Source organism: Schistocerca cancellata, unplaced genomic scaffold (genome assembly GCF_023864275.1).
Source record: "Schistocerca cancellata isolate TAMUIC-IGC-003103 unplaced genomic scaffold, iqSchCanc2.1 HiC_scaffold_1106, whole genome shotgun sequence".
In the NCBI taxonomy this organism is placed as follows: Eukaryota; Metazoa; Arthropoda; class Insecta; order Orthoptera; family Acrididae; genus Schistocerca; species Schistocerca cancellata.
Window position 1 is genome coordinate 7623204 of NW_026047105.1, and position 288358 is coordinate 7911561.

Here is a 288358-nt window from a genome sequence, read left to right on the forward strand (position 1 = left end):
AATTGTTACACACGTCAGAGTCGCTCTGCTCGCACTCCGTGCGTGCCTGCACCTGTCTGGAGGGACCATTTATCCTCGACAAGTTGCTCATTCCCAACGACGACACAACAACGCACGTTGCCCGAACATCTTTCCGAGCGTGCTACTCCTGTGGTTGTTGTTAGTTCCTTCAGGCTGAAGACTAATTTGATTCATCAAATTACCTTCCATTAGGAATGTGGAATGCGCTCAATGACTGCGATATGACTTTCAAAGTGGAAGAGAGCAGTAACAGTCGTTACCGTTCAAACTTTATTGTAGCGTGATCCCGATTTCGGGTAGTAACTAACCATTATCAATGGAACTTTTTTTTTAATTCAGACATTATCGCACCACGTGTGCTAAAAGAACGCAGGTGACCGGTTTCGCTCATATCACATGAACATCATCAGACTTGTAATTTAATTTAGAAAACAATAGAAACCTTATTACATTGAAAATAAAATATGACAAAATGCTTATAAGGGTAAAATGAAATAAGACTTCTTGTACCCATGGCATCCTTCGACGAAGATAGGTGGAGCACTCTTCTCAGTTACTGTGATGTCAATTGGTGCCAGCAAGCGACGGGCATACGCTTAAATACGAAGATTCTCCGTCTACCTCTTCTCCCTCTATCTCACGTCAACGAATCAGTGTAAAACGGATTCACATAATAGTCAAAACGTGAAAAAACCAAGTACAATGTTGACATAAAATAGTTATGTATAAAATATCTCTTTACGACAATGGAACTACTTACATATTGTATAAAATATTAATTAAAAGCTTTAAAATAACTGTACAGACGATGCACACTCAGTGTGCCTTTTATAGGCTAAGGTGCTACTACCACAATGGTTTCAAAGTCAACGATGTTGTGAAGGTATTTGGCACTGAAGAATCATGTCGATATGTGAGTTGCGACTCGACTGCAAGAATACACCTATGCTAGATTCACTCAGTCTTATATTCAGTTTAATTGCCACAGGTGATATACAGGGTGTTTCAAAAATGACCGGTATATTTGAAACGGCAATAAAAACTAAACGAGCAGAGATAGAAATACACCGTTTGTTGCAATATGCTTGGGACAACAGTACATTTTCAGGCAGACAAACTTTCGAAATTTAAGTAGTTACAATTTTCAACAACAGATGGCGCTGCGGTCTGGGAAACTCTATAGTACGATATTTTCCACATATCCACCATGCATAGCAATAATATGGCGTAGTCTCTGAATGAAATTACCCGAAACCTTTGACAACGTGTCTGGCGGAATGGCTTCACATGCAGATGAGATGTACTGCTTCAGCTGTTCAATTGTTTCTGGATTCTGGCGGTACACCTGGTCTTTCAAGTGTCCCCACAGAAAGAAGTCACAGGGGTTCATGTCTGGCGAATAGGGAGGCCCATCCACGCCGCCTCCTGTATGTTTCGGATAGCCCAAAGCAATCACACGATCATCGAAATATTCATTCAGGTAATTAAAGACGTCGACCGTGCAATGTGGCCGGGCACCATCTTGCATAAACCACGAGGTGTTCGCAGTGTCGTCTGAGGCAGTTTGTACCGCCACAAATTCACGAAGAATGTCCAGATAGCGTGATGCAGTAATCGTTTCGGATCTGAAAAATGGGCCAATGATTCCTTTGGAAGAAATGGCGACCCAGACCAGTACTTTTTGAGGATGCAGGGACGATGGGACTGCAACATGGGGCTTTTCGGTTCCCCATATGCGCCAGTTCTGTTTATTGACGAAGCCGTCCAGGTAAAAATAAGCTTCGTCAGTAAACCTAATACTGCCCACATGCATATCGCCGTCATCAATCCTGTGCACTATATCGTTAGCGAATATCTCTCGTGCAGCAATGGTAGCGGCGCTGAGGGGTTGCCGCGTTTGAATTTTGTATGGATATAGGTGTAAACTCTGGCGCATGAGACTATACGTGGACGTTGGCGTAATTTGGACCGCAGCTGCAACACGGCGAACGGAAACCCGAGGCCGCTGTCGGATCACCTGCTGCACTAGCTGCGCGTTGCCCTCTGTGGTTGCCGTACGCGGTCGCCCTACCTTTCCAGCACGTTCATCCGTCACGTTCCCAGTCCATTGAAATTTTCCAAACAGATCCTTTATTGTATCGCTTTTCGGTCCTTTGGTTACATTAAACCTCCGTTGAAAACTTCGTCTTGTTGCAACAACACTGTGTTCTAGGCGGTGGAATTCCCACACCAGAAAAATTCTCTGTTCTAAGGAATAAACCATGTTGTCTACAGCACACTTGCACGTTGTGAACAGCACACGCTTACAGCAGAAAGACGACGTACAGAATGGCGCACCCACAGACTGCGTTGTCTTCTATATCTTTCACATCACTTGCAGTGCCATCTGTTGTTGAAAATTGTAACTACTGTAATTTCGAAAGTTTGTCCGCCTGAAAATGTACTGTTGTCCCAAGCATATTGCAACCAACAGTGTATTTCTATCGCTGCTCGTTTAGTTTTTATTGCCGTTTCAAATATACCGGTCATTTTTGAAACACCCTGTATGTAACAATGGAATGATCAGCTGCAGAGCGCTGTGACGTTACATATACTTTTTAGCATGTCATATAACTGATTTATTAAAAATGGAGTCATATGTCGTAATATTTCTAGTTGGAAGTTTAAGATTGTGGTATAAATATTAACGTACTGTTCTAAGGTACATTTCTGCCATGGATACAACTGGGCCGCCGGCAATATCTCGTGCAACGTATAGTACCATAGTATAAACCAGCGGAAAATGCTCTTGCAAGACCACATTAAAGGCGTGTATATTCCTCTTTAAAAGAATGACAGAAAAGTCGGGAACTAGCTGCCTCAATCTGAATTCCACCTTCCTCACCAAAAATTTTGGCGTGCGAACATATTCCCGCTCTTTTAAGATATAATACAGGGTGTATCAAAAAGAGTCAATAATTTTTTTTTAAATCTTAAGTGTTATGTTATCTGAGATACGTGCATGACTAACGTACTTCTGGAAAAGAACTGAGACATAGCAGCTGTGGAAGATGTAACTCAAGACATGATCGCTGCAGTGTCGAAACAATATAAATACCACATTGATATGTGCCTTCCATCTCAAGGGGGCATATTGAATGCCTATGAGAAGGTACGAAAGAAATTCTTTTTGAGGTTCCCGTTTTTCAAAAACTAAAATTCAGTGTATGTGTTTATTACTATCGAAAATATTCACGTGCCAAATCGGATGATTCTTTTTGATAGACCCTGTATTGTAGACCCTTTGTAGTTAACCCTTCATACTCAGCATCCCTCTTCACTGTCATTGTCTGTGAGTCTCAGTCTCACCAGCTGCCTCCCGTTTCATCCAATGATTTACAGTAAATTCCATTGCCACTCTATCCTCTCTCACTTAGACTGTCTCCTTTTACCTTTCTTTGCAACTGCCACTGTCTCCACAATACCTCAGCAGCCCAAAAATTCTGGGGCGTCCAAGTATTTTTTTCCCCTACATCTAGTATTTTAAGATTGCGGTCCAAAATGAGACATCTCCTACACATACATATTAAAGTTAGCTGATCTAGCAGGGTCCAGACCCGCACCTGGGTATGATGTCCACTCGTCTCTTCTTTTTGTCTACAATGTCTCCTATCTCATTTCCTCATACAGGATCACCGAGCCCTCTGCCAGGCTCCTTATTGTGAATTGTAGAGTAATCAAGTAGATGTAGATGTGGATGTAGACTGCTTCTGTCTCCATGCATATCATCAATGCCTCCTTTTTCTAAGAAATTTCTTCTATTTGACTGTTAGTTGTCCATTTGGCGTACACAGTCATGATCTCTGCCTTATAGCCACTCTCAGGTTCCGACTGAAATGTTAAAATATCTCTGACCTGTCGGTGACTTATCATCGCGGAGAAAACATATTTCTTGACTTATAAGACGAACTGTTGTATTAGAGGATAGGAGTACATATCGAAGGTACATAATATGGCTGACATTATACTCAGTGAAAAACCACAAATGGTTTTTGAGACCAGAAATATATCTTTCCGACGAATACGCAGCACAGGCAGGTAACACATATTTTAATATTTCAACATGCCCTTTAGACTAGCTATAAGGCCGAAATCATTATTGTGTTAAATAAATGAACAATTAACAGTCAAATGACGTAAATTTGTTTCAAAATATCCTACATGACTTTGACCCCCCAAAAAGGGAAGATCATCAATATTTCCTCTCTCTTTGGTGCCCATTACTATTATTGTCTTCACCGTTCTCTCTTTCTCCTTCAATGACACTTTCTCTCTCCCACCACCACTGCCTCCTCTCTCTTTCCCAACCCACTGGCACTGTCCCCTTTCTTTCCAACCGTCACTGTCTCTATACCACTCTCTTTCAGCTCAAGGAAGGAATCCTATAGATCAGCAAGATTTAGCAGTTTATTTATATACTTCAACACTTTTATGTGCTTTCATACATATAAACAACAAATACGTACTGAGAATTTAAGATTAATAAACGATCGTTTGTTTTATGTTTTTTCTTAGTACTTTGCTCATCGATTGCAGTTCATCGAAAACGCCCAGCTCGTGATTTGTATCACAGACGAATAAGAATGTTGTTGGAAATCTTTTATGGAATTTCCAGCCTTTCCAGTTTTAGATAATTTTTGGCTATCAGTTGCTTTCCAGATATATTAAGACCCTTTTCATCCCATTTTGTCGTATTATCTAGACGCGAAATGTCCAATAAATAGAGACAGTGCGTCATAAAGCTTTATTGCCGGCCGTGGTGGCCAAGCAGTTAAAGACGCTACAGTCTGGAACCGCGCGGCCGCTACGGTCGCAGGTTCGAATCCTGCCTCGGGCATGGATGTGTGTGATGTCCTTAGGTTAGTTAGGTTTAAGTAGTTCTAAGTTCTAGGGGACTGATGACCTTAGAAGTTAAGTCCCATAGTACTCAGAGCCATTTCAACCATTTTTGAAAGCTTTATTGGTAAAGAAATGCTGATTAAAAACATGATTTGGCTACCTCACAACCCTTAGATAACCTTTGACCTACTTTCATATGTCCAAAACGTCAGTAGAAACTTCATTTACTGATATTACGTGGATTTTTTACAGCATACGTCATAAATTTGAACTCCTGAATCTTGGATGGATGATGATATCGATAAAATTTTCGATGTTGCCAGTGAATAATTTCTTAAGAATATATGGTAAAATTTTCGAGCGTCAGACATGAACAGAAACTACAGGAGTGACAATCCCCAGAATTCATACTTTTCGTATCCAAAAATCGTAGTTTTTTTGGTTTTCTCAGGAATCGAATGTGAACAGGTCGTGGTTTTATAATCCGGTTGAATTCTTCTGTAGACCACACCTAATGGAAAGGAACCAACTGATTTGAAATGGATCTAAGTAGCATGGGACTTAACATCTGACGTCATCAGTCCCCTAGACTTAGAGCTACTTAAACCTAACTAACCTAATTTTCGTACATCTGTATTTAAATTGGATGAAGGTGGGACACAGCTGGTATAATTTTTGTTAAAAATGAAACTCCTCCAGCCGCACTTAAGATTTTATATTTATTGGGCTACTAGTTTCGACGTTGCGTGAACACCGTCTTCAAGCCCGTACACTTTGGTGAAATCAATTGTGTGTGGTTCAGTACTACGAGAAGAAGTCCGCGGTGAGACCAACACTTTCTCCACATGGATGGCGTGCATTAACTAGTTACTGCCCGCCATCCATGTGGAGCACGTGTTGGTCTCACCACGTACTTCTTCTCGTAGTAATGAGCTACACACAGTTGATTTCATCAGTGTACGGACCTGAAGATGGCGTTGACGCAACGTCGAAACTAGTAGCTAAATAAAAATAAAATCTTAAATACAGCTGGAGGAGTTTCATTTTTAACAAAAATAACTAACCTAAGGACATCACACACATCCATGCACGAGGCAGGATTCGAAACTGCGACCGAAGCTGCAGCGCTGTTCCAGTCTTAAGCGCCTAGAACCGCTCGGTCACAAGAGCCGGCCCAACTGATTTGCTCAGTCAGCATGGGCTGGAGAAAATGTGTACTGTTTAAATTTTGATCTTACACTGTAGGGTAGCTGCAGTGTGATAGGTCTTCTGATAGGTATACAAATGGTCACTAGGTCGTGGATTATCCAAAACTGTTGATCTCTTATTTCTGTGACCAATTTTCCCCCAAAGATGACCCTCCGAGAAACAGCCTTTTCGTGCGTGTTTTTGAAACATGTAGCTACCGCACATATTGACAGATTGTATTTGTAAGGATTTGTTTAGCGTTTAACAATAGATTATGTTCATTGTATAGTCTATCTCAATTCGTACTCTTTGTGTATCTCCAACATTGCCCGGAATTTTATGTCCAAATAATGTAAAACTTTCTTTACTATAACAACAAAGATAGGTTGCTTTATTTGGAGATGGAGCGCAGTCAGACATCTTGTCCCAGCCAATTTCTGGCTCTCAGTAGCCCTGTACAAACCTAAGGGCTATGATATTTGTGGGTTTAAACTAATGTCAGTGTCTGAAGCAGACTTACTTCATCTTCACGTAAGATGACAAAAGATCATAAGTTTCAACAATGAGGACCATAGCTGACTAGTACGAAGATCAAGAAAACGTACTTTCTGAGAAAGTAAAAAGTGAATGGTCACATTAACTAGAAAATATCTACTTGAACGTTGCGTGTGTGTATAGAGTATGCAACTTTAAGCGCATATAAACTGCAAAGAAAACACAATAATGCACTGTTACTAATCGATGTGGTGAAGTTTTGTAATTGCAATCTGGTTTTCATACGAGATCACTGCCGCGTCGCTTCGTAAATAAATTAAAATATTCCTTCGGGCTGCGTTCGAACCAGACAACTTAGCTCGTCATCTTATATAATTTGAAGGTCTACCGTTCTGTTATTGGCACGATGCTGCAGTAATGAAAAGGGGTACTTTACGCACTTTCGTCAAAGGGTTAAGTAAATAATTTTCTGCAGTAATCCAGATTTCGGTACAGTACGATATATTTAAAAACAAAGATATGAACTACCGAATTATATGTGTCAACAAGGGTAAAATAGTTGTCACTAAGAATTTAATTGTGTTGAATGACGCTGTCCTTCCTTGCAACAGTGGGAATGCGTATCTCGGACGTAAATTTATGTTGACTTCAGAATGCAAGGCACTGTTAAGTTAGAGAACTTGTGCAGTGAGATAGTTGCAGTTTGCCGGTACAGTGTAACCACATTTTACACATCTTCTCATTCTTTGTAGACGTATTTACACAGTGCTGTACTGCACGTCATTTCTAACCTACTTTCCGAAACGTAAATTCCAAAACAAGACGGCATTTTGAAGGAGGTTTACGACAGTAGGAGCAGCGAGTTAGCCAATGACGTCACAGGAATCACATGACTGAGTCGGAGCGTTTCAGTGGGCTTTCAAGTTAATTGGATTTCATTTCCTTTTTCATCAAAGACTACTGAAACTCAAAAGTAAGAAACATGTTACCAGCATAAAATGAAATAATTAACCATTTAAGAGGATTTTCAGAAAACATTTAAATACCATGTTGCTAATCTTAGAAATAAACGGATCAGGATCCTGACATTTTGCATATTTACAATCAATAATATTTTATGGAATCATTTTCTGGCTAACTCTTTACTTATAAAGAAAGCACTGACTGCACAAAAGTGTACAGCAGGAATAGCGCACGGTGTACACCCACAGATAATATGTAGCTACCTCTTCAAAGAGCTAATGATTTTACCTGCGCCGTCACAGTACATATATTCACTAATGAAGTCCGCAGTAAATAATTTACTACCATTTGAGAAGAACTGTAATGTCAACGGCTACAATGCTAGAGGAAAAAATCGTTTATTACTTATTACTGAAGCTGTCGGAGTCTCAGAAAAATTTTCAGTATGCATCTATAAAACTCTTTCCCCATTTGCCGTGTAACATAAAATGCCTGACGGGTTCTTGGACAACTCCTCATATACCATTAACAAATTGATTTTTAAGGACTCGTACAGAATTAAAAATTGTTTTCAAGAATAGTTACATGAGTAGGACTAAACTAATAGTGCGTAATGTCAACACTGATCTTATTACACATCCTGTAAACTAACTCGTTCTACATCATTTCAATAAATGAATGGTTCAGATGTTAAAGGGAATGCATCTGTCAAACTAAATAACTGGTCAATAACGCTCGGCCCAGCCTCATCCGTAAAAGAGTAAAGCAGTACCGGGAAATTGATCTACTGTTGTCGAGGAGCAATACTGTAATAGCCATAGCGACCGCAATATGCTTTTCCCTTGCAAGGAGCAAGAAAAATGTGAAGTGGTTAAAGTCAGTCATCGTATTGTGTTCATTCTGGACTGACCTATTTACGCCGAGGCTGCTATGGTAGGTATTGTATTTTTTTAAGGGTATTACAAAGTAATTACTAAGAGGACGCAGTACCTCGTAGTAATATGTCACGTTTTTCAGTGAAATGATGATTTACTTTACAAAGTGAATATATGAAAGTGCGCATTTTTATTTTCTACAGCATTACGTAGTGTGGAATTTTTTGAAGTGCTGCGTTAAGCTAACAGAGGCATTTGTTCTTTTTTTTTACATTTGATGTTCAGTTGTTTTGTTAGCAGCAGCTACAGTGGCGGAATATATATTAATGCCGCCATATGCTCATGGAGGGGTATCTGTTGAGAGGCCAGACAAACATGTGGTTCCTGAAGAGGGGCAGCAGCCTTTTCAGTAGTTGCAGGGGCAACAGTCTGGATGATTGACTGATCTGGCCTTGTAACATTAACCAAAACGACCTTGCTGTGCTGGTACTGCGAACGGCTGAAAGCATGGGGAAACTACAGCCGTAATTTTTCCCGAGGACATGCAGCTCTACTGTATGATTAAATGATGATGGCGTCCTCTTGGATAAAATATTCCGGAGGTAAAATAGTCCCCCATTCTGATCTCCGGGCGGGGACTACTCAAGAGGACGTCGTTATCAGGAGAAAGAAAACTGGCGTTCTACGGATCGGAGCGTGGAATGTCAGATCACTTAATCGGGCAGGTAGGTTAGAAAATTTAAAAAGGGAAATGGATAGGTTAAAGTTAGATATAGTGGCGATTAGTGAAGTTCGGTGGCAGGAGGAACAAGACTTTTGGTCAGAAGATTACAGGGTTATAAATACAAAATCAAATAGGGGTAATGCAGGAGTAGGTTTAATAATGAATAAAAAAATAGGAGTGCGGGTTAGCTACTACAAACAGCATAGTGAACGCATTATTGTGGCCAAGATAGACACAAAGCCCATGCCTACTACAGTAGTACAAGTTTATATGCCAACTAGCTCTGCAGATGATGAAGAAATAGATGAAATGTATGACGAGATAAAAGAAATTATTCAGGTAGTGAAGGGAGACGAAAATTTAATAGTGATGGGTGATTGGAATTCGTCAGTAGGAAAAGGGAGAGAAGGAAACATAGTAGGTGAATATGGATTGGGGGGAAGGAATGAAAGAGGAAGCCGCCTTGTAGAATTTTGCACAGAGCATAACTTAATCATAGCTAACACTTGGTTCAAGAATCATGAAAGGTGGCTGTATACATGGAAGAAGCCTGGAGATACTGACAGGTTTCAGATAGATTATATAATGGTAAGACAGAGATTTAGGAACCAGGTATTAAATTGTAAGACATTTCCTGGGGTAGATGTAGATTCTGACCACAATCTATTGGTTATGAACTGCAGATTGAAACTGAAGAAACTGCAAAAAGGTGGGAATTTAAGGAGATGGGACCTGGATAAACTGAAAGAACCAGAGGTTGTAGAGAGTTTCAGGGAGAGCATTAGGGAACAATTGACAGCAATGGGGGAAAGAAATACAGTAGAAGAAGAATGGGTAGCTCTGAGGGATGTAGTGTGAATGCAGCAGACGATGAAGCAGGTAAAAAGACGCGGGCTAATAGAAATCCTTGGGTAACAGAAGAAATATTGAATTTAATTGATGAAAGGAGAAAATACAAAAATACAGTAAATGAAGCAGGCAAAAAGGAATATAAACGTCTCAAAAATGAAATCGACAGGAAGTGCAAAATGGCTAAGCAGGGATGGCTAGAGGACAAATGTAAGGATGTAGAGGCTTGTCTCACTAGGGGTAAGATAGATACTGCCTACAGGAAAATTAAAGAGACCTTTGGAGAGAAGAGAACCACTTGTATGATTATCAAGAGCTCAGATGGCAACCTAGTTCTAAGCAAAGAAGGGAAAGCAGAAAGGTGGAAGGAGTATATAGAGGGTTTATACAAGGGCGATGTACTTGAGGACAATATTATGGAAATGGAAGAGGATGTAGCTGAAGATGAAATGGGAGATAAGATACTGCGTGAAGAGTTTGACAGAGCACTGAAAGACCTGAGTCAAAACAAGGCCCGGGAGTAGACAACATTCCATTAGAACTAGTGATGGCCTCAGGAGATCCAGTCATGACAAAACTCTACCATCTGGTGAGCAAGATGTATGAGACAGGCGAAATACCCTCAGACTTTAAGAAGAATATAATAATTCCAATCCCAAAGAAAGCAGGTGTTGACAGATGTGAAAGTTACCGAACTATCAGTTTAATAAGTCACAGCTGCAAAATACTAACGCGAATTCTTTACAGACGAATGGAAAAACTGGTAGAAGCCGACCTCGGGGAAGATCAGTTTGGATTCCGTAGAAATGTTGGAACACGTGAGGCAATACTGTCCTTACGACTTATCTTGGAAGAAAGATTAAGAAAAGGCAAACCTACGTTTCTAGCATTTGTAGACTTAGAGAAAGCTTTTGACAATGTTGACTGGAATACTCTCTTTCAAATTCTAAAGGTGTCAGGGGTAAAATACAGGGAGCGAAAGGCTATTAACAATTTGTACAGAAACCAGATGACAGTTATAAGAGTCGAGGGGCATGAAATGGAAGCAGTGGTTGGGAAAGGAGTGAGACAGAGTTGTAGCCCCTCCCCGATGTTATTCAATCTGTATATTGAGCAAGCAGTAAAGGAAACAAAAGAAAAATTCGGAGTAGGTATTAAAATTCATGGAGAAGAAGTAAAAACTTTGAGGTTCGCCAATGACATTGTAATTCTGTCAGAGACAGCAAAGGACTTGGAAGAGCAGTTGAACGGAATGGACAGTGTCTTGAAAGGAGGATATAAGATGAACATCAACAAAAGCAAAACGAGGATAATGGAATGTAGTCAAATTAAGTCGGGTGATGCTGAGGGAATTAGATTAGGAAATGAGACACTTAAAGTAGTAAAGGAGTTTTGCTATTTAGGGAGTAAAATAACCGATGATGGTCGAAGTAGAGAGGATATAAAATGTAGACTGGCAATGGCAAGGAAAGCGTTTCTCAAGAAGAGAAATTTGTTAACATCGAATATAGATTTAGGTGTCAGGAAGTCGTTTCTGAAAATATTTGTATGGAGTGTAGCCATGTATGGAAGTGAGACATGGACGATAACTAGTTTGGACAAGAATAGAATAGATGCTTTCGAAATGTGGTGCTACAGAAGAATGCTGAAGATAAGGTGGGTAGATCACGTAACTAATGAGGAGGTATTGAATAGGGTTGGGGAGAAGAGAAGTTTGTGGCACAACTTGACTAGAAGAAGGGATCGGTTGGTAGGACATGTTCTGAGGCATCGAGGGATCACAAATTTAGCATTGGAGGGCAGCGTGGAGGGTAAAAATCGTAGAGGGAGACCAAGAGATCAATACACTAAGCAGATTTAGAAGGATGTAGGTTGCAGTAGGTACTGGGAGATGAAGAAGCTTGCACAGGATAGAGTAGCATGGAGAGCAGCATCAAACCAGTCTCAGGACTGAAGACCACAACAACAACAACATGCTCATTCTAGGGTCCTAGTTACGATTTTAGTACTGCCATCTGACTTTTTCCAGGGAATTTTTATTTAAGCCCATTGCTGAGTTTGTTCACCGGGAACAAACTGCGAGCAAGCAAAATTTAACGCTATTGGAAGGGAATCTTAAACTATATTTAAATAAATCTATTTCTCAAACTAAAATAAGGGAGCCAACACTAATTATTTAGTGGGGCAGTTGCCAGCAACATTTTTCTGTGCGCTTGATAAGACTCAAAACAGACGTAGACTCCGATTTACCGATCGGAATCTTGAATTCCTTTACATTTAATCAATTATGTTACTGAAGCATAACTTAGAGTATTAGCGGTATATGTTACTACCCTATAATTTTTACTTGATTTTCAACAAACACAAGATTCAGAATGAAATAATCAAAATTTATAACACCAGCAAATCGAAGTTGCAAAGGGTCCATACTGCTTTTGGACTGGAATGATCAGCAAATTCCTTTTTGCCTGGTTCATTTACTGCATTTTTATGTTTTCTTCTGTTACCCAAGGATTTACACTAGCCCTCGTCTTTTTACTTACTTGATCCCCTGCTGCCTTCACTACTTCATCTCTCAAAGCTACCCATTCTTCTTCTACTGTATTTCTTTCCCCCATTCCTATCAATTGTTCCCTTATGCTCTCCCTGAAACTCTGTACAATCTCTAGTTTAGTTAGCTTATCTAGGTCCCATCTCCTTAAATTCGCACCTTAAGTAGTTTCTTCAGTTTTAATCTACAGTTCATAGCCAATAGAGTGTGGTCAGAGTCCACATCTGCCCCTGGAAATGTCTTACAATGTAAAACCTGGTTCCTAAATCTCTGTCTTACAATTATATAAACTATCTGAAACCTGTCAGTATATCCTGGCTTCTTTCATGAATACCACCTTCTTTCATGATTCTTGAACCAAGTGTTAGCTATGATTAAGTTACGGTCTGTGCAAAATTCTACCAGGCGGCTTCCTATTTCATTTCTTAGCCCCATTACATATTCACCTACTACGTTTCCGTCTCTCCATTTTACTACTACCGAATTCCAGTCACACATGACTATTAAATTTTCGTCTCCCTTCACTATATGAATAATTTCTTTTATTTCATCATGGATATCTTCAATTACTTCGTCATCTGCAGAGCTAGTTGTCATATAAACTTGTCCCACTGTAATAGGCGTGGGCTTCGTGTCTATATCGGCCAAAATAAGGCATTCACTATGCTGTTTGTAGTAGCTCACTCGCACTCCTATTTTTTTATTCGTTATTAAACCGACTCCTGCATTACCCAGTTTGATTTTTTATTTATAACCCTGTATTCACCTGACCAAATGTCTTGTTCCTCCTGCCACCGAACTTCACTAATTCCGACTATATCTAACTGTAACCTATCCATTTCCCTTTTTAAATTTTCTAACCTACCTGCTGGATTAAGGGATCTGACATTCCACGCTGCGATCCGTAGAACGCCAGTTTTCTTTCTCCTGATAATTACGTCCTCATGAGTAGTCCCCGCCAGGAGATCCGAATGGGGGACTATTTTACCTCCGGAATATTTTACCCAAGAGGACGCCATCATCATTTAACCATACAGTAAAGCTGCATGCTCTCGGGAAAAATTACGGCTGTAGTTTCCCCTTCCTTTCAGCCGTTCGCAGTACCAGTACAGCAAGGCCGTTTTGGTTAGTGTTACAAGGCCAGATCAGTCAAACATCCAGACTGCTGCCCCTGCAACTACTGGAAAGGCTGCTGCCCCTCTTCAGGAACCACACGTATGTCTGGCCTCTCAACAGATACCCCTCCGTTGTGGTTGCACCTACGGTACGGCTATCTGTATCGCTGAGGTACGCAAGCCTCCTCACCAACGGCAAGGTCCATGGTTCTTGAGGGGGTGGGGTGGGGAGGGGACAGTGGGTGTACCTTTGATTTATATTTCATTTTGTAGAGATTATACGTCGTTAGACACGTAGGTATCTGGGCGACATTGACCACTAATCGAAACGCCGTTGGTCCCGTGCTCAAACTCGAGCAATGCCCTCTTAAATAAAAACCCATGAAATGCAGTCTTACAAAAATGTACAAACATGCTCTACATTACGCATATACCGCCTCTCAAGATGATAGGCAACATAAAAACATATTTCAGGAATTGGGCCTTTAAACCTTAAGCAATAAATTCCTTAACACCGAATCCGACAAACATGATAGAGGTGCTTACTAACGTAACGCAGACCGACAGACAGACATATTGACATTAACTACCTAAGAAATTCGGACGAAAGACAGGCGAGTAGGCTGGGGACGAGAGACTGACCAATAAAACAAGTAGAATTTAACAAGTAAATGAAACAACAAATCAGCAATCACTTAACTTCTAATAAAGTGCGATATCCCGAGAAGACCTGGCGCAGCACCCCCAAAACGCTCTCCCAAACCGTCCGCTGCCAGCCGCATCACCGGACGCCGGAAGGAGCGACCATCTCCCGTCTCACGGCGTCGCAGCTCGCACCGGCCAGACCGATGTCGTGGGTTGACTCCTGTTGCTCCCGTGTCAGCTACGAAGCCACTACTCCTCGCTATACGGCGCGCCCACTGGCTGCCTCGTGGCGACCTCGCATGCGCCGACGCTCAAGACGGACAAGGCATCTTGTGTCTAAGTGCGCGACAGACCAACCGATCAAACCAACCGACCTTATAGGTCGATCCGAAGGACAGACGTCCTAGCACTTCAGAGCGCGTAGTGTAAAGCAGTCGCCTTCCGTTTCTGGCGGTGGAGCCGCTGTGGCAATCGCAACTCTGGTGTCTCCCTCTGTCCCTCTGGTGGGAAAGGGGAAAGGATGCTGTTCACGTGCATTTAAGGGGCGCTATGAGCTCGGTATTTGGTCAGTCTGAGTCGGTGAGTCGGAGTGAATAGCTCAGCGTGTCAGTCTCGGCGAACCTAGTCAGTTCGTCAGCCGGGTCAGTGTGGGGCAGTGTCTGTCTGTCTTCCGGAGTGCTAGTATGTGTTAAGCCGCCAGTCTGCTCGAGTTTGTTCAGACATCACCGACATTGACTAAGCTATACACTCGGTCGGGCCCATCCTTCCAGAGGAAAAATTCCCTCAGGCTACCCGAAATCCCCGCCCAGGGAAGTGACCGACCTACCGATCAATCCAACGGCCAATGTCCGTTGCCTGAACAAACTCGAGCAGACTGGCGGCCTAACACATACTAGCACTCCGGACGACAGACAGACACTGACTGCCCCACACTGACCCGGCTGACGAACTGACCAGATTCGCCGAGACTGACACACTGAACTATTCACTCCGACTCACCGACTCAGACTGACCAAATACCGAGCTCATAGCGCCCCTTAAATGCACGTGAACAGCATCCTTTCCCCTTTCCCACCAGAGGGACAGAGGGAGACACCAGAGTTGCGAATGCCACAGCGGCTCCACCGCCAGAAACGGAAGGCGACTGCTTTACACTACGCGCTCTTCAAAACAGCTAATTTTACCAAGGCCCAATGACCTCAGAACTTAAGTCCCATAGTGCTCAGAGCTATTTGAACCATTTTATTCCCGAATTATCGTTACTCTACGTTAATTAGTTTTTGGTACTGCGAGCTTTTTCGTTAGTGTACTTCCCGCAGAGGTTAATATTAATCAGACAATACATAGAATTTATCCTTAGGTGACACTGTATTTTGATCCACGAGCAATACTTCAAGATACCGGCGTGTCACTTCCGCGTTTAGGAAACTACCCGGAGTAGCGTAGCCTATTCTGTCAGTTTATCTGGTACTAGACGGGCTGGTTGTAATAGCCTGTTCCCAGCTAAGCAGCCTCATTTGAATGGGTGTTTCTGGGAGCACTATAGGATGTTACCTCCAATTTAGCAACCGGGGCGGCGACTAACCGTCGCTAAACACAGTGCACCTCAGGTAAACGACCTCGGGAGAGGCCCTGGAGCCTCCAGACGACCGGCAGACGAGGAGTAACGCTCCAGCAGCGGCGGCAGGTACCGCACTTTGCACGAGCTGGCCGGCTTACGGCTGGATTTAAGTGGGCGCGCGGCGCGAGCCCGCTGCCCATTAGACGGCCCTAAGCGCCGCCATCAATTACGAGCCCCTATAACGAGCCAGAGGCAGTCCGGCCCACACCAGAGGCACCCACTGCTCCGCTAATTAGAGCGTTGCAGCCTCCGCCACGCGCCGAAAACGGCTGCCAGTTCCACCGCAGCGGTCGGACGGCGCCCTCTCAAAGGTGCGTGAGGTCTTGCCCCTGCCATTGATGTGTACAGCACACACCTTTTGCGATTGCGGGAGAAAGACGCCGCAAGTTTAATTAGAATGTAGATCCCCGTGGTTAATAGCACGCCGCTGCCGAAATCGGACTTGTAGTGTCAAGCAGCTTCAGCGATACACAAATTACATCAAAACACTTCTTTTATACCTCTACTTAGCTGTGCACAGCCTATAAATTGTAAATTGACTTTTTATCTGTGTATGTATTCATCCTCTGAGAATTCAGTGACTTTCTGAATATCATAACTTCAAACATGTCAGATACCTGGGATATAGCTAATTTTTGTCTGATTTATTCACACACGAGCTCTGAACGTGTGCTCCATTTCTACTGGGAAATTTGAGTGTCTTTCTGTCTAAACATCATTAACATGTAAACCTGTAGATGCACATGATTGTGCAAGGGGGAGATAAAGTAAAATATTGATTGTCAACTGGACGTACTCGGCCTCGCTTTGGCTCAGTCTGCTTAAATAAAACGGACGGAAAGACAAAGCACTCATCTTAATAAGTACGTGAATCGGATATACCTACTAATCTCCTTCTCTCCCCTGTCTCTGTTCATCTCGCCCTCCGCCTTTCTATGTCCATCTGCACTTTGTTCCCTCACTGTTCGACCATACCCTCCTCCCCCTCTCTCGGTCCATATTCTCATCGCTCCCTCTCTTTCTATCTCCTCTTTGCCCCTTTCTCCCCCACTTTCACTTAGACAATTAGCTGTTCCCCTTTTATCTGTCCACCTTCTTCTCCTCCACTGTCACTCTCCATCTCCCCGTGCACCCAATCTCTGTTCGTCTCATTAGTGCCCTTTCCTTTGTCCTTACATCGTGCCCCACTGTCCATCTCTTATTCCCCCCTCTCTCTGACCTCGAGCCTTGTTTATTGTTCATGCAAATTTTGATTCTGCAGTAGTATTCTAATCAGAACCCAATAGGCCATAAACGCTGGTTACACTAGTTTTCTGTTTGCTAACAACGTTTCACTGCTATAGGCTTTATATAAACATTTATTTCTTGAAAAGTATATAGTCTATACGTGTCTATACGTTTATTACAGTAACATGCAAAAGCCGGCCGCGGTGGTCTAGCGGTTCTGGCGCTGCAGTCCGGAACCGCGGGACTGCTACGGTCGCAGGTTCGAATCCTGCCTCGGGCTTGGGTGTGTGTGATGTCCTTAGGTTAGTTAGGTTTAAGTAGTTCTAAGTTCTAGGGGACTTATGACCTAAGATGTTGAGTCCCATAGTGCTCAAGAGCCATTTTCAACATGCAAAATTTGAAGTAAATATCGAAGGTCCTTTTTGAGGTTTTTCAAAGATACCACATGGCTTTGCAGCAGGCGTTAAAAACACGTGAATATTTGAAAGCAGCGTTACGTCGAAATTTCAAAATTTCAGACAATCCGTAGAGAACTTTCTGAAGTCTGAGATTTTGAAGAAACGAACATTTACGTTTGTACTTGCCTAGAAACTAATCGCTAATCTCTGAACGTTCTGAGCGAACCTGTCTCTCACTCTGTATAGAATCTCCCCCCCCCCCCCCCTATCTCTACTGTAGATAGTCACATATTTAAATTCTAATATGATAATTACTTCATGTTCGAGAGAATTTCATGAACGGTTTCCTTCATGATTAAACCGAGCTAACAGAACTCAGCTCCTGCCTGTGCTGTGTTCGGATTATATCTTGTCCGAGACGCATCTTCCAGTGAGAGACAAACAAGATAGACGCTTACTAGTAAATCTTTAAAGGATTTCTTGATGCATTCAGCTGACATTCTCTTTATTTCATGTACGATCGTACAGTTTAGGCTTTAGGCCATTTCCAAGTATTCTACGGACGATTTTTAGTAGTAAATTATGTGATGTACGTCGTTCCTCCCATGTCACCATGTAAGGCTCATAAAATAGAGATGTTCACGCTATTTTAAGAGTATAACTTGGTTAGTTTTCGGATACATGGTGATGTTGTTCCCCCCCATTCCATGGGTGAGGTGGCCTGCGTGCCTCAGCGATACAGATAGCCTTACCATAGGTGCAACCACAACGGAGGGGTATCTGTTGAGAGGCCAGACAAACGTGTCGTTCCTGAACAGGCGCAGTACCCTTTTCAAATAGCTGCTGGGCAAGAGTCTGGATGAATGACTGATGCGGGCCGGCCGGTGTGGCCGAGCGGTTCTAGGCGCTTCAGTCTTGAACCGCGAGACCGGTACTCTAGCAGGTTCGAATCCTGCCTCGTTCATGGATGTGTGTGATATCCTTAGGTGTTAGGTATAAGTATTTCTACGTCCTAGGGTATTGATGACCTCAGATGTTAAGTCCCATAGCGCTCAGAGCCATTTGAACCATGTTTGAGTGATCTGGCAACATGAACCATAAACGGCCTTGGTGTGCTGTTACTGCAAACAGCTGAAAGCAAGAGGAGTCTACAGCCGTAATTTGTCCTGAAGACATACAGCTCTACTGTATGGTTAAACAATGATGTCATTTTCAGTAAAATATGCCAGTTGTAAAATAGTCCATCGGAGGGCGGGGATTACTCCGGAGGACGTCGTTATGAGGAGAAACAAAACTTGCATTATACGGATCGGAACGTGGGAGTACACTATGTGATCAAAATGATCCGGACACCCCCATAAACATACGTCTTTCGTATTAGATCCATTGTGCTGCCAGTTACTCCATATCAGTGACTTCAGTAGTCATTATTAATCGTGAGGGAGCTGCATATGGCGCTCCGCGGAATTCACGGGCTTCGAATGTAATCAGGCGATTGTGTGGTGTCACCGCCAGACACCACACTTGCTTGGTGGTAGCCTTTAAATCGGCCACAGTCCGTTAGTATACGTCGGACCCGCGTGCCACCACTATCAGTGATTGCAGACTGAGCGCCGCCACACGGCAGGTCTAGAGAGACTTCCTAGCACTCGCCCCAGTTGTAGAGCCGACTTTGCCAGCGATGGTTCACTGACAAAATACGCTCTCATTTGCCGAGACGATATTTAGCATAGCCTTCAGCTACATCATTTGCTACGACCTAGCAAGGCGCCATTACCAGTTACTATTGATGCTGTAAAACATGTACCGTCAAGAGCGATGTTCACCATTTATGTATTAATGTTAAGTATTCCACCAGCTACGTCCTTTTTTGCTAGTCTAGTTCCTTGACCTGTTCCAGACCCCACGAGAGCCTGCGTGAGCTAAAACGCGTGCCTTTCGGCTTCCTCTCATAGTGGGTTGGCTGTCTTGCCAATCCACAACATTTGGTGACGAGGCCACACCTCGTTCGTAACTATACTGCCCTGATTTACTTGTGTCATGGCTTCGCCACAATCTCCAGATGTACGGTCCGAATTTTATCGCTTACAGAATCAGCAGACGCAGGCCTTACTGGATGCCCTTGGACAGCTCGTCCAGGGTCAATGTGCAATGCAAAACGATGCGGCAGCCGCCTCTCCCCCACTCACGCAGCCACAACACGCAGTTGCACTACCTTTTCGTCCTTTTGATGCTGGAAAGCTGGACGGAGTGGTCATGCCAATTTGGATTCCATCTCGAAGCCTACAGAATTCAAGGTAACGAGCGGCAGACTTTCTTATTATCTTCCATCGGAGTGACCACGTACCGTGTGATTGTCAAATTATTTCCCCGACGCGACATAGCAACTCTGTCCTACGAAGAAATTTTGTCTGCATTAGATGCATATTTCAAAGAATCAGTCAATGTAGTTGCGAAAAGGTATACCTTCTTTCGTACAAAATGTATGGCAGGTCAGACTAATAGGGAGTGTGTATCAACCTTGGAAGGCCTTACTAGGGATTGTGCTTTTGAGTTTGAATGTGGACTCCCTTATTCAGATACTATGGTGCGTGATGCAATTGCACAGAACGTTTCTGATGTTCGTATACGGGAACAGATTTTGAAACTCGTCAATCCCTCCCTTCAACAAGTGATGGATATATTGGATCGGCAGGACACACTTGACTTTGCTCAGGCATCATTTGAAACTTCGCCACCTGTGTGTCAGGCTAACCGGCCCGCCGGGCGAGCTGCACGGAGCAGTAAACTGTCCGCGCCAAAGCCGCCTGGCTCTCAGCCACATGTACCGCGCCGGCAAGCAAATGCAGTGAAATCATGCCCGCGGTGTGCTACTAGACATTCGCGTGAGAATTGCCCGTCACGCCAGGCTATTTGCTTTTTCTGTAATAAAAAAGGCCATGTTCAGAGTGTGTGCCAGAAAAAGCTCAGATCGGATACTCACAACCCTTTCAGGCCCTTTGCTTCGCGCCGAAATCGAACCAAGGATACTCCGGCTCGTGAAACTTCGCCTATGGAAATTCATGTAGTTCATTCCACTCCGCCCAGTGCTACTCTCTCTAACAGTGACTGTGTTCGTCCCACACATAGTGTGCGTCAACATCGCCGGCACACCCGTCAAGTCACAAGTGATTCTGTACCAGTGTCAGTTCACGTTGCACGAGACAGTCGCTCTTGTCGTCAGCAGAACAATAAACTTTTTGTGGACTTGGACATTATCAGCAAAGTGATACTGTTCCAGCTCGATACGGGGGCTGCAGTTTCACTGATCAATCAAGACACGTACAAACAGCTGGGCGCACCTCCATTGCGTGCCGCCAATGGCCCGCATCTCGTGGTCGTGCGGTAGCGTTCTCGCTTCCCACGCCCGGGTTCCCGGGTTCGATTCCCGGCGGGGTCAGGGATTTTCTCTGCCTCGTGATGGCTGGGTGTTGTGTGCTGTCCTTAGGTTAGTTAGGTTTAAGTCGTTCCAAGTTCTAGGGGACTTATGACCACAGCAGTTGGGTGCCATAGTGCTCAGAGCCATTTGAACCATTTGAGCCGCCAATGTTAAGTACCTATTTAGGTCAGTATATCCCTGTGTTAGGACAGTGCAGCCTTCTTTCAACAAACAAGGGATAAACAAAACTTGTGTCATTTTACGTCCTTCGTTCTTCTGTTGCAGTGAACTTGTTTGGTTTCGATTTATTTCAGTTGTTTAACTTGTCTATAGTAAATCAGGTCCTATCAGTAAACCAGACTGTGCCTTCAGACGGTGTTTCTCGTCTCTGTGAAGAATTTGCAGACATTTTTGCACCGGGCCTCGGTTGCGCTAAGAACTATTAAGCACATTTGGAACTGAAAGTAAACGCGCAACCGAAATTTTTCAGAGTGCGCAATGTTACCCACACATTGCGTGATGAGGTCGCAAAAACATTACACGATTTGGAAGCACAAGGTGTCATTGAACGTGTGCGGTCTTCTCCCTGGGCATCACCCTTAGTAATTTGGCCAAAACCGTCCGGAAAATTGAGACTTTGTGTGGACTTCAAGGCAACAGTGAATCCACAACTAGTGACTGCAACTTTTCCTTTACCCAGCCCAGAAGATCTTTTTGACAAACTGTGCCCGGGTAAATATTTTTCGAAGTTGGACCTAGCAGATGCGTACTTGCAAATACCGGTGTGGACGAAGAATCCCAGCGCGTTTTGGTGGTTAACACGCATCTTGGTTTGTACCGATTCAAACGACTGCCATTTGGGTGTGCATCCGCCCCTGTATTGTTTCAGCAATATCTACAAACTGTTTGTGCGTCGGTCCCTACAGCAGCAAACTATTTGGACGATTTTTTGATCTCCGGAAAGACGGAAGAAGAACATTTAGCCAATCACAGAACATTATTTCAGGTCTTGCGACAAAATGGTCTTCGCTTGCGGAAGGACAAATGTGTCATTTTTGCTCGTGATTTGCCATATCTGGGACATGTACTCAATGTCCAAGGCATACATTCCAGTCCAGGGTACATCCGTGCCATACAAGACTTGCCTTCGCCGCAGAATTTGAAGCAGCTACAGAGTGTGCTGGAAAAAATAAATTACTATAACAGATATGTGCCACATGACTCTTCCATTTCAGCTCCGCTTCATCGCTTACGGCGTAAGTGTGTTCCGTTCGCCTGGACGACGGAATGCGAACGCGCCTTTCGCCAGTTGAAATCGGCGTTGCTTTCCCATACTTGCCTTACGAGATTCGATCCCCGGAAGCCCCTTCTGTTGATGGTGGATGCATCGGATTTCGGGATCGGTGCTGTGCTTGCGCACAAAGATGGCTCGCACGAACGCCCTATTGCCTTTGCGTCCAAATTGCTCTCGTGTGCGCAAAGAAATGATTCACAGATCGAAAAAGATGCATTGGCTCTCGTATTTGGTGCTAAAAAGTTTCATGATTATTTGTATGGTCGTCACTTTACCATCATCACAGACCACAAATCTTTGACATCGCTTTTTTATCCGACCAAGCCTGTACCTCTACGTACAGCGCAGAAATTCATTCGCTGGTCTATTTTCCTCTCGCAGTACCGCTACGATATCTTGTATCGGTCCACTGCTACGCAAGGAAACGCCGATGCGTTGTCCAGTTTGCCTGTTGCTGAGTATAGAGCATTCGATTCCTCCGAACTTGATTGCATGTTCATTGATTCGGAAACCGATGACGTGGTCGAATCGTTTCCGATTGATTTTCGTCGTGTAGCTACAGCCACAGCAGCCGACCCTGTCTTTGATACCGTTCTGCGTTTCGTTGCTACGCAATGGCCCTTGTCAAAGTCACTGATCGGGGATCCGTTGGTTCACCGATTTTTTGCTCACAAGGAGAGACTTTTTGTACGACGTGGTGTTTTGCTGTTGCGTTCTGATAATGATCAGTCCAGGGTCGTGGTCCCACGTTCGTTACAGTCCTCTGTCTTACAGCTTCTCCACGAAGGACGTTGGGGTATAGTGCGAACGAAACAACTTGCTCGTCAGCACTGTACTTGGTTCGGAATCGATGCCGCGATTACGAATATGTGCTCTTCTTGCATGGTGTGTGCCGAACAACAATCAGCACCACCGAGGAAATTCTTTGCATGGCCAAAAGCCACATCCGCTTGGCAACGCTTACACATCGATTTTGCTGGTCCATTCTGGAATGCTCGATGGTTGGTTGAGGTAGATTCATTCAGTAATTTTCCTTTTTTTGTCCGGATGTCTTCCACGACGTCATCTGCCAGCATCCGAGCGTTATCTGCTATCTTTTGCATTGAAGGTCTTCCACAGACTATTGTTTCCGACAGTGGCCCACAATTCGTGTCCGCAGAATTTCAGTCATTCTGCAAGGCCAATCGTATTCAACATCTGACGTCCGCGTCGTTTTCGCCACCGTCAAACGGTGCCGCTGAACGGTTGGTCAGGACTTTCAAGTCACAGATGTTGATGTTAACAGAGTCTCAGTCTCGGGAGGACGCGTTACTGCTCTTTTTGTCCTCGTATCGCTCTCAGCCTCGAGATGGTCGCTCGCCGGCTGAGTTGCTCCACGCTCGCCCTCATCGAACCTTGATGTCTTTGTTACATCCGCCGCATCAGGTTCCTGTGCAGCGGCAGACACCTGCTTTTGCCCCAGGCGACGTTGTCTACTACCGCAACTATCCAGGTTCACGGCGTTGGCTCGCAGGGCGCATTCTTCGCTGCCTCGGCCGCGCTTTGTATCTGGTTTTGGGGGCCTCTGGTGAGGTGTGTCGGCATCTCAATCAGCTGCGCCTCTGTCGTCGCACGGGATCTGCCGCTCCCCGTCTGCTTTCAGCGACGGAGCCGTCCGGTCAGCGCCCTGGGGACCCATCTACTGGCTCGCCTCAGCCCCAGGTGTTACCGACGCTGCCTTCCATTTTGCCCCATGGCAACGCGCCGCCACCACCACCGCCGCCTGTTCTCCCGCCGGCGACGCCCGCAGTGGACGCGTCACTGCGACCGCCGGGCGCCTCCCTGGGTCACGCGCCGCCGATCGTTTCCCGTGACCAGTTGTCCTCCGACATGGAACTCTTGCCCGCTCCGGACCACATGTCGTCTTCACCCGTCGGGTGCCCCGGCCCGATGGAGGTCGGCCCTTCGGCACCTCCTGTCTCTCTACGGGCGCACCCTGGAGCTGGTTTTCAGGCGTTTCCTCGCTCCCCTCGGTCCGACTGGCAGGGTGCGGGTGGTACAACCTCGCCTGTTGTTAGGCTCCCCACCTCGTCGCATACACCAACATGGGGTCGTCCCCACGGCAGGCAGAAGCCCTATGCCACAACCGTGTGCCGATTTGCGGGGGAGGAATGTGGTGTCACCGCCAGACAGCACACTTGCTAGGTGGTAGCCTTTAAATCGGCCGCAGTCCGTTAGTATACGTCGGACCCGCGTGTCGCCACTATCAGTGATTGCAGACCGAGCGCCGCCACACGGCAGGTCTAGGGAGACTCCCTAGCGCTCGCCCCAGTTGTACAGCCGACTTTGCTAGCGATGGTTCACTGACAAAATACGCTCTCATTTGCGGAGACGATATTTAGCATAGCCTTCAGCTACGTCATTTGCTACGACCTAGCAAGGCGCCATTACCAGTTACTATTGATGCTGTAAAACATGTACCGTCAAGAGCGATGTTCACCATTTATGGTTTAAAGTTATGAATTTCACAGCTACGTCCTTTTTTCCTAGTCTAATTCCTTGACCTGTTCCAGACCTTACGAGAGCCTGCGTGAGCTAAAACGCGTGCCTTTCAGCCTCCTCTCATAGTGGGTTGGCTGTCTTGCCAGTCCACAACAGATTGGGTGTCACGTGTGTCATAAACCTGTAAGCAAGATTTCCATTCTCCTAAACATCCCTAGCTCCACTGTTTCCGATGTGATAGTGAAGCGACACGTACAGCACAAAAGCATACAGGCCGACGTAGTCTGTTGACTGAAAGAGAAGACCGACAGTTGAAGACGTTCGTAACGTGTAATAGGCAGACATCTATCCATACCATCACAAAGGAATTCCAAACTATATCGAGATTCACAGGAAATAGTATGACACTTGGGTCGGAGGGGATAAAACTTGGATTACATGGTCAAGCAGCTCCTCATTAGCTACACAGCACGCTGGTAAATGTTACACGATGTCTCGCTTGACATAAAAATTTTCTTTGTGTGGTACCGCGTCATAATGTAAAAACTACTGCTGCTTGGTGTAAGGAGCGTGAACATTGGACGATTGAACAGTAGAAAAACGCTGTATGAAGTGACGAATCACGGTACAAAATGTGGCGATCCGATGACAGTACGTTGGTATGGCGAATGTCTGGTAAACGTCATCTGCCACCACGTGTAGCACCCACAATAAAGTTCGTAGTCTGTGGTTTTATGGCGTGCTCGTGTTTTTCATAGAGGGTGTTGTACAGCTTGTTGTTTCGCGTGGCACTATCACAGTACAGGCTTACGTTGATCTTTTAAGCACCTTCTTGCTTGAAACTTTTGAAGAGCAATTCGGGGATGGCGACTGCATCTTTCAACACGATCGAGCACCATTTCAAAATGCACGGCCTATGGCGGAGTGGTTATAGTACAATAACATCTCTCTAATGGACTGGCCTGCACATAGTCCTGGCTTGAATCCTATAGAACACCTTTGGGATGTTTTGGAATGCCGACTTCGTGCCAAGCCCCACTGACTGACATCGATACCTCTCCTCAGTGCAGCACTCGGTGCAGAATGGGCTGCCATTCCCCAAGAAACCTTCCAGCACCTGTTTGAAGGTTTGCCTGCGAGATTGGAAGTTGTCGTCAAGGCTAACGGTGGGCCAACACCATACTGAATTCCAGCACTACCGACGGAGAGGCGCCACGAAGTTGTATGTACCTTTCAGCCAGGTGTCCGGATACTTTTTATCATATAGTGTAGATCCCTTATCAGGCCGGTAAGTTAGAAAATTTAAAAAGGGAAATAGATAGATTGAAGTTAGATATTATGGGAATTAGTGAATTTCGGTGGCAGGAGTAACTGGTCTTCCTGTCACGTGAATACAGGTTTATAAATACCAAATCATATAGGGACAATGTAGGAGTAGGTTTAATAACGAATAAGAAAATAGGAATGCGGGTAAGCTGTATGAACAGCATAATGAACGCTTTACCGTATCCAAGATGGACACGAAGTAGCACCGACACCACAGGCTGAATCTGATGAGCGGCTCAGCATCTCCAGGGTACCTTCGACCAACCACATTGGGACTGCTGCACTTCTTCTGCTGGGTAGGTAGGGATGTTTGTCGACTTTTCATCAACAAACTCTAAGTTCGGTAGCAACTGTGTTCAGCTGAAAGCTAAGCGTCATTGCCCTTCCTCATATGGCCAGAAACAACACAACTGTACGTCGTTCGATCTCGCTAAGAGGGTTTTCGTGACTGGGGTCATCTGGTGTAGTACTCTTACCAGTGTAACGCCACTGACGTGGCCGTTCTCAAGTGAATGTCTCAATCTTGTTGCTTCTGCTAAGACGTGTCTTTTTGTTACCATCTTGTAATGTGATACAACAGCGTCTAGGCCGTGGACAGAGTTACCAATTAATTCTCTCAAGTGTATCTTCTCTCCTGGCTCAGTTTCCCAAAGCGTCTGCAATTAGCAAGGCTCTAGCGTTACCATTGAGTTCCAGTAACCTATAAGCTACCACTTTTACCCGCTCTCTGTGATGCGTCGCTGATTTCCTACGTTGGAGTGCCCTTGCTGGCTGACTGCAGCCTTAAGCTTAACAATGCACAAGTGATTTCATCGTCAGTGTATCACAACAGGTCAACAGCTTTGCCAGTCCACACTTTTCTTAATCGAAGAAGAGATATTGTCCCCGTTGCCTGAAACGAATAATCTTTTTTTGCAATACGAGTATTGGTAATTTCATGTGAACTGTGTACTTACATCTGTACAGAATGGAGAAAATCAAAACCAGAGTTGGTGACGGCGGCAATAATTTCCAAATTACCATACTTCGAAAATGTGCCGCTGTGTGAAATGACTGCCAACCAGCGATGAGCACCTGGAAGTGTGTACGATAAGTGAATGTGTTCTGGTGGGTCCAACAGAGCAACTTTATTTATGTTGACTCTGCTGCTACTGCTGCTGCTGTCTTATGGTGTAGTTCTTGTAATTACGGCATATTTGTCTTACAAGAGATGTAAGTGCGTATGGCGCTGTTGGCTAGGGTATCTCACTGGGGGGATTCAGTCTTCTGCCTACGAGGATACTCTTCCACCGTTCACGTATTCCCGTCCCTTGCAGATGTGTCAAAGTGATTTCGTGACTGTACCAGTACAGTGCAGATGAGTGTAACTGATGCACGTATATTGTAGTGTTTTGCTATGATCGTGAGAGTAGGGACAGGGAGAAGAAAGTCGCTGCCGACATGTAGCCTACTCCGCTCAACGGGTACCGAGGACAGGCAGACGGGATACCATCAATAGCATGACCGGCTGTCTCTCAGTCAGACACAGTGGAGAGGCTTGGAATTTAATCCAGAACGCTGGCGGAGAGTCTGGTAGTAAGGAACATTACGCCACAACCTCTCTTCCTCTGCCAGCCAAATACTGGAAGCGAAAAGTTTCATGCATCGCGATTCGAACTGGCACATGGGTGCGTTAGGAGTCTCGGCTGTGTAGCCAAGTTACCACGGTTGCCTGGTTATACGTTCGCCTCAATATTCCAAGGAGCATCTACCTGAAGGAAGAAGCAGCATCTGATGGGGTGGGTTACATTCTTGCAAGTGCGGTCAGAGATTCTGTTCGAAGGAGGAAGGAATGGTAGTGACTTGTGACCTGAGTATGAATGTAATAACGGACATAGTTCAATGGATACGTATAGTTTCAGCTATGGAAACGGTTATTTCAATCTCACGATAGTCTCATTAGTTCAAAAGTAATCGCTGAGGTTGTGTTCTCCCAAGAATTTCCGTTTTCCGGGATGAGAATTGCTCTGGAGGAATCTAAACTTAGGTAGTTTTGTACAAACAATGAGTAGAGTCATACGAATGTGAAAGTCGTAGGAACTAGTAAAACATGACTATATAGTGACTGTTCATTATTGTGGCATTTAATTACGTTACGCAATGTATCTGCGTTGTTTAGTTTCACCTTGGTCTACTTTTTTGCTGTTCTTAGCAGCAGCTGTGTAACATTATTTTTCTCGTGCTTTTATATCGTATTCTCAGAATTCCCCAATTATCCTCTGTGGTCCGATTTTCAGTTCAGTAGAATATTGCTCTCGAAAGTAAAATTTTGAAAAGTTTATTCATAAATTCTGTGTCGTTAGTTAAAGTTGAGTGACCGTTTTATTTGAATGTTTTTTCTTCTGCTACTGTTTATCCTGGTTTTATGTTTTACTCGTTTCGTTCATCTTGCGGAATTTCTTTTCCGATACAATAAATTCTTTCTGTATTTCATTGTATCATACCATTCTGTGTATCTGCGAAATCAGTGTTCTCGTTTCTAAGTATAAGTTAGCGGAATGGACAACACAATGTAATTGTGTAAACGACCGTGTTCTCAACTGGTAACTAAATCTTACATTGGTACACATAGTAAAGGTAAGTATACCAACTAATAGTGGTTTATTTTACATATGAAATTCTGAAGAAAGGAAAATGAAATCATATCTACGGTATAACTACAGATCAATAATGCGGTGCTCATACATACTCCCCTAATTTTCAATGAGTGATGCACAATCGGGATAAATGTGAAGTAAATGTCACCGAATGGCGTTAAACATAGTTCTCACAAGGGAACAGTACCAACCAGTTGATGAAGAAGTTTGTATGAATCCAGAAATGCACTGAGTCACACAAAATAAGCTGATGCGCCGAACCCATGCTTGTAGCAATAAATTGTAAACAAATAAGCCCCAGACACGTGTACACCAGGAATGAGAGTTGAAATGCAGCGCCCAGCGCCTGCTGTAGTTGTCCACCAAACACAACAAAGCACTTTTACGACAGGTTCGTGAGCCGTGTGGTGGCGATTTGCACATGTTTCCACATGACAGTTTAAATTATTTATTAAGTTAGGTATTGAAATTTGACAAGTTCAGCGAATGTATGGGAGCGCATGTCACGGCTAATTTGCAAATTAACAGAAAAATTGGAGCGAAGAGAGTTGGTACTGTTACGGCAATTCTTTATAATACTGACGACCGAAAACAATTTTACAAGTTGAAAAATTTTTATTTTGAAGAGAAAAGCCACGTCAAACAAAGTCACAGTTCAGTGTTCTATACTACGAGGGGAGTTCAGTAAGTAAAGCAACAAATTATTTTTCTTGACTAATTTTGGTTCGGCGGGCCGTTGTGACCGAGCTGTTCTAGACGCTTCAGTCACGAACAGCGCGACCGCTACCGTCGCAGGTTCTAATCCTGCCTCGGGCTCTGATGTGTGTGATGTCCTTAGGTTAGTTAGGTTTAAGTAGTTCTAACAAGGGAACCTCCCCATCGCAACACCCTCAGATTTTGTTATAAGTTGGCACAGTGGATAGGCCTTGAAAAACTGAACACAGATCAATCGAGAAAACAGGAAGAAGTTGTGTGGAACTATGAAGAAAATAAGCAAAATATACAAACTGAGTAGTCCATGGGAAGATAGGCAACATCAAGGACAATGTGAGCTCAAGAGCGCCGTGGTCCTGTGGTTAGCGTGTGCAGCTGCGGAACGAGAGGTTCTTGCTTCAAGTCTTCCCTCGAGTAAAAAGTTTAATTTTTTATTTTCAGACAATTATTATCTGACAAACTCTTATGTTTTCATCACTTTTTGGGACTGATTATCACATCCATCCAAATCTAAATCGGGCAAGGCAGAAGATTCCTTTTACCCATTCGCCAAGTGTACAAGTTAGGTGGGTCGAAAACATATTCATGTCATCTGACGCACATGCCGTCACCAGTGTCGTATAGAATATATCAAACGTGTTTACCTGTGGAGGAATCGGTTGACCTATGACCTAGCATCAAATGTTTTCGGTTCCCATTAGAGAGGCACGTCCTTTCGTCTACTAATCGCACGGTTTTGCGTTGCAGTCGCAAAACACAGACACTAAACTCATTACAGTGAACAGAGACGTCAATGAACGAACGGACAGATCATAACTTTGCGAAAATAAAAAATTAAACTTTCCACTCAAGGGAAGACTTGAACCAAGGACCTCCCGTTCCGCAGCTGCTCACGCTAACCATGGAACCACGGCGCTCAAGAGCTCAGATTATCCATGATGTTGCCTATCTTACGCATGGACTACTCAGTTCGTATATTCTGCTTATTTTTTTCGAAGTTCCACACAACCTCTTCCTGTTTTCTCGATTGATCAGTGTTCAGTTTTTCAAGGCCTATCCACTGTACCAACTTATAACTAAATCTGAGGGGGGGGGGGGGGGGAGGTGCGATGGGGAGGTTCCCTTGTAAGTTATAGGGGACTGATGACCTCAGATGTTAAGTCCCGTAGTACTCAGAGCCATTTGAACCATTTGAACCAATTTCGGTTCAAAGAATGCGGAGCTAGCTGTGGTACATCATGGAGTATTCTCGGTAAAGCTAATAGAGTTGCATGAAGTTCGTATTCGTGGCGACGCTGTACGTAGTCTTGGTAGTGGCGTCTACAACGGTGGTGCGTTCTAAGCAAATACACTACTGGAAATTGAAATAAGAACACCGTGAATTCATTGTCCCAGGAAGGGGAAACTTTATTGACACATTCCTGGGGTCAGATACATCACATGATCACACTGACAGAACCACAGGCACATAGACACAGGCAACAGAGCATGCACAATGTCGGCACTAGTACAGTGTATATCCACCTTTCGCAGCAATGCAGGCTGCTATTCTCCCATGGAGACGATGGTAGAGATGCTGGATGTAGTCCTGTGGAACGGCTTGCCATGCCATTTCCACCTGGCACCTCAGTTGGACCAGCGTTCGTGCTGCACGTGCAGACCGCGTGAGACGACGCGTCATCCAGTCCCAAACATGCTCAATGGGGGACAGATCCGGAGATCTTGCTGGCCAGGGTAGTTGTCTTACACCTTCTAGAGCACGTTGGGTGGCACGGGATACATGCGGACGTGCATTGCCCTGTTGGAACAGCAAGTTCCCTTGCCGGTCTAGGAATGGTAGAACGATGGGTTCGATGACGGTTTGGATGTACCGTGCACTATTCAGTGTCCCCTCGACGATCACCAGTGGTGTACGGCCAGTGTAGGAGATCGCTCCCCACACCATGATGCCGGGTGTTGGCCCTGTGTGCCTCGGTCGTATGCAGTCCTGATTGTGGCGCTCACCTGCACGGCGCCAAACACGCATATGACCATCATTGGCACCAAGGCAGAAGCGACTCTCATCGCTGAAGACGACACGTCTTCATTCGTCCCTCCATTCACGCCTGTCACGACACCACTGGAGGCGGGCTGCACGATGTTGGGGCGTGAGCGGAAGACGGCCTAACGGTGTGCGGGACCGTAGCCCAGCTTCATGGAGACGGTTGCGAATGGTCCTCGCCGATACCCCAGGAGCAACAGTGTCCCTAACTTGCTGGGAAGTGGCGGTGCGGTCCCCTACGGCACTGCGTAGGATCCTACGGTCTTGGCGTGCATCCGTGCGTCGCTGCGGTCCGGTCCCAGGCCGACGGGCACGCGCACCTTCCGCCGACCACTGGCGACAACATCGATGTACTGTGGAGACCTCACGCCCCACGTGTTGAGCAATTCGGCGGTACGTCCACCCGGCCTCCCGGATGCCCACTATACGCCCTCGCTCAAAGTCCGTCAACTGCACATACGGTTCACGTCCACGCTGTCGCGGCATGCTACCAGTGTTAAAGACTGCGATGGAGCTCCGTATGCCACGGCAAACTGGCTGACACTGATGGCGGCGGTGCACAAATGCTGCGCAGCTAGCGCCATTCGACGGCCAACACCGCGGTTCCTGGTGTGTCCGCTGTGCCGTGCGTGTGATCATTGCTTGTACAGCCCTCTCGCAGTGTCCGTAGCAAGTATGGTGGGTCTGACACACCGGTGTCAATGTGTTCTTTTTTCCATTTCCAGGAGTGTAGCTGTCATTGAGTTTCTTTTGGCGGAAAACCAGAGCATCGGAGATATTCATAGGCGCTTGCCGAGTGTCTACGGAGTCCTGGCAGTAAACAAAAGCACAGTGAGTCGTTAGGCGAGGCGCCTGCCATTAACGCAACAACCTCGCGGAAACGTCTCCGATCTCCCACGTGTCGGCCGGCCGCAAACACCTGCCATACCTGCAATGTTGAAACGAGCGGACACTCTTGATTCGAGGTGATCGACGGATCAAAATCACCTCGCTGCTCAACTGGTCGTCTGCTGGTAGTTCTCACAGAACTGCTCTTTTGCATGCACTTTTCGGCCGGTTCTCGCACCTTCCGACTTCCACCTGTCTGGCCCAGTGAAGGAGACGCTCCACGGTAAGCTCTTAATGCGTCATGATTGTCCACGAGGAGAAAGCAGTAGGCACCCGTTGAAGTGAAGAATAAAACATATTTTAAACTTTATGAAGTTTTAATGCCGTAAAAAAATGGCAGGCCTGGAGAAGCCGGCGAGACTGAATGGGCAGCCGCCCAAGAGAGCAGGTGAGGGGGGCGTCTGATCGGTTTGGAAGCTGCCACCAGAAGAGGGCGAACGGCGTGTCCGCTCCCGGCAGCTGGCCGCGGTTCCACCCCCACTTGACCACCTCCAAGACTCCCTGTTGGTCGGTCAGGTCGTAAGACGTGCAGTTCGGTAGCGTTACCTCGTTAGCAACACGTGCGTTTAGCTGCAGATGTTTCAATACATGAGTTTGAATGGTTCTATCCAGTTCTGCGCAGCATGACTGACACAGTGCAACTTACCGCCAGGCAGAAAGCTCTGAGGAACATTAAGTGAAAAATAAAAATAAAACTTTATACTAATATATCCACTCAGTATCGCCCCCCTCTCTACAAAGCAGATGCAATAAGACGTTTGCTTCGACGTCGATGAATAGAGTAGTTCATGCGGGTATACAGGCCAGCAAAATAAGGTGGCGTAAGGCCGTCGCCTTAAACAGTGATAAAGTTGAAAAACAGTATCCTTTAGCTAAAAGAGCGGGGAATAAGATGACGTATGGGACCAACCAGTTAACAGAAAAAAATGTGGTACATTACTGACTAAATACTCCTCGTGTTTACCAGTCCGTTTCAAAATAATCTGCTTTGAATGCACCGCAACTCGTTGCAGTATTCCAAGGTAGGATGCCGATGATGACATCCGACAATCTGTCCGCTGTGGCTGAGCGGTTCTAGGCGCTTCAGTCCGGAACCGCGCTGCTGCTACGGTCGCAGGTTCGAATCATGCCTCAGTCTTGGATGTGTGTGATTTCCTTCGGTTAGTTAGGTGCTTAGAGCCATTTGAACCATTTTTGAACATCCGACAACTGTCCACGACGATTCGTCGTTTAAAGTAACATCTCTGGATTAGCTATATGTCCTGTCCTATTCTAGCTAATGGCACATCTCTCATTATGCCCCGTCGGTCGCTGGAAATTTGACAACGTGGGATTGCAGTTGCAGGGTGTATACAGCTTGAGACGCACAGTAGTGTGCTTACGGAGTGTAATCGCTTAAGCGCTGACACTCTCTGTAGCATCCTCGAACCACGACACAGTTCGAGAATTCTTCATCTGAAAGTACAGTGTTCGTATTACTCAAATTTGACATCGTTCACACGCATTCTTTCATCAGCAATCCACTGAAATCCCGAAAACTACACTCCTGGAAATTGAAATAAGAACACCGTGAATTCATTGTCCCAAGAAGGGGAAACTTTATTGACACACTCCTGGGGTCAGATACATCACATGATCACACTGACAGAACCACAGGTACACAGACACAGGCAACAGATCATGCACAATGTCGGCGCTAGTACAGTGTATATCCACCTTTCGCAGCAATGCAGGCTGCTATTCTCCCATGGAGACGATCGTAGAGATGCTGGATGTAGTCCTGTGGTACGGCTTGCCATGCCATTTCCACCTGGCGCCTCAGTTGGACCAGCGTTCGTGCTGGACGTGCAGACCACGTGAGACGACGCTTCATCCAGTCCCAAACATGCTCAATGGGGGACAGATCCGGAGATCTTGCTGGCCAGGGTAGTTGACTTACACCTTCTAGAGCACGTTGGGTGGCACGGGATACATGCGGACGTGCAATGTCCTGTTGGAACAGCAAGTTCCCTTGCCGGTCTAGGAATGGTAGAACGATGGGTTCGATGACGGTTTGGATGTACCGTGCACTATTCAGTGTCCCCTCGACGATCACCAGTGGTGTACGGCCAGTGTAGGAGATCGCTCCCCACACCATGATGCCGGGTGTTGGCCCTGTGTGCCTCGGTCGTATGCAGTCCTGATTGTGGCGCTCACCTGCACAGCGCCAAACATGCATACGACCATCATTGGCACCAAGGCAGAAGCGACTCTCATCGCTGAAGACGACACGTCTCCATTCTTCCCTCCATTCACGCCTGTCGCGACACCACTGGAGGCGGGCTGCACGATGTTGGGGCGTGAGCGGAAGACGGCCTAACGGAGTGCGGGACCGTAGCCCAGCTCCATGGAGACGGTTGCGAATGGTCCTCGCCGATACCCCAGGAGCAACAGTGTCCCTAATTTGCTGGGAAGTGGCGGTGCGGTCCCCTACGGCACTGCGTAGGATCCTACGGTCTTGGCGTGCATCCGTGCGTCGCTGCGGTCCGGTCCCAGGTCGACGGGCACGTGCACCTTCCGCCGACCACTGGCGACAACATCGATGTACTGTGGAGACCTCACGCCCCACGTGTTGAGCAATTCGGCGGTACGTCCACCCGGCCTCCCGCATGCCCACTATACGCCCTCGCTCAAAGTCAGTCAACTGCACATACGGTTCACGTCCACGCTGTCGCGGCATGCTACCAGTGTTAAAGACTGCGATGGAGCTCCGTATGCCACGGCAAACTGGCTGACACTGACGGCGGCGGTGCACAAATGCTGCGCAGCTAGCGCCATTCGACGGCCAACACCGCGGTTCCTGGTGTGTCCGCTGTGCCGTGCGTGTGATCATTGCTTGTACAGCCCTATCGCAGTGTCCGTAGCAAGTATGGTGGGTCTGACACACCGGTGTCAATGTGTTCTTTTTTCCATTTCCAGGAGTGTAGCTGTCATTGAGTTTCTTTTGGCGGAAAACCAGAGCATCGGAGATATTCATAGGCGCTTGCCGAGTGTCTACGGAGTCCTGGCAGTAAACAAAAGCACAGTGAGTCGTTAGGCGAGGCGCCTGCCATTAACGCAACAACCTCGCGGAAACGTCTCCGATCTCCCACGTGTCGGCCGGCCGCAAACACCTGCCATACCTGCAATGTTGAAACGAGCGGACACTCTTGATTCGAGGTGATCGACGGATCAAAATCACCTCGCTGCTCAACTGGTCGTCTGCTGGTAGTTCTCACAGAACTGCTCTTTTGCATGCACTTTTCGGCCGGTTCTCGCACCTTCCGACTTCCACCTGTCTGGCCCAGTGAAGGAGACGCTCCACGGTAAGCTCTTAATGCGTCATGATTGTCCACGAGGAGAAAGCAGTAGGCACCCGTTGAAGTGAAGAATAAAACATATTTTAAACTTTATGAAGTTTTAATGCCGTAAAAAAATGGCAGGCCTGGAGAAGCCGGCGAGACTGAATGGGCAGCCGCCCAAGAGAGCAGGTGAGGGGGGCGTCTGATCGGTTTGGAAGCTGCCACCAGAAGAGGGCGAACGGCGTGTCCGCTCCCGGCAGCTGGCCGCGGTTCCACCCCCACTTGACCACCTCCAAGACTCCCTGTTGGTCGGTCAGGTCGTAAGACGTGCAGTTCGGTAGCGTTACCTCGTTAGCAACACGTGCGTTTAGCTGCAGATGTTTCAATACATGAGTTTGAATGGTTCTATCCAGTTCTGCGCAGCATGACTGACACAGTGCAACTTACCGCCAGGCAGAAAGCTCTGAGGAACATTAAGTGAAAAATAAAAATAAAACTTTATACTAATATATCCACTCAGTATCGCCCCCCTCTCTACAAAGCAGATGCAATAAGACGTTTGCTTCGACGTCGATGAATAGAGTAGTTCATGCGGGTATACAGGCCAGCAAAATAAGGTGGCGTAAGGCCGTCGCCTTAAACAGTGATAAAGTTGAAAAACAGTATCCTTTAGCTAAAAGAGCGGGGAATAAGATGACGTATGGGACCAACCAGTTAACAGAAAAAAATGTGGTACATTACTGACTAAATACTCCTCGTGTTTACCAGTCCGTTTCAAAATAATCTGCTTTGAATGCACCGCAACTCGTTGCAGTATTCCAAGGTAGGATGCCGATGATGACATCCGACAATCTGTCCGCTGTGGCTGAGCGGTTCTAGGCGCTTCAGTCCGGAACCGCGCTGCTGCTACGGTCGCAGGTTCGAATCATGCCTCAGTCTTGGATGTGTGTGATTTCCTTCGGTTAGTTAGGTGCTTAGAGCCATTTGAACCATTTTTGAACATCCGACAACTGTCCACGACGATTCGTCGTTTAAAGTAACATCTCTGGATTAGCTATATGTCCTGTCCTATTCTAGCTAATGGCACATCTCTCATTATGCCCCGTCGGTCGCTGGAAATTTGACAACGTGGGATTGCAGTTGCAGGGTGTATACAGCTTGAGACGCACAGTAGTGTGCTTACGGAGTGTAATCGCTTAAGCGCTGACACTCTCTGTAGCATCCTCGAACCACGACACAGTTCGAGAATTCTTCATCTGAAAGTACAGTGTTCGTATTACTCAAATTTGACATCGTTCACACGCATTCTTTCATCAGCAATCCACTGAAATCCCGAAAACTACACTCCTGGAAATTGAAATAAGAACACCGTGAATTCATTGTCCCAAGAAGGGGAAACTTTATTGACACACTCCTGGGGTCAGATACATCACATGATCACACTGACAGAACCACAGGTACACAGACACAGGCAACAGAGCATGCACAATGTCGGCGCTAGTACAGTGTATATCCACCTTTCGCAGCAATGCAGGCTGCTATTCTCCCATGGAGACGATCGTAGAGATGCTGGATGTAGTCCTGTGGTACGGCTTGCCATGCCATTTCCACCTGGCGCCTCAGTTGGACCAGCGTTCGTGCTGGACGTGCAGACCACGTGAGACGACGCTTCATCCAGTCCCAAACATGCTCAATGGGGGACAGATCCGGAGATCTTGCTGGCCAGGGTAGTTGACTTACACCTTCTAGAGCACGTTGGGTGGCACGGGATACATGCGGACGTGCAATGTCCTGTTGGAACAGCAAGTTCCCTTGCCGGTCTAGGAATGGTAGAACGATGGGTTCGATGACGGTTTGGATGTACCGTGCACTATTCAGTGTCCCCTCGACGATCACCAGTGGTGTACGGCCAGTGTAGGAGATCGCTCCCCACACCATGATGCCGGGTGTTGGCCCTGTGTGCCTCGGTCGTATGCAGTCCTGATTGTGGCGCTCACCTGCACAGCGCCAAACATGCATACGACCATCATTGGCACCAAGGCAGAAGCGACTCTCATCGCTGAAGACGACACGTCTCCATTCTTCCCTCCATTCACGCCTGTCGCGACACCACTGGAGGCGGGCTGCACGATGTTGGGGCGTGAGCGGAAGACGGCCTAACGGAGTGCGGGACCGTAGCCCAGCTTCATGGAGACGGTTGCGAATGGTCCTCGCCGATACCCCAGGAGCAACAGTGTCCCTAATTTGCTGGGAAGTGGCGGTGCGGTCCCCTACGGCACTGCGTAGGATCCTACGGTCTTGGCGTGCATCCGTGCGTCGCTGCGGTCCGGTCCCAGGTCGACGGGCACGTGCACCTTCCGCCGACCACTGGCGACAACATCGATGTACTGTGGAGACCTCACGCCCCACGTGTTGAGCAATTCGGCGGTACGTCCACCCGGCCTCCCGCATGCCCACTATACGCCCTCGCTCAAAGTCAGTCAACTGCACATACGGTTCACGTCCACGCTGTCGCGGCATGCTACCAGTGTTAAAGACTGCGATGGAGCTCCGTATGCCACGGCAAACTGGCTGACACTGACGGCGGCGGTGCACAAATGCTGCGCAGCTAGCGCCATTCGACGGCCAACACCGCGGTTCCTGGTGTGTCCGCTGTGCCGTGCGTGTGATCATTGCTTGTACAGCCCTATCGCAGTGTCCGTAGCAAGTATGGTGGGTCTGACACACCGGTGTCAATGTGTTCTTTTTTCCATTTCCAGGAGTGTATTTGGTTATATCATCGCTAGTATCACTGAACTCTTGTGAACATGTCATGTGTGGTCTGGCGTCTCCTTACCAGCAACAGTTCCCAGGTTATAACTAGTCAATTCCTCAAAAAACAAGCTCAGAGCGTCGTTGCGCGAAAGTGATAGGGAGACACGACATAGAACAACAGACACCACGCAGAATGTTAAAAGGCACTTGAGCCGTTCCCTCGCTTGATGCACTTCAGCCGAATCCACCGCTGACAGGCCAGCAAACAACGGAATTTCTTCTGGGAGAGAATCAACATCGTAGACCAAAAAATCGGATACCTACGAAATCATCACAAAATTCACAGCATTAAAACCTTGCTCCAGTAGTGCCTTCCACAGCATAAATTTACCGTAATTCACTATAATCGCCCACAACACAAAAAATCTAGGAAAGGTCATCCCTTCCAGTTTTCGCCAACGGTGTAGCTTAACTGTTACTAAAAAAATAAAAAAAACTCGTTCCCAACAGTTCCCGGAAGACCATAACGGTACTGACGGACCGGCTGAGCGGTTCTAGGCCCTACAGTCCGGAATCGCGCGACCGCTTCGGTCGCAGGTTCGAATCCTGCCTCGGTCATGGATGTGTGTAATGTCCTTAGGTTGGTTAGGCTTAAGTAGTTCTAAGTTCTAGGAGACTCATGACCACAGAAGTCCCGTAGTGCTCAGAGATATTTCAACCATTTTACTGACGGACCCCCGTGTTACCTCCAGCTTGTAGGCGTCAGTGGATGAGGATACTGCGAGGCGTGATGTCGGCACATCGCTCTCCAGGCCGTTGTCAGTTTTAGTGAGCGAAACCGTTACTTCCCAGTCAAGTAGATCCTCAATTTGCCTCACAATGAACGAGTGCAACCCGTCTGCGAACAGCGCTCGGCAGACCTAGTGGTAAAAATTCTAGTTTTAGCCAAGACCGACAGCGTTATCTTCGGTGATCTTACGGGAACCGGTGTTACCACTGCGGCAAAGCCGTTGGCTTAGCTATTACTATGAAGACTGTTAACCCCTCGCTGCTGTGGGCTTGTACAGACATCCTATTACGACGTTCCCGCAGGTGCTGTGGACGTGTATTCGATCGCCGCTTGGATTTTCCTTAAGTACTATGGACGGCTGAATGCGTTCTGAGCCCTCGACCTTATTACCACATCTCGGTGAAAAAAAGTTTGGGTTATATATCATACAAAATATAAATATCATTGCTTGCTATAATTTGCAGAAGTCCTCATTCTGATATCTTCGGTAGTTTTAGATTATGACGGAAGGTATGACCACGTGATTGACGATCCAGAAGCATGTCGATGGACACTTCCATCGACCGTCCCTTGGATCTAAGACCAATAACTCGAGAAAGAAAAGATATACCCTTCTGATCTCAATATTAAATAAAATTTCGGTATCTTATCTGCGTTACATCTATGGCAACGTATGAGCTAAAACCAACTATAAGCAAAATTTACGCAATACGTTTTCACCTCTGCAATATCTTTAACATTTCGCGTAATGTTTTACTTAATTCGATTCGGCGGAGTAATTATGGCACAAAATGAAATTGAATTCAGTCGTTTATGAAGTGAAGATATTAGACAGTAGGACGTGCAAAAATCAAACGCAAAGTTATGCAACGCGTTTTTTCCTCTGCAAAGTCATTAAAACTTTTTGAAATATTTAATTTAATTTCATGCAGCGCAGTATGATGGATAACGAGAATAAATTCAGTTCTTTAGCGTATGAAGATGTCAGACTTTAAGCTGTGCGAAAACAGATTTTTTTTTCACCCACAATTTTTGAAAAATCTCACGTTAAGTATTTCATATCGGCCGCAACGCCGTTTCAGAAATCAGAATTTGGGGTGCAGTACAGCCATAAAAATACCACCTGAGCATGGAATACAAAGTGCTCGCCTGTAACAGGGAAACGGATAAGAACTTACCACTTGAATGTTCCGAGAAGATAGACCTACAGGCTTTGAGGGTTGCGAGTGGTAGGATTGTGATGTGTGTGTGTGTGGGGGGGGGGGGCGCAACTCTCGGAGCTACGATAATTCACGGTAGTCTCTTCTCAAAAATCTTGCAGTACCCGTAAGGCTTCTATACAGAATGTCTGGTCACGCCAGACAGTTACTCCATCCACCCCCAAACCCTGCTAAACCCGATGGCCTTGCAACAATAGAACTCGCGCTATGTCTGGAGGTAGATAGGCTAAGACTGACATGTGGACTGTCTGAGGGCTATACGTAAACCATCCCTCTTATGAGAATCATGTAGGAAACATTAAAGGCGAACGACCTTCTGACGCCATATCGACTTTTGACAATTATTGCATCATCGGCAGCGGCCTTAGGTAAACTCGAGTGGCACCCAGGTGCTTCGCAGCGCTGCCGTGTCAACGCTGAATTTTGCGATAACGACTGGTTGCTTCGCAGCTACAACATACGCCTGTCTTTGTCATCTTGACGTGTACCGTTAATCTACAACATTGTTTTCACATTTCGCCTTAGATAACATATTCACCAAATTGCACCCTTTCATTTGGTTTTAATATACACATGCATTTGGATGGCGAGCAACAATAAAGGCGAATGTACACCGTGCGTCTGACAAAGCACAACCACTTCCCACCATACAGTGGGACACCTCGCAACAAAATCTGGACAGAATAGGAACAAAAAAAGGTTCACACTCTGACCTTAGTTCCACGAGATTCTCCGTGTATTTACTGGTGCACACTTGACCACTGCTGCGGTGACATTTCAGTCACAAGTTGTTATGATATGAGCCGATACAGATACCGGTAGACAGTGAATACTGCAGTGAAATATTTTTCAGATGTTATTCATGTGGCCGATTTAATATACGACGAAAATCCTGCCGTGTTTTCAAAATAAAATAAGATGCATGGCATTCCAGGAGATATACTTATGACATGAAACTTCCTGGCAGATTAAAACTGTGTGCCGGACCGAGACCCGAAGTCGGGACCTTTGCCTTTCGCGGGCAAGTGCTCTACCAACTGAGCTACCCAAGCATGACTCACTCCCGGTCCTCAAAGCTGTAATTCCACCAGTACCTCGTCTCCTACCTTCCAAAATTCACAGGAGCGCTTTCCCGCGAAAGTCAAAGTTCCCGAGTTCGAGTCTCGGTCCGGCACATAATTCTAATCGGCCAGGAAGTTTCATATCAGCGCACACTCCGCTGTAGAGTGAAAATTTCATTCTAGAAAAACCCCGAAGGCTGTGGCTAAGCCATGTGTCCACAATATCCTTTCTTCCAGGAGTGATAGTTCTGCAAGGTTCGCAGGAGAGCTTCTGTGAAGCTTGGAAAGTAGCAGACAAGGTACTGGTGGAATTGAAGTTATGAGGACGGGACGTGAGTCGTGCTTGGGTAGCTCAGTTGATCACGGGCGTTATTCGTCAGTACGATTTTACGACAGTGGCGCGGTCAGTTTCACAATATCTCGGGTGCGTTGGTCGACGTACTAGCGCCCACTTCAATGCTGCCCCCCAGTCAATGAGAGCCTTAGCTATTGCAGAGAACTCTTCCCAACAACACTATCGTCGACGCGAGATGTATACCAACTCTTACTCACCGGTGCCCCAGGAATACCCTGGAAAAGAAGTGCCCAGACAAGAACTGGCGACTGATATGGCGCGTTGTACGGAACGTTTAGCTCCTAACGTCGGGATACTCAACATTGTATGTAGTGGTAAATTGGAAGTTCGCAACGAATCAACGACGGCACGCGATTCTCTTGGCAGACACTCCACTATGTTTAGGCTGCGCCACAGTGGACACTGATGAACGTCGTTTAGCATGTAGGGGGACGGCTCTGATGTGGCGCTTGGCACGACAGATATTGGCGTTCCTGTTACGCTCTACCCTTCACACAATTTCATCAAACACACCCTTTTTCCCCAATAAATTTTCCGGTCCAAAAAACCAATGCAGTGACATGGGTACGCGGAATGGTTGTGGGCTACGTTTATAACGAATCGGAAAAGGACAAAATGGATTTTTGGCATTTTCTCCTGGATGGACACACGAAGCTGCAACAGCATAAGAAACATGGGCAAGACTTCGCTAATTACTTGCGACTTACATTTACCGACCCGCCGGCCAGATGGGGTGCGACGGGTGAGAGATGAGATAGACGAAGGAGCCGAGATAGACATCGACCACACTTTACGGACCCTTAGTTAATTTCGAGAAGACGACCCAGTCTTACACCAACGTCTGGAGAACGGGTCGATAGATGGCTCTATTGCTCTATCGAACGTCGGGTCGTGAGCAGTTGTCACCCCCGCCACGACTTTCATTTCATTGCTAGAGGTGCATGTTTCTGTTGTATTTGTACTATCCGCAAAGTCTTCATGTCTTTTTCATTTGGTCATTTTCAGTTTTATTCATTTCCTTACTTAATTAATTTTCTAATTAGCCACTATTTGTCAACATTTGGACATTGTAGGCATTATTTATGCGCTAGTATAGCAAAATGTATGTCAGCAAAGGTTGTAAGTCTGACATTGGGAAAAATAAGGTATTAGAGCACTTGCCCGCGATTGGCAAAAGTCCCGAGATCGAGTCTCGGTCAAGCACATAGTTTTAATCTGCCAGGAAGTTTTATTGCAGTTCACACTCCGCTGAAGAGATAAAATTTCACTCTACTTATGACATCCTTAACAGCTTTAATGATGTGTATCGATTAAAAAGTAAACTACTACCGAATTATTCGATATCGTTAGCCAGGAAATTCCCTCTGCGTGGCTACACTTCCGTAAATGGCTCTCCTGCTACCTTCATTGTATAGTTTCCGCGCTTGTAGTGGACGATTTCCTGCTTTGCGGCTGTACTGTTGTGTATTAATGCACAACAATCTCCATTAATGCTATATGCTGACATCAGTCCACATAGTTTTGATGCACGGATAAACCATAACAGAAGTTGCCCCGTTGCTGATTGGTCACCTGTCTAAAGATACGCAAGAATCTCGGAATAAGGATTTTAGCCGTTTCAGAGAAGACCTCCGCGCAAATATTCCCGTGAGAATGCGATGCACGGCATATTTTTCCATCGGCTTCTGGCATCTTTGTATCCCCTCATCTAGACGTACCAGAAAATGCCAAATAAAATAGGTAAAAGGTGCGATATGAGGTAAAACGTCTGCTTTTGGAAACATCTCACAGTAAAAACAACGGCTGCGACTCTTCTGATAGAGAAATAATACAACCAGAGAATGAGGCAACCATATCAACTGTAAAATGTAAGATATGGAATAAAAAGTTTCAGTGCGGCGGTTTCAACTTCAAATCCATTATCAACCGCCTTAATGTGCTAAATTCGTAGTATTTTACCCGAAAAATTTTGAATTTTGTAATTTCGACCTCGAATTCGTAATCAGTGTGCCCAAAACCCAAACTTAGTTTTATTCTGTCCAGGTTTTGATGCGGCGTGGACCACCATGGTCCACCAGGAGGAAAGATTCGACAAATGTTTGCCGTATTATACCCAACATAAGCACACACGTAGGTGTGGTTCTTGTGTTTACCTGTGCGCCTAAATCCCATCAGTCCTTCTTTTGATGTTGAAGCATATAGATAAGTTGCTCGTAAAGCTGTTAAGGCAATCGCAATTTTTACGACAATCGTAAAAGTGAGTATCGTTTACTGCGAATTTCGCCAAACTATTAGAGTAGAGACACAGTTGCTTGCAGATCACGTCAAGAACTCGTGATCTGTCTTTGCGGTCGCTATAAAACCAAGTTCTACAAACTGAAAGCGTGCAGAAAAAAATACGCCAAGGAAAAGGAAAAGAAAATGACGAAAGAAATGAAATCAACGTTTTAGCAGCAGTGACACAATGGAGATGTCACTAAGAGGCATCTCAGGGGTACTAGAGGGCGCAACGAAACTTATGCGAACACGAACTCTGCATTCCATCGCATTTCATCCTCTTCACATTTCGATGCGGTACAGCTGCTTCATGGTAATGGCTTCTAAAATTGGTTACTGTTCTCCAGATGTTGTCTGTGGAAAGTACAAAGTGATGCGGTGTGTAGGTGAAATATTTTCTTTAAGGACGAAGCATCGTATACAACTCATGGGCAAGATCAGTCTTCATAATATGCACTAATGTGCGTTTGAAACTCAACGCTGACTCAAAGAAGACAACGCTCATGGTCTATCACAGTTTGGAGAATTTTCTTCAAGACCCACCATCATTGACCCGTGTTTTATTAATGGGGACATAGATACACTCAAGTATCTCCACTTACTAAGTATACTATTTCCGCAGTTATCGGAAGACATCACACTCGACATAAGGGAATTCACGTGGTACCAACGTAAGGGATGTTCCTCCCATTCCGCACATCTAATGACTGACCCTCTTAAGAGAACTTTTGGAGGGCATTGGAAGCGTTGTACAGAAAACACAAAATGCTCTGCTCGTTCACCACATTTATCACTTCCACATATATGTCCTTGCAGTTCTCTTGGGAGCTTCTTTGAAATAGCACAGAAAATATTGTATAGTTTTATTAGAAAAGAAACAATTTAAGAGTCATTATTCAGCCAGTATAAATGATAAAAATTATTTGTGAACGTCAGAAAATTAGCCGTACAATCCGCTAGAGGATGTCGAAAATCGATGTATTTATTCTTTCTGCATATATTTGGTGTGGCCTCTCATAACTCCCTTAGCCTACATAAGCAGGGCGTTAGGAGTGGAGGCATAGATATTGTACCCACTGCAGTGTGTTCCTCCTGCAAACACATCACATAATTTACCACCTGATGATTCCTGCGTGGCCATTACTGCACCACGAACTGTACTACGCCCGTCTTTATAGACTCCGAATTTTGCTTGAACATATCTACACGTCAGCAACAGACTTGCTGCCCAGCGGATAATAAATATTAATGGCTTGTTTGTGCAATTCATACATGGAGGTACTAAACAGCTTAGAAACACACTACTTATAATACCCTAATTATTAATCTGCAAATTAAGTAAACACTGACGTAATGTTGTTTAGTACACTTTCCTAAACCATTAGCAGAAATATCTGCACATATACACTTTACACCCAAGAGTGATATGCACGTACACAGAACGCAGTACACAAGGTATGAAAGGGCAGTGGACTGGTGGAGCTGTCATTAGCACTCCGGCGATCCACGTGAAAAATCTCTGCCGTCATTACAGCTGCACGATGGGAGTTATCAAACTTTGTAAGCGGAGTGGTAATTGAAGCTAAACGCATGTGACATTCCATTTCGGAAATCGTTAGGGAATTCAGTATTAGGAGATTAGCAGTTTCAAGACTATGCCGAGAATACAAAATTTCAGGTATTACTTCTCACCACGGACAACACAGTGGCCTAGGGCCATCATGTAACCACTGAGACCAACGACTTCTGTTTTGAGATGTCTGAGCTAACAAAAAACACGATGTGCAATAACCGCAGAAATCAATTTGGGACGCATAAATAAAGTATCCACTACGGCAGTTAGCGAAAACTGGGGCTAATGCGCAATGACAGCAGACTTCAGACGAGAGTGTCTTTGCTAACAGCATAGTATCGTCCCTAATGTCTTTCCCAGGCTAGTGACCATATTGGGTGGACCCTAGGCTAACGGCAAACCGTGGCCGTGGTCAGATTAGTCTCGATTTCATTTGGTAACAGCTGAAGGTAGTGTTCGAGCGTGACATAGACCTCACGATGCCATGGCCCCAAACTGCCAACAACGCAGTGTACAAGGAGGTGGTGGCTCCATAATGGTGTGGACTGTGTCCAACTGTACTGATAATTGACTGGAAACTATTATGTTCGGCTACTTGTAGACCATTTGCCGCTATACAAGGGCGATGTACTTGAGGACAATATTATGGAAATAAAAGAGGATGTAGATGAAGATGAAATGGGAGATATGATACTGCGTGAAGAGTTTGACAGAGCACTGAAAGACCTGAGTCGAAACAAGGCCCCCGGAGTAGACAACATTCCATTGAAACTACTGATAGCCTTGGGAGAGCCAGTTCTGACAAAACTCTACCATCTAGTGAGCAAGATGTATGAAACAGGCGAAATACCCTCAGACTTCAAGAAGATTATAATAATTCCAATCCCAAAGAAAGCAGGTGTTGACAGATGTGAAAATTACCGAACAATCAGTTTAATAAGCCACAGCTGCAAGATACTAACACGTATTCTTTACAGACGAATGGAAAAAATAGCAGAAGCCGATCTCGGGGAAGATCAGTTTGGATTCCGTAGAAATACTGGAACACGTGAGGCAATACTGACCTTACGACTAATCTTAGAAGAAGATTAAGGAAAGGCAAACCTACGTTTCTAGCATTTGTAGACTTAGAGAAAGCTTTTGACAATGTTGACTGGAATACTCTCTTTCAAATTCTGAAGGTGACAGGGGTAAAATACAGGGAGCGAAAGGCTATTTACAATTTGTACAGAAACCAGATGGCAGTTATAAGAGTCGAGGGACATGAAAGGGAAGCAGTGGTTCGGAAGGGAGTAAGACAGGGTTGTAGCGCTCCCCGATGTTATTCAACCTCTATATATTGAGCAAGCAGTAAAGGAAACAAAAGAAAAGTTCGGAGTAGGCATTAAAATCCATGGAGAAGAAATAAAAACTTTGAGGTTCGCCGATGACATTGTAATTCTGTCAGAGACAGCAAAGGACTTGGAAGAGCAGTTGAACGGAGTGGATGGTGTCTTGAAGGGAGGATATAAGATGAACATCAACAAAAGCAAAACGAGGATAATGGAATGTAGTCGAATTAAGTCGGGTGATGTTGAGGGTATTAGATTAATGAGACACTTAAAGTAGTAAAGGAGTTTTGCTATTTGGGGAGCAAAATAACTGATGATGGTCGAAGTAGAGAGGATATAAAATGTACACTGGCAATGGCAAGGAAAGCGTTTCTGAAGAAGAGAAATTTGTTAACATCGGGTATAGATTTAAGTGTCAGGAAGTCATTTCTGAAAGTATTTGTATGGAGTGTAGCCATGTATGGAAGTGAAACATGGACGGTAAATAGTTTGCACAAGAAGAGAATAGAAGCTTTCGAAATGTGGTGCTACAGAAGAATGCTGAAGATTAGATGGGTAGATCACATAACTAATGAGGAAGTATTGAATAGGATTGGGGAGAAGAGAAGTTTGTGGCACAACTTGACCAGAAGAAGGGATCGGATTGTAGGACATGTTCTGAGGCATCAAGGGATCACCAACTTGTATTAGAGGGCAGCGTGGAGGGTAAAAACCGTAGGGGGAGAGCAAGAGATGAATACACTAAGCAGATTCAGAAGGATGTAGGTTGCAGTAGGTACTGGGAGATGAGTCTCAGGGCTGAAGACCGCAACAACAACAACATATTCCCAAACACCGATGGAAATTTTCTAGATGACAATGCGCTATGCCACTGGGCCACAATTGTTTGCGATTGGTTTGAAGAACAGTCTGGACATTTCGAGCGCATGATTTGGCCACTCAGATCACACTACATCAGTCCTATCGAAAATTTATGGGACGCAATCCACAGATCAGTGCGTGCACAAAATCCTGCGCCGGCAACACTACCGAAATTATGGGTGGCTATAGAGACAAGATTGCTCAATATTTCTGCAGGGGACGTCCAAAAACATGTTGAGTCAATGCCACGTCGAGTTGCGGCATTGCATCAGGCAAAAGGGCTTCCAGCCCGATATTAGGAGGTATCCGATGACTCATGTCATACAGGCATTGTCGCCCACTACCTTGCGTCTACATTTCAACAGGATGGGGCGAGCTGTCACTTCACGTGAATCAATGTCACGAAATCATGAAAGTTTCACGGACGAAAGGACTGTCAGCAAATGTTTGTGGCCGCTGCATTCGGCAGACCTGACGACTTGTGAAATTTATTTGCGAGGCAGTCTAAAGGAAAAAGTGTACCTAAATAACACAGTACGGTCAGGAGACTTGGACAATATTTGTAATGAAATTTTGAGAACTGATGCGGCAGAATTTCGTGAAGTGTATATTAACGATTTAGGCTGCTCGCAGAAGTGCAATGAAGCTCAACGAAACGATTTTCAGCACCTAATACGTATAACGTACCGTAAAATAAAAGATCAGTCAGTGAATATTGATATTTGCATTAGTTTATTTGTTACTTCTTTATTATCTAGTTATTACATGTCCATATATCTGTTATTGTATCTAATCCCAGCGGGCAATAATTCGTGCGTAATTGGCGAGCAGTCCATACTCGGACCGGTTTTTCGTGCGCAACCGTGTATTTGTTGTGTAGTGAAATAGCAATTTCACGGAACGCTTGAACTCTCACAAAAAAAATGGTTCAAATGGCTCTGAGCATTATGGGACTCAACATCTTAGGTCATAAGTCCCCTAGAACTTAGAACTACTTAAACCTAACTAACCTAAGGACATCACACACACCCATGCCCGAGGCAGGATTCGAACCTGCGACCGTAGCAGTCCCGGAACTCTCACACTGTGTAACAGTTGCACTAGCACTGTTCATGCGTACACGAGCCACACGGGGGTCCACATATGTGCCAGTCTCTGGGTACAGCACCACTGCGACGCCAGAAGCAGTGTTCTGACAGAGTGCGTAACATGCTGGCTTACAGAACTTAAGCAGCAAATTTACCTCGAATAGCTCGCCTTGGTGATATGGGCAGTCAGTGGCAGGACTTTGGCACATCCTTGGAGGCACGCATGCCGTGATGGACGAGTTTGAGTGTCGGCGTCATTCATTCAGCAAGTGCCAATTTAGCCGGTTTCCGTGTGGAAGGAGGATGACCTTTTGCTGTCGCCATGGGGTTGAGCAAAATTGGAGCAGCCTCTGAAAATGAAGACAACTAGCGAGCTCGAGCTTGAGCAGTCTTCTTCGAGACAGATTTGGAAGCATGGCGGACCGGGAAGGCTGCGGGGCGGACGTTCGGCTGCGGCTGCATGTGTCTTGCTGTCTACATGGGGCATTGTTTCAGCTGGAGCAGCGGACGCTGATTTTGGATCTCCAGGCATACGGCGTAGGTGGAAGCGATTTAGTACTCGCTAAAGGGTGTTTTCTGCTACGAAGGCCTGCTGAAAACTAATGCCTCTGAATTTTTCACGTGAAAACTGTTATGGTTTTTAAATATCACAAAAGTTAATATCATTCGACACTTAATTCTTCTTGTCCATATTTATGTCTCAATATAGTCACCCTGGCGATGAACAGAATATTTCCAATGAGAAACCGATTTGTTCGTACAGTCGTTGTAGAATGTTTGACTTTCTTGACGGAGCCAGAACCCACGTCTGGTTGTACCGCTCCGTCACTATCACAGTGAAGTCCTCGAAGATGTCATTTTTAAGTCCTGGAAACAGATGAAAATTGGATGCGACCGAGTCAGGGTGAAACATCCCCTTAGAACAATTATACAAGATTTTCCTTAAACTGACACACAATATTTTTTAGCGCAACGCAATCTGACTTTCAGGAATCCCTACAAAGGAATAGCCCTGACTAACATTAACCTGTACCTTTCACAAACCATTTACCTCACCAAAAATCTTCGTTACTCGAACTACTGCAATACAGCGAGCGCCACTACTGTCAGCTAAATAAAAGATTCAAACTACTGAAGGCACTAACTACTGATAGGCATAGTTAGCAAATGAAAGATTTTAATAGAGAACAAACAATGTATTTACCTTAATAATCATAATATATATGCCATCCAGTCTTACAAATTTCAAATCTCCGCCATTTCTCTCCCCACATCCACCACTGCTGGCGGCTCACCTCCTACTGCGCAACGCTACGCGCTGTTAACATCCAGCTGCCGCTGCCCAACAGTACAATGGCAGACAACAATGCAAACTAGCCAAAGACTGCACACAGCACAGCCAGTGTTTTTCATACAGAGCGCAACGTAACGTTGCCAATAAGAAAACATAAACAGCCTACTTACATAGCCCCCATGCTCTCCACAAAAAATTTTACAAATTGTTTTGGGCGCTGGCCAATTCAGATTTGAAAAATTTTTTCATAATTACAGTAAGAAAGATATCAAATGCACACTCTTATTAACACAATGTTGGTCAAAAGCTAAAATTTTTTCACAGTCCATAAAGACAGTCCAGATTGTTCATCACTGTAAAATTGCAGTGTTTTTCTCAAAGTCTGAGCAGTAAAAGAAAATGCACACAGAATTAGGGGATTTCCATGCAGTCTTGAAGAAGTAGTGTTGTCCTTCCAACGGAAAGACAGTGCTGACTCTTGACATGCTGATAGGTAATGGGCCACAACAGAGCAAACCCACAGCAGAGTCATTCGAACTTTTGAAGAATATTGGTAGGTAGGTCATCACAGAGTAGACCCACTGTAGTCCTGGTAGAGATTGTGGTATTGGTGGGCCACCAGAGGTGCAGACCCACTGCAGTCCTTGTAGAAATAATGGTATTGGTGGGTCATCAAAGGTGTAGACCCACTGTAGTCCTTGTAGAAATAATGGTATTGGTGGGTCATCAAAGGTGTAGATCCACTGTAGTCCTTGTAGAAATAATGGCATTGGTGGGCCATCAAAGATGCAGACCCACTGTAGTCCTTGTAGAGATGGCCAGCAGCCATCTGTTGTGACTGTGCAGGTGCACAATCACCATTGAAGAGTCCTGCAGATAATATAGCAAGTCCATAACCACCACTTGTGCACTCACAAAGTTTTTGGAATTGTCTATAGAACCAGCAATGCTGTTATCCAGTCCCTTGCTGAACTATTAACACACGTGCAAACACTAACAGTCCCTACTTCTCAGATATTCTCCATATACTATGACCAACAGAAACGGGTGCAGTGAAATGTAACTTACAAGTTAATAATACGATGAACTGGTGACAATTACAATTTTACAACATGAGAATACAATTACAAAGATACAGAAAACATCATTAAAAACATAATAATACAGATAACATTTGTAGTAATACAGGCTTTACAAAAGAATCGAAGTAACATATACATCAGTGTTACAGGAATTATAAGTACCTACATAAAAGATCAGAATAAGTTTTGAAACAACAACTTCACACATGAGCAACAAAACAGAACAGATAAATAATGTCTAAACATCTTTACAAAGAAAATAACATATTATTAATGCAAATTATATTTAAGGCTAACAGTATTCCTCATCATAGTGAATGTAGCTGAGTATTAGAAAAATTCTACAACATAAATCGTATCAGATAAACACATAAAGACAGGAAGAACACAAATACACAAGGGTACACAAACATACAGCGGAATAATACAAAAGGAAATGACAGGGTTTGTTTTAGTGCAGTATTTTGCAAACCAAACTTTCTTTACTTCTTGGAGATCTCCCTTCATTCATCATTATACCCAAAAAGTCCTACCTATACCTCCTTCCTGTATTCTTGTCATATTTCTTTCAAAATAATTATTTTGGATTGTACAATACTCATTTTGGCCAAAATCTTTTTCATATAACTTCGCAATGCATTCTTTACCTATTCTCCATAGTCAGTTTCTTATATAGTCTACCCCTCTTAAGCTAACTTAAATCTACTGAGCTCAGATGCTAAACTAAGGGACAAGGCAATGCAGCAGCACAAAACAATTAATGCAAACAGCAATGAGAAAAAATGCAGATTTGCGAAGCAAGCAGCATTATAGAAATTAGCAAAGCAATTGCAATATTACAACTAATATAAGGCACTGTGCAGCAAACAAGAAAAATATATCAGTAGTAAACTGGCTTAGAAGAGTGACACAAAGTCAAATTCAGTAACACTATGCCTGGCAAACAGCAGCAGCCAATGAAATAACTTATATCTAAACATGACACAGCTGAAGCAGAAAAAAACATTACACTAAAGACAATATAATGCAGACAAGGGAAATGTATATTCACATCTCAATGTCTATGTAATTAAAGTGGTGCACCACAAGAAGTTATTCTACCAAAAAAAATACCAGGTAGTTGAAAAGAAAATTCCGTATGCAATTCCTGTGAAGGGAAATGTCTTTGTGCTACCCCATTTTTGGGAAATGTATTACAAAATTAGTATTTACTGGATCTGTAGACAGAAAATATAAAATTCTATTTTAACCAATGCTGCAGTGCAGCTAGAAACTAGATATTAAAAAAATGAAAATATGTACAAAGGAAGGCATGAAACATCATTCATTAGCCATATGGCATTTCATAAGGTAGTAAAAAAATCTCTCAACTATAAAGACAGTAGTCATAATCAGGTGTATAGACATAAAATATTTCTTGTCATTTCATTAGGCATTTCAGTAAATCATAAATTAAGAGCTCTACAGTGTAAGCATATGTTTTCAAGTTTGAGTGCGTCCTATTTGGGATGCTTTCTACAAAGGAATGTCAATAGCGAGGATAAGGGCCTCCCTTTTTTTTTTCTACCTGTGCCTCTGAAAACGCACACACTAATGGCTTTTTCTCCAGGTGTCTGATGCAGCTGGGTGCCCACGATGCATTACGTGGAGGTGGTCACTTAGCTTTCTTACGGAAATATGAAATATTTATGACAGCAGTTTCCGCTACAGTGACAGTCTCGTATACAAAATTTCACGGGTCGAGAATTTGCGTTGCAAATGTGTAGAAGCAAATACTTATGAATTTAACAGTGTGCAAAAAATTTTCGCCTGCATTATGATACATTCACGCATTTACACACATTTCATAACTCTTAAAGTACGATTCTTGGTTTCCAACATCCTTTTTCACAAGTCAGAGTCCCTAACCACTACTCCTTATTCCTTACCTTATTACACATATACATATTCATCAACACGTCTTCAACACTTCATCATAATAAATACATATCATAATAAACATTCCTCAACAGCATAATACACATCGTCGTCGTAATAATAACATCATAACACCTCAGTCAAATCTCAAAAACGTTGTAGCTTCCTGCAATAATTTCAAAACCTAAAAAAATTCTCTGCTCATTTAAATTTCGTCATCTACCTCAAACGTACTTCAAAAATCGTGATCCCATACCAAATATATCATTCAAAGATCTCATAATATCACAATGGGTCCGAAAAAATATGAACAGTTCACAAAGTACAGACAAAATACAATTTCGTAAGTGTGAAGTTACCCAACTGTGTAATTGCGTAAACATGTGTCACTGATGTAGTAAAAAAAATGTTAGTTTCTCTGTTAAATAATCAGGTGGCTGTGTAATTCTGTGTTGGAGAAATATGGTACCGATGTGTAAAGTTATATAAGCAAATACCATATTAGCTAGGGCTCCTTGTGCTTGCCAAACACATGATACACAAAGTAAGCGTGTGCCCCTCTGAGGATTAATGTAATTATACCCTCAGGTGTTACAGATTACAGCAATGGAATGAAATGTATCACGGAAAACCTTTGTACGATTGTACTTCAAATACCTTTAAAAATAAACGTTTTAAGTACAAAATTAATCACTCAAATACGTGTACTGTAGCGTTAAACTATGCTTCTTGTTTTAAGATAATCTCTGTGGAAGTGTCGTAGTTATCGTCCTCCAAAAGCTAAGTTCTGCAGAAGCCAATGTACTTACCACATGATAAACAAAAGTGAAATGCTTTGCGTATAGATATCTTAGTTATTACACTTATTGTTGTGATGATGAAAGTACTGTGCTGTAACATATTGTTGTGCTACGGAAAAGGCTGTCTCCTTGTAGCTATACCACAAAAGTTACTACTAAATCATGTTTTACTTTACAGAAGAATTCAGAAAAACTGTGCAGATATAAAACAGATACACCGCAAAAGCAACATTGTAAACTGTCACTCATTAGTAACATCATGATATAATCGTGTAGCTGTCACAAAAAAATGGTTCAAATGGCTCTGAGCACTATGGGACTCAACTTCTGAGGTCATTAGTCCCCTAGAACTTAGAACTAGTTAAACCTAACTAACCTAAGGACATCACACACATCCATGCCCGAGGCAGGATTCGAACCTGCGACCGCAGCGGCCTCGCGGTTCCAGACTGCAGCGCCTAGAACTGCATGGCCACATCGGCCGGCTAGCTGTCACATAAACTAACCACTGTGTCATCTGGTATCTCTCAGAAAGTACTTTAATTCAGAATGTATTTTCATGTAATCCAAAATGTTGCATTAAAATCTCATTAGCAGTGCTGGAAAATGTTCTAAGTATGTGAGCCTTATAGTCGTTACGTAATCGTGCAACTAACAAGCAAGAATGCACCCACACAATAACACTGTGTCGTCTGTTTGCAATAACAATGCATTCGCAATTACTTGTCTAAGTTACCTATGTTCTTGACTGGATAGTTTGTTGTGAGATGTGGTGTAACCCTTTGCTCTTCTCAGTACGCAGAGTTTCAACTTGAATGCAATTATCATGCGGTATTCGTCTGTAAAGAATACTGGAATTTTGCTCAAGGTTAGCGTCAATGTTATTTTTCCCTGAGACAGCGGGCGCAAGTGGCTGCCTGCGGTGCGAGCCATTGTCTGTTTCTTTGTTGGCGCGTGTTGTTATTGGGATTAGGAGACCTAACTTCTAAAAATTCACCGTGATGAGAGGGCCCTGCCCTGTCTAAATCCCGCCAGTTCTGATGCAGTTCAGGTCTGTCGTTACGATCATATCGTCTGTCGTTATGTCGGTAGTTACCATAGTTTCTTTCTTGTTGGTCACGTGGTGGAAAATTTCTCCCTGAGTCGTAACTGCGCGCTGGACCGTTGCGTCTAAAGTTATTCTGTCTCCCTTGATAATAACTATTTTGGTTCCCATATTGTCTGTTTCTCTGATTGTCTCTGTGATGGTGATCTTTCCCTGTAATTATTACTACTCTGCCAACGGTTGTCATATGGGTGGTGTCTGTTTTGGTCACGATTTACATTGAAAGAATAGCCTTGTCGTATATTATTTCTGTCATCGCGGAATTGTGACGGATGTGATCTCTAATTGCTGTGCTCCTGTTTTCGCGTTCCGCGATTGTCAGTGTCACTTTCCAGTTCTTGTAACAGTCCCTGAAATGCTTCAGTGTCGTCTTTGCAACGTCCTGCTAAAACAATATGTCGTAAATGTTCAGGCAATTTGAGTAAGCAAATGCGGATGAGTTCTGAGGGGCTGTATGGGTTTGACAGGTACTGATTCATGTGCAACATGTCTTCAAAATATTTCACAAGACTGGAAAATTCAGATTGTTCGAAATGTTTCATCATTATGATGCTATGTTTTACTTGGTCTTGTGTAGCTTGAGACCAATATGCTGAGAGGAACGCATGGTAAAATTCTTCTTCACTGTGACAATCGTGAATGACCGATCGCATTCTTACAGCTGGTTCATTCTCCAAGCAGACACACATAAATTCTAACCTGTGCTCCAATGACCAGTTGGGAGGAAAACAATGAGAGAATTGATGGAGCCACGCTTGTGGATGAATGTCGTTGGCAGAATTCTTAAACGTTTTGAATTTACGTGTAGTAATGAACAGCTTATAGTCAAAATCATCGTGTCGGCGAGTAGCATATCGGTCATTGTTACGTCGTGTCGGCGGTTCCATCTCAAAATTCGGTGTACCTTGCCAATTTCTTTCATAATTTCCGAAGTGTCCTGTGTTATTATTTTCTGGTTGTTCCGTATTTCTATGTCCCTCTTCCCGTACTGGAGTGAGAGTGGCCTCTGAAATATGTAAGTTTTGTATTACCTGTGTCAGCTGATCTTGTACTTCCCGGATTTCTCTTTGGTGTTGCGTATTAATTTGATTCTGCTTTTGTTTCAATTTCCTAATTTGTTCGCACTCTTCTGTGTCTGTGATGGCTACAGGTCTTGTGTCATTCAGATCATCATCTACCTTTGCAGATAAGTTAGTGAACTGTTCCGAAAGTTCGGCTACTTTCTCCGATAGTGTACTTATTTCCTCAGTGTGTTTTTCTGAACAAAGTTTCAGAGTGTCCATTTGTGTTGAAATCGTATCTACTGTGTCCTTTAAGTTTTCTTGAGTTTTTGCAAGTTCCATAACCGAATCGTCAGATGCAACAGAGTCAATTTTAGCTTGCAAGGTGTCGTGATTTTCATGAACAATAGTTTGGAGTTCTTTTATGGCTGCTTCGTGATTCGGTAATGCATTTTCATGCCGCGAAAAAATAGGTTGAAAATGCTCACAAATTTGTGTTTTTACATCATTACAGACTTTTTGACATTTCCATTCCATGTTATCTAACTCAGTAGTTAAATCTTCATGTGTTTGTTCAAGCTTATGTTCCACTGAGTCTAACTTTTGAAGCTTTTGTTCCATTGTGTCTAACTTTTGAAGATTTTCTTCCATTGTCTCTAACTTTTGATGATTTTGTTCCATTCTGTCTAACTGTTGCTGTGTTTGTCTCTGATTTTGTTCCATTTGTTGCAATAGCTGTAATAACAATGCATTAGTGTCTGGAATCTGTTCCTCTACGCTTTTCGGCAGTGCATTTGCACCGGCAACATTCACATTTTGACAAGCAGAAAATGTGTCTTGACTTATTTGAGAAAACGGTGAGGACGCAAAACCTGAATCTACAGTATTTGCAAAATTGTGGCCTGTCATTTCGGATTCCTGAGGCGAGCTGTTGCCAAGCGATCGATCGATAATGCTTCCCTGTTCACTAATTGTTTCACTGCATACGCCATTGCTTGCCACCCGCTCCATTTCCCTATGCACAATTACCCAATTAGTACTTCGAATGTCTGTTAATTCGCTACACAGTGGTGTTGATAAGCTATGCTCGTTGTCACTATTATTTCTCAGTTTACTTTGGAGCCTAGTGTTACGTTTTCCACACGCCATTATTGTCACAATATTTCACACAACAACACAGAAAAACACAATTTGAAGAGCAAAAATAGAGGAACACATTAACATAGCACTGAAATTAATATCTAGTTAATTGCAAGCGCAGCTGCGAAATACTTGGTGCAAATCTACATGCATGCCACAACTGTTTTACTGTACAACAATGAAAGACTGCAACTACAAAGGAGATTATCTCTAAAATTATGCACTAGCAATAAACAAAATCTACACTAATTACACAAAAAACAAGAAAAAATCAGAAGATTCCAGTGAGGTATCCTGGCAGGGTCGCCATATGAAACGTCCCCTTAGAACAATTATACAAGATTGTCCTTAAACTGACACACAATATTTTTTAGCGCAACACAATCTGACTTTCAGAAATCCCTACAAAGGAATGGCCCTGACTAACATTAACCTGTACCTTTCACAAACCACTTACCTCACCAAAAATCTTCTTTACTCGCACTACTGCAATACAGCGAGTGCCACTACTGCCAGCTAAATAAAAGATTCAAACTACTGAAGGCACTAACTACTGATAGGCATAGTTAGCAAATGAAAGATGTTAATAGAGAACAAACAATGTATTTACCTTAATAATCATAATATATATGCCATCCTGTCTTACAAATTTCAAATCTCCGCCATTTCTCTCCCCACATCCACCACTGCTGGCGGCTCACCTCCTACTGCGCAACGCTACGCGCTGTTAACATCCAGCTGCCGCTGCCCAACAGTACAATGGCAGACAACAATGCAAACTAGCCAAAGACTGCACACAGCACAGCCAGTGATTTTCATACAGAGCGCTACGTAACGTTGCCGATAAGAAAACATAAACAGCCTACTTACAAGGGCTGCATGGAGGATGGTAGTGAACCCAGCTTATTGTATTGTTACAAACATCTCAGATCTCGTGTATGGTCCGGAAATGTCGTGGTGAGTGAGAGTATGCTCTCTGTGGACGAAGTCTTCGATTTCGTAAGTCGATTAGAACACGCTGTTTCTCATGCACGGACGTTGTTACGCTACACACCTCCACATTGCACGCTACATTTCGGATCTTTCTAGTGGCAGAGGGCTAAAAGTATGCAGATATGAAGGATAAAGATGTAGAAAGTTAATTACGTCTGTGTTATTTAAAATGTTTTAAGAGTTTTCACATAAAAAATTCCGAGGTATTACTTTTCTTCACCTCCTCATACGATAGCTGGAAGACAATTTGTTGTGGTGACACGTAGAATGATAGTTACGTCTGTTTTATGGTGACATGTCGAACTATAGTTATGTCTGTTTTATTTAAAAAGTTTTAGGAGGTTTCACAGAAAAATTTTGTAGGCATTACTTTTCGTCACCTCCTCGTGTGGTAGTTGGAGGACAGTGTGCTATGGTGACTTATGCTATCTTTTCGTGCAAACGGTTGTGTATGCTGGCCCATGTATGTTTCCATGGATTCGCATTGCCGAAGCACAACGAGACCGCTGTTAAGCCTGGAATCGGAGACCAGTGCTCTACTTAAACCAGCTGTGTTCAAAGCAAAATGTTGCCTATGACTGCTGTTGCTTTCGTTTTCCTTCTAGGTACAGGGTGTGCATGTGATTAACGTCTTTTATTGATTATGTCTGTCTGTTTGTGTTGCTTGTCTAATGTTAGCCTGAGGTGTGGGCCTTAATTGAGTGTATTGTATGAATAGTTTTTCTTGTGTTGTCCTGTTAAAAGGTAAGGTATTATTACATTATGATAATTCCTGCTCTCTTTACTGTAAACGTATGTTTAAGAATAATTGATTCCTACATGGTTCAGATTCGGCTCCTATGCAAACCTTCAGCCACTTTCCTGCACCACTATATGAAACAATGCATATGGAAGATAAGTAAGTAAAATGTTTATTATTTCAGAATTTATGACAGGGTGTCTACGTGGACAAGAAAAAAAATTCCCGGATTTTTCCCGGATTTCCCGGTTAAAAACAATTTCTCCCGGATAAAATTGCGTATAAAGCGGGTGAAAATACATCCGGGTTAAGTAACAGTATACTTTCCCTCGGAGCTACAAAACGTATCAGTCCTTTGAATCGTAAAGGTCTTATACCGGCGGAGGACGTCCCACCACTTTAGGAAACGAAATCCTGGAAAAACAATGCGTTTGGAAAGTTGTTTGATGCGAGACAATTATTTTCGTATTGCGAAAGTATTTACACAAATTCCACAAATTACAGCACGGTAGCTTCCGAAACTCTAAAATAGAGATTGCGTTGAGCGATGCACTTTTGTCAGCGAGTCATAGCTCATGTAACGTGACCTCGCTAGCGAATGACGGCAGTTATTCAGAGCACGAGGACTACGAGAAAGACAGGCCGCGGCGCGTACGTTACGAAGTTACGCCGAGCCTGCTCAACTCAGCTAAGTGCATTTCTACACCGGTTAATTCGTAAGCAGATGTGTATGTATGAACGAGAATTGCATCGTCTATTCGCATCCACTGTTATTAGTCCTACAATGATAGGAAGTCCGTAGGCCTACTAACAGGCTCTAATTTGGCAATTAAAATCGTGCCAAAATGATTATCAGTTGCGTAGAAAAGTCGAAGTGTTCTGGCATGAAGAGACTTGTGACATTGCTCAGTAAGACATTATGCACATTTTTTTGAAGGTCAATTACACTTTTTGGCATCGATTGCATAATTTTTTATCTATGAAAGAACAACATTAAATATGAAAACTAACCTGAAGCTCGGTCTTTTTTTAGCGTGTGTTACATGTTAAGTCATATCAAATACAAATGTGCCGGTAAAATTTTAAATAGTGGCATAAATGACTTATCTTCTGGGGCCCGACATTTTTCAAATAGCTGATCCTCAAAGTGTTACGTTTTGAATGAGAGTTATAAAGCCCTGTGATTTAAGAAATTCACTGCACATTCTCACACGTAACATAAATCATGTTGCATGGAAATTTACTTTGAAAGTAACGCATCTCAAGCCACTATTCGTAATATTTTCGGTTGATCTGTTAGAAATTTAAACAGTTGTGACGTCACGCACATCGAATGCACGTTAGTTGTTACGGACGTACTGCATAATCTTCGACCTAAAGCCTTTGACACTTTTCGGTGTCGGCAAACTGGTCTGTGCATTGTGTAAATTACCCATTTTCTATGCAACTAAACTTTTATTTTGGTGTTATTCTCTGATTTATGTTTCATTGCTGCAGTATTATTCAGCAGTAGTGGACTGAAGTTCTTTGTCAGCGTATCTGATCTTACACGTCAAACCTACAAAACTGAAATCTAAAACAATGAAAAATCCCGGAATTCTAAAAAATTCCCGGGTTTTTCCCGGATTTGTCCCGGATGAAAAAATTCCCGGGTTTTTCCCGGATCTCCCGGATGTCCCGGGCCGTATACACCCTGTATGACCATAACTGTTAATATATCTACTACATTGTGAGACATTACCTTCATGGAAAAGTATTTGCTGTTGTTTGCCGAATAATGGTACCGAGGTGCGCACCTCTTCGTCTGAAGCAAGTCGATGGCCACGAACGTCTTCCTTCAGGGCACACAAAATATGGAGATCGCTTTAGATGAGACCTTGTCTGTATGGAGGAATTGTAAGTGCTTTCCGGCAAAATTTCTGCGCCGTAAGCGAAACATTGTTGCAACCAACACGTGGGCGGGCTTTTGGGCTCCAACACAATGATACAGCCACTAAACATTCGTGAGCGCTTTTACTTGATGGCGCACTTCAGTTTTTGCAAAGTGTCCACGTACCGCTGTGTGTCAATTGTTTCATCGTGTCCCGGAAACTCAAAAAGCAGCGATCACTAGCAGTCAAAGAAAGAGGTCATCATGTCTCTCTCGGAACGACACTGAGAAGCTCAAATACATCTTCCATGCCGTCACTGAGATATCCACATTTTTCAAGCCTTTAGGAAAGACAATTGTGGCGGTCGATTTCCTTCGAACGAAGAGATAATTCTCTCGGTAGAATCACTATTCCGTATGTAAGCCCAGACATTTGTCTAAGACTAATGACCGTCTTCTGTCACAGTGGAATAAACATATCATCTATTATAGCGATAACTTACAATAAACGGTTTACTTACTTTTTCCCCGTCTGCCTCCTTTTCGCGGACCGCGGTGACCGAGCGGTTCTAGGCGCTGCAGTCCGGAACCGTACGACTGCTACGGTTGCAGGTTCGAATCCTGCCTCGGGTATGGATTTGTGTGATGTCCTTAGGTTAGTTAGGTTTAAGTAGTTCTAAGTTCTAGGGGACTGATGACCTCAGATGTAAAGTGCTCAGAGCCATTTGAACCATTTGAGTCTCCTTTTCTTTTGACAGCTCCTTATATATTCAGAGCCTCATTTTCTGATCGGTCGACCTTCAAAACACTTGCTTTTCGCACGGTTTTGATTGAATGATACGACAAACCTTTTCAATACAAATGTAACTGCCACAAATGATGCGTGGCCATATTGTTGTACTTGAGACATTTATGTGATTATTTTATGCCATATGTGAAAACTGTAGAAATTACTAAAATTTACGGGAGTGGTGGTTGTTATAGTGAAGAGGCAAGAGAGTTTCACTATTACCCACATTATTTATATACTCCGTAACCACTTCCTGCATACGTTCAGTGATAAAAAAACAATCATTTCCCAATACTTGTGTAGTTCTCCGTGTCATGTAATGACGTAGCTTATTAGCTTCCACACTTTTGAGTTCCAAGTGCTCCTTAGTCGAATCTCCTATTAACCACCTCAGTGGGTGGCTTCAACTGATCAGTTTAATAATGGCAAAAATTATGTGACCTTTTCGACTGTCGCAAATGAGATGAACTGACCTCTCTGTCAGAGCTAACCCTTACAGACCTGGACTTACTGTGCTCATTTTAATACAATAAAGTATCGTATCGATGTTCAAGACGTATCATTGTGAGCATTCAGACTACACAGGTCATTGCATAATTACCAAACGTACTTAGCGAAAAAGCCACTGCCTGGAAATGTGACAAAGGGCTAAACATTATGAAAATAAAAGAAAATAGCTTTCAAGAAGCAGACGGTACGGAATGTACTTGATGTAGGGTGGAGAAAATTATCTTCTTGCTTTCGGCTTTCCAGCTCTAGAGGAATACAGAACACAGTAGCGAAACAAATTTACGCCCCTCCGTAACTGTGGCTGCCCTCATCGTGCCCTCACTTTGGCAATATTTATCTTACGCTCGCTCTCCGGAAATTCGGCGCGGTGCTGTTTACGTCGGTCCAGTGACCGTGCTACAGAGTTGACTTTTCTGGTCTAACACCGATTTTTCCCAAAGTTAATCCTACAGAAAAGTTTGTATTTATTTTATCGGCTCGTGAACGTAGCGGCGCTGTTTAAACAAGCCATAATTCCTTTGCATAAAACTGACGGTCTTTTAGCCTTTCTAACACATTAAAGGCTTAAACTTGTAAATGCGAGTACTCAAAGTGACTTTTCTACGAGCATGACGCGTAAAGAAGAATCCAGTAACAATGTGAGAAGTAACCCAACACTTAAAAATGGTGTGCATTTTCAACTTCTCGCGGCGTAATGAATAATCCATTAAATTTCGGGCATGCAGCCGCGCAAATAAAATTTTCTTTTTATTTGCGCGGCTGCATGCCCGAAATTTAATGGACTTAAAAATGGTGTTCGTAATGTTAAATGTGCATCACAGTACTTGCTTACTCTGAACTTAACACCACAGTTGTAATTTCATTTCCCCCCAAAACCATTGACGCTCCACATATCTTACACTTAAATACAAAAAAACTTAATAATTGCACGCAGCACACTAGAGAGGTACATTTACACTCACAAACCACAATTATTATTTCATTTCTTCCAAAATCATTGATGATCCATATACCTTTGACTTAATACAAAAAAAATAATAATTAGCTGCAGCCAGCACACACGAGAAGTACATTTCCACTTACAGGACATAGCGTAAAACATTTTTTTTTACCAAGTACTGTGACGAAGTGATCGAGTATCGTGTTAACGGGCTCTGTATGATGATTTCATAAATATGCACCCTCACCATTTAAAGCCTTTGGTATTTTATTGTTTGATTATTTTGTATCGAGAGCCGCTACTGTGGTGCATGAAATCTTTTAATATCCTTGATGACAGTTTGCTTCATAGGTTTCTCAATATTAACAGAATCTTCCGTTGGTTCTTGGTAGAACAACATTATAATAACTGAAAAGCACCAGTTTGCTTTGTTCTACAATATTACTTTTATTGTTATCCGGTTTTCGGCTTACAAGGCCATCTTCAGACATTTACTGTGCATTATTACCAAAGAAATTAAATGTTAACAAACGACATTGGAAGAGAAGTAACACATCTAGACTGAAGTAGAAACATACAGTAAGTAACATCTTTGCAATGAAAAAGTAAAAACTGAACAGTACATAAATAACAATGGAGTAGACATGAAAACATTTAGCACAAAATAGGAATAGCATGCCTACATAACAGTTTCTATTAATAAACAAAACTAATAAAATAAAATAAAATTAGTACTAGACAAGGCTGCGTCAGGAGGTATGAAATATGGAGAGTGATACACAACCAATTAAAAGAAGAGACAGTTATCAATGAAAATACAGAATATGTAAGGAACTTAAGCAATATCAGTAAGATAAACAGAAATACATAAATGCAGGATAATTAAGGTGTTTGAGGGAACCTAGAGTTTGTGAGTGTGGTGGTACTGCAGCTTCTGTGAAGTTTGGAAAGGAGGAGACGAGGTACTGGCAGAATTGAAGCTGTGAGGACGGGGAGTGAGTCGTGCTTGGGTTGCTCAGATGGCAGAGCACTTGCCCGCGAAAGGCAAAGGTCCCGAGTTCGAGTCTCGGTCCGGCACAAAGTTTCAATCTGCCAATAAGTTTCATATCTGCGCACACTCCACTGCAGACTGAAAATCTCATTCTGTAACTGAAACGTCATCTATTTTTCCCTTAGTTTGGTGTCGAGCTATGAGGCTATCACCGGTACATTACATACATATCTTCACTTTACTCCTACGAATGGAAGCATGCTGGCTTGATTGTGAAGAGTAAATACTGAATATATTTACGTTCAAGCGAAATGTGTTCCTGTCATAACGCCGCCTAGCTCAATATATATTCTTATTTCAGTATTATCTCGCGTTCCCTTCTAGTCATTTTCATTCAGAATGTAGTTTCTACAAATATATCGCCATGTTCAGTGAATGGAACCTTCTACATGGCCGGTGTCTATATCTAAACGATAGAATTCATGTAAGAGCTTCTAGTTTTGGTGAATGCATATCATCAAAGGAAAGCTAATAAATTTTCCGTGTAATGCTCATTTATATTATCGTGTGATGTCTATCGTACCATCTACGCACTCATTAATATCACCTGTGCAGGGCTTCTATTCGTTGATGCTTCTGTTGAAAAGTGAATAATGACTGGCCAACGTAATTGGTGTCGGGTTTCAATTTTGTGAGTAGAATCTTATCAGGAACTAATGGCTTTCAGTAGCTCAGTGGAATAAAACTCTGCTAGATAAATGTACAGGAGTGACATGATAACGTAACATAGTACAAATTCAGTTATGCCAATCTTGTTTGAATGAGTCTCTAGATTTTAATCTTTTGCTGCAGCATCTATCAACAATTTCACTCCTGATAAGCTCGCTGTAATCTGTGAATTGTTTTGCGTAAACGTAGTTCGTCTCATATAACGCGATTCCATTACATAATGTTTCTTTTATACTATGCTTCAAATACTAATGCCTCTTCTTCATTTGTTTTTACACACATGATATACCAGTTTTGTACATTATAATGTTCATTGATAACCAGTCTATTTATTTCTTCAGTCTGTGTTTAGTTTTACGTTGCTATTAACTGAACTGCTCGACTACTTCTGACACATTGTAAAGTGCTGTATTTATTTTTAAGCTGTGCCTGTTTTGTGCAGATTACTCATCAGTAACCTACAGTATATCATCAGTTACGAATATTGTAGGACTGGATACACGCTAGGTTTCTTTGACGCAATAATTTTTCGGTAGATAATGCTTAAAACGATCTTCTCATACATTATCATCAGTGTTGGTTAGCGAGAGTTGCAGAATACACGACGTCACATATGAGTTATTTTTTCATTTCCTGGTGTTACAGTCCATAGCGTTGATGATACATTCCTGATTAATATTAATTAATGTTTCCCACGTAGCTGAACGAGATGGACAAGTATTTGAGATGTTAGAGGCGTACATGACCGGGCCAGGATCGAAGACCCATTTGATTAGTATAATTTAGGTTTCCCATAAAGCTCTGTGGCTGCGTTCCGATTTGATAACGAATTCTGGTCGTATGTAGAATCACGAAGCGGGTGCAAGGCTTCCATTCAGTCCCTTGTTGCCCAGTCAGGTGTGAAAGCTGAAGACAACAAAACAGAGCTGAAGTTTTAATTTAACGTTGAAGAAATCGTATACACAGGAGAATCGTACAATCATAGAGTGGTTTGACCATCGGACACACTACCGTGTAGACGACATAGTACTAAGCATTCCTGGCGTAGAGAAATAACTGAAGGATTTGAAGAATATAAATCAGCAGGTCCGGATAGGAAGCCCGGCTCGATTTTACAAGGAGTACTCTACGGCACTGGCCCCTTAACTAGCTTGCATTCATCGTGAATATCTCGCCCAGCGCAAAGTCCCAAGCGACTGGAAAAAAGCGCAAGTGACTCCGGTGTATAAGAAAGGTAAAAGAACCGATCCGCATAGTTACAGACCAATATCCCTAAATTCTGTTTGCTGCAGAATCCTTGAACATATCCTCACTTCAAATAAAACTAATTTCTTGAGGCTGAGGAACTTATGTGCTCGAATCAGCGTGGTTCCAGAAAGCTTCGCTCGATCGAAACTCGACCTTTTCTTACACGATATACTGCGAGCTATGAATGAAGGGCAATAGGCAGATTCCACATTTCTAAATTTCCGGATTTGACAGGGCGCCCATTGCAGGCTGTTAACGAAGGTACGAGCGTATGGAATAGGTTCACAGCTACATGAATTACTCGAAGGCTTCTCAAATAATAGAAACCGGTAATTTGTCATCGACGGCAAGTGTTCATCAGAAACATGAGTTTCGTGAGTAGTGCCATAGGAAAGTGTGATACGACCGCTGTTATTCTGTATATACGTAAAAGATTGGGCGGACAGTGTGGGCAGCAATCTGCGTTTGTTTTCTCACGGTTCCGCAGTATACTGCAAGGTGTCGAAGTTGAGTGCCTGTTGGAAGGTACAATATGATTTAGACAAAATTTCCAGTTGGTGTGGCAAAATATAAGTTAATGAGGATAAGTAGGAAGATAAAACCTGTAATATTCGGATACAGTGTTACAAGTGTCCGGCTTGACACCGTTAAGTCCCTTAAATATTTTGGTATCACGTTACAAAGCGATATGGGGCGAAACGAGCATTTGAGAACTGTTGTAGAGAAGGCGAATGGTCGACTTCGGTCTATTGAGGGAATTTTAGGAAAGAGTGGCTCGCCTGTAAACGAGACCGCATATAGAAGCTTGTGCAACCTATTGTTGATTACTGCTCGAATGTTTGGTATCCGTGCCAGGTCGGAAGACATCTAAGCAATTCAGAGGTGGGTTGCTAGATTTGTTACCGGTAGGTTCAGCAGCAGCTGTGCCGCAAAACATCAGCGACCTCGGGATCAGATGAGGGCTTTAGAAACTCTGGGCCAACGGAAAGGAGCCTTGTTTGTGTTTACATCTAAGGGTTACCACTTCTTGCTTCTTCTGACGACCCGGTAATCAATGAACTGTGCACCGTCAATGGACAACTTTCTGTCACATAGTAGTGTAAGACATATTTCCTACGAACTCATGAACTATTTTTACACTTTTCTGACAACAGTGAACAGCTGCATAACAGTCCGGCACCCAACAATTGTGGCGTACAGTGCTGGCCAATGTAAAAGTATATTACGCCAAATTAAACGCATTCTTACAAATTCATCACTTTCTAGGAACTCTTTTATATATTTGCAGTTCAGCTAAAACCACTGTTTGCAGCGTCTATTCATAAAATGTTTGTCCCGTGATGACACTCTTTCTCACATAGACATTAACATAGATCCACATTGAAACACACTCATACAATTACTTCACAATGATTGATGTAGCACTTATTATGTTCTGGTCACCATAGGATGAAGGAATTTCAGGGTATGTCCTTTAGCCATTCCGTAACGATATACGACTGAGAAGCGTGGAAGTGGGAAGTTTTGAAAATTTTAACCAGTATTGATGCCCTGTTTCGTGTCGTCGACGATCCGACATTCGAACGCAACTTTTTGGCAGACATGTATGTTTCGTGGCAGATTTCCCTACTGATGTGGTGCGCGAGGATTGATACGTTTAAGTTAAACGGTTTGCGAAGGCAGGTAACAGTGTAGAAGGCCGATAACAGTGTAGAGATAGTAGGCAGAGTATCACAACGCACTTTCCGAGTCACATAATCCCAGTGTGGGTTGAGACGTGGAGATGCGAAGCTGCGTCTTCCGCCGTCACCAGACCACAGACAATTGAAAATTGGTATAGAGCCAAGTTAGAGTTGAATACTGAATGTCATTCTGTGATGTTTAGTGGTTAGTGTCCCTTGAACTGGTGCTAGTCGTATGGAAACTACAGTGTCCATAAGCGATCTTGTGAGTGGTCATATGGAGCAATGATTATCGAGATCGGTACCGCTCTGAAGTCGTGGTGTGGGGCGCGAGAATAATCCAAAATCTCACAAAAAACGCCTTTACGAGTGTGTGGATCCATCACTGGCTTCTCCGGTCCCCTAAAGTTTCGCAATGAAGTATGTCTGATACGCGATAGAAAAATATACTTATATCAGTATCCGTGAAACGTCACAGAATGTTTTTAAGCAAGGCTAGAAATAATTCAAGACAATTTTCGGTGGATATTTTCTTCAATACTGCAACGAATATAAGGGTTTATTGTTGTCCATGTAAACCATCCCACATGCGAATGTTGGTAATGTAAGTCATCTCCGAATGGAATGGAGATTTAATCGTGTAATACTAGTAATGTGATGAAAGTACCCACAGAGTTTCGTAAATGCAGTCTGACGCTACAAACAGTATTACTTTCCATTTTTAGTGTAAAATACGTTGATTTAAACCATGACCTACACTATCACCGCACATTGTACAGTCTTCCTGCAGAAGCAGAAAGTTATACATCACCGGACCTCGCTGTGATGGAAGCGAGTTAAATGCAGAAGTGAGAGCGGATGGATCGAAAAAGCACACTGAGAGGCTTTACGAAGCGAATGAACCTTCTCACAATGGTAAATAATAGTCGTATCGAGATCGAACGACTATTGAGTATTATTTTTGTGTCTGTGGCACTCACGCGGTGTAATTAACAGAAGTGGTAGAGAAAATTTCACAGAGAGTGGCATATTGTATCATTTGTTCGTTTTGTCGCCATGAGAGGGTTACTCTAGTGGCAAACTACACGAGAGAGGCGTTATGCATCACGGAACCATAGAGCGTTAAACATGTAGCGTAACGGAGAGATTAGAGTACATCCCACGTATAATTTACGAGTCTGAGCGTAGGTTCAGGGGAAGAAATCGTGTTGGACAGCAGCAAACTATTTACAATTACTGACGACAAGAAATAAAGTTTAAGAAAAATCTTAGCTCCTCTTCTAAATAACCAGCACTTTGATCTCAGTTGCTTCACTCCATGTCGGTTACTGTACTACCATCTACTTCTGGAATTGTAGCCTCTAAAACAGGAAAGAACGAAGTCCAATGAACGATAATCAGCTACTTTATTTACATCAAAATCAGTACTAAATGTTCTTAAGCAAGTCAGTAACATAGAAAAACTTAATCAGTTTTCTTGATGGGCTATTGTTTCCCTAATTAATTTATTTAGTTAACTGTATTTGTCTATTATGAAACTAAACCTGTTTACAGAGAGGCGTACCATAATTATTGTTACATCTAACCTAGTGTCCGCCCCAGTAGCTGAGTGGTCAGCGTGACGGATTGCCGTCCTCCGGGCCCGGGTTCGATTCCCGGCTGGGTCGGAGATTTTCTCCGCTCCGGGACTGGGTGTTGTGTTGTGTTCATCATCATTTCATCCCCATCCGGCGTGCAGGTCGCCCAATGTGGCGCCGAATGTAATAAGACCTGCGCCAAGGCGGCCGGACCTGCCCCGCGAGGGGCCTCCCGGCCAATGACGCCAAACGCTCATCATCATCATCATCTAACCTAGTAATGCAACTTCACAATGGAGTCCAGCACCTCACCATTTTAATTCCACACCTGCTCATTTCTTTTATTTCCATCATTGCTTCTTCGACGTACAGATTGAACAGTAGGGGCGAAAGATTACATCCCTGTCTTACACCTTTTTTAATCCGGGCACATCGTGATGGTCGCCCACTGTTATTGCTGTCTCTTGGCTTTTGTACATATTGGATATTATCCGTCTCTCACTATGGTTACCCCTATTTTCCTCAGAATTTTGAACATATGGCACCATTTTATGTTGTCGAATGCTTTTTCCATGTCGACCAATCCTATGAACGTGTCTTGATTTTTCTTCAGTCTTGCTTCCATTATCAACCGCAACGTCAGAATTCTCTTACTGGTGCTTTTACCTTTCCGAAATCCAAACTTGTTATCAACTAACACATCTTCAGTTTTCTTTTCCATTGTTTTGTACGTTATTCTTGTCTGCAATTTTAGATGCATGAGCTTTTCAGCTGATTGTCTGGTAATTCTCGCACTTGTCAGCTCTTCCAGTCGTCGGGATTGTGTGGATAATATTTTGCCGGAAGTTAGAAGGTGTGTCGCCAGACTCGTACATTCTACATACGAACGCGAATAGTCGTTTTGTTGCGACTCCTTCCATGATTTTAGATATTCCAGTGGAATGCTATCCATCCCTGGTGCCTTATCGGATATTAAGCCCTCCACATCTCTCTGAAATTCTGGTTTTAATACTCGATTCCCTATTTCTTCTACATCGACTCTTGTTTCTCCTTCTGTCGCATCAGACAAATCTTCCACCTCATAGAGGCTTTCAGTGTATTCTTTGTACCTATCCGCTCCCTCCACTGCATTTAACAGTGGAATTTCGTTGCACTTTTAATTTTACCACCATTGCTTTTAATTTCACGAAAGATTATTTTGACTTTCCTATATGCTGAATCAGTCCTTCCGGCAATCACTTCCTTTTTGATTTCTTCACATTTTTGATGCACCAAGCATCTACACCGGTTGAATGACACGAACAACTGTCGATGCGGAAATTTCTCCAAATACGATATCTCGTAAACGACTCGCACTAGAATCCCGTAAAAAACAACAGTGACTTTCTAATTTAGCTTATGTTTAGTCTGTTACTGTCAATAGGCATTGTTTCATTTAAAAAGCGTACATTTGCACAAAAAATACGTTTCATAGGTATTACTGCAAAGTGTTTATTTGCAGACACTACGAGCCCCTGACTACGAATCGATTCTGTGAAAATCTCCCATCAATAAGATCTTCCGTTTCCGCTATATTTGCGGTGCAAGTTTTACGTGATTCACCCTGTACAATAACATCATTAACAGTTTATAAGTGTGCAACCGACTTATGTAAAATATCTCTGCGGACCCTAGGTATCATGTTCCTTTAGAACGAAATAACATTTCACCTTCACTACGATTATAAACACATCTCAGATTCTGACACAATTTCGCTGTAGTTTCATATCGCCGGACGCTTTACGCAGGTCAGCTTATTCTGTGCAACATCCTGACACATCTCTTAATTTAATACATTTTGAAGGCATGAGTACTTTGATATAATGCGTGTGATTCTTGGGTTATTGTGGAGTCTCGTTTCCGCCGCTTAGCGTACTCAATACTGCGCCTCCCTTCTGCTGGCGCAGAGGATTTCCGCAATATTGACGTCGCCTTACGCCATTGTGATTTTACGGCTTCACTCATGCCACCCCCTTTTTACGACATGGCTACTGAATGAAAATCAATGAGTCTCACGGCGGCCGTAATGCCCCTTCAAACTCGGTTTTATGTTTGGAGCACGTGATAAAGAGGCAGACGTATTCCATAATCCAGAATCTCAGGCAGCACGTGAGGATCAAAACTCAGCATTAACTCTCAACGGTCGAACCGTGAGGAGATACTGACGCGTACTTTCAGCACCTCTGGGACACTGATAACAGCAACCAATACATAAATAAAAATAAATGTACACTAATATCCCAAAGTTAAGCGTAATCAAGTGAACACGAAAATGAAAGGAAAAAAGATGAGAAATCACCAAACGTCACCCTACATATTTAGCTAACAACCTTATACCTTCACTCTGTTTATGAAAGGAGTGCTCTATACTGTGAATAGCGGTGTAACTGAGAGGTAAACAAACAGTACTTGAAACGACTCATGTCTCATTCTTGCTGGTCCTTGTTTTTTGGTAAAGTTGACAACGTAATGCCACAAAGACGTCAACCGGACGTTTGCACGTTTGCATATTTGGCCACCTATAAGCAGTCCAGTCACAGACATGAAGTATCGTTTCGTGCTTTGTCGACTGATTCGAGACACAGATCGTTGTCGTACGCGAGTACAAGGTCAACCAACAACAATCACCTCACAGCAGGAACGCCATAACTGCTATACGAAATCGGAGCAAGGACTAGGACTACGCACCTAGGGGTTTGGTATCGAAACAAGGTAAAATAAGAAATATACGGACTTTCTAATTTCACGTAATATTCTTTATTTAACTATGAGTCATTAAGTTCAGAGATTAAGGAATTACCTCTCATCACTAGAAAACGAGAAATAAAACAAAAAGCAGTGACAACTGCGTACTGTTATCTACTAGGAAGGTAAGAGTACGCAGGTAGGAAGTAGTGAATGCACACAAAAGGCCACAGCCTATGTTGGCACTGCAGTGATCGTACCACAACTCTTTGCACAAACCACACTGAATCCATGTTTCATCATGAGTTTCCGCATCCTGGGCATGTAATAGTGTCATCTTCAGCATAAACTGTTGACTGGGCTGAACTCGTTGATGGTTGTTGGTTCAAGTAGCAAAACGATATTTTTTTTTAAATTTTCTTTTCTATTATGATTTATTGCTTTCTTTTCCCCTTGGGTCCGAGGATTGGAATAGGCCTTCAATATTCCTGCCTGTCGTAAGAGATGACTAAACGGAGTCTCATAAGCTTCGCCCTATATGTGTTGGTCCCCTCTCGAGACTGACCTCTATCCTTTCCAAATTTCTGTTGCCACTTGGGGAAGGACGCCTTACGCGGTGTTTTGTGTTTGTCCATCATGCACCAACATCTTGCATGCTACTTATTGTCGTGTAACGGGCTTTGTACCCAACGTCTTATGGGTTGTCTACGTCTCGTCTCCTGCGCCATACCATCCTTCGCGCCCACTAAAATTCTGAATTTTGGCACCTAAAATCCAGCGCAGTAGTCAATCCGTCATGGTGGGGTTGTCATGTACCCTCTTGGTGGTAACCCCTTGACAACACAGTAATTGCACTGCTGATGCCAGAGCTGAGACCTCCCTGAAATGCCAAAGAGTAGGTGCCCATCCTTCTGCGGCACTTGGACTCCCAGCAATGGCCGCCAGGTGGCCTTTCTGTGGCTGGGTGGCGCCCATGAGGAGAGACCCTAGTCGGTGTGGGTGGCATCAGGGCGGATGACCCGCAATGAAACAGGTTAAATCAATTCAGGGCTGGTGGTCGCTCGGCCCCAACAGTCTCTAAGTGGGTACAAAAAGAATTTGATGCTGCGAACTATAATTCGCTATGGTTTCATCCCTGCTCACGCCATTGGAGAACCGTAGGGCGACTGAGTCTCGTGAGCCGTATTCGCCTCGGTACCTAGTTTGCTGCAGGACTGATGGAGAGACCTTTCAGGCAGCGAAGCCCCAGTCTTTCGTAAACCTCCTCGAAGATTGGTTTGGGGAAGTGGCGGCGTTGTCTAAAATGCACTGCAGGGCGAATTTGGTGCAGGCGGCCTCCCCAGCCCAGTCGTAGGCATTGCTTGCCTGTGACCAGCTGGTTGATATCCCTGTCTCGATTACGCCAAAAGCCTTAATATGGTCCAGGGTATTATTTTTCATTGAGACCTCATTTTGCAGTCCGATGTGGAGCTACATGCCAACTTTCAGTGACTGGGTGTCTTCTTCGTGTGGCGTGTGCATAATGGACTCAAAGAAAACAGGGTTGCTAACAGTGCCTTCATCTTGGCTTTTGACGGCGACTCGTTACCTGAGAAGGTCAAGGTGATGGTTTACCATTGTGACGTGGAACCACACGTCCTTCCTCCTATGCAGTGCTTCCACTGCTAGAGGTTTGGCCACATATCATCTCGCTGTACCTTCAGCGCCACATGCAGGGATTGCGGTTGTCCTCTGTACACAGGCACTCCCTGTGTACCTCCTCCCACTTGTGTCAACTTTGGGAAGAACCAATCTCCCCCGCTCGCCTGACTGCCCTGCTTTCCATAAGGAGCGACGAATCTTAGAAATAAAAACCCTGGTCAGTCTCACCTATCAGGATGCGAAGAGTAAATTTGAACGGCTTCATCCTGTTCAGATTACTACCCGGTGGCGCCAGCTGTCCCTGCAGTTATTAAGCCTCCAGTGGGCGCCCAGGGCCTTCCTTTCTCCACACATGTCTATGATGGGGGGACACTGCTTCTTCTGGTACTCCCAAGGTACCTCCTTTGCGAGACCAAACCCCCAAATGGACGTGGATTTCGGACCCCTCCGCCCCGCGCTGGAGGTACACCAACCTCCTCTGGTATATCCCATGCGAAAAGGGCCCATTTAACTCCACCATCTAAGGCGTTCCACAGCGCGACATCAGTCAGTGAGTGGCTTAAGACGCTGGTAGTGGCAGAACACAGAGCTTCCCGCTCTTCATGTGTCCCTGGCCCTCCCTCTAAGACCCCGTCACAGATACTCCTAAGGACCCACAGGAGGAGGAGAGGAAAGAGAAGAAGAAGAAGAAGAAGAAAAAGCTGAGTACAACGGAAGAGGTTCAAGTTGCCTCTGTGCCAACTGTTACTACCAGCTTTGCGTCTGAGGACGATTTGTAGATTTTGGCGTCCCCTGACGGCCTCAATCTCGGCTCTTCCTCAGACGCAATGGTCCTCGATTCAGGCTCTCCTTTGGTGGCGGTAGATGACCCAGTGGCGTAATCTGCTTCCTCAGTCCCTTCGCGGCATTTTCGGCTGCGTACAATGACATTCTCCAGTTTAACTGCAATGGTTTTTCCCACCACCTTCCTGAGCTCTGACATCTTCTCAGCCTTCAATCTTTCTTTTGCATTGCTATCTAGGAAACTTAGTTTCTGGGATTGCGAACCCCTGCCCTCCGTTTCTTTCGGGGTTATTATAGGGATTGGGCAGCTTCTGAGAGGGTATCTGCTGGAGTCTGCATCTATGTCCTTAACTCTCTTTACAGCGAGTGTGTCCCTTTTGAAACACCTTTAGAGGCTGTCTCTGTCAGGGTGTGGACGCCACAGGCTGTTACCATCTGCAGTATCTATCTTCCACAGGATGGTGATGTCCCACAGCATGTAGTAGCTGCCGGCACCTATTTTGTTACTGAGGGACTTCAACGTCCACTTTCTGGGAGGATTGGTGGCAACAAGCTGAGGCACTGTAGTTGAGCAAGTGTTGACACAGCTCGATCTTCTTCTTTTAAATGATGGTGCCTCCAGGCATTTCAGTGTGGTGCATGGCACAAACTCAGCCATTGACCTTTCGGTCTACAGCCTTCTACCATTCGTCGAATGGAGTGTGCATGGCGACTTGTGCAGTAGTGACCACTTTCCGATCTTTCTGTCTCTGCCCCAGCGTCACTCACCTGCGCGTCTCCGCAGATGGGCTGCGAATAAGGGACCAGTTCACCTCCATTGCCACTATTCAGACTCTTTCTCACCACGCTATTGATGTGGTGGTTCACACGCACCGGCATCGTTTCTGCAGTTCCCTGTTATTGTGGGTCCCCTCGGAGGAGGACTGTGCCTTGGAGGTCACCAGAGATCGCTGAGTCGATTCGCGATCGTAGGCGGGCCCTCTAGCGTTATAAGCGGCACCTGTCACTGGACAACATGATTGAACTTAAGCGGCTCCAACGCCTTATTCACCGACGGAAGCAGGAGAGCTAGGAAAGCACAATTGTCATCTGTATCTCTCCATCGCAGGTTTGGGCCAAGATTAGGTGACACTAGGTCTATCTGCCCTCATCGCCATACCGGGGCTTTCCCTGAATGGAGCAGTTCGTACTGACACGAACACCATTGCAGAGCTCTTAGCGAAGCATTACGCTGAGAGTTCCACTTCTACGAATTACCCGCTGGCCTTCCGCTCCATGGAAGAGCGGTTGGAAAGTCAGAGCCTTTCATTCCTTACACACCACACTGAATCGTACAATGCGCCTTTCAGCGAGTGGGACAAAGTTGCCTAGCCACTTGTCCTGATATGGCTCCCGGGCCAGATCGCATCCTCTATCAGATGCTCAAACACCTCTTAGTGAACTGCCAGTGACGCCTCCGAGACCGTTTCAACCGTATCTGGGTTGTCGGTGACTTCCTGTCACAATGGCGGGAAACCATCGTCACCCCGTGTTGAAATATCACAAGAACCCACTAGAGGTTGTCGGCTACCGCCCCATTAGCCACACCATGGTTTCATGCAAGTTGCTCGAAAGCATGGTGAGCTGGAGGTTGGGTTGGCCGAGTCTCAGGGCCTTCTGGCTCCGTCCCAGGGTGGGTCCCGTATGTGCCGCTCTGCCGCTGATAATCTGGTCTGCTTGGAGTCTACCATCCGTACGACATTCGCTCGCCGACAGCATCTGGTTGCCGTCTTTTTTGACATCACATCCTCACTACACTTTATGGGTGGGGTCTTAGGGGCCCACTTACGATTTTTATTCAACTTTTCCTATCGCTTCGTTCCTTCTGCGTCCAAGTTGGTCCCTCCCATAGTTCCTGCAGAGTCCACGAGAATGTGATCACGCCTCTTTTTAAATGCTATGAATGAGCTCACTGCAGATGTGGGAAAGTTCGTATCGGATCCTTTGTATGCTGATGACTTTTGCCTGTAATATAGCTCCACTGGCATTGCGGTTGCCGAACGGCAGCTGCGGGACGCTATCCGCAAGGCGCCGTCTATGGCCACATCGCGCGGCTTCCAGTTTTCAGCCGTCAAGACTTGCGTCATGCATTTCTGCAGGCTTCGCACTGTCGAAATTGAGCCACGGCTTTATCTTGACGGCGAACCTCTTGCTGTGGTGGAGACGCTTGGGTTTTTGGGATTGCTTTTTGACGCCCAACTGACTTGGCTGCCTTATATTCCGCAGCTTAAACAGATGTGATGGCGCAATCTTAACGCTCTACGTTGCTTGAGTCACACCAGCTGTGGTGCCGATCGGCTACTGGCTATTTATGCTGCACGAGTTTATAGCTTGCACTTGGCATCAAAAGCGATAAGGTATTAAAGAACAGCTATTCACTTGTAAAACTGTTTTGTTGTGTTTACAACAAAAATAACTTACCTAAAACTGAACAAAACCTTGGTGAGAGTAAGAGCACGCAGTGAAAGCAGCTGAACAATTTTGGCTCCCTTCTTAGCAGTTTACTAAACTAACGCTATACGGCAGTACATCATAGACAGAGAATCTCTGGTTACACGAACTTGTTGCTAACGAAGTATATGTTAATCTGACATGCGACTAAAATATTTGTTTCGCTCTCTATAACGACAGACACTTACGTTCTATTATCGCAAAATTATATCGAAAAGCGAGACATACGAATTTTACCTCAACACTCAAAACGCAGTGTAACAGACCAATGGCGATCCGTCGTACTCCATCACAGTTGTAACAAGACTAAAATGTCACTGACTGCAGAACTTACAGCTGCCTCAGAGTTGCTGCTTTCCGAAAAACTGTGTATCAGAGGCTTAGAGCAAGAGGGCTTTTTGCCAGATGTCCTGCCCCTGTGCTTCCCGCTCACTCCAGCATCGTTACGGGCACGTGTATTGTGAAATGGGCAGCATCAAAATTGGACCGTGAATGAATGGGGGAATGTACTCTTCACGGATGAATTCCGTTTTAGTTTGCAACACTATTCTCGTCACCGATACAAACCCAGACACATTGTCAAAAGAGACTGGTTTGGTGGTGATGGCATCAGGTTGTGGCGAGTCATCAGGTTAAATGGTCGTAACGTGCTGCAAATCCTCGTTTATGGCCGGAGGAACACTGTTATCGCTCGGGGGAACATAAATGAAGTACTGCTACCACACGTTGGCCTTTTCAGAGGTGAATCTTGTCCAGAATTCTTCCTAATGGATGACAACCCCCGTCCCCATCGAAATGCTCTGGTGTGAATGTCTTTTAGGTGAATATATCCGTCACACGGTTGGGCAAGTGATGTCCCCGTATCTCAGCCCCATATACTCGCAACGTACGTGGAATGCCTGAGGAGGCAAACTGCTTCTCGTCAACCTCCACCACAGACACTTCGAGATTTGTGCACCAGTCTCGCTCAGGTGTGGAAGCTACTGCCAAGCGAACTCCTGAACATTCTCATAGACAGCAGGCAACGTCGCTGTGCAGTATGTGTGGCAATTAGTTTTTAACATATCTCCTGTTAATAGCTCGTTTGGAACCGCGCGACTGCAACGGTCTGCTACATGTCTCGGGCATGGATGTGTGTGATGTCCTTAGGTTAGTTGGGTTTAAGTAGTTCTAAGTTCTAGGGGACTGATGACCTACGATATTAAGTTCCATAGAGCCCAGAGTCATTAGAACATTTCGAACAGCTATGAAGCAGAAGGTTTTGGGAAATAGATAAATCCCTAGTCAGTGGTCATAATGTTTAGAAGTTGGGTGGGGGTTGTTAGGATAGCCCACTCCTTTCCAGACATTTAGACGACTTAATATCTGTTCGTCTCCCCCCCCCCCTCTCTTTCTCTGTCCATCCTCACCGCCCCTATGTCTACTCATCACCTGTCTCGCACCCACTCCAGTAGGAAAAATTCTCACAGCAACAACAAATACCTCTCAATTACAGTGCAGCTTGTGAAATAAACCTGTATGTGCGTGTCTAGCTATGTTCCAGATCTATTAAACGTCTGTGTTGATATCCACATAATGAAGCACACATAACGCTCGTTAGGAGGGAGCCACCCAGGTGCGAGACAGGAGATGAGTAGACATAGAGGTGGTGAGGATGGACAGAGAAAGAGGGGGGGGGGGGAGACGAACACATATAAAGTCATCTAAATGTCTGGAAAGGAGTAGGCTATCCTAACAATCCCCCATCAAACTTATAACATTATGACCACTGACTAGGGATTTATCTGTTTCCCAAAACTTTCTACTTCATAGCGGAAGTCGTACTGTAGATCCAGCGCTAGACGCCAAAAATTTAGTGGGAATAAATTCAACGCGACATGAAGCTCAGGAATGTTGTTGAACAAGTCTGTTACAGCTACACTTTTCGTCAACAAATCTCTTAATCCGATAGGCAAGCTGAATGTTTGAGATACTATGTCCTTAATGGTAATACGACGCAATCAGTTCATTTATGACACGGTGAACACTGCAACATGAAAGCAATATTCGCCCTCACAAAGCAGAACACAGCACTAATTAGCCAATGTTGTTGTTGTTGTGGTCTTCAGCCCTGAGACTGGTTTGATGCAGCTCTCCATGCTACCCTAACCTGTGTAAGCTTCTTCATCTCCCAGTAACTACTGCAACCTTCATCCTTGTGAATATGCTTAGTGTATTCATCTCTTGGTCTCCCTCTATCTCCCTCTACTATTTTTACCCTCCACGCTGCCCTCCATTCCTAAATTGGTGATCCCTCGATGTCTCAGAACATGTCCTACCAACCGATCCCTTCTTCTAGTCAAGTAGTGCCACAAACTTCTCTTCTCCCCAATCCTATTCAATACCTCCTCATTAGTAATGGGATATGCCCATCTAATCTTCAGTATTGTTCTGTAGAACCACATTTCAAAAGCGTCTATTCTCATCTTGTCCAAACGGTTTCTAGTCCATGTTTCACTTCCATACACGGCTACACTACATACAAATACTTTCAGAAACGACTTCCTGACACTTAAATCTATACTCGATGTTAACAAAGTTCTCTTCCTAGCCACTGCCAGTCTACATTTTATATCCTCTCTACTTCGACCATCATCAGTTATTTTGCTCCCCAAATAGCAAAACTGCTTTACTACTTTAAGTGTCTCATTTCCTAATCTAATTACCTCAGCATCACCCGAATTAATTCGACTACATTCAATTATCCTCGTTTTGCTTTTGTTGATGTTCGTCTTATATCCTCCTTTCAAGACATCATCCATTCCGTTCAACTGCTCTTCCAAGTCCTTTGCTGTCTCTAACAGAATTACAATGTCATCGGCGAACCTCAGAGTATTTATTTCTTCTCCATGGATTTTAATACCTACTCCGAATTTTTCTTTTGTTTCCTTCACTGCTTGCTCCATATACAGATTGAATAACACCGGGAAAAGGCTACAACCCTGTCTCACTCCCTTCCCAACGACTGCTTCCGTTTCAAGTCTGCCTACTCTTATAACTGCCATGTGGTTTCTGTACAAATTGTAAATAGCATTTCGCTCTTTGTGTTTTACCCCTGCCACCTTCAGAATTTGAAAGAGAGTATTCCAGGCAACATTTCCAAAACTTTCCCTAAGTCTACAAATGCTAGAAACGTAGTTTTGTATTTCCTTAATCTAGCTTCTAAGATAATTCATAGGGTCAGTATTGCCTCACGCATAACAATATTTCTACCTAATCCAAACTGATCTTCCCCGATGTCGGCTTCTACTAGTTTTTCCATTCGTGTGTAAAGAATTCGCGTTAGTATTTTGCAGCCGTGACATATTAAACTGATAGCTCGGTAATTTTAGCATCTGTCAACACCTGCTTTCTTTGGGAATTGAATTATTATATTCTTCTTGAAGTCTGAGGATATTTCGCCTGTCTCATATATATTGCTCACCAGATGGTAGAATTTTGTCAAGACTGGCTCTCCCAAGTCTATCAGTAGTTCTAATGGAATGTTGTCTACTCGACTCAGGTCTTTCAGTGCTCTGTCATACATTTCACTCAGTACCATATCTCCCATCTCATCTTCATCTACATCCTCTTCCGTTTCCGTAATACTGTCCTCAAATACATCGCCCTTGTATAGACCCTCTATATGCTCCTTCCACCTTTCTGCTTTCACTTCTTTGCTTAGAACTGGGTTCCCTTCTGAGCTCTTGATATTTATACAAATGGTCCTCTTTTCTCCAAAGGTCTCTTTAATTTTCCTGTAGGCAGTATCTATCTCACCCCTGGTGAGACAAGCCTCTACCTCCTTACACTTGTCCTCTAGCCATGCCTGCTTACCCATTTTGCACTTCCTGTAGATCTCATTTTTGAGACATTTGTATTCCTTTTTGCCTGCTTCATTTACTGCGTTTTTATATTTTCGCGCTTCATCAATTAAGTTCAATATTTCTTCTGTTACCCAAGGATTTCTGGCAGCCCTGGTCTTTTTACCTACTTGATCCTCTGCTGCCTTCACTACTTCATCCCTCAAAGCTACCCATTCTTCTTCTACTATATTTCTTTCCCCCATTCCTGTCAATTATTCCCTTATGCTCCACTTGAAACTCTGTACAACCTCTGGTTCTTTCAGTGTAGCCAATAAGAACAGCAATAGTACATCTGTGTGAATTATGGACCACAAAAAAACTGTATCTTGATGATTATCTCATCATCTCTCATCGGCGTACAGTACATAATCCCACTCTCTGTTCGCAATTGTTCGCCTTCAGCTTCGTGCATGCAGTTGGTATATCCTAGTTCATTACAGTATTGCTTACAAGTATCAGTTGGACGATTCTCTTATCGAAGTGGCGTGAAACGAGTTATTTTACAGAATACTTATACACGGATAGTGTTAACATTAATTAGCATACGTACAAAAAAAAATCGAAGCACCACAAAGGAATTATCAGAGTGGGGCAGACAACGGGAGATTTGGTGTAAGTATGCAGACAAACCAATGGGTAAAATTTCAGAAAATTTTATGATTTATTCAAGAGAAAGCGCTTCAGATATTGAGCAAATCAGCAACGCATTAGTCCACCTCAGGCCCGTACGCGAGCGGTAATTCACCTTGGAAATGATCGGTGGAGTTCATGGATATCCTCCTGAAGGACATCGTGCCAAATACTGTCAAAGCAGTGCGTTATATCTTCGAAATCACGAGCTGGTCGAAGGGCTCTTCTCCATTTGCGGAGAAATCCGGCGAGCTTGCTGGTCAACGTAGGGTCTGGCAAGCACACTGACAAGCTGTAGAATCTCTCGACGTTTGCAGTTTCGCCGCATTACTTGGATTCCAGCAACAGCGAGAATGAGACAACGATGTGCCGAGACCAATGTAGCTATAGTCGTGTGCCTACCTAGGCTTGTGATGCTTGCACGTATGTCTGACAAACCAACATCGTTGACGATCCACAGCTGCATGAAATATTTCGAAATTTATTCGCAGAATGCGGATTCACTGACGGCAGCTGTGTTAGGTGCCACCCGATACCGATCTGTGCCGGTCCCCAGCTCGACCCCGGATTGCCCTCTTATCACGAGAGGTCGCCACAATTCCTCGTCGTTTCGTTATTGTAATCCAAGTAGCGTTGCGAGCATTGTGTTATGAATTTAGTGAATTACGATAAAGGAATGTAGACTAGAGGATATTTGGAGGTTTTGGTCGATCCAGAGAACATTAATGGATATCCGGAGTGGTCAAGTCGACCGCTCGCGACAAGCGGGATATCTAGGTTCGAGTCTTGGTCCAGCAAAATTGTCCATATGTCAGTATCGGGCATTAGATCCATACCTAAAGCAGCTGATGTGTAGAAATACGCAGTCAGTGAATTAATTTCTTAATATTTCATGCAGTTGTTGATCGCCAAACAGTGTCTGTTCTTTCAGACATGCATGTAAGAACTGATTCTGCCTTCTGAATTAAATAAGATGGCACAACATTGAAATAAAGGGAAAACAATAGCGGGCCGGTGGTCACATCATGGAAGTTAGTAAGGAACTTAAGAAACTGAAGATAAACTAAAGTTTCTTTCAAAGGATGTCTCCGGTCACCTGTATTGAGTTCGTCCTCATGACCCTAAGACAGAGATGTAACCAACTAAGTGTGATATCTTACTTCGACATGGAAGAAAAAGCCATGATCAACATAAGTCATTTTTTTTATACACGATTATGCATAAATTCTTCGTCCCTCCTGTTAAGGCAGTGATGTTCTAAGAAGTTGTGAGTAGACACATTATTTTCTAGTTTTATACAATACGGTATAATGTCTGGAATTGAATTCAACATTTTGAACCGAGAAACAGACGTGGAATCTTAACTCCAACGATCAAGCAACTTAGAATTCCCGCTGACTATGAGAACATGGCAGACAGACATAAAACTTTCAGTGGATAGTGACGGTTGAGGAATTTCCTTGAGCCATTTTCAAAGACACGGTTCTTACCCTTAAGAGGTTTTTAAGGGACCATTTATAACCTAAATCTCTAGCACCCGACGGAAATAACCTTCTCGTCGTCCTCATTACGAGTCTAGCATCAGATCCACTGTGCACGTTAAAAAAACAATTTTCATTTATGCTCTTTATTTTGAGTAATTTCTCGCAAGCAGAAGGAAATACGTCCATATGGTAAAGAAATTAATAAATTGTATCCTATTGACGCAATAGCAAATTTATATCTGAATATAAAACTTTGAACATAGCTGCTAAGGTTCAGTGAATTTAAGTATTGGAATACTTTGAGATCAATATTTCTGTATGTTTATGAAAATAACTACAAGCTTTATAGTGGTATTGAAGATGCAAGGTATGGAGAAAGAAACAAGATACTTGTATATAACTAGCGTAACAATATCGTCATCTGACATAATCCAAGAACAAAAAAGAGAGGAAAGCAATGAACAGCTTATCAATGATTTCAGCTACAAAATTCAGATAGTAAAACTGCCGTAATGACATCAATGAATACAAGACAGAGTAGAGTTTAGAAACAAAAGAGAAACAGCTTTCCGTCCCGACTCTGAATGCATTAAAAGATGCTCTTGTCTGAAATGCAAGAACAGGAGAATCGTGCGGCTTCCAATTGCAAGACTTTACCTCCATACTTAATTAAAGCCGTCAGAAGCAGGTGTAATTAGACTTAAATACTAATACCCAGTGTCAGATACCCAAAGCATCTGAAACAAAGGAAATAAGAAGGTTATTAGTACTCACAACACTCTTTTTGTATAGTTCAAACAACGTTCGGTGGAGCAGAAACTTTCTCCAGGAATTTACTACGGTTTGTAGCAGTTGCACTGAATATCGGAAACGTTGTTAAGTCAGTAGACGGGTATACGTGGAAACTAGTCAATCGTGTATGTCATAAATGTTGAACATTTATATCCCACACAGGACGTTTGCGTGCACTTTATCAGCATAACGTTATTTTTCTATCAGACTAATGACACAGGGTGATTTTGTATTAAATTAACTCCAAATAATGTCTTAAAACTGCTGAAACCCTGTTCGGCACCGAGAAGAAAATAAAGTAACGAATAACCTGGACTTCAGGAGATACTAAATACTTGACTGAATGAAAATAGTGTATGGGATGGAACAGCCACAGGATGATAAAATGTAGATAAACTATTTTATTGACTAACTGAATTCAGTATCACATTAAATATTACTTTTAGTCATAAATTCTTGTGATTCTGAGTTATTAAAACTACCTGTTTAATAAATTTGTTCCGACTAAAGTGATAACTTCACTCATTAGTGCAACACTGAGAAGTCGCAGATTGCAATTGCTGAACAATCTGTAGTAGACTTGGATGATTAGTCACTGCTAGGCGATTACATGACGTCGATCTTGAACCGATGACGGTATGTGCCACCTTTTGAATAGTAAATCTAATGACAATGATTTTAACTTCGTCCTCCAACATATAGCGTAGTGGCATACATACGAGAACAAAATCAGTGTCTAACTTTTCATGTTGAATACTCATAGCCAACTGTGGCGTAAACTTGAGAAGCAAGCTGAGAATAATGCCAAGGAGATACATTCGTGATTTCTGCAGCCAACTCATCGAATCTGAAAGGAGTCAAATTGCGGCGGGATGGTCGTTCCGGTGAATTGCCACACACGTTACACCTGGATCCGTTGTGCAACGATGCTGGTATCAGTGGTCTTGTGAACATTCACTGATCCACACACGAGATTGTTGCTGTCCATACAGCAGAGATGCCCGCCAGGATATTCGTATTGTAAAGACAGCAGTGGGAGATCATAACGGTTACCACAACACACATAAGAGGACTTCCCATCCCAAGGGCCGGCCGAAGTGGCCGTGCGGTTAAAGGCGCTGCAGTCTGGAACCGCAAGACAGCTACGGTCGCAGCTTCGAATCCTGCCTCGGGCATGGATGTTTGTGATATCCTTAGGTTAGTTAGGTTTAACTAGTTCTAAGTTCTTGGGGACCAATGACCTCAGAAGTTGAGTCCCATAGTGCTCAGAGCCATTTGAGCCATTTTTTTTCCCATCCCAGCCGGCCGAAGTGGCCGAGCGGTTATAGGCGCTTCAGTCTGGAACCGCGCGACCGCTACGGTCGCAGGTTCGAATCCTGCCTCGGGCATGGATGTGTGTGTCGTCCTTAGGTTAGTTAGGTTTAAGTAGTTCTAAGTTCTAGGGGACTGATGACCTCAGATGTTGAGTCCCATAGTGCTCAGAGCCATTTTCCCATCCCAGGCATGTCAACACTAACTTTTGCGAACCGGTTGGGACTGCAGGCATGCACACCTCTCCACCGTCTTCCACTCACGCCACACCATTGTACGACTAGTGCCGTCAGAGGATCACTTGGAAATGGAATGACGCAGTGAAAGCAGATTTAGCCATCACGCAAGTAATGGTCGTCTCGCGTACGACGTACAACTTATGAGCGCTGTATCGTCGGATGCATTTTTCCCAGACACACCGCCCCCACCCTAGCTTTACAGTCCAGGCTGGGATGAACTACAGCGCTCACGCTCGCCCGGCTAGCCGCAAGGTCTAACGCGCTGCTTCCCGAGCAGGAAGGCGTGCCGGTCCCCAGCACGAATCGTCCCGGCGGATTAGTGTCGAGCTGGCCAGCCTGTGTATGCTTTTAAGGGGCTCCGGAACGCCCTATACTTGCTATGTTAAAATAACGCTTATAAATTACATCTTTCCTCACAAAGTATTTGAGGTAGGAAGTTGAACTTTTTACAGATTATTTATTGGAATATGGGCTACAACTTAACACAGGGATTTTACACAATTTTAGTTCAGTTATTAAAGATGTTTTTTTTTCAATTGTAATGAAAATTCACAACATTTTTTTGCAATTTTTTATTTATATATTCAAAAATATACAGTTTTTTGGAAAAAGGCTGTGTTAAATTATGCAGAAGGTACTGTGTAACATTTACTGAAAATTTGAAACAAATATGTTTGGAAGATCCTTAGAAAACATGTAATTAGTATGAGAAAATAAAAGTTTTTGGAATCGAGCGACAAAGATTGGATTAACTTTTTAGTGCATTCCAGGTCCATAGGATGGATTATCTTCATCCTCTGCAATCTCCTCCTCCAGCTTCCTCTTGTTCCTCCTCCTGTTTACTCTTGCTTGTATTTCTAGACTCTTTACAGCCCTGTCTGCAGCTCGAAGGCGTTCCTTGTCTAAAGCAAGCATCGCTCGTACCATGTTAGAATGTTATTATTTACAGTAATAACACATACCTTTGGCTTTCCAACATTTCTCCTTTTCTTAAAAGCCTTCAGAGGATTTCTAATAACTTTACTTTTACTCATTATTATACTTCAACAAAACAGAGACTCAAGAAACAGAATTAATTACGAATATTTTCGAGATAACGACAGAGTAAATAAACATGAAACAATCGACAATCACACCAGCGATATATATTGAACCATCACAGGTTAGCCACAACACATACTTTATCTGACATCACTAAAATGTAGCTGATGGACACGGACGTTAATAATAACACCATTTGACAGCAGTTTAACAGCACCACAGTGGGTCACACCCATGTAGAACACATTTCAAAAAAAATTTAAAAATAGTTGTAGTCTTCGGAATTGAATAAATTATATATCTATTAAAAGGTAATAGTCTGCAGATTCAGAAAACGCAAAAAAGTAAAAATTGAACTTTTCATGATTTTGAGTCTTTCCGGAGCCCCTTAAGGCGGTTTTCCTTATGCCTTGGCGAATGCAGGCTGGTTCCCCATATTCCCGCTTAGTTACGATATGTCGGCGATCGCTGCACAAACACTGTCTCCACGCACGCATACACCATAATTACTGTACCAGGCAAACATTGGGGTTACACTCGCCTGGTGGTATGAGACGTTCCCGTAGTGGAGTATGGGGGAGGGGGGGGGGAGGAGTAAGGGGGATGGTCCACTGAGGACGGAACCACGCACTATAACCGTGGGCACGGTGTGAGGCAGGGGTGAGGTGGGTTGACTGCTGTGGCTGTTGTGGACTGTTGTGAATATCACTGAGGGCTACGGCGAGACGAAGCCGCTCCGTCGTTTCCTAGGTCCCCCGCTTCAATACACAATACACACCGTGCGCTCACGTTTCGTGTTCCTGGAAAGGACAGTAACCAGAGTTCGGCACATGCAGAGTGTTGTCAGACCGGTTCTTTTGCCATTCTGGCAGCGGGAAAGTAATGTGTTGTTCTAACGGCCTGATGATCTCCATCAAACCGCCCGTGAAACTCAGTGCTGTCTGCAAGACGTTCAGCCCGCATCTCGTGGTCGTGCGGTAGCGTTCTCGCTTCCCACCCCCGGTTTCCCGGGTTCGATTCCCGGCGGGGTCAGGGATTTTCTCTGCCTCGTGATGGCTGGGTGTCATGTGCTGTCCTTAGGTTAGTTAGGTTTAAGTAGTTCTAAGTTCTAGGGGACTGATGACCATAGATGTTAAGTCCCATAGTGCTCAGAGCCATTTGAACCATTTTTTTGCAAGACGTTCAGCAAATTCCCTGACCAGCACAATCTCCGGATTTGTCTTCAATCGAGCACGTATGGGATATGACGCGAAGAGAACTGACTCGTGCGATTCGTCAACCAACAACTCTTACAGAAGTACGTGCACAGTCGAGCGGGCTTGGCACAATACACCTCGGGACAGTATTCGCCATTTGTACGATCGACAGGATGCCACAGACAGCACCTGCATCGCCGCCCCTGATGCCTCCACCACGTACTAATATGCATGTTTCAGCATGGGTCGACATCTGATACCTTGGAATCGCTTGTGCTATTGATCTGTAAATGTGGAGTTTTCGTGTACTTCATATGCGCTGTTGCCACAATATATCGTGAATGAATTGGCAACCTCTAAAAGGGTGTACTATTTTTCTTCCAGAAGTGTTATCTACTATGCAGAACAGCTTCTCGGTGGAGCTGACCGGCGGCAGTAGGGGTGCCACACGTGGCTAGGAGCAGCTGACTGTCAGCACTAAACGTGGTAGTTAGGGAAAGCAGGAAAGGTGTGGACGCTGCCTAATAAGTTACTGTAGGCTGGACTGCAAACACATACACTTTATTAAAAAAAACACTCGTCAATCATTTTTAAAATTTTATTACACTGGCGGCTGAAAGCCTTATTAGAAAAATGGTAACTTATTGTCGGCTGCAGGCCACAAGCAATATTACACACAATCGACGACTCAAGGCCTGAATTACCAATAAAGTAGTCAGTTACACGATAAAAATAAGAAAACCCTTCTAGCAATCTTAATAACTGTAACAAGTTATAGTGACGGCTAAAGGCCATATCAAGACAGAATAGAAACTATTTGTCGGCTGAAATCCACAAGCAGTGTTACAAACAATTAACGGCTGAAGGCCAGCAACAATTTTAGAATACACAACAACTGAAGGCCTGAATTACAAGTGAGGAAGACAGTTACACATTAACAAATACTTGCCTGCGAAAGGCAAAGGTCCCGAGTTCGAGTCTCGGTCGGGCACACAGTTTTAATCTGCCAGGAAGTTTCATATCAGCGCACACTCCGCTGCAGAGTGAAAATCTCATTCTGGAAACATTCCCCAGGGTGTGGCTAAGCCATGTATCCGCAATATCCTTTCTTTCAGGAGTGCTAGTTCTGCAAGGATCGCAGGAGAGCTTCTGTAAAGTTTGGAAGGTAGGAGACGAGGTACTGGCAGAAGTAAAGCTGTGAGTACCGGGAGTGAGTCGTGCTTCGGTAGCTCAGTTGGTAGAGCACTTGCCCGCGAAAGGCAAAGGTCCCGAGTTCGAGTCTCGGTCGGGCACACAGTTTTAATCTGCCAGGAAGTTTCAAATACTAAGATATTTTCTTCTTAACAATCAAACGGTAACAAGCTATAGTAATGGCTGAAGGCCTTATTAAGGAAAAAAATGGTAAAATATTGGTCGGCTGAAGGCCATAATTAATGTTACACACAATCAAAGGCTGAAGGCCTGATTAAGAATTTTGAAAATTTTTCGTGGGCTGAGGGCCACAAGCAAGTTCAGAATACACAAGGGTTAAAGGCATGAATTACAAATAAGGTGGACAGTACACTTTAAAAAAAAACTAAAACCCTTTCTAATGATCTTAATAACTTTTAACAAGCTATAGTGATGGCTGAAGGCCTTATTAAGAGCAAATTAAAAATAATTTGCCGGCTGTGGGCCACAAGCAGTGTTACAAACAATTAAAGGCTGAAGGCCAGAATTACAAGTGGGGAAGACAATATGTTAAAATATTAGAGTAAATTTTAAACAATTATGACAACTTGTAGAAATAAGACACAGTGCTCGACAGACAGTGCTCCCTGCAACGACCTGAGGAAGGTGACTACAGCTGTGTGAGCTGTGAGACAGGCAGCCAACAGTTGTACTAGGGGTAGCTTAAGCGCCGACCGACCGACAAACCAATCCACCTAACGCCCGATCACGGTACAATGATGAAATATTTATTGGCAATGGCAAAGAGACGGACAGCACCACGTCTTGAGAAACGCACCCAAGGCCGACGGAAACACTAGAAGCAAGCTAGACCACCCAAAAACATATGCACAGTAAAATTCAAGAGACTATTGAACTACACGCCGTGTCGGACAGCATCAACACGAGCAGGAAAGGTACACTGCCTGAAAACTACGCTGACACTCAGGACAGGTAACTGGGGAGTTAGCGGCAACAAGGCAGAATATACTGCTGGTTGCGCTTCACTAATAATATTAAATCCAAACTAACATCAAGGAGTACGAGGTGGCCAACCTGACGGACTCCACTAGTTGAGCCGGCCGGGATGGCCGAGTGGTTCTAGGTGCTACAGTCTGGAACCGCGCGACCGCTATAGTCGCAGGTTAGAATCCTGCTTGGGCATGGATGTGTGTGATGCCCTTAGGTTAGTTAGGTTTACGTAGTTCTAGGGGACTGATGACCTCAGAAGTTAAGTCCCATAGAGCTCAGAGCCATTTGAACCTTCCACTAGTTGAGGTTGGTCTCACTCCACCTGTGAGCAGCAAGACGCAAACATCAGGAGTTCTCAAACAGTGGAGGTTTCAGTAGTAGGCACGATTCACTCAATTTCAAACGTCCTGGGTTCAGTTGTCGGCTACAACCAACACCGACTCAAAGGAAGGCCGCGGCGCTTGTTCGTGACGTCACGTCAGCTAGGCACGGCGAACGCCTGGTCTGTTGCAGGCAGAAACGCCTGGGCGTGCTTATCACTATAAATCTCTTATTTTTGGACAAAATGTTTGGTATTGTTTTGGATTCTGCAGTTTTATTTAGATGAAAGATTTTCTTACTATCGTAAAGCTACAAATGAAGATCATAGTTCTGTATTACTGTTACTGAATCCTGTCGAAACAAACGTAGATCAATATGAGAAGATACTTTGCCCCATTGCGAGCTTCGGAAATTTTACATTCAAATAACTATATTTACTTGATGCATTTTGTTATCGAAACTTACCCCAACCCCCTTATGATTAACTCGTTTCTTTTATTTATTTATTTATTTTAGTTTGATATCGTCACTGGAGATGTGAGCTAATTTACATGTGTAAATGCCCAACTCTTGCCAGTCATTAGATTACAGTCGTTTTCAACGAAAGGAATTCTAAACAGGAAACAAAGTAACTCTATGCATCGAAAATACCGCCGAGCTTAAACTTTTTTAAACATGCACATTAGAAAAGATAAATATTCCCCTCTTGCTACTGAAAGGAGAAACTTAATTAGGTAAGAAAATTTTATTTGATAAAACAAGTATCTCTCTTTTGCCTCTTCTTCTGTCACCCACCCACACCCCCAGCGTGTACAACCGCAAGACATTTCATTAACATTCAGTGCTCCTCACCCCATAGTCAACCAAGATACCTAAAGAAGAGCACCGATATGTTCACAGTTTCTTGTAAAAGCAATCCAGTACAGACGTTACTTCTTCAGATTTACAAATAAGGTAAAGAAACACGAATTCTGCTGCTGTTGAACCATGAAGTTGTGTTTGTATGTCAATCCTTAAAACAGGTGGAAATTTAAGTTCAGGAGTACACTCTTAGTTAAGAAGTGTAATGAATTGGACAATTAATTGATTGCAGAAATCTATCAGAGCAATGTGTGTTGGTCAACTACCGCCAATAGTTTCACAATTTCCTGTGTCAGAGAGGGAGACACCACCATTATGAGTATGCCTGCAACAGACCTGGCGTTCGCTGTGCCTAGCTGACGTGACGTCACGAACAAGCGCCGAGGCCTTCCTTTGAGTCGGCGTTACTCTTCGACCATAAATATAATAGACTGGCCCTGACGTCATTTTCGTGGCTCCAATATCTCTGGGCTAAAGTCACGTGAATGTTGGCAAAACATGGTTGTTTCGTGTTGTGCTTGTGGCTGTACTCAGCGTTTTGTCGGGGGAAATGGCATTACATTTCACGTGTGTTTCTATGATAATGCAGATACGTTTATTGAAATCTGCCGAAGTGACTTTTATATGTTTTTTACACTTGAAATAGTGTATCACGTAAATTAAAGTGTTGAAAGTGATGCCTGTAAAGTCAGACTCATATTACATTTTGGAAAGTATATGTGATAATTCGGTTACAGAAGTAAGTATAAGTGTTTCTCGTTCCTACTCATAGGTTCCCTAAGGAAGAAAACCGAAGACAGCTTTGGATACAGGCCCTGAAACGGAAAAACTTTAAGCCATCTGCACATACGCGCCTTTTGGTATATACAAGTGAGATTATAGTAAGGTAAGAGCACCTATAGTCCAATAAGAGCATTTTTTTCTACCTTCTAATACTATTAAATAAATGTAGGTTCCAAAATTATTTTCTAAAACTTCAGAGTCCCACCTTTCATCTAAAATATCATTTTTTTTTAAACTGATAGTTTAAACTTTTGTAAAAATAGTAGGAACTGAACCTTTGAAGTGCACCTAAAATTGATACTCTAAAATAGACCTGTTCCTAAAGTCGACAATTTTGGGACCTATAGTTGACATAATTCCCATATCCCATTTTCTTTTATAAGTGACTAGAGCTCAAAATGCGGCGAATCCAATATTTAAAGTTTTGACACGAGCCCACTCTTACTGTTTAAAAGAATTTTTACGACATTTTACTTTAACTGATAGTTTATAGTAATTTAGTCCTGCTGTCCACCAGAGGGGCCTTCGATATATTTTTTAGATTTTATAAATGGTACTGTGAACAAATCCAGGTCAAATGTAGTTCTGACATAATATTTCGCAAATAGAAAAGTAATTTTTGTTGAAAGCGTTTGGCAGTCGATTGAGAAATGTGGGTAAAATACGATACAAACATAGGATGGCAGACCGCTCATTTGAAATCCCGCCACGTTTTGCCAACAGTCACGTGGTTTATGTTGGAGCCACACCAGCCCTATAGCTTCTGCACAGCAAGGCCAGTCTACTAGTATCTATGGTCGAAGGTGTTACTATGCAAGGCCAGTCTACTAGTATCTATGGTCGAAGGTGTTACTATGCAAGGCCAGTCTACTAGTATCTATGGTCTAAGGTAATACTATGCAAGGCCAGTCTACTAGTATCTATGGTCGAAGGTGTTACTATGCAAGGCCAGTCTACTAGTATCTATGGTCGAATGTGTTACTATGCAAGGCCAGTCTACTAGTATCTATGGTCGAAGGTGTTACTATGCAAGGCCAGTCTACTGGTATCTATGGTCGAAGGTAATACTATGCAAGGCCAGTCTACTAGTATCTATGGTCGAAGGTGTTACTATGCAAGGCCAGTCTACTGGTATCTATGGTCGAAGGTAATACTATGCAAGGCCAGTCTACTAGTATCTATGGTCGAAGGTGTTACTATGCAAGGCCAGTCTACTGGTATCTATGGTCGAAGGTAATACTATGCAAGGCCAGTCTACTAGTATCTATGGTCGAAGGTGTTACTATGCAAGGCCAGTCTACTGGTATCTATGGTCGAAGGTAATACTATGCAAGGCCAGTCTACTAGTATCTATGGTCGAAGGTGTTACTATGCAAGGCCAGACTACTGGTATCTATGGTCGAAGGTAATACTATGCAACGCCAGTCTACTAGTATCTATGGTCGAAGGTGTTACTATGCAAGGCTAGTCTACTAGTATCTATGATCGAAGGTGTTGCTACAACCCTTTCGGTCCGACAGTGCCTGCACGCCGCCAGCGGTCCCAGCCTCCCCTTGCGCTGTGGACCTCGTCGCTGCTTCGTTCGAAGCCGAACTGCCTGCCACACACGACGACCCGGAAATACTAGCCGTGGCGCCAAAGGTAGTACCACAGTACTGGTTATTGATAACCGCTGCTGCTGCTACTCGCAGACAAACAATACTAGCAAACTCAGTGAATCTATTTCCACAAGAAGGAAATATGACGCCACTACGGCTATTACAAGACGCCAAGTTATCAACGGCAAGAACGCAAGCCGCACACGGCTCACAAGGGAACCTCCCCATCGCACCCCCCTCACATTTAGTTATAAGTTGGCACAGTGGATAGGCCTCGAAAAACTGAACACAGATCAATCAAGAAAACAGGAAGAAGTTGTGTGGAACTATGAAAATATAAGGAAAATATACAAACTGAGTAGTCCATGCGTAAGATAGGCAACATCAAGGATAATGTATGCCCACGAGCAGCGTAGTACCCTGGTTACCGTGAGTAGCTGCGGAAAAAGAGGTCCTTGGTTCAAGTCTTCCCTCAGGTGAAATGTTTACTTTCTTTATTTTTGCAAAGTTATGATCTGTCCATTCGTTCATTGACGTCTCTGTTCACTGTAATAAGTTTAGTATCTATGTTTTGCGACCGCACCGCAAAACCATGCGATTAGTAGACGAAAGGACGTGCTTCTCCAATGGGAACCGAAAACATTCGAATGGAAGGTCATAGGTCCACCGATTCCTCCACAGGAAAACACTATGATATATTCTATACGATACTGGTGACGGCATGTGCGTCACATGACAGGAATATGTTGGCGACGCGCCTAACTTGTACACTTAGCGAATGGGTAAAAAGATTTTTCTACCGTGCCCGATTTAGGTTTCGTTGTGGATGAGATTATCACTGCCAATAAAGTGATGACGGACAGATAATAATTGTCTGAAAATAAAAAATTAAAGTTTTCACTCTAGGGAAGACTTGAACCAAGGACCTCTCGTTTCACAGCTGCTCACGCTAACCACGGGACCACGCTGCTCGTGGGACTATATTATCCTTGATGTTGCCTATCTTGCTCATGGACTACTCAGTTTGTATATTTTGCTTATTTTTTTCATAGTTTCACACTACTTCTTCCTGTTTTCTTGATTGATCTGTGTTCAGTTTTTCAAGGCCTATCCACTGTGCCAACTTATAACTAAATCTGAGGGGGGTGCGATGGGGAGGTTCCCTTGTCAGTGTTATACATTATACCATGTGTTAGTGGAGATGACCAAAAACCGTAGCTATGACCGGCTAATCTGTGTAGCTCTCGACTGAAGAACGGATCGTGCAGTCATGTGCATGTAGGGTAAATGACTAAGAGCGTGGAAAATGACGAAGCTAATCTCAGCAAACACAAAAATCATTCCCAATTGGGACAGAAGCCCTCCGCACACCCATTTAGCGTCTCTATAACCCAGTCAGTAATACGCACGGTCCATTGACATTAGGGTGAAAACCGCCTACATGCAGTAGCCACTCACAAACGGCAGGTGGCAGCACTAGCAGTGGAGGATGTGTTAAGCGTGTCGGGCGATGCGTAAAATCATTGCTGTCGTTGTCATAATGCGGAGACGAAGCAATTTTCTCGCGTGCAGAAGGGCATTATCGTTGGCTTTCGGCCCAAGGATAGAAGAATTTCGGAAATGGTTGAATTTATAAACTGTTCGCTGCCCACTGTGGTTAAAATATACAGTGCATGAAAGTATGGCTGTATCAAAAACCTGCGCCGAGGCAACTATGGAACACCACGGCTAGGGGTGAACGACTGCTGAAAGGCGTATACAGGCGATTAGACGTGCAATGCCGGGCAGCTGACCGTCCTGATGTACCATCGGGCTACCAGCAGTATCAATGACTGTTCAGCGGACGTTTTTGCGTATGGGCCCTCGCAGCAGGCGCATCTTTCTTGCACCCATGCTGACTGCTGTTCATCGGGTCTAAAGCTGGAATCTGCACGCCAATACGTCCACTGACTGGCGACATGTAGCGTTTTCAGACAAATAACGTTTTATGCTCCATCAGACATATGGCCGTTGACGTGTATGGTGTGAAACAAACGTCTGGAAGCAAATACTCTACAACAATCGGTGGGAGGTTCCACGCCAGAGCAGGGACCGTTATGGTCTGGGGAGTGTTTCCGTGATAATCTCTTAGTGACGTCGTTATTCCAGAACGTGTAGTGGATCAACACGAGTATGCATCTATGCTTGGGGACCATGTCCATCCTTATACAAGCAGATCGCTTTTCCTCCCGACGATGGAATCTACCAGCAGTACAACGCCACACAGTTTGCAGTGTACGCGACTGGACGCTGTGAATGACAGAGGACGTGTTATTTACACAGTCGTCGTCACAATTGTTCGTCTAGCAGTGTGATTTTTGATGCTAATGGAACTTGTACCATGATGGTCACGGCAGCGTTCAATATGAATATTCTGGTGACACTGCCGAGCGAGGGAAGTGGTCGACATAGAAATCTATTCTGCCCTCGCCTTGGTCGAGGTTGGCGGTTACACATAGCCCGTGGAGAGTCTTCTGCGATCATCCATTGGAGAGCAAATAGCACGCCGGCGTGCAACACAGGACATGATTGTATGTTGAGCTTGGCATCTGACCGATTTGACGGTGATGACATCCATGTGTCTGCAATGCGGCCATAGAAAGCTGTTGTGTGCCCTCCATTGCCTCTGTGTTATTTCAGTTTAAATTAACTTACTCATTACGTCATTCCCCTGGCGTCAGCACAGCCAGCGGTTTCGATGTAATCTTAACAAGCGGTTCGTTGCTCTAATGCTCTGTTTTACTCATTTCCATGTCCTTGTTGGTATTCATTTTAGAATATCTGTGATTAAGCTAATGCTCTTATTTAACTTGGGCACAAGTTTGTTTTGCTGTCATGAAACCATATTAATTAGAGTCGCTAGTTATTAGGGCCAGACAGTAGCTTTTAAGTAGTGAAGTAATCCTGTATATTTAACCACAATATATTAATTTCTGAATTTCTAATTGATTTTCAAATCACGGAGATCATTGCTTTTGAATGGAATGTGTGATTCTGTCAGGGTTCCATATTTTGATTTGTTTTAAGGTCGAACTCAGAGTTTTGAAAAATCAAGGCCAGCTGGTATTGGTATTGTTTAATGTGTGATAACTTGGTTGTGAATTAATGTAAAATATATTGCACCCAATTTCTGCTACACCATTCGGCTTAGTATTAAACAAAATATCCCTTATCTCTTCATAATTCGTGCTTTTAGGGCCAATACATCAGTTGCTGCTTCTGTAATATTGTTATCTGATAGCGCCAAATGGAGAGACGGGCGATATATTATGTTGAAAGGTGTGGATAAAAATCCTCTGTCAAGATCGCAAAAATTACTTAACTGATTCTTAGAATTACTATTTTTACATGGTGTTATGTAACAATGACGACGTATTTTAACGCGTACTTGGCAACAAGGCCAACTCGCCTCAACAGATTATGACGACGACTAATGTCTGGCGGTTGATACACACTGGGTTAAGTGACAATTTTGTTGCTCTGTCATTGTTGATATCAGCGTGTTCTGTTTGTTACTTTCAAGAATAATTACATCTTGGATATCTTTATCACTACTTCGAGAGTTGATAAACTTCAGTGGGGAAAATGAAATTGTAATATAAATCAACTGCAAGTAATATGAAGCAATGCGATATGTATAAGCAAGCCTTGAAAACTGCTTTTACTTTCCAGGACGTGTTACTACAATAGCCCCCGATGTGTCTTATTAATTTTAGTATTGAGTCATTTAAATTTCTGGGGTTAACTTCGTAAATAATTTGTAGATTAAATAACGTGTAGCTGGCCGCTGTGGCCAAGCGGTTCTAGGCGCTTCAGTCCGTAACCGCGCTGCTGCTACTGTCGCAGGTTCGAATCCTGCCTCGGATGTGGATTTGTGTGATGTCGTTAGGTTTAAGTAGTTCTAAGACTAGAGGACTGATGACCTTAGATGTTAAGTCCAATAGTGCCAAGAGCCATTTGAACCATTTGAAATAACGTATAAAATTTCACTCTTTGCACACTCCTGACAACTGTCTGCCTTTGGGATCTGTGAACTGGAGCAAATCAGCTCTTTCATAAATGAATAACACGTGTGGGTTCATTTCTGGTATGCTCGACAGTCTCGAAGATCTTTTCACTGTGTGTCTATAGAAGTATAAAATTTAGGCATTTGATATACCTCAAATTTTTGTTGTACGACCCTTGAAATGTCACGCATGCTGCCTGTAGTTACAGACCCCAATGTATGTACAAATAGTGTTATACGTTAAAACATGTACGCCTGATAACTCTACAGAAAATATATTTTTATTTTTTCGTGTAATGGCCCACTAATAGGAGATTGTCGAAGCCTGAGGTATATCTCAAGCCGTAACGCGCGGAAGACCGTCGTCTCTCAGAGCAATAAACGCATAGTGTATCTGTTTTCTCCGAGGAAATTTTTTCGTTGTTTCTGAATCTTACGTTACTGAGAATAGTTTTGAGTTGTGTTACTAATACGATGTTTCTCAGACTTCGTCAGTTTAACCTCAAAGCTAATGAAAGTTTGAATTTAGTGAGAGCTAGTGACGATTAGACGTGAATGTACTGATTTACTCAGGTAAGGAAGATTATTTTTATCAAGTGAAATAAATTTCTCTACAATCTCCACGCCGGCCGTGGTGGCCATGCGGTTCTAGGTGCTCAGTCCGGAACCGCGCGACTGATACGGCCGCAGGTTCGAATCCTGCATCGGGCACGGATGTGTGTGATGTCCTTAGGTTAGTTAGGTTTAAGTAGTTCTAATTTGTAGGGGACTGATGACCACAGATGTTAAGTCCCATAGTGCTCAGAGCCATTTGAACGATTTTTGAACAATCTCCACGCTCATAGTGAGTCTTTACAAAACAAATTGAAACAAGAAAGTTAATAGTCACAATCCCTGCTGTAAGTATCCTAATTTATTGTTCTGCTCGCGCTGTAGAAATCAGAATTTGCAAACGAAGAGAATTTTATATTTACAGCCAACGAAGAAGCAACAGCATACCCGATATTTTAGTTAACTGGAGCACATTTGCTTGCATCGCTAGGCAAAGAGGCGTTACTGATATTAGCATGAGACCTATAAGGGAGTAGCCTTTACTTGTGTGTGTGGTATCGTAAATACAAACCTGGGAATTTGAACAGACAACCTAAATGTGCTGCTGAGATCAAAGCCTCATCACTAACATGAAAATGAAAAGAATCCTGTGTGTGTGAAAACCGACCTCATTCATAACAAAATAAATAATCAAATGAAAAATTTTACGGTCACTTGTCTTGTTCAGTGTGAACTATTTGAAACAAAACCGTAACTGTATAAAAAAAAGAAAAAAAAAACTTTACTGTCGAACTGTGTAAGAATGTAACCTGAAACAAGAAAATTTCTGCACTGACATATGGCCCTCGGAAGGTAAAGAGTGGTCGAGCGGTTCTAGGCACTTTAGTCCAGAAACACGTGGTTGCTACAATCGCAGGTTCGAATCCTACCTCGGGCATGGATGTGTGAGATCTCCTTTGGTTAGTGAGGTTTAAGTATTTCTATGTCTAGGGGACTGATGACCTCAGATGTTAAGTCCCATAGTGCTTGGAGCCGTTTGATTTGAAAGTAAGGAAATTGACACAACTTACATTGCTCAAAGGAAATGAAACAATCACGTATTACGAATGTCATCTGCAAAATGAAGTACTGGAAGAAACAGCAGGACAGAAAGACTCCGTAAAAGCTGCTAAAAACTAACTACAGTTGGTCCAGGGAAACTGAGTTCATAATCTTGACACAGAATGCTAATGAAATTCCAGTTAGGAAGAAACTTAAAAAGAAAAAACATTTTAGACTCTAATATGAAAATTAATTTAACCTAGTAACATTCATGGTGTAGTAAATTAACTCAGAAGATTAATGAATAGAATAATTATCAAAAACTCGACTGTGAATAGGGTGAAGTGGACTAACAAAAAAAGTCTATAAAAACGAAAATAAACTTTTTTCTTGTTATTCATTTCAGAACCTTTTGTATGTCAACATGCTATCCAACCATTGTTCTGAGTCGTCATTCCTCCTCGTAATAAATCAAATTCAAATGGTTCAAATGGCTCTGAGCACTATGGGACTCAACATCTTAGGTTATAAGTCCCCTAGAACTTAGAACTACTTAAACCTAACTAACCTAAGGACATCACACACACCCATGCCCGAGGCAGGATTCGAACCTGCGACCGTAGCAGTCCCGCGGTTGCAGACTGCAGCGCCAGAACCGCACGGCCACCGCGGCCGGCGTAATAAATCCACAACTCACATAGGTCGAAAACTACGTCTATGCATTACATTGTACTTTCAACGAAAGCCGCCTGCTAAACACCGCAGTTATCCACTACTGACTGTCAAAGATTCTACTATTTCACAGTGCTGCCATCGGAGACATAGATGCTGTTGCCTAACAACTGTTTCTCTGACCACAATTATTCGAACAGATCATTTTCCTTTACAAATATTAACACATACAATGACATCTTAAAAAATTAGCCGTCTTACAAACCTCTTCAGGGTTTTAACCAACAAGACTTAATGAGGCTAAATAAGCGGCTCTGACTCAGGACGGACAATAAAGCAGAGCCACCAGTTGTTAATTACGCAAGCACTGAGAGCGCCCATTCATTACCGACGCCGGGATCCGAGCACTCGAAGCGACTTCGGTGCATTACAAGAGCGTCCATTCGGCAGTCGGGCGAGTGAAAACCGACTTGTAGAGCATTAGACGGATATTATGCAGACAAGAGTTCATTAATGACTCATGTTCGGCGCTTTGAGCGCTGCGAGATTGATTAGCGTGCGCACTCGTCAGAGATGGGCGGCTGCAGCGCGGAGCCGTCGGGTTGGGGGGGGGGGCAGATGGGGGCAAAGCTGGCTGCGCGGCCAGTCTGGGGAAGGGGGGTTTGGAGGCAGTCGATGCGGCCTGCTGCACACGCGGCTCGCGGTAATTAGGACGCGGCCGCTGCCCACCGTCCCACCATCCCACCACCCGAGCAGCAGCGGCGGCGGCAGCGGCGCGCGGTCGATGCAAACGGCCCGTCTGGGAGGTTGCCGGCAGTCCGGACAACACGCCGCTATCAAATTCTCAGACCAGCTGCTCGATATAGCCTGCCTGCTGTGGATGCCGGGCGCAGTTTTTACAGTGCGGCGCTGTGTTTGCGGTGCCTAAAAAGTGCACTGCGGTACAAGTGTGGTCACATTCGACACAGAAGGGCAACATACTACAGGAATCCGCGCCACGTGGTTGGTGACTGTAATACGTGTAATCAAAAACACTGACAATGTTGAGTGTTTATGGAAAAAGTTCAAGGCAATCGTAAAATGCCTTTTAGACAGGTACGTGCCGAGTAAAACTGTGAGGTACGGGAAAAACCCACCGTGGTACAACAACAAAGTTAGAAAACTACTGCGAAAGCAAAGAGAGCTTCACTCCGAGTATAAACGCAGCCAAAACCGCTCAGACAAACAGAAGCTAAACGATGTCAAAATTAGCGTAAGGAGGGCTATGCGTGAAGCGTTCAGTGAATTCGAAAGTAAAATACTAGGTACCGACTTGACAGAAAATCCTAGGAAGTTCTGGTCTTACGTTAAATCAGTAAGTGGCTCGAAACAGCATGTCCAGACACTCCGGGATGTTGATGGCATTGAAACAGAGGATGACAAGTGTAAAGCTGAAATACTAAACACCTTTTTCCAAAGCTGTTTCACAGGGGAAGACCGCACTGCAATTCCTTCACTAAATCCTCGCACAAACGAAAAAATGGCTGACATCGAAATAAGTGTCCAAGGAATAGAAAAGCAACTGGAATCACTCAACAGAGGAAAGTCCACTGGACCTGACGGGATACCAATTCGATTCTACACAGAGTACGCGAAAGAACTTGCCCCCCTTCTAACAGCCGTGTACCGCAAGTCTCTAGAGGAACGGAAGGTTCCAAATGATTGGAAAAGAGCACAGGTAGTCCCAATCTTCAAGAAGGGTCGTCGAGCAGATGCCCAAAACTATAGACCTATATCTCTGGCGTCGATCTATTGTAGTATTTTAGAACATGTTTCTTGCTCGAGTATCATGTCGTTTTTGGAAACTCAGAATGTACTATGTAGGAATCAACATGGATTCCGCAAACAGCGATCGTCTGAGACCCAACTCGCTTTATTTGTTCATGAGACCCAGAAAATATTAGATACAGGCTCCCAGGTAGATGCTATTTTTCTTGACTTCCGGAAGGCGTTCGATACAGTTCCGCACTGTCGCCTGAGAAACAAAGTAAGAGCCTACGGAATTTCAGACCAGCTGTGTGACTGGATTGAAGAGTTTTTAGCAAACAGAACACAGCATGTTGTTATCAACGGAGAGATGTCTACAGACGTTAAAGTAATCTCTGGCGTGCCACAGGGGAGTGTTACGGGACCATTGCTTTTCACAATATATATAAATGACCTAGTAGATAGTGTCGGAAGTTCCATGCGGCTTTTCGCGGATGATGCTGTAGTATACAGAGAAGTTGCAGCATTAGAAAATTGTAGCGAAATGCAGGAAGATCTGCAGCGGATAGGCACTTGGTGCAGGGAGTGGCAACTGACCCTTAACATAGACAAATGTAATGCATTGCGAATACATAGAAAGAAGGATCCTTTATTGTATGATTATATGATAGCGGAACAAACACTGGTAGCAGTTACTTCTGTAAAATATCTGGGAGTATGCGTGCGGAACGATTTGAAGTGGAATGATCAATAAAATTAATTGTTGGTAAGGCGGGTACCAGGTTGAGATTCATTGGGAGAGTCCTTAGAAAATGTAGTCCATCAACAAAGCAGGTGGCTTACAAAACTCTCGTTCGACCTATACTTGAGTATTGCTCATCAGTGTGGGATCCGTACCAGATCTGGTTGACGGAGGAGATAGAGAAGATCCAAAGAAGAGCGGCGCGTTTCGTCGCAGGGTTATTTGGTAACCGTGATAGCGTTACGGAGATGTTTAACAAAATCAAGTGGCGGACTCTGCAAGAGAGGCGCTCTGCATCGCGGTGTAGCTTGCTCGCCAGGTTTCGAGAGGGTGCGTTTCTGGATGAGGTATCGAATATATTGCTTCCCCCTACTTCTACCTCCCGAGGAGATCACGAATGTAAAATTAGAGACATTAGAGCGCGCACGGAGGCTTTCAGACAGTCGTTCTTCCCGCGAACCATACGCGACTGGAACAGGAAAGGGGGGGAATGACAGTGGCACCTAAAGTGCCCTCCGCCACACACCGTTGGGTGGCTTGCGGAGTGTAAATGTAGATGTAGATGTAGAAAAAGCACAGTGACCGCCAACTGCGTAATATGTACAAGTTTCGTGGACGCTTTGATGACACTAGTAGGGCTACCTGAATCGATACCAAGTGATACAAAAGTAGTACAAACGAGATCCTTAAGGGGGGTAGAACGTCTAACGTGCCGACTTGGAGTAGGAGAGGCACCACAGGACATTTTATTTTCTACTGTCTATACTTTTACAAATAAATTCATAAACCTTTGTCAGCATGACCAGGAAGGATTCAGGATTCGGTCATAATTTGATGTACAGTACAAGTGTATACGTTTTACAGGTCACTCATCAAATGGTTCAAATGGCTGTGAGCATTATGGAACTTATCTTCTGAGGTCATCACAAACATCCATGCCAGAGGCAGGATTCGAACCTGCGACCGCTGCGGTCGCACGGTTCCAGACTGCAGCGCCTAGAACCTCTCGTCTACGCAGGTCGAATGTCACCCATCCACCTCATTGTTAAACGTCGGTCCGATATTGCAAGACAACATACACGTTCGAAGTTTTTGCCAGTTTTTCAAGTGTAGGTCTGCGTGAATGATGTTACCCTTCAACTTGTTCTCGGCCTTCCAGAAACGGCGTTTGCCCACGAGGAACCATCGCTCTTGAGAAGGAATGATCCCTATAGGCCTGTTTCAAATTTTTAAAGGTCACACTGGCAGATTCTCTAAGTTTAACACAATATTGGATGGTATAACCTTGCTCTAAAGTAGCGAAAGCACAACTCCTCTGACAGCGCATGATCGCTGAACTGAACTGAAACTAGGACTGAGAATCTGGAAGGTATGAACACACTGATCTACACAAGCTCAACAACAAAGCGATACCAGATCTTTCGCAGTACCGTCAATCTTATTACTTTTCTCAGACATATCGTATGGCGCTGTGCACTATCTGATCGAAAGTACTTGGACATACACCTCTAACGCGACATTAATCACCATTTGTCACCATAGGATCAGCCACCAGCATAAAAGTGAGCGGAGACTATAGTGTTGTCAACAGGCAAGAACTGCTGAAGGAGTATTCAATGGCTTCGAACGTGGTCTGACAATGGACGTCACCTGAGTAACAGATGCATCAGGGACGCTTCAACCTTTCTACAACTGCCCTTATCGAGTCGATTGCTGCTGAAGTGACTGTGAAAAGGAAACTCGATGGACGAACAATAGCTGATATAAGAGCATGAAGACCTCTTGCGCTGACAAACAGCGATCACTGACCATAGCGCAGGGCGTCTGTAAAAAATCGAGTGAAGTCGGGGAATGGAATCACCCTTAAGTTACAAAGTGCTACAGCAGACCAGCAGCACAGTGGCTAACCGTACAGTATTCGAAACAATAGAGAGCTATGGTCGAGTGGCTACTCTGAAACCACACATTTTTGTAGTCAATACTAAACGAGGCTTCAGGTGGTGTAAAGAGCACCACCATTCGATAGTAGATGAGTGGAGACGAGTGATGAATAACACTGTAGCTGTAGCAAGCTGACTGAATAATTTGGGTTTGGCGAATGTCAGAAAAGCCTTACTTGCTGTCATGTGTAAGCCGAACAATCAGGTACGGAGGAGGTTGCGCTTTGGTATAGCGATGTGTTTCGTGTTTAGAGTGGGATCCATTTGCTGCGCTTAAGAAAACATTAAATGTGGAAGGATACGAACATACACTGATCAACAGCATTATGACCACTTACTTAATAGCCGCTATGTCTACTTTTGGCACGGATAACAGTGGTGATAGTTTGTGGCATGGAAGCAATGAGGGATTCGTAGGCCGCTGGAGGGACTTGGCATCACACCTGCACAACATGGTTCCCGGAAATTTCGGGAAGTAGGGCGGTGATCTCTGACGCGACTTGCAATCACATCCGGATGTTTTCGATAGAGTTCTGATCTGACGATTGGCAGGGTAGGAGGGAGGACAGCGCATCAGCTGGAATGCACCACTCTGTTCCTCGAACAACTCTGTCATATTTCTGGCCTTGTAACATGGTGCATTATCTTGCTGAAAAGTGCCACGCTCATCGAAAACATGATCGCCATGATGGGGTGTACGCGGTCTGCAACCAGTGTACGATACTTCTTGGCCGTCATGGTGCCTTGTACAAACACCACTGGCCCTATGAATTCCAGCGTAAATGTTCCACAGAGCATAGCGGAACCACCGTTAGCTTGTCTCTGTCCAGCAATACCGGTGTCAGGAAGCTGTACTCCTGGAAAGCGAAGGCTTAGCGCCCTCCCATCGACGTCGTGACGAAGGTAGCGGGATATAGCATACGATACAACGCTCTGTCACTGCACCTACGTCCAGTGCCGGTGGTCATGCGCCCATTTCAGTAGTAGTTGCCGGTGCCGTTGCGTTAACAGTAACAGATGCATGGGTCGTCGGGTGCAGAGGCCCGTCGTTAAGAGTGTTCGGTACACTGTGTGTTCAAACACACTTGTACTCTGGCCATAATTGAAGTCTGATCTGAGTTCCACTACAGTCTGCCGCCTGTCCTGTTTTACCAGTCAGCCCAGCCTATGACGGCCGACATGTGTAATGAGGGGTGGCCTCCCAACCACGAAAAAGTTTGAAACTGAATATTAGTCAACCTTTGGTAAATGAGTACAGAGAAGAATTGCCCTTCCTTGCCATATTCTTCATCAGATGTGGCATGCCGACGAAGACTCAATTTACTAACGCTATATTATCCGAAGGTGTTAAATATCAGAGTAAGTTGTGCTGGATGAGGGACAGTACACTGTCGATTCACAAACATTAGTCTTCATTAATCTTCAGTATATGGGTGGCACAAAAATATGGGGAAACCAAAAACACGACACGTACCATGCCTACACGATATCGGGGAAACGATGGCAATCAAAACAGCTTTCAGTCGTCTCGGGATGGATAAACGAAGATGCTATGTGGTTTCAATGATCTTCCAACAAGATCGTAGTTCGGGTAATGGGTAACGATGTTGGAGGAGGCCAGCGATAACGCACCCTTCTCTCCACAGTGGAACACAACAGCCCAGTAATATTGGTAATATTGAGATTTTGTGACTTCTTGTCCGTAGTGGACAGAGGAGGTACAACAATTCATCCTCAGGCCCAAGAAACCGCTCCTGAACAATGAGAACTGTGCCAACAGGGGCCTTGCCGTCTATGAACAGTGTGAGCGGTGTCAACAAGGGCGCTGTTATGATGACCACAGCATTACCATTGGGGAACGAACAATGTGCCGCCAAAATGGTCACAAGATCCTTCGTAGTAACGCGACCTTTCAGAGTAACAGTGGGGGCCATGCAATACGACGATATGGCTGCCCAAATCATCAGCGTTCGCTCGCCATCTTTCATTCTTGGGACGTAAACTCGACTACAAAATGGAAATAGGATGAAACAAAACATCCGACCAAAAGACATTTCGCCATTCCTCCGTATTGCGGGTTTTATGAATTTGGCACTATGTTTACGTGTTACTGGTATTAGCATTTCTGATAACTGGTACCCGAATTCCAGTTCGTCCTCGAGTTTCCAGTCCGTGAACCTCACTTCTCCATGTTTTGATTGTAGAGGGTTCGCGAATGCGACATTTAATTTCGCAGTGGCTTTTGCAGTTGTCGTTGCCGTTCTCATATGCACACTCCAAAAAACGTTTTGCGTCACCCAGGTTCCCAGAACTCCTGAAGGTAGGCGTTGACTCTGGATATTGTATCAGAGACGAGGTCCCTTTGACTGTTCGAAGATGTCACAAACCACCCCCCCCACCCCAAAGGTGTAAACAACCATGTACGAACAACAGCCGATCAGTTCCAGTCGTTCCACCAAGGAAGAGGTTCACTGCTCGTGTTGCCTGTGGTTCAACCACGCCTAGACGGCCAATACCAATGTTAGATCGTGTCAGCGTTGTTACTTTGTGCCAGGAAGGGCTCTCAACAAGGGAAGTGTCCAGGCATCTCTGAGTGAACCAAAGCGATGTTGTCCAGACATGGAGGACATACAGAGAGACAAGAACTGTCGATGACATGCCTCGCTCAGGCCGCCCAATAGGTACTACTGCACTGGATGTCCGCTACCTACGGTTCATGGGTTGAAGGCACACTGATAGCAACGCCATCATGTTGAATAATGCTTTTCGCGCAGACACAGGTCGTCGGTTTACGACGTAAACTGTGCGCAATAGGGTGCATGATGCGCAACTTCTCTCCCGAGGTCCATTGCGAGGTCCATCTTCGCAAACACAACACCATGCAGTTCGGTACAGAGGGACCGAAAAACATGCCGAAAGGACCGCTCAGGATTGGCATCACGTTTTCTTCGCCGATGAGTGTAGCATATGCCTTCAACCACACAACCGTCAGAGACGAGTTTGGAGGCAACCCAGCACTGTCCAGCGAGTGCAGCAAAGTAGAGGTTCCCTGCCGTTTTGGGGTGGCATTATGTAGGGACGACGTACGCTGCTGGTGGTTCTGGAAGGTGCCGTAAAGGCTGTACGATACGTCAGTGCCATCCTCCGACCGTTAGTGCAACCGTATCGGCAGCATATTGGCGAGGCATTCGTCTTCATGGACGACAGTTCGCGTCCCCATCGTGCACATCTTGTGGATGACTTCCTTCAGAATAACGATATCGCTCGACTAGAGTGGCCAACATGTTATCCAGACGTGAGCCCTATCGAACATGCCTGGGAAACTTTGAAAAGTTCTGTTTATGGACGACGTGACCCACCATCCATACTGAGGGATCTATGCCGAATCGCCGTTGAGGTGTGGGACAATCTTAACCAACATTACCTTAATGAACTTGTGGATAGTATGCACGAAGAATACAGACATACATCAACGCACAAGGACGTGTTACTGGGTATTAGAGGTACCGGTGTGTACAGCAATCTGGACCACCACCTCTGAAGGTTTCGCTGTATGGTGGTACAACAACTAAAGTTTCGCATGAAATACACCATCTTTACTACGCCAAGCATTTCCGCTATGTTTTCGTACGAATTATGCCGACCTCTTACGACCCTAGCCGCTTATGTGTGTAAATACTTTCATCGGCCTTTGTTGTGCACACATAATAAGGACAACGAAATATAGACTAATACTCAGCACAGATCGCATTAGCGTCTTCTACGCGATATCAGTAAAAGATCAACTGCAACTTCCTTCCCTGAACCATTCATATAAATGTAACTCTTCCCTCCACCTTCCAAGTTAAAGATTTTATTTGTTTGTCAAACTTAATATCGCTTCTTAGTAAAACATAAACATCTCTCAACTTCTAGGCCTTAGCTCTGTCTGAAAGAGTGACTGCTGCCTACGGAGCAGCACTAGGACCGATCTACGATCGTGTGATATATGATCGTCATGTCGCAATAATTCCAGCTGTTATTGGTAGTAGATTAATCCTGATGACCCCACTGCCCCTTTATTGGAGCAGCTGCATGTTTGTCCTCACGAGGCTGAGTGGATAACATTCGAGACGTCCCAGCGACAAGGAAAATATGATGAGATATTGGCAATTGAAACCAGGTCCTATTACAAGCGAAACACCAAGGCTGCTTCAAATGACGCATTCTGATACATCAACGGTTCGTCACTTTAGCACTGGAGGGAAATGTGCCTGTGTGTGTGTGTGTGTGTATGTGTGTGTTTTGGGGGGAGATGGGAGACTAACAGATGAACACAGCAAACAGATTCGGAGTGGTGTACGTTGCGGCAGTTATTCGGAGATGAAGAGGCTTGCAGAGGGTAGAGTCTCATGCAGACATCAAACAAGTCGTCAGTGTGAAGTACACAATAACAAGACGCACAGAGGCATTGGCCCCTAACGTAGCTCGTATTATTGCGAACCTCTCGACCAGCGAAAATTCCCAAGCGACTTGAAAAACGCGCAGTTGACTCCTGTATACAAGAAGGGTAAAATAAGGAACCTGCAGCATTCTTGAAATTATTGTCAGTTCCAATTTAATACATTAATTTCAGTCGAAAATTTCAAGAATGAGCCTCACTTCGAAAAGCATCGCTCATGTAAAATTCAGATTGCTCTTTTCTCTCACGACATACTGCGACATATGTATGCGGGAGTACAGACAGATTCCATGTTTCTATATTACCGAATAGCATTTGAATAGGTTCCTAGACACGAGAGTGGCTCGATGTCGTCTTAAGCAGTAGAGCGCAGTATGCTGTATACGATGAAGAGTGTTTATCAGAGACAAGGGAACCGTCAGGAGTACCTCAGGGACGTGCGATAGGACATCTATCATTTTCTGTACAGGGTAAATCATCGAAAACTTGCAATGCAGATATTGCAGAAATGGAAGGTGCTATTGATGCCCGGTTTTCGCGGAATGGACTGGTACTTAGGGAATCGTACTGTTAGCCAATAAACGGCTTGTAACAATGCTTAGAAAGTTTAGTTTTTGTGCAGACATACACTACTTTAAATGGAACGATGCCTACTGACATTAACAAAGTAGAGTAAATCAGAGTGTCAGCGATGTTTGTTGCAGGTTTTTAGTGCGAGTCGCTTACGAGGTATCGTATTTTGAAAAGTTTCCGTAACGACACTTGTTTGTGCTATGCAACCAGCGTAGTTCCTAGGTACTTGTTGTTTTGTACGACTACAGTGTGCTCGTGTGTTACTTTACTGCATCGCGACTTGATAGTCAGTTGGCGTGTGACAGTCCAAGCAGAACGACGATGTGATTTACCAAGGCAGGAAAAGTCATCATGTTAATTGTGTATATAGAGTTTACGGTGTATGCAGCGAGATATCGCAATAGACGTCAATCACCTCAGTAGTTATTTATCAAACTCTTCAACCAGTTACATGAAAGTGGTAGTGTAACACATAGACTAAGTAAAAGAAGGAAACAAGTAAGGAAAGAAGGGGCGAAATTAATTCATTTGATGCTGTTGCAATTGATCTAAATCTACATCTACATCCATACTCCGCAAGCAACCCCCGACGGTGTGTGGCGGAGGGTACCTTGAGTACCTCTATCCGTTCTCTCTTCTATTCCTGTCTCATATTGTTCGTGGAAAGAAAGATTGTCGGTATGCCTCTTTGTGGGATCTCATCTCCCTGGTTTTATCCTGAAGCAGACGACAGTTACGACGACACTGACACTACTGTCACTATGACTGACTAAAGGGGCCGGCCGAGGTGGCCGAGCGGTTCTAGGCGTTTCAGTCCGGAACGGCGCGACTGCTACGGTCGCAGGTTCGAATCCTGCCACGGGCATGGCTGTGTCTGATGTCTTAGGTTACTTAGGTTTAAGTAGTTCTAAGTTCTAGGGACTGATGACCTCATATATTTAGTCCCATAGTGCTCAGAGCCATTTGAACCATTTGAATAAAGGAACTCTCTGACTGTATTCAAAACAAACACGAAATCTATGGAACACTATTAATACTACTCGAAATAGGCTGAAATGCTAAATGTCGTTTTCTAAAGCTGTTTCACATAGGAAGACTGCACTGTAGTTCCTTCTCTAGATTGTCGCACAGATGACAAATTCATAGAAATCGAGAGGGATAGAAAAACAATTAAAATCGCTCAAAAGAGGAAAGGCAGCTGGACCTGATGGGATACCAGTTCAATTTCACACAGAGTACGCGAAGGGACTTGCCCCCGTTCGTGCAGCGGTGTACCGTAAATCTCTAATACAGCGTAGCGTTCCAAAAGATTGGGAAGGGCACAGATCATCTACGTTTTCAAGAATGGAGGCCGAACAGATGTATCTCTTACGTCGATCAGTTGTAGAACTTTGGAACACGTATTATGTTCAAGTATAACGACTTTTCTGGAGGCTAGAAATCTACTCTGTAGGAATCAGCATGGGTTTCGGAAAAGACGATCATGTGAAACTAAGCTCGCGGTATTCGTCCACGAGACTCAGAGGGCCGTAGACACGCCTTCTCAGGCAGATTCCGCGTTTCTTGACTTCCGCAAGACGTTTGATACAGTTCCTCACAGTCGTTTAATGAACAAAGTAAGAGCATATGGACTATCAGACCTATTGTGTTATTGGATTGAAGAGTTCCTAGATAACACAACGCAGCATGTCATTCTAAATGGAGAGAAGTGTTCCGAAGTAAGTGTGATTTCAGGAGTGCCGCAGGGGAGTGTCGTAGGACAGTTGCTACTCACAATATATATAAATAACCGTGGGATAGCTTGGGAAGTCCACTGAGGCTTCTTACGGATGATGCTGTAGTATATCGAGAGGTTGTGACAATGGAAAATTGTACTGAAATGCAGGAGGATGTGCAAAGAATTGACGCATGGTGCAGGGAATAGCAATTAAATGTCAATGCGGACAAGTGTAATGTGTTCCGAATACACAGAAAGAAAGATCCTTTATCATTTAGCTACAATATAGCACGTCAGCAACTGGAAGCAGTTAATTCCATACATTATCTGGAAGTAGGCATTAGGAGTGATTTAAAATGGAATGACCATATAAAATTAATCGTCGGTAAAGCAGATGCCAGACTGAGATTGATTGGAAGAACCCTAAGGAAATGCAATCCAAAGACAAAGGAAATAGGTTACAGTAAACGTGTTCGCCCACTGCTTGAATACTGCTCACCTGTTTGGGCTCCGTACCAGACAGGTTTGGTAGAAGAGATAGAGAAGATCCAACGGAGTGCAACGCGCTTCGTTAAAGGATCATTTAGTAATCGCGAAAGTGTTACGGAGATGATAGATAAACACCAGACTCTCTGCAAGAGAGTCGCTCTGTAGCTCGGTACTGGCTTTTGTTGAAGTTTCGAGAAGATACATTCACCGAGGAGTCAAGCAGTATATTGCTCCCTCCAATCTGTATCTCGCGAAGAGACCATGAATATAAAATCAGAGAGATTAGAGCCAATGCAGAGGCATACCGACAATCCCTCATTCGACGGACAATACGAGACTGGAATAGAAGGGAAAACCGATAGACGTACTCAAAGTACCCTCCGCCACACACCGACAGGTGACTTGCCGAGTATGGATGTAGACGTACATGTAGATCCGTTGTTTCAGTCACATTTTCGTCACAGAATGTCTGGGCATTTTGTTTTGATCCACCTACCGCTTTGACAGAAGAACAAAATTTCTTAGGATTTTGTGCCAAATCAGTATAGAACTTTACTTTCGAATTCGTTGAACGCCTCTCGCATAGCCCTCCTCACACTACATTTCGCTCCGTGTAATTTTTGTTTGTTTGCAAGTTTATGTTTGCTGCGAAGTTCTCTTTGCTTCAGTAGCATTTATCTAACTCGGTTGTTGTTCGACGTTGGCTCTTTTACCTCTCTTACGTTCTTGCTTGGCACATACTCATCTAATGCATATTGTACAATGGTTTTGAACGTAGCCCATTGATCCTCATCACTATCTGCACTTGAGATAAATCTTTTGTGTTGAGCCGTCAAGTACTCTAAAATCTGCTTTTGTCACTTTTGCTAAACAGAAAAATCTTCCAACCTTTTTTAATATTTCTATTTACAGCTGAAATCACCGATGCTGTAATCACTTTATGATCGCTGATTCCCTGTTCTGTGTTAACTGCATGTTAAATCCCACACAATCGCACAAGTATGAGACATGAGTCAGGCAAGTGCTATACACATTCCCCATCACCTTATGTTTCATCCCCGACACATCTGTATCCATCAAGAACTACATCCAAACTATTGTGAGAACCGTGTTCATTTCTGTACGTGGGCATTAAGACAAGGTACTCCAGATGTATCGTGTATCTTGCTTAATGATGGTGGAACATTTATGAATAACGACCAAGTAATCCACCTACAAATGCTCTATTGATCTGTTGAAGATACCTGCTGCCTTCGTTAGATGGAACGTGAGGGTCATGGAGTGTCAACATGTGGTGTAGGATAGTGAACCATCAGCTTATACGCGCTCTTTCCAAAGACAGAACACTGAACGCGTTTAAGTATCGCAGTCTCCTAATAAACCATCTTCCATGGGTGCCACAGTAGGAGGAACCTCTGGCACCTTCGAGATGGCTGTCCAGCCCATAGTGCATGTTGTACTACAGCTTGTCTTCAAGAATTATTTACAAATCGTTGGATTGGACGCGAAGGACTTGTATCTTGGCCAGCCCAATCCCCAGGTTTGATGTCTCTAGACTTTATTCTGCGGGGAAAGTAGTGTCAATAAGATACACCAGCTACAGCCCACGTTATGTAGGGACGTATTACAGCAGCCTGCTTGAACTTCTCGTTGAAATGCTAGCACGTGTCAAGGAGCCTTGCATACCAGAGAGGAACCGTGTATTGCTGATGCCGGTGGTCATTTTGAACAAAATATGTGACGGTCAACTGTCTCGTTACTCGTCAGAATACACGTAAATCGTGTTTGGACTTAATTTGTTCTTTAGTGTGTTTTTCACATATGTTGTACATGTGTCGATATGGGAATACTTCAAAATACGATATCCTGCAACAATCACCACTGACATTATAATATATCCTACTTTTAGTTTCTTAATGTCAATAGCAATTGTTCCATTGAAAAAGTGTATCATTCCAGCAGAAAGAGAGTTTCTATGACTAGAATTTATTGATTGGCTAGCAATGAGAATTTCTCACTAACAATCCATCCTGTGAAAACCACATGTCATAAGCATTTTCCAATTCTGGAATATTTGCGGTGCAACTTTTAGATGATTCGCCCGGTGTACATAAATGATGTGATGGATAGGGACTGTAACCTCCCCCTCACTTATCGACCTTAACGACAGTGAAAAACTAAACCGCGTGTACCTAATGGAAATTTGGGAAAAGCAATCGTCACCGAAGTTAATTTGTCGGTAATAAGGGAGGAAAGGGTTACATCTAAATGAAAGGAAAAATGCAAATGAAACTGGTGGAAATTAATTTTGAAAAGAGGTAAAGTTAATAAAGAAAGTAAATGTGCGGCCGTTACATTAACAATTAACTAGCGGTAATTAGATATTTTAGATTTGGGGGAAATTACGGTCGCCAGTCCTAAGGACAATTACTATAGTAACTGAAAAAGAAAGGTTATTACACGTATAATTAGCACTAGAAGCGTGGTAACTGAAGGTTGACACGTGTAGTGTGTTAACTGAAAGTTTGTCAGAAGTAATAAATTTCGCTACACTCTGACTATATTTAGCAAAAGAATTAATAAAACCGGAAAATCGAAAGTTAATTTAGTGAGTGAAGTTAATAGTGAGCATTCTTCCTGAAGCACATCGAAATTCAGTAAAATACTGTTAGTCATGGACTACCTGAACAATCATTTCAAAAGCTACTTGAATCTACGCAATTTAGAAATAAGAGATTTAACTTTGAACTAGAATTAAATGATTATGAACAATTAACAATAGTAAAATTTAGTACGTACCAAGCTGAGCTGCAGTCACAGGTAAGCTAAAATACGGTAACAAAACTCGCACTCTTAATTTGTGCTTGTGTAATCTAAATATTGTAGCCAGCTACGAATACCTTAACTGAACTTTGAAATTAAAGCAGTGAAATCGAATGATGCTGGCTTTTGAATTTCAACGACACTCGGGTTCATTCCGGAAAAGGAAGGGACCCTGCTTGGTAAAGCAATTGGGACAATGAGCAACAAATGTTCATGCTACATTGCTGTAATTTAGTTATGAAAATGGAACAGTTTGAAAAGCTGAGGTCTGCCATACAGTTCTAAAACTTTACATGCTTCCAGTCTTCCTTCTCGGTTGATTGAAGGTTTGAAACCATCGATCGAGGAGGTGGCGACGGTCACCCATTGTCGGCCGTCGCTGTTGCAGAAGCTGGATGTTGGCGCGCCTTCTTCTCGACACGGTCACCAGGCGAAACGGGCTCTTGATGTGCGCCAGCTAATGCTTCCCGTCCGCGACACCATGTCAGAAACTATCATAGCAAGTCGAGCGCAATTACATGCTGCCCAACCCCGAAAGCGCGGCAACTCGCAGGAGCGTCACACAACACACCTGCTCCACTGCACCACCCCAGCCAGACTCCCTTCTGCCCACGCTCCACGCGACAGAGTTAACACTACCAAAGATCCTAAACACTTTGGTTCTCCACACGACCTATCGATGTATTCGTTCGATAGCATAGTTTTCCCTAGGCAAGACCCAGCGTAAAAATACAAATAGTATTTACAAAACAAATCAATTATACATCGACATAAATGCATGTATATACAAATAGTAAAACAATTACAATATACAAAGACACAGAAATTTTGTATCTTCAGGTAACAAGATAAGGAAAAAAATTTGCAGTGCATTAGATGGAAATAGGAGGATATGCATTTCCAGCGTTACAGGTGGTCAGCAATTTGTGGTTATTTGCTGACGATGCTGTTGTGTAAGATACTTAGACAAGTTATGTAGTTGGTTTGATGAATGGCAATTGCTCTAAGTGTATAAAAATATAAGTTAATGCGGATGAGCGGAATCAACAAACCCATAATATTCGAATATTGCATTAGCAGTGTCCTGCTTCACGCAGTCACGTCTTCAAATGTTTGGGCGTGACGTTGCAAAGTTATATGAAATGACGCGAGCATGTGAAAACTCTGGTGGTGAGGACGAGCGGTCGACTTCGGTTTATTGAGAGAATTTTGGGAATGATATAGGACGCTTGTGCAGCCTGTTCTTGAGTATTGCTCGAGTGTTTGAGATCCGTACAGGTCGGGTTAGAGGACGGCAGAGAAGCAGTTTAGAGGCGGGCTCCTGGATTTGTTACCAGTAGATGCACACAACATGCATCTGTTACACAGATGCTTCAGGAACTCAAATGGGAATTCCTGGAGGGAAGGCGGAGTTCTTTCGAAGGAATACTACTAAAAAAATTTAGAGGACCAGCATTTCCTACTGAATGCAGAACAGAACAATTCTTGATTTTTGAGACTTTATTTTTATAGATCATGAAGAAACGTTAAAAATAAAATATATGATAAAACTGCGGCCAACATTCTTATCGCATAAAGACCACGAAGAGAAGATTGAAGCATTAGGGCTCTTACGGAGGCATACAGACGGTAGTCTGTCCTCGCTCTATTTGAATATGAAACAGTAAAGAAATTGACTAGTAGTGGTATAAGGTACCCTCTGCCACGAACCATATGGTGTCTTCTAGAGTATGTATGAACATACTCTTCGTCATCATCATCATCATCACCATTTAAGACTGATTATGCCTTTCAGCGTTCAGCCTGGAGCATAGCCCCCCTTATACAGTTCCACCATGATCCCCTACTCAGTGCTATCATTGGTGCCTCTTCTGATGTTAAACCTATTACTTCAAAATCATTCTTAACCGAATCCAGGTACCTTCTCCTCGGTCTGCCCCGACTCCTCCTACCCTCTACTGCTGAATCCATAAGTCTCTTGCGTGACCTTGCTTGTCCCATACGTGTAACATGACACCACCATCTAAGCCTGTTCGCCCTGACTGCTACATCTATAGAGTTCATTCCCAGCTTTTCTTTGATTTCCTCATTGTGGACACCCTCCTGCCATTGTTCCCATCCACTAGTACTTGCAATCATCCTAGCTACTTTCATATCCGTAACCTCAACCTTGTTGATAAGGTAACCTGAATCCACCCAGCTTTCGCTCCCATACAACAAAGTTGGTCGAAAGATTGAACGGTGCACAGATAACTTAGTCTTGGTACTGACTTCCTTCTTGCAGAAGAGAGTAGATCGTAGCTGAGCGCTCACTGCATTAGCTTTGCTACACCTCGCTTCCTGTTCTTTCACTATGTTGCCATCCTGTGAGAATATGCGTCCTAAGTACTTGAAACCGTCCACCTGTTCTAACTTTGCTCCTCCTATTTGGCACTCAATCCGTTTATATTTCTTTCCCACTGACATTACTTTCGTTTTGGAGATGCTAATCTTCATACCATAGTACTTACATTTCTGATCTAGCTCTGAAATATTACTTTGCAAACTTTCAATCGAATCTGCCATCACAACTAAGTCATCCGCATATGCAAGACTGCTTATTTTGTGTTCACATATCTTAATCTCACCCAGCCAGTCTATTGTTTTCAACATATGATCCATAAATAATATGAACAACAGTGGAGACAGGTTGCAGCCTTGTCTTATCCCTGAAACTACTCTGAACCATGAACTCAATTTACTGTCAACTTTAACTGCTGCCTGAGTATCCATGTAAAGACCTTTAATTGCTTGCAAAAGTTTGCCTCCAAATCCATAATCTTGTAGAACAGACAATAACTTCCTCCTAGGAACCCGGTCATATGCCTTTTCTAGATCTATAAAGCATAGATACAATTCCCTGTTCCACTCATAACACTTCTCCATTATTTGCCGTAAGCTAAAGATCTGGTCCTGACAACCTTTAAGAGGCATAAACCCACACTGATTTTCATCCAATTGGTCTTCACCTAATACTCTCACTTTCCTTTCAACAATACCTGAGAAGATTTTACCCACAACTCTGATTAAAGAGATACCTCTGTAGTTGTTACAATCTTTTCTGTTTCCATGTTTAAACATTGGTGTGATTACTGCTTTTGTCCAGTCTGATGGAACCTGTCCCGACTCCCAGGCCATTTCAGTTATCCTGTGTAGCCATTTAAGACCTGACATTCCACTGTATTTGATAAGTTCCGACTTAATTTCATCCACCCCAGCCGCTTTATTGCACTGCAGTCTACTGACCATTTTTTCCACTTCCTCAAATGTGATCCTATTTCCATCATCATTCCTATCCCATTCTACCTCGAAATTTGCACCATTACTGAGCGCATTTTCAGCTACATGGAACAACTCTTCAAAATATTCCCTCCATCTGCCCAAGGCATCCACAGGATCCACCAGCAGTTTTCATGACCTGGCCAAAATACTTGTCATTTCCTTCTTACCTCCGTTTCGAAGACTGCTAATTACACTCCAGAATGGTTTTCCAGCAGCTTGACCCATAATCTCCAACCTGTTTCCAAAGTCTTCCCACGATTTCTTCTTGGATGCAGCAGTTATCAGTTTGGCTTTGTTTCTTTCTTCAACATAACTTTCTCTGTCTACCTGGGTTCTGGTATGTAGCCATTTTTGATACGCCTTCTTTTTCCTTTTACAGGCTGCCTTGACTGTATCATTCCACCAAGCTGTTTGCTTCATCCTACTTTTACAGAGTACTGTCCCAAGACATTCTTTAGCCACTTCTAGTACTTCAACTGACTGGTACTTTTCTGAGATCGCTGTTATGTACTTGTGCCTGATTTCCTTATCCTGAAGTTTCTGCACTCTTATCCTCCTACATATGAACCTGACCTCCTGCAACTTTCGGCCTCATAAACCCAATTTCACTGCAGATTAAATATTGATCAGTGTCATCAAAGAATCCCCTGAATACACGTGTGTCCCTCACAGCCTTCCTGAATTCCTGATCTGTTATTATATAGTCAATGACAGATCTGGTTCCCCTGCCTTCCCAAGTATACCGGTGAATGTTCTTATGTTTAAACAAGGAGTTTGTCATTACTAAGCCCATACTGGCACAGAAATCCAAGAGTTGTTTCCCGTTCCTGTTGGCCTCCATATCCTCTCCAAATTTACCCATAACCTTTTCATACCCTTGTGTTCGATTTCCAATCCTGGCGTTAAAATCACCTATGAGCAGAACACTGTCCTTGTCCTTTACTCTGACAACTACATCACTAAGTGCCTCATAAAAACTATCCATCTTGTCTTAATCTGTCCCTTCACAATGCGAATATACTGACATAATCCTAATTTTCTTGCTAGACACTGTCAAATCTATCCACATCAGTCGTTCGTTTACATACCTTATTGCAACTACGCTGGGTTCCATTTCCTTCCTGGTGTAAAGCCCTACACCCCATTGTGCTATTCCTGCTTTGACTCCTGACAGGTAGACCTTGTATTCTCCCACTTCCTCTTCTTTCTCACCCCTTACCCGAATGTCACTAACAGCTAAAATGTCCAGCCCCATCTTACTTGCAGCCTCTGCCAGCTCTACCTTCTTCCCAGAGTAGCCCCCATTGATATTAATAGCTCCCCATCTCATTACCATTTGTTTGCCAAGTCGTATCTTAGGAGTCCCTGGTTTGTCAGTTAGAGGTGGGACTCCGTCACCTCCAAAGGTCCGAGACATTTTGCCCTGCTTGTTGCCAGCATCATATTTAAAGTACCAGGGAAGCAGGTTGCTAGCCTTACTTGCCCCGAGTCCCATTGGGTTTTACCCCTAACGGCTGAGGGACTAGCCGGTGGATTTGGTAGTCTTTCCAGTATGAGCACAAAGGTGACCACGACTCAGAATATGTCCGAGATGCCCAGCCTTATTCCAAAGTAACTGGTATCCCGACTGTCGGGACCACTTACTTGGCCACTCATACGTTGCCCGTGGTTCATGAACTAGGACATGACTACAGGAACCCACACCATGAACACTCTTAGCAACAAATAATCCTGAGATAGTCTTTGCCGTATGAGCACAAAGGTGACCACGACTCAGAATATGTCCGAGATGCCCAGCCTTATACCAAAGTAACTGGTATCCCGACTATCGGGACCACTTACTTGGCCACTCATACGTTGCCCGTGGTTCATTAACTAGGACATGACTACAGGAACCCACACCATGAAATACTCCTAGCAACAAATAATCCTGAGATAATAACGAGCATCAAAACCGATACAGGGGTTAGTGAACACAGGGCTGTCGTAGCGAGATTAAATACTCTAATCTCCAAATCTTCGAAAAATAAGTGAAATATATACCTATTCAAAAAAACAGATGAAAATTTACTTGACGCCTTCCTGAGAGACAATTATCCAATCATTCCAAATTAATAATGTAAGTGTAGACCAGATGTGGTTTAAATTCAAAGAAATAGTGTTGGCAGCAATTGAGAGATTTATACCAAATAAATGAACAAACGATGGAGCTGATCCTGCTTGGTACACAAAACGTGTTAGAACACTGTTGCAGAAACGACGAAACAAACATGCTAAATTTAAACAGACGCAAAATCTCCAAGATTGGCGATCTTTTACAGAAGCTCGAAATTTAGCGGGGACTTCAATGCGAGATGCCTATAACAGTTTCCACAACGAAACTTTGTCTCGAAACGTGGCAGAAAATCCAAAGAGATTCTGGTCGTATGAGAAGTATGTTAGTGGCAAGAAACAACTAATGCCTTTTCTGCGCTGTAGCAATTGAGATACTATCTAACACAGTGCTACCAAAGCAGAGTTACTAATCACAGCCTTCCGAAATGCCTTCACAGAAGAAGTAAATATTCCAGAATTCGAATCAAGAACGATAAAAACTTATTGTGGCCCTGAAAAGGGCCGTTGATTGAGAACACAACATTCAATGATTATATAACGTGCAATCACCCACAATGCGACAATCTTCCAAAGAAGAAGGACCACTTGCCTTCACCCACAAGTGAACGCTACAGTCTGAATGGATCTTAAAACGTCTACGACAAGACAAGGACAAATTACTGTGAGGATAAAGGTAGGAACCCTCATTAGCAATCATAATCTCAGTAACAGGAATAGTCCGGTATGCTAGGATTTCTCTGCTTTCAAAGGATTCCAAACCTGCTCTCCCTGCATTGTTACAGGCAACGAAAGCTACAGTCAGCCATCCGTTACATGAGTAACGTAGAAGTAAATATCCTCGGAGTAGTGAAGCAACTGAAATCACTTAACAAAATCACGTCTTCTGGTCCAGACCTTATACCAATTAGGTTCGTTTCGGAGTATGCTGATACATCAGCTCCATACTTAACTATCATATACAACCGTTCGCTCAGCGAAAGATCCATGACCAAATACTGGAAAGTTTCTCAAGTCACACCAATATTCATTAAAGGCAGTAGAAGTAATCCACTAAATTACAGGCCCATATCGTTAATGTCGATATGCAGCAGGATTTTGGAACATATATTGTGTTTGAACATTATGAATTACCTCGAAGAAAACGGTCTATTGACACACAGTCAAGACGGGTTTAGAAAACATCGTTCCTGTGAAACACAACTAGCTCTTTATTCACATGAAGTGTTGAGTGCTATTGACAAGCGATTTCAGATCCATTCCGCATTTTTGGATCTCCGAAAGTCTCTTGACACTGTACCACACAAGCGGCTCGTAGTAAAATTGCGTGCTTATGGAATATCGTCTCAGTTAATGTGACTAGATTTGTGATATCCTGTCAGAGAGGTCACAGTTCGTAGTAACTGACGGAAAGTCATCGAGTAAAACAAAAGTGATTTCTGGCTTTACCCAAGGTAGTGTTATAGGCTCTTTACTGTTCGTTTTTCAACGATTTTGGAGACAATCTGAGCAGCCGTCTTCGGTTGTTTGCAGATGACGCTATCGTTTATCGACTAATAAAGTCATCAGAAGACAAAAACAAACTGCGAAACGATTTAGAAAAGATATCTGAATGGTGTGAAAAGCGGCAGTTGTCCCCAAATAGATGTAGATGCAGTTGAAATGGAATGTTTACCGCTACTCATTTAACTGCATAATGTCATGTTCATTCTTTTTAAGGAGGTCGGTGATTCAGTGCACTTGAAACATCCCCTTAGAAAAATTTATCAATTACTGTGCTGATAAACCTCTTACGTTATTTGATTTTCAAACAGCTGAGCAAAACTGAACGTGCTCAGACATTTCTCTCTTTACTTATTCTGATCATCAAAAATCTGTTACACAATATTTTTAGCGCAACGCAATCTCACTTTCATAATCCCTACAAAAGAATGACCCTGACTAACAATAACCTATACCTTTCATGAATCACTTACAAAAATCTTCGTTACTCGAACTAATGCAATACAGCGAGTACCAATACTGCCAGCTAAACAAAAGATTCTAACTACTGAAGGCACTAACTACTGATAGGCACTCTTAGCAAATGAAAGATTTTGATAGAGGACAAACAATTTATTTACCTTAATAGTGTTCAAAAGCCATATATATCAGTTCATGACACCCAGCCTTACAAATTTACTCTCTCTGATGGACGCACGTCCATATCATCCGCTCTCAAAACTCCGCCGTCTCACTCCCCACATCCACCACTGCTGGCGGCTTACCTCCAACTGCGCGACGCTAGCGCTGTTCACGTCCAACTGCCCAACACTACAATATCGAATATTACAACAATGCCAACCAGCCACAGATTTCACACAGCACAGCCAGTGATTTTCATACCGATCGCTACGTGGCTAAACAGCCTACTTACACACGAAGCGTGTAAGGCGGAAAAGTTGTGCTACCATACATTTAATATTCTGTATATTCGTTTCTGTCTATTTTTTACATTAGATCATTGTTTATGATGCACAATCGGATTATAAATAATTTCGTTGATTGTTACTGGCTGGCGCATGCTAACAATTTCTGTGCTATTGCATGCCTGGAAGTTATATAGAGCTGAGACACTGACAGGAAGGGCCAGGTGCGCCACGTGTTCCTCAGAAGCCGGTATTTGCTAAAGTGAGGCTTGGAAGAGACCTTTGATCCGCAAGGGACCACATTTACTGCCCTTAGACCGAGTAGAGCGAGGATGCTGCGGTTTGCAGTGCGAAGGGCAGTAGAATCCCCAGAGTGCAGACAGTCGAGGGAAGAAATTTGGAAATTTGTGGTAAGTACCTATGGGACCAAACTGCTAAGGTCATCGATCGGTCCCTAGGCTTACACACTACTTAATCTAACTTAAGCTAACTTAGGCTAAGGACACCACACACACCCATGCCCGAGGGAGGACTCGAAACTCCGACGCAGGTAGCCGCGCGAACCGTGGCAAGGTGCCTAAGACCGCATGGCTACCCTGCAAGGCCCCGGAGAATAGATTACATTTTGGTGGAAGAAAAAGTATTTCAAACTAGTGTACCTGCATAAAGAGCGTCGTGGGTGGAACAAAGTGAAAATACATCCTTTTAGTTGTAAGAAATATGGGAGGCCACAAATGATGGGTGCAAGCTGACTCCAAGGAATCTTCTCGCGGGTAGACCAAGGGAATACTCCCCGCAAAAAGCAGAGGCATGTATGTGATTGAAGGAGTGCTGAGGATCTGGGAGCGGAAATAGAAACTTCCAGAAAATCTTCTGGAAGGAGTGTGGTCGTAAAGTGGTTGGCTGGCTGATTCTGGATCTATTTGTAACGGATGCTGGTGTTTGCCACTTCAGCACAAAAATAGATACCGCTTGTCCAGGAGGGAGCGGGGTAGAGTGTGGAGAGACGCTTCCCTGCAGAGGTCGATCAATCAAACTTCCCTCCATGGATGATCCTATAGACTTCGCTGGCGACAGCCAGTGGGCAGAATCGGGAGGTTAGATATTTAGAAGTTTAGCTTGCGACACAATGAGCGCGTGATGTTGTGTCTCTGTGAGCATAGTTGTTACTTTACTCGAGTGAGGATTCTGCAGTTCTCTGTGGAGTCTGACACACACTGAAGTGCTTCTTTATGTGAGAATACTTGAGTCAAATTTCTGTTCCTGGCTAGTGACCAGAAATCTTTCTGGTGTTCCTCCTTGACCGAGGTAATTTCAGCGTTAGGAGTGTGCAGACAGCATATTGTATCCACTGTATAGGCAGACAACTGCAGGTATGCCACTTACATCTGCACAGAGACCATCGGTCCAACGAGCAGATCATTGGTGCATTGCAACTGCTGTCCGTAGGTCCATAGGTGATAAGTGCACTGTGGTTTAGTGGATAGGGTTCAAATGGTTCAAATGGTTCTGAGCACTATGGGACTTAAGAGTGGAGGTCGCCAGTCCCCTAGAACTTAGAACTACTTAAACCTAACTAATCTAAGGAGGTCACACACATCCATGCCCGAGGCAGGATTCGAACCTGCGATCGTATCGGTCGCGCGGTTCCAGACTGAAGCGCCTAGAACCTCTCGGCCACTCCGGCTGGCGGTGGATATGGAAACACTGTAAATGTGCTGAGTTCCATTTTCCTGTCCACTGAGACTTATTCTGAAAATGCCAGTCAGGGTGTAGGTCTTCTTTTCTCACCGCTAAGCAGCATCAGCAAACTTCGTGTTTGTCTACAAGCAGGGAAGGTCCTAGGTCAAAAGGAAGTCAAACTGTAAGTAGCCTGTTTGTAGGTTGGCGGCGCTATAGACTGTATTAACATCGCTGACAGCACTCTTCACCCTCGGCAAGAGATTCTGTGGTTGGACGAACAGTCAGTTAGCGAGTGGGTAGAGAAGTGTATGGTCATGATTTTCTTAGTGGAGACTCTACGTTGGTAGAACATGCATTGTAAAATGAAGATGGATGTTGAAACTTCCTGGCAGATTAAAACTCTATGCCGGACTGAGACTCGAACTCGGGACCTTTGCGTTTCGCGAGCAAATGCTCTACCAACTGAGCTACCCAAGCATGCCTCACGTCCTGTCCTCCCAGCTTTACTTTCGCCAGTGCCTCGTCCCCTACCAAACTTTACGGAAGCTCTCCTGCGAACCTTGCAGGACTAGCACTTCTGAAAGAAAGTCTCGGTACGGCACACAGTTTTCATCTGCCAGGAATTTTCATATCAGCGCACACTCCATTGCAGAGTGAAAATCTCATTCAGGATGGATGTTTTTGGTAATGTTTGGGTAAAGGAATTATTGGCAACTATACAGTGTTTGAAACTGGATGTCACATGAGTAAGTTGAAACTTTCTAAATACATTGTTTACTTTTCACCAAATTCGTTCTTTTGCTAACCATACGCCTCCTAGTAGTTAGAGTCTATAATAGTTAGAATATTTTATTGAGTTGGCTGTAGTTGCTGCTTGCTGTAGTTCGTGTTACGAAGAGTTTCTGTGTGGTAAGTGAGTTACCAAAAAATGGAATTCGTGATTGAAAAGATATTAGGCAATTAACACAGTTAGAAGTAGTTTCATATTTCTTAAATTTCATATTTTTTTGGATTTTTATTATTCTTAGAATTTCTTGGAATTCGGGACCATTCTTTTGTATTATTTATTGAAAGTCATGTAGTCACTGAATGGCAGTCAATTGCGTTGGGCTTGTGTACAGAGGGTAATAAATCAATTGGTTAAGTGTGAGTTGTCTTTGTCTGAGTAAATTCTGTAGGTCAGTGTTTAAATGATAAAAAATAACTAAAGACATAGTTTCAGAAGATATGTTTTGTCAATCTCGAAATTACATGTAGGGTAGAGTGTGACTCTGTGTACTGCATAGCCGACCGAAGTGGCCGAGCGGTTCTAGGCGCTACCGTCTGGAACCGCGCGACCACTACGATCGCAGGTTTGAATCCTGCCTCGGGCATGGATATGTGTAATGTCCTTAGGTTAGTTAGGTTTAAGTAGTTCCAAGTTCTAGGGGGCTCATGACCGCAGCAGTTAAGTCGCATAGTGCTCAGAGCCATTTCAACGACTTTTGTACTGAATATTTACACAGCTTTTTGCACTGTGTCCATTTTTAGAGAATAAATAACTTACGATAACGAATTGTGATTCATTCTAGTAGCATCCCGGTAGGTATGACTGGTTTGGCGTGCTAAGCTGAAGTTACGTAAAACCAAAACACGATACTTGCTGTCATGGAAATCCCTAGGTCTGGTAGTGTAATTTGAATTGTTTGTAGTCGTCAAAAATCCACTTCGGAAAGAACTTTAGGCAATCACACGTACGAGTGCAATATATTACATACACGATGGGGGTTTATCCGTGCAACACTTGTCCAAGCCTTTCCACATGTCGTAACTACCGAACATGAACGATACAGTTCCGTACACTGCAGTTTCACCAGCAAACAATCTGACCTTGATGTTGATCCTGTCTGGTAAATCATTTGTGGATAGTTATAGCTGTAGAGGTCCTAGTGGCACACCCGAATTTACTTCCGTTCCTGTTGATCATTCACCTTCCAGTGTGATGTACTGGGTTCTGTTTGTCAAGTATTTAATTAGGCACTAATATATCTGTAACGATAACCAGCATTGTCACGTCTTGGTTAGTAGCGTTCGATGAGGTACAGTCGATCCATTACTGAAACCTAGGAAGATGGCATGCATATATTCATAAGTACTTACTGTTTGTAAGATATCATCGTAGTGTACAAAATCTAAAAATCCTCCAGGGCAAGGTGACTTGTTTATATTGAGTAACCTTATGTTTCAGTACAGCGTATGTGATGAAACACAGAAAATAGCATGACTGATACCGTGTTTGGCGACTAGAGATGAGAAGCGCTCGGGAATGTCTTATAAAAACTGAGCTACGAAACTTTTACGCATTGCATAAATAACTTTCGCCTCTCTTATGTGAATGGACTCCATGTTTGTGTCTGACACAGTACACAAAAAATACGAATGATAGTAAATGAGCACTAAATATACAGTAAAATACTTTTAGTTTGGAAAAGTGGTAGCGACCATTCATTGTAGCTGCCAGGGCCGCATCGTAATTGACCCCTTGGAAAACGATCAGTCGAAATAGGTAAAAGCGAGCAAACCTTACAAAGATATATTTAGAGAGAAATGTCCTTGTAGAAACAGGCCGCTGATACATCTATGACAAAAGTGGATAAAAAAAGATTCAAAACGAGGCCTTTTATCATTCAACTTTTCTGATTTGACTCTACATGACTTCTAATAGTACTTCGAAGTGACTGTGGAGTAAAACAGTTTCATTGAATACGCAGGTTACGTAGTAAATAAATAACTGTACTTACGTTTTGTGACATTCTTTGTCCCGCCATCGCTGCACAACTGTATGTTTCATTTGCGGAAGTTAAACACCACTGATACACCAATCCAACCATGAATACTTATGAAAGATGAGTAACACTCCATGTGGCATGAGTAGTGCACATGTGTAACACCAGCGTGACAGGTTCGCTGGTTTACCAATCTGTAAAGCAAATGGAACACCGCGTGCAGCGTTAGAGATGCTGTTAACAGTTACACGTCTGTGAAATGAAAAGTCGACTAGCCACGGAGGTAGTTTGCAGTACACATCAACGATGAATAACTTTCCTGCCTTTTTCGTTTTGTTTATCTCTAATATTTGTATAATAAAATACGAGAATAATGCTTATAGGGATGCTATCCTCATTTATCCAACCTTGATGGGTCCCACTGCGGTTGGTGTTCGATGAGGAAGGGCACGTTAGAATGTGACCAAAAAGTGCTCAGAATTCAGATCATTGAATGGCAATGGTAGCAAGAGACTTTCATATATCTGCCTATACGTCTACATCTATACCCTATAAGACACCTTACGATGCCTCCTGAAGTACATGACTGTTTCTACTACAGGGTGTTTCACACGACAACGGTACGTCTCACTCCTCAGATTCAAGAAGCAATGAACTAACCAAAAAAGAATAGATATTAGTATCATTTAAAACATATAGTTCCCTGGTTGCCAGGGATGCTGGAATTGGTGGCTATGGGCATCAAGGCATCGCTGGCTTCGTGCGATGGTGTTACCGGCAACACGCTGTAATTCTTGTGCCGTAATGTTATCAGTTTCTCTAGTAACGTTCTGTTTAAGATCGTCTATTGGGCAATTATTGGCAGCAGACATTTTGCTTTTTAGTGTGCCCCACAAACAAAGATCACACTATGTTAAGTGAGGGAACTTTCGGGACCAGAGGCCTCTGCTGAGTACTAGCCTGTCTTCAGAGAATCTTGGGCCCTACTTTGGTTGGATGTGTGAGCAGTTGCTCCAACTTGTTGGAATACTGCATACAGCTTCTCTGTACCTGTTAACTGTGCATAGAAAGAGTCAAAGATCTCTAGATATCTGTCACTGGTTAAGGTGTAATTCAAATATATGGGGACCAAAATGTGCATGCCAGACAAAACACACCAAACACATATCTTCACTAAGTGGAGATCTTTTTTGTGCAGGATATGTGGCTTGTCCTGAGACAAGTATCTGCAATTCTGGAAATTTACATAACCTGACAAACGAAACCAGGCATCAGATTGCATGAAATAAAACAAGGGGTCGAAATATGCGTTAGTAATTTATGCTAACATCGATTTACAATAATTAGCTTTTTTTTCTTGACCCTCAAATTTCAATTCTTGCACAACACTCACACGACAAGGCTTTAATTCCACATCTTTTGGTACACGATGACACGATGTACGAGATACACCAACTGTTACGGCTTAATGTCAAATGCCAGCACGCCAGTCGGGAACGACAATAAAGACATGGCTGTAAGAAGAAGTCAGCCAATTACCCCACTGACCGGCCACCTTCCAGGATGACAACGTGATAGCAGCGGCCCCTATCTGAAGAGGACATAAGCGCTGCGATCGACTAGTGATGGCCCATTCAATAGCACCTCCAAGATTGGCGACTGCGATAGCAAGGTGAACTTGTACTTCTCTTGTACTCTTAGGAACCACAGACGTACAGTCTATACTGACGAGGATTGATTATTTTGTATGTTGCCCTTAGCTTGCGACACATCTGGATAGCTGTAAAAGTTAAGTATTGTAATTTTCTTATTGTAATCAAACACATTAATACGACTTGTTTGATTGATTGTCTAGCGAACCGAGTACACAGGCTTCCTAGACACTTCTTGTTGGGCGATAGATGTAAGAAGAACTCGGTGCCTGGCTGCCACAATTTTCTTTTTTCGTGGTTTATCTGTTTTGCTGGCGCCTTAGTTCGACCTTGCCTTTTCTTTGCAGGGGTGTGTTTACATGTATAATAATGTCTCTTATAGTGTTTTTTCTTCTATTCAGTGTTCTCAGGTGTCCGTTGCTGAAATTTTCTTTGCTTGTGTGCTTAATTTTCTTGCTTGCATTGTCTTTTTACTGTAATTCCCTATTCCAAAATGCACGACCCACCATTACGAGCCCCCGCTCTGGCACCTAAGCTGCAACCGATATGTGCAGCGATATGTTTCAGTTTCAGACGCAGCGGATTGCCACTCTACTATACACGGTACAGCAGTTGCTGGAAAACGCTGCTCATCCAGCAGAACAATAAGCCACACCTGTAGCTCCGAGTGCCATACCGCCTTTTCGGCAGTTTAACGAATAAGAGGAGAATGGCTCAAGTGGTTGCAACAGTGTGAAGCCCACATCATTCCTCACAAAGTGTCACATACTGTAAAACTACATTACTTTTAGACAACGATAGGAAGTACAGTTTTTCGCCGCATTGATAAATCGTCCCCTAACCCCACTCCAAGTGAACTTCCCAACGATCAGGTTATAGGTTCTCTAACTATTATGGCCACAATTGAATGTGATTGCGGCTGGGTACCAATGCTTTCGTCGAAGGAAAAGGTCAGAACAAACTTAAAGTGAGTGAGTAACAGATTTGTAAGGTATGATGAAGAAATGCAAATTCAAATGTGTTTTTGGTGCTTTATATTCAGATTTTATGTTGCATGATAAGATTGTGTACAACGTAACTGATGTCAAACTTAGAGAACAGATTTAGAAACAGTCTCATCCATCATTCCAGCGTGCAGTGCAGATTCTATATTAGTATGATTGAGGTGCCGCAGCAACTGACAAATTTGAGCAGCCACCAATTTGTCGGGTTGAATCATCCCTTGCCTACGACTGGCACAGTAGGCAGCCACAGCACGCCTGCGCCATGCTGCGTAAATAGATCCCTAACCAGGTGAACAGAATTAAGTCATTTCCTTAGTGCTATTAAAGGTAGAAAAGCCAGGACTTCCCGTTCAGACAAGCACACTATTTTGCTTTTGACAAAGGAGGTCATGTAAATGGAAATGCCGTATGGCTAGAGCCTTCCATCGGGTAGACCGGTCTCCTGGTGCAAGTCTTTCGAGTTGACGCCACTTTAGCAACTTGCGTGTCGATGGGGATGAAGTGATGTTGATGACAACACAACATGCAGGCCCTGAGCTGAGAAAATCTCCGACCCAGCCGGGAATCGAATCTGGGAGTTTATGTATGCCATTCCATCGCGCTGACCACTCAGTTACCAGGGTCAGACAAAGGTCAAGTACAATCCGTACTTATGCAATGGAAAAAACATAAGAAATCCGCCCATTCTCAAAAAGGCCCATGTTATCAAAACAGGGTATTGAATGCCTGCTGCAAGCATTAGCAAAACTAGCAAACAAACAGTTTCTTCAGTGCTATTCCAGTACAACAAACTATTTGCTCATTTGCATACTACTGGAAAACATGTGAAAATTCAGTTAGACTATAGTGCCTCTGTTGTATTGTCAAATCGAAATGCATATGAAATGTTAGACTCCCCGACCTGTCTAAGACTGGCACACACCTGATGGCTTATAACGGGAACTGCATCCTCTTTTTCGCATACGTGAACTGTGGCCTTCACAGTACTACAACGTCGTGATTGTAAGAACATATTTGCCCTTGATTTGTTTGGCTTTAAATTAAGGACAATTTGTCGTCAGTGACTGAATTCAATCCGAAAGACAGTGTAGCTACACTACTGGCCATTAAAATTGCTACACCAAGATGAAATGCAGATGATAAACGGGTATTCATTGGACAAATATATTATACTAGAACTGATATGTGGTTACATTTTCACGCCATTTAGGTCCATAGATCCTGAGAAATCAGTACCCAGAACAACCACCTCTGGCCGTAATAACGGCCTTCATACGCCTGGGAATTGAGTCAATCGGAGCTTGGATGGCGTGTACAGGTACAGCTGCCCATATAGCTTCAACACAATACCACAGTTCAGCAAGAGTAATGACTGGCGTATTGTGACGAGCCAGTTGCCCGGCCGCCATTGACCGGACGTTTCCAATTGGTGAGAGATCTGGAGAATGTGTTGGCCAGGGCAGCAGTCGAATATTATCTGTATCCAGAAAAGCCCGTACAGGACCTGCAACATGGACTCGTGCATTAACCTGCTGAAATATAGAGTTTTGCAGGGATCTAATGAAGGGTAGAGGCAAGCGTCGTAACACATCTGAAATGTAGCATCCACTGTTCAAAGTGCCGTCAATGCGAACAAGCGGTGACCGAGACGTGTGACCAATGGCACCCCACACCATCACGCCGGGTGATACGCCAGTATGGCGATGACGAATACACGCTTTCAATGTGAGTTCACCACGATGTCGCAAAACACGGATGCGACCATCGTGATGCTGTAAACAGAACCTGGATTCATCCGAAAAAATGACGTTTTGTCATTCGTGCACCCAGGTTCGTCTTTGAGTACAACATCGCAGGCGCTCCTGTCTGTGATGCAGCGTCAAGAGTAACCGCAGCAATGGTGTCCGAGCTGAAAGTCCATGATGCTGAAAACGTCGTCGAACTGATCGAGCACCTGCTTGTGGTCTTGTAAACGTCTTGAATATTCTGCTTACAGTCATTGGATCTCGACCAACGCGAGCAGTAATGTCGCGATACGATAAACCGCAATCGCTATAGGCTACAATTCGACCTTTATCAAAGGCACGAACTTGATGGTACGCATTTCTCCTCCTTACACGAGGCATCACAACAACGTTTCACCAGGCAACGCTGATCAACTGCTGTTTGTGTACGAGAAATCGATTGTAAACTTTCCTCATGTCACCACATTCTAGGTGTCTTCACCGGCGCCAACTTTGTGTGAATGCTCTGAAAAGCTAATAATTTGCGTATCACAGCACCTTCTTCGTGTCTGTTAAATTTCGTATTGTAGCAATCTTAATGGCCAGTAGTGTAGCTTGCTGAAAGAATTTCGTGCCCTGTTTTCTGAATATTTAGGCAAGGCTAACAATTTTTTTTTGCACTTATTACAATGAACGACAATGCTCAGCAGAAATTTTGCCGTGCCACAACTGTTCCCATTACATTACAGGACAAAGTCGCTGCTGAACATACAGAATTGCAACACAGCTGAGCTATCGAGCCCTCACAAGCTAGCCAGTGTGCAAGTTCACTGGTTTTGCTCCCCAAATGTTCAGGTCGCCTTCGCCTCTGTGTTGAGTGTAAGTCTACAGTCGACCCACAAAATGCGATTGATGCTTATCCATTGCCATCCCCAGAGGATCTCATGCACATATTAATTGCAGGTCGCTACTTCTCAGAAATTAATTTGCGCGACGCGTACCTTCAAATACCACTAGATGAAGAATCTCAACCTGTGTGTATTGCGAACATTCATTTACGCTTGTGTAAATATTTGCGTTTGCCTCTTGTCAATACTTCCGCACCCGCCATTTCCCAACGAAATCTGGCACATCTGTCAGTTCAAGTACCAAACTGTTCAACTATTTGAATGATATTGTCTTAGTAGGTCGAACACCTGAAGAACAGATTGCAATTTTTGCTTGCTTTGTTTCGTGTGTTATCTGATGCAGGACTAATGTGTAGACTGGACAAGTGGGATTTTTTTTAAACCTGAGTTGCAATGCCTGGTTCATGTTAACAATCAAGGTATACATCCCCTTCAGTAACATTTGATAGCCATACGCGACCTGCCAGTTCCTCGCAACGTCACAGAAATTCAGTCAGTCTTAGGGACAATCAACTATCACATTCGGTTCATACTGAAAGCTGCACAAATAGCAGCTCCACAGCATCGCTTGCGTCGTAAGAACGTCCCCTTTGTTTTGACAGATGTGTGCCAAGAAGTATTTCAAACACTTAAAGAAATATTGCTCACTGATCGATGCTTGGTTCAAAACCGGTTGTGTTGCAAGCTGACATATCCTCTTACGTAAGCGGAGAAGTGTTCTTGCACAGATTTGGTGATAAAAACAGGTCTGTTGTTTTCGCATCAAAAGTGTTGTCAAAAGCTCAGTGTAACTATTCACTAATAGAGAATGAGGCATTGGCTACTGCGCATGGTGTTACCAAATTCCACCACTATTTGTACGGCAGAAAATTGTTCTTAGTAATGGTTCACAAGCCATTTCAGTCCTTGTTTTATCCGATGAAGCCGGTTTCTGTACGAAATGCCCAAAAATTGCAAGGATGGGCTTTGTTGTTGTCTCAGTACCTGTACGAGACTGTATCGTCCGTCAGCTCAATATGGCAATGCGGACGCACTTTCACGTCTTGCAATGGGCCCTGATGCAGACTTTGATGCTTCTGCTGCGTCATGTTATTACATCGCTGCTCAGGATTTGGAATTGCTCGCATCCTTTACCCTAAACTATCGAAAAATTGCACAGGCATTGATTGAAATTTGAACGTTTGCTAACATACATTCGCACATCTGGGTCTCGCATAGCATAAATAACTCTGTAGTGTTCTGATACTTTTGCACGTCGGCATAGCCTCACTGTAAAGCAAGGTGTGATTATTGTTCAAAATGACATTGGACAGTCACGTGAATTGAACCCCTAAGCTTTACAAAAAGAAGCGTTGCAGTTATTTTACCAAGAACACGGGAGTATTGTTCGCAAGGGAACAGTTAGCTCGTCGACACTGTACTTAGCAGGGTGTGTACACCCAAATAGAACTGATGACGTCACAGTGTCACGCATGTGTGGAAAATCAGTGCACTCCACCACAAAAATTCTCTGCTTGGCCTAAGTCGCAATCACCATGGCAACGTTCACTCATAGACTTTGTGGAATTTTTTGGAACACTCATTGGTTGATTGTGCTTGACTCGTATACCAAGTTTCCTTTCACTGTGCCAGAGAACTCAGAACGTCACGTAGCATAATTCTAGTGTTCTTCTTTTTTTTTGCCTCGAAAGTTTCCCTGAAGTTATAGTGCCGGATAACGGCCCTCAGTTCATGTCAAATGAATCTGAAATATTTTTTGAACGCAATGGCATACAGCATCTAACTAGTTCACCGTTCCATCCACAGTCAAACGGCGAAGCGGAACGTTTTGTTAGAACTTTCAAGCAGCAGATTGTCAAACTTCGCACCACACACGCCAGGGATCAAGCATTGCAACTGCTTCTTGCTTCCTATCGTTAGCATCCACGAGATGAACCATAGCCGGCGAAATTGCTTCACGGCCACCGCCAACGGACACTGTTCGACCTGCTCCACCTTCCCCAGCATCCGGCACCGAAGAAAGGCCGCAAGTGTCGCTTCGAGCATCATGTTATTGTGTTTTACAGAGATTTTAGCGCAGGAGATGGTGGGCGCGAGGCGAATCCTTCGTCGACTTGGGGCATGCGGGTACCTCATTTCAGGCCCAGACGGATTGCAGGGCCGACATCACAACGAAATTCCCCACTGTCGTGTTCACGGTGATCCTTTTGCATTTCTTCCTTCAGATTTAGGATTCCGAAGACAGCGCGGCCACAGCAGCGACACGATAGAGAGGGAGCCGTTTCATCCCCTGTCTCCTATCGTCCTACCGGTGGCACTGGACTCGACCACGCAGCAGCAGCGAACGCCTTCTACGTCTTCGCATGGGCCTCAGGAGGTGGACGCGTACTCTTCTGGACGTCTTCCGGCGCACGTTTCCTCCAGAGCGAAGGCCGGATGGTGGGATACGATCGGCAGTCTCACTTCCTCTGCAGCCACAGCTTCCGGTCCATCAGGGCGACACGCTCCTGCCTTCCCTACCGTTGTCATGCCCCATATAGAACTACGGTCCGTCGCTTTGGGGGTGAGGAATGTTACGGCGTTAAGTCAAGCGCCGGCACTCTTGTCGGGAACGACAGTAAAGAGAAGGCTGTGAGAAGAAGTCAGCCAACCGCACGCTCACCTGACCTCACTCCACGACGACAACGCGACAGCAGCGGTCCCTATGTGAAGAGGACATAAGCGCCGCGACTGACTGCTGACGACCCAGTTCAATAGCAGCTCCAAGATTAGTTACAGCTGTAGCAGCGTCAACTCTAGTCACTACGCTTGGTTCAAATGGCTCTGAGCACTATGCGACTTAACGTCTGAGGTCTTCAGTCGCCTAGAACTTAGAACTAATTAAACCTAACTAACCTAAGGACATCACACACATCCACGCCCGAGGCAGGATTCGAATCTGCGACCGTAGTGGTCGCTCGGATCCAGACTGTAGCGCCTAGAACCGCCCGGCCACTCCGGCCGGCCACTGCGGTTGTACTCTCTATTGTAGCACAGAGCTGGGATTGTCTATACTGAAGAAGATTGATTATTTCATAAATCGCTCTTTGCTAGCGACACGTCTGTGTAATTTGCAAAAGTTAGGTATTGTAATTTTCTTATTGTAATAAAACTCGATTTGTTTGATTGTTTGTCAAGTGAACTTAGTACACAGGCTTTATAGACACTACACTAGCCTGCTGCAGTAACTTCATTACCAACTTGCGGATACTTTATGTAATGTCCAGGCGAACTCTGTCTATAGTTTCAGGGATTCTCACTGTCGGTTGCCTATATTTCTGCACATTCTGATCGAATCCTACAACTCACCATTCCCTGTACACCTCTTCAACAGTGGTGATCGTGGCGAGATTCCTATAAGGACACTTTGCTTGAAACATTTCTTTAAATTCCTTGACTGAACCTTTCTTTATGTCTCCACAATATCAGTTCTCTGTTCCAATGCAAACTGCTCCATTTCTGCAACAACTGAACAATACGATATTCTCACAACAACTAACGCACGAACATCCTGTGAACACTGTTTCTTTCTACTCTTGGAAGTTTCAATAGCGCTCTCGTCATTAAGATGCAGAGAAAAGGGTGACACTCGGACACCGATACCGTTGACTCCGCAGACCGCACAGTAAGATTCTAGACAATTATTGTTCATTTCCCGTGATGTTTATTCCGTAGATGTCAGCTTTGCATGTAGCTGAGAGTTACGGTCTTGGTGACTTGTGCGAAGTTAAATGCCGACAGAATGCAGTTTCCATCGAAATGTCCGCTCGGTATGCAGATGACATAGAGCTGCATTCACTGGTAGCAGCTATGCCTGTCGGGTTTGAAAACGTTTGTTGCTGACAAGGCGCGAAACCCGATTTGGTTCCTGTCGTTGAGGATCCTTTTATGTCCCCTGTTCTTACTAGAAACTACACTAATTTTATGTTTATTTATTTATTTAACCTGATCCCATTGAGGACGTCAGGCACTCTCTTACATCGGAACAGAGTTTCTCAAATGCTGTAAAGTATCTTTTTTACATGAGTATGACCTAAGAAATAACAGTTTTAATATGACAGTATTAAAATGATTTGAGTGTCTACAGTGACAGAGTGAGTAAATAATACTGACTAAGAGCTAATGAAGGTAACACTGGCTGCACTTCTACTATGCTGATGCTGCAAGTAACAGTGACAATACTAACTATAATAATACTAACAGTACTTACGAAATAACAGTACTGATAACAGTGGATACAAAAAGAATTTATATGTGTACAAAATGCATGTTTTCTGATAAAGCCAGTTATGGCAAAAGGAAATTTAAGGAGACCGCATAAGCTAAGTGTTGCGGCCACATGTAGTAAGCGTTGCTTCACGCAGTGGAGAATGGAAAAACAGAGGCAGCCGGCGACCGCGGCGTTGCGAAGTAAGCACGGCACACACAGCCTTGCTGATAGTTGCAGTCTAGCAACAAGGAGACGCAAGGATGCAAACAGACCGAGCGCCAAGCGAAGCCTGGAGGGTGCTGAGTAAGGAGAAGTGAGGTCAGCACGCTGCAATATACTGGGGGAGTAATAACAAAAAGCTGCAACCGAGGGTATAAAACGTCCTCCTGCCGGATATAAATTGCAACAAAAAAAATGGCTCTGAGCACTATGGGACTTAACATCTGTGGTCATCAGTCCCCTAGAACTTATAACTACTTAAACCTAACTAACCTAAGGACATCACACACATCCATGCCCGAGGCAGGATTCGAACCTGCGACCGTAGCGGTCCTGCGGTTCCAGACTGAAGCGACTAGAACCGCACGGTCACACCGGCCGGCGTAAATTGTAACAGTTCTGTCACTAAATGTAACTGAGTCTTCTCTTTTGATGCTAGTCAATTGTCAGGATGAGCATTCTAAAGCATTATGTCAGGGTGAAAATACTAGATAAATTAATTTTTCTCTCTTAACAACATGTCAGCAGGGTGCGTTCTTCCTTGGCTCGGATATGAGGTAGAATGAAACAGCATTCTTACATAAGATGACTTTTATTGCAAGTTTCGTACAACGGTTTTCTTACTGGATTCTACTGGCTCGGAGAGCGGCAGCTGTGCCGTTTGCGAAGCCTTCTGCTGCGGCAGCGGCGGCGGCGGCGGCGTCTGATTACACGTAGCAGTGTGTATCTCGTGTCGGCGTCTCCCCCAGCTGACTGGAGACGCGCATCGCGCTGTGGCCCGTTTAATTATTGCGAGCGAAGTCGTGCATCGGATGGTGATACCTTGGATGTGGCGTCCCAGTGTTTCTCTTCTCTAAGCGGCAGCGTGTGTTGTGCGTCGGCCAGCGGAGCGGCGCGGTGGGGGAAGGCCAGTGTCCCGGACTCGAACCACGGACTGCCACTTGCCAGTCTTTTGCTGTCAGATCTTCATCCCAGCTCACAGGTGACTGCTGATGTGAGGCCGTCTCCTTCCCGTCCTCACGAGTCACCCGGTTACGTAAAAATCATACTTCAAACACCTTTTAACTTCTGTCTTCTGGCGCCGCGGCTGCTGCTAGCTATTCCATTACAGCGGCGGACTTGGTGCGTCTGTGCATGACGTAGTATCTTCTTGCATGACGGTCTTCAGCACCGAAACTGACTGAAAACTACCGCTACTCTTCTCTTCTTCCTTCATCTCTTGTCTCAGGCTCACTGCCTCTCACGTATTTATTCACTTCAGTTTACTGGAGGTGAACGACTTAAGAAGAATCTTCTTAACGTCGGTCATTGGCTCTTGGAATGTAGGCGAGGGCCTTTGAACACATGTGACGACTGAGAAACACGTGAGCCAGTCATTGCCTCTTCTGTCACGTTGAAAAGCTTCTCGAAGAATCTTCGTAACGACGGTCATTGGCTCTTGGAATGTAGGCGAGGGCCTTTGCTCACATGTGACAACTGAGATACACGTGAGCCGGTCAGGCGATGCCCTGACGGCAGAATCGACAGCGTCCGCTTATGTGGAACTTGCTGACTTCATGGTCATTGTCTCTTCTGCTCTGCTGTTCTGCCCGCTGTTTGCCAGTATGTAACTCTCTAAACTAAACCAAGTTATAAATTTTTATTCTAATTTCTACTTCACTTTGATTTCACTAATTTATTTACATAAGTACCACTCAACAAAATAGTGAAGCCCAGGCAGCAACAGACAGAAGCCATTAGGAAGCAGGTCGGATCTGACGACGGACGTGGTTCATGTCCGAATGTTCAATCTTCGTGGGTGACGATTCCGGATGTCTGTTTCGGCTCACAGTAATCATCCGATCGCTGCCAGATGTCAACTTTAGCTCTGGAGGTCGGCCCGAGTGCGGTCGGCACCATGGCTGACTAACTACAGCGAGAAATTCCAGCAGGAGCGGCCGCAGCGCGGTCTTGGTCACAGGCGCCGCCGGGGACTGACGCCCGGACTCCACGGCAACCTGGCCCCACGGCGCATGGTCCGTCCATGACGGGACCTCGCGGACATCGCGATTCACGGTTTCCCAGCCGCTGGTGCAGCAGGCGTCGGCAGCTGACCTCACGGCGACGCGGCTGCCGAGTGGCGACATCTCAACCACAGGGCATCCTGGCTTCAGGGGAGCACTGGCGGCCTCAGGTCCCGAGTGCGATCAGTGGCGCGCGTGGTGCGCATTGTCGGAGAATCTACACAGCAGCCGCCAGGCATAGGGATCCGCAGGGCTGGGCAGCAACGACGAGGGTGAAATTGTGACAAGTAGTTAGAAGTCGTAACAAGTGGCCATGTGTCGTAACAAGTGGTGTCACGCCCACCGACGCCACGACTTTACCTAGCACCGTGCAGAGCAACCGAGAAACACCGAATAGGGTGAGTCCAGCAGCTGCCTTCTCTCCATGTTTTCTGTGTAGCTAGACATGTCTAGGGTAACGATAAGGGATGTTAGAGTGTCATTTGAAAGGCCAAGCAGCCCTGTAGACTTATCGCAGTTTGGTGGGAATGACATTCACGTTATCTTAATACCATCTAAATGTGTAGTGTGTGGATTAACAGGTGACGTCGCACCTTGCGATAAATTTGTACCAAGCACTTGTTATGTGTGTGGCTCCTATGGTCATCTGATGGGACAATGTGGTAAGTCTAGATGGCTTGGCATTACACGTGCCAAGAATTAACTTGCTTCTGGGTAATACTATTTTATTTTTGTGAGGTGAGGTATACCACATCTAAAATGCCAGAGACACGTGCAACCGAGACAAGTGACGCCGTAGTCGTATTGACAGAGCAAGTTATTAAACTGATTCAAGAAAATAAGTTGCAAAAGCAGGACATGCAGAGGATGGAGCAACAATTGTTGCAAAATACTCAATCAGGCTCGGGAAGCGATAGTGTAGAATGAAAGGGTACTGTCTTTTCCGGTGTGGCAGATTGTTCAGTGGCTAATTTGATACCTTCCTTCTCGGGTAAAACATCAGAGGATATGACTGTTTTCATTGGTGACAGACCTAGTACGGCTTGACTGTGTGGTTGGTCGGATGAAATGTGTTTGCAAATAGCGAGGTTACGGTTAGTAGGTGACACAAAGACTTATGTGGCATACCACGAAGGGTTAAAGGATTCTACTATGTCACAAAGTTGGCTGAAGGATTATTGCAAAGGTATAGGAAACAAAAGAGTGCCAGATATTTTAGAGAAAAATTGGCTAGGATGATGCAAAAAATGGGTGAAGCGTTAGAAGTATTTTCAGACAGAATTAGGAGAACTAAGGCGCACATGTATGAGTTAACGCAAAATGCGAGTGCAAATGAAGTTATATTGAAAGAAGCGGAGAAGAGAGCTTTAGACGCTTTTTTACGAGGGGTCTCGCCGGATTTTGCACGCCGGATACAGATGGAAAATCCAAATGACTTTGCAACAGCATTGCTCATAGCTACACATTTGCAGGAAGTGGATAGCGCCACTAGAAGTCGCAATGACAAGAAAATTTTTTCGTCTTCCAAAGAGTGTTACCGTTGTGGGAAGCAAAGTTATTTTAAGGGACAATGTCGGGAACCGCAGTGTTTCAATTGTCAGAAAATAGGGCATAAGGCATGGCAGTGTAAACCCAAAAAACGGATTAATGATACAGCAGGTAAAAAACTGTTAGACGAGAAAGGGAGTGTTCCTGCCGTCGCGAGGCATTCCCAGTAAAAAGAGCTACACAGAGAGTGCACGAAGAGCTGGATTGTAATTTGATGGTTTGGATAAAAGAAAAGTGTCGAAGAGTTTTAGTGGATACAGGAGCACATGTATCAGTTGTCAATGTGGACCTCGTGGGCAAGAAAGGAGCTGAAGCTCCAACATACAGATTGCGCGCAGTAGGTGATAATAAATTAAATGCGCTAGGGACTGCACAGCTCAACTTTAAGATAGGGAACGTGTGGTTCTGGGAGCAAATGGAGGTGTTGTCAACTGTGGGACAGGGATTTTCGTCGACACTTGGGTTGGACTTTCTGATTAAACATCACGCCAAAATTGACCTTTAGCAACATACGCTGGAACTCGATGGGAACTTGTTCTCAATCGGTACAGCCGTTGCAAATGTTTCAGACTCGCATGGTGCACCGATAGCTAAGGTGCTACAGACTAAACTGCGTACCAGTGCATTAACGGTAATATCGTGTGACAAAGTACGAACAGGTGCAGGGAAGTTGATCTGGGTACCGGTGGATGTCTATGTGCAACAGCAGGGGTTATTCTTGGTAGAACCCACTACCGAGTAATTAGGTTACAGACGAAAAGCATTGCTTTATTAGTAGGAGTAATATCAAGGATAACGGATATAAACGGGCAGATTATGGTTCTGGTGAGTTTAGATAACTTCGGGCGGGATGAAGTCTACACTTCGTGACAATGTGAATCATTTTAGAGGAAATGATCGTTCGGGTATGGAAGCATTATTACTAAAGTATAAAGCAGTGATTAAAGCACAGGGTACGTTGCCTGCTACACCAAAACTGCTGCAACAAGTAGTAGAGCAATTAATAGAGCAACACCTGGAAGATGGAATAATCCAGCACAGTAATAGTTCTTGGTCTAGTAGCGTGGTCCTAGTTCCGAGGCCGGCCGCGGTGGTCTCGCGGTTCTAGGCGCTCAGCCTGGAACCGCGCGACTGCTTCAGTCGCAGGTTCGAATCCTGCCTCGGGCATGGATGTGTGTGATGTCCTTAGGTTAGTTAGGTTTAAGTAGTTCTAAGTTCTAGAGGACTGATGACCACAGATGTTAAGTCCCATAGTGCTCAGAGCCATTTGAACCATTTGAACCTAGTTACGAAGAAGAAACCGGACGGGTCGAAAAAATTTCGCTTTTGCTGCGATTACAGACATTTGAATGAACGGACAAAGGCGGACGTATATCCGATTCCGAATATCACAGAAACACTAGACAACCTAGGGCAGTGTAAATTTTTCTCCACTACGGATTTGCGAAGCGGTTATCACCAGATTGAAGTATGTCCGGAGGACAGGCCAAAACAGCGTTTACGACGCATTGTGGTCACTTCGAATTTAAAAGAATGCCGTTTGGACCAAAAAACTCTCCAGCAACATTTCAGAGGTTGTTGGATTGAGTCCTTCGCGGGTTGAAATGCATGGTGTATCTGGATTACATTATAGTTTTTTCAAGAGATACAGAGCAGCATGTGGAACGGTCAGAGGAGGTGTTTAAAAGATTAGAGGCAGCACGGCTAACATTATGTTTGGACAAATGCCATTTTGCGCAAGCACAAGTAAATTACCTCGGGCATGTTATCAGTCAGGACGGGGTACGGACAGACCCTCGTCTCACTTCTGCAGTACGAGATTTTCCAGTTCCGCAAACGGTTAAACAACTGCAATCGTATATTGGTCTTGCGAGCTATTATCGAAAATTCGTGCAGGGGTTCGTAGAAATAGCGATACCACTTACTAAGTTGCTAAGAAAAGGTGTTACCTTCCAGTGGACGTAAGAGTGCGAGAAAGTATTTCAAGAGTTGAAACGGATACTGACATCAAATCCAGTTTTGAAGTTTCCAGACTTTTCGAAGGAGTTTATACTACAATGTGACGCGTCTAATCACGCTCTTGGGGTTGTACTTGGGCAAGAAATTTGATGGCAAAGAACATGCGATTGCGTTCACGTCTCGTCAGCTTAACAAGGCGGAACAAGGATTTGTTAGCGGTAGTATACGGGATTTCTTACTTTAGATGTTATCTGTACATTAAAAGGTTTAACGTTGTGACGGATCATTCAGCTCTGAAATGGTTATTAGGTCTGAAAGTCCCATAGGGTAGGCTAGTGAGATGGGCGCTGAAACTCAGTGAGTTCCATTATGAGGTAATACACAAGCCAGGTGTGAAACATGCCAGTGCTGACGCATTGAGCAGGAAAGTGGCAGTATTACAGGTAACAGGAGCGACTGAAGATAAGTGGAAAAGGGCAGAAGCCGTGGATAGTGACTGCCAGTTGTTCAGAAAGCAACCGCAGTTCCTAGCACAGGACAGGTCAGTTTGCAGGTCGACGAAATACAGCCCGCGCGTCGTCGTACCAGCAGCGTTAAGATCTGAAGTTTTGCAACAGGCGCATGACCATTTTCTTTCAGGACGTGGTGGGAGAAGAGCTACGGATAGCCGGATAGTGGAGAAGTATTGGTGGAGGACACGACGTCAAAACGTGGACGAATACGTCAGGAATTGTGTGCGGTCTTGAGCCATCAAAAGATTCAGCTTCAAAGATTACCAGAGGCAGACAGACATTTCCAACAAAACGGAATTGATGCATTAGGTGCATTTAATAGGATTGCAGCAGGGAATAAGTATGTGTTAAAAGTGGTTGACCACTTTTCTAGATATTTAGTCATGGTTGCATTACCAGATCAGAAAGTAAATACGGTGGCACAAGCTTTATTTAATTATTGCTTACTGAAGGTTTACTGAAGATAAAGAAAATACGGACTAGTCCATTCCATCCGCAAGCAAACGGACGAACGGAGAGCGTGCATCTCACGATCGCTAAGATGTTGAGTCACTATGTAAATAGTCAACACACCGACTGGGATGTGTACTTGCAATTCGTATCAAGTACATATAATAGTAAGGTACATACGTCGACGGATTGTCGCCGTACGAAGTAGTGTATGGGCGGAAGATACCATCACCTTTTGACATGCTTCGTCCAAGGCTGGGAGCGGAGGGCGAGCATGTAAGGCAATTTGAGAAAACCATTAAGGAAGTATGGCAGAGAGTTAGACGAGCTAACACGAAAGCGTTATAACGACAAGAACGGATGGGAGGTACAAGGGTGAAGTTGCGACAGTAGAGAGTAGGCCAAATAGTGCTACTAGCTAATCCGTATGTTCCAAAATGGAGAACCAAGAAGTTCATAAACATGTTCCAGGGACCATACAAGCTAGTGGAAATGACATCATCTTTCAATGTAAAATTACAATTGCCTACCAAGACAACGGTGGTTCACATTAGTAGAGTCGAATTAAGTCGGGTGATGCTGAGGGAATTAGATTAGGAAATGAGTCACTTAAAGTAGTAAAGGAGTTTTGCTATTTGGGGAGCAAAATAACTGATGATGGTCGAAGTAGAGAGGATATAAAATGGAGACTGGCAATGGCAAGGAAAGCGTTTCTGAAGAAGAGAAATTTGTTAACATCGAGTATAGATTTAAGTGTCAGGAAGTTATTTCTGTAAGTATTTGTATGGAGTGTAGCCATGGATAGAAGTGAAACATGGACGATAAATAGTTTGGACAAGAAGAGAATCGAAGTTTTCGAAATGTGGTGCTACAGAAGAATGCTGAAGATTAGACGGGTAAATCACATAACTAATGAGGAAATATTGGATTGGGGAGAAGAGAAGTTTGTGGCACAACTTGACCAGAAGAAGGGATCGGTTGCTAGGACATGTTCTGAGACATCAAGGGATCACCAATTTAGTATTGGAGGGCAGTGTGGAGGGTAAAAATCGTAGAGGGAGAACAAGAGAGGAATACACTAAGCAGATTCAGAAGGATGTAGGTTGCAGTAGGTACTGGGAGATGAAGAAGCTTGCACAGGATAGAGTAGCATGGAGAGCTGCATCAAACCAGTCTCAGGACTGAAGACCACAACAACAACAATAGTATTTACTAAGTGTCAGGAAATCAAACCCACTTATATTATTCACTAAAAGGATGAATGTTCCAAGTTTTAATTAATTGTGTTGGTACAGCTATTAGTGAGGAAGGCGTGGGTAGGTAAGCAAGAATTTGCTTGCTTTTGCTGTAAGTTTATAGGAGGGATGGCCAGGGGCAGACAACTAGTGTCATTATAGCAATAAAGTTACAGTTAGTCCAGGCATCAAGAGGAACTGCTATGAACAGTGTTCAAGGCAATTCATCAATATTGTCTTTTTTTGAAAGGTGAAAGAGTGATGGAAAGTTCGAGGTGTGTTCAAAAAGTAAGGTGACTATATTTTTATGAAAAAATATTTATTTATTCAACAATATTCATGCTGTCCCTTTCAAAGTAATCCCCCTCAGATATAACACATCTTCCAATCCTTGAAGCACTTATCAAAAGCATTTTTTGGTACAGCCTTGAGTACTTCCAGCGATGCAGTTATTATTTCCTCAGTTGTTGAATCATCCGTTCGCCGCCAGATGTCAACTTTGGCTCTGGAGGTCTGCCCGAGTATGGTCGGCACCATGGCTGACTAACTACAGCAAGGAAGTCCAGCAGGATCGGCCGCAGCGCGGTCTTGGTCACAGGTGCCGCTGGGGACTGACGCCCAGACTCCACGGCAACCGGGCCCCAGGGCGCATGGTCCGTCCATGAGGGAGAAATTGTAAAGAAAGTACAATAAATAATTGTAAAAGTCCACGCCGTCTCAGTCTTTGGCGCAGCCACTGTGTCTGCTGCTAACAACTGTCGCAGGAGCCGTAACGTAGTGAGAAGGCATAACAAGTGCCTCTTCCGTAACAAAAGAATACAGGGAAATGAAGATCTGATTGGAAAGAAGGATGTACAAGGGGAAAGAACTTGGTATCTGGTCAGTGGTAAACATTGTTGTTGCTTTAACAGAGATCTCAACAACTGTCTTCCGAATGTAGAGGCGTTATTCTGTTCTATAATATAATGCGGGAGGTCATTCTAGAATCATGTTCTAGCTACTAACTGAGGGAGGTGGGGCCGTGGTTAGAACACCAGACCTCCATTCGGGAGGACGACGCTGCAAATCGGCGTCGAGCCATCAAGAGTAGAGTTTTCCATGATTTCTCTAGATGTCTGCAGGCAAATGCCCGGAAGGTTCCTTTGAAAGGACTCCGCAGATTTCCTCCTCCATCCTTGACACAGTCAGAGGTTGTGCTCCATCTCTAATGATCTTGATGTCGACGTGAAGTTTAAATCTTCCTGCTATTGAGGAAGACTTCGAGAAGCTGGCTGAACGATAGGGTGTGACAGAAAGCATGATACTCTGATGGGAAAGGATGTTCCTGCCGTCTTGGTTATACGAGAGCGTTAATGTCAAGCAGGGATATTGGGGACAGTGTACGTTGACCAAACAGTAGAGAAGACTGAGGCTATGGAAATCTCTGCGCTTGTCTGCATGCAGCCAGGATAACTGTGCATACGACTGTGAAATACAGGGTGATTCAAAAAGAATACGACAACTTTAGGAATTTAAACTCTGCAACGACAAAAGGCAGAGCTAAGCACTATCTGTCGGCGAATTAAGGGAGCTATAAAGTTTCATTTAGTTGTACATTTGTTCGCTTGAGGCGCTGTTGACTAGGCGTCAGCGTCAGTTGATGCTAAGATGGCGACCGCTCAACAGAAAGCTTTTTGTGTTATTGAGTACGGCAGAAGTGAATTGACGACAGTTGTTCAGCGTGCACTGAGAATCCGCGGGAAACAACTCAGTATGAACGTGACTCGCCTAAGGTGAACGTTTTCTGTGCTATTTCAGCCAATAAAGTTTTTGGTCCCTTTTTCTTCGAAGGCCCTACTGTAACTGGACTACAGTATCTGGAGATGTTAGAGAATTGGCTGTTCCCTCAGCTCGAACAAGAAGCACAACAATTCATATTTCAGCAGGATGGAGCGCCACCACATTGGCACTTATCTGTCCGTAACTACCTGAACGTCAACTACCCGAGGCGATGGATCGGCCGCCAGGCAGCCCGTGACAGAGCACTTCATCACTGACCTCCAAGAAGCCCTGATCTTACCCCCTGCGATTTTTTCTTATGGGGGTATGTTAAGGATATGGTGTTTCTGCCACCTCTCCCAGCCACCATTGATGATTTGAAACGAGAAATAACAGCAGCTATCCAAACTGTTACGCCTGATATGCTACAGAGAGTGTGGAACGAGTTGGAGTATCGGGTTGATTTTGCTCGAGTGTCTGGAGGGGGCCATATTGAACATCTCTGAACTTGTTTTTGAGTGAAAAAAAAACTTTTTAAATACTCTTTGTAATGATGTATAACAGAAGGTTATATTATGTTTCTTTCATTACATACACATTTTTAAAGTTGTGGTATTCTTTTTGAATCTGATCTATGATCAGAGAATGGAACATCACAGATATTATGAACACTGGCATTAATAAGCAGGCGCCGTGTGCTTCCATGACAGATGCCTTGAAGCATAACATCGGCATAATCCGCAATTCAAAATACAACTTCCTTTTTACGGTTAAGGTGGGAACAGCTTTTTATATTCTTGTAGGACATCGTGGGATGCAGGATGCTTACTTGCACATTGCAGTTACAAACCCAGTTAAATTTCGATTTTCTCCTATTATCTCTTATTGAGTCTTTGCTGAGTGAGATATATAACGGTTAGGTTTAAGGATGGTTGAGATTCCAGAGATTTCGTGCTCATGGGTATATGTAATGACAAACCAGTATCGTTTCAGTTTTGGATGCTTGAGTTTTCACCCTATATGCGACGCCCATTTTGATAGTGCACATAGGTCAGTATTGAAAATTTCGATAGCTGTCGTCAGGTTTATTGGATTTGTACCTAGATACAACTTCGCAGTGATTGGTATACCATTCCTTGTAGACGCGTTCAATAGTGCGCGTTGATACACCAAAGCATCAGGCAGCTTCCATCTGGAACAGGACTCATATTTGCATCCTTCACAGTGAAACAATTTCACCGATTCCAGTGTTTCGGACTCATCTCGGTCGACTTCAGCTTCGGGGCCGGAACTGCAGCTCTGTATTAACTACATTACTTCTATCAGATTTTACGTAAGACCAAAACTTCATAGGAGTTTCCTTTACGAATGAATCGGAAGGTACTCGCTTTGTTCTAGCTACCCTCCTTTTGCTTAATTGAGCTTTAGTTGGATGTGTGTGATGTCCTTAGGTTAGTTTGGTTTAAGTAGTTCTAAGTTCTAGGGGACTGATGACCTCAGAAGTCAAGTCCCATAGTGCTCAGAGCCATCTTTTTGAGCTTTAGTTCGTCAACAATCATTTTACTTCGCTTAAATCTGGGATACAGCTCTCTTTGCGTTTGTAGCAAGAGATCACTGAATCATGGCGGCAATTTTTCCATCCTTCACAACGCTGTTCGACAATTATTGCATTTTGAAAAGATTTAGAGTTTTTTCTATTGCAACGCTGCGTCTTTTTCCACAGAGGTGAACGATGCGAACGAAGCACACAGATACTCTGCAGTTTGTTTCTTGTACCACTAGCTATGCAAACATATTTGCCTTCCCTAACTGCGACTTCTTTTTCTTTTCAGAAAAATGTATCAGAACGACCCCTAACAAGTTAAAGTCTTCCTCTATTTCAGTAGCAACATCGTGGTATTCTATAAGTTATCTGGTAAGCGCTCTGCCACTACAACTCCTGAGGTAAGTGTTCTATAAAGGAATTTGAACGCTCAGACCCAGATTGTTCGACGTTCGGTAAATTGCCCCCCTTCTAACAGCCGTGTACCGCAAGTCTCTAGAGGAACGGAAGGTTCCAAATGATTGGAAAATAGCACAGGTAGTCCCAGTCTTCAAGAAGGGTCGTCGAGCAGATGCGCAAAACTATAGACCTATATCTCTGACGTCGATCTGTTGTAGAATTTTAGAACATGTTTTTTGCTCGAGTATCATGTCGTTTTTGGAAACCCAGAATCTACTATGTAGGAATCAACATGGATTCCGGAAACAGCGATCGTGTGAGACCCAACTCGCTTTATTTGTTCATGAGACCCAGAAAATATTAGATACAGACTCTCAGGTAGATGCTGTTTTCCTTGACTTCCGGAAGGCGTTCGATACAGTTCCACACTGTTGCCTGATAAACAAAGTAAAAGCCTACGGAATATCAGACCAGCTGTGTGGCTGCATTGAAGAGTTTTTTGCAAACAGAGCACAGCATGTTGTTATCAATGGAGAGACGTCTACAGACGTTAATGTAACCTCTGGCGTGCCACGGGGGAGTCTTATGGGACCATTGCTTTTCACAATATATATAAATGACCTAGTAGACAGTGTCGGAAGTTCCATGCGGCTTTTCGCGGATAATGCTGTAGTATACAGAGACGTCGCAGCATTAGAAAATTGTAGCGAAATGCAGGAAGATCTGCATTGGATAGGCACTTGGTGCAGGGAGTGGCAACTGACCCTTAACACAGACATATGTAATGCGTTGCGAATACATAGAAAGAAGGATCCTTTATTGTATGATTATATGATAGCGGAACAAACACTGGTAGCAGTTACTTCTGTAAAATACCTGGGTGTATGCGTGCGGAACGATTTGAAGTGGAATGATCATATAAAATTAATTGTTGGTAAGGCGGGTACCAGGTTGAGATTCATTGGGAGAGTCCTTAGAAAATGTAGTCCATCAACAAAGGAGGTGGCTTACAAAACACTCTTTCGACCTATACTTGAGTATTGCGCATCAGTGTGGGATCCGTACCAGATCGGGTTAACGGAGGAGATAGAGAAGATCCAAAGAAGAGGGGCGCGTTTCGTCACAGGGTTATATAGTAACCGTGATAGCGTTACGGAGATGTTTAACAAACTCAAGTGGCAGACTCTATAAGAGAGGCGCTCTGCATCGCGGTGTAGCTTGCTCACCAGGTTTCGGGAGGGTGCGTTTCTGGAATAGGTATCGAATGTATTGCTTCCCCCTACTTATACCTCCCGAGGAGATCACGAATGTAAAATTGGAGAGATTAGAGCGCGCACGGAGGCTTTCAGACAGTCGTTGTTCCCGCGAACCATACGCGACTGGAACAGGAAAGGGAGGTAATGACAGTGGCACGTAAAGTGCCCTCCGCCACATACCGTTGGGTGGCTTGCGGAGTATAAATGTAGATGTAGATGTAAAAGAACAGATTGCAATTTTTGCTTGCTTCGTTTTGTGTGTTATCTGATGCAGGACTAATGTGTAGACTGGACAAGTGTGACTGATGCTCCGTTGGCATCATTGCTTGCATTAGTTGTAATGTAAAGTCGCTGAAAGATCTTTTTTAATATATATATGGAACTCTTATATTATTAGATTGTAACTATGAAGTACCGGGTGTCCAAAAACTCTGTATAAATTTGAATACTGAATAAATCACGGAAAAATGTAGATATAGAGGTACAAATTGACATACATGTTTGGAATGACATGGGGTTTTATTAGAACCAAAAAAATACAAACGTTCAAATAATGTGCGACACATGACGCTTCATCTGATCAGAATAGCAATAATTTGCATAACAAAGTAAGAAAAAGCAAAGATGATGTTCTTTACAGGAAATGCTCAATATGTCCGCCATCATTCCTCAACAATAGCTGTAGTCGAAGAATAATGTTATGAACAGCACTGTAAAGCATGTCCGGAGTGATGGTGAGGATTGGCGTCGGATGTTGTCCTTCAGCATCCCTAGAGATGTCGGTCGATCACGATACACTTCGTACTACTGGGGACCTGGGAGGCCAAGCATGACGAAAGTGGCGGCTGAGCCCACGATCATCAAAAAACGACGCGCGCAAGAGATGTTTCACGCGTCTAGCAATGTGAGGTGTTTTTTTTGTTCTAGTAAAACCCCATGCCATTCCAAGCACGTGTGTAAATTTTTACCTTTCTATCTAAATTATTCCATGGTTTATTTAGTTTTCAAATGTATGCTGACTTTTTGATCACCCGGTATTTGCAGTTCGTTTTAAAGCTGCCGCATTTTCTAGGCTTTTATAGAAAGAGTAGCTGACAACCCAGTGACCCCATCACTGTAAAATATCGTTATTCCAATACCTAGGTCGAAAAGTAGCTCACACTTTAGGCAACGCATTGTTAGAAGTTGCCTACGGCCTCGTGATTTGAATACTGTGCGCTGCAAGTATTCGCCTGGCGGCAGTTCTTCTAGACCCGGGCGTACCAAAGGAATAGTGACGTCCAGATTTATCGTCTGTTTCTGAAGAGGAAGGCCAGTACAAACTGGCGATTAGCTGTTTGCCTACCAGTAACCTACTAGAAGTGACCACCGCTTGAAAGGAATCTCGACTTTGTACTGGCCAAACACTTTAAGTTACAATGACGTTGCTTGGCACTTGATAAAAAGAAATAGAACAGTGTGTAGGAATCATCCCCAGAAAGCAACAGTTTAGTCCTCCTGAGGATAATCGCTACAAGGACAGACGAACTAACGGTTTCGTAGTAGTCTGGCGATCCACAATGACGCGGTAAAATTTTCAAAAGTATTTTGTCAAAAAAATAAATCAATAACACGTCCATGGCTATCATAAATTCTGTTTCATCTAAACAAGCTACACAGGTGACCAAAATGTCTTATAATGAATAAAATTAAAGTTGTCAGCAAAATCTCTTTACGGTGTCAGAACTGAATGCCTTTGGTGGAGGAATTCGAAAATTGGACGATAACGCTATGATCTGTATTCGCTAGTCAAGTCTGAAGCCGCACATCGCCAATGAAAACTGCCATGAGAGATGGACTGCATCGCACGCTGTTCGGAACTCATCAGTGCTACGCACAGTCACCGGTCGACAGGTATGGGACGTATTAAATCCAAATGGTTTTCGCAAGATCCTCAAACAGGCCTTAACACATTTTGCAGATGAATCTTATCTTCTTTCGGCACGAGTTACTGACTTCTTGTTAGATGAAAACAGAAACTCTTCCACAGCGCTGTGATACGCTATTTCTCTACCATGATCCCAATACAGTTGGATGAGAGAAATCCGATCAGAAAAGCAGTCGAATTCTTCTTTTTCACCTGGCGTAGGATATCTTCTCACACTCTGCTGACATATTAATGCGAACAGCTGTCAAAAGAGCTGAATAACCAACTTCTGCAGCATGGAGAGCTGTGAGACGTGTAAGAGTCAATGAAGTTCTGATAGGTACCGATCTCACTCTAAGGGTCCCACTGGTTCCCAGCTGAGTACAAGTCTGGAGGGTCTGGTGACGAGGGGAATACAGTAAACTATTCCTGGTGGTTTTGAACCACATATGTACATTGCGAGCTGTGTGACACGTTGCGTCGTCCTGCCAGTAGATGCCATCCTGGAGAGGATAGAGACGTACTTGTATTGATCCGTTGTGCGTTCCAGAATGAGGAGTTCACCTAGTGAGTGCCACAAGAACATTCTCCGGACGATAACGCTCCCTCCTCGTGGACCATTCCGACTGTTGTTGCAGGTCCGTACACGCCAACGGCCATCTGCCTGATGGAGTGCAAAAGGTGATTCATCTGAAAAGGCCACCTGTTGCCACTTGGTGAGCGGCCAGATGACGTCTAGGAGTACAGATTCGAGACTTCGTCGCCGATGAGCAGCAGTGGGCATGGGGGCATGAAACAGGGACTTCCGCATGTTCGCTGAACGGTCGTTGATGAGACACAGTTGGCAGCGCCGTCATTTTTATGGGTCATCAGTTGCTCAACAGTTGCACGTATTATCGCCTGTATATGTCTCCGCAACCGTCACTCACCCCTGTAACCCGTGGCCCGTGGTGTACCACAGTGCCTGGGCTCCAGTTTGTATAGTACCATTTTGCCATGCACGGCGTACGTTGATCACAATTGCACACGATCTCAGCCGTTCCGAGTATATTTCCACCTGTAGCCCGAAAGGATCATGACCTTTTTGTATGCCAGATTAATCGATCGCTTTCCGCATTACGATGATGCTGTCACTGTTTATCGGGTGTCCCGACACGCTTATATACCCTTATTTGCTAGTTCTGGACAATGAATAACGGTGGATGCTTCGGAGTGGGACCCTGGGCATTGCTGAGTACTACTAAATGAAAAACGACAAGCGTACATCTCAACAATTCACAACTAGCAGAATGTCGCTGCGCAGGAAGTGGTACTGAGACTGTACAATGTTGCTTAGAGTTACATACCAGTCTTTAGCACGGTGTCGCTAATTTAGGTCTACCGATGTCCTCTAAAGTGCACGGTGTGTGTCCTCACATGAAAAACAAAGGCACTTCACCAAAAACAAAGATATAAAACAGATTTCTTCAAGGAAAGAATGTTGCAGTGATCGGAGTTGTCCTCTTATGGGATCTACATTTGCAATTGCGACGAAAGTTTGCCGGCTGAGATACCACTAGCGAATTTCAAAACTACAACAGACTACAAGAGAACCTCAACCATCATAGACCACATGCCACTTCTCCCAAATAGCTGCCTATGTTCAAAATTTCAGCCCAGTTGTATTAATATTTTGGCACATACGTCATACCAACTGAAGCCTAGACAAACCGACTACCAAAACTCCCTGATCCACAAAGAACAGACTGTTTATGTAAGTGTAAGTGGATTCAAATGGTTCAAATGGCTCTGAGCGCTGTCTGACTTAACGTCTGAGTTCATCAGTCCCTAGACGTAGAACTACTTAAACCTAACTAACCTAAGGACATCACATAAATCCATGGCCGAAGCAGGATTCGAACCTGCGACCGTTGAAGCAGCGCGGTTCCGGAATGAAGAGCCTAGAACCGCTAGGTCACAGTGGCTGGCGTAAGTGAATTCCTAAGAAGAAAATGAGTACAGTAATCTATGGAAGTGGAAGGATGGACTTAATTAAAGCACATAGGGCCTTTTCTCATTTACAAAATTAAACATATGTTCGTCTGTTGTGTTTTCTTAAATATACAGGGTGAGTCACCTAACGTTACCGCTGGATATATTTCGTAAACCACATCAAATACTGACGAACCGATTCCACAGACCGAACGTGAGGAGAGGGGCTAGTGTAATTCTTTAATACAAACCATATAAAAATGCACGGAAGTATGTTTTTTAAGACAAACCTACGTAGTTTAAATGGAACCACGTTAGTTTTGTTAGCACATCTGAACATATAAACAAATACGAAATCGGTGCCGTTTGTTGCATTGTAAATGTTAATTACATCCGGATATATTGTAACCTAAAGTTGACGCTTGAGTACCACTCCTCCGCTGTTCGATCGTGTGTATCGGAGAGCACCAAATTACGTAGGGATCCGAAGGGAACGGTGATGGACCTTTGGTACAGAAGAGACTGGAACACCACATTACATCCACATGCTAACACCTTTTTATTTTTATTTTTCACTGACGAACATGTACATTACCATGAGGGGTGAGGTACACGTACACACGTGGTTTCCGTTTTCAATTACGGAGTGGAATAGAGTATGTCCCAACATGTCAGGCCAAAAGATGTTCAATGTGGTGGCCATCATTTGCTGCACACAATTGCAATCTCTGGCGTAATGAATGTCGTACACGCCGCAGTACATCTAGTGTAATGTATCCGCAGGCTGCCGCAATACGTTGTTTCATATCCTCTGGGGTTGTAGGCACATCACGGTACACATTCTCCTTTAACGTACCCCACAGAAGTCCAGAGGTGTAAGATCAGGAGAACGGGCTGGTCAATTTATTTGTCCACCACGTCTTATGAAACTTCCGTGCATTTTTGTATGGTTTGTATTAAACAGTTACACTAGCCCCTCTCCTCACGTTCGGTCTGTGGAATCGGTTCGTCAGTATTTGATATGGTTTACGAAATATATCCAGCGGTAACGTTAGATGACTCACCCTCTATAATGGTGGTTCTTTTGAGTATTGTTTAATTGTATGTTGGAATCTATTCTTCCAAATTTAGAGTGTGATATTATTCACAAAATATTCATTTTTTCGATGGGGAAGTGTCAGATTTTACATATTTTTTTCTTATAAACAAATATTTTAGCTGTAGTATATACTAGCACGGAGACGCGTTTGAAATAATTCATGGAAGGGTGCTTTAAAGTCCGGTGAAGCAACTATTCATCTCCGTGACTCCTGACGATTACTTCTGCTGTAATCCTGGAGCAGAAAGTGTAAGGGAAAAAAAATAAGCTGACACACCTTACATGTGTACGGGCCAGACCCAAACGGCCGTTATAGAAATAACTTTTACCGCCTTACAGTACTTCCAAATTGTCAGACACACGTAATTCTCGTTACAGTCCGCAGCATTTGGAAATAATGTGGAAAATAAATTCATCGAAACACATCCAGAACGCACAGAACACGCCAGGTTAACGATGGTCTCTACACGATAACGACGCTGAAACATCCAGACCGACTCAACGTTAATTAGAGGCAACACAGCGAACCACACGCATGCATAATTCAGCCCACACCTGCGCTGTTTCCCTATTAGTCCCACGTATATTACTGATTAAATCTGGCAAACACATTTAGCTGTTGTGTCAAATGCCGCATGGCTGAATATTCGCCAACCGCATGATGAGTAATGTTTCGGGCGCGTCATCTTTAAAGGCGAAAAAGCAGTATCAGAAAGGGCACTACACAGTAGCCATCGCGTCGATCTGTTTTATTGCGACTTAATTTCATGTTTTCTTTGTACTTAAAAAATTGTTTCGCAGACTAAAGAGGTAGTGCCGTTAAAGCTTTATCGAAATGTTATACGTTAACTGAAGGTGTGGGGGGAAGGAAAGGAAAGGAAAGGAAATGGCTTGTCGAAGTCAGCCGCATCGTGAGTTTAGGAATAAGTAGCGGCGACGAGTGAAAATGTGTGCCAGACCGAGACTGGAACCCAGAATCTACTGTTCGTTACGCAGCTGCCTTACCACTGCGCCACACGGTTACTAGATCATCTAAACTACGCGCACTATCTCAGAACTCCCCGGCCGACCAACAACCCCACCAAGCGCTACTTATCTGCAGCCCCTGTCAATGTCCTCTTTGCTCGCTGCTCAATTTCCACACTAGGTCGACCGTATTTTTGCATCCGCACTGAATGTGGATTTGTTACTCATCCAGGCGAATCAGTTATATGGAAGCATGATGTATTTTTTGGGGACATGTGCGAAAGAAGAGACATACGCATTCTTATAGCGTATAGAAAGATTTTGAGATATTGTTATAAGTGGATTATTGTTTTTGGATTCGGACATTTAATTGTAAATCCTTTCAGAATACCTTAGCGGACAGGCAGCCAAATATGTACTTAGAGAGTTTTGACTTCCTACCTGTTGTTTACAGTTCAAAAAGTTTTCAGCCACCATGCAAAAATAACTTTATGCTGGTTTCAACAGTTTCCCATTGGTACTGAAGCATTCCTACTACAGAAAACCTCTTTTGCTCACATTTTAGTATAGGTCACTACGCAACTTGCTCGAATCCAGAAATATTTTCTTTCATCCGATTTTTTCCCGCCTGAAGAACGATAAAGAAATCTGGAAGCCAGAGGAAAAGAATGTCGGCAGTGTGGGAGGTGGGCGCAGTTGCTTCAGGTTGAAAAACAAATAAGTCGCACCTTACTCGTCCCAAAAATAGCCCCACCAGAATTGATTGAGGGAACCTCTGAAAAGCGCGTCTTGCTGTTCACACATTATTTGTCCCGAATAAAAAACGGTTCAAATGGCTCTGAGCACTATGGGACTTAACTTCTGAGGTCATCAGTCCCCTAGAACTTAGAACTACTTAAACCTAAATAACCCAAGGACATCACACATATCCATGCCCGATGCAGGATTCGAACCTGTGACCGTAGCGGTCGCGCGACTCCGGACTGTAGAGCCTAGAACGGCTCGGCCACGCCGGCCGGCTGCCCCGAATAAAGGGGACAGCTAATTAATTATCCAGTTGCATGTCACTGAACGTAATTTTCAACGGAGAGATATTTTAAAATATAAAAGTAATTACAGGCTTACTACGGAAGTGTTATTGGATCATTACTTTGGACAATAGGGTGATTGTGTAATTAATTTTCCACTACCTGAGAAGGTCGCTTTGCAAAACAAGTGATCGGTGGACAATGAAACTTTGTTGAAATATCCATAAGAAGTTTCCAAGTGAAATAGGGATTAACCATTGGCACGAACGTATTGTAATTTGCGCATGAGAGTGTAAAAATATTTTGCGTACTACGTTCATGTTCCTCGCTACAAATGTTGCTCATTGTGACGAAAATCTGCATCCACTACACAACTATAGATTGTTCCACTGCTTCCCGAAGCAATGGTGGACATGGAATGATGGACATGGAATGTTCAACTGTCGTGACATGGCTCGTGGAATGTTTCAAGATCGCACATTGCGTTCAGGGTTCTCAATCTTGCCAACAAAACATCTTCAACAATTTGTGGAGCAATGGGCTGTCGGTCCCTCGAAGGAGCAAATCACAAGTCGCCAGTTAACTTTAGAATCATGTTCTTGAACCCCAGTCCGGAAAGTGGACCTTTCTGTATTCCTTTCATGCATCGATACCTGCGAATAATGAAGCAACCAGCCACAAATACCTTTTTAATGTTTTATTTTACTGCCACAACCGTTTTCGTGCTACCACGTTCATCTTCAGATGGATAATATTTTAGGTTACGTAAATGATGTGGTCAACATCATGTCGTCTGCTGTACAATACATAAGAAAATTTGAGTATTTAGTGCCACTTTATCTTTTGTTTCATTAATAAAAATACGCTAAAGTGCTTGAATTTCATTTGTATGATAAGAAGATAAATAGCTGTGTTGTCTTACAAATGTTCCAGTAAATGGTGATTCGTTTTGTATATACTGTTGGTGGTAATTCTTAACGAAATATTTCAAACCCAGCCGATTCGATATTATAAAGTATATATATACGGATAATTGGATATTACCACATTTCATAAGTTAATTGCACGAAATACAAAACTAAATATTGGAGAGTGGGATGAGAGCGACACATTCGTTCATCACGGTACTTTACATTTCTACAATTACATATTAGTATCTGAAACTGCAGTAGTAACTGTTAGGGGTGCAATTTCTGTTTGATTTTTAGAACAGCCCAAGGAAATTAATTAGAAAATGTTCATTTAGAATTTATTAGGGTGATCTGAGGGTATGAATACATATTGCTAATTGCTCTAAGACGTCCATTTTCTTTCCTTTTCTAGTCGTATGTTGTCATTAATGTTAGAGGCAGTGTCCATGTTGGATCATATGAGTGACTGTTTCGGATTTATTTAATTTTTTTGGTCTACAGGGATCCATGTGTTCTTGATATCTTATACTGATGCTTCTGACGGTATGCCCAAGATAAACAGCTGTAGCAATTGTCACGAATAAACTCGTAAACTCCTGATTTTTGTAGGCCATAGCTGGTGCTGTGTTTGATGTTACGTTGGACAGTGTTATTGGTGCAGAAATTTATTTGAACTCCAGTCTTACGGAAAAGGTTGGCAGTTTGGTATGAGATTGTGACTAAGAAGGGGACGCATTCAGATCTTTCCTTTTCTGTTGCTGGTTCTGAAGTTACTGCAGATGATTTACTTTCTTTAATTTTATATGTACATGGTCAGTTACAGGATCATTTAGTAATCGCGAAAGCGTTACGGAGATGACAGATAAACTCCAGTGGAAGACTCTGCAGGAGAGACGCTCAGTAGCTCGGTACGGGCTTTTGTCAAAGTTTCGAGAACATACCTTCACCGAAGAGTCAAGCAGTATATTGCTCCCTCCTACGTATATCTCGCGAAGAGACCATGAGAATCAAATCAGAGAGATTAGAGCCCACCCAGAGGCATACCGACAATCCTTCTTTCCACGAACAATACGAGACTGGAATAGAAGGGAGAACCGATAGAGGTACTCAAGTTACCCTCCGCCACACACCGTCAGGTGGCTTGCGGAGTATGGATGTAGATGTAGATGTAGATATCGCTTATAGCCATTAATTTTAGCTACTGTATTGATAGCATTGATTTGTTTTTAATTTATAAGAAACTATCAACCAGGTTGGTTTCATAACAGCAAACGAGGCTGACAGTTTCTTGTATGTTAGATTTCCCCCATTGCTGACTGGGCTGCAATGTTTAAAAGATTATGATTTTTTTTTCCTGGGCAGATGAGGGAGAAGAATTTTATTTATACGGTTTAACATGGATCTGAAATAGGCCATGTTGTGCTGCGAAGGGTGGCATGAAGAATTATACACAATTACATCTGTGGTGGTTGGTTTTCTATGAATTTCAGATCTATCCTTTTGATTTAGCTCTTTATTCCTAGATCAATAAAACTAATACCCTCCTCTGTCGGAATTTGATTTTTGGTTGCATGTTAATCATGGCATTTGCAAATGATTCTGTTTCATCTACTTTACCATTGAACAACATGATTGTATCATCAGCATACCTTTTGTAATAATTTTTTTTACGTTTTAAATGGGTATTGGCCCTGAAGATTTTATTTTCCAAGTAGTTAATGTAAATGGCAGCTAAAAGGCCTGCAAGACTGCTACCCATTGCTAAGCCATCTGGCTGCATGTAGTTTGTTTTGTTAAATAGGAAGTAGTTACGTACTAGAATTAATTCTAACATCTCTATGAGATCATATAGCGCTGCCTTGCAAAGCAGTTTGTCTTTTTATTAAATCTCACATAAATATTTTAATAGGCTCGTGGACAAATATATATTTGCATACACGTTTACATCGTCCAGGATGCACATCTCGCACTATCTTGTATGTGCACATCACTTAGATGATTAATAAACTGTTGGGGATTTCTGATCGAGAAGTTGTCTTCAAACGAGTAAAAGTTCCTTAGCAACTTGGTCACTTGCACGCAAGACACAGAAAACACACTAGCAAGTAAGACGCAGGACACCTTTGCAAGAAGCTCATATCGCTGCCCAGTAATGGAGATAGAAGCTTACCATAAAGATTCTGTTTACAGATGAGAAGAAGTTCATCCTAGGTTCCCATCTGCCAGTTGGTTGAGTGGGTAGTGGCTCTTACTCAGATAGATGTCTCATCCTCAATACTCAGGCCAGACTGACACTTGTGTCCCAACTCTTGTTTCTCACGGCAGAAATGAACTCCAAAACGTGCACTGTGCCTACAGTAAGCCAGCTCCCCTAAATTATTCCGCTAATATCTACATATCACTGCTCGGTGGCACATCCCTGCCAACTAACGCAAGTTCATCGGCCGGTTATCGAGCACCTGGCCTAAGACGTTCCCGCTTAGCGGCTGCTATCAGGATGGCGCATCCGCTGCACATTTATGACGTGCACACAGCTCGCTTCCGAATGTATTTGTGTTGTCAGAGTCGAAAATGATCTTCAACAAGGAAGAACTATCTGCTTTTTGGTTACCTTGGAAGGCAATCACATTGGGGGTAACTAAAAAGGGAAAGACAAGAGATCAGGTTCCCAAGCCAGCTTTGAAATATGATGCTAAGTGTACAGACTGAAGAGACTTAACTTTTGCCGTTTTAGAGATTGGTAAACCCCAGCATAAGAAAATGAGATTATTCGAAACTATATAAGGAAAAGAGAAAAGGTGAAGAAGAAACAATATCAATCGCGATATTCGGGAAAACTTACAGCATTCCTCAAGTTGCAACGAACCAGCGGCTCAGTTCCAGTAAAATGACTTCGGCGTCTGGACACAAGAAAAATGACATTTCCACGCAGCAGACGGAGGAAACCTGTTTGGTTTTTGAAGGCTCTCCCTATCTAATGTTTTACACAAGCAAGCGTTAAATAGTAAACGTTCAACAAAATATTGTCGGTGGAAGTGTTTCTACCACAGGCTGTAGCAGAGTTGCTTCGACCCAACAAAGTGGTCATGACCGTCGCCTGTACACTTGTTGGCAGTCTTTGGTGAGATAAGCAATACTGCAGCGAACCCAAGGACTTATGTCCAATATTAATATGTTTGCGAACTTCACACGTCAATTCAGAACAAGCGACTTCGGGTTAATCTGTTGGGCGGGTTACAATATTGTTATATCGAGTTACTAATCACAAATTTCATATAGCTGGAACATGCTGTTAACTACTGCATTTTACTGCTCCGGAACTCCAATATTTTGTGTACCGCTTATTAGTTACATTTAAAAATACCCTAGCGTAATTATAATAAGTGAGTTTTCCTAGATTTACAAGACAAATTGAACGCTTTGCTTCACTCTCTACAGTACGAATTCTCTACTTTGTAGGTCTACGTGCTACAGAGACGTCACTCACTGACACAGCTTATTAGACCTAGCGACCAACGTTGGAACGTTCGATATGCAGAAGAAGGCTTCGTGGAACCGTATTATGGTCCTACGATTCGTCAAAGAAAAATGCATGAGACTACAGAAAGATGACGTTGTAGGATTATGGCAATAGAGAATAACTTAGAGAATTTCTAGGTCTTGTACCCAGTGGATGGTTTTAAACGAGGGTAAACGCAGGATAACATATATCAACTAATACTGCATCAGCTAGAAACTTTCGATTTTAGTCGCACTCGTAAAGTGATTCGAGTGGGATGTTAATGGAAGACGGATTCTCAGTGTGACTCTTCAGAGACAGAAGCCACGTGCAATGCCAGTGCTACCTCATCTGAAATACCACTAGGGTGTTGAGAGGTCTACATCACGTGGGTACCACAAATTCAGTTGGAGTACGTGAATCTTACATGGTGTATGAGAGATGCAAACGATGTATTGAGAGGCCTAGTGAAGTACTATACAACAGATACCGTACTGAAATTCATAAGGGCATTACGTTAGATATTAATTCATCCTTAACAAAAGGAACTTAGAAAAGCTCTGGCTGACCCGTGACTGTAATATGGTATTCGATAAACATTGTCCAGTCACATTGCTGCAACCACAAAAGCCCAAGTAACAATCTTTTGTAGGGCAAACCGCTGCGAGTCTTGCAGGAGAAGTCATGTAGGTTCTGCAGGTTACTGACTGGGATGTTGAGTCATGTCAACTCCACTATCGGAGCCAGCTGTGCCTGGTTCCTCGGCTGAGGATCCTTGGCGGGAACAGGCCAATCGAACTGGTCCCACAGATCCTCGAGTGGGTTTAAAACCGAGGAGTTCCTTGCTTAAGAAAGGAAGAAGAAAGTTCTTATTGAGGCTGGCATGGTCCCTAAGGTTAGATGGAGACTCGTGTTGATGCACTGTTGCTTCCAAAATGACGAGATCATGAAGGTATTGCCACGAAATCATTCCCAAAATAATAAGGCTCCCTCCTCTGGCCTGGACCCTTCCGCCTACTATTTGAGGGTGTCTCTTTTGGGTGATTCACGCCATACCCACCTACGGCCAAGCGTCCAATCGAGAATTAGACGTGATTCGGCTGAGAAGGATAGCTGTCTTCACATGTATTGCCGTGCAAATTTAGTTCTTCGTCGCCTATAAATAATAGTCAACATGACTGAACGGTTGTTGAGACACTAATGATAGAGCGTTGATTTATCTGGGCTGTCAGTTGTCAACAGTTACACACCCATAAGCATCTCTGCAGTTGTCGTTCAACCCCGTCATTTATGCCTAGTTGTGCATCTCAGTTGCCTCGGCGCCGGTTTTGGATAGCACCATTTTGCCATGTACGGTATATCTTAACCACGGCGGCACGCGAACACATAACAAACTTAGCCGTTTCGGAAATGCTCCCACCCTCAGCCCGAAAGCTGATGATGCCCTACTCTTGTTGTTGTGGTCTTCAGTCCAGAGACGGGTTTGATGCAGCTCTCCATGCTACTCTATACTGTGCAAGGTTCTTCATCTCGCAACACCTACTGCAACCTACATCCTTCTGAATCTGTTTAGTGTATTCATCTCTTGGACTCCCTCTAAGATTTTTACCCTCCACGCTGCCCTCCAATTCCAAATTTGTGATCCCTTGATGCCTGAGAATATGCACTACCAACCGATCCCTTCTTCTAGCCAAGTTGTGCCACAAATTTCTCTTCTCACCGATTCTATTCAATACCTCCTCATTAGTTATGTGATCTACCCATCCAATCTTCAGCATTCTTCTGTAGCGCCACATTTCGTAAGCCTCTATTCTCTTCTTGTCTAAACTATTTATCGTCCACGTTTCACTTCCATACATGGCTACACTCCATAAAATTCTTTCAGAAATGACTTCCTGACACTTAAATCTTTACTCGATCTTAACAGATTTCTCTTCTTCAGAAACGCTCTCCTTCCCATTGCCAGTCTACATTTCATATAATCTCAACTTCGGCCATCATCAGTTATTTTCCAAAGCAAATAGCAAAACTCATTTACTACTTTAAGTGTCTCATTTCCTAATCTAATACCCTCAGCATCACCCGACTTGACTCGACTACATTCCATTATCCTCGTTTTTCTTTTGTTGATGTTCACCTTATATCCTCCTTTTAAGACACTGTGCATTCCGTTCAGCTGCTCTTCCACGTCCTTTGCTGTCTCTGACAGAATTAAATGTCATCGGCGGACCTCAAAGTTTTTATTTCTTCTCCATGGATTTTAATTCCTATTCCGAATATTTCTTTGGTTTCTTTCACTGCTTACTCAAAATACAGATTGAATAACATCGGGGAGAGGCTACAAACCTGTCTCACTCCCTTCCCAACCACTGCTTCCCTTTCATGCCACTCGACTCTTATAACTGCAATCTGGTTTCTGTACAAATTGTAAATAGCCTTTCGCTGCCTGTATTTTATCCCTTGCCACCTTCAGAATGTCCTATTAACGTCTGATAAATGGCCCCGTTTCGTCATTAAGACAATGACTGCTCTGTTTTCTGCGTCCCACCCGATACGCTTTATATGCTCTCCACTGGTAGTGGTGTTACTTGCCGTCAGTGAGTGGTTATTGCACGCTGACCGCCGAACATACATTATGTGATCAAAAGTGTCCGGACACCTGGTTCAAAATGACTTACTACTTCGTGGTGCATTCCATCGGTAATGCTGGAATTCAATATGTTGGCCCATCCTTAGCCTCGATGACTTCTTCCACTCTCGCAGGCATAAGTTCAATCAGATCCTGGAAGGTTTCTTGGGGAATGGCAGCCCATTCTTCAGTGACTGCTCCACTGGGGAGAGGTATCGATGACTCTCTGTGAGGCCTGGTGTTCCAAAATATCCCAAAGGCGGGAATCAGGTCAGGACTCTGTCCAGGCCAGTCCATTACACGGATGTTATTGTCGTGTCACCACCACAGACAGTGCATTATGAATAGGTGCTCGATCGTGTGAAAGATGCCATCCCCGAATTGCTCTTCAAGAGTGGGAAGCAAAAAGGTGCTTAAAACGCAAATGTGGTACAGAAAGCTGGCCGAAGCCGGATATACGTTCAGCTGAATTTTTTTCAAACGATCTAACAGTGTTCAGAAGGGACAGGTTAAATACAGTTGTTGGAGGAGTATTGCTGTCAGAAGTAGTTTACCTTGTACTGAAATTAAAGTAGATAGTTCCTGCGAAATATTGTGGGTAGAGATTATACTTGACAATTAGACTAAACTATTAATTGAATCGTATACAGTTACTGAACAGTTCAGAGTAAACTTGAGTCTCATTTCAAATAGATACCCCACTCGGTGGTGACTTCAATGTACCCTCGATATCCTGGAAAAATTATACGTTTAAAGCCGGCGGCAGGGATACTACGTCATCCGGAATTGTACTGAATGTTTTCTCAGAAAATTAGTTCATGAGCGTAAATGGTTGCGGAAGCATACTTGACCTCTTAGCAACAAATAATCCTGGACAACTAGTAAGTATCGTGACGAATACAGGGATTAGTGATCACAAGGCAGTTGCTGCTAGGCCGAATGCCGTAACACCTACGAACATAAAACAGAAACGCAAAGTATATCTATTTAAAAAAGCTGATAAAAATGATCTTAACGCCGTTTCAAGAGACAATCTTCAGTCCTTCCGATCTGGTCATGTAGGCGTAGAAATGTTGTGGAATGATTTCAGAGAGATAGTATCTACAACAGTTGTGAGATATATAGCACATAAATTAATAAGTGGTGGTACTGATCCCCCATGGTACACAAAATGGGTCAGATCGCTTTTGCAGAAGTAGCGAAAAAAGCAGGCCAAATTTTAAAAAAACGCCAAATCCCCAAAACTGGCAAAGATTTGAAGAAGTTCGGAAAACAGCGAGTATTTCAATGCGAGATGCATTTAATAATTTCGATAACTAAACTCTCTCTCGAAATCTGGCAGAAAACCAAAAGAGATTATGGTCATACCTAAAGCACACCAGTGGCAAGAGGCAATCAATATCTCCAATACGCGATAACAACGGTAAAGTCACAGATAATAGTGCCACTAAAGCAGAGTTATTAAACACTGTTTTCCGAAACCCCTTCACCAAAGAAGACGAAGTAAATATTCCTAAATTCAAATCAAGAACAGCTGCCAAGATGAGAAACAAAGAAGTAGATATCCGCGGTGTTGCAAAGCTGCTAAATTCACTTAATAAGGCAAGGCTCATAGTCCAGATTGTAAACCAGTCAGATTCCTCTCAGAGTATGCTGATACAATAGCTCCATATTTAGCAATTACACTCCTGGAAATTGAAATAAGAACACCGTGAATTCATTGCCCCAGGAAGGGGAAACTTTATTGACACATTCCTGGGGTCAGATACATCACATGATCACACTGACAGAACCACAGGCACATAGACACAGGCAACAGAGCATGCACAATGTCGGTACTAGTACAGTGTATATCCACCTTTCGCAGCAATGCAGGCTGCTATTTTCCCATGGAGACGATCGTAGAGATGCTGGATGTAGTCCTGTGGAACGGCTTGCCATGCCATTTCCACCTGGCGCCTCAGTTGGACCAGCGTTCGTGCTGGACGTGCAGACCGCGTGAGATGACGCTTCATCCAGTCCCAAACATTCTCAATGGGGGACAGATCCGGAGATCTTGCTGGCCAGGGTAGTTGACTTACACCTTCTAGAGCACGTTGGGTGGCACGGGATACATGCGGACGGGCATTGTCCTGTTGGAACAGCAAGTTCCCTTGCCGGTCTAGGAATGGTAGAACGAAGGGTTCGATGACGGTTTGGATGTACCGTGCACTATTCAGTGTCCCCTCGACGATCACCACTGGTGTACGGCCAGTGTAGGAGATCGCTCCCCACACCATGATGCCGGGTGTTGGCCCTGTGTGCCTCGGTCGTATGCAGTCCTGATTGTGGCGCTCACCTGCACGGCGCCAAACACGCATACGACCATCATTGGCACCAAGGCAGAAGCGACTCTCATCGCTGAAGACGACACGTCTCCATTCGTCCCTCCATTCACGCCTGTCGCGACACCACTGGAGGCGGGCTGCACGATGTTGCGGCGTGAGCGGAAGACGGCCTAACGGTGTGCGGGACCGTAGCCTAGCTTCATGGAGACGGTTGCGAATGGTCCTTGCCGATACCCCAGGAGCAACAGTGTCCCTAATTTGCTGGGAAGTGGCGGTGCGGTCCCCTACGGCACTGCGTAGGATCCTACGGTCTTGGCGTGCATCCGTGCGTCGCTGCGGTCCGGTCCCAGGTCGACGGACACGTGCACCTTCCGCCGACCACTGGCGACAACATCGATGTACTGTGGAGACCTCACGCCCCACGTGTTGAGCAATTCGGCGGTACGTCCACCCGGCCTCCCGCATGCCCACTATACGCCCTCGCTCAAAGTCCGTCAACTGCACATACGGTTCACGTCCACGCTGTCGCGGCATGCTACCAGTGTTAAAGACTGCGATGGAGCTCCGTATGCCACGGTAAACTGGCTGACACTGACGGCGGCGGTGCACAAATGCTGCGCAGCTAGCGCCATTCGACGGTCAACACCGCGGTTCCTGGTGTGTCCGCTGTGCCGTGCGTGTGATCATTGCTTGTACAGCACTCTCGCATTGTCCGGAGCAAGTATATTGGGTCTGACACACCGGTGTCAATGTGTTCTTTTTTCCATTTCCAGGAGTGTATATACAACCGCTCTCTTACAGAAAGATCTGTACCTAAAGACTGGAAAAATTCTCAAGCCACACCAGTACCCAAAAAGGGAAATAGGAGTAATCAGTTGAACTGCAGGCACATATCAGTAACGTCGATTTGCTGTAGGGTTTTGGAACATATACTGTATTCGAACATTATGAAATACGTGGAAGAAAACGATTTATTAACACATAGTCAGCACCGATTCAGAAAATATCGTTCTTGCAAAACACAACTGGCTCTTTATACTCCTGAACTAATGAGTTGCCGTTTTAAACTGTTTGCAGATGGTGCTGTCTTTTACCTTCTTGTAAAGTCATCAGTTGGCCAAAACGAATTGCAAAATAATTTAGATAAGATATTTGTATGGTAATTGACCCTGGATAAGGAAAAGTGTGAAGTTGTTCACATGAATATTAAATCCACTAAATTTCGATTACGCCATAAGTCACACAAACCATAAGGCTGTAATTTCAAGTAAATACTTAGAGGTCACAATTACTAATAACCTAAACTGAAACGATCACTTAGATAATGTTGAGGGTAAAGCAAACCAAAGACTGCGATTCATCGGCAGAACACTTATAAGGTGCAACAGATCTACCAAAGAGTCTGCTTACACCACGCTTGTCCGCCATGTTCTGGAGCATTCCTGTGCAGTGTGGGATCCTCATAAGGTGGGACTGACGGGTGACATCGAGAAAGTATTAAAACGGGCAGCTCGTTTTGTATTATCGAGATATAGGGGTGATAGTGCCACAGACACGACACCTGAATTGGAGTGGCAATCATTAAAACAATGGCATTTTTCATTGCGACGGTATCTTCTCATGAAATATAAGTCACCAGTTTTCTCCTCCGATTGTGAATACTTCCTACTGACACCCTCCTACATAGGGAGAAATGATCATCACGATAAAATAAGAGAAATCAGCGCTCTCGCAGAAAAATTTAAGTGCTCGTTTTTCCCACGGGTCGTTCGAGAGTAGAAGGGTAGGGAGACAGTTTGAAGGTGGTTCATTGAACCCCCTGCCAGGCAATTTATCGTGAATAGCAGATTAATCATGTAGATATAGATGTGTGGCTTATGAGCAGCCACTCGACCATGAAATCCAAGTTCTCTCACCTACTGCCGAACTGTCATAGTACTTGCAGTGGATTATGATGCAGTTTGGAATTCCTACGTGATGATCTGGATATATGTCTACATATTACGGATTACGACCCTCTTCAACTGTCGGCGGTCTCTTTCAGTCAACAGACGAGGTCGGCCTGTACGCTTTTGTGCTGTACGTTTTCCTCCACATTTCCACTTCACTATCACATCGGAAACAATGGGCCTAGGGATGTTTATGTGTTTGGTAATCTACTTTACACACGTATGACACAAGTAAAACCCAATCACCTGACCGTGTTCGAACTCTGTGAGTTCCGCGGAGCGCCCCATTCTGCTCTCTCATGATGTCTAATAACTACTGAGGTCGCTGATATAGAGTACCTGGCAGTAGGTAGCAGCAAAATGAACCTAATATGAAAAACGTATGTTTTTGGAGGTGTCCAGATACTTTTGACCACATAGTGTTTGTCTGATGGAGGATACGTAAAAGCTCCAAAGAAAGATTGTACAATTCACTACCCGCATTTTTCATTAGCCATAGAGGACTGTCGCGTGATATTAGAGAGGTTTTCTACTTCGTAGAAGACCTAATGTAAAACAGGGAAATAAATCACAGAGAAGAGAAAAAAATGTCTTATAGGGTGCCGTGTAGATGTCGCGATATAACCAAGGCGGTAGAGTCAAAGAATTTTGAGCTAAACCATCCTGCAATAATTTTTTTGTGTTATATAGAAGGAAACAGCTTAAGAACTGGTCGTACTGCTACGTTGTACCCTCTTACATGGGCTGTTCAGATTTATGCTGACTATAAATTTGGAATTAATTGCAGATTAAAGTCGTTGATGGACTGACTATGTTTCGACAACGCAGGCTTTTGGTGGTAACTGGTATTATAACTGTCGCATTCAGAGGAGCGAGAATTTGGTTCCTGATAGGAGTAAATAAATCAGATCAATCTACCTCTCTGAAAATTACGGGAAGCTAACGCTGAAATATTGCAAGATGACAACTGCTGGTCTTCTGAGCAGAGTCTACGACCACATTTTCCATACTAAAGTGGCCCAGCTTTAAACAGAATGCCGTAACACAAATTACTTATTAGAATTCTACAGCCGGTCGTCTTTAAGTTGTGCCCGGTACTGAATCAACAGTGCTCTCGGCGCCAATACGAACAAAAAGCAGGTACAGTGTGGTAGCGTCCGAGGGAGAAAAAGTAAACACAGTGCCGGTTTTAGTAAGTTTCGACGAAATTGGGGGCGCCCTACAGTAAACAGCTGGGAGTAAACACGTCCGCAGCTTCCACTGTAACGATCTTAACGCCGAGGGCGTTGTCGACTTTTTCACCGCCTACGTGATGCCAGTCCTACGACCTCCGCAACATTTGTTTTAGATGGATCCTCCCCTCTGGAACAAGGGGACGGGAAGGCGCTGTTGTTTGCATGCTTGCAATGCACTCCCACTCATTCTCAGAACGGACCAGATTTGAATTCCACAACTCTTCTAGACACTAAAGACCTGACGTTTTTCACACTGTTGTTGGTTTTGAAAAAAAATTGTTGAAATGGCTCTGAGCACTATGGGACTTAGCTCCTGAGGTCATCAGTCCCCTAGAACTTAGAACTACTTAAACCTAACTAACCTAAGTACATCACATACATCCATGCCCGAGGCAGGATTCGAAACTACGACCGTAGCGGTCGCGCGGTTCCAGACCGTTGCGGCTAGAACCGCTCGGCCACCCTGGCCGGGTGTTGGTTTTCACTTTTGGTCTTTGGCTCGAAGCGCTGCAACAATTTACTTTACTGTGGACTTCATCTGTGATTAAGTCTGTACTTCGTCTTCAATCTGCGGAAGTTTTCTAGTTTATATATGGTATGTAAGGAGAGTGATGTCAGCTTTATATTTTCATTGGCTGTTTCATATTTGTACGATAAACATTTTTCAAAGAGTAGTTTTCAGTGCCGTAGTCGATACGTTACGACACATAGGTTCGGAGTACAGGTAGTGCGATCATCAGTTGCTAGTATTATTGTCGTTGCGGTATCATTATAAGAAAGACCAGTGAATGAGTAGGGTGTTGCGTTGATCAGAGATAAAGATAAATAGAATTACGAATTTTTGTAAATGTCTTCGTAAGGATTAACTCGTGAAGTGAAGATATTAGGTAATGCAGCTGCTGCAAAGCTTACCTGCGCGTAGTTGTGATGTGTTTAGATAGCGGAAGGCCTTCATGGAATGTTTGCTTATTTGTTAGGTTTAGTTAGTACATTTTTCAGAAGAAAAGAAATGTAATTAACAATTTACACGAGTTTCACAAGGACGCTAGTTTTACCACTCCGTTACCATTTTCAGTAATTAATTTCTCAGCAGATAATTTCTTTTATAAATGGTATATTTTTTAAACATCATTGCTACTGTTGAGGAATGACTTTCACTTTTCCGCAATGCAGTTTTTTAAAGGATAAATTACTTTCAATCATATAGCAAATTCAAATTCCATCACGGTATCCTCAAGCAGTAATTTTCACATTTTCTGGTTATGTGTACCGCCGCATTACACTGAGACGAACTCAGCAGCAGATAAAGCTAAAGCATGCTGCACTTGGAATAGCTTCACGTCCCTGCGTTGCACTGCGTTAAATCTACTTCTTTCCTAAATGATTTGCTTACTGCTGTGGTGCATATTTCACGTTCACTTCGGGTAGTACTATGTTTCTGTTGCCACAGGTGAGCCGCAAAAACTTGTTAGGTTCAGTTACAGTACAGTTAGAAAACAAGCTTATTCAGACTGTTCTTCCTCAGAAGTCATTATTAGACCACATTAAAAAAATAGAGTAAAAAATTAATTTCTTAGGCAGACAGAGCTTCAGTTGCATGTACATTAGTCTGTGTTTGCAGTTTTGTTCAGTCGGATTGCGTAAGTAAATTCGCAGGACATTTCTACAGAACCATTTTCTTATTACATTGGTTGAGGTTAACTAAAATACAGTTACATAATTTCCATTTTGGGGACTCATTTACCATACAGCGTTTCAATAACTGCACCACTTGCGTTGTTCAGTATTTAAATACAGGTGTACGCAGTTTAAAATTATGGAACCAGTCCGATAACGGTTAAGTTCACAACAAACTTCAGATTTTATTTACATTGTAAAGGTACTTCTATTTATAATTTTGATTTTGAATTCAAAGAGGTAATCAAACGGCATTAACCACGGATCCTGTCAAAAATTCGACACCTGAACTGTTTTTGATATTACATATTCTGTCCCCACAGTTAGACGTCGTTACGCCGCCATCTTAATAATTGAAGCCATAAATTCCGTAACAGCATAAGTTCACATTCTGGTACTACGTGAGTTATTGATTCATACGGGCTATGCAAATAACTGGCCCTCAGCACATCACGAAATTCCCAATTACGGTCTATTTTAGATAGGCAGTGATATTCGGAACAGCACACGTCCATAAACTGGTGCCCATCAAAAGGCCACTCGTACTTACCTTGTGACAGTGATTTTGCCCAAACAGAGCTGAGGAAATGAAAGACTGGTACTCTTTGCAGAATAGATGAGTGGGTAAAAGTAATCCAGGAAACTGCTAATAATATAATCGGTGTTGATGTTGAATACACAGTATATAAAACCTTCATCCGCATTTTGAAAGCACCTGTTCTCTGAAAAATAGAGAACGGAATTGGGAAATGACGACAGATAAAATGTGTACTGGCTTTGAGCACTATGGGACTTAACATCTATGGTCATCAGTTCCCTAGAACTTTGCACTACTTAAACCTAACTAACCTAAGGACATCACACACATCCATGCCCGAGGGAGGATTCTAATCTGCGACCGTAGCGGTCACGCGGTTCCAGACTGAAGCGCCTAGAACCGCACGGCCACACCGGCCGGCAAAATTTGTACTACTTCAAGCATTATGTGACTATAAGCAACGTAGCAAATCGTCTGTTCCGAGGGAAACGGGTTCTCAATCATCAGTTTCTCAAATGTCCTTCTGCAGATGACATACCAATAAAAGCTCCTAAGGTAAAGGACATTGGGAAGTATGTAACACCCATCGAGCTCCATCACTGCCGATGCTTTGAAGGTATGCGGACTGCAAAAGGAGAGATGAGCTAATTCAGAAAGTGAAGTTTGGAACTCAGATTAACAGCATGAATAACTTATCAACACCATTCTTAAAAACATTTAAGTGAAAGTATGAACTGTCTCTATCTTGCTAAGGTAATTTGTTGTATCTTATTGTGAAGTAGCACAATCTGGAACACAATGACTTCCCAAATACCACAAACAGAAGATTTTTAACATTTTGGCACAATTTTAGTCTTCGTTTCACTGATGTGAAACAAGGTTCTAGAAACATACGCGGGGGATTCAACACACTTTATTTATGAATGAAAGTTGGTTTTAGTCAGGATTTCAATACACCATATTATATACCATTGTTTAGATACAAAACCCTATTTTTGAACTCAATCTCCGTTCAGAGCAACAGCCTTACACCACCTTATTGCGAGACCAGCTTGGTTCGTCGGAACCAATGTCTCGCTGCTCCCCCTTATCTATGCACTGCATCCAGTGGGGTGCTTTCATCATTGGGCAAACATATGGAACTCGGAAGGTACGAGATCTGGACTGCAGGATGAATGAGGAAGAAGAGTCCAAGGAAGTGTTGTGAGCTTCATCCAGTGTCCAGAGTTGTGAGATCTGGCGTTGTCATGGAGAAGGAGACATTCGTTTGCATTTTCTTGGTGATGAATACGTTGAAGCCGTTCCTTCAAATTTTCCTGCGGGGACCATAGTAAATTTCAGAGCTGATCGTTGTACAATGAGGAAGGGCATCAAACAGAACAACCCCTTCAGAGGCATAGAAGACGATACCCATGATTTGGCTGACTGAAGGTGGGGCTCTGAACGTTCTCTTCAGAGCAAAGGTGGTTTGGCGACACTCCATGGTTTGCCATATTGTTTCTAATTTGAAGTAATGAACCCGTGTTTCATCACCTGTGAAGATGTTTAACAAACAATTGTCTCGGTCTGCCTAGTAACGTGCATCTCCGCACATATGGTCGTTCGTTGCTTTTATGGTGTTCTCCGAGGAGGCGAGAAAGCCAGTAGCTCATTTTGCGCAAAATCAATAGATTCAGCTAACAGCCCCTCCTGTAGGACGAGTGTTTCAGAACTGCCATCAGAGACGTCTAGTGGTCCAGTGAGATTTTTCATTAAAGATCAAATCCAATGAGAGTGTCCATACGATCCAACAATGCAGGAGTCGCAGGTGTGCACAGCCGACCGGCACGTGGGAGATCAGACAGGTTTGCCCGACCTTGCTGCGATGATGACACACACCTCGCCCATCGACTCACCGTGCTTTTATTCACTGTACACATTCTCCAGACGCCTATGAAGATCAGCGAAACTCTGACATTGCACAAGAAAAGAAACTCAATAACAGCTCTCTGCTTCAAACGCCCCGTCGTTACAGACACCATTATAAAGGCTATGTATGGCGTCGCAACCTATAGAAACTTCATGAAACTATAGAGGCATAAGCGGGAATATTCCACGATGTCCAACAATAATTCCAATTTTTTTCAACTGGCCGAGACAAAATGTGTGTTCCATTACTTATTGAACATTATTTGCATATTAGCTACACAAGATATATCGTTATAATAGAACTACACAGTTTCAGATATACATACATAGATGATTTTCTGCCGGCCGCGGTGGTCTAGCGGTTCTGGCGCTGCAGTCCGGAACCGCGGGACTGCTACGGTCGCAAGTTCGAGTCCTGCCTCGGGCATGGGTGTGTGTGATGTCCATAGGTTAGTTAGGTTTAAGTAGTTCTAAGTTCTAGGGGACTTATCACCTAAGATGTTGAGTCCCATAGTGCTCAGAGCCATTTGAACCATTTTTTTGATGATTTTTCTCAAAAGTAATGTTGCTGGAATTGTGCTGTTCCAAAAGCCTCGATTGCGTACTACATTGTCACTATGTTATAATTCCATAAGTAAGTCAATTATTCAAAACGACAGTCACAATCGCATTATTTATTTTACCGCCAACCGATTTCAACCCGCGACGAGATAATCTTCAGGGCAATTTATGCCATTTGGTCGCTCGCTGGAGTTGTCACCCTGCCTGTGCACGGTTGATAACTACGTAACGTAGTTACCAAACGTGCACTGGCAGGGCGACGACTCAAGCGAGCGACCAAATGGTGTAAATTACCCTGAAGATGTGACTATGTAACGCAGTTACCAACCAAGGACAGGCAGGGTGACGACTGCAGCGAGCGACCAAATGGTGTAAATTGCCCTGAAGATAACGCAATCTAGGGTTGAAACCGGTTGGCGGTAAAATAAATAATGCGATTGTGACTGTCGCTTTGAATAATTGATTATAAGCAAATTAATCGTTGTTTATCTCCATAGAACTATGCTGTCTTAAAAAATCCATTACTAAGTCTTGTATTACGTTTCACCATCGCGTCAAGTTACTAAAATAAACTTACAGAACTCTGAAACAGCTGGACTTCAGTTGTAACTGTAAATTTGTGTCCAAAAACCCAAGTTATCGAAGGCCATACGCAGAATCGATTTTCTCAGGACAAATATATTCGAACAGAAGGGCTAAAACTTTGCGATCCTCTACTGGTAGGTCTAATCATTTGAAGCCTCCCTGACCACAAGTAATGTAGTACAGCGAACAGCAGAATTGAAGCCCGCAAACCTCGATACCAATAAGTAGCTTCTTTTGGCAAAATCATCAGGCTCAGGTAACAACTCGACAAGTGGATTTCACAGCCAGTGGCTACCATTGCTTTGCTTTTGTGGCAGATGACTTCCCAAAAATCACGCTTGAATTAATTAAAAAGAAAATAAGTTTCGCCTCCAAGCCTGAGCGTGAAACACAATAAAATTTAAGTAATTATGTTGTATCTACGGTAAGCCACCGCTGTGAAGAATCTAAATAATAAATCCCTTGGGACAGTTTGCTTGCAAGTTTAAAAATCATAAGTGGTGACATAGGGTTCAGATCTGACTGCCTTCAATAACGTTCAGCATCTGCGGGGATCGCTACCAAGATGAAAAAATACCAAACGATAAAGCGAAGTGCAAATGGTTGCCTCAGGTTCATACAGCGAATTAAAAACTACATACCATAGAAATTTATTAAAAATACATAATCTCACTTTCACGTCAGTTCGTTCTGAAAAAATAGAACAACAGCCTATTGAGACCAGAACAGAATGTACCTTTGTCACGCCTGAAAAAATTAAACGTCCTGAAAGTCTGCCGGCCGGAATGGCGGTGCGGTTCTAGGCGCTACAGTCTGGAGCCGAGCTACCGTTACGGTTGCAGGTTCGAATCCTGCATCGGGCATGGATGTGTGTGATGTCCTTAGGTTAGGTTTAATTAGTTCTAAGTTCTAGGCGATTGATGACCTCAGAAGTTAAGTCGCATAGTGCTCAGAGCCATTTGAACCATGAACCTAAAAGTCCTTTAAAATACTGTGCCCTGCTCAACTTAGGGAGGAGATAGACGAAGTTCCATAATGTAGCAACTACTAGGTGGAAACGAATGAAAGTGTGAGAGCATGTCGACAGAGATCTCTCAGACACTGACAGAAAGTTGGACGTCACGTGGCGTGAGCTCAACGTGACTGGCCCCGTAAAACGAGGCAGGTAAAGGAGTGCGAAAAGACAAAGTGTGTCAGTCTGCGAGCGGTTACAGTGTAGTGTGGTGGTACTTTGAAAGGTACGTGCTATGGTTTGGTCAGAATAGATCCAGAAAATAAAGTTGACAGTTGCCAACCGCAAGGTGGAATAATTATAATATCTTCGAGTAGGAGGATCTTTGATGGTTAAGAGAGCCGCCTGTGCGCAGTAAAAAACTTGGTGGTCGCAGATACGTGCCTGGAGGAAGCAGATGTGTGGTGACAGCTTTAAGGCAAAATTCGCACTACACAGTTCTCAGGTTGTACACTGAGCAAGCTTTAGCAGGTTCATGGGAGAAGCTATAAAATGATTTCAAAATGGTTTTTGTTAGATAATGTCCAGAGTTAGGATCTGTATGTCAGGATTTGACTCAGTAAACGTTTTGTAAAATCTTTGTAAGAGTGATTCGTGCTACAAAAATGTTGGAAATGGTAGTTTTTGTATATGACTCAAAAAAAAATATATATATATATATCAAAATTGTGTTTAAATCTAAGTGACTGAATCGTAATTTACATACTTTGCTTGTATTGAATATGAAAATGAATAGTAAAGTAAAGTTACCCGACAAATGAAAGAACGTAAAGAAAATGAGGCTGCAACAATATATATGTGTAGTTCATGGTTTGAAATCGATTTTGGTATAACTAAAGTTATCAGAGCAAAGTTGTTTCAACTAACTAATTTTATGCTATTGCACAACTGACATTATTCAAGTCAAGATATAATTTCATGAAGTAAACATCAGGTCGAAAAGTTAAATTTTCAGTGCCATCTTAAAGCCATTGCACAAACGGCATTAATCTTGATTTCTGAATGAAATACCTGTTTCATTACTGGCAAAATGGAGGAGTGCATGAATAAAGTTCTCAGACGCAGTCAAATGCAGGTTTGGTGGATAATTATTTTGGTACAATTTTATCTTTGATACTGACACTTGTTAAAAAGGAAACAAATTTTGTTTGATACTTTCACTTTTAAAAATAATTTCAGACATGATACTTTAAAATTTTCATAACAATATGGCTCGGAGACAACATTTGGATTACTTCACATGGGGAAAAGTCATGTGGAGGCAGTAAGAAGGACGAAGTATGACGAGTGTAGTCCAAGAGTTTCGAACTGCTCACTGCATTGTTTCAAGTGCGTGAGGAGCATTGCGAAACACAGCCACTGCTACTCAAAGGGGAAGAGATTTTTGAGGAGTTTCAGCTTCTGATACAGACGACCGCTACGTTGTGCAAGAGGCAAGAAGGGACTCATATCAAATAGAGGGTCCAATTGCAAACACGTTTAACAGGACTGCAACGCACGCAATCGCTAGCTCTGCACTGACACAGAAACTGCATTGGTGTGCTCTCTCCGACCGACGACCAGTAAGTTCCATTCCGTTTCGTTCCGTTGACATCTGCACATCGGTGTAACATTTACGATGGTATCAAGAACATGGGTGCTAGGGATAAAGAGGATTAGGGCTGTTTGCTCTTTTCGGATGACAGCAGATTCAATCTGAGTAGTGATTCTGGAATCACAAGAGGAGGAGGTATACTTGGAAAAAGCCAGGAGATACGTCAAGATCGCATTGAAATTAGGTCACGGGCAGGTTGATACTGAAATAAGGCATACACCTAGATGACGAACAGACTCAGATCACAATTTAATAATGATGAAGAGTAGGCTGTAGTTTAAGAGACTAGTCGGGAGGAATGAATGCGCAATGAAGTGGGATACGGAATTACTAAGGAGTGTAGAGATACACTTGAGGTCCTCCAACACTACACAAACTGAGATAATGAATTAAGAGATACGCTTGAAGTTCCCTGAGGCTGCATAGACTGCGATAATGAATAGCTTAATAGTTAGTTGAAGAGGAATGTACACCTCTGAAAGGTCAACCACACAAGTTAGAAAGAAAAACATAGGTAAAATGAAGGCAACTGCGAAAAACAGACATGGGTAACATAAGAAAAACTTCAGTTGACTGACGAAAGAAGGAGGTACAAAATGTTCATAAAAATTTAGGTTCAAAATGGCTCTGAGCACTATGCGACTTAACGTCTGAGGTCATCAGTCTCCTGGAACTTAGAACTAATTAAACCTAACTAACCTAAGGACATCACACACATCCATGCCCGAGGCAGGATTCGAACTTGCGACCGGAGCGGTCGCTCGGCTCCAGACTGTAGCGCCCAGAACCGCGCGGCCACTCCTGCCGGCAAAAATTTAGGAGTACAGATAAACACGTCGCTTAGGAACGATACATATAGAAACTGCAGGTAAGCTAAGGCGAAATGGCTGCATGAAAAATATGAAGAAATCGAAAAGTAATAATTGTCAGAAAATCAGTGAACAAAGGCAGGGTATGGATTTAGCGAAGTGGAATGCACCGGCTGTTTAGTGAATGTCAAAATGCGTATAAGCTGTCGCCAGCACACAGGTTGGCAAAGATGCAGCGCCAAGATCGACAGCAGCCATCGGAACGAGCGCGCCTGTCAAGAGAGAGGCCAGAGACACACCGACAAGCAACATGCCGCAACGGCAACTTGACAGCAAGTATTTAGGCCATCGCCACTGACCCGATGGGTTTACTGACTCAGCCACAATCCACTTTGGCGTCTGTCAGTTCAATTGCAGGGTGGGCTCAATTCACATCGCAGGTTACGACAGTACATAGAGACCAGAGTTTTGAGTATAGCAAGATTAGCGATATTATATGCAAGAGAAGTATTACTGATGAGCTTGTGGTCAACACATGGTCTCTATGCAAGGTAAGTAATTACTTCAAGTTCATGTAAATAAAGAACTGTACTAACCCAGGTGAGCATTTCTGTTGCGTAAAGAGGATACTAACCACCCTAAACAAAATTCCCTCCGGCCAGCCGGTGTGGCCGAGCGGTTGTAGGCACTTCAGTGTGGAACCGCACGACGGCTACGGTCGCAGGATCGAATCCTGCCTCTGGCATGGATGTGTGTGGTGTCCTTAGGTTGGTTAAGTTTAAGTAGTTCTAAGTTCTAGGGGACTGATGACCTCAGATGTTAAGTCCCATAGTGCTCAGAGCCATTTGAACCATTTGAACATAATTCTTATAAAAATGATTAATTCTAGAAAATATTTCTACACAAGTAAATTCTCTCTTCAGTCTAATGCAGAAATCAGTTAATAAAAATTACAACTTCAAGAAATAAAAACTTCATTTGCTGTTAAGTCTTACTAGGCTGGTACATACCACACTGAGCTCCGAGCAACTACACTCTAAACACAGTAGTTCTACCATAAGAGAGAGGGCTTTTAAAATTTTTCTTGTAATTGTCAAACGTGTGTGCACATTTAAAAACCATATAAATTATACACTCATCATCTGAAGGGCTTATTTCAATAGTGATACAAGTCCATTGTTGTTCATATTGAGATACAGAGTCCTAAAGTTAAATGAGCGCTGAAAATGTTGTGGGTTGGCAGGAGTGCCAACACCGGGTACTAGAGGAAGCCCAAAGGCACGCGTTTTAGCTCGCGCAGGCTGGCGTGAGGTCTGGAACAGGACAAGGAATTTAGACTTCAGAAAAACGGACGTAGCTAGTGGAATACTTAACTTTAAACCATAAATGATGAGCGTCGCTCTTGACGGTACATGTTTTACAGTATCAATAGTAACAGGTAATGGCGCCTTGCTAGGTCGTAGCAAATGACGTAGCTGAAGGCTATGCTAACTATCGTCTCGGCAACTGCGAGCGTATTTTGTCAGTCAACCATCGCTAGCAAAGTCGGTTGTACAACTGGGGCGAGTGCTAGGAAGTCTCTCTAGACCTGTCGTGTGGCGGCGTTCGCTCTGCAATCAATGATAGTGGCGACACGCGGGTCCGACGTGTACTAACGGACCGCGGCCGATTTAAAGGCTACCACCTAGCAAGTGTGGTGTCTGGCGGTGACACCACAGAAAAATCTGCAGTTGAGATACCAGAAATATTCAAGCATATCACTTCTTGCTAGAGATGAAACTTTCTTTCTCTTTGTTTGGCTCATTAATTTTTGAAGCATTATAGACAGAAAAGTGATGGTACTGGAGCTGTACGCCTATTGAAATAAGCCCTTCATTTAATTTGATACTTAAACGCAATTTACTTGTTAAGCAGTACCCACCATATTGGCTGGTCTGTATCCCAAAACTTCAGACAAGGTTACTCTTTCTCTCTGACTTTACATGAACTAGACAGCAAACCTGAACATAGCTTATCAAATTACCATTTGTCAGATACAGTGGGGCAGGAATCCTACTTACCTGACAGTCATATTCTACCCGTATTGAAAGAACTGTAATAGACCTTTTGTTCGCGAGCACAATCACATGGCAGAAACGTCGCTTCACTGGTTATTAAATCAGCCGATTTCCCTCAGTCACGCACCATCTGTCTTAGCATGTATTTGAACATCAGCTACACGTTCCTCTATTCTCGCTGATGCTATGCCAGTACACGCACGGTGATACAGGATGGTCGATCAGCAACTACCGGATATAACTTCCGTCCACGCGCTGTCCACCTCGCCACTGGCTGCCGCGTGCAGCGCTCTCCTTGCGGCGTGATTCAGTACCCAATGGTATCGTACTGCTCGGTTAGGACCTCCGTCTCTTAGTGACAGCAGTTAATTGCAGACTTGGAGACTGCAACACCGCGCTCGTGCTTGCCGCTCTGTCTGTAACTCAGCTCTGCAATTCAGCTGTATCTGCTCCCCCTCTACAACGCTCAAATATCGATTTTATAGACCAACTACTAACCTGTGTATCTGAAAAATAGGCGAGAATTTACGGCTCGACCGCGAACTAGATAGTTCGATACTTTGACACGGCTCAGAATGACTCAGCATAAAAGCAAGTCAAAACAATCGACTGTAACCGCAACTTCCGTCTCCATGAGTTCTGCCTCACCATTTACAACCATCCCATCCATCTAACACTCTAAAATACCTTGGACTAACCTTCGACCGGCAACTAACATAGAAACCTCACATATTAACCATCCAACGGAAAGCTCACAATAGACCAAAACTAATAAAGACATTAACCTACCGAACATGGGGACTACAAGCTTCCACTGTCCTTCACACGTAGAAATCCCTAATCCGCACCATACTTTGCTCCACAGTTCTACAAGTCCCTCCATATACTCGAACGCCATGCACTCCGTGTTGCTTTCTGCATCTGTTTACCTTCCCCCACAAGGATTCTTTACCGTCTCCTCACTCGCACACAACACCTCCGAACAATCTTCACCATCCGAAAACTCGACTCCAATAACCCAATCGTTTCCCCTCTACTTTCCACTCCTGCTGCAACTTTACCAACACATTCCACCAAACCTTCACTTACACAGCCTTCACATGCTCTCCAAATGAACTCTCTCTCTCGACATTTACTCACCATACCAGCTATAAGTCCACCCAACTCGGTACACGATATCCCTGCTTCCTCTCACTCACCTACCCATACATCCTTACCCCGCTGGTCCCTTATGCCTCTCTTTCTACACCCCCTTTCGCAACAACTATGAACTTGATCAACTCCCCCCTCTAGTCCTCTAGTCCATACTCTTTCCTGTCCCAACAGCCACTCCTATCCTATCCCTGCTATGCACCAGTTTTCCATTCTTATGACCCCATATTCCTACAGCTCCTCTGTATCACCTTTCACCCTTCAAAACTGCCTCCCTACTCTGTGGCATGTTCTTCCAATTTTTAGTGACTCGGAAATGAATCTTTTACATATCACTGTTCCAGCAATATGTTTTAAACGTTTTAAATTTGCGCCTTTTGTGTTTCAATTTACTATTTACTATCATTTTTTTCTGACTATGAGTGCAAAAAGTCACCCGTAATATATCTTCAAATTTCCATTCTATGTTTCATTTTTAAAAAGGTTTAAAATCGGTGTATACACCTCAGCCTTCTGTTTCTTGCTGTGTTCATCTATTTTACTGTTCTATTGTCCACTGCCTAAAGACAGGATCGCCTACACCGTTGAACCTTTGTCAACCCCCCCCCCCCTCCACCCACACATACACTTATTGGCAGCATCAGAATGAAATAATAAAGAAACAAAAAAAAAAGAACTTCGGTAAAATTAATGGCAAGGGTGTTAACATTAAGAGAGCAAAGGTAATTCTGCTGACAAGGAAGCGGTTAAATGACAAGAGGACACTGGTGGCATCTGTGAGGGAAAGGATATATCTGAAGTTCTGATAGAAGAAGAAACAGAAGTCGACAGTTGGGAAATCGAATATTGGAACCATAATTAAATGAACTTTGGACAACATAAGGTCAAACAAGGCTGAAGGGACACATTACATTCCAACAGAATTTGTAAAACCATTGGGAGAAGTGGCAACAAAACGACTATTCATTGTGATGTGTGAGTATGGCGATATTTGGTCTAACTTTCGGAAAACATCATCCACACATTTCCCAAGACTGCAAGAGCCAACAAATTCGAGAATTATCGCACAATCAGCTTAACAGTTCATGCATCCAAGTCCCTGACAAGAATAATATACTTAAGAAAGAGAAAGAAAATTGAGAATGTGTCAGATGACGATCAGTTCGGCTTTAGGAAAGGTAAACGCACCAGAGAGGATATTCTGACGTCGCGGTTGATAACGGAATCAAAACTAAAGAAACATTAAGTCATATTCAGAGGGCTTGTCGTCTTGGCAAAACTGTTCAACAGTGTCAAATAGTCCAAGATCTTCAAAATATGGGTAAGTTATAGAGAAAGGCAGGTAATATGCAGTATGTACGACAAGAGGGAACAGCACGACTGGAAGACAGGGATGGAGACTTTCACCCCTACAGTTCAATCTACATATCGTAGAAGCAATGTCGGAAACAAATGAAGGTTTATGTGTGGAATCGAAATTCAGGGTGAATGGATGTGAGTGATAAGATTCACTGATGACATTGCTAACCTGAGTTAATCTGCAGACGAACCACAGAATGTGTTGAACGGTGTCAGCAGTGAAATGAGTGTAGAATTTGAATTGAGAACAGACCGAAGAAAGACAAAACTACTGACAAACAGCAGAAATGAGAACAGCGAGAAATATAACATCAGAACTTTCGGATAGCCAAGTAAACAAAGATAAGAAATTCTGCTATCTATTCAGCAAAGTAGCCCATCATGGGAGAAGCAGAGAGGACACAAAAAGCAGACTATCACTGGCAAGAAGGACACTCCTTAGGAGGAGATGTCTACTAAGTATCAAAAATTGGCTTTTGTTCGAGGAAGAAATTTCTGAGAATGTGTGTTTGGAGCTCAGAATTGGATGGCAGTGAAACACAGACAGAGGAAAAACTGGAACTGAAGAGAATCGAAGTACACCACTGCCCATTGAAATTGCTACACCAAGAAGAAATGCAGATGATAAACGGGTATTCATTGGACAAAAATATTATACTAGAAGTGACATGTGATTACATTTTCACGCAATTTGGGTGCATAGATCCTGAGAAATCAGTACCCAGAACAACCACCTCTAGCCCTTGCTACGCCTGGGCATTGAGTCAAACAGAGCTTGGATGCCTGCCCATGCAGCTTCATCACGATACCACAGTTCAGCAAGAGTAGTGACTGGCGTATTGTGACGAGCCAGTTGCTCGGCCACCACTGACCAGACGTTTTGAGTTGGTGAGAGATCTGGAGAATGTGCCGAGCAGGGCAGCAGTCGAACATTTACTGTATCCAGGAAGGCCCGTACAGGACCTGCAAATGCGGTCGTGCATTATCCTGCTGAAATGTAGGGCTTAACAGGGATCGAATAAAGGGCAGCTCCACGGGTCGTAACACATCTGAAATGTAACGTTCACTGCTCAAAGTAGCGTCAGTGCGAACAAGAGGTGACCGGGAAGTGTAACCAATGGAACCTCATACCATCACGCCGGGTGATACGCCAGTATGGTGATGACGAATACACGCTTCCAATGTGTATTCACCGCGACGTCACCAAACATGGATGCGACCATCATGATGCTGTAAACAGAACCTGGATTCATCCGAAAAAATGACTTTTTGCCATTCGTGCACCCAGGTTCGTCGTTGAGTACACCATCGCAGGCGCTCCTGTCTGTGATGAAGCGTCAAGGGTAACCACAGCCATGGTCTCCGAGCTGAACGTCCATGCTGCTGCAAACGTCGTCGAACTGTTCGTGCAGATGGTTGTTGTCTGGCAAGAGTCCCTATCTGTTGACTCAGGGATCGAGACGTGGCTGCACGATCCGTTACAGTCATACGGATAAGATGCCTGTCATCTCGACTGCTGGTGATACGCGGCCTTTGGGATCCAGCACGGCGTTCCGTATTACTCTCCTGAACCCACCGATTCCATATTCTGCTAACAGTCATTGGATCTCGACCAATGCGAGCAGCAATGTCGTAATACGATAAACCTCAATCACGATAGTCTACAATCTGACCTTTATCAAAGTCGGAAACGTGATGGTACGCATTTCTCCTCCTTACACGGGGCATCACAACAACGTTTCACTAGGCAGCGCCGGTCAACTTCTGTTTGTGTATGAGAAATCGGTTGGAAACTTTCCTCACCTCATCACGTTGTAGGTGTCGCCACCGGCGCTAACCTTGTGCGAATGCTCTGAAAAACTAATCATTTGCATATCACAGCATCTTCTTCCTGTCGGTTAAATTTCGCGTCTGTAGCACGTCATCTTCGTGGTGTAGCAATTTTAATGGCCAGTAGTGTATTGGAGAGGTGGTTCTATAGAAAATTTACAAAATTAGAACGAGTCGTATGGTAAGGAAGGAGGAACTTCTCAGCACAACTGCTGAGGAAAATATGGGAAACAATGACAGGAAGGACGGACAGGATGATAGCACATCTGTTAATACCTTATATGGTTCTACAGCTAGCTGTATAGGCAAAAAGCTGTAGACCGAAACCGAGATTAGAAAAAAATGCAGGAAATAATTGAGGGCGTAGGTTGCGAGATTACTACAGAAAAAGAAAGGTTCTAAACATATCCTCATCCGGGGACAAGAGGGAACACGTAACGCATCCAGGCTCATTGTCGAGCATGATCGCCTTCGTGGTCCAGGTATTAGTGTGTGGAGAGGCATAATGCACAGACGTACTAACCTTCATATCTCTGAACAGGGCGCACTACCAGTCGACTTTATTGTGACACTATACTTCATCTTCTGCGTCTTTGAGTGGTGCATTCGATACTGACCTCATTTATATGTCACTGCATCGAACAGTGCCTGTGGAGCAGCTCTTGTAACGAGAGGACACTCGGTGAATAGCTGGCTTGCCCTTGCCCTCGACTTAAATACTGAAGATCACACGAGGGTTGTATTAGAGTAACGTATCCCAGCATTCCAGGTGTACTGATGATTATCCAGAAGTTGACAATCACACTGGCTGAAGAATGGAACGTTCCACTGCAAGAATTCCTTAGCAGTCCTACGGCTGGCATGCGAGCACATTGAAGAGCATGTTTTTCTGCCCATGGTAATCACACATCCGATTAAGAACCATGTCCTGTCTTTCGTAATAACCATGAGATCACCATAAATCGCGTTCACTTTAGTGTAATTAATGTCTTTAAATAAGAAAGTCACTTCTGTTACTTTCATTGCTTACTTCTTTCACTTACCATCCCTATTACATTGTAGCAGTTGTTTGTTTACATGGTCTAAGACTCATTGAGTTATGGTACATGGCAGTGAAACAGCATGCGATAGTTACCTTCATCCTTAGTTTTTTATAAATTATTGATAGAAATAATTTCCCACATGTGGAACGTCTCAAATCTTACACCAACAGTCTTGAATTATGGAATATCTCTCACTCCATCTCGCTGACCGGTACAGTAGCTGTGTAAAGATTATTTTTGAATAAAACAATCCCCTTTCAGAAAAATTTTCATTAATCACGCGATTCGCCTTTGTAGGATATCAACAAACGACCTGCAAAAAAAAGAAACGTGTTGCCAGCCCGAGTGGACGAGTGGTTCTAGGCGCTACAGTCTGGAAACGCGCGACCGCTGCGGTCACAGGTTTGAATCCTGCCTCGGGCATGGATGTGTGTGATGTCCTTAGGTAAGTTAGATTTACGTAGTTCAAAGTTCTAGGGGACTGATGACCTCAGAAGTAAAGTCCCATAGTGCTCTGAGCCATTTGAACCATTTTGCGGACGTGTTTCAAATGTCTGCGAGTTGTGTAACTGAGGCTGAATGTGGCGACCAGCCCTGTATTCACCTAGTGGGATGTGGAAAACCGCCTAAAAACTACATCCAGACTGGTTGACACACGGTTCCAAGTCGTTAATCCGTCAGGAGGATTCATTCCAGGGCCTGCGCCCCTAACCGAATCCAGGGAGCGGCGCATTTGCGCTCTTGGCTATCAAACAATGTAAAAATGGAAAATCAGCTGGCTTGGATGATATACAGACCGAGCTAATCAAGCACATCGGCTTAAATAAAAAGGAATGCATTCTCCTACTTTTCGATAACTGCGTAAGCAGAAAGACAATTCCCAAGATATGGCGGAAGAGTCGGGTGATTGCTTTGCTGAAACCTGGCAAAGAATGAAATAATCCAAAGAGTTTTAGATCAGTTGCACTACTTGCTCTTCTTTACAAATTACTGGAAATAATGATTTTAAATCGCCTATCGCTGGCAATTGACCCCTCAGCAATCTGGATTTCGTCCAGGCAAAAGATGGACCTCCCGGCCATGTCGGACAACTTGGAAGTCCGCTAATGGACTGAGATCTGGAGTTGGAAGATCAAACGTTAACTTGGCAACATGGGGATACATTGAGCCAAACGGTATTCGGTGTGCCTGTGGAGAAGAACATGCAGTTCGGCACTTACTTCGGTGTTGATTGTGCCCATTCTCCTCCGTAGAAGATCATCTTTAACGAGCAACAGAAAATGCACTGGAAGTGGCGAAGTTTTGATCAAATGTAATTTAATCATAACTCTGTAAAATGTATGTACATGTACTTCTCTGTTTCTAACACGAGAATGAGAAAAATGAATAACATCAAAAATTAAAAACTTTTAAAGGGAAGAAATATGTATAGTGAATCACTAGGCCGCGACCAAAAGTTTGCAAAGGAGTCGACGATCACATTCTACAATACAAAATCTAATATTATGAAGACGTCGATGAACGCGAAGATCAGATAAAAAAATGATTCCATAGGTTTTTACTGTGTACATTTTTAAGTACCTAAAGTTATGGAAGAATCTGTACTCAAGTAGAGCCATGTTACAATGTGCTAGAGTTCTTACTTCTGATTAAATCATGTGTCTTCACAAAGAGAATGATAAGCTTAATATTTTAGCGCATGTTGCCTATTTTAATGTATCTAAACTTTTATCTAACGTCATTTTAAATGAAATGATGAGAGTTTTGAATGTTACTCTACGGAATAACAATGAGCACACACACTTGTAAAACGGAAAAGCTAGGGAAAGAATGTTAACCAGCTGCATGCAAGCGGGCAAGTACAACAGCCTCATCAATTCCTTTAACTGAACATACAGTAAACCTCACTAGCATTGACGTCGAAATATTGCGGATTCAGCTCCCAAACAAGGGTCTCAAATTTAGTCATCAGCATTTCTTGATGGGAATGTAGTAATCTCTCTAGCAACTGACGTCTAGGTGGCCTTGGATAGGATAGCCTTTTATAAGTCTCAGAACCTACGAACTGCATCTGAAGTTAGCGAACTTATTGAGAAAGCCGTTTATACTTAACAGTAATGCGTGGTTTACATGACGACACTCGGTTGCGCCACTCGTTGCGTGGAATAAGTTTCATGCAAATGGTTTCATATTTGACTGCAGACACGGTGAAACCAGTATAAAGACGTCGGCTCGGCTGCTCAGCATCCTTGCTGAAATAATTTGTAATGGAAGACCCAAGAAGTTCTTTTAATTATCTCAGAATGTCACCAGAACTGCTCACGTTTCTTCCAAATAGAGTTAATTATGCAATAAGGAATAAAGGTACTGTAATCCATGAAGCACTGTCGGCAAAACTGAAATTACACATCACATTGCGTGCATTACAATCTAGAACATGTTATAAGATGCGGATTTGGTTCGTGATGACGCTTTTTCAATAACACCAATAGTTATTGACAGTAACAGTAATAATTATTTACATTATCAGCAGTAATTACTTGAAGCAGTACGCATTAAGAAGAGAATGGTTATCAAAGTACTCTGTACAGTGGCAGTGTTTCAAAATTCAAACATATGTGAATGGGGAGCAATGGTGCGACGTTTTAAATAGATGAATATTGAGTAAAGAATGCAGCTTCTTGATTCGTGTAGCCTTCCGTCCTGTCAACAATATCCCTTAAGAAGACAGGCAGCCAACTCGAACGATGGGATTTTAGTCTTGTGGACGATAGTATTTCCCTATATAGAATTACATTTGCTTGTATTTTCCTTAATGCAATTGTATACGTGCTTATAATTTAATGGATTTTGCCCTGAAGCTCAGCTACTTTCAAACTATCTGTGTTCTGATCGCACGTGATGGTCTCAGAAGCAGCAGTATGTTGCTTATTTTTGTAACCAGCATCACTGAAATCCCTCAAACACCTATGCAAAGCATAGATATCCTCACTGCATATTTCAGTTTGTGTACCCTCAACGAACACACACAACGTCAAAACTCATGCAACTAGTGTCGCCAAAGTTGAAACACGCCGAAAGTGTTTACTTTCACCGACGAGTTGCACAAACGCGCGGAGCGCATGCGCAGTGGTCGGTAGCGCAGTTGCCTGAAACCTAGTGTCGTCGAGTAAACTAGGCTTAAGATAGTTCCATTTTACATTTCGTCAATAAAAATTATTGCATGAGGATGCTATAATTACATATGCAAATACGGGGAATACTGCTGTCATCTTTTGCTGGAGAGACTACATAACTAAAACGGTGGAATTATCCTGCGAAATCGATATTCAACGTATTGAAGTTGATCTTACGTTCGAGTACACAATGGAAATCTGCGTTGACAACTGTGGTTATTTTATTAGACATGAAGTTTAACTGAAATTAAAGGTAATGAACCAAGCACTAGCTTTAAGAGCAAAAGTAATGACCCAGAAAACAACGTTAAATTCCTACACATGTCAGTCGTATTGGGAACCTTAGTGAACCAGCCCTTAAGTTCCTGCTTCAGCTTTTACGAAAATTATTTGTGTATGATGGGGTAGAAGTGAGCTTGTTCGACTACATAAAGATGAAAACTAACTTCTTATTAGACTGCTGTCAAATGTTATTCCACATTAAATAACTTTATACTGACGTTCTGTCAGGAAGGACTGTCGTTGTCATTAAAGAAAATTGATTTAAGCATTGCCGCCTGATGACAGACAATACTGCAAAACGTATGACCATCACCTCATATAGTTACAAGTAGACCGACAGCCAGGACTTAAAGTCTCCGGTAGCGTTCCTCATCTTAGCTGAATTCCTTTGAGTGTCATCCACGGCACCCTTACAGCACGGCGGTATTCCACGCACCATTTTGTTGCTCTTCATGGGAAGCCATCCTGGGCTTACATTCCTGCAAAATAATGCCCGCCCACATGGAGGGAGCGTTTCTACTGCTTGCCTTCGTGCTTGCCATATCCAGTCCAGCCGGCAAGGTCACTCCGTAAATGATAACGTTTGGAGCATTAACAGTAGGCCCTCCAACCATCTTGAGATTCTTGAAAGTCTAATGCGTTGGACAGAATTGGGCACGATATCTCTCAGGGCACCCAACTACCAAATCAGTTATATCCAAGACGAATAACTACTCGCATAATGGACAGAGGGGGAACAGCGTGTTATTGACTTAATCAGTTTGTGAAGTTATTTCTCATGAATACGTTATCCTGGATTTACGAAGTTTTAATACTTGTTTGTCTGTACATTTACATCACATCTACCGATTTCCCTCCTACTCGGATAACTCCTTTGTGGCGAACCTTTTTCGTCTGCATCTGCAGTTTGTACCCTCTACCGCTTACTCTAGTACCATGGATTGTACTACGTAATGCCTTAGCAGACGTACTATCATTCCATCTCCTTTCTTCTTAACAATGTTTGGGGTATATTCCGTTCCTCACCGAATCTGCCGAAACCCTCATTTCTTACCTTATCAGTCCAACTAATTTTCTACTCACATGCTACGACTCTTTTTCGTTCCCCATTCCCCACAGTCCTCGTTTCACTATCCAAACGTACTCTCTCTGAATTTTCGTCCTCAAATTAAGGCCTATGCATGATATAGAGTTCCCTTGGACAGAAATCACCTTTCACCAATGCTAGTCTGCTTCTCATGTCCTCGTTGATCCGTCAACCACACGCTCTTTGTACGAATTGAACATAGGATTATGCGAGTACAGATTAACGCTTTCTGTCAGAGTTATTTACACGGCTCAAGAAGCTCTATCATTTGCATCCGATTCGTAGAACGATATAGCAATGGTCGTATTCCAAACTAAATGTGTACACTCCGATTCCCAGGGCTGCTTGTTATGAGGAGCCAACATGATTGAAACGTCATTGCAATTAGTCAAAAGATCTCATGGTCGTAATAGTAATCTTGTAAAACCTGTCACATGACTGGAACATTCACATTGTTAGTCGCATTGTATTACAATGCATACGGCGTTTTCAGGAAAATACGAACACCAAGAAGATCCCATATGAAAAATAAATAAATAAAAACGAACTTAGCACCACAGATCAGATAAAGCAAATAGAAATGTGACTCTGCTATTACACGGTGCTCGTGTTCATAACGCTTCCAGTACGTAGTAGTTAAGTATGTAGTCTCCCATGGCGCCTCAAACTATTGGCTTTGAAGGTACTTGTTTTGCTCCTTGTCGTTGCCTGTCGACGCCCTGCGCACGCTACAGCAAGACCAATCATATTTTCTGTCAGTTTTGTAGATTTGGTTCCGCGGGTTTCGCAAGATATATTTTACCGTTAGTTTGCCAGCTGGCGACAGTCTTCAGGTATGTAATATAATGTCTTTGTACTTACAAGGCCATGACAACGCCGTTTTTGCAACAAGTCCAATAGTTGGGATGACGTCAGACTCACACTGTATATGAATCTCTACAGTCCTGCACGACATAATGGACATGATCTTTGTAACGCTGTCCCGTAGGTCAAATAAAGCTTTGAATATTCGTAATGCCTTCTTGGCATGCGTTTAGTATCTCAAATTCTGGACATCGAGGAGTAATCAACTTTGCATTTGAGGGATGTTTGGGGAGTAATAATAGCAAAATGACACCAAGGGACGATGACATTAAGGAGGTTCTATAGTCTGTGTGTTCCAGTAGGCATTCAGAGAGGGTGACGCTTGTAAGGAAAAAAAAAAAAAAGAAAAAGAAGAGAAAAAACCGTGGAGAACTGCATGAAACCAGTCTTAGGACTGAATACGTACAACAACATATTATGATACCCCTATATGATATTTCTCTCACATGAGCAAGCAATATTCCAGTATGGGTCGTACTTGTCTTTTGTAAAGAGTCTCCTTTGTGGGCTTGTTGCACTTTTTCAGTTTCCTAACAATAAATCGAATTCTATCACCTGTTTTATTCACCACAGAATCTGTAGTATAATTCCATTTAATATCACTGTAAATTCTCACATACAGGTACATGTGTAGACTGCGTGATACTATTTCTGACTCACTGATATTACACTCAAAATATTACTGTTCCTTCATGTTGTAAATTTAAAAATTTTTCATTTCTGTATATTTAAAGCTAATTGACAATAAATGCATGACTTTGAAATCTTATTATTACTTGATTAGACATCTGTGCTACATTTTTCACACACCAATTCGTTACAGAAACCAGCATCATGTGCAGAACTACTGAGACTGTTATTATTATTGACTATCAGGCTATTAACATATAAGATGAATGGCAACGATCCCCAGCACACGTCTCCCCGGAACGCGTGAAGGTCTTTCTTTTGTTACTGATGAATCTCAAATCCTTATGACATTCTACCAAGAAACGTTCAGTTTCATTTGATACCCCATAAGATCTTGCGTCAGTTAGTAATCATTGCTGTGGTACCATGTCAAATGCTTTATGGAAGTGAAGAAATACAACATCTACGTTACTGTCTTCACCAATGGATTGCAGGATCTGATATGAGTAGAATCTATGCTCCAGGAATGTATGCTTCTTGGCACAGAGGTCATTCTGCTGGAGATACCTTACTATATTTCAGCTCAGAATGTGTTATAGGATATCACAAGAGTAAATGTCAAAGATATTTGTCTGTAGTTGTATGGATCACTTCTACTACTCTTGTAGACTGGTGTGAGAGGTGTATATCTCTGTTGAAAGCTACTTACCACTTCAGATATCTTCGGTACTTAAGATTGAATGGGTTGCTAACTCGACCAGAAAATCAGACTGTAATGTCATAGAAAATACAATGAGCCCTGACTTTTTGCTCAATTATAGCTATTTCAGCTATTTTCTAGTGCCACTGACAATATCATTTATCTTTTCAGCCGCGAGGGACTTAAACAGGAGCACAACTCGTGGAATTTCATATGCAGGAGAACATTTTAAAACAACGTACGACATTTCTAGTTTTGCACTGCTGTCACTGACCTTCTTTACATAAGACTAGACTTCTTTTGGTTTTGTAGCAGATCTTTCGATGTGACTCTTCCACTGTACATTTCTTCACGGTTTGCTCTTCTGGTGCACTTCTCTCTCTATATTCCTATACTTCCTTCTATATTTATTGTGTAGTAGTCTCTTTCCCTAGAAGTTTCTGCACTGCGACGGTATACTACCTAGCGTTCTCCCGAAGAACGAATGTCCTCGCTGTTGCTCACAATTTTTTTCTGTCAGTGAGTTCCAAACATATTTCACGTATCGGCATGGCACCCGTAAGATAAAATATCATCATATGGTGCTGAAATATCCTAGTGTATCAATACCATTTCCCAAAAAGCGATAACGTCTAACTATCGACACAGATTGTTCGATACTTTGAACTAGCGTCGAGCTACCTCCGTGGACAACGTGGCATTTACGTGTAGCTGTTCTCTTCGTCAGCGAAAAACTCCTGCGCCAGACGAGATTGACACGAACTCGTATTATCATCTACGAATTGCAGGCGAACTTTACCTCCGAAAGGTCAAATGGTTAAATTCGCTAAGTCACTTCTTCTCCTCATCTCCCCATCTCATTTTGGCATTAAACTATTCCGATCATCAAGAAGTACGTGAAGCTCATTTCATCACTTTCATGTAAGAACATAATATTAAAAAATACTAAAACTGTCAAACTGGTCTCACTGCCATTTTTTCGTTGCTGTACCGGCACCCACATCCTTCCAAAACGAATGGACTGCAAGCATCTTCTGGAAACGTAATTGTGTTTCCTCTATGAACACCATATTCCTCCATTCTCTCATAAACCCAGGCGCAGTGCTGATAGCACGTGGACTTCCGGGCCCATTTCTGCAATTCCAGAGCACGACTCATTCCGCTAAACGTGTGGTGTACAAACTAACTACTGATAGCGTCAGATACTAGTTTGTCGATCAACTCTAACTACTGACTCCATTGTAACATCACAAAACGTCTTATATAATCAAAGCAATTAATTACATCGAATATTCTGCGGAAAGTATTAGCCCGTTTACGGAATGATTGTTACTGATCAGTCCTCATGTCTCGAAAGTCTCGCCTTTGCCTTCACTACGTCCTTCAAATTGTAAAGAGTAATACGCCTCTCATGGCAAATTTCACTGTGAGACTACGTTCTGTTTACATCGAAGAGCCAGCAGCGCAAAAATATTGTGTGTGTCTATCCTGAACGAAACGGCCTTGTAGCTAGGGAATAAATCATTCAAATTGACACAGCGTTGCCCTGGAGATGATTTAATCTTTCGTTCTTCCAGTTTCCTATTTTCCCCGATGCTGCATGATCTTTCGTCACTTTCGTAGCCTCTGTGTATAAACTAACTAGATCGTAATGTTAATATAATAAGAACCGATCCACGCTCTTATTGCCGTCTTGTGAGGACAGTTTTTAGTCTGTACTGTGCACTAACGCAGCAGCATTTCGTACACCTTACATGTGACCGAACTACGTACGGCGCGGCTAATCGCCGCCTGAATGCACTCTTTCCCATTTCCAACTTTCGAAGTGTTTGGGTTCTCTGTCTGTCAAATATTCCCGCTGCAGATATCAAGTGGTTCTTATACAGAGCTGTCCTCGTTAATATGAGCTAATGAAGTGAAAAAGGTAATTTCGCATTGAGTGCCACAACAATAGCTTTATGAACTGCGTAAGCCATTTTCTGAGACAGAAGTTGCCAATTAAATTGAAATCCCGAGAGGACACTTTCGGCTGACGAATTTCACCAGTTTCTCCTTTTGTTAACTGAGTACTCTTCAGCAGCTTAAAAAATATATTCATGGGAATCGTCCCGACTGCTTACTGGACATCTTCTCGGGGACAGTCAACACTCTTGTCAGATATTCATCTTTGTTCGTTCTTCAGTTTTTAAGTGTGGAAGTTGTATTGCCATTCCAAATATTTCTGTAACGAAACTGAAACTGAATAAGTCTAACAAAATAGGAGTACATTCTCAGAAGATGTGCCGTCCGCTTACTGGATATAATTTCCAAGACAGTTAACATTCATGGCAAACATTCATTTTCGATCACCCTTCCGTGTGCTGTTTTTTTTTTCCTTAATCGAAACGGAATAAATGTGTTGTAGATGATGATGAACGACATTGTTGTCCCTTCCACTTTGCCGTTCTGCCTCGTCTCTGAACTAATATTACACATTTGTAGTTCTCTTCGATGCCTCTCGAACGTTATAAGATCCTAAATTTATTTGTGTGCTTCTTGCAGCTGTTCTCATCGTGCTACCTCCATCCCTACTTCTAAACGTACAGCACAGGAACATTGACTCAAAACAAAAAGTATACTGTTGGCCGTCTCTAAACGCCTTGTACGGTCCCCCGAAAGCATCTTGTCCATTTCTATTCTGACACAGCTTCGCTTGCTCAAGGTGACCTAAGCTCTCTGTCTCTTCCTTTTCTCTGTCACAATCAGCACTGTCCAAAGAGAGGCTGAAGCACAGAAACTATTAGGATCCTTAGATAATCCCAAAAACAGGAATACCTAATGGTAGCCCTTCCAGGACAGGTGTAAATATGTCATCCATTCTTACGTACACGGTTGTGTTTTAATTCAAATGGTTCTAAGGTCTCTGAGCACTATGGGACTTAACATCAGAGGTCATCAGCCCCGTAGAACTTAGAACTACTTAAACCTAACTAACCTAAAGACATCACACACATCCATGCCCGAGGCAGGAGTCAAACCTGCGACCGTAGCTGTCGCGCGGTTCCCGACAGAGGTGCCTAGAACCGCTCGGCCACAAAGGCCGGCTGTGTTTTAATAAATGACCAAAAATATACTCTCAGCATTTGAATTAAACTGCGTAGTTCGTTGACCTATTCAAGCACAATGTTGTGGTTGGCAAGAGAGCCAACACCGTGTTACAAGAGGAAGCCGAAAGGCACGCGTTTTAGCTCACGCAGGCTGGCGTGAGGTCTGGAACAGGTCAAGGAAATTAGAATTTAGAAAAAAAACGGACGTAGCTGGTGGAATACTTAACTTTAATCCTTTAATGGTGAACGTCGCTGTTGACGGTACGTGATTCACAGTATCAATAGTAACTGGTAATGGCGCCTTGTTAGGTCGTAGCAAATGACGTAGCTGAAGGCTATGCTAACTATCGCCTCGGTAAATGAGAGCGTATTTTGTCAGTATAGCTTCGCTAGCAAAGTCGGCTGTACAACTGGGGCGAGTGCTATGAGGTCTCTCTAGACATGCCGTGTAGCGGCGCTCGGTCTGCAATCACTGATAGTGGCGACACGCGGGTCCGACTTATACTAACGGACCACGGCCGGTTTAAAGACTACCACCTAGCAAGTGTGGTGTCTGGCGGTGACACCACACACAAATATATTGGACATTTTATATTCATAGTGAAAAAGTATAGTCTTATTTGATAATCAGGTAGATGCATCTGCTGTAGACCATGTGTGTTAGTGAATTTTGCAGAGAATAGGAATATTAAACTTAGCGACAGATTATATCTAGAGACTTATGAACATTAGTAAAAAGCGACACGGAGCCCACAAAACAGTTCTGCTGACACATGTAAGGACGGCTGATTTATACGGCGAGCTGTATCTGAATCATGTGATTCATACGTATTCAAATATAATCACTATTAAACAGTTTTATTTGACCTGCTTCCTACTGAAATTGCAAAATATTGGAGGTATACTGAACGCTGGTATCGGATCCTTATCTCAAATTAAGCATTCCAAGTGCCAGAGAACCCCTAGTGGATGCTGGAGAGGCGATATGAATATCAATTGGCGCCAGCGAGGGACAGACAGCAATATACAAGCTCTGTGACGCCGCTACTTGTAATGATCGGTCCGCGCCAGTTTTCTTGTAGCAATAAACTAATCGCTGTTTGGCCCGTGATCACCAAGTACTTGCCAGAGGACATTGGCGAAAACAATGCTAAGCAACGCGATGATGAATTTACTAAAGACATTTGGATACTAATGGGTGGGTGGATATTGGTGTAATGTAGACTCTTTTTCTTGTGTTTGTCCACATAAATTTCGACTGAGACACGCCGATTTTATTTCAACACTTGTAATGAGGGAATGAAATCATTATCTATTATCACGAAATACACTCCTGGAAATGGAAAAAAGAACATATTGACACCGGTGTGTCAGACCCACCATACTTGCTCCGGACACTGCGAGAGGGCTGTACAAGCAATGATCACACGCACGGCACAGCGGACACACCAGGAACCGCGGTGTTGGCCGCTGCGCAGCATTTGTGCACCGCCGCCGTCAGTGTCAGCCAGTTTGCCGTGGCATACGGAGCTCCATCGCAGTCTTTAACACTGGTAGCATGCCGCGACAGCGTGGACGTGAACCGTATGTGCAGCTGACGGACTTTGAGCGAGGGCGTATAGTGGGCATGCGGGAGGCCGGGTGGACGTACCGCCGAATTGCTCAACACGTGGGGCGTGAGGTCTCCACAGTACATCGATGTTGTCGCCAGTGGTCGGCGGAAGGTGCACGTGCCCGTCGACCTGGGACCGGACCGCAGCGACGCATGGATGCACGCCAAGACCGTAGGATCCTACGCAGTGCCGTAGGGGACCGCACCGCCACTTCCCAGCAAATTCGGGACACTGTTGCTCCTGGGGTATCGGCGAGGACCATTCGCAACCGTCTCCATGAAGCTGGGCTACGGTCCCGCACACCGTTAGGCCGTCTTCCGCTCACGCCCCAACATCGTGCAGCCCGCCTCCAGTGGTGTCGCGACAGGCGTGAATGGAGGGACGAATGGAGACGTGTCGTCTTCAGCGATGAGATTCGCTTCTGCCTTGGTGCCAATGATGGTCGTATGCGTGTTTGGCGCCGTGCAGGTGAGCGCCACAATCAGGACTGCATACGACCGAGGCACACAGGGCCAACACCCGGCATCATGGTGTGGGGAGCGATCTCCTACACTGGCCGTACACCACTGGTGATCGTCGAGGGGACACTGAATAGTGCACGGTACATCCAAACCGTCATCGAACCCATCGTTCTACCATTCCTAGACCGGCAAGGGAACTTGCTGTTCCAACAGGACAATGCACGTCCGCATGTATCCCGTGCCACCCAACGTGCTGTAGAAGGTGTAAGTCAACTACCCTGGCCAGCAAGATCTCCGGATCTGTCCCCCATTGAGCATGTTTGGGACTGGATGAAGCGTCGTCTCACGCGGTCTGCACGTCCAGCACGAGCGCTGGTCCAACTGAGGCGCCAGGTGGAAATGGCATGGCAAGCCGTTCCACAGGACTACATCCACCATCTCTACGATCGTCTCGATGGGAGAATAGCAGCCTGCACTGCTGCGAAAGGTGGATATACACTGTACTAGTGCCGACATTGTGCATGCTCTGTTGCCTGTGTCTATGTGCCTGTGGTTCTGTCAGTGTGATCATGTGATGTATCTGACCCCAGGAATGTGTCAATAAAGTTTTCCCTTCCTGGGACAATGAATTCACGGTGTTCTTATTTCAATTTCCAGGAGTGTAATTGATCGGGTACTATGATATTCTCCCACGACGATCGTTTTCAAGTCCAAATTTTGATTATGTATGAAGAGACCTTTTCATATTACGGAAATGTTTACGGTAAGGTGGAACTAATTTTGCCTGTAGTCTTAAACAGTCGTATTTCATTATTGCGTCTGTAGCTTAATTCGGTTATTTCTAGCACTAACGGGATCAGTTTATATGGAGAAACACCACGACATTTTTAGTTTGCCGAAAAGAAATTTTCATTCGTAATTATCCAATAGCTTACGCATCGAAACCATTGACCGCCAGTTGCAGTGTCGTCTCATGAATATACTTTTTCAATATGACGTCTCTGGGCGATTAACGGGAGTTATAAACGGACTTACACAACATTAAAGCAGTTAGTAATATCGATCCCAATATTGCTACTTTCATAATTATCTTTATTATAGAATGCAGTGTGCTCACTGACTGACTGACTCATAATCGCTAAGAACAGAAACCCGAAATTTTAAGGTGTGGGTCTTATACTGTAGGCGTCGTTTAAGAGGGATTTTTCCATATTTCAACCCTGTTGTTTTTGTTGTGGTCTACAGTCCCGAGACTGGTTTTATGCAGCTTTCCATGCTACTCTACCCCGTGCAAGTTCCGTCATCCCTCAGTACCTACTGGAACCTACATCCGTCTGAATCTGCTTAGTGTATTCATCTCTTGGTCTCCCTCTACGATTTTTACCCTCCACGCTGTCCTTCAATACCAAACTGGTAGCTATACAAGCTCCCCCTTCGTTATTACATTATCATCATCATCAGCAGCGGAAACACATCCAGTCACTAGGTGATGTGACCTCTTTTAGCTAGCGTGCACGGTATAATCCCTACTGTTCCTTCCAGTGCTGCCGATTTTTAACTTCCCGCTGCCTTTTGAATTTCGTTGTCTTTCGTAAATTTGTTTCACATCTGTTTTGTGTTTTTCCTCTTGCTAATTTTCAGTAAGCTAGTCTTCAGATTTTATTCGTTTCGACCATCTGTCGTCCTTTATTCGAGCAACATGAACAGCGCGTTGCCATTTTAAGGTGTTTTATACTTTGTATTTTGACACTGACTTTTGTTGTACGTTTGACAAGTACTACCTTCTTTCTTTCTTCGTGCAGCCCAGCATTGTTTTTTTCATTTCTCTTTGAGCTACTATGGGATTCTAAACTATTAACTCATTCTCTGTATGTTTCATAGCTGCAGGTTATTAGGGATATATACATTATTAAAAAATGTTTTCCATAGCTAAGGTGATATCCTGCATTAGGAGAATTTATTCAAGAGATATAGCTTCACAAGCCGAGCAAGTGAACAACACATTGGTCTATCTCTGGCCTTCATGCAAACGTTTATTCGGCTTAACAATCATTGACAGAGTTGTCGGAGGTCCTCGTCAGTTATGTCTTGCCAACGTCTGTCCAGTTGGCGTGTTAGGTCGATAAAATCAAAAACTGGTGTTTGCCCGGCCCATAATGCTCCAAAAGTTGTTGAGATTGTCTATGACTGTTGGCCAAGGGAGGGTTTGTCCAGCACAAAGACATGCAGCAGAAACTCTCGCCGTGTGCGAATAGGCATTACCTTGCTGAAATGTAAGCCACAGAGCGCAACAAATTGGGGAGTAGAATATCTTCGAAGTTCCGCTGTGCTGTAAGTGTCCGCAGATGACAACCAAAGGTGTCCTGCCATGTAAAAACGCGGCATTCAGCCCATCACTCCCGGTTGAGGGGCTGTGCAGAATGCGACAGTCATTTGGTATATCAGCGCTGTTCATGGCGTCTCCAGACACGTTTTAGGCCTGGAATCTCATTGACTGGTATAGAATAGTTTTAGTTCTTTCATCATTGCAGCCCAGCCAGCGAACGTGATAATCTAATATATAAGAAACTATCAGCCTCGATTGCGGTAATGAAACCAACCTTTACCTAGGTTTCACGTGAGCTCACGAGGTCCACTGCAGGGCGTCAATGAGACGAGGCGCTCGCCGGAGAATAAGTCTTGGTGGTGACTTAGTACCAATGTACTCCATTTTTAAAATGTAACTCCACCTATTCAGGCTCTTTTAGTTTTACTTCCTAGACCATGCACTCGTAGACGTATTAAAGAATCAGGTATATCTTCTGAAGAAGGCTCAAGTACTTGCGCTGAAACCTAGGTAAAGGTTGGTTTCATTACCGCAATCGAGGCTGATAGTTTCCTATATATTAGGTATAGAATAGTCTCTAGTTACGAGTCCCGCTTCGAACTGCACTCCGGTGACGTATCTCGAAACGCCTCAGACAGCAGTTGAATACCAAAGTTATTGTCGCCCTCCTAGCTCCCAGACAGCCAGCAGATATAGTCTTTGCAGTACAGAACTTCTTCGGTTGGCATCCACGACACCGTTACAACACAGTGGTAATTCAACGACACTTACGCTCTGTTTTGTCTTCGGTCGTGGCAAGCCGTCCTGGGCTTATATTTCAGCAAGATAGTTTGCCCACCCCTCCCCGTAACACAGTGAGAATTTGTGCTGCTTGCTTTCGTTCTTGCTAAACCCTGCCTTGGGCAGAAAGATCGCCTTCCCTCTCCCCAATTGAGAGCGTTCGGAGCATTATGGGCTGTGGTTCCCTACCAGCTTGGGATTTTGGAGATCTAACACACCAATTGGACACAATGTTGCCCAATTGGTGAAACTCGTTACTTTGAAGAAAAACATATAATGTTCCTGAAATTACAATCATTTGTAGGTCCGTATGCGTTCATAATATCTACGTACTTCCGACCCATTCGAATAATTCCTTAGTCGCACGTTTTTCTTTTTCCTCAGAGTATATTTCTGATTTTCAAGCTATCTCCACATCATTGGTTCCCAACCTTTCTTAGAGTGCAGTTAGTCATTAGGTTGTACCCTTACCGTTCTCCTCCCTCCCATCTGTTTCTTCCCCACCCCTGCCCCACGTTGCCAGTAACTTTAGCACTTAACTAAACAGTAGAATAAAAGACTGCCCTTGGTTGGAAAACTTTTGTGTTTAAATTGATTAAATATGAGTGTCATTTAGTTTGTGTGTGTCGCGGGTGGGGGGTGGTGGGGTGGGGGGAGGTGGGAGGGATGTTAGAAGGATGATGAAGGAACTTGTGCCGCATCGGAAGCTCTACCCTCAATTCCTTCTCAAATAAGAAAGCTAACTGTCTACAGCGAGTGTTCACACTTCTTACAAAACATACTTCTCCTGAGTTACTCCTCCCTATTGCAGCACTTGCTTCACCTGCACACTGCAACCCCTTTTAAAATCAACCTGGTTAAAATGATGTGCACTATACTTACTGCCCATAAATCATTTGATTGCTGTACTCCTTACTTCTAAACTGGCAGAAACTGGAATAATTCGGGATCCTAATGCTTCCTGTCTGATCACAGTCATTAACAGTAATAGTAATAATTATAATAACAATATCTGTACACTACACTATAGTAGAACTTATGTAGTTACTGCTATGTCGTGCTGTCAGTATTTATCTGCTTCGAAGCGGGTAATGAACCGTTTTCTGAACTACTGCAGGTACTATCTAAAAATTGGAGAACACATTTGCTTGAGGTATATAACATTTGTTGCTTATATGTTTCACTTTTATCATCAGCGATGTACGGGAGAAAACTCAACATACGTGTGTAGTGGGTGGAGTGACTGAAGAACATGTGACCTCCACGGAATTAATGCTACTAATTGAGAAAAAGTGATTATTGGTAACTTTTTTTATCAGTATTAGAGTGTTTCAAAATTGTGACAACAACAATAAACTATTAAGAGTAATTTACATTCGTGACTGAAGCAGAATGGAATCGTTCATCTTTACTCTTCAGAAAATATACTTTTATCCCTCAGGGGGTAATTAACACCAAGTTGGGAACCACTGCTCTAGACAGACTATGCTGTGGCTCTTTGAAGTTGTGTACGTCCGCCCGGTATCCATTCACTTACGACGACCTTCGTTTTGGAACAGTTTTTTTTTGTCAAATTTGGAGCAGATTAACGCTACTTCGCTCACTAATATTTGAAGTTCCTCTATACTATTTTCAAATAGAACAATATCATCAGTAAAACTCAGTTTATTTAACTTTAGGGTCTCCTTGTTTTACACCCTGTTCATTAGTAGATTCACTGGTTTTTCAACATCACTCACAAACGCTGTCGAGGAACTGTATATACTGTATAGGTTTTTAATACAGCCCGTTTTCGCTCCATGTTATGCTATCGACAGAAAAGAGGAAATAGAAACGGCTGGCTGACTAATCCAACAGAATTTCTGTTCAGAATCTGTAAAGGCAAGTTAATCGGGAAGACCATCATGTGTTAAAGTGTTGTGAAATGCGTAGATTCTTTCAGGTGAGTACGTGCTAAATGAGAAAGAATATTGGCACTGATGAAAGCTCCAGGGAAACAGCTTCTTGTACTCACAGCAGTTGCCGGTACACGTGATCTGCCGATACTACTGGAATATTAATCTAGGAAATCGGTTATTTTATGCAATGCAGTATGATACGAGCAAAATGTCGGGCGTCCAAAATATAAACAAGATTATAAAAGACTCGGGCTGGCACGTTTCTGATCTGCGTGGGAGCGCAGATTTGGTTACTGCAGGTGACTGCAAATAACTTAATCAAAATTTTTGCCTTGTTTATTACGTATTACTACGAGTGTCACCGTGTGACCGACCGATGGAGTTACCTGTATTTGACTACTGTGTGAATAAATGTGTTTCTAACTCAATTTTTGTCAGTTCATCTGTATTACTCTTCATTTAATCATGAATGTTTATTGCAAGTCACAACTGCCCAATATTATATACCTTCACCCAACAGAAAACACAGTGCCTTTAGTTCTTAACCCGTAGTAAAATGCTTCTAGCTTGCGTATATATATGTGGTGAAGCAATGGTCTGACTATCATAAAGTAGAAAAAAATTCACAAAATTCACTCTAAAATTGCATACATTGATGTACTGTAATAACTACTATGTGACAATTAGTGGTGCTGTGGTGTGCCTGCATCATATAACAGCTTGAGATAAAAATGGCACTCAGTGCTGTGCGTGAGATAAAGGATAACTGTCAGTTACAGATTTGCAGAATAGTGGCGAAGAATAATTTTCTGAACTTCGATCGAACATTATTGGCAGGTTATAGGCATGTAAAATAGTGGCAGAGGCGGGCCGGTTGTTTAATATCCAAACTCTCATTGTTGACGTATTGTGACAATAGTTTACAAACATAGTTGTGACACCTTGTGGATTGTAATAGCTATGATGCACATCTATGAGCGTCACTGATTGATATTAAACTAGAAACAAGCCATCCCAGCACGACAGCATTCTATGCCATAATCGCAAGACAGACATAATCGATTATTGTGTTCGAAGGCTTTCATTGCCGTGAAATGTGTACGAGGCGACCAGTTTTTATATGTACATCTTGTGCAATGAAGTGTCTTATACAGTGTTACACTAGAACAGTTTCTGAGTACTTTTTTTTAAGCTTTACACGTAAGAATGACTCTTCTTTTGAAGTTAGTAGAACTTTTGTGAGCCATGTACCATCTAGCAATACAGACATCTATGTGCGGCAGTGGTAATTATCACCACCAGGACCAGCTTACGAAATGTTGTAATCTGTAATTTTCAGTTAAATGAAGTTGTACGTCTTTTACTAAATTATTATAACAAAAGTTGTCAATATCGCTTACATAGTAGTAACCTGACAAATACGCAGGTAAAATTTGTGATAAATGGACACATATTTTAGTAGGACAGTGTTAGGGTAGCAGCTAGTAATGGCGAATGTTCATGTGTCAAAAGGAGGGGAGGTATACTTGGAAAAGGCCGGGTGATACGGGAAGATTTCAAGTAGATTAGATCAAGGTTACACAGAGATTTCGAAATCAGATTCTGAACTGCAAGGCCAATGTAGTAGTGATGAAGAGTAGGCTGCAATTCAAGAGATTAGCCAGGAAGAATCAATATGCGAAGAAGTGGGATGCGGAAGTTCTAATGAATTACGAAATAACGCTTCAAGTTCTATAAGGCTATAGATACAGCAATAAAGAATAACCCAACACGCCGTATAATTGAAGAAGATTCGACATCTGTAAAAAGGGCAATCACAGAAGCTGGAAAGAAATACATAGGTGCAAAGAAGGTAACTGCAAAGAAACCATGGGTAGCTGAGGAAATACTTTAATGGTTGGCGATAGAAGGAACTACAATAATGTTCAGGGAAATTCAGGAATACGGAAATGCAAGTCGCCGGGGAATGAAATAAGTAGGAAGTGCAGGAAAGTTAAGAGGAAATGGCTGCATGAAAATTTTGAAGAAATCGAAAAGGACTTGATCATTGGAAGGACAGAGTCAGCATATAGGATAGTGAAATTAAAAGCAAGCGTGCTAACATTAAGGGTGCAACCGGAATTCCGTTGTCAAATGCAGGGGAGAGAGCAGATAGAGGGGAAGAGTACGTTGAAGGCTTCTATGAGGTGAAAGATTTGACTGATCTGAGGGAAGATACAGGATTTGATTTAGAAGAAATAGGCAGTTCAGTATTAGAAACGGAATTTAAGACTGCTTTAGAGGACTTAAGATCAAATAAGGCAGAAGAGATCGCTAACATTACATCATAACTTCTAAAATCATTAGGGTAAGTGACAGCAAAACGTCTATTCACGTTGGTGAGTAGAATGTATGAATCTTGGCAATATACGGTCTGACGTTCGGAATAATATCATCCTCATAATTCCGAAGACTGCAAGAGCTGAGAAAGGCGAAAATTATTGTACAGTCAGCTTAAAAGGTTGCTGACAAGAATAATATACAGAAGAACAGAAAAGAAAATTGAAGATGTGTTAGATGACGATCAGTTTGGTTTTACGTAAGGTAAAGGCACCAGAGAGGCAATTCTGACGTTGATAAGGAAAGGAAGATTAAAGAAAAATCAAGACACCTTCTGAGTATTTGTCGACCTAGAAAGGGAGTTGTAAAATGTAAAATGGTGCAAGATGTTCGAAATTCTTAAGAAAATAGAGGTGAGCTATAGGAAGAGACGGATAATATGCAATATGGGAACAGTAAGCGTGGACGACCAAGAACGAAATTCTTGGATTAAAGAGTGTATAAGACAGAGTTGTAGTATTTCGCCCCTTATGTTCAATCTGTATATCGAAGAAGCAATGATGGACGTAAAAGAAAGTTTCAAGCGTGGAATTTAAATTCCAGGTGAAAGGTTATTAATGGTACAATTCACTGATCAGAAGATTACCCCGATTTAAAGTAAAGAGCAATTACATGATCCGCTGAATGGAATGAATAATCTAATGAATACAGAATATGGATTGAGAGTAAAATGAAAAAAGACGAAAGTAAGGAGAAGTTGCAGAAATGAGAACGGCGAGAAACTTAACATCAGGACTGATGGTCACGGAGTGTACGAAGTTAAGTAATTCTGCTACCTAGGCAGCAAATTAATTAACCAATGACGGACGGAGCAAGGAGGACTGCAAATGCAGCCTAGCACTGGCAAAAAGGGTATTCCTGAGCAAGATAAGTCTACTAGCAGCAAACATAGGCCTTAACTTGAGGAAGAAATTTCTGAGAATGTACGTTTTGAGCACAGCACTCTATGGTAGTGGAACATGGACTGTGGGAAAACCGGAACAGAAGAAAATTTGTGTTGTGGTGCTACAGACGAATGTTGAAAATTAGATGGATTTATAAGGTATGGAATGGGGAGGTTCTGCGGAGATATGGAGAGGAAAGGAGTATGTGGAAGACACTGACAAGGATAAGAGACAAGATGACAGGACATATGTCAGGACACCTGTGACTCCCGTGGTACCAGAGGGACCTGTAGAAGGCAGCAACTGTAGAGGAAGATAGAGATTGGAATACATCAGGAGATAATTGACGACGTAGGTCGCAAATGCTACGCTGGGATGAAGAGGTTGGCACAGAAGAGAAATTCGTGGAGGGCCGCATCAAACCGTTCAGAAGACTGATGACACAAAAAGAAAAAACGGTAGCAGCGTTAATGTAGTTGCTGCATTACCCTCTGCCGAAAGTAAGTAAGTGATGCTGTGTCGGCTCAAATTGGCTCTGAGCACTATGGGACTCAACTGCTGTGGTCATAAGTCCCCTAGAACTTAGAACTACTTAAACCTAACTAACCTAAGGACAGCACACAACACCCAGCCGTCACGAGGCAGAGAAAATCCCTGACCCCGCCGGGAATCGAACCCGGGAACCCGGGCGTGGGAAGCGAGAACGCTACCGCACGACCACGAGATGCGGGCTGTGTCGGTTAAAAACATGTTTGCTGCAATAATAAATAAAATAAGTAATGATCTCTTGATGACAACATAGAGGAGGGATATATTTGAAGTTAGCATTCAGATGCACTGAACAGAATTTTTATGCGGCGTAAGATTTGCCCTTAATCCCATTCAAAGTACACGTGTGCCATAGTCTTGTTTACACTTTTCCTTTGGTATTTATTTGAATTTGGCTTAAACCCGTGAAGAAAAGAATGGAAATTTATTTCGGTTCTTTGAGACAAGTGTCTAAACACATACGTCGCATTTTTTCCCACAGAAAAATAGGTGATAAGCCCGCTACCTGTTCATATTATGGCGTCTCTCTTCCAATAAATTCTTGTAAGCCATAGCTGAAATTTCTCCAAAATCATGGAATAAAATTAGTGAAATTCTCTTGTTCATTACTTTTTAACGATTTTCATTGCTCAGTTTCTTCTTTATAATCTGCAAGCCCACATATATAATTTACATTTTACCATTTTTGTTTGGATCATTTATGTGTAGGTGTCCAGGACACTACGGAATAAATATTACGCGAAAGAAGGGAACCTGAAATATTGTTGATATAAAACTATTTATCCCTTCACTATTATTAAGGTTTTGCAATCAGTTAGCGTCGTCAGGTTCTTCTTTTTAAAGAGGTTTACTGAAATGCTGGAAAGGCATTCCCTTCAACACAGATACTTGTAACGTAGCTTTCTTTGTAAAATAAAAATGATCGTGTGGCGTTGTTGGCCGAGGGGCCCCTACGGGTAAGTTCGGCCGCGGGTCACCACATTGGGCGACTTGTGCGTCGGTGATGATGAAAGATGACGAGGGCAACACAACATCTACTCGACGAGCGGAGAAAATCTCCAAACCAGCTCGGAATCAAACCAGGGCCCACTGCTTGGTAGGCAAGCACGCTATAACTCAGCTAAGCAGGCGAATATTACCTTAGAAAGTCACAATGGTTGGAGTATCCGCCGGAGAGAGAGTTGCTCGGATTGTTATTATGTAAATATTACCTGGACCTGAATACTAGTCAAAAGCTGTGTACATTGAACCAATACACAGGCAACTCTCTCTCTCTCTCTCTCTCTCTCTCTGTCTATCTCTCTCTCCTGACTCTGTCTATCTGTCTGTCTGTCTCGCTCTCTCTCACTCTCTCTCTTTCTCTCTCTCACACACAAACGCACATGCACACGCGCACACACCTGCACACCCACCCACACACGCACATACATACTACTGAATTTGTATAATTCATAATAAGTGTATTTGTACTAACATAAAATAGCCCTGAAGTATTACCCCTCTATACAGGTCTCTATCCTTATCAACGTACAAATCCCATCCTACTAGCATGATGACTGTAATTACACTTTTATTGTATTTACTATTGATAAGTAACTGCACTTTAATGTATTTCAGTTTGCGTCAATAGCAGCAACAATCATTGACAGTTACTGTTACGAATAAATAAAACTGAAGAGAACAAACAAATTAATGATTCTGTATTGGCAAAAAAATTAGACTAATGGTATTATACGTGATTCACTTGACATCCCAATTGGTTGTTGAGGAGTGCGCTATGGTCGTTCCGGAGATATGTCTTCTCTATGTGTGGCAAAGTTTAGCTTGATTGTTAAGAGGAACGGAAAGAGCAGTGAAATTATAGAAGAATGGCCATGATGAGGGAGATGAAGGTTCTGGTGTACTGTTGGTTTAGGACAGTAGTGTTGTAACGCCAATGTATGTGCTGTTCACACGATCATGTTAAAGGCAGCAGAGATACTAATCTTGAATAAAGCAATGTTAGTGCTGATCTCTGTTCTTACGTTGAAAACTGCACTTACTTCTCCCATACATTGAAGAGGCATCCCACTATCACAGATATGTACCTGTAAATCATATTGATCTCCTGGAAGTGGTTAAGTGAGTGATCCGTGCAAGAGAGAGCAGACAATACAAATATCTGCTACATTAAGTCGATGTTGCGAAGTAAAGACTGACGTATGGAAGCAACCTATGTTGTGCTTAAATAGAGATACGTAAGTTGTCCTTCATGCTCAGACGTTCCAATTTCTCTTAACCACTCGCTGCAACTGTGAAAAACTTGTATGACAATCCACTCCCAACCGTTTCCATTTGTTCTGAGACAGTTGAAGCTGTCATTATTCTGAAGCATGCGTTTGCCAGAAGACATGTCATTGTAGTTATTCGCAAGATGCAGCCCTTCTTTCTCTGGTAGGTATTGCTGTTTAGCAAATCGAATAGTACCCCGGACGGTATCCGAGTTTAACGTGTCAAATCGTAACATAGCTTCTGCTGTCATTACAACTAGTGATAATGAGTATGACATTTCTGTATTGATGTGCACTGAAGTGCATGGTTGTTACGTTTGTGCTCCAGCTACACTGTACGTCAGTGGTTCTCAAAATTCCCTATTACGTGGACCCCCTGCTTATTTGGAAAGTGATCTGCGGACCTCCTTGCAATGCTGTCTCGAAGGTAGTAGTTAAAATTACCACTGACAAGAAAGAGAACAAGGAAAGTAATGCAGTATGTAATTTATTTTTAAGATAGATGATCGTTGCGCAATGAATGAAATTTTAGTTGAAAATATAGTAGCTTGCAGTAACAAAGTATCAGTGTAATAATACAGAAAATACAGTAACACAGTAAAGGGCAACACAGTAATTAATTCCTTTTTAGGGAATTACACTTGATAAACAATGTTTTTAAATGTGGGTTCACTAATGTGAGGACTGAAATTCTTTGTGTTTCTCCATAATTCCTTTTAAATATGGAATAAGTTTTATCACCATCGATCTTACGTCCGATTCTTCATTAAGACGATTTCGCTTTAAGGTTTTATACTCAAAAGATCAGAAAAGATCTGCTCACAGAAGTAAGTCACAGGGAAAGACATTAACTTACGCAGTGAATTATTAGACAGTTCTTCATACTCAAAGCACACACGAAATCAATAGCTACAAAGCCCGTTATTTTTCAAGACGATTCCCCATAAGTATGGCAGGTTAGTTCTGTGTCATACCTTGTATGTCGTGGCTTTCTGCATTAACGAAATGATTTTCGATGGAATAGTTACCTGTTTGTAGGACGGGGAAATATTCTCCAAAAATTAAAGTGTTGTCCATGTGTTTTGTGCACTCCCGAATGCGAGTCCAGTGTGCTAACCACCAGTGTGCTAATCACTGGACTCTCATTCGGGAGGACGACGGTTCAATCCCGTCTCCAGCCATCCTGATTTAGGTTTTCCGTGATTTCCCTAAATCGTTTCAGGCAAAAGCCGGGATGGTTCCTTTGAAAGGGCACGGCCGATTTCCTTCCCAATCCTTCCCTAACCCGAGCTTGCGCTCCGTCTCTAATGGCCTCGTTGTCGACGGGACGTTAAACGCTAACCACCACCACCACCACCACGAGTAAAAACCAATAACTATTCACCATTTACAGTGTCCAAGGACTTCATTGGTTCTTTGGGTGAAAAACTCTCTGATGAAGTGGGTAACGCCCACAACTGCCGTTTCTTAATTGTAGCTCAATCTTCACTCTGAAACTGGATGATATTATTATTTACTTTGTATGTCTAAGTTAAGTTCGTTGAGAAAGGAGAAAATATACACCAAATGGACTAGTTTGCGGAACCGATCAAAATCACACAGTTTATCTCCTGAGAAATAATGTTGCTTGTCTAAACGGAACCAGCGCACTACATCACGCAACTCAAAGAAGCGACAAATAACTGTCTCCCGTGACACACAACGCCCTTCAGTAAGGAAGAAAAGTTGCGTATGTACTCAGCCAATTTCTTCACATAAAATTGTTAACAGAAAGAAATTTGGAGAGAGCGATTTAATGAAATTAACAAGTGTTGTAACGTCATCCTGAACATATTTCAAAACCTCAGGCGTTTTTCTCGCTGATGCAAATTCTCTGGGTATGAAGCAATGCGTACAAATTACTTCAGGCGCTAAAGGTTTTCCTTGTATGTCTTCAAACCTTTAAAAAATGGTTCAAATGGCTCTGAGCACTATGGGACTTAACATCTGAGGACATCACACCGCAGAACCTACAACTATTTAAACCTAACTAATCCAAGGACATCAGATACATCCATATCCGAGGCAGGATTCGAACCGGCGACCGCAGCAGTTGCGCGGTTCCAGACTGAAGTGCCTGGAACCGTTGGGCCACACTGGCCGGCTCAAACATTAAAATGCACGTGCTTCGTCCGTGGTGATAGCTACACATTTATCCCACATATATCGTAGTTTATCATGAACCCATTAAGTGCACAAAACACATCATCTGTTATTGTTCGAATAATCTCCGTGCAGGGTAAAGCTCGTCATAAATTGTCTCTTTCCCCTCATAACGGATGAAAACCAACAGACTTGCTTTTCTTTCTATGTCTCCACTTTCATCAAGCTGTAAAGAATAAAATTAGCTACTTTGAATATTTGAAATTAATTGTTCTTTCACACTGAAATAGATATTGTCAATTATTCTTTCAAGTGTATCGCTGGAAAGGGGAAACAAGCTTATTTCCTTATCAGCTGCTTCACTTACCACAATTTCAAACGTAACTTCCGCAGCTAGTTGGATTAAATTTTCCGAAACTGTGTGGAATTCCCCAGATGTAGCTGTTATCAGTGACATGTGATACGACGCTAAAGAAGCTTTCGCGAATTTCCAACTACTCCAGACTTTATATTTTTACTGCGTTTCATCTTCCTGAGCTGGTTTATAAAAGAATCTATTAGGTGATCATCGTGTCCCTCATGTTTCTTCTCCAAATGTCTTCGAAGATGAACATGTTTCGTGCATTCGTTACTCCCTACTTATAGCACAAGTCACACTGAGGCCGCTGCTACCATCACTGCCTATGTATGTAAACCCATAACAAAGGTAGTTGTTTTCTCTTCTTTCCTTCATGTTCAAATGTAGTAGCTTGCGAACATGACTGCTCATTTTCAGAAGCATTGTCCGACTTAACATCAACAACAGTCTTTCGTTTGACTCCAGACGATTACAATCCTAGATACATTGCGACGTAACAAATGTCGCCACACAAAATAACGTTGAGCAGCTTAAAACAAGCATGAAAAGTATCGAAATACGCAAGACAAATAACAAAAAAAGACATGGTCGTTACTGCCTGCTTACTCAAAGTCGAAACTCTGCATATCAGCTAAGGAAGAGCAACGTCAATGCGGAAAATCGGTTCATTTGGTGCGCTGATATCATTTTCTCTTAGATGTTTGGGATTATATTCTAAAACTTTGCAAAATGGGGACGCATTCCATATGTCAATAAATATTCCTTGTTTGCTATTGTTGTCGGTAACAAGTGGACTGAACCACAGCGAAATAATCGATATGTACAGGACCAACTTCGAGTTATATCGCACGCAGATGGGCACGCCCAAAAACTGCGTAAAATTTTATTTAAAAAACAACATAGAACTATGATTTTTTTGGACACCATTAACTTTTATTCAGTACTATTGGACCAAGCATCATTTACAATTTATTTTACATTTACTACTATTGTAAACATAAATGACAAAGTACTCTTAAAAGTCTTCGGTAATAAGTGTGTGTCTTCGATCACTGAAAACATTTTTATAACCAGAAAATAATGAATAGGAAAATAGGAATGCGGGTAAGCGACTACAAACAGCATAGTGAACGCATTATTGTGGCCAAGATAGATACAAAGCCCACACGTACTACAGTGGTACAAGTTTATATGCCAACTAGCTCTGCAGATGACGAAGAAAATGAAGAAATGTATGATGAAATAAAAGAAATTATTCAGATAGTGAAGGGAGACGAAAATTTAATAGTCATGGGTGACTGGAATTCGAGTGTAGGAAAAGGGAGAGAAGGAAACGTAGTAGGTGAATGTGGATTGGGGCTAAGAAATGAAAGAGGAAGCCGCCTGGTAGAATTTTGCACAGAGCACAACTTAATCATAGCTAACACTTGGTTTAAGAATCATGATAGAAGGTTCTATACATGGAAGAACCCTGGAGATACTAAAAGGTATCAGATAGATTATATAATGGTAGGACAGAGATTTAGGAACCACGTTCTAAATTGTACACTCCTGGAAATGGAAAAAAGAACACATTGACACCGGTGTGTCAGACCCACCATACTTGCTCCGGACACTGCGAGAGGGCTGTACAAGCAATGATCACACGCACGACACAGCGGACACACCAGGAACCGCGGTGTTGGCCGTCGAATGGCGCTAGCTGCGCAGCATTTGTGCACCGCCGCCGTCAGTGTCAGCCAGTTTGCCGTGGCATACGGAGCTCCATCGCAGTCTTTAACACTGGTAGCATGCCGCGACAGCGTGGACGTGAACCGTATGTGCAGTTGACGGACTTTGAGCGAGGGCGTATAGTGGGCATGCGGGAGGCCGGGTGGACGTACCGCCGAATTGCTCAACACGTGGGGCGTGAGGTCTCCACAGTACATCGATGTTGTCGCCAGTGGTCGGCGGAAGGTGCACGTGCCCGTCGACCTGGGACCGGACCGCAGCGACGCACGGATGCACGCCAAGACCGTAGGATCCTACGCAGTGCCGTAGGGGACCGCACCGCCACTTCCCAGCAAATTAGGGACACTGTTGCTCCTGGGGTATCGGCGAGGACCATTCGCAACCGTCTCCATGAAGCTGGGCTACGGTCCCGCACACCGTTAGGCCGTCTTCCGCTCACGCCACAACATCGTGCAGCCCGCCTCCAGTGGTGTCGCGACAGGCGTGAATGGAGGGACGAATGGAGACGTGTCGTCTTCAGCGATGAGAGTCGCTTCTGCCTTGGTGCCAATGATGGTCGTATGCGTGTTTGGCGCCGTGCAGGTGAGCGCCACAATCAGGACTGCATACGACCGAGGCACACAGGGCCAACACCCGGCATCATGGTGTGGGGAGCGATCTCCTACACTGGCCGTACACCACTGGTGATCGTCGAGGGGACACTGAATAGTGCACGGTACATCCAAACCGTCATCGAACCCATCGTTCTACCATTCCTAGACCGGCAAGGGAACTTGCTGTTCCAACAGGACAATGCACGTCCGCATGTATCCCGTGCCACCCAACGTGCTCTAGAAGGTGTAAGTCAACTACCCTGGCCAGCAAGATCTCCGGATCTGTCCCCCATTGAGCATGTTTGGGACTGGATGAAGCGTCGTCTCACGCGGTCTGCACGTCCAGCACGAACGCTGGTCCAACTGAGGCGCCAGGTGGAAATGGCATGGCAAGCCGTTCCACAGGACTACATCCAGCATCTCTACGATCGTCTCCATGGGAGAATAGCAGCCTGCATTGCTGCGAAAGGTGGATATACACTGTCCTAGTGCCGACATGGTGCATGCTCTGTTGCCTGTGTCTGTGTGCCTGTGGTTCTGTCAGTGTGATCTTGTGATGTATCTGACCCCAGGAATGTGTCAATAAAGTTTCCCCTTCCTGGGACAATGAATTCACGGTGTTCTTATTTCAATTTCCAGGAGTGTATGACATTTCCAGGGGCAGATATGGACTCTGACCACAATCTATTGGTTATGACCTGTAGATTAAAACTGAAGAAACTGCAAAAAGGTGGGAATTTAAGGAGATGGGACCTGGATAAACTGAAAGAACCAGAGGTTGTACAGAGTTTCAGGGAGAGCATAAGGGAACTATTGACAGGAATGGGGGAAAGAAATACAGTAGAAGAAGAATGGGTAGCTTTGAAGGATGAAGTAGGGAAGGCAGCAGAGGATCAAGTAGGTAAAAAGACGAGGGCTGCTAGAAATCCTTGGGTAACAGAAGAAATATTGAATTTAATTGATGAAAGGAGAAAATATAAAAATGCAGTAAATGAAGCAGGCAAAAAGGAATACAAACGTCTCAAAAATGAGATCGACAGGAAGTGCAAAATGGCTAAGCAGGGATGGCTAGAGGAAAAATGTAAGGATGTAGAGGCTTATCTCACTAGGGGTAAGATAGATACCGCCTACAGGAAAATTAAAGAGACCTTTGGAGATATGAGAACCACTTGTATGAACATCAAGAGCTCAGATGGAAACCCAGTTCTAAGCAAAGAAGGGAAAGCAGAAAGGTGGAAAGAGTATATAGAGGGTCTAAACAAGGGCGATGCACTTGAGGACAATATTATGGAAATGGAAGAGAATGTAAATGAAGATGAAATGGGAGATACGATACTGCGTGAAGAGTTTGACAGAGCACTGAAAGACCTGAGTCGAAACAAGGTCCCCGGAGTAGACAACATTCCATTGGAACTACTGACGGCCTTGGAAGAGCCAGTCCTGACAAAACTCTACCATATGGTGAGCAAAATGTATGAAACAGGCGAAATACCCTCAGACTTCAAGAAGAATATAATAATTCCAATCCCAAAGATAGCAGGTGTTCACAGATGTGAAAATTACAGAACAGTTTAATAAGCCACAGCTGCAAAGTACTGACAAGAATTCTTTGCAGACGAATGGAAAAATTAGTAGAAGCCGACCTTGGGGAAGATCAGTTTGGATTCCATAGAAATACTGGAACACGTGAGGCAATACTGACCTTACGACTTATCTTAGAAGAAAGATTAAGGAAAGGCAAACCTACGTTTCTAGCATTTGTAGACTTAGAGAAAGCTTTTGACAATGTTGACTGGAATACTCGCTTTCAAATTCTAAAGGTGGCAGGGGTAAAATACAGGGAGCGAAAGGCTATTTACAGTTTGTACAGAAACCAGATTGCAGTTATAAGAGTCGAGGGTCATGAAAAGGAAGCAGTGGTTGGGAAGGGAGAGAGACAGGGTTGTAGCATATCCCCAATGTTATTCAATCTGTATATTGAGCAAGCAGTAAAGGAAACAAAAGAAAAATTTGGAGTAGGTGTTAAAATCCATGTAGAAGAAATAAAAACTTTGAGGTTCGCCGATGACATTGTAATTCTGTCAGAGACAGCAAAGGACTTGGAAGAGCAGTTGAACGGAATGGATGGTGTCTTGAAAGGAGGATATAAGATGAACATAAACAAAAGCAAAACGAGGATAATGGAATGCAGTCGAATTAAGTCGGGTGATGTTGAGGGTATTAGATTAGGAAATGAAACACTTAAAGTAGTAAAGGAGTTTTGCTATTTGGGGAGCAAAATAACTGATGATGGTCGAAGTAGAGAGGATATAAAATGTAGACTGGCAATGGCAAGGAAAGCGTTTCTGAAGAAGAGAAATTTGTTAACATCGAGTGTAGATTTAAGTGTCAGGAAGTCATTTCTGAAAGTATTTGTATGGAGTGTAGCCATGTATGGAATTGAAACATGGACGGTAAATAGTTTGGACAAGAAGAGAATAGAAGCTTTTGAAATGTGGTGCTACAGAAGAATGCTGAAGATTAGATGGGTAGATCACATAACTAATGAGGAAGTCTTGAATAGGATTGGGGAGAAGAGAAGTTAGTGGCACAACTTGACCAGGAGAAGGGATCGGTTGGTAGGACATGTTCTGAGGCATCAAGGGATCACCAATTTAGTATTGGAGGGCAGCGTGGAGAGTAAAAATCGTCGGGGGAGACCAAGAGATGAATACACTAAGCAGATTCAGAAGGATGTAGGTTGCAGTAGGTACTGGGAGATGAAGAAGCTTGCTCAGGATAGAGTAGCATGGAGAGCTGCATCAAACCAGTCTCAGGACTGAAGACCACAACAACCACAACAACCAGAAAATGAAGTTACTGGGCGCTACTTGTATCTGGGTGCAGTGTTGGCACTTACTGTTGACGGTACAAGTTCACTCGACCCATTAATAAAACTATCAATTTGGCACAATGCTCTAAAGCCTGGTTTATCGGTGAAAATGTTTCCATCTTTTCTTTTTAAGTTTTGTTGAGAATACCTCCGACACCGAGGAGTTTGCTAGAACAATTTTGTACGTTAACTGAATAGATTGATAAAACGCCAAACCGTGAGTTTCAAGCTTTTTAGAAACCGGTGACCTCTGCAGTTAGGTCCCTTTAATCCTTAAACCAACCAACCAACCAACCAAGCTTTTTAATACATGCAGGTGTATGGGAAAAATAAAGTGCTAATCACAGAAACGTCTTTTTTGATACCAGAATAATTAAAAACTTCCTTTGATTGGCCAACTGCCAAAGCCTCTGCACTCTCGAAGTCGTTTACTGCCTCTCTAATGTCCTCGAAACGTTCATTACAAAACAACGGAGCTTCGGCCCACATAGCCCAACCAGTTACCACAGCTTCGAGAGGTAAGGGCACATTTGGTAGTTTTTCCTTGTAGCTCTTGATACAGGAGCCTTTAGATACACTTTCTTTGCAGATGAAATCAGTTTATTTAGATCCACAAACGTGGAACCACTTCTACAGCAAGACGATGTATTACATGAGCATAGCAAGCCGCATGAATGAAATTGGAACAAAATATTCGGAGGGTTTTCCTGCTTTGATCAAATAGCGAGCACCATGTGAAATAAAACTTAACACCGTTTCATCTGCAGAACATACCGGAAATATTTTATTAATACCCTCATTCACAAATCTTAGAGTGGTTTACTTTTTCAAGTCCTTTGCAGGCCATTAAATTGGAAGAAGGAAGCTCCTCTTTCAAAGCGCCAACAATAGCATTTGCCGTTTAACGGCTGCAAGTGTCTGTTGCTTTTTCAACTGAAATCCAGATAATGCTGTCCTTGAGTTCATTGCGTATTTCTTATAAAACATTTGCGTAAATTGTCGGTACGTAATTTTTTTGATTTAAACAATATTTGCGGAGGATGCTCTTGAGGACAGGATTTGTAAGTTTGTCAAGAGGAATATTGCTTGTAATGAATGCCTCACGCAGATCCATGTTAAACAGACTTTTTTTTGTTACCTTTGAACAAATCCGAGTTACTGCAACTTACTGTTGTAAGAAGTTGTTGTCGTGGTCCTATCTTCTGTACTCCTGCGATATGAATACTTGTTTATTTAAAACTTTTTTTTTGCACGAATCGTTTTTCTCGCAAACTCGACAGTATAAAACAATTCCGTCATATGTAAATATTCGAGTATGGTCAGCGATCCACAAAACGACGTTCTTTTTTTCGGGCGGCATGGCGCTCAACACGTTACACACTACGCGTCGTAAACACATTCAACTGTGTAGAAGTAAATAGACAGCTAAACTGAAACAATCACGTGCCACTAAAAGCTTGCGTAGTTTAATTTAACTGTTGCCGACGCGCACGGTATGACAGCGGAGGGGATTAACTGGGGACGCGGGAGCAGGAGCATTATCTCTGTCTGCCTGTTCCTGTTCCTCCTCTATAATGATTTCGCATAGGCAGAGCCCCTCGGTTAGCAATTGCATGCAGTTCTAGATCGCGGTCAATCCGTAACACATCAGAACTAGATCGAGCTAGATACCATCCGTCTAAATGTCTAAAATATTGTAAACATAGAGCGAAAATATGCATCGTCACAAGGTTTTAGTTGAAATATGCGATAACTGGCGAATAGGAGCCAAATATGCAAATGTATATCAACATGAAAATGCATATAATAGGGCGTCTACTGATGACAAGTCAGTGTGCATGTGTCTGCTGTTTATCTCTTTCCACTCACGTGGTACGTGTCATGCCATGAACATGTGACATTTAAGAGTGTGTCTAATGCCTATTTTCTCCGGTAAAATATTTTCCCCCATCTCTTGTCTGATGGAATTTTCAACGCCATTCGTTGAGGTTGGAGGTGTGTGGTAACGTCATACTTAAATCCCACTGGAGTTAAGTTTACAAGGAAAATTTGAGTGATAAAGCTTATTGTTGTACATAGCTTCGAAGCACCAGGGGTTAAAACTGGAAAAAGGCGATAAGAACTTGAAAGAGTGAAGGGCAGTTAAACCGTGTTTTCCTTATCTAGTCACATGGTCTATCTCCTGAAGAAACAAGAACAACATCTAGTGTAGTTTTCCTTTGTTGCTTAACAGTGCAACAAGTCTGAACTTTTATTATTTTTGTATTTAATTGATTACTCACGGAAAATTAAATAAGCAGAATATTTCTGCTGAAACAGTAATAAGCCCTTTGCTGGAAAGAAGTCGGTTAAAAACCAATGCTGTGTGTTTATGTAATTTCAGTATTTTTAATCTTTTCACATAATGACTGAATCAAAGCAAAGTTCTTATTTCTCTGTTGCTATCTATCTTCCAAGACAGTTTTACACTGATCGCACAGAATTTGAATCAAGAATTAGTCGCAGTGGTTCCTCTAGGAACATATTTTATGTGGGATTTCTCATCTTTTTTTTTTTTTAATCCAGCAGAATGGGTGGTGGGGGGGGGGGGGGGAGAGAGGTTTGATGTTTATTACGGTACGAATGTCTAAAGTTTACTTTTTTTTTAAAAAAAAGAAAAAGAAGATGAAAGAAACTGGAGCTAATGATAGGGGTCTGAGCTCTCCACCACTTGTGGATGAAACCCATGAAATTTCGAGGCGCTGTAGAGTTAATATACAACTTCTTTCGAAAAAGCACCGTAACAAAGAAGGAATTTTTTGCAATTAAAGTAATCGTATATAAAGGTTGACCGGTTTCAGAGCAGAAATTTAGTAAAGTAGGAAACATTTAAATTTACGAACATCGGTATAATTTCTAACTGCTGTCTTTTTGGCAAGTAAAAAAATTATAACTTACATAACAGCTGTGAGTTCCATTTTATTATAACAAATTTCAATATTTAGGCGTCGCCGACCCTCTGGCTAGGTCCCGCAGGCCCTCCAGAGGTTCAAGGACCCCACTTTGAGAAACTCTGCATGTCTTCGTTACTCCACATAATTTACGATGTTTCCTTTCATGTTTTATACAGAACATAGCGATATTGATTCTAGTTCTACATAAGGACTGCTAAATTGATTTGCAATTCGTATTTCGCATGATATGGTGCTTATTAAGACTATGTATGTGCTTGATAATGACTTCAAAATCGACATTGCCCAATAGCAACAAATAAACAATAAAATTTTATAGCCTACAAAGGACAATATTTTCTTGGACTGAGAAATGTGAAGTTTCACACCGTGAATTACAAATCCAGTAACAAACCGGCGGCAATACTCCATAAGCACGCAATCTGTTTACAAACCTCTTGTGAGGAATGGTCTTAGAAACCTTTTGAAAATCTAGAAACACGGAATTAGTTTGAGATTCCCTGGCTATTGCACGTATTACTTTGTGTGAATAACTTGCCAGTTGTGATTCACTAGAAGGATATTTTCTGAATACCAACTGCTTATTTCATCGAGGTATTCCATAATGTTGGGTAACAGTATTTATTCCAAAAGTCGACATCAATGGAATGTGGCTGTAGCTGATTATCACTATTCCGTTTCCTTTGTACTGATGTGACCCGTGCAACTTTCAAAGCTTTCGATAAGGATGATTAATCTAGCGAGAGGTTGTATACGACTGCTAAAAATGGAGCTATTTAATCATCATACTTTGAAAGGAACCTAAGTGGAGTACACTACGGTTCGGGTGACTTGAGTGTGTTAAAAAACCTAATTTTTATCGTTAAACCGACGGTACTGGTATCTGCTTCCAAATTATTCAGGTCGGCAACTGCTCTGTTATTACCACACCTTATTTAGTGAAATAATTTTGGCAAACCCTGTTTAATAACTTCTGTATAGTGGCACTGTCGTTGGTAACGTTACCATTGCCGTCACGTTGTAATTGAATTGATAGCGTCTTGCGGATGGCATATTTTACATCAGACGAGAATCTCTTCCGTTTTCTGTCAGATTACCAGACAGAGTTCTGTTTTGAAAACTATTAAATGCTTGTCTGTCACATTGAAGTCCACGCTAAGACTAGAGCATCTAGCAGCGGCCAATATTGAAGGGGTTGCGTTCTTTTAAATCTGGAATGCTTTCGTCGTTACTTCCGCTACAGAGTCGTGAACTATTATTTTTACCATGGGTAACCTTGAAAATTGCCAGTTATTTCGGCGATTTCATTTATTCCCGCAAGTATATCTCTGCAATAATTTATGCAAGTCTGCTATACACATTTTCGATTCATCTTTACAACGAATGTAGCAACCTCTATGTTTATTCACTGATATAATTTTGCGTCTTTCAGAAGTCAGTTTGTTCTCAACCAATGTGCATCGTTGGGAAGTTGTAGCTCATGAAGTCATTTCTGTTTGGGAGAGAATTCGTCGTTGCTATTAGAGTCTAGTCTGTATGTGCTGTTCCTAGTATGTTTGGAGGGAAGACTGCCTTAGTGTGGCGTAAGCCCAGCTGCTGCGGAGACTTTGCAATGAATAGAAAACTCGATGAGCTCATTTCAATTTACGCTATGTGTTTCGTAAAGCTGAACAGAAATAGTCTCTCTCTCTCTTCCACTGATCTGGCACAAACACACACGCGCGCACACACACACACACACACTTGCTATCGTAATTCAGCGCAACGGAAAAATATTGCCCTTGTGTACCTCATACTGGTGTGGATACAGAAGATGATAACAGAAGACTGGAAGAGGGTAATAATTGTCCAGATCTTTAAGAAGGGAAATACAAAAGAGTGCAAGAATTATCGGGGAATAACACTGATGAGTCATAGTGCAAAAAGTTTTGAGAAACGAACTCGGGCAAAATTAGAAGGAGGGATGAGAGAGAACGACATGGCTTCAGAACAGGAAGGTCCACGGTGGATCTAATTTTTGCAGTAAGACAACTGCAGGAACAGCATTATGAATATGGAATAGGTCTACTAATGATTTTCCTGGACATTTAAAAACCATACGTAGAAGCGAAGTGGGAAAACCCTGAAGAACAGAGGGGTGGCAAAACAGATTATTTGGAGAATAAGGGAAATGTATTATGGAAGCGTGATCTGTGTAAAAGTGGGAGGACAGAAATCAGCTTGTATTGAACAGAAGAATGGCTTGAGGCAGGCAAGTGCACTTTCTCTATTACTCTTCACTGTGGTGATGGATGATATAATGAGTATAGTAGCACAAGTAACTGGTGAAGAAAAGACAAAAGCTACGGTGTTTGCAGATGATCTGATGATTTGGGGGAATAAGGAGGAGTAGGTGCAAGAGCAGTTGGACGTATGGGAACGACAACACAAGAATATGGGATGAAATTTAATATAAGTAAGAGTGAGGTGATTAACACAACAAGAACGAACGGGAGAGGAACAACTGGAATAACGACAACTGAGGAGCGTGAAAAGTTTTAAGTACCTAGGAAACCTGATACAAGAAGATGGAAGAAACGCCAGAGGAGTAGCATTTCGCAAGAATGTCAGAAGCCTGATATGGAGCAAGGATGTATCAGTAAATAGGCCATATATCGGACATTCTATGTCCCGATTATGACATACGCGTCCGGCAACTGGGTTATGATAGGTGCCAGGGTTATATTTCATTAGGCACTATCGATTCCCTCTGGCAGAAGTTTGTTGCCTGGGCCGGCTCACGATATAGCAGCCAGTACGGGGTGGAAAGGGGCAACAACGCTGCGCACGGCACGAGGAAGTGCACATATTAGCGAGACGTCCGAGATACGACAGAGAGCACGGGCGGCAGTTACCGCTTCATAGTACTGCGGTAGACAGCAGCGGCCCGGCGCTGTGGATTCTTGGCAACCTCGTGAAGCTATGCATGTGCTCGCTTCCATGAAGGAACACGCTGTTACTATCGGACTAAGCAACGTCTGGTGTCTTCGTCACATCGATCCAGAAGCTGGTATCAAGTTAAGGGGCTCCGGAAAGGCTCAAAATCATGAAAAGTTCAATTTTTACTTTTTTGCGTTTTCTGAATCTGCAGACTATTACATTTTTAATAGATATATAATTAATTCAATTCCGAAGACTACAACTATTTTTAATTTTTTTTAAATGTGTTCTACATGGGCGTGACCCACTGTGGCGCTGTTAAACTGCTGTCAAATGGTGTTATTATTAACGTCCGTGTTCATCAGGTACATTTTAGTGATGTGAGATAAAGTATGTGTTGTGGCTAACCTGTGATGGTTCAATATATATCGCTGGTGTGAATGTCGATTGTTTATGTTTATTCAATTTTTTATTATTTACTCTGTCGTTATCTCGAAAATATTCGTAATTAATTCTGTTTCTTGAGTCTCTGTTTTGTTGAAGTATAATAATGAGTAAAAGTAAAGTTATTAGAAATCCTCTGAAGGCTTTTAAGAAAAGGAGAAATGTTGGAATCTTTTTTTTTTTCATACTTCTTCAACCGATGTAAATCCCCAACATAGCCTGTGTCCCAAAGAAGAAGACAGTTGGTGTAAATATAACAAAGGATTGCTAACTGGTGAAGTGTACACTCATAAGCATAGTCTGCCTCATCCAATAATGGCGGTGATAAAACCTATTTTCTGAGACTTAGCAGCACCTGAACTGTTGAAAAAGTGTATTCACGGAAAAACTCAAAACCCCAATGAAAGTGTAAGTAGTGTTATATGGTCGAGAATCCCCAAGACTGTATTTGTTGGAATAGAAACACTTCACTTTGGTGTGTATGATGCTGTTGCGACTTTCAATGATGGCAACATTGTAAGGTGCAAGGTATTTAGAAATATGGGAATGAAGATAGGTTCTAACATGGTACGAGCGATGCTTGCTTTAGACAAGGAACGCCTTCGGGCTGCAGACAGGGCTGTAAAGAGTCAAGAAATACAAGCAAGAGTAAACAGGAGGAGGAACGAGAGGAAGCTGGAGGAGGAGTTTGCAGAGGATGAAGATAATCCATCCTATGGACCTGGAATGCACTAAAAACTGAATCCAATCTTTGTTGCTCGATTCCCAAAACTTTTATTTTCTCATACTAATTACATGTTTTCTAAGGATCTTCCATACATATTTGTTTCAAACTTTCAGTAAATGTTACACAGTACCTTCTGCATAATTTAACACAGCCTTTTTCCAATACACTGTATATTTTTGAATATATAAATAAAAAATTGCAAAAAAATGTTGTGAATTTACATTACAATTGAAAAAAAATCATTTTTAATAACTGAACTAAAATTTTGTAAAATCCCTGTGTTAAGTTGTAGCCCATATTCAAATAAATAATCTGTAAAAAGTTCAACTTCCAACCTCAAATACTTTGTGAGGAAAGATGTAATTTATAAGCGTTATTTTAACATTGCAAGTATATTGCGTTCCGGAGCCCCTTAAGTAATTCAAGTTCTACCAACGATTATAATGATGATTGCTCTTGAGGCAGTAAAGCGTTGCAAGGACTGTGATGTGATATTTCATGCCTCTTTGTGCTTCGCTCCTTAATAGTATTGTTCTTACTTCAGCTGGCAAGTGTCTAAAACATTGATACGTGTGCGCAGCCTTACCGAACGATCTGTATTGCGTGTCTAAAGATTGCCGTGTGGTACGTTACAAGCCCACATAAGGTACTCGATGCGACACCCCCGGGATAACAAGGCCGCCCAGCAGTGTTAGTGACGTCACACTAAGCGGCCCACAGCCGACGCAGCAGTCCACGGACACCTCCGTGCAGACGCGCCTGTCCGTCATACAGAAAGGAGCGAACTATAATTCGGAGCAAAGACCAAATTATATATATTCTTGTAAACAGCATAAAGGTTCATAAGGAAATACCGATTACATATACGGGCAGGAACAGGTTCTAGAACTCCTCTGAAAAGTGTTTATCTTCAGTACAAGAATGAACATCAAATTGTCAGGTTTTCTAAATAGAAAAGCACTTTGTTAGTAACAGACAGCAATAATGTGACTTGCAGTTGGTGATTTTTACGTGGAAAAGGAAATAAGCTGTAGAGAGGTTGGAAATGGTAAGTAAAGAGGGCCTCAGCCTTTTGCTCAGATTCTTACATGTAATGCACTTGGTTGTTCTTCATTTCCTTACCTTTCATAACATTTTTAATATTGTTTCAAGAAGTGTATCTTCAATAGCAGAGTGAACTTCAAATTGTCAGGCTTTTCTTAAAGGAAAGAGCAGTCCCTTAGTATCACAGTGCAAGACAGAATCTTGTGTTCAGTGATGTCTATGTTAAAAGGAGAATATTTGATATCTATCTTTTGTTTCCATTCTTTATTACTGGGGATACACTTGTATAAATTCTTGAAAAGAGCTGTCACCATGAACATATGAGTAAATTCACAATAGTCATGTGTTTTATGAGATTAAGCAAACTCTCGTTACCTTATTGTAAACAAAAGTTGTGAGGGTTTTGCTACGTATGATAGTGTTTAAGATAATTTACTTTCAGTGTAATAGCTTGAAACTTTTACACCCTGCTGTCAGTTGGCTTTTGTCACCACTTGTATGCGAGTTGTAAAGCTAAATAGTGTTCTGACAATTATAAAATAGTGGCAAAGTTCCTCAATCGATTACACTTATTCCTGCCCGTATATGTAATCGGTATTTCGTTATGAACCTTTATGCTGTTTACAGGAATATATATAATTTGGTCTTTGGTTAGAATTATAGTTCGCTCCTTTCTGTATGACGGACAGAAGATCGTTAGCACCAGGCGCGTCTGTACGGAGGTGTCCGTGGACTGCTGCGTCGGCTATGGACCGCTTAGTGTGACGTCACTAACACTGCTGGGCGGCCTTGTTATCCCGGGGGTGTCGCTCCATGTGATGCTTGGGTTTTAATGAGCCAGTTCCGTTTGCATCATTCGTGTAAGTGGTTATGCTCAAAGGAATGAAATCAGTTTTATAATTGAAGTAGTTTTCTGTATATGTTTGAGTATTAAAGTTGTTTGGTTCCGTGTTGTCGCTTCTGATTCATGTTTCAGAGATCGGAAGTAGTAAGCCACCGAAGTGCAGGGCCCCCCCTTTTAAATTACTAGCGGCCGTACGGGTGATTGACTTCGCCTGAGCTCGCATGTGTTATTTGGTTACGGTTTCGGTGTTCTGAATCGGGTGCAAGTACAAACGGAGTCCACATATTAATTCGAAGATAAGTACTCAGCCGCCTCCACCGTTCGTGGCCAAGCCGTGGCCTCACAATCTGGGGCCTCAGTTATCGTACAAGGTGCCGTTTTCTAAAATTTGTTATGGCTCTGCAAGGTTGCGCGGGTTAAATGTTTTAAATATTTCCATTAAGAAATTTGAGGGATTTCTAGAAGAATGTGTCTTAACTGAAACCGTTTTCTAAAATTGCGGTGCAATTCAGCCTTAGTGGCGTATCTAAATTTTGATGGGGACACAACTGGGTATTGATCAAACTGTCTATAACCTTGTAAAATTGTTTGGAAATATCTCGCCCGGGAGGGGCGATTTTCAATCTATGTATAAATAATAATTGATTTTCTGGTTATTTGATGTAAAGTTTATTTTAAATTATTTACTTGGCTCGAGTGGCGATTTTTTTAAATGTTTGAAAAGAGATTAATTCTCTTGTGGTTTCATATAACAATCAGTTTGTAAAATTGGCCTGGCTGGCTGGAGTGGCCCTGTGCTTCTAGGCGATACGGTCGCAGGTTCGAATCCTGCCTCGTTCATGGATGTGTGTGATGTCCTTAGGTTAGTTAGGTTTAAGTAGTTCTACGTTCTAAGAGACTGATGACCTCGGAAGTTGAGTCCCATACTGCTCAGAGCCGTTTGAAACATTTCTTTAAAATTGGCCTGAGTGGTGGGTTTTTATATGTTTCAATTCATTTGTGGTTTCATATAACAAGCAGTTTGTAAAGTTTTCCTGAATGGAGTTTCGTAAAGAATTTATTATCTGATTTATGACTGTAGTTCTCTTAATGATTATCTATGATGCAAATAAATACGTTGAAATGAAATGGTCACTATATAGGTCAAGTCCTTCCACTCCCTTTATATTAAATGTTAAGGAAATTGCAGTTCAAAATAGAAATAACGTGCCAAGAGGAAAGCAAAATACAAGCAAGTGAGATGAATTTCTTTAGGGACAGTATTGGAGTGACATAGACAGGTTAAGAAATGAGAGGACCAGAGAGTTAATGAAGGTGGATTAATTACAGGAGGAGTTAGAGAAATCAAGGCGGAAATGGTATGGGCATGTTAAGCGAATGGAGAACAAGATGCCCAGGAGGATACACGAGATAAAACTGGAAGGAAAAAGACCAAGAGGAAGACCGAGAGACAGATGGTTGAAAGGAGTGGAAGAATGCGTCCAGAAGTAAAGAAAAGACTACACCTAGGTGCAGACTGAGAGATGGTCGCAAGACAGAAGACAATGGAGAGGCTTATGTTCCAAACAGACCCTGCAAGCGGCTGTAAACTGTCCAAGATGATGATGATGACCTAATACTTGGATACTGCGCAATGGGTGCTGACTTGTAAAGGACATAATATTATAGTGAACATGTCTTAGCTGTTGCTTACAGAATCCATCCGTTTTGTAGCTGTTACTTGAGTATGTAAGGAATCTGTAAACCATCTCAGTCAAAATGTAACACGTTAACGTCACCTCTACGTGGAAACATAATACTGGGTTGACGAAAGCTGTGAGATACTTCCTACTATCGTGATGGACCCCCTTTTGCCCGGCATAATACAGTAACTCAATGTGGCATGGACGCAAGTCGCTGGAAGTCCCCATCCTGAGCCATGCTGCTTCTATACCCGTCCATAATTTCGGAAGTGTGGCCAGCGCAGGATTTTGTGCACGAACCGACCTCTCAATTAAATCCCGTAAAAGTCTGACGGGAGGCCAAATCATTCAGTCGGACTGTTCAGGATGTTCTTCAAACCAATAGCGAAGAATAATGTCCCAATGACACAGCGCACTGTCACCCAAAAAAATTCCATCGTTGTTTGGGTACATGACGTCCATCAATGGCTGCAGGTGGTCTCCAAGTAGCCGAACATAACCATTTCCAGTCAATGATTGGTAAAGGAGGACCAGGGGACTCACTCCACTCCATGTACACAGAGCCCACACGCTTCACCAGCTTGCACAGTACCTTGTTGTCAACTTGGGTCCATGGCTTCGTGGGGCCTGCGCTGTATTCGAATTCTACCATCAGCTTTTACTAAATGAAATCGGGACTCATCTGAACAGGCCACTGTTTTCCAGTCGTCTAAGGTCCAACCAATACGGTCACGATCCGAGGAGAGATGTTACAGGCGATGAGGTGCTGCTACTAAATTCACTGGCGTCGGTCGTCTGCTGTCACAGCCACATTTCGCCGCACTGTCCTACCGGATAAGTTGGTCGCACGTCCCACATTGATTTCTGCGGTTATCTGAAGCAGTTTGACTGGTCTCTTAGCACTGACAAGTCTACGAAACGGCCCTGCACTCGGTCGTTAAGTAAAGGCGTCGACTACCACGTTCTCAGTCGTGAGAAGTAATGCCTGAAATTTTGTATTCTCGGCACACTCTTCACACTGTGGATTTCCGAATATTGAATTTCCTAACGATATCCGAAATGGAATGTCCCATCCTTCTAGCTCTAATTACCATTTCCCGTCCAAAGTCAGCTATTCCATTCGTTCGGGAATAATCACATCGGAAACCTTTTCACATCAATCACCTGTATACAACTTATAGCTCCGGTTATGAAAAGCTCTATTACATGTTGTGTACCCGGTACTACTGTCGTCTGTACATCGCTATACCATGACTTCTGACACAGCTCAGTGTAATGTGCGAAATTATCATCACGATGTACAGGGAGTTCACCTATTAAAGTTTTTACATGGCAGTTCGTGCTGAGTAATAACTGTTAAGAAAAAATTCGTGATGTTGCCCTATTTCCGAGCTAATAGGCATCGAAAGCAGCCAGTCAGGCCGTAGCTGTTCAGAATTCAAGGTTCGATATTTTCTACCGTCCCATGTCAAACTTTTGTATCGTTTTCTTCTTCGGTTTTACGGAACCAATCGAAGGACAGATTTGGCGACTCCGACGCTGGCGGACCGCTGGAATCTGCTCTCGACATTGCCTGACTGGCAAACGTCAGTGTTAATTTACTCACAACGACGCTACGTATTGAATTTTTTTCAAGAATAATTTCTCAGCACAACATAACCAGCAACACCCTTACAAGATATTCAGGCTGGCTGTGGCCTCAGTGTAAACCGTGCTGACAGACTTCGCACATTATTATAGTGCTACATACAGGCGCCATTCACATATTACATTTTCACTTATATAGTTTACATACTGTTTACATTCTGATGTAACAGAAATCTTAGAAAACATCACAGATTACTGGGTAGTGTGAGCAGATAGCTAACACGTGTTCACTTTAATTGACCGTCCTCTACAAGTCAGTAATTACTGTGCAATGTCCAAGTATTATCTACGCAAACCCATTTCTATTCGATTGCGCTCAGTTAAGAAAAACGTGAAACTTCCTGGCAGATTAAAACTGTGTGCCGGACCGAGACTCCGGATCATTGCCTTTTGTAGGCAAGTGCTCTACCATTTGAGCTACCTAAGCACGACTCACGCCCCGTCCTCACAGCTTTACTTCTACCAGTACCTCGTCTCCTACTTTACAAACTTCACAGAAGCTCTCCTGCGAACCATACAGACCTAGCACACCTGAAAGAAAGGATATGGCGGAGACATGGCTTAGCCTCAGCCAGAATGAGATTTTCCCATTGCAGCGGAGTGTGCGCTCATGTCAAACTTCCTGGCTCTCTCTCTCTCTCTGTATGTGTGTGTGTGTGTGTGTGTGTGTGTGTGTGTGTGTGTGTGCGTGTGTGTGTGTGTGTGTGTGTGTGTGTGTGTGTGCGTGTGTGTGTGTGTGTGTGAGAGAGAGAGAGAGAGAGAGAGAGAGAGAGAGAGAGAGTGTACATCCTTTCAACTTAACAAGTCAGATATTGTTTTTAAATTGTTTTTATGGGACATGAGAATAATGCAGTTGGTGTAGGTTGAAGGCTACAGGTCTGATTATCACTACTTATGCGGGTAGTCTTTGCTCTTTTTAACACAAACCACAACTTTGAATCTGTTCTCTTAATACTTCATCTCTGAGAAACATTTCCCCCTTATCTGAACGAATATTTAAACACGACATATTTATTGGACTTCACTTTCAAAACCATCAGCTCGGAATCAAATAGGAAACTTGCTTACCGCTGATGAAGGTTCGTACTTAGGGGGGAAAATAGATACATACACGCTGTTACGCTATTTCACGTGCCTTAAAGTGCACTTTCTTGACAGTAGCCTTCACTTTTTCTTTGAAAATACGTTTGTAGTATATGTGGAAAAGGTCAGCGCTTTCATTAAGCCATTAAAGTGATAGGGGGACTATATCAGAATTGCTGGAATATCACAACATCTGTGAAATGCACGTGCTCACTTCACAAAAGTGCACAATAGGCAATTCATTGGAGAAAATCTGTATTAGATGCTTGAAGGAAAAGAGTGAAAGGAAATTTCAGCCAATGGACACATAAATCATATGTAACTAAACGTGATTTCTCGTTGCACCTTAAAGATATCACTAAAACTTTTCTTCGTCTTGAAAAGTGAAATTACTTCACATTCAAATCACATGTGATTCTCTGTTGCTGTTACTTCATAACGAAACCACATGGTGATAAAAATACGCATGCTAAAACTGTACTGCCAGTTGATTTTGAATTACTGACAAAAACACATTGACGTTAACGCCTTGAATGAAAATATGATACTTTTCTTTTTTTTACAGTATTTGATCAGTTCTCTGCGTTGGGTTCCAGTATACTGTCTCTGTGGTTTCCATGTCCGTATGAACTACAGTGGAGAACTATGTCTCAATTAAGAAACATCAGTCGGCACCACCTTGCAAAAGTGTATGTCTTTCATTCAGTGTATACTGTATTCAGAACTACGGAATCAGAGCGTGTGATATGGTCTGACTGGCGTATTGGTATTTTTTGTCGTCGGTATTTATAGTACGAGAGAAAACAACGGAAAGCGAAGTTAAATTTCACTTGCACGATAACGGTTCACAGGTTGGCAAACGCATGTGGAGAGTGATGCAGACGGATGCTACGTCAGAAATAGCGAGGCGGCTTCGTTTGATGGCATCACGGCTGGCGTTCGATAAGGGTCAGAGGGACGGAGGGGGGAGGTGGGGGTGAGGGGCGAGAGAGAGAGAGGGCAGGGAGCAGGGGGCGCTATTCCTGGCAGGCACGAGAGGCGCTCCAGGCCTCGGGCTCTGTCTGCCCGCCCTAAGGGCTAAGGGCCCGACAGCACGCGAGCCAATCCGGAAGCTCGCAGCGGAGGCAGACTTCACGTGATCCCTTGGCGGCTGCAGCTAACGCGAAATCAGCCAGCGACAGCAACAGAAAATTGCCAGTGCTGATACTTGACGAAAAAGAAGTGTTCACGCTGGACAAGATATATTCATCGTGTGATCAAGTGCAATGGATAATAGGGGCTCCTAGATATTATACAAAACAAGAGGAAAGGGTTGCCTACATTTGCAGCACATTTTGGTTTGTTCGAATACAGTGTTAATGCTGGCGTTACTAAATACGAGTGTCATACTCAAAGTCGTGAGCAGCACACTGTCAAATTCCCCAGTTCCAACAATCTAACAAAATGACTAGAGGATAGGAATCTATAGACTTTCGACTGCATGTGTCCATGTTGTGACGAGATTTGCGTCTATCACGTCACCACAGACAGTACTTGAAAAACGGCAGACATCGATGTTCCGTTACGAAGCGTTTTTTCATTGAATTTATTGTTAAGGAGAGGAAATCTTATGCTGAAAGTCAAAAAGACTCCAAACTTCTACGTACCTGTGGAGATATCTACACTCCTGGAAATTGAAATAACAACACCGTGAATTCATTGTCCCAGGAAGGGGAAACTTTATTGACACATTCCTGGGGTCAGATACATCACATGATCACACTGACAGAACCACAGGCACATAGACACAGGCAACAGAGCATGCACAATGTCGGCACTAGTACAGTGTATATCCACCTTTCGCAGCAATGCAGGCTGCTATTCTCCCATGGAGACGATCGTAGAGATGCTGGATGTAGTCCTGTGGAACGGCTTGCCATGCCATTTCCACCTGGCGCCTCAGTTGGACCAGCGTTCGTGCTGGACGTGCAGACCGCGTGAGACGACGCTTCATCCAGTCCCAAACATGCTCAATGGGGGACAGATCCGGAGATCTTGCTGGCCAGGGTAGTTGACTTACACCTTCTAGAGCACGTTGGGTGGCACGGGATACATGCGGACGTGCATTGTCCTGTTGGAACAGCAAGTTCCCTTGCCGGTCTAGGAATGGTAGAACGATGGGTTCGATGACGGTTTGGATGTACCGTGCACTATTCAGTGTCCCCTCGACGATCACCAGTGGTGTACGGCCAGTGTAGGAGATCGCTCCCCACACCATGATGCCGGGTGTTGGCCCTGTGTGCCTCGGTCGTTTTCAGTCCTGATTGTGGCGCTCACCTGCACGGCGCCAAACCCGCATACGACCATCATTGGCACCAAGGCAGAAGCGACTCTCATCGCTGAAGACGACACGTCTCCATTCGTCCCTCCATTCACGCCTGTCGCGACACCACTGGAGGCGGGCTGCACGATGTTGGGGCGTGAGCGGAAGACGGCCTAACGGTGTGCGGGACCGTAGCCCAGCTTCATGGAGATGGTTGCGAATGGTCCTCGCCGATACCGCAGGAGCAACAGTGTCCCTAATTTGCTGGGAAGTGGCGGTGCGATCCCCTACGGCACTGCGTAGGATCCTACGGTCTTGGCGTGCTTCCGTGCGTGGCTGCGGTCCGGTCCCAGGTCGACGGGCACGTGCACCTTCCGCCGACCACTGGCGACAACATCGATGTACTGTGGAGACCTCACGCCCCACGTGTTGAGCAATTCGGCGGTACGTCCACCCGGCCTCCCGCATGCCTACTATACGCCCTCGCTCAAAGTCCGTCAACTGCACATACGGTTCACGTCCACGCTGTCGCGGCATGCTACCAGTGTTAAAGACTGCGATGGAGCTCCGTATGCCACGGCAAACTGGCTGACACTGACGGCGGCGGTGCACAAATGCTGCGCAGCTAGCGCCATTCGACGGCCAACACCGCGGTTCCTGGTGTGTCCGCTGTGCCGTGCGTGTGATCATTGCTTGTACAGCCCTCTCGCAGTGTCCGGAGCAAGTATGGTGGGTCTGACACACCGGTGTCAATGTGTTCTTTTTTCCATTTCCAGGAGTGTATATGGGAGCTATCAGTGTTAGGAAATGGCCGAAGCATTTCAACGATGGCAAACGAGTATCCAGTATCAGCCTCGGAGCGGTCGTCTTTGAAATGCCTCCACGTAGCACAAATGAAACAGTTTGATGAAGACAGATGTGTCGCAGTGAATCAAATTCCTGCAAAGCTAAGGTTGCAGAGGTACGCAGTGCATTGTACAAAATGAGCCAAAGCTTCCGTTATAGAAAAATTGGTGCCAGTTGGTTTCCACGTTTATTGACCGAAGTTTAAATACCTCAGACAAGAAACTCTTGGTGGGAAACTCTTCCACATGCTGCCTACAGTCTCGGCTTGGCAGCAACCATATTTTTGGTCCTATAAAGAAATAGATGCCAGGTCAACACTACGGGACGGTGTAGAAAAGTCAGTAAGCAGTTCATAACGGGAACAGAGTTCTATCTAATAGTATTTTCAAATTTGCAGAACGTTGAGAAATACTTGTGCAAAGAAATGGAGACTATGTTGAAAAGTGGGAGAAAAGTGTGCAGATTACTGAGATGTGCTTGGTTCCTCAAAAAAAATTAACTAATGTAAAGAGATTTAAAAATTGTTTGCTCACTACTTTCATTAGGATCTTCGTATGAGGGTTTTTATTTAGTGCAGGATCATCATAAGGCATACTACGATCGTTCGTCTGCTGCTGTAAGATGATCAACGAGTTACGTGGTCACTTTTGCATATCACCTGTGTAACTTTGACGCTCATGGTTCTCAGCACCGTCGAAAAGACAGTAATTTCACTGTCACAGTAGCTAGCACACCGTCCGCAGAAATGCAAACTAGCGGCAGTGGCAGAGAGTGGGTCTTAGTGTGTTTGTGAATATAACTGGTTCGAGGGCTAGTTCCTAATTCATTAATTGTAATGAACAGGCGGGTCAGACGTACTAGAAGGCAAATCACAAATTTAGGAACAACGAAGGAAACCGGAAGGAAATGTCAAGTAATAGGAAAAAGAAAATTCAGATGATTGACGAAAGAAAGGACGTATAAAAATGTTCAGAAGAAGATAGCAATACAGCAGTGTAAGCCAGTTACAAAAGAAATTGATAGGAACTGCAGGAATGCCAAGGTAAAATAGGTGCTTGATAAATTGGAAGGTATCGAAGGTATCTTCCGGAATACTCATTCAGAACACAATAGCGTCAAAATAACGTTCGCTAAAATTGAAAGCAAAGTCATCATGAGTCCAAGAGTAATTCCACTGATAAATACACAGCCGGGAGTGGAAAGGTGGGCAGACTGTACTGAAAGCCTCTAAGAGGTTGATGAAACTCTGGTGTTATTGAACAAATATCAGCAAGACGCTTGTGTCATTCCATTTCGGATATCACAAGGGAGTTCAGTGTTCCGAGATCCACAGTGTCAAAAGTGCTCCGAGAATTTCGGGCATTGCCTCTCACCACAGACAACGCAGTGGCCGACGACCTTAACTTAATCACCGAGAGAAAAGGCGTTTGCATAGAGATGTCAGTGCTAACAAAAAGCAACACTGCGTGATGTAGCTGCAGAAATCAATGTGGGACTTACGACGAACGTTTTCGTTAGGACAGTGCGGCAAAATCTGGCGTTGATGGACTATGACTGGAGACAATCGACATGAGTGTCTTGGATTACAGCATGAAATTACCAGCAGCACCTCTCCTGGGCTCTCGACCATACCGTTTGGGCCCCAAATGGCTGGAAAATCGCAGCCTGGTCACACGAGTCCCAGTTTCACTTGGTAAGGGCTCATGGTAGGAGTCGAGTGTGGAGCAGACCCCACAAAATCATGGACTCATGTTGTCAACAAGACACTGCGCAAGCTGGTGCTGGCTCCATAATCGTGTAGGATGGGTTTACACGGGATGGACTGGATCCAATTGTCCAGCTGAACCGATCATTTTCTGGAAACGGTTATTTTTGGCTACATGGAGACCATTTGCAACAAACAACCACGTGATTCCAGAATGAGATTTTCACTCTGCAGCGGAGTGTGCCCTGATATGAAACTTCCTGGCAGATTAAAACTGTGTGCCCGACCGAGACTCGAACTCGGGACCTTTGCCTTTCGCGGGCAAGTGCTCTACCAACTGGGCTACCGAAGCACGACTCACGCCCGGTACTCACAGCTTTACTTCTGCCAGTACCTCGTCTCCTACCTTCCAAACTTTACAGAAGCTCTCCTGCGAAACTTGCAGAACTAGCACTCCCGAAAGAAAGGATATTGCGGAGACGTGGCTTAGCCACAGCCTAGGGGATGTTTCCAGAATGAGATTTTCACTCTGCAGCGGAGTGTGCGCTGATATGAAACTTCCTGGCGGATTGAAACTGTGTGCCCGACCGAGACTCGAACTCAGGACCTTTGCCTTTCGCGGGCAAGTGCTCTACCAACTGAGCTACCGAAGCACGACTCACGCCCGGTACTCACAGCCTTACTTCTGCCAGTACCTCGTCTCCTACCTTCCAAACTTTACAGAAGCTCTCCTGCGAAACTTGCAGAACTAGCACTCCTGAAAGAAAGGATATTGCGGAGACGTGGCTTAGCCACAGCCTAGGGGATGTTTCCAGAATGAGATTCTCACTCTGCAGCGGAGTGTGCGCTGATATGAAACTTCCTGGCAGATTAAACCTGTGTGCCCGACCGAGACCCGAACTCGGGACCTTGCCTTTCGCGGGCAAGTGCTCTACCAACTGAGCTACCGAAGCACGACTCACGCCCGGTACTCACAGCTTTACTTCTGCCAGTACCTCGTCTCCTACCTTCCGAACTTTACAGAAGCTCTCCTGCGAAACTTGCAGAACTAGCACTCCTGAAAGAAAGGATATTGCGGAGACGTGGCTTAGCCACAGCCTAGGGGATGTTTCCAGAATGAGATTTTCACTCTGCCGCGGATTGTGCGCTGATATGAAACTTCCTGGCAGATTAAACCTGTGTGCCCGACCGAGACTCGAACTCGGGACCTTTGCCTTTCGCGGGCAAGTGCTCTACCAACTGAGCTACCGAAGCACGACTCACGCCCGGTACTCACAGCTTTACTTCTGCCAGTACCTCGTCTCCTACCTTCCGAACTTTACAGAAGCTCTCCTGCGAAACTTGCAGAACTAGCACTCCTGAAAGAAAGGATATTGCGGAGACGTGGCTTAGCCACAGCCTAGGGGAGGTTTCCAGATTGAGATTTTTCACTCTGCAGCGGAGTGTGCGCTGATATGAAACTTCCTGGCAGATTAAAACTGTGTGCCCGACCGAGACTCGAACTCGGGACCTTTGCCTTTCGCGGTCAAGTGCTCTACCAACTGAGCTACCGAAGCACGACTCACGCCCGGTACTCACAGCTTTACTTCTGCCAGTACCTCGTCTCCTACCTCCCAAACTTTACAGAAGCTCTCCTGCGAAACTTGCAGAACTAGCAACCACGTGATTTTTGAGGATGACAATGCGCCGTCTCATCGGGCCACAAATGTTCACGTTTGGTTTGAAGAACATTCTGGATAATTCGAGCAGATAATTTGGTCAAACAGATCGCCCGACATGAATTCCAGCGAACAATTATCAGACATAATCGAGAGGTCAGTTCGTGCTCAAACACCAGCACCAGCAACATTTTCTCAATTGTGGACGGCTATGGAATCAGCCTGGCTCAACATTTCTGCAGGGGACTTCCAACGACTTGTAGAGTCCATGTCACGTCGAGCTGCCGCACTATACCGGGCAAAAAGAGGTCCGAGACGATATCAGGAGGTATCCAGTGACTTTTGTCACCTCAGAGCGTTTCTCTGCAAAGCGTTCGGATCCTAAATGAATTTTGGATGCATGACCTCTAATTTACTCTCGGGGTAAAAGTCACACAAGCAACTGAGGCATTTCACATTACATAGCTCAGAGATAACAAGCGCTGGATAGCTGAATGCACTGGTTGAACATGACAGCGAAACCACGACACGTTGCTATGATAAACAAAGGACTCATGCTGAGCGTGATTGCTCGCAACATGAATCAGACCTGCGAAAATTGCACCGACGAGTTTCAGAGTAACATTTCAATTACATTCAACATTATACGTACGTCATATGATTTTCTAGTTATATTTAAATGGCATTGCGAATAATTAAACAGTGACGAGGAGGAACGGTTGAATGACGGGGACAATGCACTTCTGAACATACAGTTATTCTCTGACACGATTCGGCTAACGCAATTCAAATGTGGCAGCACACAAAGCCCTCCGAAACTAAAAACGTCAGTTATTAATTAATTTAATTTTAATTTATTTTTGCTTTAGTGTGAATTACTCTCCTGCGCCAGCCTCTTCACCTCAAAATAGCTGTTGCCCATAACATTCTCAATTATTCGCGGGATATATTCCGATATTAGTCAAGAACTATCGTATTCACGCTCTGCCGGTCCCTCATGTAACCGAACCATAACGCGTCTCCTATCATCCAAACACTGCATCTTACCAACGTTTTTCACATGTTCCTATCCTCGCCTATTCTGTAGAGAAGCTCCCTAGTCGTATCTTATCAGTCACCAAATTTTTTATATCCTTCTATGGCACAGTATCTCGATCTCTTAGATTTTCTTCTTCTCTAGTTTTTCCCCAGTGCGTGATTCACTTCCAACGCTGCGTTCCAAACGAACGCTCTCTAGAATTTCTTCCAAAAATTAAGGGTTATGTTTGACATTAGCAGACATATTTGTTTCAGGAGAGGCCTCTCTGTCTCTGCTTTCTATGTGTTCCTCCTCTTCGTTCTTCATCCGTTATTTACCTTTCAGGGTATCAGAATTCCTTCACTTCCTTATTCCGTGGTGCGTGCTTTGATGTAAAGTTTTTCGGTACTCTCATTTCTGCTACTCCTCAGTAAATTTGGTTTTCTTTGCTTTAATCTCAGTCATACTTTATACGCACTAGACTGTTCATTTCGTTCAATAGGTCCTGGAATTTAGGTCCACCTTTACTGAGGAGACCTCTGATTTCAGCGAATCTTTCGTTGGTAGCGTTTAGCACTGAATGTTAATCCACGTCACGAAACTTTCTTTTATTTTCGTCATTGTTTCTTAGAGGAACAAACTGATCATTTCAGATAAAAATCTATATCCCTGTCCTCTACCCTATCTAGTGCGAGCACTTCGTTTTTGGTCTTTTCGTTCTTACTTTTCCCTTCTGTTTTGTGTATATAGTGTTCATTATTAGTCCTTTCCTACAACCTATTACTCCTGTCTTGATCTTTCGAACATGTACTAGATAACGTTACTGATCACTTTTTGTACAAACCCTATAAAGGTGTCTCCCGTTTTCTTACGTCTTCTTTCCACTTTCAGGCTCAATTTCAGCATTGTCTCTTTGGTGCCTTTATCTCCCATTTGTAGAATGCCTACTATCATACAACACATTCTAAAATTTCTTTTCCTTTTCCTGTATATTGTTACCACAGCACCTTGGATACATCAGCGGTTAAGCTGATTGCGCAATAATTCTCGTAGCTATCTGTTCATGCTATCTTTGGAACACATAGATGATATTTTTTTCGAAGAACTGATGTCATGTCTATAGGCTCATAGATTCTACAGTCCAACTTCAATAGTCGTTCCGTTGCCTCTCCAATGATTTCAGAAATTACAGATGAATATTATCTGTGTCTTCTGAATTATTTTATAGTAACTCTTTCAAAGCTCTGCTGAATTAAGACCATAACATTGGATCTCCTGTGTCTTCCATATCGATCCCCTTGACTCTTACAACTGCCATCTGGTTTCTGTACAAATTATAAACAGCCTTTCGCTCCATGTATTTTACCCCTGCCACCTTTAGAATTTGAAAGAGAGAATTTCAGTCAACGTTGTCAAAAGCTTTCTATAGGTCTACAAATGTTATAATCGTAGGTTTGCCTTTCCTTAACCTGTTTTCTGAGAGAAGGCTTAGTTTCAGTATTGCCTCGCATGTTCCTACGTGTCTCTCGAATCCAAAGCAATCTTCCCCGAGGTCAGATTCTACATTTCTTTTCTATTCTTCTGTAAAGGATACGTGTTAGCATTTGGCAACCGTGAATTATTAAACTAGTAATTTTCACTTCTGTCAGCACCTGCTTTCTTTGGAATTTGAATTATTACATTCTTCTTGTAGTCTCAGGGTATTTCGCCTGTCTCATACATCTTACTCTCCAGACGGAATAGTTTGTTATGGCTGGCTCTCCGAAGGCTATCAGTAGCTCTGTCGGAAGGTTGTCTAGTCCCGAGGCCTTGTATCGACTCAAGTCTTTCAGTGCTCGCAGTATCATATCTCCCTTCTCATCTTCATCTAAGTCTTCTTCCTTTTTCATAATATTGCTCTCAAGTATATCTCCCTTGTACAGACCCTCTATATACTCCCTTCACCTGCTAGACAAAAATGAAATTGGGCCCGTATTTAAACCAAACTAAATACTGTACAGATACAAAATGACTTCATCATAATTTGATTACCGTACTCTGCATGGCATAATAATCGATCATTCTTAATAGCAGGTAAATTATTACGTGTAAAGCAGCATTTAGTATTCAGTCGTACTTATAAATGTGAACGTTTGTTTGTTTGTTATACTTTCACGCAGAAACTACTGGCTGGATTTGGATGAAATTTTTCGCATGGATAGAGTTTGACCTGGGTACGATTTAGGATATTTTCGTATCTATAAAAGGATGTCGTGGAATGTGTGATGATGATGATGATGTTTGGTTTGTGGGGCACTCAACTGCGTGGTTATCAGCGCCCGTACAATTTCCCAACCTTTGCTCAGTCCAATTTCGCCACTTACCTGGATGATGATGAAATGATGAGGACAACACAAACACCCAGTCATCTCGAGGCAGGTGAAAATCCCTGACCCCGCCGGGAATCGAACCCGGGACCCCGTGCTCGGGAAGCGAGAACGCTACCGCGAGACCACGAGCGGCGGACGGATGTCGTGGAATAATTTTCTGTTTTGATCCATACTAGGCTTACGAAGTCGCGTCCAAAAGCTAGTAAAAAATAAACACAAAAAATATTACTCAGCCACGAAAATATTGCCCCTTGCAACGAAGCACACGTGGAGCGTCTACTATGGCACAGATGTGCCGGCAACCTATTCCCTCTACACTATAATGCGCTGTGAGCTCAGTGCGCCGAACCGATCAGTAATTGTCGGTAAGCTACGAAGGTATTTAGACAATAAAACGAAGTTGACAATTTGATTTAACAACTTACTCTACAATCATTTTCTGGCTTTAGTTTTCACAAAATCATCAATAAGCGTCGATAATTCTAAACTTGATGGGGCCTTTCATTGCGATCCCTTATGAGTACGGAATGGCAGAGTCGAGCTTGACCCATACCGTTAATTAAATAAGTTTGGATTACTTTTTATTTGCCGAAACACCTTTTGGCTGTTGCAGAAGTGACTGTTGTTGTATAAAATAATAAAATTGCGGGAATACGTCCGTAATGTCGCATTTTACCATTGCATATTCAGTTATAATTTCCTTATATAATTGATATACGGTCCATAAGTGATAAATATTACTAAGTGTAAGTGCAAATTTAGGACCCATTATATCAACATATTTACTTCCGAATTGAGCACAGTTTTGCAGTAAAGCTGCTTCATCTGCACTGAGCAAAAATCATGCTGTTCTGAAATTAAATATTTGATGGGCTGCACTCACGTCAGTAAAACGTGACTTTAAGTAAGCCATTTTTGTGTGTAGTGCATTTTTAAAATAGTAACATTAAATACTTCTTCCGTGTTTCGGAATGGGTGGTCTGAACCTAGGTCAACAATATGTACTCTAATTAACTTATGCCGTTCTACGTGAAAATTCGGATCTATGTCATATTTTTTGCAGTTTCACTGATTTTGCACTTGAATGATACTAAATAATTTGTATGAAATATCAATTTGGTATCAACTTGTGCTAAAGCTCTGCTTACCTCGTCCAAATCTGTATCGCGTTTTTGTAAAATTCTATATTCTGTGCATGAATTCACAAAAGAATACGACCTCGAAATTTTATCATTTTTGTGTCAATAATTTCTGCTTCGCTACGCTCATCTTTACTGCAAGCTTCAGTCATATTTCTGATAATGCCTTGCTTATATTTAAAAAAACCAAAGTTTTATTGGAAATATGGTATTAACTCTGCCAGACCGTCTAAACGGATTTAATTATATATATATATATATATATATATATATATATATATATATATATATATATATATATATATATATATATATATACTCCTGGAAATTGAAATAAGAACACCGTGAATTCATTGTCCCAGGAAGGGGAACTTTATTGACACATTCCTGGGGTCAGATACATCACATGATCACACTGACAGAACCACAGGCACATAGACACAGGCAACAGAGCATGCACAATGTCGGCACTAGTGCAGTGTATATCCACCTTTCGCAGCAATGCAGGCTGCTATTCTCCCATGGAGACGATCGTAGAGATGCTGGATGTAGTCCTGTGGAACGGCTTGCCATGCCATTTCCACCTGGCGCCTCAGTTGGACCAGCGTTCGTGCTGGACGTGCAGACCGCGTGAGACGTCGCTTCATCCAGTCCCAAACATGCTCAATGGGGACAGATCCGGAGATCTTGCTGGCCAGGGTAGTTGACTTACACCTTCTAGAGCACGTTGAGTGGCACGGGATACATGCGGACGTGCAATGTCCTGTTGGAACAGCAAGTTCCCTTGCCGGTCTAGGAATGGTAGAACGATGGGTTCGATGACGGTTTGGATGTACCGTGCACTATTCAGTGTCCCCTCGACGATCACCAGTGGTGTACGGCCAGTGTAGGAGATCGCTCCCCACACCATGATGCCGGGTGTTGGCCCTGTGTGCCTCGGTCGTATGCAGTCCTGATTGTGGCGCTCACCTGCACGGCGCCAAACACGCATACGACCATCATTGGCACCAAGGCAGAAGCGACTCTCATCGCTGAAGACGACACGTCTCCATTCGTCCCTCCATTCACGCCTGTCGCGACACCACTGGAGGCGGGCTGCACGATGTTGGGGCGTGAGCGGAAGACGGCCTAACGGTGTGCGGGACCGTAGCCCAGCTTCATGGTGACGGTTGCGAATGGTCCTCGCCGATACCCCAGGAGCAACAGTGTCCCTAATTTGCTGGGAAGTGGCGGTGCGGTCCCCTACGGCACTGCGTAGGATCCTACGGTCTTGGCGTGCATCCGTGCGTCGCTGCGGTCCGGTCCCAGGTCGACGGGCACGTGCACCTTCCGCCGACCACTGGCGACAACATCGATGTACTGTGGAGACCTCACGCCCCACGTGTTGAGCAATTCGGCGGTACGTCCACCCGGCCTCCCGCATGCCCACTATACGCCCTCGCTCAAAGTCCGTCAACTGCACATACGGTTCACGTCGACGCTGTCGCGGCATGCTACCAGTGTTAAAGACTGCGATGGAGCTCCGTATGCCACGGCAAACTGGCTGACACTGACGGCGGCGGTGCACAAATGCTGCGCAGCTAGCGCCATTCGACGGCCAACACCGCGGTTCCTGGTGTGTCCGCTGTGCCGTGCGTGTCATCATTGCTTGTACAGCCCTCTCGCAGTGTCCGGAGCAAGTATGGTGGGTCTGACACACCGGTTTCAATGTGTTCTTTTTTCCATTTCCAGGAGTGTATATATATATATATATATATATATATATATATATATATATATATATATATATGTATATATTTCTTTTCTGTGGCTTCTGATCCGCCAGTAGGTCCCAAAGCTTAATGCTATCACCGAAAAACTTGTGTAACCCTTCCACACAACTACTAACTGCATCATTTATCTCTAAATTCAAATTACGACTGGGGGAATGTACATACTCCATTTAGCTGAAAGTTCCTTATCTGTTTTTCTACACCATTGCAAACACCACTCATCGCACTCTACTTCATCATAACCTCGAACCACACACATTTTTAAATCAATGTTTTTGTCAACTGAAAGTAATTTAGTCACCTGAGGACTAAATATGCTGCTCCATGTTTGATGACTGCATAAAAGCCTAGAAAATATTTCTTTTAGTTCTATATAGGATGGTTGCACATTTTCCTATCTGGTTATTTCTGCATATCTCAGAACAGTTCTTCGCTGATGTACCTTTGATATATCCGGTCTAGTGTCCTTTATGACGGTGGAAAACGATGATATTCTAATTTGTTCTATCAATTTAATTTCGAGTTTGTTCTCTAAGCACTCATCATTTCATTTTGAATATTTGGACTCATATACCATGTAGATCCTAAAAACCAAAACGTGTGATTTTAGAAGAGTTTTCAAATGGAAACAACTGAAAAAAATGAACAAAAAATATAATGTTAAAGCAATCTCTAAGCAGTGGAAATGATTATATTTGGTCATACCAAAAACTTGCAGCAAAATGTAACCAAACCTGGCGAAAAGTTCTACTACGGACAGAAAATTACTGTGGTATCCTCCCTCCTCAATTAAGTTCCCTCGATTTCCTCTGAAATTCAATGAACTTTTTGCTAGAGTATGTATGATATCATACAACGTTATAAGAATCATTTTCCAAAATGATGCATATTTATTAATTTCATTATCTGCTTCCTTGTCGATAGTATCATTTTTTCCCAATCCTTGTACACTGCACAAGCTTCCACATGGCCACTCGAGAAACCGTGTTCCTTAATTCTTTCTGATAATTGCTTCCAGTCCCGGTTACCCGTACACGACACATTACTTCTTTGCGAAACAAACAACCAGCAAGGCTGACAATAGGTAGCATGTGGAATTTTGGAATAACACAGTAAAAAACTATTAACTAGTCCCTCCTTAGAAACTCAAACATACAACGATATTGAAAAACACCTGTTATTCTGGTGGGGATCTTTAGGAAATCGTCCACAAGGCTATAACGGACCAATGTCAAGAAGTAGACGCTTTTCTTTATCACTCATTGTTTTGTTCTTAAAGTTTCCTATGTCATAGGAAGTTTTATTAACGTTCTCGAAGAGTGTATAGGTCGACGATTCCTTCCCTGTTTTCTTCGCCATGCAGATGTCGACGACATGATCGTGACCGGCGATATTTGAATAGCAGTTATTGTTGGATCGTCTTCACTAGGTTTCTCAACAGATACCGCACTATCTCAGTCACAATCAACACAAATGTACTTGTAGAACGCTGACTAAAATATTTGTGAATTTTATGCAATTTTCATTTGCTTTCTTCTTTTTCCTGACGTTGTTTTCGCTTAAAAGCATCACTGCGTTTCTTTGATCCATGGTTTTAGTTCACTTTTACTCAAACTTTGCAAACCAGACCAACAGTCATAATCCTTCGCTGCCCGTATATGCCCGAGTTGAGTACTCACAGCGCTTGATACGTCGTTAAAAATAAACCTGATGCAAACATTGCGCAATGTGTACTACCGCGTTTGTTGTTACCTCATTTGCCTGTTATGTACATGGAGCTGAAAGCCACCCTCTAATACAAGCTGTGCGGTATTGTCGCCGATAAGACCGAAAAATCTCACGAATATTACTGGTGCATTTGCGCTCGCTGGGCAGCTGTACCACGTAAGTTATAGTTATGTGAACACCTGCAAATAGTTTGTAGAAACGAAGACCGATAGAGAAACAACAAAACAGCAAATTCTATTTGATTTTAAATACATTCATTAAAATACGGTAAGATTTCGTAAATACATGCACTGCCAGGTGGCAAGGGGGAGGGGGGGGCAAACAAAGTGAAGCCACTGAAGCCAGTCCTCGATATCTGAATCCGATGGAAACAGCGATACGGGTCGCCAATGGAGGTGTTATTTGCGACACTGATGACGAGCCGATCACTGGCACGATCCACAAAACAATCGAAGAAGAAGATCCACATTTTTTCTTCTTCTTGTACGAGGAGGAGGAGGAGATTAGTGTTTAACGTCCCGTCGACAACGAGGTCATTAGAGACGGAGCGCAAGCTCGGGTGAGGGAAGGATGGGGAAGGAAATCGGCCGTGCCCTTTCAAAGGAACCATCCCGGCATTTGCCTGAAGCGATTGAAGGAAATCACGGAAAACCTAAATCAGGATGGCCGGAGACGGAATTGAACCGTCGTCCTCCAGAATGCGAGTCTATTCTTGTACGAAATACAGGGTCATTAGCTTAGAGGAATTCCCTTACACAAGCAGTTGAGTTACCGTGCTTAATGCCGTATTATTGCTTGTCCACTACGGAGTGGCCCCTCGCTGCCGTGAGGAATTCTGGGACCGTTCGGAGGAAGGCCTTGGCAGACACGGGGAGAAAAGGGTCGATGTTTCGCAGGGCCTGCAGTTTCGCGCGCTGTACCTAATCTTTTCGACGTTATAAAAGACATGTGGCAGCAACTATGTTACGTAATGATACACTGTAGCGACTTCATATTAAAATGTGATCGCACACTGTATTGTAAACACATTGCTAACAATTCAGCGCCACTCTCTGTTAAGTACGCAAAGACTGGCAGCAACTGCAACTCCGGCTTCAACTTGCAGCACCCAAACGGCGGCAGGGACCACGTTTTAGCGGACAAGCAGTACACCCTATTATGTTTATGTTCTGGAGCAGGAAGGAATTTTTATGATTGCAGATCGTGCCGTTTGAGATTTGTTGGTCAGGACCAAAATTTTAAAAGTCGAAAATTTATGATTCAACTAAGACATTACACAACTTTTTCAAACGTCGTTCATGGAGATCGAGGGGCCCTTGAAATTGGGGACCCCTGAATACTGCCCCTCTTAACACTATCGTAGCTACGCCACTGACTGTAGCACGGTTTTGCTTGGTGTATACTCCCCGTATTGTCAACTTCAGCAGGAAGTCACCATAGCCAAGTCTAATTCCAACATCCACTTACAGTAACTTGTTTCAACTATGTGGTTTCCAAATAATTTAGAGTTGATGTTTTGTATTAATTAAGGCATTGGTAAAGCAAACAAATGGAAAAAGAATTTTCAGATCAATATTTTCAGGTCCCTACATACCATGTTTCCTCACGGATAGAAAAATAAGCTTTTATAGGGTAAATAATTGTGATCGCGCAGGATTAGGTGCAATCATCTTCACTTTTCAATGTCAACAAAAGTAATGGCAACTACCACGGCATGATATAAGATAGAAAGAAATAAAGCGATTCTGACGTATTTTTATTTCACTTATTTACCCCACTCTTACAAAAACCAGATTTTTAACGGTAAGGAACCTTACGAAGCGGTAAAATGTGAGGAGGAAATTTTTGTATTTCTAAGAGATTGAGCCTTTGTTATATGGCACTGATTCGAAGATAGTGTCATGTGGGAATATTGTAGCTGTAAGTGATTACAAGGCAACGTCAACATAGAGACTGGAAGGCACAGTAACTGGAGAATTGTAAAAGATTGAGAGATAGGAGAAGGTTTCATTTGCTTTGCATGTGAGGAGTTGTTTTGCGTGATCAGTGATTATATGGTTGCTGGAATCAACTGTGACTATGGTTTCCTAATAACCGTCACCGTAGGGAAACTAAATGAGGTATTGCTATTCACAATATACATAAATGACCTGGTGGATGACATCAGAAGTTCACTGAGGCTTTTTGCAGATGATGCTGTGGTGTATCGAGGGGTTGTAACAATGGAAAATTGTACTGAAATGCAGGAGGATCTGCGGCGAATTGACGCATGGTGCAGGGAATGGCAATTGAATCTCAATGTAGACAAGTGTAATGTGCTGCGAATACACAGAAGGATAGATCCTTTATCATTTAGCTACAAAATAGCAGGTCAGCAACTGGAAGCAGTTAATACCATAAATTATCTGGGAGTACGCATTAGGAGTGATGTAAAATGGAATGAGCATATAATGTTGATCGCCGGTAAAGCAGATGCCAGACTGAGATTCATTGGAAGAATCCTAAGGAAATACAATCCGAAAACAAAGGAAGTAGGTTACAGTACGCTTGTTCGCCCACTGCTTGAATACTGGTCAGCCGTGTGGGATCCGTACCAGATAGGGTTGATAGAAGAGATAGAGAAGATCCAACGGAGAGCAGCGCGCTTCGTTACAGGATCATTTAGTAATCGCGAAAGCGTTACGGAGATGATAGATAAACTCCAGTGGAAGACTCTGCAGGAGAGACGCTCAGTAGCTCGGTACGGGCTTTTGTTAAAGTTTCGAGAACATACCTTCGCCGAAGAGTCAAGCAGTATATTGCTCCCTCCTACGTATATCTCGCGAAGAGACCATGAAAATAAAATCAGAGAGATTAGAGCCCACACAGAGGCATACCGACAATCCTTCTTTCCACGAACAATACGAGAATGGAATAGAAGGGAGAACCGATAGAGGAACTCAAGGTACCCTCCGCCACACACCGTCAGGTGGCTTGCGGAGTATGGATGTAGATGTAGATGTAGATGTAGATGTAGATAACTACAACAGTAATGGGCAGAATATGCTATCCTGAAGAACAACCGCCCTTTGCTAACTGCAGTGAGCTGTATGTGTTGATTAGAATTTCTTTAAAAAATCCATTACGGAACTGTGATGACAGTGGTTGGAAACTGCATGGTAAGTCTAGTACACATTGTGATTTTATAACTGTGACACCATTCACCTAAATACCGTAATAGAATCCAAGACCAGAGCTATCACAATTGAAAGCATACAGACCGTCGTTTTCCCTCACACCATTGGCGATTGGAGGAGGAAAGGGGATTGCCTAACAATTGTCTAATGTCCACACCATAATGCACCATCAGGTGACATTGAAAGCTGCATATTGATGCAAGGAGTAGCGCAATGAGAGATCCTAGACAATTGGTCTCATTGTCCTAGCTTGCCAAGGGCACCATCTCACCAGTCCCCTCCAGGTACTTGGTGATGTCACTGAACTACAGGCGCAGTGCAGGAACAAGTGACCTACTGTTCTATTATGCCAAGGTGACTTGACCAACTCCTCTCCCTCTCCTACGAACAAGTGGCGAGTTCGTCGAACCACATGCCTGTTTCTGGGACAGAGGTCTATTGTTCTGATACACTGAGGTCAAAAATAAGATAAGCCCTAGCCCCTCGCTTTCACCTGACACATGGATAGTTCATCGAACGGCAGGTGCAGTACTGGAACGAAAGGCTGTTGTCATCAAACGCCAATGAAAACATCACCATGAAACGCCGCCAGACAATGATCAATAAGAAGTAGAGTGAGCAATTCTCCATCCCTTATTTGTATTATGAAAAGAATTATTATCATTATTATTAATATCCTATGTGCAAAATTTATATGTTTTATTTTATTTATTTATTTAATTTTTGTTTCAACTACTCAACGGATCCCTGATGTTGGACCAGAATACGCAAATGTTCAACATACTGCTCTCTCCACCATCACAGAAACCTACATGTGGGCTTCTACATTTACTGGACTATCCTGGACCAACACAGCCATACCAGCAGCACCAGCTGCTAGAAGCATAGTTATGCAGTTTCAAAATACTGCTGTTCGCCTGTAGCGACATTTTCACTGCTAGCAGAACTTATCCTGTGAATGTAGGCCTGACGCCTGATACTGAAACAGACTTTGACAAATTAATTGAAACAGACAATGTCCAATGGCCCGGTACTAGCGTGAATTACACATGGTATGTATAGGACTACCTGTGCAGTAGGATGGAAAACATCGAGAGAAAGACGAGGAATGAGTGCGACCCATCTCTTACAACCCTTGAGCTCGACATGTTTGGAAAGATAATGTCTGTAGTTCATATGCATGGAGATTCAGTGCTTCAAATAACTATAGGAGGGACATGCATATTCACGATACACATAATTGTTGCCAGTTTGTGTGAACTACACTGTGCATAAGTAACTGCGACACACAAATCATGTTGCGGGCGCACATACGTCAAATCTACACTCCTGGAAATTGAAATAAGAACACCGTGAATTCATTGTCCCAGGAAGGGGAAACTTTATTGACACATTCCTGGGGTCAGATACATCACATGATCACACTGACAGAACCACAGGCACATAGACACAGGCAACAGAGCATGCACAATGTCGGCACTAGTACAGTGTATATCCACCTTTCGCAGCAATGCAGGCTGCTATTCTCCCATGGAGTCGATCGTAGAGATGCTGGATGTAGTCCTGTGGAACGGCTTGCCATGCCATTTCCACCTGGCGCCTCAGTTGGACCAGCGTTCGTGCTGGACGTGCAGACCGCGTGAGACGACGCGTCATCCAGTCCCAAACATGCTCAATGGGGGACAGATCCGGAGATCTTGCTGGCCAGGGTAGTTGACTTACACCTTCTAGAGCACGTTGGGTGGCACGGGATACATGCGGACGTGCATTGTCCTGTTGGAACAGCAAGTTCCCTTGCCGGTCTAGGAATGGTAGAACGATGGGTTCGATGACGGTTTGGATGTACCGTGCACTATTCAGTGTCCCCTCGACGATCACCAGTGGTGTACGGCCAGTGTAGGAGATCGCTCCCCACACCATGATGCCAGGTGTTGGCCCTGTGTGCCTCGGTCGTATGCAGTACTGATTGTGGCGCTCACCTGCACGGCGCCAAACACGCATACGACCATCATTGGCACCAAGGCAGAAGCGACTCTCATCGCTGAAGACGACACGTCTCCATTCGTCCCTCCAATCGCGCCTGTCGCGACACCACTGGAGGCTGGCTGCACGATGTTGGGGCGGGAGCGGAAGACGGCCTAACGGTGTGCGGGACCGTAGCCCAGCTTCATGGAGACGGTTGCGAATGGTCCTCGCCGATACCCCACGAGCAACAGTGTCCCTAATTTGCTAGGAAGTGGCGGTGCGGTCCCCTACGGCACTGCGTAGGATCCTACGGTCTTGGCGTGCATCCGTGCGTCGCTGCGGTCCGGTCCCAGGTCGACGGGCACGTGCACCTTCCGCCGACCACTGGCGACAACATCGATGTACTGTGGAGACCTCACGCCCCACGTGTTGAGCAATTCGGCGGTACGTCCACCCGGCCTCCCGCATGCCCACTATACGCCCTCGCTCAAAGTCCGTTAACTGCACATACGGTTCACGTCCACGCTGTCGCGGCATGCTATCAGTGTTAAAGACTGCGATGGAGCTCCGTATGCCACGGCAAACTGGCTGACACTGACGGCGGCGGTGCACAAATGCTGCGCAGCTAGCGCCATTCGACGGCCAACACCGCGGTTCCTGGTGTGTCCGCTGTGCCGTGCGTGTGATCATTGCTTGTACAGCCCTCTCGCAGTGTCCGGAGCAAGTATGGTGGGTCTGACACACCGGTGTCAATGTGTTCTTTTTTCCATTTCCAGGAGTGTATGTTCTGTGACTATTTACGTGACCATAGAGTATACCTAAGGAAATCAAAACCATGTCTATATGCCTGTATTCCTCTAGTGCCAGTGTCTATGGCAGTTGATTCCATCAGCAGAGAACCAGTACAAGACACTATACGGGGATATTACCCATGTACATCGACGCTCCTATAGTTCTGAAAGAGATTAAGGCTGAAATTAATTGCTACGAAAAAGAAATTATCTGCAGGATATTGTAGAATGGGATAAGTGGCATGATATACAGGTGTAAATGAAACATATCTCCTTCAAATCTTTTACAGCCGAGTTAGTCCCAAGAACAAACACCTTAAAAAAATTATAACACAAGGTTTTGTAACATACCTAGTGTCTTTCTTGTAGCTTCTTTTGGGTCGCACAGAGTGGCAAGGCAAGCATGCCAAAGAGTGGTGTGTATGAGTCATGGTGATACTGTAGCTGTCGCCATGAGCATCCATGGAGGGCAGGGCGTGCTGCCAGGGGAGCCTCACACATCCAGCCTGCTAACCGCTAAGCCCTCCCTCTATAGCCCCTTTCCATCCAGTCCTGCACGCAGACCTTCACTTAGAGGTGGCTCATCCCCCCCCCCCTCCCACCACTCCACCACTCACCACCGACTATTCCACTGTCGCTGCTGGCAACACGGCTTCACTACTTTCTACACTCCATCTGCAGTGTCCATGTTCCGATGTGAATTAAAAGCTAATACAATACCTGTACTCACAGTAACTGCTTGGATGACGCAGCTGATTCATAAAATAAATCCTAGGCTGCGGTGATAACACACAACAAAAATTTATATACACGTACAGTGGCTGTTAAATTACTCAGCCTGTTGTGTGAAAACTCTCAAATGCTAAGCATGTCGAAATGCACAGCAGTGGAGCCTTTACACGAGCAGATGTCGTACATTGTGAAATTCACGTTATTTAATGTGACTTATAGCCTCTATATCATAGCAGTAAACTCTTCATTGTAACAATAATGTTGGGTCATGGGTTCTATCTGTTGGTTGTTTTCAAACAGTCCCGATATAGTGATAGCATAGTCGACTTATGCATGGACTAATGGATGTATCTGTGAAAGACAACACTACGAAGCGCCACCCTGTTCAACGGAAATGTCTTCGATAACAGTGATTCTGGGTGGTCAAGCTATCTTTGCCGGGTATTTCCCACAAACGAGACAGAGTGTATCTACCCCCAAGGGTATACTTTTAAAACTGTAAAGTACCTGAGTTAATCGATTCCGTGCACCTTAGACTGTCGACTAAGCCGATAGCCATACGTCCAGCGATTCCACGAGAGAATGTGGAGCAATATTCTGGAGTTAGCGTGCGTAACTCCTCACTTATGGGAGGGGTCCATCGCTGAGATTAATGATTATGTTATGCGCCAATACACTGTAACATGAGTGAAGCAACAGTGCGGTATTTAGGTACATAACTATGTTTATATTGAAGTGTGTTCATACACCCTGCTGTAATGTAGTGTTTTTAAATACGAAACTGTAAAATCACCTGTATGCTAATGTAAATGCATAGACACCACCATGTGGGCGAAGCATCCTCACCACAAGGGGGTCATAGTAACTAGTATTGCAATGATACTGAAATGGAGAAAGGGAAGAAGGGATCTCTACTTCCCGATAATACGCATTCCATAATCATCAATAATTCCAACTATTGCAGGTGATTTCGCATGGGATCGACAGAGTAAACTAGAAGATATTTAGTAAAAACTGTGATATTTCGCATCCTGAGGAAGTAAACTCCAACAACAATGTTCTCATATTTGACGATATTGCAGTGGAAATCGAGGATCAAGTACGAAAGTATTTTTATTTCGTCCATCATATGAAAATCAATAGCTTCTACTAGACCCATGTGTATTCCCACAGCCGGCCGCGGTGGCCGAGCGGTTCTACGCACTTCAATGCGGAACCGCGCGAGTGCTGCGGTCGCAGGTTCGAATCCAGCCTCGGGGATGGATGGATGTGATGTCCTTAGGTTAGTTAGGTTTAAGTAATTCTAAGTTCTAGGAGACTGATGACCTCAGATGTTAAGTCCCATAGTGCTCAAAGTCATTTGAAACATTTTTGTATTCCCATATTCCAAAGCAGTTTGTAAGGCACAAAGAGAACTTCTTATCACTTTCGAATAGGACAATGTGAATTTAAAGCTTATTAACGAAGAATTTTTATGAACCGACGAGATATCAATGAATTTATTGTCATATGAAGGGATTTTTGGAATCACAAGCATGATTCTGTATAAAGGGTAGTTTAACGACACCTAACTGTGTCAGTATACTGTAGACTATGGACAAATTTACAAGGCTGTAATGTATCACTCGTAGAGGATGGTGCACAGGCAAAACCCATGTCTATAAACTGAAGCATCAATACCAGGCTAATGGAATCGAATGGCTTTACCAGGGAAGCAGCTACAACAGGCGAGAGGGTGGAACATTTGAGTGATAGATGTGAGCCACATGTCTTGGGAAAAACTGAAGCAAACGATGGAAGTCTCAATGCACATGAACGCAACTGGACGGACCAAGAGAACCGTAACGAAAGTGAAGTTCTGCCACTCTGCGATGAGGGACGTATTTGATCGAAAACCTCGATATGTATCTGAGATGAAAGAGTTAAACAGCAGCACAACTCGTCAGCCTACTTAGTCCCAGGTTATATAAGTCGTATAACATCTCAAAAGTTCTTATACTGACAAATCGCAAACTTGTCGAGGCACAGAATGCTCTTCGACGGAAATTACGACTGTTGAAATTAAGACAGTTGGAGCGAGGTTATTCTCTCTCTCACACACATGGCAGATGGACATAGGAGAGGAAAAGAAGGAGAAGAAAAAGAGATGTAAGAAGAAGGATGTACTATTACCAGTTACATTAAACATCACAGTGCTAGCAAAATAGAAGCCATGTACAAGATGATTGGGGATGAGCCACATACACTTGGAAAGCATCATAAATGTTTCACTAACTACATAACAGCAGTTGACGAAAAGGAATTTGAGTGAACACCTGGTTCAGTGGAACTAATATTTTTGGATCGAACCCTGCAAGAATTTTCAAAATGAGGCACAAGTGTATGCTGAAATACTGCATACGACTAACATGCACAGCCCATGCAGCACCCCAAATGGAGGAATAAAGCCCTCCAAACAGCGGGAAATACAGTACTATTACTAGATCCATTTTAACTTATGTACATAGCGAAAGCAAAGATATTAAAATTCAGCTTAAAAGACAAAGGAATCTGCTTCTGGAGTACACTGACTATTTCGACCCCAATAAAGGGACAAACCGACTACAGAACAAGCCACTACAGCGGATATATCTCACATGAACGAAATTATATCAGTCATTCTGAAGCTTTGAGAAAAATGCATTATTGGATAATAATAATGGAGACAGTTGTCAGTGAACTCCACAAGCTAGCTCCCCAACATTTCCTCATAGATATGTCACAATACGTGGTTTAGATAGTATAAGGCAGCTAATTTTGTGGATATGAGAGGATGTTTATGATTAAGGAAAACGTTCTAATACATTTTATCATTATTGACCATATTATAAATATGCTTTGGTCCTTCCTGTGAAGGCAAAAACTTGGAGGGACGTTGCACAGGTGTCTGAGCAATTTCGGCAGACTGGAAAGAATTGTTACTGTGACAACGTACAAACTGAATATGAGGGCAAAATTTACAGTAAATATTTGATGTCAGTAGTGGAGCAATATGGAGTAAACAACTACTCAACAATTTCCCCGTGCAAGCAAGTATCTGAACAGAACCACGGAAACCCGTATGTCGATGCATACACCTAGCTAGTCATTTGTCTCAAATTACGGGGGGTTATTCAAGCTGAACATCGTACGATTAAGATATGACTTATTCATGTACGTGACAGTGGTTTTCTAAGTACAGCACACAATCAAATGTAAATGACGGAACAAAGCAAGCAGAAATTTAATGTGGGTGTTTTCTGAATACTCCAACATAAAACCTCCCTAATGAGTCAAGAGAGATATTTACAGAATCCAAACTACAGAGAAATAAACCAAGAAATTAAAGGAGAGTGATCGTGAAGATATGGCAGCGATATTTTGGATTACACAGAAGTCAGTGTGTCACTAATGTGGCCACAGTAAATGGTGTGTTCAAAAGTGTCATCTCACAATCAAAAGATGCCGCTGAAATTGAAACTGGTTTGTGAAAGCATGCCAGTGGTGATAAATGACCCACCACATGACATGAGGATCGATACATAACTCTAATGGTAGAAAGGAATAGGCATCACTCTTAGCCATATCGCTCTAGACCTTGCAAGCATAACGGTATTCCAAGGTGATTATTGTGGACCATTTCCTTCTGTTTAGGGATACAGTAGATCCCAACTTCTGGTAATGGCTGCCCACTCACACAGGACCACTGAGGTATCATACACACACTGGAAACTGAAGACGCTAAACATATGGAATGGGCTGCATATTCCCGAGAGCTAAACCCTACAGAGTATACCAGGGATCATCTGCTCAGAGGTGTTCCCGATGAACAATTCCTCACCAAATCGTGCAAGAACTGTAAATCGCCTTGAGAGAGTGAAACGTCCCCTTAGAACAAATTATACATGACTGTGCTTAAACTGACACACGATATTTTTTAGCGCAACGCAATCTGAATTTCAAAAATCCCTACAAAAGAATGGCCCTGACTAACATTAACCTATACCTTTAACAAATCACTTACCTCACAAAAATGTTCATTACTCGAACTACTGCAATACAGCGAGCGCCACTACTGCCAGCTAAATAAAAGATTCAAACTACGGAAGGCACTAACCACTGATAGGGATGGTTAGCAAATGAAAAATATAAATAGAGAACAAACAATGTATTTACCTTAATAGTCATAATATATATAGCAGTTCATGACAAATTACAAAACTCCGCCATCTCTCTCCCCACATCCACCACTGCTGGCGGCTCACCTCCAACTGCGCAACGCTACGCGCTGTTCACATCCAGCTGCCGCTGCCCAACACTACAGTGGCAGGCAACAATGCAAACTAGCCACAGACTGCACACAGCACAGCCAGAGATTTTCATACAGAGCGCTACGTAACGTTGCCAATAAGAATACATAAACAGCCTACTTACATAGCCCCCATGCTCCCCACAAAAAATTTTACAAATTGTTTTGGGCAGTGGCCAATAATGATTTGATAAAATTTTTCATAATTACAATAACAAAGAAATCAAATGCACACACTTATTGATACAATGTTGGTCAAAAGCTAAAATTTTCTCACAGTCCATAAAGACAGTCCTGATCATTCAACACAGTGAAACTGCCGTTTCTTTTCTCAAAGTCTGAGCAGTAAAAGACAATGCACACGGAAGTAGTGGATTTCCATGCAGTCTTGAAGAAGTTGTGTTGTCCTTCCAACGGAAAGACAGTGCTGACTCTTGACATGCTGACAGGTAATGGGCCACAACAGAGCAAACCCACAGCAGAGTCATCCGACATTTTGAAGAATATTGGTAGCTAGGTCATCACAGAGCAGACCCACTGTAGTCCTGGTAGAGATTACGGTATTGGTGGGCCACCAGAGGTGCAGACCCACTGTAGTCCTTGTAGAATTAATGGTATTGGTGGGTCATCAGAGATCCAGACCCACTGTAGTCCTTGTAGAGATGGCCATCAGCTATCTGTTGTGACTGTGCGGGAGCACAATCACCATTGAAGAGTCTTGCAGTTAATATAGCAAGTCCATAACCACCACTTGTGCACTCACAAAGTTTTTGGAATTGTCCTTAGAACCAGCAATGCTGTTATCCAGTCCCTTGCTGAATTATTAACACATGTGCAAACACTAACAGTCCCAACTTCTCACATATTGTCCATATACCATGACCAACAGAAAAGTGTGCAGTGAAATGTAACTAACAAGTTAATAATATGATGAACTGGTATCAATTACAATTTTATAACATAAGAATACAATTACAAAGGTACAAAATACATCATTAAAGAACATAACAATACAGATAACATTTGTAGTACAGGCTTTACAACAGAAAAGAAATAAACATATACATCAGTGTTACAGGAATTATGACATAAGTAAATACATAAAAGATCAGAATAATTATTAAAACATCAACTTTACACATGAGCATTAAAACAAAACAGAATAAATAATGTCTAAGCATATTTACAAGGTAAATAACATATTATTAATGAAAATTATATTTGAGGAGAACAGTATTCCTCATCATGGTTTGAGAGCCAGTCTTCAAATTTCAAAGCTATTGACTTACCTTCTTTCTCTAAACTTATTTCAGCATCGTGAAAGCTTAAGATTGCTTTGTATTCATTCAAAAAGTCTGCTCCCAGTATAATTTCTGTCGACAATAATGGAACAATAAGAAAATTCATAGAGAATCTGTGGCTTTGGCAAAAGAATTCTAAATTGGTTTGTTGGCGTACATCTACACTTTTTCCAAAGATTGCACCTTCTAATTTAATTTTACGTAACGGAAGTGTGGGGCAATCGTTCGATTTGTTGCATTTGCTAAAAGCTGTTCCACTAATTACTGAAATGGGACTGCCAGAGTCAAGTACTGCCGTAAATTTTACGTCATTTACAGTAATGTGAATCACAGGATATGCAATGTTGTTGTGTTTTACGTCGTGTTCCTCGAGTAAGATGTCCCTAATGTCTTCCATTTTACGTAATTACTAGCTACGGCAGCTGCGTCGTCAGTTTCATAAGTACGTTTTGTGGCTGCCAGTGGTGTGAGTCATTGCCTATTGTCTCTTTGTTGGCGCGCGTCGTTATTGGGATTTGGAGACCTAACTTCTACAAATTCACCGTGACGAGAGGGCCCAGCTCTGTTTGAAGCTCGCCACTTCTGATGCAATTCAGGTCTGTCGTTACGATCATATCGTCTGTCATCATGTCGGTAGTTTCCATAGTTTCTTTCTTGTCGGTCTTGTGGTGGAGAATTTTTCTTTGAGTTGTAACTGCGCGCTGGACCGTTGCTCTAAAGTTATTCTGTATCGCTTGATAATAATTATTTTGGTTCCTATATTGTCTGTTTCTCTGATTGTCTCTGTGATAGTCATTACCGCGGAGAGGTGATCTTTCCCTGTAATTATTACTACTCTGCCAACGGTTGTCATACGGGTGGTGTCTGTTTTGGTCATGATTTATGTTGTAAGAATAGCCTTGTCGTGTCCATTTATTGTTTCTGTCGTCAAGGAATTGTGACAGATGTGACCTGTAGTGATTGCTTTCCAGTTTTCGCATCCCACGACTGTCTGTATCAATTTCTAATTTTTGTAAGAGTCCCTGAAAAGCTTCAATGTCGTCATTACAACGTCCTGCTAAAATAATATGTCGTAAATGTTCAGGCAGTTTGATTAAGCAAATGGGGATGAGTTCTGAGGGGCTGTATGGGTTTGACAGATACTGATTCTTGTGCAACATGTCTTCAAAATATTTCACAAGACTGGAAAATTCAGATTGTTCGAAATATTTCATCATTATGGTGCCATGTTTTACTCGGTCTTGTGTAGCTTGAGACCAATATGCTGAGAGGAACGCATGGTAAAATTCTACTTCACTGTGACAATCGTGAATGACCGATCGCATTCTTACAGCTGGTTCATTCTCCAAGTAGCCACACATAAATTCTAACCTGTGCTCCAATGACCAGTTGGGAGGAAAACAATGAGAGAATTGATGGAGCCACGCTTGTGGATGAATGTTGTTGGCAGAATTCTTAAACGTTTTGAATTTACGTGTAGTAATGAACAGCTTATAATCAAAATCATCATGTCGGCGAGTCGCATGTCGGTCATTGTTACGTCGTTTCGGCGGTTCCATCTCAAAATTCGGTGTACCTTGCCAATTTCTTTCATAATTTCCGAAGTGCCCTGTGTTATTATTTTGTGGCTGTTCCGTATTTCTATGTCCCTCTTCCCGTATTGGAGCGCGAGTGTCCTCTGAAATATGTAATTCTTGTATTACCTGTGTCAGCTGATCTTGTACTTCCCGGATTTCTCTTTGGTGTTGCGTATTAATTTGATTCAGATTTTGTTTCAGTTTCCTAATTTGTTCGCACTCTTCTGTGTCATTAAAGACTACCGTTTTTGTGTCATTCAGATTATCATCTACCTTCGTAGATAAGTTAGTGACCTGATCCGAAAGTTCGGCTACGTTCTCCGATAGTGAACACATTTCCTCAGTGTGTTTTTCTGAACCAAGCTTAAGAGTGTCCATTTGTGTTGAAATCGTATCTACTGTGTCCTTTAAGTTTTCTTGAGTTTTTGCAAGTTGCGTAACCGAATCGGAAGATGCAACTGAGTCAATTTTAGCTTGCAATGTGTCGTGATTCTCATGAACAATAGTTTGGAGTTCTTTTATGGCTGCTTCGTGATTCTGTAATGCATTTTCATGCCGCGAATAAATAGGTTGAAAATGCTCACAAATTTGTGTTTTTACATCATTACAGACTTTTTGACATTTCGATTCAATGTTATGTAACTCAGTAGTTAAATCTTCACGTATTTGTTCAACCTTATGTTCCACTGTGTCTAACTTTTGAAGCTTTTGTTCCATTGTGTCTAACTTTTGAAGATTTTGTTCCATTGTGTCTAACTTTTGAAGATTTTGTTCCATTGTGTCTAACTTTTGAAGCTTTAGTCCCATTTGTTGCATTAATTGTAATAACAATGCACTGGTGTCTGAAACATGTTCCTCAGTGCTATTCGGCAATGCATTTGAACCGCCAATATTCGTATTTTGAATAGCAGAAAATGTGTCTTGACTAATTTGAGAAAACCGCGGGGACGCAAAACCTGAATCTACAGTATTTGCAAGATTGTGTCCTTTCATTTCGGATTCCTGAGGCAAGCTGTTGCCGACCGATCGATCGATAATGCTTCCCTGTTCACTAATTGTTTCACTGCCTACACCATTATTTGACGCCCGCTCCATTGCCCTATGTACAGTTATCAAATTACTACTTTGAATATTTGTTAATTCATTACACAGTGGTGCTGATAAGCTACGCTCGTCGTCACTATTATTTCTCAGTTTACTTTGGAGCCTAGTGTTACGTTTTTCACACGCCATTATTGTCACAATATTTCACACTACAACACAGAAAAGCACAATTTGAAGAGCAAAAATAGGGGAACACATTAACATAGCACTGAAAATAATATCTAGTTAATCGCAAGCGTAGCTGCGAAATACTTGCTGCTAATCTACATGCATGCCACAACTGTTTTACTGTACAACAATGAAAGGCTGCAACTACAAAGGATATTCTCTCTACATTTACGCGCTAGCAATAAACAAAATCTACACTAATTACACAAACTACAAGAAAAAATCAGAAGATTCCAGTGAGGTATCCTAGGCTAAGGGTCGACATATGAAACGTCCCCTTAGAAAAATTTATACATGACTGTGCTTAAACTGACACACAATATTTTTTAGCGCAACGCAATCTGACTTTCAAAAATCCCTACAAAAGAATGGCCCTGACTAACATTAACCTATACCTTTCACAAATCCCTTTCCTCACAAAAATCTTCATTACTCGGACTACTGCAATACAGCGAGCGCCACTACTGCCAGCTAAATAAAATATTCAAACTACGGAAAGCACTAACTACTGATAGGGATAGTTAGCAAATGAAAGATATTAATAGAGAACAAACAATGTATTTACCTTAATAGTCATAATATACACTCCTGGAAATGGAAAAAAGAACACATTGACACCGGTGTGTCAGACCCACCATACTTGCTCCGGACACTGCGAGAGGGCTGTACAAGCAATGATCACACGCACGGCACAGCGGACACACCAGGAACCGCGGTGTTGACCGTCGAATGGCGCTAGCTGCGCAGCATTTGTGCACCGCCGCCGTCAGTGTCAGCCAGTTTGCCGTGGCATACGGAGCTCCATCGCAGTCTTTAACACTGGTAGCATGCCGCGACAGCGTGGACGTGAACCGTATGTGCAGTTGACGGACTTTGAGCGAGGGCGTATAGTGGGCATGCGGGAGGCCGGGTGGACGTACCGCCGAATTGCTCAACACGTGGGGCGTGAGGTCTCCACAGTACATCGACGTTGTCGCCAGTGGCCGGCGGAAGGTGCACGTGCCCGTCGACCTGGGACCGGACCGCAGCGACGCACGGATGCACGCCAAGACCGTAGGATTCTACGCAGTGCCGTAGGGGACCGCACCGCCACTTCCCAGCAAATTAGGGACACTGTTGCTCCTGGGGTATCGGCGAGGACCATTCGCAACCGTCTCCATGAAGCTGGGCTACGGTCCCGCACACCGTTAGGCCGTCTTCCGCTCACGCCCCAACATCGTGCAGCCCGCCTCCAGTGGTGTCGCGACAGGCGTGAATGGAGGGACGAATGGAGACGTGTCGTCTTCAGCGATGAGAGTCGCTTCTGCCTTGGTGCCAATGATGGTCGTATGCGTGTTTGGCGCCGTGCAGGTGAGCGCCACAATCAGGACTGCATACGACCGAGACACACAGGGCCAACACCCGGCACCATGGTGTGGGGAGCGATCTCCTACACTGGCCGTACACCATTGGTGATCGTCGAGGGGACACTGAATAGTGCACGGTACATCCAAACCGTCATCGAACCCATCGTTCTACCATTCCTAGACCGGCAAGGGAACTTGCTGTTCCAACACGACAATGCACGTCCGCATGTATCCCGTGCCACCCAACGTGCTCTAGAAGGTGTAAGTCAACTACCCTGGCCAGCAAGATCTCCGTATCTGTCCCCAATTGAGCATATTTGGGACTGGATGAAGCGTCGTCTCATGCGGTCTGCACGTCCAGCACGAACGCTGGTCCAACTGAGGCGCCAGGTGGAAATGGCATGGCAAGCCGTTCCACAGGACTACATCCATCATCTCTACGATTGTCTCCATGGGAGAACAGCAGCCGGCATTGCTGCGAAAGGTGGATATACACTGTACTAGTGCCGACATTGTGCATGCTCTGTTGCCTGTGTCTATGTGCCTGTGGTTCTGTCAGTGTGATCATGTGATGTATCTGACCCCAGGAATGTGTCAATAAAGTTTCCCCTTCCTGGGACAATGAATTCACGGTGTTCTTATTTCAATTTCCATGAGTGTATATAGCAGTTCATGACAAATTACAAAACTCCGCCATCTCTCTCCCCACATCCACCACTGCTGGCGGCTCACTTCCAACTGCGCAACGCTACGCGATGTTCACATCCAGCTGCCGCTGCCCAACACTACAATGGCAGGCAACAATGCAAACTAGCTACAGACTGCACACAGCACAGCCAGTGATTTTCATACAGAGCGCTACGTAACGTTGCCAATAAGAAAACATAAACAGCCTACTTGCAAGAGAAGTGGGCAATATTCCTTAAGGACTCCTCAACACATCGCTAACAAGCATGAAACACATGTGGAAAATGTGCATTAGTGTCCAAGGAGGGCATATGCCTTACTGAGAGTGTAATATTGACCTATATGTTGGGAGTATGACTTGCACCAAACATGAACCTTGTTTACGTCTGTTGTTAGGTATCCCATGTGGTATAATGTGCACCATTTCTCGTTATAAATATACCACACCACCTAAATTTCGTGTGAACTGCGCGTAGCCCGTCGTCCATCATTCTCTGCGTTTATTGCTGTCAACAAAGTTTCTTTTCCTTAGTATCTGGCCGGCAGTGTACGCCTGAGAAGTGACAAAGGCATGGGACAAGTAATTATGGCATCCACAGCTGATAATGCGTGTTAGGTTAAGTTTCCTACATTTAACGGCAGCAGCTCTTGGTATACTAAATGAAACGTACACGAGGCTTAGTTTGGCTGAGAGTCCCGTCTTCCACAGTTAATTGACGTCACTTCAGGGACTTGTGTGACAATGAGAACAACACAACCTCCAGTTCTTGAAGCACTCGAACCCGGGACCCTCAGCAACGCTTATTCGGCTCTTTCTACATTATACAAGCAGAAATAGAAAAAAAATTGTAGGATATAAAGAAATTGCATCTAATCGGTGTTGGGAGCGGAAAAAAAGCCTCAAAGATAAAGGAGTATGAAGAAGAAGACACGTTAAAACGCTTAATTTCTACCACTGCCTAACACGACTGGTGGAATTTTCGGGTACCTAATCCCTGGACTAGCTGAGCTATCAGCAGTTGGCTAGTAGGATGGCTACCACAGCCTGAACAGCAGCGAATGTAGGAAATGCAGAGGACAAACTGCAGGGATCTAACAGACGTAAGACTGTGATGCGTGGTCTCGCCAATGCGAAAAGACTAGCTTTAAAATCATACAAGAAAGGACTTGAACCCTCTGTAAAAAGGGTACCGTAACTATGCACTTTCAAATACCCGTTTAAGTAAATTCGTCCACCAAATTATAAACGCAAGATTTTTGAGGTGTTTTTGTGGGATACGTTACCAGAGACAGTGTAGAAATCTAACAACTGTGCGAATGTAAATATAGATGTTACAGGAAGATCTGGAAAGTAATGGATTACATGGCAAAAATGTTGGAATAGTCTGTACTACTTTGACTCGTGGAGGGATTTACAGCTGCCAGAAGGACTGCCCCATTACTTCAAAAAGAACCACTTGTTATATTAATTTTGACACTACCAGGACCACTGTGGGCGTTTCCGCTTAAACTTGCTCCTGATAATTGCATAAAGACAAGCAGCATACATATCACCATATCAAGTGAAGTTTATATGTGATGTTGGCTTGATAACATTAAAAGAAAGTGTTATGAAGTGCTACATATTTGCCGAAAATTGATCCAATGGAAAGGGGGAGGGGGGTGGGGTATTGATCAGTCTGGAGACATACAACGTCATTCCAAATATCACTGAAGTGACCAATAAACTGTATCATGGTGTGGGTGAAACTGAGAAAATATCCTGTGGCTCATACGACATTGGTGGTCAAAATGCGATTGTTAAACGGCCTTTAAAAGCGTTTCATTACTGTTTAAACCATAATGCGTTTAAAACGGAGATATAAAGGACATAACATATAGTACACGTTTGTGAACAAGGTTCAGTAGGAGCACTACTGGGATTCTTGCGGAGCCAAGTTTTGCAGAGCATTTCTGAGATAACTTTCTTGCCCGAGGAAGCTGTGATTGTACTCCCAGTAAGCACACTCCGTGGTGAGTGCAATATCGCAGTCAATTCACACCTGAATGGCCGCGTGGTTAGAGGCGTCATATCACTAATCGTGCAGCCCCTCCTGCCACAGGTTTGAGTCCTCCCTCGGGCGTGGGTGTGAGTGTTGTCCTTAGCGTTAAGTTAGTTTAAGCAGCGTGTCAGTCTAGGTACCGATGACATCAGCAGTTTGGTCCCTTAGGAATTCACACGCACTTGACCATTTGTCACACCTGAATGACCCAATAATTCACACAATGTACGGCTTCTTCTCTGCAGAGGGACCGGAATGCAAACTCTTTGAGGTGTCGAGCAATCCAATATAATTCCCAGCAACTGTTCAGACATTACACCATCTTGAACAGTATGGTGCAGTATGGGAATGTTGAATTTCGAGGCGAGGAGACCATAATACGCCTTAATTTGAAACAGAATGGTTATAAAGTATAAGAGGAATGCATACTACCGAAATGCAGTGTCATAAAATGCCGGAATTACGAACTTTCGCAACCGATAGCATTGAAATCACAAAATGGCGTCACTCAGCATAACAGACGTAGTATACTGTGACGAGCAGATCACTAATCAGCAAAATTTCTTACATACTCCTTTTGCTTTGGCAATGTTTATCAATAATGATGAGATAGTAATTTTGATTCAACACCAAGATGATTTAACACTTACAAGCTACAGTTTCTTATACTTAGAAGGTAAACTTATGACGAAGGATGGAACCTTACAGCTGCAACATTACGCTCGCCTTCCCGCTTCAAGAAATACGACATGAATGTAATGGCGTTGAGGTCAAAAGAAACATGGGAATAGACACTGATAACACACGTTTCCACATGGATATGAAGTTTCACAAAATATAGGGAGGTTCCTGGACAGACAAATGAGTAATCACTTTTGTATGTCTATCCCATTCAAAATATTATGCGATTCTTAGTGGATAATAAACGTGTAATTATCAACATTAAACAAGATCTGGTTCTTGTTTGAAGTATCATGTATAGAAATGCATACATTGAAGAAGTCACAGATGTGGAAAGTGCCTGATTTTATGAGTATCTGAACCTTTTAAGTTTAGTGAATGCCAGTGTTCAACCGACATCACTCTTCTGTGCATGGGAACCTTATGACTATCCATTTTTACCTACGGTATCAAGACAGAATTGCGCACTTTGGACTTCATTTAAAACAGGAAATCTTCTATGCATTATTCTGGTGCTCCAAACAGACAAGAGAGCAAATGTGAAGATGGATTTCAGCATATTCAACAAATGTTAAGTGATCAATGTAAGACTGTTCGTGAATTCTGTATATCACCCGTACGATAATCTACGACTTGAGTTGGGCAGTAATAATTTTAGTCTACTGTACGATACGCAGACTACGAGTCGCTTTTCATACGAGAAGGGTGATGAATTTTGTTGCATCATCAGCGAAAATCAGTTTAAAGATTTCGCGCCAGTTGTTGTGATCGATTGCTCAAGCCAAATTAAAGTATAAATTCAGCCCCGTAGCCACATTGACTGAATTTCAATCAGTAGACCATTTATTCCCAAGTACCAAAATGTACATGTTATTGCTAGACAGTCATGGTGTTAATTACTCGCCCCCCACGGGAATCGTACAGTGCTTAACAGACATTTGGCACTGCTACCTCACAGCAGGGGTATTCCACGATGGCCATCGAAGTGCAAACGTTGTTGTAAATGTGTAGCGGTTCTGTGATGAGTGTGGACAGTTTGTGTTTAAGAACGCTGCATCTGAGAACCTTGGAAGAGTACTGACAACGTCCTAATCGTCCCTCCGCCCAGAACGTTTAGCGCAGTACGGTGTGCCAAGACTCAGCGCACAGCTGCTTTGTTAACCCCCTGACTGCTGTAGACGTATTAACGTGCGCCGCTGCCGCTGCCCCTAGGAGCTCTGTAAGTGTTCACGGCCATTGAGCCTTCCGTCAGTGTTGCAGACGTGTATTTGCGCACGCTGTTGCAGCTATCTTTCTGCTCCAGACGTGTTAACCCTAGTAGCCACTCGAGTCTAGATGTAGCCTGGACTCGTTAACGCGTGAGCCACTTAGCGGTCATGTAGAGCGGCCAAGCAGCAGCATTTGTGCCCTGACTGCTCAGAAGTTTCACATCGATATACCTGTGTGCGTTTGCTACTGTGGCCTTATTTGTGTTTCTGTTTTCATCTTCGTTTTCGACTGGATGAATGGCATCTCTTCAAATAAAAACCGTTGATATAATAAATGGAGAGACCAGTTAGTAATCTGATATCATTACATGCAGCTCCAATGCATTTTAAAGGTTGTAAATAAACTAAAAGTCTTCATGGAAACTCAAATAATTAAAACATTCAGTTACTTAGCGATCGTATCGCTTGGCATAACAACAAACATGTTGCGATTAAAGCATAGTATCCCACATTGAATATCGTAAATATTAATGTGTGCAGTGCCACAATATGATTTTAGACGAGATGTTGAGTAATACGTCTTTCTGTCTAAAACAGTTATATTTACATATATATTTCGCTACTTAAAACAGTGTCGAGTATTAATCGTACGGCAATATACGCGCTTCTTGTATGGTATCATTTGCAAAAAATACCTTGAACCGTTTATGAAATATGACACACCACATAATTGACCTTGCAAGAAACAGAACAGTGGATGCATTATGCGCAATCCTCTTATAGGTATAGAAACCAATATATTTAGAACGCTGTTATATATCGCTCTGCTCTCAGGTTTAAACCCCACAGTGTATACCATGTGTTTTATGTCTGCAAAAATCTTAAATTCATTTCATTGTTTTATTTGACTGGGCGCAGAAAAGTGATTAAGAAGAACAACGAAACGAAATTTAGTCCTTTTTCGAGTGAAGATATCGTACTGTAACATGCGAAAGAATAAATCATTTCCATCAAACAAATTTCTTAAAATCGAATGACATGTATTTCATAGTGGTCAGAATGTCGAATCAAGTATATAGCTGCCAATTTGTGTAAACCTCATGGTATAAAATCCAATATCTTGTGAATGGTGAGATGTAACGCTCTTCTCTCAGCTTGAAAATGAAATTTCTTAATGTTAGCTGTCACTGTCAACGAGGTTCCTGTTGCTACAACTGTCAATGCAGCATGTGCCTCTCGCAGTGCTCATGTTGCTACAGTGTGTAGAGAACTCTCCATTCCACAGTCAACAGTAGGGCCATTTTTGTGGTATGTTTTACACTGGTTCCCGTACAAAATCCAGACGGGGCGGCAACTGAACCTTCATAATCCTCTGCACCATGTGCTTTTGGGTTTCTTGCAAAGATCGAAGTTTTCTGACATATCGCATGGCAATATTCTACGTAGTGACGAAATACATTTTACACGGCAGGGTGCACTGACTACTCAGAACTGCCGAATTTGGGGTCCTGTTAAATAGCGTGTTGTGCACAAAGAGCCGTTGCACTCCCTGTATGTGACTGTGTGGAGTGGATTCACAAGCACCTTCATACTCGGTCCGTTGTCGTTTGAGCGGAATACATTTAGAAGGCCTTTCATGTCTACCGTGACGTCTGCACGTTTTCGAGTCCTCCTTGTACAGCGTATGATTCTTGCTTTGAGAGTGCAACAGGGTGCAAACCATTGTTTTAATGCAAGACGGTACGACACCTCATGTCATTTGATCAGTGAAAGATGTGCTAAATGTAACGTTCCACGAACGTGTCATCTCGGGCGGTTTTCCAGATGCATCACCTGCAAAATCGTCTAATCTGAATCCACGTGAATTTAGGCTCTTGGGATGTCTCTGCTGGGTTCAGTCACTATCTGATCGGAGGGCCAGAACACAGGAACACGTAGCTCAGATACATCGGAAAAGCAGCGAGTAGCTGTGGATCACACCGTTTTACGGATGCACCACCTCGTCGAGATCTTCGCCTCACTCATTCGTTTGAATTGCACTGCTAACGTCCCGTCCCTAATCCATTACATATGGAAACATTTCTACACGTCTGTCTTGCAGTCACATAGCCTGATTTGAACCTGGTGGCAAAAACGTGAACCAGTTTTTTTTCCGTGGTAAATCGCTTCCAGAATAACGCGTTAGAATATCTACCATGTTTCGCTGCCATACGATAACACTCTGTAAGTAGCTGCACTTTAATTATAACCATGTGGTACCATGAAATGCGTTAATAAACAAGTGATGAATATTTTCATAAAATAAAATCAATAAATAGGGTACAGGCATATTTAGTGTACAGTCAGGCTACCTCGGAATAGATAATGTGAATCAAAATAACAGAACCAGTACAGCGAAGTCCGTAGCCGGATGAACGGTGTCTGAAACTGAAAATGACAAAGGTAATTTACAGGTATACTGAAGAGATCAATCCGGCTACGTTACGTTAGGAGAAAATTTGACAGATGGACGTAATTCTAATCTTTTATCAACAGCATATGTACCACCCGCCAGGTTAGCCGATAGCACTAATGCACTGCATCCTGGACTCGGGTAGGCACGCCGGCCCTGGATCGAATCCGGCCGCCGGATTAACGACGAGGGCCGGTGTGCGGGCCAGCCTGGATGTGGTTTTTAGGCGGTTTTCCACATCCCTCTAGGTGAATACCGGGCTGGTCTCCACGTTTCGCCTCGGTTACACGACTCACAGACTCACATTCCATGATTTACACTAGACGCAGGCAGATGATGTACTCTAATACTTTCGGGGGGGGGGGGGGGGGGGAAGGTGGCAGGAAGGGAAGCCACCTGACGGTGTGTGGCGGAGGGTACCTTGAGTACCTCTATCGGTTCTCCCTTCTATTCTAGTCTCGTATTGTTCGTGGAAAGAGGGATTGTCGATATGCCTCTGTGTGGGCTCTAATCTCTCTGATTTTATCCTCATGGTCTGTTCGCGAGATATACATAGGAGGGAGCAATATACTGCTTGACTCTTCGGTGGAGGTATGTTCTCGAAACTTCAACAAAAGCCCCTACCGAGCTACTGAGCATCTCTCCCGCAGAGTCTTCCACTGGAGTTTATCTATCAACTCCGTAACGCTTTCGCGATTGCTAAATGATCCTGTAACGGAGCGCGCTGCTCTCCGTTGGATCTTCTCTATCTCTTCTATCAACCCTATCTGGTACAGATCCCACACTGCTGAGCAGTATTCAAGCAGTGGACGAACAAGCGTACTGTAACCTACTTACTTTGTTTTCGGATTGCATTTCCTTAGGATTCTTCCAATGAATCTCAGTCTGGCATCTGATTTACCGACGATCAACTTTATATGATCATTCCATTTTAAATCAGTCCTAATGCGTAGTCCCATATAATTTATGGAATTAACTGCTTCCAGTTGCTGACCTGCTATATTGTAGCTAAATGATAAGGGATCTTTCTTTCTATGTATTCGGAGCACATTACACTTGTCTACATTGAGATTCAATTGCCATTCCATGCACCATGCGTCAATTCGCTGCAGATCCTCCTGCATTTCAGTACAATTTTCCATTGTTACAACCTCTCGATATACCACAGCATCATCCGCAAAAAGCCTCAGTGAACTTCCGATGTCATCCACAAGGTCATTTATGCATATTGTGAATAGCAACGATAGTACGACACTCCCCTGCGGCACACCTGAAATCACTCTTACTTCGGAAGACTTCTCTCCATTGAGAATGACATGCTGCGTTCTGTTATCTAGGAACTCCTCAATCCAATCACACAATTGGTCTGATAGTCCATATGCTCTTAGTTTGTTCATTAAACGACTGTGGGGAACTGTACCGAACGCCTTGCGGAAGTCAAGAAACACGGCATCTACCTGTGAACCCGTGTCTATGGCCCTCTGAGTCTCGTGGACGAATAGCGCGAGCTGGGTTTCACACGACCACTTTTTTCGAAACCGATGCTGATTCCTACAGAGTAGATTTCTAGTCTCCAGAAAAGTCATTATACTCGTACATAATACGTGTTCCAAAATTCTACAACTTATCGACGTTAGAGATATGCGCAAGCGATAGCATATGTACCAGCAATCACAAACGCACATGTAAACTTGGTAACTTCGGTGATGGTTGCCGTCGTGAACTCAATGAAGCAGTGACAGTGGCTGGCAGCGATGTGTGCCACAGCAGGCCTGCAGCTGTAGGAACAGCCGGGGTTTCTTTGAATGCACACAGGCCTCCTCCTCCTCCTCCTCCCCCGCTTTTCACGTCAGTAGCCCGGCTCCATCTGTTCTGTATCGACAGCCAGCACCGCTCTCGGCGCCTCTGCTTTTGTTCCGCGGATCTGCGCGAGGCGTGTGGTATCTCGGCGCCGTGTCCCGTACACCGCTTCGACAGCCTCCCAGTAGCTGGCTTTCAGAACAAAGAAGACAAAACGCTGCGGCTGCTCGCTGCAACAGCGTAGCACTTTCGCTTTTACTCCTCAATTTACAATCGGAGCGCGCGGCGAGAGAAAGTTGTGGCGGCCGTACCTCTTTCATATCAGAAATAAATGTAATTGTTGGACAAATTCTTGCTGATGCCACCTCTGGAATCGACTTTGTTGGCGTACTGCTCACCTTACAACGGAAGAGTGCCAACTCGTTATCACAGATTTCGTCCAACTTTACGGTATACCCAGGACTCCGCCAGAAAAGAAAGTGGAGCCTGAAATAGCCGAGGGATGGGAGGTGGGCGGGGGGGGGGGGAGGTGGTCTCAATGTGGTTTATTAAATAAAAAAGTTTTGAAGGTAAAAACTTTTAATGCCTAGACCGAAATTTTCCTATCACAGTTAAAGATCGATAACTAGTTCGGCCGGAGGTGTTTACTTTAAATTGTTTGTATGACTTATTGTTCACTTGTCAGCCGGAGTGTCCGTGCGGTTCTAGTCGCTGCAGTCTGGAGCCGAGCGACCGCTACGGTCGCAGGTTCGAATCCAGCCTCGGGCATGTATGTATGTGATGTCTTTAGGTTAGTTAGGTTTAATTAGTTCTACGTTCTAGGTGACTGATGACCTCAAAAGTTAAGTATCATAGTGCTCAGAGCCATTTGAACCATTTGAGCCAACTAGTTTCGTTTGCTATATGCAACCATCTACATCTACATCTACATCTATACTCCGCGAGCCACCTTACGGTGTGTGGCGGAGGGTACTTATTGTACCACTATCTGATCCCCCCTTCCCTGTTCCATTCACGAATTGTGCGTGGGAAGAACGACTGCTTGTAAGTCTCCGTATTTGCTCTAATTTCTCGGATCTTTTCGTTGTGATCATTACGCGAGATATATGTGGGCGGTAGTAATATGTTGCCCATCTCTTCCCGGAATGTGCTCTCTCGTAATTTCGATAATAAACCTCTCCGTATTGCGTAACGCCTTTCTTGAAGTGTCCGCCACTGGAGCTTGTTCAGCATCTCCGTAACGCTCTCGCGCTGACTAAATGTCCCCATGAAGAATCGCGCTGCTTTTCGCTGGATCATGTCTATCTCTTCTATTAATCCAACCTGGTAAGGGTCCCATACTGATGAGCAATACTCAAGAATCGGACGAACAAGCGTTTTGTAAGCTACTTCTTTCGTCGATGAGTCACATTTTCTTAGAATTCTTCCTATGAATCTCAACCTGGCGCCTGCTTTTCCCACTATTTGTTTTATGTGATCATTCCACTTCAGATCGCTCCGGATAGTAACTCCTAAGTATTTTACGGTCGTTACCGCTTCCAATGATTTATCACCTATGGCATAATCGTACTGGAATGGATTTCTGCCCCTATGTATGCGCATTATATTACATTTATCTACGTTTAGGGAAAGCTGCCAGCTGTCGCACCATGCATTAATCCTCTGCAGGTCTTCCTGGAGTACGTACGAGTCTTCTGATGTTGCTACTTTCTTGTAGACAACCGTGTCATCTGCAAATAGCCTCACGGCGCTACCGATGTTGTCAACTAAGTCATTTATGTATATTGTAAACAATAAAGGTCCTATCACGCTTCCTTGCGGTACTCCCGAAATTACCTCTACATCTGCAGATTTTGAACCGTTAAGAATGACATGTTGTGTTCTTTCTTCTAGGAAATCCTGAATCCAATCACAAACCTGGTCCGATATTCCGTAAGCTCGTATTTTTTTCACTGAACGTAAGTGCGGAACCGTATCAAATGCCTTCCTGAAGTCCAGGAATACGGCATCAATCTGCTCGCCAGTGTCTACGGCACTGTGAATTTCTTGGGCAAATAGGGCGAGCTGAGTTTCACATGATCTCTGTTTGCGGAATCCATGTTGGTTATGATGAAGGAGATTTGTATTATCTAAGAACGTCATAATACGAGAACACAAAACATGTTCCATTATTCTACAACAGATTGACGTAAGCGAAATAGGCCTATAATTATTCGCATCTGATTTATGACCCTTCTTGAAAATGGGAACGACCTGCGCTTTCTTCCAGTCGCTAGGTACTTTACGTTCTTCCAGCGATCTACGATAAATTGCTGATAGAAAGGGGGCCAGTTCTTTAGCATAATCACTGTAGAATCTTAAGGGTATCTCGTCTGGTCCGGATGCTTTTCCGCTACTAAGTGATAGCAGTTGTTTTTCAATTCCGATATCGTTTATTTCAATATTTTCCATTTTGGCGTCCGTGCGACGGCTGAAGTCAGGGACCGTGTTACGATTTTCCGCAGTGAAACAGTTTCGGAACACTGAATTCAGTATTTCTGCCTTTCTTCGGTCGTCCTCTGTTTCGGTGCCATCGTGGTCAACGAGTGACTGAATAGGGGATTTAGATCTGCTTACCGATTTTACATATGATTAAAACTTTTTAGGGTTCTTGTTTAGATTGTTTGCCAATTTTTTATATTCGAATTCGTTGAATGCTTCTCTCATTGCTCTCTTTACGTTCTTTTTCGCTTCGTTCAGCTTTTCCTTATCAGCTATGATTCGACTACTCTTAAACCTATGATGAAGCTTTCTTTGTTTCCGTAGTACCTTTCGTACATGATTGTTATACCACGGTGGATCTTTCCCCTCGCTTTGGACCTTAGTCGGTACGAACTTATCTAAGGCGTACTGGACGATGTTTCTGAATTTTTTCCATTTTTGTTCCACATCCTCTTCCTCAGAAATGAACGTTTGATGGTGGTCACTCAGATATTCTGCGATTTGTGCCCTATCACTCTTGTTAAGCAAATATATTTTCCTTCCTTTCTTGGCATTTCTTATTACACTTGTAGTCATTGATGCAACCACTGACTTATGATCACTGATACCCTCTTCTACATTCACGGAGTCGAAAAGTTCCGGTCTATTTGTTGCTATGAGGTCTAAAACGTTAACTTCACGAGTTGGTTCTCTAACTATCTGCTCGAAGTAATTCTCGGACAAGGCAGTCAGGATAATGTCACAAGAGTCTCTGTCCCTGGCTCCAGTTCTGATTGTGTGACTATCCCATTCTATACCTGGTAGATTGAAGTCTCCCCCTATTACAATAGTATGATCACGAAACTTCTTCACGACGTTCTGCAGGTTCTCTCTGAGGCGCTCAACTACTACACATCTTCAGATCGTTCAGATTTGAAAACGTCGTGAATAAGCTTTTAATCCTGCTTCTACTCAAACGAATGGACACTTTCCACCACCAGCAATAGAGTGTGACGCTTTTGACAATGCCAGCCACTCGTGGTGGTGGAACATCAGAAGAATCATCAGACAAACGTCGGCCGAAGAATGCGAGGCGGAACCCAACAGGCAGTTTGTCAACAAGTTGCCACGAAAGCCTTAACAGTTTCGAATTTTATATATCAGCGCCATTCTGCGATATTACTGTCTACAACCTGGCTTTCTCACAACGATGGTATTTATGGATGCATGTTATTGCATTGCTTTCCAATGCTTATTCAACGCCTTTTCATATTTGAACGATCTGAAGATGATGCTACTAGCAACCGAATCTAGTTATCGAACTTCAATTGTGGTTGGAAAATTTTGGACTTGGCATTAAAAGTTCTTACTTTTAATCCTTTTTTCTAATACAATAGAAACACAAAGATTTGGGAGCTCCAGATGGCGAAGCGTTTGTTCGAAAGTGACATTTTTGGCGAGGGTCGGGGGTGGCCTGACATACTTTAATGCAGTTTCCAGGCAGCGTTTGGCTCAGCGGAAAGTGGTCGCTGGGTCGAATCTCTAGGCGGGAACATTATTTTTATTTTCAGTTCGTACGTTACACTGCAAATACACCGAAAAATGCACAGTGTATTGTCTTGATCCATATTTTTTGATTCTTATTACTCCCAGACACGTTAAAAGTTGCTGCTCTCTCATACCACAGTTTTCATAAAAGGCATGAAAAGGGTAGCCTAGTGAAAATTTTGGCTTCTTAATAAATTTTCAGGAAGGTATTGTGAAGCATATAAAACTAGAAATTTTATTATTTCAGAGTTTTAACGTGCTGGGGCGATATTCATCGTAAAACAGGTTTAACAGTAAACTTCTTAGCAACTGGCACACGTTAAATATGCAGTATTTTTTACAATTACGATGTTGTTTGCGAAGTTTCTATAGCAAAACCAACATGCAGTTCTCTCCCATCGCACAATTTGGCAGAAAACGACACGTAAAGCACAATTTCGCCAAACACGGTCGAAGACAGCTGGAATGTCTTTCGTTGCAGCCTTCTCAAACTATTTACCTATCGTTAAACATAAACATAGCGCAGTTGAAGTAGCAGAGTACATTTGAAAAGAATCACTTTAATACCACACGACGCAAACCATCATCTTGGAAAAACATTCCTGCATTTTGCGGAGTATATATCCAGGGGTTTTTCGATCGCAAATGTTCCCATGCCTTTTATTTTCATGCCTTTACTGAAATGGTAATAAATATTTCGGTTTATTTGCAGCGGAAGAGATGTATAAGTTGAAAATATAAAAAAAAATCCACACGGGAATTCGATGCCACGAACCTAGTATTAACATTCTGTATTCTTTCAGCTACGCCTACCATTGCTAGGAACGTATGCTAAAATAAATGGCTGATACTTCGCCCAACATGCACGAGAAATGAAGTTTCTTCTAAACACTTGCCTACCTAAAGCAGTCATTTCAGTGGAAGCTTTACTTGTATCATCAGTTTGGACGGAATCGTATTTGTTCTTAGTCAGGCACTGTGCCAGTTTCTTCCACGACTGGTTCGTTTCAAGCCACAGTACGGTTAGGGTGTTCTGCACATTATGTCCCTGTCGAGAAGTTCCGCTCACTCGCTCACCTAGGAGACATCACCAACTTGACCCCATATTTTAAGCAGAATAAGGCACATTTGCGCGATATCAGAGTCAGCAAATGGACCGGCGCGAAAATTTTAGTCATAATTCTGATACTATGCAGTTATGGACTTCTGAAAAAGAAACTTTCAAACTCACGCAACCACCGGCCATTTGTCACTGCCTCCATCCCACTCTAGGAGTCTAATGCTCCAGCTCCAGGTACTGTGCGGTTGAGTGTCCACCAGAGCCCTCCTCTATGCGGGATTTTGAAGGCTACGGAAGATGAGGGCGAAGCTGCACACATTTGCCCAAGGTGTTTGGAAATCTTATTCCAGAAGAATTTTATGCAGAACATAGTAGGTAATATGAGTACGGAATATTAAAACCTCAAGCATATAGGCATTCAATTTAAACCATATTTTCGTAGTAACATACCGCCAAAGTATCAAAATAATAAGCCTGAGCAACAGAAGATTTATTATGAAATAAACATGTGAGAGGTCCAGAATGAGATTTTCACTCTGCAGCGGAGTGTGCGCTGATATGAAACTTCCTGGCAGAATAAAACTGTGTACCCGACCGAGACTCGAACTCGGAAAAGGTCCCGAGTTCGAATCTCGGTCGGGCACACAGTTTTAATCTGCCAGGAAGTTTCATGTGAGAGGTCTTTTTACCACAAACTGTGATGAGGAAACTTATGAATATTAAAATACCAAGAAACATTGGCTTTTTGCAAACCCAGAGCATTCGGCGGCCTTCCACAATCTCAAATTCCCAGGCTTTTTGTAGCAGCGGCGAGATTTCGACATCTCGCCTACAAAGGGATTTTCTCGGTAAGTAAGGGGAATTATGGAGCCGTTTCCTGCTCATCAAATGTTTTCGTCAGACGTTTCTCCACGGGACTCGCCATCTGCATGTATATACAATGGACAGACGCCCTACAGCGCCTCTCCACGACAAAAACCGCAATCCAAGGGCCAGTCCCTCCTTGGACCATCCCAGGTGGTCTTTTCAAGAAAAGAATTCTTCTCCAAGCTGCAACTCTCTCACGGCTTCGGCCGATGTGCATCCTCGCTCATTGCCTCGTGGAGCTTTCAATATTTCTCACCGCTGCATGGCATGCAAATATCAATTAAAAGTAAGACAACAGGAAGACTGCGTCTATTATCTATTCACAATATCAGTTTTATCAACATAAATTATTTATGCCCGTTAAATGGAAGTTTCGTTAATAATTTGGACATGGGACCAGGCTATTCTGAAAAATTGTCCCGTCACATCACTCCTTCCTTCTCCGTTTAAATTTATGCAGTAGCAGTAGTGCTCGAAAATTTTTAAAGCACAAGTTCATCGAAGAAATATTGGGCCTATATGGCGCTGGGATTTTAAGTTAAATTGAGTCTCTGTTGGGGGTGTGGCTAACATAATTCACCTTTTTACTGTCTCATCACTGCTTAATCTCTCAGACCGCCACTCATTCATACATTCATCAAGGTGCTAGTATACTGAATTCTTACTTTACAGTATTGATCCACCTAACTCATTCGTGCATTCTTAAAATTCTTAATTACGCCTCATTCACATCAAAAGACTTCACAAATCATTTAAACTTATGGCCCCACCAGTCGCTCATCGTTCCTTTCAAACATGCTCACTCTTTCTATCTCAGTAACCATAACTAACTTCCATACATAATCCGACCTCTTAGACAGAACGTTAGAGAGACATAAATTCTATAGACAAAATTTGCAGTAAAAAGTAGATGGATATTCAGCAAAAATCATCAAAATAGGAATCACAATATAGTCACGTATATCAAATAACATTCACAAGAACCTAAACATCGTAATAAAGAACTGGTATTAGAAACACATACTAGTTACAAAACTATCATGGTGCCAACTGGCATTTAGAATAATATTCATGACTATAGCGTTTCTCTTTAACACCAAGATGAGGCATCACTCTCTACAAAAATACACTTGTGTCACTGGACATGAATCAGAGTACCACTGCTTGTGAACACATTCATAAGCCACTCCTCCAAAGCTACAGAACAATTGATAAACAATGAGCAACTTTATTGTCGCTAAAAAACGTTACAGATAAAAAAAATATTTATACTGGTTCAAGGCACATTAGTTCGTCACTGAGAAGTCAGAACTGCATAGCCTGGGTATAAGAGGTACGGGCTTAAGGTAGGTGATCACTGTTCATTCACTGTACATGGGAAGTATGTTCATGCTGTAGTGGCGGATGGGACTGAACTCGACACAAGGCAACCTAAATGTGATGCACAGTGAGACTCAGTACAAAATTCGTACCTGATCTGACTCATACATGTAATGCTCAAGATTCAATAACGCAGTGTAAATGACCGAGATCTGGCTACATCAGTTTAAGTTCATGACTAGATCACAGATGAGAGTTTGAGTTTGGAAGCCACAGATGTGGAATGGATTAAATTCGCCTGCAGTGCGAGTTCGCTCGCCTTCTTTACTTTCTTTGGCCGACACTGACATGAGCCCGTAACACGACAAAGTCATTGCGAATCAATATCGAAACGGAATATTGACATATGCCTATGGAAACGGCTTTGCTACTCTAAAAGCATTCGACGTCGAGCGTTTTTTAAAGGAAGAGGCCCGGCTGTCGACAGCGCCGTGACCCACTTTTCGATCGTAAGTAACACCGTCTATGTGAGACTCACTGGCGACGCAAAGTGCGTCAGAGTTCTTCGAGATATGAAACAAGGACTACGCTTCTGCTACGCAGACGGAATCGCTGACAGCGTTGAGCTTGCTCATTCCGGACTGGGCCTGCGGACTGTAAGCATCGAGAGTCCGCAGCTAGTGGTCGTGCGGTAGCGTTCTCGCTTCCCGCGCCCGGGTTCCCGGGTTCGATTCCCGGCGGGTTCAGGGATTTTCTCTGCCTGGGTGTTGTTTGCTGTCCTTAGGTTAGTTCGGTTTAAGTAGTTCTAAGTTCTAGGGGACTGATGACCATAGATGTTAAGTCCCATAGTGCTCAGTGCCATTTGACCCATTGACCCATTGAGCCATCGAGCTCCCGGTGGTAGACGCCGTGGCGACGCTGCGCCCCTATGGTACAGTACACCAACACCCGGCAGAAACGTACACCCAACATAAGACGTATCCACTCCTCAACGGATTACGGCAGGTGCCCACTGAAGCCCGGCAGAACGTATCGTCATACCTCCAAATACGAGGCTGCTGGGCCGTAGTTATTTATGACGGAAAGGCTAGAAAGTGTTCCGGGTGCGGTAAGGAAGGTCACTTACGTTCCGAATGCCGCAGACGTCGGATCACACAACTTTCACCACGGGACGGGTGACCTCCACCGACATCGACAATCCTCACAGGACGTCTCCGCCCAACCATACTCAGCAGATCGACGTTGCTGTACGAGAACCGACCTCGGCAGACCGATAACGTCAGTCAGACTGGCTAGTGGTAGTACTCTGTCCAATGCCATTGATGCCATCAGACACTGCAGACACCGCCGACAGCAGGATGACAATCGATGCACCTACCGTACCAACGGAAGTCTTTCTACTGGCGATGGATGAGTACTTGCCATCGTCCGAATCGGAAGGCCACACAAGGATACAGCGTTCCTCAAACGCTGAAAACGACGCCGTATGACCACTTCCGAATGCGACAGCTTCCACTCGCTGGAGGAATGAGAACGAATCCTGCAGGACGCCGACCATGACACTGACGCCATTTCTTCTCACTCCACCGCTGCAGAACGGACGCAAGGGCTGATGGAGCCCGTTTGCTAGTCCTCTGCAGCGAACAACGATCAAAGGACAAGTTCCAATTCAGGCTCCGTCCGTCCTTATCACCCACCCGTATCCCATGGGACACGAACCGACTTCGGCGCCCACATCATGGGGAGGACACCGATCCGAGGCCTGCTGAGGGCTGAAAAGTAACGCGAGAGTCGCGGTCGGCGGCGTTTGTCACCACTCGTGACGTCCGCTTCTCCCCACCATCACCATGGATAATCCTGTCCAACCGTCGCACTACGAGAGTTAGCGCATAGCCAAGATAGATACCAACATGATGAGCCCTCCTGCAAAGATCCAACTTCTAAGAGAAACAATACGAGCCCTACAAGTCGAGTTTACATTCCTGCAAGTAGTTCATACGATCGCATTCGCGAACTTTTATGGCTACGCTACATACGTGACGCCTGCTGGTCCCACAGACACCGGCGTGGCGATTTAGTGAGTCACGGTATCGATGCCACCGACATCACATATCTCCCCTCCACAAGAGGATCAGCGGTTCCGGCACTTGATACCCGATTCATTAACGTTTATGCACCATTGGGCACGACCAAAAGTGGTGACCGGGCCAGATTCTACTCCGCCGACATTTATTTCCTTTTTCTAGGCTGATACGGACACAGTGTCTTCACAAAAGATACTCGGCGACAGTTGGACACATGCATCTTGCCAGTTATTCGGCGATCTACCTGGATTGCATATATCTGTCACAAGAACTTAAACAGGGAGTGCTGGCTTCCAAACGATAGTCTCTGGCGTTTTCTGATCATAGTGACTACACCTGCACGATACATCAGCACACTCAGCAAGTCTCGCGTAATAGTAACCTTTAGAATATGAGTGTAACACACCTCCTGGACAAGAACTGCGGTCAGCAAGTCGTCGCAACCTGCACTGGCTGTGAACGGCGTCACTCCCGATAACAGTAAACTTTAGCGTGATGAGTCCTCTGCGCCAAACTGGCAGTCCACAAGACACTTACGCAGTTCAACAAGGACCCGGCAGCGTGGTACTGGCAGACCCTGGACTTTTACTATGCGGCGCTCAGGTAACACCGGACAGAGAACGAAAACGACACCGAATTAAAGTTCAAATGTTGTAGTTGACGATGTTTAGCTTAGAAGGTGCCGTAGTCCGCTGGCGACGACAAAACAGAACAGCAGGAGAGGTCCCCACTACATACTACACTATGGTGGACATGCACCGACACCGTCGTCAGGTAATCAGAAGCCTGTAGCACCTAAACTACCACGTCATCTTTACCAGGAAAAGGCTGTAGACGATGAGTCCACAGCAGAAAATTTACAACAGGTGACACACACTATTGACAGCGCAACGGCGACGGCATTACTGGCGGAAGACTCGTCTGAGGATCAGGATGATGCCTTGGACCAATACGTGATCAACAAGTCTACAGGGCAGGCCTCATTGCCTGTTGAGTTTTACCGGACCTTCTGCGATATCATGATGCCCCACTGGGTTACGATGTTCCCCAAATTCACATCTCTGGACTGCACCATACCGCCTTCCTTCATCGAAGGACTTCTCATACCAGTGCACAAGCCGGCATTGGGGCAATCAGTAGGTGACTGTCGGCGACTTACAGTGTTGAACGCCGATTACAACATCTTAGCCAGGCTTTTATCGGGTCACATTAACAAAAGTTTGCCAATGAGTCTCGCCCGAGAGCAGACGCCGCGGAAAGGAGACGACAACACACATATCGCCACCTCCAACTGCAAGGACTTAATAGTGATCGCCTCGGCATGCCGACTCCGAGCGTCAATCGTCTCCATCGATTTCAATCGGGCCTTCAGCAGAGTGCACCACAACTTCCTACTAAAAGTGAGGGACCGCACTGTATTGCCTCCCAGGGCCACTGATACACTGCAGCGCCTTCTGGCAGCAGCCAGCTCTCAGGGCCAGGTCGATAGTCGGACAATGAATCCTGAACATGCCGCGCGGGGTAGCCGTGAGGTCTCAGGTGTCTTGTGACGGTTCGCACAGCTCCCCAGCTTGGACCAGCTCCAACACAAAGTATGAAATAGTAGGAAAAAATTTCAGGATTCAGGTGTATATAAGATCAAATGTGATCACTGCTGTAAACCATACATAGGGCAGATTGGTAGGAACTTCGAAACCAGATTCAGGGAGCACACCTACTCTCAAAACAAAACAGCGATTGAGGCGCATTTGGCTGCCATAAAGCTCTCAGTCAAGAAAATTGAACACAATTTAGACATCCTGCCCAGAGCTCATAACGGACGATTTCCTAACATTTTAGAAGAAGTAGAAATATACACCCACGAAAAGAAAGATCTGGATTTAATCCTCAACGAGCAAAGCGAGTTCAATCATAACGCATGTTTTAGTATTTATGACGAGTTACTGAAATGATCACTATTGCTTATAGAAGTCCAAGCCGAAGGATGAGAGATGGTGCACGGGGAAACAGCTGGAAGATGCGTGCAGCGCCTGGCGTCGATGACGGGGCCCTCCTGCACGGTCCTCTTACCCACGGCGATGGACATCAGACGACTGATCGGCTCGTGGCACAACACCGAAATAGCGGGAACCACGAATGCAGACCATGGAGAAAAACAAGCTACAGCAGCGCCAGGGATATAGAGATCGCCCTTTGTTTTCGATGGTACAAAAATGATAACTTTATTGTGTATTTTAATTTTGACAAGTACAGATTTTAATCTTGACAGCCACAGATTTTGATTATTTTTGGAGATAAAAGTAAATTAGAAAAATCTGCTTAATACAGTATGTGCATATATAATGTAACAAATGTACCAGACGCCATCTGTCGGTAATAGTTTGATATGTAATGTAAGAGACGCGTGTTCTGCCAACCAGTTTAATGTGACGCAGCACGTCAAGGTTCCTGTGTGTGGAGGGGTTACTCCTGTAACCGAAATTGCAGGTACGTTCTGGTACATTTGATATTGATGGGATAGGATGAAGAAAGGTTTGCGTTTGTGAAATAGTAAATTAGTACCAGAAGACAATAACATCACTTTCAATATTTTTCGATAAGAAACGTATACTGACCAAATCGTGTCTGCTTCCTCTTTTCATCCACAGTCTCAAAAAATGGCCTTTTTTCACTCTGCCGTCCACCGAGCCACCTCCATACCACTTTCAACAGAAACGTTTAATGAAGAGATTAATTTACTTAAAACCATAGCAGTCAATAATGAATACACGCCCAACATAGTGGACGATATCCTAAAAAATAAAATTGCAAGAACCACCACGCTCAACACCTCATGCACTGAAATTAACAAAAAAAAAAAACTTTCTCTACTCCTTTCATAGAACCCATTTCCTATCAGATTCAGCGCATGCTTCGCAACAAATACGACTGCAATGTTGCCTTCTCTACTAATAATAGTCTAAAGAGAAATTTCATTCATAATTTGAAATCCATTCGCTGCCCTACAGGAAGTTCTGGCGTTTATAAGATCATCTGCGATACCTGCTCCTCCTATTATACGTATAGGGCAAACCGGACGTGCTTTCACCGTTAGATATAAAGAACATCTTTTGAGAAAGAACGGCACCAGTCCCCTAAATTCATCCTTTGCCGATCATCTCTTAATTACTGGACACGTGCCTAAAGTCATAGAAGATAACAATATTCTGCATACCGAAATGAAGGGGCGTAGATTAGATGTCTTTGAGGAATTGGAGATTTTCGAATATCTCACTCGTCATGATGGCCTCATTCTCAACGAACAGCTGCAGCTGCGAAATAAAAACTTTTTTGACTGTATAAAGCCATTGCTTCATCTTTGATTCAGATTTCATGCAGTTTACCGAAATGTTGTTTTCCTGTCACATCTTTGCTGTTTTCTTGTATGTCATAACTAACGTTTTTACGTTACAAAATGTATCTCTATTCAAATCAGTTAAATATGTAACTTCATCCTGTTATTATTAATGCTCACGTTATGCCTGAATCAGCTGCATCACAATTTCATGTGTCTAATTGTGAATGTACAGTAGCCTAGTTGTTTCTGCGGTTACTAGATGGCGCTCGTAGCAACACCATGTTTACTTGCCCACACTTTCCAAAGTGGGCACCTCAGTCTTGTTGCAACCCTTGTCCACAGTACGAGCAGCCCTTAGCGGCTCGCCATCTGACAAGTGTTCATGACGTCGCCTTTCCGGCTGAGATCTTTTTTAATATGTGACTTGTAAGTACTGCATCTTTTCGAGTCAGTACGAACATTAATTTTATTAATGTACTACATACCTAATGTTTTAGTACAGTTAGTCTATTTCTGAAGACGACGTTCATAGTAGCGTGGAAATCAGGTCAATTTTGACTTAATATTTGTGACCGAGGGTTTATTTGTTAAAATATAGTACCACTGTCGTTTCAAAACTGATGATGGTTCTAAAGGAACCGAAACTGGTCATGTGAGTAAACAGTTTTGCAATCAAGTGCCGGCCGCGGTGGTCTAGCAGTTCAGGCGCTCGGTCCGGAACCGCGCGCCTACTACGGTCGCAGGTTCGAATCCTGCCTCGGGCGTGGGTGTGTGTGATGTCCTTAGGTTAGTTAGGTTTAAGTAGTTCTAAGTTCCCGGGGACTGATGACAACAGATGATAATTCCCATAGTGCTCAGAGCCATTTGAATCATTTTTTGCAATCAAGACGGATTATAAATAACAAAGTTAGACCAGTCTACACGCTTCCTCCACGGATCGTCTAGTGGACGTCCTGATGCCGGTCTCACAAATTCCGCTAGTGTTGGTGGTGCACATCGCTCACAGCTCCCCCATGTATTGACATTAATTCTGGAGTACAGCTGTGTGGCCTCATATCTCCCCATAACGCGCCCACTGAAGGCGAAAAACATTTACACCACCCTCCTGCGGGAAGTTCCGCGTAACGTGGTAGAAACCAGGTACCCAACTGTCAATTGGCTACGATTAAGGGAAACCATACACCAGCACTTTCTGCCAGCCACCCTAGGTGCGACGTCTTATGAAGTCAGCAACAAACATTATGCGACGAGGCACCGCCTCCACGCCATAAGATTAACAAACTACCCAGTTTGCTGCGACTGTCACCTCCTGGACACTGATCAACATCGCTTCATGAGCGTGTCGACGTCCGGTGTTTGGCGACTCACAGAACCTCCTGCGTCCGAATGACTGCTACTTCCCTTTCGCCAAACATCATACAATGACAATAGATTACATCTTCGGTGAGAAAGTGGGACTTCATTACTGGACTTTCCTCATAAGAAGTTACCCACATTCTACCAACGACCCTGTAAAAGAGGGTGGAGGAGCGAACAATGCTTAAGGGCACTCACCCGCTCTTGGGCTGGGAAACTGCCCATATAAGACAGAAGAATCAGAAATGATCAACTGCTTGAGGATGCGGAAGGCAATCGAAACCACTGCATTACAGAAGCATACAATGTAGTCACAGGACATTTGGCCAGTAACTGAAATAGTGTCATCGCAATCTCTCCACTGGCAAAATATTCCGGAATATTCCCCGAATTGTATCTCCACGAGGGCACTGCCAAGAGGCAGGTGACTATCAGAAAGTGATTGAATAACCAATGAAAGTATAACCTGCTAGCAGGCGTCTCGTGGAATATCGGAAGCTTGGAGGTGGTGGGAGAGCTAGAAAATCTCTCAATCTAGATATAGTGGGGTTGAGACAAAGATTTCAGGTCAGATGATAATAGGATAATAGAAAAAGCGGTAGAAAATGGTTCAACGGGAGTAGGATTCGTTACGATAAAGGAGATAGGTCAGAGACTGCACTACTGAGAACAGTGATATGGTTGTCCTCATCAGAATCGGCGGCAAACCAGTATCGACAACGATAGTTCAGGTATACTTGCCGACTTGCCGACATCGCAAGATGAGGACGAAGATATAGATAAAGTATATGAGGATAATGAATGGGTAACTCAGTACGTTAAGGGAGATGAAATTCTAAGTCATGGGGTACTGGAATGTGGTTGTAGCGGAAGGAGTTGATGAAAGGCTTACGCGACAATATTGGCTTCTTGATAGAAATGCGAGAGAAGAAAGAATAATTGAGTTCTGCAATAAATTTCAGCTAGCAATATCAAATCTTCTGTTCAACAGAGGAGGTGACATACTTTCAAAAAGGCCGGGAATGAAGTCAAGATTTCAGTTAGGTCACATTGTGGTCTGACAGAGATTCCGAAATCAGATACTGAATTGTAAGACCTACCCAAGAGGGATATACACTCAGAGCCAATGTGCTAGTGATGAAGAGTAGGTTGTAGTTAAGATATTAGTCAGGAAGAATCAGTATGCAAGGAAATGGGATACGAAAGTACTAAGGAATGAACAGATATGCCTGAAACTCTGAAAGGCAATAGTTTTTACAATAAGAGATATCTCAGTAGGCAGTGAAGATGGAGAGGAATGGACATCTCTAAAAAGGGCTATCACAAAATTGAAAAGAAAAGAAAGTAACTGCGAAGAAACCTTTGGTAACACAAGGAATAGTTAGTTAATCGATGAAAGAAGGAAGTAGAAAAATGTTCAGGGAAATTCAGAAATACAAGGATACAAGTCGCTGAGGAAATAAATAAATAGAAAATGCAGGGAAGCTAAGACAAAATGGCTCCATTAAAATGTGAAGGGACCGAAAACCAAATGATTGTCGGAATGACTAACTCAACTTATATTACGATCAAAACAACCTTCGGTGGAATTAAAAGCAATGGTAGTAAAATTAATAGTGCAACAGGAGTTTCGCTGTTAACTGCAGAGAAGAGAGTGGATAGGTGGAAAGAGTACATTGAAGTCCTCTACGAGGGCAAAAATTTTTCTAATGTAGAAGACGAAACAGGACTTGAGTGAGAGGAGATAGGGGATCGAGTATAAAAATTAGAATTTAAAACAACTTTGAAAGACTGAAGGTCAAAGAAGGCAGAAGCGGCAGATGACATTCCACATAATTTCTAAAATCATTGGCGAAACTGGCAACAAAACGACAGAGTATTGGTTGGTTTGTGGGGGATTGAAAGGACCAGACTACAAAGCCCATCGGTCCCCAAAACGACTATTCATGTTGATGTGTAGAATGTATGATACATCGTCTGACATTCCAAAATATATCATCCATGCAATTCTGAAGACTGCAAGAGCTGACATTTGCTAGAATAAACGTACAGTCATCTTATTAGCTTACGCATCCAGTTGCTAACAATAATAATCCTCATATAATGAAATAAGAGTAATTACATGTTCATTGAAACTATTCTGCATCACATGATCACAAAACCATATTGTTTGCAGTCTTTTTTCAGACGTAGTATGGGATGCAGTTGGTTGAGTAAACGGATAGCATGTGTTAGTAGTCTATTCCTTATGCAGTTACTCTTTAACCTTGAGGCCTTACATCTTATCAGAAGGATCCGCTGATACTTATTAGTTATCGCTCAGTTACCCGTATTTCTGTTAATGCCTCCTCCTTTAACCACTGTGACCACACAAAGATTATCAATTTTACCCACGAACTTTATCTGTTCTGACTGTCAACCTATACCCTTCATTGTTCATTCATTGGCTTCCCACACAATCCGGGATCACACTGTGTAACAAAAAAATCGCAAGTGAGATTTGATTATTAAGAAATACCAAGTGTTTCTATATATCAAGTGTGTTTGTCTGTTACGTAGTTTGAATACATGTTCTTTTACTTACGTAGCTTTCATATTTGATTTACATTTAACCACCTCACAACGTTATCAAATATCTGTCGTCATTTCTTGTAGACGATCCTAAAGTTTTATAGACTCTTCTTTTCTAACAAGGGTTTTCCTCGATTTTCCTCGTGTCTTTTTTACTTTATTTCACATGCCTGCCTTTTTCGCAAGTTTCCGTTACATCAACAGTACCTGGAGACACATAAAACTATTACACTACACTTTCATCAAGTCATAACTTACTCACCTACATTACTGTATCGAATTAAAATAACTCATCCACACAAGATCACTCACAACTGGCAGCGTCTCTCTGCATCTTCTAAACTCCAAATCTGTTGCGTCCCTTTCGTCTGCAAGAATCTAACCTGCAGGATTCCTACATGTCTGCTAAAATCTCATCAAGCAGTTCGGCTTCTTGCATAGTGCACCGTTGCATCTGGCGTGCCTACAAAAACAATTAATCTTCAATACGCATTCTCCGTCTGGAAAGCTACGGCCAGTGATAATCTCAATCATCCTCTTTTCCGTATCTCCCGCACAGTCTCCTTCTGATTCTACTCTCCTGTCCCATTAAAACCGTTCTTTAATCATATGTTCAATTACTCCGTAGGATCTCCTATTGTTATAACATCATTACACCATAAAAACGTAGTAAACTACGGACCGGAGATTACAGGTTATGTCTTGCTTCACAGTTCTAGTATTTCTAATTCTTTGAATTTCTTCATTTTCCATATATGGTCATCATCTATTGACATTTGGCCCAGAAAGCAGCTAATTGCACGACGTTTTGGTGAACAATTTTTCCTACCAGATGAGGTCCGCAAAATTGTATGGAAAACCATCATACTTAAATAGTAGCATATCTTCCACCGTTTCTTGGATGTCAACAAAACTCTGTCTCCGACAGCGAGCGTCATTTCCGTTACTGGAGCCTTCTGTTTCTTTTTTTTTCTATTCTCTGCTTTTCTTCGAATCCTATCCAAAGCTGTCCTTGTAATTTCCCATGTTGTATGCTGCTTGTGGCAGTATTCTCGGCACATTGTTCTTCTTTTTCTTCACAAAGCTCATCTAAAACTTTCTATCTAAACTGTAGCTCATCATCTGACAAGACTCGCTTTACTTTTTCTGTAGCACGAAGGAAGTGATTGCTGAATGGCTTCATCACTGTCCTTCCCACGGCGTTGCTTAACAGTGAGAATGTCACAGATTTCGCTGCTAATTCCACTCTGACAGGTATGTATGGATAGCCTCTGCTCGAAGCAGGAATGTGCCCTATAAGATACATCAAAACGATGTTCTTTAACCTTTTGGCACTACTGGAGACATGGGAACCTGATGTGTGGCAGTGATTCGTTTTGCCTTCTGACAGGGTGTGCATACTCTCAAAACTCTTCCAATCCTCTTGCTCATATTCTTCAAGTACATTGACGCTCTCATTCTTACGTAACGTTTGCGTTGCCCCAAGCACGCATGACTTAAGAGCGTATACCACATTATGTTATTTATTGTCTCTTCTGGAATGCTAACTAACCGCCCACTATTAGCATGGTTCGTGTTTCGCTAAACAACTAACATTGTCAATAATTAACAGCAAATCGATCCTTCCATTTTCCCTTCACTGCACGTATTACTAGATTCTCGTCCTGATCCCACAAAACTCTAGAACGTGACATTCTTCACATATACTACACGGAAATTAGGTTCTTTGATCTCGTTGTCATAATTCACTGTCAATTCTGTGATTGCTCAAGTGAGAGCGTCTGCTACAACATTTTCCTTCTCCGACACATGTACAATGTAACAGTATAGTTCTCGCAAATAAGTTGCCAGCCCAAGAGGTGTGCACGTGTAAACTCTTCGGCCTTGTGGTCAGTGTAAACTTTTGTCGTTTTTCCTTTCAAAAAGTATCAAAATTTATTAAATTCCGAAGCAATGTCGAGTGATTCCATCTCAGTCGTGGATAGTACTTTTTGGCCTTATTCAAAACACGACTTCCTACTACTATAGTTTTCTTTAATGTTACAGCGTACTGTTCTCCCTCTTGAATTACAGGTAATCGGAAGATTGATCTTGACGCTCAGTTCATATATAGGAAGACGGTTATTGAACTATATTAAATGAAATCGTCATAACTTCGGAACTGTATGCGTTCGGACGTTGGAACCCCACGGTTGGACGCAGCGCATGGCAGGAATTAAAGTGCGAATGCATGGTTTGGATGGGTTCGAAAACAGGCAAACTTAGCGCATTTGGAGGACCGAGAATCCACATTCCGTGATCGAGATGGCTTTTTCACCCCCAACGTTGACTGTGCGGTGTGAAATGCCCGGTCACGGAATAATCGGTGCTATATTCTTTGACGGCTCGGCGAACACCGGACCGTACGTGCATGTTTTGGAAGATCATTTCATCCCCATTGTCCAAAGTGGCCACGATTCCAACACGATGTGGTTCATGCAAGACGGAGCTCTACTCCATAGAACCAGGAAAGTGTCAGATGTTCTCGAGGAACGCTCTTGGGGCTGCATTCTGTGCTCTGTGGTACCCAAAGGCCACGTGCATGGGCCTCAATTGGACGCCTTATTCTCCGAAAAGAACACGGGCGACTCTTTTTTGAGGAGTTATATTAGTCAAGGTCTACAGCAATAACTCCAAAATCGTTGCTGAACAGAAAACAGCCATTTAGGAGGTCACTGACATAATCGATGTTCCGATACTTCACTGGGTCAAGCAGAATTTCGCTATTCGTCTGCGCCACATCATCGCCACATCAACCTAAATCAGAATTTCTTTATGGCTTTTATAAGTTCAATAAACTGTGTGCATGCCGTAGTTTGTAACTACTTCACTTTTTTTATGTAGTTCAATAATTGTCACCCTGAACAAAACTCTGCACTAAGTTCGGTGAGACGTGGCACTTAGAGAAAGGCAGGAGTCAGTGTGGACGGGGCCATACTCAGAATTGGTGGCTCAGATTTTTTTAATCACATACAATTTATTTGAAAACAATTCCAAATAAGGTTGACAATAAGGAACAATTATCAAATTTGACTGTTAAGACACAATGTCTAATAAAAAAATTCATAAGCAAGTTGCACTCACGACTGAAGGTCTTATTGACCAGAAATTTAACTTATTTGTCCGCTGAACGCCCCAATAGTAATAACTCAAAAAATAATTTGACGGCTCAAGGCCTAGATAGCAAATTCTTAAGAACGACTTAACTTCTCCAAGAGATACTAAAATATTATAAAAAAGGAAAATCCTCAAATTTTCACCATTAAGAGACAATACGTAATTGTAAAATATTGAGACAAATTGCATTCACGGCTGAAGGCC